Source organism: Chlamydotis macqueenii, chromosome 13 (genome assembly GCF_036417535.1).
Source record: "Chlamydotis macqueenii isolate bChlMac1 chromosome 13, bChlMac1.mat, whole genome shotgun sequence".
NCBI classification, from domain to species: Eukaryota; Metazoa; Chordata; class Aves; order Otidiformes; family Otididae; genus Chlamydotis; species Chlamydotis macqueenii.
In genome coordinates this window covers 2,172,787-2,445,973 of record NC_141568.1, presented here as the reverse complement: position 1 = coordinate 2,445,973, position 273,187 = coordinate 2,172,787, and the positions used below count along the sequence as shown (strand labels likewise).

The window sequence follows — 273,187 nt, the reverse complement described above, 5'->3', positions numbered from 1 at the left end:
GATTTCTTATTACACTGCACTGGATTGCTATATTTTTAACCAGAAATAAATGAAGGATTAGAGCATGTGCCAGTTAAATTCAGTTCTTTTCCTTACATGGTCTTTCTCATTCCCTGTCACAGTTTTTCTTCCTCTTTTTCTTCCTTTCCCTTTTTAGGCAGAGGGCTATGGGTGGACAGGGTAAATGATAACTTTTTAATTTCATTTTCCACAGTAACTGTCCCTTGTCTTCATCCCTCTTCCTTTTTTTTTTTTTTTATTATTTTTTCTTTTCAGTTCTTAGTTATATTTTTTTTACTCTTGAATGGTTGCTGCATACTTGGAATGAACTTGGCATATTGCGATCGCAGCCCGAGGAACCCATCCGTGTGTTTCGTAATTCTGGTTGCAACTCTTTGCAAAAAGCCTCTCGGGGACTTTTTTTGTACATTCTGGTGCACGACACGAAGGTCCCGCCAGGAGCAGGTTAAACAGGTACATGCCAACACAGCACAACCTTTGGATATATAAAAAACAGCGCAAAAATGCCTCTCATTATCAATCAAATACAAGTACTGGTGATTTCATGAGTAGCTTTTTCACACTGGTGACTTTGCCCACGTACCAGCAGTTATTTACAAACAGAAACACCACTCGGAGTTTCCGTCGCTTTGTTCCAAGGGATAAAAACTCAGTCGAGCTGAGCTTGGTTCAGCATGAACGATAGTTGAAGACTAATATTAATTGGCTCCCAAACCACATGTTCAAAAATAACAATTCCTTTATTAATCACGGCGAGCTGAGCAATTTGTCTTAGTTCTGGGCTTTTCACATTTGCCCAAGGCCAAAAATATTCTTGAGAATTAGCCCGGAGAGAGGTAATGCAGTGTATTTCCCTGTCTTATGGGCCCTGGATCCGTGCACATCTACCTAAAGCACATTAAAACGTCTGTCACCGTGGCATATAAATCTATGGAAATTGTCCTTATGGAAATTGGCTGCTTTATGTCCGCGCTGACAGATGCATGCCAACAGCTGAAGGTTTATATCTTTGGGTTTTTTTAGGCTGTGATGGTATTCTTGTGTTCCTACAGTGGAACAAGGAGCGGCTGGGGCTCAAGGAGCCAGCCCACCTCCTGCCGTGGCAGTAAAGCCATCGGGAAAAAGCCCTGTGTCCCTCCCCAGGGACACCCAGGGCCTCCAACCATACGCCACCTGCGTGAGCGATGGGCTGGTTTGACACCGCATCTTTGGGGAAGGCAAGAAGGCAGGAACACAAAAATCCCCTGCTTGCTCGTGCCACGTCAGCTTCTCACCAGCCCATCTGGCGTCTGGTTTGCTTCTACCTGAGACCCAGATCCTCCGAGTGCGTTGGGACTCTGCAGGGCCCAATCTTCCAGAGATATCGAGCTGTTGCAGCATCTATTTACCTTCTGCAGAGTTAGGAAGCTTTAGTACTGCTGGAAAAAAAAAAATAAAAATCCAGACTGCAACAGAAGGGGAGGGGCGAGAGCAGAAATAATGTCATTTTGCTGATGAAGGGTTTAATTGAAACCCAAGGACTAATTAGATGTCCTGAGAGGCTTTGGCAAGGATGGAAAAGGAGGAATTTTTCAAAACTGTCATAGGGTGAGGTTGGCTTCAGAGATTTGTGCTAAAGCAGAACAGAGCAGAGGCTGGACTGGATCTCCTGCCCACGCTGCCCAGCTTTGCTGCACGCACGCGGGTAAATTGCTCACACAAAAGATGGGCTTTGCAGACTCTGGACACGGTGGCAAGTTTTCCTGGCGTAGGGAAACTGGGCAACTCCTCGCACAGTCCCCCAGTGAATTCCAGCAGTCATGCTGTTGCCTATCACTGACCTTCACGGCAAGGCTCCTTGACCAGCTCTGCGCTGAACCAGTGCTGAAGACAACTGTGAATACAGCGAGGACTAGATAACAAGCCTTCAAATAACAGATCCACCAAGACTATGCTTCCCTCTGAGGCATTTCAAGCTTGTGATTTCTTTTTATTGGTCCGTTTTGACTAATATGAACCCACAGGCACTTCGCTTCAGCGCTACCACCAGCCTGGTTTCCCAGGGTATGCGTAATCACCTGATTACCACGCCAAGCGACGGAGCTTCAACAGGCAATGAACCCCCACGGCTACTCATCAGTGCCCGAAGGTCTGAATATGAAACCCAAATCCATCGTGAGCGGCATCCCTTCACCCGAGGCACCTCAGAGGTCACGCTCCTGAACGTTAACGTCACTTTCTAGATGTTGAGAGCTGCCCAGTTTTTGTTGGATGGATGGCTTAGAAATGCTGTGCTGGGTTGCACATTCCCCATCTGGAGGTATCAGTGGAAGACAAGCTCTAGAGAGACTCGCATTCACACACAGGTGTTATTTGCTCCACTACACTGCTACCCCTTACCTCCTCCATAGGAGCAGCCACCTCAGCCCAGCAGCAGCTGTGTTTTGGTACCAGCTGTTTGGTCTTGTTGGGAGAGCTGGGAGAATTCCTCCTGCAAGGAGCAGGAGCACTGCTCCCGAACCCCCTCAGCGCGGAGCATGTTTCAAAACTTTTTTCTTGTTCACCTGTAATGTCAAATCACTGTTGGTTAGTGATGAGGGATGCTGCAGCTGGTTCCCAGCAGAAGCTAAAGCATCCGATGTGAAAAAAGTTACTTTCAGCCTTGTCTTCTAGCTGAAAAAAAACCCAACCCAACAGCTTGATTGTTTCCAGATATAATAATACACTGAGGCCTCCTTCTCCTATGTAAATGTTTATACGTTTATCTCTTTACAATGAGATGGGCAAGAGCAAGGGTCTGACGGATGCCAAAGGAATAATTGAGTTTTATCTGGGCATTCATACATTAAAAAAAAGTACAAGCTGTTCTCTGTACATGTCAGACAAGAATTACTCTTATAACAGACACTGCTGGAGTTTCTCAGCTCCTAGTTTTCCACCAAGTGCTAGCCCTGGCCCTTCTCTTGGGCATTATTTTAGGCAAGCCACTTCACAGAGGCGTGTCTGCCTGCACAACACTTACCTTCCTCTTTAAAGTACTGTTGGACCCAATACACGAAACATGAGCAGGTATCTGATCCAGCAACCCTGAACAGGCTTCGGTGGACTTCCAGTCAACGCTCAGAGGAGCAAGGTACGATTACAGGTTGGTATCAAAGTATCACAGTTTGCATTTCTTAAGACCATGGCAGAGCCCATCACATTCAGACCTCCTCCGTAGGCACTTAATGTAGCAATAATAATCAATGAGCCCTGCTTGGGTTTCCACCACAGAGAACTTTTACCTTTTCTCAGAGGTTTCATTTGCTGAAGCAACACGTGACAGCTTCCAAGGCTTCCACAGTGACACCAGTAAGACACCAGGGTGTCCAGACAGATCTTTGGCTGTCGCTGGCTGCTGGGCTCAAGGGAGTGCTGCGTTTGTCTTGTTTGTTCTGCTAAGCAGTGGCTGCAGATGCACCAGAATTAATTTTTGTCTCAAGTCCAACGGCTGCAAACACTCCAATGAGAAGGGACGCTGTGTGGGTTTCAGTCCCCACGCAGGCTGTTCCAGTTACAGTGCTACAAGCCTCATTTTGCCAGAGCTGACAACTAAGCCTCAGTTTTCAGACCGGGACAGTTTGCCGTGGCAGCAGCCTCTCATCATACAACCAAAGGATGGCCAGCAGAGCCTCCTGAACCAAGCCACAGCCTACACTGGCTCACCCAAAACCCTCAATCTGGGAGGAACTGAACCAAGCTGTAGGCTCAGGTCAGCCCAACCTCCCAGCAGAGCAACAACCGCCCTGGGAAGCCAACATCTCCCCTGCAACCTCCTCCCAAAGCCTCTGCGAGGCAGGTAGTGTGCTCTCCGCAGGACGCCACACGAACACGCTGCTGTGTCGCTCACAGGAGCGGGACAGCTGGCCCATCCTGACTCACAGGTTCCTTGGAAGCGTGTCCCTTCCAGTCTATGCCTTCTCCCATCATACTTAGCTTGGCACAGAGCACACTAGGATCACATTCCAGAGCCCTTGAGGAAAAGACAAAAGGAAAAACTTTAGATTATCGTTGCACACACTCCAGCTCATCTGATGCATCTCGTTCCCTCATCCAACAGCCTCTCTGCCAGAGAAGGGGGAGGGAGAATCTTTTCCTGTGGCTGCAGCAACGCTGTACAAAACTATCCTTCATCCTCGGCACTGCTGCAACCCGGCTTCACCTCAGGGTGAAAAAATCTTCCAGGGTGTATACGAGTGTTTGAAATGATCAAAAGGCAAAAAATTACAAAGTACATCTGGCAAAAAGTGCATGTTCCCCTCTCTGGCTGGGCTTTTGGAATGAAGTCCTGTGCATAGATGCTATTTTTCAAACATAAATAAATAAGCAAAATACTAATAAAAAAAAAAAATCTGCAAATGCAACAGAGTGGCAGATGCTCCAAAACTTTGCACAGAAAGCCACAGGCATCATATACACACAAAGGATCAAATGTCAACGAGATCGAGGTATTGCAAACTAACCCAAGCGCCAGGACAACGGGAACCGATGCTGTGAGCCAAGCGAGAGCTAAAATTCTTTCCTAGGTTATCAATAAATGGTTTGTTTCCACCTCTCCCCTGTTATTTTGCATGGAAGGTATCTATCAAACACATTGTTATCTTGACAATTAAATCACATTTGGCAGCCTGCTCTACTTAATCTTTATTACATTCTAATTAGCCCTGCAAACCTAGCACTGCTCTCCCGAGAGCTGGTTCCCCGGTGATGCCCCTGCCAAACAATACCCATGGCACCCTGGATTTCTCTGCACAAGGACAGCCAGTGCCTTCTGGTGTCAACTCAAGTCATCGCTTGTTTGCTGCAACAGACACACTTGTATCCCATCTGTTGTCCCTGTGGACCACAGCACTGCTCTGCTGGAAAGAAAGCGATGCCTTGAGGAGAGAGGCTGAGTCAGGAAGCAGAGGTAAAATAAATTAAATTTAAAAAAAAAAATCCTTTGAGAGTGTCAGCCCACTCCCTTCTGTCCTCAGCACACCATCACGTCTCAAGGTAGGACATTTCACTGGTCATAAAGAGTTCACTTGTAGGACAACTGCCTTCTTGGCCAACACGTGAGAAACTGAACTGGGAGATTCCACAGGCGAAGGCAAAACCTGCTACAGCTAACCTTAAAAAGGAAGAGACTTCTGTTACTTGCATCAGGGGTTACTGTGGCTCTCATATAGAAAAGGTGTGAAAGAATTCCCAGATTTCTCCCAGCAGTGCAGCCACATCTCAGATAGTGCATCTTAGGACCACTACCTGCATATTTCACAGCTGGGAGAGCAATCCCTCTTCCACAGCAGCAGAAAACGTAGTAGAAAAGCCAAGATGGGATTAATCGAGAAAACCAAGATGATGTAACCAAATACATTTATTGTAGAAACCCTTGGAGACACATTCTGTCCCCAGTCAGGGTAGGGAATCTGGGATGTGCAGTTTGTCTTGACAGACTCAAACCAGCTTTTGAACAAAAATATGACAGTATTGTAATAGGCCACCCTCATCAGAACAAGTGCTTGGGCAGCAATCCCGTTCCTCAAGACCCTCCCACAGCCTCCAGGGGAAGAGCAGCACATCCAGAGCTTTCATCAAGTAGGCACAGAGAGACTGGTCAGCTCAGAGGCACTCGGAGAGGGCAAAAGCTGGAGTGCCAGGACGCCTTCTGGACACGCTGACTGCCTGGTACATCAGCCTGAGTTCAGCAGAGCTAACCGCTGCTCCCAGCATGTTTCTTCACTCATGGAACAGCCTCAACAACTACACTGAATCTTCATAGAAAGTCTTTGCCATGGCATGTGCCACTTTTACCACCTTCTTCTCCTTGGCATCCGGGCCCATGTTGCTGCGGGCCAGTTTAATCCAATACTGCTCCGTCCTGGACAGATAGTCTGCATGCTTCTCGTCAGGCTGAACAGATGGGTGCTGCTCCTCTCCTAGTACACAACGGGAGGAAGACAGAAAGAGAGGTCACAAACAGCTAATGAAGGCAATCTGTTCTTCCATGTGTCAACCCGGCCAAGACTACTCCTCAGCTAATGTGTTTAAATGTAACAGCTTAAAATCCTATCAGTAACCAATGAGATTTCTCCTCTACCCTGAGAGCAGTATACTATGAAAACTTTGCTTTTGCTGGAAAGCTCAACTGGATGCCAGTGAGGCCTTCCAGGCTGGCAGTGGAACCTGCAGGTGTTGAACTAAAACCTACTTTATATTAGAATGAAGACAACATTCATCTCAGTCATTACCTCCCTCATCTTCACTCTCCTCTTCAGAGCTGTCCTCTTCCTCTTCCCCTCCCTCTGCACCTTCTGTATCATCCTCTTCTTCATCTGACTCCGATTCCTCCAGCCATTCTTGAGCTTCTTTGAAGAGAAAGAAAACAGAAGAAAGAAGCTACACATTTAGGGTACTGAGAGAGAATCCTAGCTAATGCCCACATGCTTTGCAGTACCCAAGACCCTCAGTGCCCTGAGAAGGGTGGGACACGGAAGAAAATACATCCCTGTCCTCTGCCAAGTGGACAAGCATGGCATAGCAGGACTTCCTAGGCCAGAACTTCCCAGTGAATAAAGATGCTCTGATTACATGTCTTGGTTTTCAAAGTAGACAGACCAGAGCTCGCTCTCTACAGCAGTCACAAAGCTCTGGACCAGACAGGTTTCTGCAGCGACAGTGACCATAAGACACTGCATATCACATACTCTGAAGCTTTTTCTGTCCAGGAAAAAACACTACTCAGCAGCTCACCACCACCCCTTGAGGAAGCTCCATAGTTGGGTTGTTTTTCCCTTCCTAGTGTAGTGTTGCTACGCTAAAGGCAGAGAGAGAGATCCCACCATCAGAGCTTACTTGGATCCATCTCCACTAGCACCTTCCATTCCTCCATCTTGTGTAGGTCGATGCTGTAGAGGTCACTGAGGGTGAACTGGCGATCGCCCACCTCAAACATTCCCCCATACACATAGAGAACCCCATGCTTCACCGCTAACATGGCATTCGAACGTGGGCATGGCTCCACTTGCTGGCCCAAGGCTCCATCTTCCTCTTCCTCCTCTGATTCAGACCTTTCCTTCTCTTCTGCAGGTCCAGAGATCACTTGCTTGATTGTCATGACAGTCCCATCTTCTGCCACCACCTCTTTGACAATCTCCACTGGGCCTTGTGGAGGTTGCTTCTCCACCTCCTCATTTCCAGCACCCTCTGCCTCAGCTCGTCTGCCACGTCTTCGCTTTCTCTTCTCCGATTTTGGTCCCTGTTGACAGGAACAAGGAACAGAAGGAGACTGTGTGTGAACTGTGTGCGCCTAATGGCATGTACAGCAGTTAATACAAATACTACGGATGCTGCTGGGAGGGAGGGGGGAAGAATTCAATTATTTTTCACTACAATTTTAAGTCTCAAGTGACAGGTGCAGCCTCCCACTCAGCAGGAACTTCTACCAGCCATGAAACCTGGAGCAACAAAACTCCTGGAGAACCCATGGCGTGGAGTTGCTTCCTCTATTAATGGCACCGTGTGCTGAAGAGACAGGAAACAGCTCTTTCGCTCTCTGTCCTGCAGGTGCACGCAAGCACACACACAGTCCACTGGTCTGTGACAGGAGCAAGAGAAAATAACACACCATTTTGTGAAATCAAAACAATTGCTGGGTGCTAAATTACAGTGCACTACCAGGAAGCACTCCAGGTCTTCAAAGCACTGTATGAAAGGGCTAGAAAACAGTCAGCCAGGCAGGCTGAAGCAAACACCTGAGCGTGTGTTTGCCTGTTATTATGTGATTGACTTCTCCTTTTTGAGAACAAAGCCAGAAACAGTGGGGGTGGAAAGAAGGAAGTTCAACCAGGTCATTTGCACCTCACTTCCCCCTTGAGAGTGTTTCAAACAAAATCAAAGATCTCAGCTGAGGGCCACATTTCTGAAGTTCTTATGAGCCAAGGTTAATATTTCATCTCTTCAAGTAGCTCATCAACAATGGGGAAAAAAGAGGGAGGTTTTTTGATCCCAAAGCCACACAAGATCTTTTCACAGTAGCTTTTACTGAACTGGAGCTGCCTCCAATAAAACACCATACCTATGGTTAGCATGGTTCATGCTGCTTCGTTTCAGTTTGCATTACACAACAACAGGGCACATGTAGCCCGACTCCTGGAGGAGGTGGGTTGCCTCCTGAACCACTCTCTCTTTGTGCCCAACCATCAGGGCTTGTAAGCTTCACCTCTCCCCAGAAGGGTGCGAGATGGGCATGGAGAGCACAAGGAGCTATGTGGCAGGGAAGGAGAGGGGTAGTGTAAAGTTAGAGAATTCAGTTGGTCTGGAAGCAAAAACCTGCGAGAGTTGCACATCCCCAGGTTCCTCTTCACAATCAGTGGGTCACAGACTAAAGCAGCAGCCACACCTGGTGGCTCAGCTTCTAAAGCACCCTGAATTATTAGAAATAGAGGCTTGCTCCACACTGCAAGAAAGCTGTACGAGGCCAAAAAAGGCCCACAGGATGAGCGTCAGATGATCAGGGAGAACAAACTGAATACATTTGTGTTATTTTTAAAACAAAACCTTTAGCTGTCCAGGAAACCAGCGGTTTTTCCCGATGTCGTAGAAATAAATATCGTTGAAGAAGTCTCCTTCGATGCTCTCCTCCTCTTCTTCATCATGCACGCCTCCAAACAGAAGGGAGCGGTTACCGGGACCAATTGCCACTGAGAAGCCAGACCTGGGAGTGGGTTTCACTCCAGACGGGTTGATCCGACTCCATGCCCACTTGTCTGGTAACAGATAAAAGCAAGTAAGAGCATCAGCAAAGGAGAATCCCAATCGGTTACGTATCTTCCCCTTCAGTTCTCCAGCAAGTAACTTAACGATCCATTCTGGACAGTCTCAGAACTGCGCAGTGTGCCTTCAATAACAACCTTAATCAGGAGCACTTGCATTTCCACTTCAGCCATGCAGCTAGTCTGCACATCCCTTCCACCCTAGCCGGCAAACGCGAAGAGCTACCTTCAGAATGTGCTTTCTGGGGCAAGGAGCCTCTTGAAAGGTGTACACACCTTTCAAGGAGGGAGGAGTTCAAACAAGGACTGATCAAATATAGCCTTCACGTACCAAGGAAATGGACCTCGGTTATCCTACGGAGCCCACTACATCAATTCTCTCCACAGACCCTGTTACTACAGCACCTTATCTGCCACCTGCACCACCGCCTTAATCCCCGGAATAGGTACAGTTCATTGTCAGGAGACCCAATCACGCTTTAAAAAAGGGCTCAGCAGCGGGAGAAGGCTCGTGCTCTAAATCCTCCGCTTTTGCTCCAATCCTTTCTACTCTGGATTTCGAGCAAATCCCTAAAATGCAGGCTGGGAAAAGCATATGCACTGGCTGGGTTCTGTGTTTCCAAAGGAACCACAATTTCAACAAGGTAAACTATAAATAGGACATAATGCAAGCCAAGTCTGGAATCCAGACAATATATCTGACCAACACTCCTGCCCAAATCCCACTTTAACACAGTCAGGTTTAAAGAAATCAGTCACAGTTTTAATATTTCAGAAATTCAGGTCAAAGAAGACTGTCCCATTCCACGAGCCAAGGACAAAACACACTCTCTCCTAAGGAAAGTGATGGAATTCCTATTTCGGGGTACATGCACAGATAAAACAACCCACCAACCAAAAACCACTCCTGAAAATACCCCTGCACTAGGTAATCTCATGAGATCACACCCCAATCTTATCTCTAAAGAGTCTCTAAGCGAGCCACCACTACCAGAGTTAGTCAAAACAGGAATTTCCAGTGTGGAGAATTCTGAAATCCCAAAGATTTTCTGTTGTGAAACAGAAAAGCAGTGATCAAAATGTCCCAGAGAACAGGAATTTCAAAATGTTGTTTTAATTCCCTCCCACGCACAAACCAAAAAATCCCTAAATTATCTCTGCTTGCAGTTTTTCCTGAAGCTGCCTGTGCTGGCCAGAGCTTCTCACATAGTTATGCAAGGAGGCTGGAGACCCCCAACTCCATCTCAGACTATTCCAGGACCAACATAATTCCTCCAACATCCCCCTGCAGCTGCTGTTTCCTTCACCCTGGCCCCTTTCTTTTTAAGCTAGAGTCACAGTACACAAATACACTCAGCTACTCCCGGGAAGAAGAAATATTTAAATTAACTCATCTACTGTTTTTAGCCCCAAAGCAAACAGTGGAGCATAGTGTTTTTCATTAAATGGGAAATTTTGTTCTAGGCTTGGGGTTTTTTGGTCTGTTATTCAAAGGAATAGAGAGGATTTGCATTCACAAGGTTGCAGCATCACTTCCAGCACAGCCCTCCTAGCTGCAGCAGTAGCTTACCTTCCTCCTTGCCTGCACCTTCAGTCTTCAGCAGGAACATATCTGTATGCAGGGTGCCTTTGTCAACATCTTTCTTAATTCTCTGCAGAGAAGGGAAAAACAGGGATGCTCTGTGAAACAGTTTCAGCGGCCCAAAACACAGGAGGTCCAACTTTTCGAGGCCTGGAAAGTCACCCATGCCAGTACGGTGGTATGGGCCATCCTGAACTCCTCACCCCACAGCTAAGCCTAATCACAGCCTGAATCTGCACACTGCTGCACTGAAAACGCAAACACTGTGACCAGGGCAAGGAGAAGCCACACAGGTAGTTACGCTGTGGCGCTGGAGCATCAGGCAGCTCACAGTGTTCAAATTAGGGTTGCTTCCTGTGATGAGCCAAAACCAACTTCCGCCTGCGCCTCCTGCAATACAGGTCCCGGGACTTGTGGCCATATCAAGACTATCGGATGCAGCTTAAGGGCAGGAATTTTGGCACCCAGAGAAGAGAAATAAGTGGTCACAAGGAGTTAAAACTGACTGTTTTGCAGAAGGAAGGAAGGATGGGCAGCACCAAGGAAACAAGAGACCCAAGGTCCTACCTTTTACTCTGCCACAGAAGCATGAAGCGCTCTCAAGGGACTAATTTAACATCTGTGCCACTGCTGCTTTAGCTGTAAAAGAGAGCAGATACCTACTCCACCAAAGTGGCACACGACGACTTTCCACAAGGCTTGCAAGGCTCTCTGGGATTCTGCCCTTGAACGCTCAGCAGAAGCCCAGAGAGTCTGTGCGGTATCATTTGCAGGGCCCAAGTTTAAGTACAGATCTGTGACTAGCACGCAGCCTTTCAGTCCCTGCCACCCCCCCATCTCCATCCCACTACAAGGGGAGCAGAGGTGCCAGCTCACTCTCTGCGCCACAGACCGACTGCAGCTGTCATATTTAGTGTTCGGGGCCCCACAGAGCCTAGAGCAACAGTTCTTTTCTCCTCAACAGAAACAGAACAGAAGCCTCACTTCCACTCCTACTAAAGGCAACAGCAAGACACCAGCAAGAGCAGGATCAAGCCTCAGCTGAGACAATTAAGTGCATGATTTTAAAAGAGATTTTCCCTTGCTCCTTTCACTGTAAGCCCCTGTGCTCCGGTGCTCATAGCAACACACAGCGTTTGAAAGCAGCACTATCCAACACCACTGTAGGAGGTCTTTTAATAATGTCATTATCCACCCATCATTCATGCAGAGCTCCTGCTTCCTTGTAATTCCCTTCCTCCTGGGGGCGATAGCATTGCTATGTTGTACAATCGCTTCTAGGATGCAGGCGGTGGATCCCAGCAGAAACAGGGGGGGTTGGGTCCAGTCCTCAGGAAGATGAGCAGGGCTTGGGCGCATGTGAGAGCAAGACAGCGTGGTGCTGTCCTGTTCTTGCTGCACATCTGTACCCAACCCTGCACCTTGCACATGACAGGTTTTGTTACTGGAGGCTATGCTCTGTTGTTACTGCATGGCCCAGGATCCAGTTCGTAGGTGTCCTGGTTTCGGTTGAGATGGAGCTAATTTTCTTCCCAGTAGTTGCTGTGTTTTGGATTTAGTACGGACAACACTGTAACTTGGATGATGCTGAGAAGCCCCAGGGAAGGCTGATAATGAAGTGCCGGAGGAAGGGGAGAACTCTGCTCACAGTGCAGCAAAAAGGAAACTTCACTGAACTTAAGGATCAGCGCCCGTCTTGTAGGGCTGTCTTGGGAAATTCATCAGTTTGGGGCTGTGGCTCATGTACCTTCTTGCTCTCCACATGCACCTAAGTGTGCCCACTAGCAAACTGAAAGACATACACTCTTCAAGACAGGATATCTACACTGTAGAGATCCTCTTCTGTGCAACCACTTCAATGAAGTCAACAACTGCACTATTCCACCTACCGTCCTCCAGCAACAGAGCACCAGGCACACAAGGGACAGGAAGCCTGTAGGAACAAGCACCTGTGACAGTCCTGTTTTCTGACTAAGAGGTTACAGTGATGACTCTTTCAGCCACTGGAAAACAAGCAAGACAAGTTTTCGCATTGCTGAGTGGTTCTGAGGCATAGCTAGAGGAGCTCTAGTGTTGGTGATGTGGCTGGAGGGGCTGGGAGCTGCCCAGTTCGAACAGACCCTTAAGAGAGAGCTGTCAGGGCCGGAAGGGAAAGTAACGCCTTCTAGGAAAGCTGCTGTTAAGTATGGAGCACACCAATTCATAGCCTGGCCGCGCACGTATTGTGGCATCTACAGCAGCAGCTCTCAAGTTCAAAGCTCTCTGAGTCACTGTGCCAAGTAAGTGCCATCCTCTGGCAATGTCACACTTCGCTGTCTCTGTCACACAGGTCTACAGCAGCAGAAATCATCAGCGAGCCTCAGGCTGCGGGCAGCTGAGATACAGCAGCCTTTTCAGTCTGTCCCTCACCTTAATCAAACACCCCTGCAAGCCTCACCGGAGCAAACAGCTGTCAGGGACGGACGGGCAGAGGAGAAGGAGGGAGACGGGCAGGAGCCTTCACACCTTACAGCACTGAAGTGCACTCCAGTGACTGTGAAGTGCTTGTTTGCTAACGATAACAGAAATAGTGGTTATTTCCTCCCCAGTCCCAGGTAGGGTGCAGTTTGTCCTTAAACGCTAGACGTAGCACACATTCATACGTACAGGGGACACACAGGCTGAAGTGTGCAGGAGCACAGTAGGGTGTGAGCTGTCTGCACAAAAGGAAGGGAAATAGCAAATACTGAAAGAGCAGTTGGCTTCGCTCTCGTACAAGCTACGTAGAATAACTGCATTATTTTATTCCTGAAAACCACATGGCTCCCTGTAGTAAACACGCTGCGTATGGAACATGACAAAGCTTCCTGGGCTGAGAAAACCCCAATGATGTGGAGTGGGAGTTAGTTATTTGTTGTCAAAGAGATGCTTGTTTTCCCCAACTCACGCTGGCTCAGAAGTAGACAATTCACCGGCAAGCAGTACATCGCTACGGGAGAGATCAGTCCCCTTGCACCCAGGACACTCTCCTGCCCTGAGCAAATTGCTCTGTCAGTCACAGGAGGCTCCCGTTCTCCCCACTGTCCTTCTTGCCTTGAAGTTCCAGGTGTTTGCTTTCAAGCACAAAGCTGGCTTGGACACCCACTGCCTATTGTTTGCAGATACAGGTACATTAGCAAGTTACAGGAGCTTTAGAGGCATTAGCTAAAAAAACCTCTAGCTCCACTGACAGACAGCAAGAGACCAGCTTCCCCTCCTTCAAAGAGCAAGGAAACTGAGGCACAGAGAGCTGTCCTTGAGAAGAAAGGGAATCAGGATTCCCTGTGTATAACGTGCTAAACATGTCTGATAAAAGAGATCAGCAGTGGTAAAATACATCCAATTAGCAGAAGCCTTTAGCAGGCAGAACTATAGAGGGAACCAGTCCCACTAGACCTCGCAATTCAGGCAAACACTTCAGCCCTGCCATAAGCAATCTCCCAGCAGAATCCAATTTAGCTTTGCAAAGCTTGCCACTAAAAAAACACCCCACTCCAAAACAAAAAAAAAACAAAACAAAAAACAACCCACATGCTAGTCTTTGGCATCCAACAGCCTTGCACACACGGAACGTCAGCCCTCCCATGGCTTGTAGGCTGTTTGCACCTGCAAGGTAGAGCAGCATTAGCCTCCAACACCTCCCGGCTGCATTCACCCTGCCAGTCAGGCACAGCGCGCTCACGTTGCCTAGCAATAGAGAGGTCTCATTGCTTTATACAGCCAAAAATGCAGCTTGCTGCAGCAAGCCCCATCCCCAGCACAAGAAACGAGTGAGGGCATCTTTAACATCAGCTGGAGACCAAGTCTGAGCTCCTTGCAGGGATTTTGAGGCACTTTTTAGGCAGAGCTGACAATGCCCAATCACTGATCATTTCTAGGCTGAAGATGAAACAGATGAACACAGAGACACCATTGTGCATTTTAAAATATCAGGCACGCTCTTGTCAATTAGTGCACCAGCATCTCAAGTTAGTCACACTCAGGGTTGTAAAGCTCCTTTTTCACCATTTGCATCCTCGTTGTTCACTACCTGGTCAGCAAAATCCAGCGGCTAGCACAGGCTCTTGATCGCTTGATCAGGGGAACATCCCTGGCTGCAAGCTGATGGTGTTGCTCAGGCTTTACAGAGCCCCAGCAGCCAGCTGGGTACAGAGATGCCTACAGTTCAACCCAGAACCATGAATCTCCTGGGCTCACATCTCTTTTTGCCCAAGGCGATGCGCACTGTACCACACCGCACAGCTATTTTGGGCGAGTACTTCAAAGCAGATTTACAAGGGCTAAGGGGACTGCAGGATATCTTCTCCTGTGCCTGCCCACCTCCAATTAAGTATCGTTTCCTCCACTGTCTATCTCTTATTTCTCCCAAGAGTACCCCAGCCAATGACTCTGGGAGGAGTACACAAGCCAAACGCATTTTCTTCACTTCAACGTAAACCCAGAGACACTCAGCTCCACAAGTGGCTAAAAGCAAAGATAGCATGAGAATTAAATAGCCACATATTAATGAAGCTGTGTTTCTCCAGAGGGGCTATATCTTGCTGAATTAAGTTTTCAGGAGCATGCTAAAGGTTTGTTGCCTTTGCACCTCAAGAAAGGTGCAGAGAAAATTCTGTCCAGTGCTTTGGTCAGTTTGTAGCTCAACTGCACCATTCCTGCCTGAAAGTTCACTTGTACTACAGGATACACAGCAAAGTCTCTGCTAGGAATGGTACATCAGAGAGAAACACACTTACCTCTCTATATTACAAAGGAAGTAGATTCATAACAGGAGTGATTGTTTTAACCTAAAAGCTGTTCTCCAAGCCGGAGAGGAACTGCATCCAGCTCTTATCCTTGCTCAGTGCTCTGCGTAAAGGCTGAGGGCAGCTTCGCATTTCCCCATCCCTTTTACTTCAGTTTTATTAGCTCAGAACAACCCAGAGCAGTGTGACAGAGCCCACCCTTGTAAAGTGGAATAGAACCAACGGTAAACATTTCTGTGGGGCTCAATGTGCACTTGAAACCCAGCTGCTTTCAGTAGCCACGAGAGATACACATCTAGCATACGTGCAGGCTCATGCTTCCTTCCCACCCTCAAGAGCGAGGAACAGGACGGAGAAAGGAAGAGGACAAAGCCCTTTTGGGTAGAAAATGCCTCTGTATCATTACTGCTATTTAATCAAACGTACATCAGATGAGATAGAGCCCTAAGCACAGGCCGTGAGCAGGCACAAATGCTTCTAAATATATAGACAGACTATCTTCTCTCTCCTTTCCCTGCTTTTCTTCTTTGTTCATTTATTCACATCAGAAGAACAACGCGTCCTCCTCCCCCAGCGACGCACTGCTGGAAGCAATGCCTTTCCACTGAGACAGTACCAGCAGGATCCGGGTCTTCTGTCTGCATTCGCAAAATTAAAAGCTTTTGCAGAAGCCTTTTGCTCAATGAAATATTTACTTCCTCCTGCCCAGCATGAAGACAGGGATACTTGGTCAATGGGGACATACGGTCTAAAGGGCTATCCAGTATAAATTACCATTATTAACAAAGAGAGAAGCAGAGCAGAGGAAGCCTGGTGCTCATCTAAAGTCTTCTTTGGCTTACTGAGTCTGCTAACTAGCGCTGCTTGCTCCCTTAGCCCTTTCACTGATGTCAAAACTACAAGTTTCCTGGCAGCTGCTGCTTTTAACCTGCAAGTGCCAGAATATGGACGAGTACTACCTGAGAATGGTTTAAGTTGGCAGTAACCACTATTGTTGCCAAAAAATGTCATTTCTCCCAGTTGCTTATCCCTGCCTCTGTAATATCACCTCCTTATATCGGATTAGACTAGCAGGGAAAAGACAAAATTCATTTTAACCAAGATAAGCTCTTCGGTCAGCACACAACTGCGTGGAAAAAGGCACGATTAGAAGACAAGATGCCTCTTTTGGTAGTAGCACTGGTTCCCAGCAGCCTGAGCCATCCTGCAAATGAACAATCCAAGGGCACAACTGCACGTTCGCTCCAAGCTGGCATAACCACAGGCCAACATGCACCCTTGTTACCAGTGTTTTTTGGACATCTGGCAGCTGCCTGACATGTGGAAACATCGTCAGTCAGAGCAGCAGGCAGTTGTGTGATGAGATCATCAAATCTTGCACTGGAGACACAGTTTGCCAAACTGAGCAAAGGGAAGTAGCAGAACAGATATCTCAATTTTCTCCAAAGCTCTAAGCCCACTGCCCTCTCCAAGCAGTCAAAACACAGGACTCCACAGCCAACACAGGTCAGAACACCGCATCAGCCCCACTTCAGTCTGTCACATTTTAGTTTTCACTTTAGCCCCTTAATTTTTCCAATAATTGTTCTGTTTAGCATCCAGGAAACACTGCACTGGCTTACCACAAAGCCTCTCCTACCTGTTTGGAGTAGCCTCCATAGATGATTATGCTGCCCTCAGGAGTACTAGCCATTTGACACCCGGATCTTGGAGCAGGCCCAATCCCCGACGGAGCCAGCTTGCTCCAGGTGAAAGAGTCCAGGTTGAAGGCGTACACATCGTTGTAATAGATGTAATCTCTAGGGAGAGCAAATTGGCACACCACACAGGTTTTTGTAATAGTCGGCATTTAGGACAGGATAAAATATCACTTCAGGAACCTCTGAAGAGGTGCAACACCTCATTCAATAACTTGTATTCACAGTTTTCCTCCTGTAGCTGGAGCAACGTACAGAACATTTGTGAAGGTTACTATTTCAGTGCAACAAACTGCATTTAACAAAGCTCCTTAAAGCAAGACCTCTCTGGATTCTTTTTCACTTATGTCATTCCTTACTAAAATAGAGGTTTCATCAACTCTTTCCAGTTAACGTGGTCCAAGGTAACTTAAATTAGAACACAAAAGATCAAACCAGGTTAGAGCTATGCCTGCCTAGCTGGGTGGAAAAAAATATACATATGCCCTGTTGCCTTTTTACTAGCCAGCTCACTGCTGGTGGAAAATGGTCTGCAGAGGTTAAACTCCCAAAGACACAGGCAAATCTAGGGTGGGCTTTGCCACTTGCACTGTGCTCCCAGGGGCTGCAGTTATGCTGTTTACTGTCTCTCAGACAATAAGTAGCGCAGCTCTCTTCACAGTCCCCATGACAGCGTAGCTGTGACCTCACGCAGCATGCGAGCGCCTACTGGAGAAGATGTTTCTAGGAAGACAAGGCTCTTTGACAAGATTTAGAGGCCACAAGTGATGTATTGAGCTTTTGCTACAAGAATGAGTACATACTTCAGTGATTAGCTAAGTGGTACAATGGTTTTTCAAACGTTTGAAGACTTTAAATCAAGATCACTTGTCTTTCTAACATAAAAGTCTAGTTCAGTAACAGTACTGCTGAGGACAATCCTTCCATTAAAGCCCAGCTTTCTGTTACTGGTGAAATTCTGTTGTCTTTTTTACAGAGGACTCAATACCACCAGCCATCCTGCAGTAACCCACCTTGCGCTCTCATGGAAACCTCCGAAGATGATCAGCTGTCTTTTGCAAACCGCCATTCGATGCCCACTCCGTCCAGAGGGACCTCCTGATGCCCTGAAATGCAAAGAAATCCCACTTATCAGCAGAGTTCCCTTTCCTGTTAGTGTGTCAGTCCATTTCTATTGAAGTCATTGGCAGCTGGGCTGGCTGAGTTCAGTTTCTCTTCTCCTGGAACGGGAAGCCATGGGGAACTTCGTTATCTTAATACATGTGTATGCTTTTCTCCAGAACAGCAAGCGTGCTCGTCCTGTAACTCTCAGTATCTGCGACACAGGCATTTTGCAGTAATAATTTTATTCCTAGTGATAAGCCATCTAGTCTCTAAGAGCACCCAAAGTCTTGAAGTCTTTTCTGCTATGACTCAGGACGTCATTTTTCAGGAGGGTTTAATAGCAGTTAACTCCCAAAATTGCAAGAAAGGCAGTCCAGACAGAGGTGGTTTCTCCAAGTACCAAGTAAGAGCCAGAGATTAGCTCTGACATCCACTCTCCTTCAACGTCTTAGGAAATCACATACCCATAGCGCCTTCACTCATCCACCTGCAGGTAGGATATAACAGCAAACTAGTGAGAAGACTTTGTAAATTACTTAGATTTCCTCAAAAACAAAGGCATTGCAGCAAAACAAGCCATCGTTATTACCTTACACATTCAAAAGCAGCTATGCTTCACTGTTCCACTCTTTCAAGCCTTCCTGACCTTTCAGTTAAATGTGCCACTTCCATTTCCAGGAACAAGCAACAACACCCCATCTGTCACATCCAAAAGCTTCAGGCGAAGCCAGGCAGCTGGCAACGACATTCCTGAGAGGCAAGGAAGATGCACCTTCCTTCATGCTCACCCACAGATTGAGCATCAAACGAGAAAGGACAAAAACAACTTAAACTCTCAAAACAAAGGCAACTTTAGGCCAAACGGCAGAGAAAATAGGGTTTGGATTCGTGCGTTCTCTGCCCCCGTGGATGAACCTATCCCATTTTCACTCTCGCTGAGGGGTCCCCCAAAGTGCACACAGTTAGCACCACTGAACTCAGCAAGACTTTTCAAACGGGCAGTGCTAACATGTGTTAAGCGGTTGCAGAATCAGAGCCTAAATAAACAAGAAACCTGCTCACCTCTGAAAACAAGAGCAAAACCTAAACCCACGACCCTACTGCTACACTTTAACTGGCAGCAGGTAGCTGTAAAGAGCGGTGATAGATCTCTGTGGAGAGAGAAAATGAGGGCCCTTATTCACCATCAAAAATTACAATCTCACACCAGTCATAATGAAAAACTCCAGGCAGAACAGCAGCGTTTGGGTACGACTGAATTAATATTGATTTCTTCGACTTCTTATTTTAACAGACAATAGGGTTTTCTAGGCATTTAGTGGATTTTTAAGTATCACCCTGCAGAATAGCACCTCTAGTATTCAATTTCATCATGATCTGACATCATTATTTTCTCTTCTGTAACAAAGCTCCCACGGTATTATTCCAGAGGATGGCACCTTTTAAAATCCTTTTTTTTTTTAAAATAAGGAAAGAGGGAATTAAAAATCAACATTAACAATAAAATCCTGTGCTCAGAGAATATCTCCTGCCTCACTTCTCAGACAGGTTTCCTCCAAGTTAAAAATCAATTCTGAACAATAAAAAGTTTATTCATTGATGTATGCATTTTAAGAAAAAAGTTCCCACAAGTCATGCCCTCCTAAACTCTTAGAAAGTACTTCTACACAGAGCTATTCATACAGCCAAGGTCCTTTGTCCCCAGTCTCCAAGAACACCACCGGAAAAACCAAATGGCGTAGTCAAGCAGGACCGGCAGTAGCGTATAACCCTGCTGCCACTCCAGAAGGCACTTCCCGCAAGCTCAAAGGCTTGTTACCCAAATGCAAACTGTCTCCTTTTACCTGTATCACTGCTTGTGGTCCAAAACAAGCATTTTGGAAATGGTTTCACAGACTTTATGATTAATACTCTACTTCATGGGGTTGACACCAGAAAGCAGACATGTGGGAGGGAGCTGTACATTCTCCAGACTTTTTTTAAAAAGAGATTAAAAGATAGGTCTGGCTAAGGACTGGCTCTATACACGTACAGCATGCGTCTGATCAGACCTGTTCCATAAGCAATTTGCTTTTCCTTGTGGAGTTACTCTAGGACTCATAGTAAAATAACAGACCTAATTCAGCCCCCAGATTCAAAAATTAAAGCCTGACATGCCACGGTGGCTGCAGACTGTGTGAGTTACCTTTTCACTCATTCCTCCATCCAGAGGATGCTCAGGTGAATCTCAGAACCTCTCCATAATAATAAAAGTGATGATGCACAGAACATCCCATCAAAGGGACATTTCAGGACAGAGCACTTTTATCCTCCAGCACTCAAGGCAGATGAAGTCCAGGACTTTGGTGTTCAGATTTACATCTTACCCTTGTGAAGGCAAACAAGTGTTCTGCTCAGTGGCACACACAGCGAGTGTACCCATGTGTCTGGATACTCAGTTAGGAGGCGCACAAGTGAATACACAATTGCCATGAGGCACAAAATCTTCACATCAAATCCCTTGCAAAGTCAATCAACAGTTGTACATTTGCACCCTGACGTACCAAAGAACAAGCTGGTAAGGCTCAATTCAGGGCTGACAGACAAAGTCTACCCAACAGTACACCAAAATATCCTTAAGTTCTTTAAGCATCAATGCGCCTTTCGACCTTGTGTTGCAGGACTCGATCTTTCTGGTGACAGACAGCACGTGAGCAAGAAGAGTCGTCAATCAGAAACAAACCTGTGCTGAAAGGCATCCTGCACTGCAGTGACTGCTCCAGTTCCCTCTGTAAACAGCATTAAACATACGCTGTGAAACGCTACCCCAAAATATTTATAGCACCATATCCCACAAAACTGTTATGGGAAGTATTATTAACGTTCCACTATTAAAGGGAAGGGAGCTATACAGGCTCAAAAGCAAGACAAAGAACTACACAGAGGAGGGATCTGCCAGTTCCCAAGCACAACCCTAAAGCGCGATGCTCCCTGTCTCTCTGAGGGAGTACACTGGGCCACACTGAGCTGAGTAAGAATGTTCTCTCTAGGAAGGAATAAGGCAATTAGGTTAAAATATTGCTTAGCTCTAAGGCAGAGTAACAAACAGGTCATACACGGAGGCAACCTTGTGCATCACACACAGGATAAGGTGGTTCCAGTAAGTCAAAGTCAGTTGCTGGCAAGTCTTCTAACAGGCTGGGATTTGTTGTGTTCGGATCATCTTTGTGCATGCAAGATGCAAGGAAATATTGCTAAATATCGCAATTTTAAACTCTGTCCAGCAGACTGGCACCACTGTGCTCTGTGCTAGGAGATAATGGAGATCCACTTCTCCAGCAGCCTTTGCAGACACAGCACAGAGATGAGTTATTCAAGGTTTTCTCTTAAAAATGTTTTACAGTCAAGTCTCTTACAGCACCGAGATGGTCTGTGGCATGAACTGTAAGCCATGAAGGACAATGTAATTGTCTGAAATCTAAGCTGTGGGGCTGGAATAACGAGATTTCCTAGAACTGCAAGTTCACATCACAGCAGGGTCATCTTAGCTATTCAATCCACACAAAGCAGAATCTTCAAACCCAGCTGAAACAGGGCACGTGATTCTTCCCACGTGGAACAGAAACTTTTGTTTCTCTTGTTCATACCCTTCTTAATAATTATGTTACCTATTATTTGCACTAAAATGACATCTTCCAAACCCAAGTGAGTTTACTCAATTCCAGCCTGTACCTCACATGTCTATCGCCAGGCATTTATTCAGGTAACACCACTACCACATCGGACACATGGAATTATCGCTTGGCCTGCTACGTGAAGGCTTGCTGTACCAGGGCTGGTGCCCCATCATGACCGAACAAACCTACACAATCTGCCCCCTCCATTTAGTCTTCCCAAACACGTTCACTCTCCCAGTACCACTAGTCCCTAAGCTGACCCCCACTGTCACTGATGTCACCAGCTAGTTAATGGTGATCCAAAATAAGCAAGTGCTTGACTTCAGGCAGATATGAGAAATCTATGTGGAAAAATGACAGTAGCAATGGGATTCCCCGGCAAGAAAAGCAAAATGCTGAAGGAAGTGAAATGCAGCATGTGCTATGATCATAGTTTTGAAAGAAGTAAGAAAAAAATCCCTTGTACAACTCTAATCTCTGCCCTTTCTCTCTTCCTCTTTCCAAGCAAACTGTAATCAAGATGCCACATGGAAAAGCAAAGAGGCAGCAGAAACTTGATTTCCACACACAGTCAGGTTAGCATTAAAACAAAGACATCCCCTCCCAGCCTCCTCCGCCAGATGCCTCATTAATGTAGCTCTTGGAGCTCTGCCCAAGGATGGGGAGGAGACGCGCTTTGTTTTATTCGAACACTGGGACCAGGGCACAGGCGTTTTCAAAATTCCAGCAAGGCTGAAAGACAGACATCCACCCAAACATCTCTCCAGGGCACTTTCACCCATATAATTTCTGATGCTCACTTAGAAAATGTCTATCCTCCTGTCTACTAAGAAACAATGAAGTATCAATGTCTCTAAATGCATCCCCCCACCGTGGCATGACAGCCAAGGTGACATGTGACAACCAATATCTTGGGATGGAGAACAGCTCCAGGAAGCTTCAGGAGCGTGTCACCTAGAACTTGCTCGCTGGGTGGGATGAGGAGCTCACCTTGCCAATCTGGCTCTCTCCTCACTAACACTTAAAAACTCACCACAACAAAATCTCTTGCCATGGTTTTAGTCCATTTGGGCACGGGACTGCTGGGACCACACTGCAACTCGCAGCACATGCAAACTTCATGCTCAGCTCCAGAAAGGGAACAGGTGCTTTTCCTTTTTTGCATCCTCGAGGCTGCTCTCCCACATGGGTTAAGATGCAGATGAGCAGAGCCTCATAACCACCTCATTTCGTCTTCCCAAGCAGGTCAGGTACTGCAGCACTTGACTGGGGTGTGGAAAACCCTAAATCAGCTCTACAGCAACGCGTCTGCAAATCCACGAGAGAACAATTTGCGCCATCAGTGGTGGAGCTAACGAAGCCTCATCTGGATTCTCCGATGGCTCACAAAAACACCCATCTCCCGCCCTCACTCTCCCTGCAGCTGGGTATTAACACTGCTCTCTGGTGAGAATTTTTTTCAACCAAGAGTTTGGCTGAAATGTCAAGCCTTTCTCTCAACAGGGACTCTGTGGTGAGCATCACTTCCTCCCCCCGCCTGCTTACATGAAGCTGGTAGGGACGTAACGCGTGTGAGTTCATCCCCTTTATTTGGCTGAGAGTGAGCAAAGGATTCAGAAGTTATTTTGGGGGAGCTGGGAGGGGTACAGTCACAGTCATTACGTCAGCTTCTGCCTAACAACAATAGGCAGATCAGCCTGCACACTGAAAGTCTTTGTAATCCTTGCACCTCTTAAAGAGCCCTCCACAATTTTGGAGAGTTTCTCTCCCCCTCACTTCTCAAAGACAAGCAGGGCTCGCTAGAGTAAACCTAGCTTCCTGTAACACGACAAAAGACAGCTGTTACTGGATTAACACTGCCAGCTCTGGAGCCAAGAACCACACTGATGGGCAGGAACCAGCCGCTTATGAATCGAGCAGTTTTCTCTCAGCCTCCCAGAGCAACTCAAAAAGACAATCCCTGGATTCTCACAGAGCAGCTGGCGGCCAGGACCCTGTGCTGTGAAGCATCCTTTTAACCCAGACTGTTTTGGACTCCTTGGGATTTTTATACTTTGGCTCTATACATCCCCCTGCACCTTCCGTCCCAGAGTCCCTTCAGTGCTACACTAACATCAGGAAAATTAAACCTCCAGATTCCCCCTTGTCAGGCAGTAGCAATGCTCCCGTTTTGCAGGGATGTGGGGAAAAGGCAGACAGGCGCAATGACTCACTGTGTGGCCTCAGGCATGTGCCAAGGCAGAGCCAGGGCATCCATCTCCGCACAGCTCAGTCCTAAACCACCCTCTCAATTACCGTGCAAGAAGACACAGACAACACGCACTCACACTCGGTAAGCGGGGTGAAAAGTGATGCACCTAGGCAGATCTAGGGCTTCCCACAGGCAGGAAGGACATGGTGCTCATAAGCAGGAGCTTAATAGGTCAAACAGCAGACGAGCATGTGTTCAAAAGCTGCTACCTTCTCTTGTGGTCTCAAGGGTCAGCTGCATGGGAGTTCCAGCCCACCCAAAGCTGTGCTCTGAGGTTGTCTTGGTTGTGGGATTAGTCAAAGTCCAAGAAAAAGTCTATGTCAAAGTTAAAATCAAAGTCACATCTCCTGCTGCTCAGTCCACTGGATGACCCACCAGACCTCTTCTCCTCTCATGCAAATATAAACATGAGCAGCAAAACCAAGAAGCCAAAGGTTAAGGAAACATTATCAGAGGACTTCAGGCCAGAGCCACAGAAGATATTTTAGGCACCTTAACTCCTGTCAAAAACCACCAGGGCTTTTGGGACCTATTTACTTTGACAGGTCTGAATTATTTGCTTGTTTATCCCAAGGAATCTTGAGAGAACTGGCAACAAACACCAGTTATCAGGAGTGAAGTTGGCTCTGTGAATAGATACAAGCTGTCTTCTCAAGCAACGGTAAAACTGGGAGATCTTTGTACTGGTCTTGTACAGCCCAGCCAGATGAAGCAACAAGTACTGTTTTGAAGTTGGACATCTACACCCATCATGGTTGGGAGGACATGTTCATGATACTCTTTCCTTCAGTTAAGTAATACCCAAGCACACCCATCCTCCAGAAATCACATATTAAGTTAAATAGCTTTGGCCTGAATAGATTTGGAACACGTCTCTCACTTCCACTTCTCTCTGGAGGCTGTTCTCTCCACCATTTCTAGGATGGGCACCTCTGTACTCAAGGGAGAGATGAGCAGACAGCTGGGAAATCACAGCAGTATACCAGGAATCAAATTCAGACCGTGCTGGCACAGGTCCTCATGAAGACATCACTGACTTCAGAACATGTAATAGAATATCAGGTTCGAAGGGACCTCAAGGACCATGTGGTCCAACCTTTATTGAAAAAAATCATGGTCTAGACTAGACGGCTCATCACTTACTTGATCTGCTCCCAGGTCTTGGTAGCCAAATGCAGGACCCAGAGATCCTTGTAATGATAGAACTGTTCTCCGTTGGGAGATGCAAACTCTCCACCAAATATCCACAGCTGCCCACCGGCTGTGGGTACCACTGCTGCCTGCCAGGAGAAGAGGGAAGAGCTGGATTAGATAACAGGTCAGAAATCAAGGATAGGAGAACTTTATCAGCCAAATGTGCAGCTATCGCCAAATACCAGAGAGCAGACAAGTGGCAGTGGCTGCTGCGGCTGCACTGCTTGATCACAGCAGCTCTCTGGGCCTGAAGGAAGGGAAATTGTTTAGCACACCCTCCCTACAGCAAAGGAAAGTTGGCCATGGAGCTGGGCAATTCCCACCTCCTAGCATCTTGACTTTCAGTTCTACAAATTCAAAGTTCCCTGGGAAGCATCTTGGGATTTAGCTTAACAACAATTGTTCAAATCTCTCTGTTCAGCAAAAGCAAACCTCTCCACAGCTAAGGCTCAGCAATATTTCACTTATCCTTTAGTCACTTAAATCACATCCTGTAGAACACATATTGGGGCTGACGAACTCTGAGCCATGGGAGGAAAAGGGGCACTTCCTGCCTCCAAGATACATCTAACATCCCAGCACTAAGTAGGCAGAGTAACGCAGGGAAAAGTCTTTTGGAAAAGGCCATTAACAGTGCACAATTGCCCTTTGCAGTTTCTGGAGGCTATAAAACAACAAACAGTAAAGAAGTCAAGCTGCAGCACAAGTCCAAACCTGACACTTCCCAAGACCTGAAAAGCATTCTCCCTCTGAAGAAAAAAAAACAAAACAAAACACAATTAAAAAAAAAACCAAAACTCAGAAACAAACAAACAAACAAAAAAAACCCCTAAACACAGAAGGAAACGTGCAGAATTTGGACAAGAGGAGACTGTTACTGCTTTGGGGCAAGTAGCAGAGAGGAGAGTATCAAAGAGGTTTTTTAAAATTTTTTTTGCACAGAGCAGCACCAAAACACTGTTGTGATGCAAGCTGACAGTCAAATGCAGGGAGAGAAGACCAAGACTCTACTTCATTAGAACTATCTGCATAAGGACTAAGGAAGAAGGAAGGAATCCTAAAAAGGAAACTACATGACTGTGCAAATTTCTCCCTTGACCAGGACCTCTCAAGTTGTTTACACTATAAACAAATTCTTCCACACATGTTATTTCCAGGGTACCTATCACAGATCAACACTGGGATAACAACCTCTTTCTTCAGAAGGGCTTCATTACCTGCCTATCTTTCCCAGGAAACAAGATTTTTAACATCAGGCACATGACCGTACCCTGACATAAACCAGCCTCTACATGCAACGATTAAACACATGAGAAAATATGGGGTGTGTTTGCAAGCAGGATTTGTGGGAACATGAAGTTATCTAAACAAAGGGAATACAAACCTGATTTTCATGGCTATCTAGTGCTCAAAAGCTTAAAGGGAAGGCGTATGCAACAGCCTGCTCATACTTGTGTGTGACCTTTTGAAGAACTGGCTTGAAATTAAACAACTGACAACACCCATCCATAGCGATTCTCGCCTCAGCTCTGTAAGGAAGCCAGTGTGAACCAGAGGATTGTGTGTCAGAGACCAGAGACGACAAGTAAGACTGAAAACATGCACATACAAACCCGCAGATACGCTTCTGTTTACCTTTGAGCTAATGCAGAACATGTGTTAAAAATAAAGTCACAAGGAAAAAAACAAACCACTCAGCTAATGAGGCTGAACTGTCTCCTATGTGACTATAATTAATTATCAGACAGAAAACTTATTACCAAAGCACGACGACTCAGATGAGCTTCTCATCTTATTTCAGCTGTAATCCAGTTGCAGCTCCCTGACGCGCAGCCTGCCTGCTCCGTTCGGATTCAGCTGCCAGACAGCCACCTGCTGGCTACCGACACCCAAACAAGCACCTCTCAACTCCACACCCACAAAGCAACCAGTGGAAACCAGTGTTTAAATTTATGTTCTCCTTGTGGAATTCAGCTTCTGAAATCAAGTTCTATTTTAAGCACCACTAGGTAGCCCAAAAATCAAGTCAGAACCTTTCAGTTAAAGAAAGGACACACAGCAAGAGTGGTATTCCGACATAGCTAACAAGGGTGTGTGAACCTAACCAGAGTATTGGATCTTACCGGGAAGCTCTAAAACAGCTTTGGCCGTGGGTAGGAAAATAACATTCGCATCCTGTACGGCAGCTTTTGAAATGTACCAGTCACCCAGCCACTTGCTGTGACAGGTACGATAATCTATCAGAGAGCTCGCCAGGGCCAAAGACCTGCAAAAAATACAAGTCTTTGGTCCAGTTTCTAATGCGCAGGTGTTCACATAAAGTAAACAAACCCAAATCCTTCATCATTGCAACCAGCCCAGGACCTTAATGACACAGGCACCACAGAGGTGAATTCTAGGGGAGTGTCACAATATCCCAGAAAAAAATTAGACAACTTTGTCTGTAGTCTTTGCAGGCAGAAGAAAAACAGCCAATCTGCAAGGGAAAAAAAAAAATAAATCACAGTCCAAAGGCAGGACACACAGTCAGTGCTAGCAGTCCATAGTACTGCACAGCTGGGATGCCTGGCAAAGCCCAGCTGCAACAGGCCAGCAGGGATATCCTACAGTAATGGGTCTTCCACGTTGCTGGAGCAGCAGTACCCGTAATGCCCACAGATGCGGGCCTGTGGGCGTTACGGAAATAACTGCGCACAGCAACTCTGCCATTCGTAACGCTTTGGTCAAATTCTTAGTCATATCCTCACCAGCATTTGGAAAATTCAGTGCCATCCTGGGATTATGCATGGCTGAGCTGGTCCCTACATAATGCAGCAAGAGAGTTCATGTTCAAAAGAAGAGCCTCCTCCACGAGTTCTACTTGAGTCCTGCCAACCTAACCGATATAACCCCAAATCTTCACTCCACACATTTACAGATCACACACTGATCAGAGAGCACAAGCACCTTGGACAGGCTTGTACAGGCCCTCTCAGCAGAGGAGGTGAAGTGACACCATTCGCGGCCCATTACAAGGGGAATGCAGAGAAGCCAGAAATCCTCAGGGAAAAAAAGAAAAAACAAAAACAAAAACAAAAACAAACCAAACCAACCAAAAATCAACTCACGTTCATCTTTAGCGCAGTGTCAGAACAATTCCAAGTGCTGCTCTGGCACCCAGTACTTTACCTGATGAGCACATCGCCTCGGTGGTGGGTTGGGGATCTCTACTTTAGTCCAGCTGTTCTTCCGGATGTTGTAAACATACAGATCGTTATACAGGTACGTCTGTAAGACAGGAAGGGAAAACACACATCACCACAGCTCTCCACTGGACAGGGTCAGTCCGTCCAAACACAGGCCCTCCTGAGGGTTATCTGTGAGTTTGGGGGAGAAGGAGCACAGCACCACCTTTGCAAAGCAACAGCTCACCTGCCTCATCAGGCAGGGAACCTCCTCCACTAGACTGGGAGTAGCAATTTTTTTCAGAGTGATCCACTGGATTGGACTGTTCTTTCCCAAACCCCTGGTTAAGCCTGTGATAGCTCAAGGTATGAGGACTTAAGAAGCTGGAGCTTAACACAAATGTGCAGGTTAAAGTTGCCCAAACTGCTGCTCAACTCCAGAGACAGGAACAGCTTAAGGTAGCGAAGGAAGCAGAATTAGTTTAGCACATCACACTGGGTGATTCTAAGGCAGCCGAATATCATTGGCAGGCCTGAGTTTTCAAACTACAGCACGTACAACGTCTTAGGGTCATAAAGATCAGTTTGTCTCCAGGAGCACAACAAACACTTGCAACTTGCAGAAATTCAGTAACAAGAGTGCTCACTTGCAAATATTTGCTGCTGTTCACATCTCCAAACCAGGCAATGCCTCGCCAGCAGCAAAACTGCAGAAGGGTCTTGTTTTGAAAAGTGGAAGATAGAGATTCTTCAACAGTTACCAAAAATGAGAGGCAGATATGGCTACAATTAAGTCTGGAGAAATTATGAAGTCCTGAAATATTGATGCTGAGACAATCACTCTGACTCCTTAATGGGTTCTAGCATGTCTCCTTCCTGCCAGCCGTTCAGGCATGAGACAGTATTACGGCAGAATTAAAAGGCTATTTTGCTCTCATTCAGGGACAAATACATATTTTATGACTGCTGCCTTGAATTTCACTTCAGACCAGACTCATGCAAATTACAGTAAAAAGCAGGGAGAGGGTAGAATAAAGAAGAAAATATGGAAGTATACATTACTTTTTGGCCATTGAAATATTCACCTCCAAAAAGGATCAATTCATCTCTCTCAGGGTGAGCAGAGAGGGAGCCATTCAGCCTGCAAAAGAAAGAGGGATGGCCAAAACAATAAACATGTAAGAGTCTTATAAAACTCAGAAGCTTGCAGCCTTTAACTCAGCTAGCACTAGCACCTCTGCCCGCTAGCCACAAAGGTCTCTCCATCATCTGCCAAATTACCAGGCTGTGATACTCACCCCAGGGCTAGAAACTTCTCAAAGAAATTAACTTCTTAAAAACTTCCATCAGGATTAATTTGACACTGTCTGAAATCTTCTCCTATTTTAGGAGCACGCCTTACACTGTCATTTAACATGTCGTTTGACGTGAGCTCTTGAATTTTAATGCTGGTGTGTCAAGAACAAAAATTAGTTTTATGAGGGCACATAACTATGGGTAGAACTGGGCTGTCTCCTATCAACTTATCTGCGTCGTGATTCTGCAGTCACCGCTGGTCACTGCTCATCCACATACCACTAAAGCGTTCCGCACCATGCAGAGACAGATTCCTGCCACTCCCAAGGAGGAACTAACCGGCCACTGTAACACTCCTGTGAGATTAACAGTAGGGTACTGACCTGCACCACTACACAGAGAGGAGAGCAGGTATCACAGAGAAAGGCATTTATTTAACAAGCCACAGGAAACAGAAATACAGAACCTAGAAGCATACGGACCCCACGCTACACCTGATGAAGTGTCAGGTCTTGTCTTACCTGGGAGGGGGGGGTGGGCAGGATGACTCCATTACTTGGGTCTTTTTAGCATCTAAACTCTGGAATTCTGCTATCAAGGCTTCAAGATCCTCCTGAAAATAAAAAAAAAAAAAACAAAAAAAACAAAAAAAAAAACAGATATAAGTTCCTTGACACGCATAGAGCCACCTGCACACCACATGAAATCAGCACTCACCTTCACAATTTCCCTTTTTTCAGAAAAACTGCTTAGGTTCCCTTCATTCAGCTACAAGAAATGGATGCTAAGTTCTTCCACATATACTTTGCAGTAGAAACACTGCAAATCAGCAAATAAACACAAATCATTTAAGCCCTAACAAAATGATGAATTATATGTTACAATCCAGCTAGTCCTCTTCTTTGTCTGCAATGGAAAAAGGCTAAATGGAACTGGAAACTCTTTTCTATTCCCAGCTCATACTTTAGCTGGAGAGAAACCTGTATGTATGTTTATTCCCTTTCAGCTTCTGTCAATTAAAAATAAAATCTGCCTCCAAAACGGCAGACACACCGAGCTGCAAGGGCAGAAGCAGAATTGCAGCTAGGGGGAGTTTCTGATCCACGGTCTCTCCTACAACCCCCATTGCTCACCACTTCCCTTCAGTTATCCTTTCTGACGGGGTAGTCAAAGCACAGATTTCCAAAGTCTGCAGATTTTGCCTCTGTAGCATGGCATCAGCTCTCTCTGCAGGCAGTATACGTGTACCACTGACACCTGAAGTTTTGCATTATCCTGGCAATACCACATTTTGACCAGGGAAAGGTAGCTGTTTTGAGGCACCAACTCTAGGAGTGAGAGAATCAAACATTTTCACTTGCTTTTGAGACCAGAAGTAGAGAATGGAGGAGGCAGAAGGCAAGAAGCACCCTTAAACTGAGTTTTCGTGTCCTCCTTTTACATCTTCTCTCACACACTGCACCCAGCTTGCCAGCAATATGGTTAAAGTCTTCCCAGTAGCAGTTTTCATTTCACTCCTTAGCCTTTTCCTACTGCCCTAACACTAAACCTAGAAGTTTCACGAGTTGTGCACTGACCTCAGAACCCCTCCACCTGCATATCTTGTACCCAGCTGATGACCTGCGGGCACCCAAGGGACTTAACCTAAGTTGCAGCCGCTTGCATATGGATACACTCCATTACTTTCAGCTTCGAATATCCGTGCCTCCACCTCCACCGACGGTTTTCCCTTCAGGCCTCGTTTCACAAAACGCCCCGAAACCCACAGTAGGCCCAAGGGAGCGCCGCAACGCCCCAGGGCACGCCCAGGCCTCGCGAGCTGGGGCTACCGGAGCCCCCCACTCGCACCCCTCACCTCCTCCTTCTTGGCTCTGCGGGACACCTTCTTCTCCATCTTCGCGGCCGTCTTCTCGGCCCCCTTCCCCTTCTTCTCCCGCTTCCCCTTCTTCCCCATGGCTGCAAGGCCGGGCTAGGCCGCGCGGAGAGCACCGCACTCGCCGAGCCGCGCTGGCCGCCCCGGGCGCACGGCGGGGCGGGCAGCGGCCCCACTTCGGCCCGGCGTTTCTAGGCCGCGGCCCGCCTCCTGCCCGAGCGGCGCGGCCACGGGCGCCCTCTGCAGGCCCGGCGGACTCAGGCCGCCGCGCTCTTTCCCGCCGCTCCCCGGCTGCGGGACGGGGCTGATGGAGGGCTGCGAGCCGGGGCTGCCGTGGTCCGGCCCTGTGAGCCCCGCCGGGCCGGGAAGAGGCCTTAAGGCGGCTCCACACACCGCCTGTCACCCCCCCTCGGAGTCCAGACCCCCTTTTGACTCATGTTCCCATTTACTCCTGCCCTGAGGAGACCGTTCAACCCACAAAATGGCCCCCCTCCCCTCGCACAAAATGGCCCCACCTGGGGAAGCAAAGGGGTGAAGGGTTGCCCGAGGGCATTAGGCAGGCCTAGGGGGAGGCCCTGCGCAGAACTAAAAATGAACTGCGGGTAGAAAACCTTCCAGATTGTGGGGGGTTGCAGAAGTGTTTACAGTTTCAGACACAAAGTTTTGAAAATGGGGATTATCCAGGCCAGTCTCAGAGACCTGAGGTGTTGGAGAGCTGAAGAAAATGGCAGGCACTGTGAAGCAATGCCAAGCAGCTGCTTTTTTCCCTTGATGGTGAGGAAGGAATAACGACAATTTGGCTTTTTATGTGGTATTTCACGTGGATGCTGAGCCCAGGTAAAATTTCTGGGAAAACACAGACTTTGAACACATAACCAGTGTGCACACTGGAAATATGAGAGTACAAATACATCTTTGAGCTGTGAGTTTCCTTTCATACCCCTGCACTTCAAAATTGCTTTTGTGATTGTTTCTCACTCCCGGGGAAGGAGTACAATCATCATATTTTTCACTGAATTCCCGCAAAAACTCATATTGCCTGGAAGCAGGGTGTTTTCATCATGTCTGACCCACCACCTAACCCAAACCAGCGCGGATATCCGCCGAGGGTACAGCTCAATGCCCACCAAGTTAACCCCAACATCCAGTACGTGTCGTGGAAATTGCAGGACGGATCCCATGCTTTGAACGTCCACCTACACTTGAACCTCAGATCTTGGAAACACAGCCCCGAAGTACAAAGGGAAGAGCTGGGAAAATATTTTGAGGTTGCAGACAACATACATCCCGACCAGCATTTTGTTTGTTTCGCTGTTCTGAAAACATTGCGGTTACAACTAAAGCTGCAGCCTGTCAATGTTTATGTGCAGGAAGAGAACAGAAAGCTACAGAGAGACCAGGTCAAGTGAATGGGGCAATTTCTCAGCCGACATAAAATGAAGGAGCTCTGCTGAGTTTCCTGGCACTATACGCAGGCTAGGAAGTCTCCCTGCTGTTTCTTGGGCTTTAACCTCAAAAAGACACCAGCGTGTGAAACCGTATACCCTCCTGATGTCTACAGGAGTTTGGTCACCACTTCCTCTGGGGCCAGATCTTCTTCTAACCCTTTTTAGGGGGACTTTGGAATGAAAAAGGCTGCATCTTTGTGAAACTCGCTCTCGATGTCTTCGCCAGGAGTCTTTCACCTTCTGCACACTGTGTTCCACCTGCCATTTGCATCGGCCTTTTTGGTCTTAACCCATTCGTGGTTATTTCCATAACTGAGTGTGCAGAGATCCTCATTTCTGTGAGCTCGAATTGCATTCTCAAAACTTTATTTTCCATATTTCTGCGTGTAGTTTCAGATGAAAGGGGTCATTTGGAGCTAGCCACCACATGGGGAACTGCGTGGAGTAGAACATTCTTGGTGTGAGTTCTCTGATCTCTTGAACTATATAGTCCAGTTTCTCATAGTTTATGTGAAGAAAGAGGATGAAAGGACAAAGAAGACTTTGCACTGCACTTTGAAAATGCAAAGCACGATGTAAGCATGAAACAGGGCATGAACTTCTCAGCGATAAATATACCCCTGCTCCACCATGGTGAGAAGTCCTGCTGTAGCAATGATCCGTTAGGAGATGCGTCTTCTTTGAAGGGATTCGATGGATACCTTGACTGTACAGATGAGACTAAAGATGGTGACATCAGAGCACCAATGCCCCAAAACATGAATTTAAGACTCCAAAACTGACTTAGGTGAGCTCTTTTCACAGGCTTCCCGTCTCCGCATTCCCACATGGCATGCACGGATGTACTCCTACACGTTCACACAAACATCTTCCCCCAGCTGGCAGACAGATGTGCGCTCCCAAACACGGCCGAGTTCAGGCGTGTACACACATGCTCCCACGCACAGATGTCCTCACGCTCTCGTTTCTGTTGTGTCCCAGGTTTGGTTTCCGCTTTGTTTTGAGGAACATAGCATAAGCTCCACTTTGCCTGTGTTTGCACATTGCGTTCTGCTGCCATGAAGTTGTCCTATGCTGTTGTATCTGGCAGCCCGTCTGCAGTTCTGACCTATACAAAGAGCACGTGGTTTTACTTTGTTATTTTATTATAGTCTGGAATATGCTCATTCAACAGGATGGTAAATCCAGCTGTATCAGCAAAGTACAGAATAACAGGCATGAAAGCTTCAGAAAAGACTCAAAAGCTTTTTCCCACAAGTCTTCTTTGTGCTCCAACACTTGATTTATTTTTCCCTTGTTAATGCTCTCTGAAGCCAGTAGCAAGGAAGGAATTAATGACACAGATTAAGCGGGAGGACATGCTGACAGCACAGTAACTAAATCAACCAAAACTGCAGTGCAATTGTGGGGAGAGCTGGTGTGTTGGAGGATACTGACGCTGGCTTTAGAGAAAGACGGGAGTGAAGATAAACCCTGTAAACGGAGAGAACCGTGGGGCTGCTGAGTGGGGACCGCTTCAGCCACGCTGGGCTCCACCGCACTGGGATTTTGGTGTAGACCCTGCAGAGCAAGAGGAGAGTGCTGCAGGGGAACACAAAATCGTGCCTGCGTAACGCCTGGGAACACCAATGTGCTGGAGATCAGCAGACTGGGAGCTCCCAGTGCTGCATGTGCCCTGGGATAGGTCAGGATGCCCAAGAAAAATTATTCTATTTAACTGCTGTGTGGTGTATGCAGGAAAGCTTCACTTAACAAATAAAAAAAAAAAACCAGATCCCTCTGTCTCTTCTAGGCTCACACTGCAATTTTCCAGCTCCATACATGTAAAACAGGGAGGAGAAAAACACAAAAAAAATAAACCCTCCAGGCTCTGGTGACTGCATTTCAAAGTCATTCATCTCCAAAGGCAAATGGGACTGAGGGTCAAGGAAGGGCAAACACATAACCAAGGCTCGTTTTGGAAAAAGTCCCTCATCTCAGAAAGTCTGGGGCTTTATCCCGCCCGTGCTCACAGCCCCGCAGAGGCCCCTCGGCACCTGCTTGTGCCGGCAGCACCTGAAAATGGATTTGGACCAGGCAGGCGGCTGCTGCAAGTCAGCAACGGTGCTTTGCTCCATCCAGGCTCATTTATAACCAGAAGCTGATAATATCTCATGGCCATTCAATTGGCTTCCTGAATCTTATGTTTTGAAATTGGTGCTTTAATATCTTGAAAACAGAGGAAGCAGAGGAAGTCAGAGGCTTCCCTGGAGGGAAGCACAAAGCGCAGCTTTATTCAGATACGCGTCCCAAGGGACATCAATCTAAATCCATCAGCAAATTGTCACACTTGAGCCACAAATTCTCAGTGCATCTGCGAAAGCCCTTACTTTTGGTATTCCAGTGGGACTTCATCGAGTTGTCTGTGCTTTTGCAAAGAAAACTGCAGAGGTAGTATTAAAAAGCAAGACAGAGGAGGAGAGTGGTTTAGAAAATCCCATTTCTGATCATTAATAATGATGCATCAATCCTAGATATTCTAGATGAGGATGGTCAAGCACTCTGGTGTTATAACACTAATTACTAGCATCAGTACCAGTAATAATGAAGATGGCAGCTCCACTTAACATATAGAAAACACTTGGAGGAAAAAAAAAAACCCACAGACATGGTAAAATAAATTCTCACCTGAATCCACCACTGATCTACAGCAAATAAGTAAGAATGTCCACCAGTGATCCACAGCAAATGAGCACGGCCCCTCTCCTCTCTCTGAGCTCAGGCTGTAAATGCCGATGCTTCCATCTAAGCACTAAAATGAACAGCTAATGCCTAAAATAGTAAATTTGGTTTTAACATCAAACCGAGCCCCTCCACACCGTATTTCTGCACATGTGAAGTTCATGTGCTTGTCTGTCCTTGCTCCATTTTTAATGAATTTACTCATAAAGTGTCAGAATGAGACAAAGCGTGGTAGATACGGAGCAGGAAGCATTAATATGTATTTCCTGCTGTAACGTTTCATTCGTCAGCGTCACGCCGGGCTCCTCTGTGGGAGATAGCTCTCGGTCTGATAACAAGGTCATTTTGCACAAGCAGCGGTTCTAGCCTTGAAGGTGGAATAGAGGAGCCTTCTCAGGGTAGTAAAATATCCAGCTCGGTGATAAGGCTGGTCAGCACTTTAAGGGTGGATATGCACTGGAAGAAATATATACTGATTTGTGTAAAACAGCTGACACTGCCTAGGAGGGTGAGGAGTGAATGCTGATTGCCTTGTACTGCCAAGGGGTCCGGTTCGTGGGGCACACATCTTCTCTTCCGGCGAGCCGCGCAAGACTGCTAAATTATTGCAGCTGTTCACTGGGAACAGCTGCCACGTGAGAAAGGTTTGCTCCCACTGTTTACTGAACAAGTCTTTCCCATTTACCACTACGCTGATAAGCACCAGAATCCATAAATTATTTTCAAAGAAAGGTTTTGCTAACTTAGTACAATGACATGTGTGTGCACGCGTATATGAGCAAGCAGAGGAGGACAGACTCTTGGAGGATCTAATGTTTTCGTTGCTGTTCAAGTCAGCCTCTGCAAACGTCCTTGTAGAGCAGCCGATTTCTTCTGCATGTGTCACTGCCTTCTTTTGCTTGTCTTTTTTCAGACAGGTTGCTCTTTGCCTCCACTGTTTCATCAGAGCAGCTTTGGAGGTGGCATTTCAAGTGTGTAGGGTGTCCGCGGTGTCACTGAGCCACGGCGATATTTCCGAGCCCGTCTTTCTGTGACATCGGCCCCCATCAATCTGCTCAGGTCAGCGTGCCAGTTCCCAGAATGGCAATGAGAAAGCAGAAATCTTAGACTGCCTTTATGCCTGTCCTGGATCTTCATTAATTAGGGGAGTGAACCATTAATTAGGCTACCTAAGCTTCTTTAGAGATGCTTAATCTTCACTGTGTAAGGCAGTAGGGCTCACAGTCTCAGGGATGGAGTCTGGCTCATACCAGCTGAAACTTTTCCATACTCGTCATCAGGCTTGTTTTGCTCTATTGCCATTTTATTTATGAGCATGTTCAGCTATTTTTCCACTCATTTGTGTACCAAGGTGATGCAGAGGCACTCCTCTTAAATGCCAATGTCATTGCACAGGTCCATGGCTCACCTCATCCAGGGGTCAGGGTTTTGTAGAGGGATTGGGTCCAGGCGCACAATTTGGGGCTCAGCCCCATTCACAGCACCCCGGGTATCTTTGAACCCACTTTGTCATTTCTAAAGAGAAGTAATTAGGTGAACCAGGTAGAAAAGAAGTGAATAAAAGGAAACCCCAGAAAACCTGGGTGAGAAGTGAGTTCTGGATGGAAAAGGTCACATTGCTCGTAAAAGCAAAGCAGACAAAAATACCTTAAAATCCCCTGTCCTTATGTACACAGCCGTTTTCCCCCTGTTATGCAAATTCTAAGTCTGATGCAACCCAGACTGGAATGTAGTAAGACTTGCAATGGCTTTCGTGTCCCACCAGATGTCAGCTCCTCTGCAGAGAAGGGCCCTGAGCAGGTTCTCGCCGCTCCATGGTGCAAGAACTGCTGAAGCGTTGCATCATCTGCGGAGGTGCGGAGCTCTTGCTACTGAGAAACGGAGAGCCGAGCCCAGGATGCAAGGGAAAAGCAGCACAATGCACTCAAGGGGAGGTTGTTCAGGTGAAGAAATCCTCTGTGTTTCATTTTGTCTAGCTTTCACTGATCCAGGTAGTGCCTCCCTCTTCTTAAATCCTCAGGAATTAAATGGCAGAGAAAGCGGTTCCAGCAGGGATTCAGTATTAATCCGATGTTTTTGCTCGCCTAAGAGCAAGTCCAAGCACATTTGTTTCACCCAGAGAGGCTTATTCTGGCCTGGGGTGCCTGCACAGCCCGTGCTTGGTCACTGGGGCACCCTGCCTCCAGAGCCGCGGCGCGCAGCGGGTTTGCAGGGGCTGCTTTCTCGTGGACACAAAGGACCAGCCACCAGTTACCGGTCCTGTTTGCCCTTGATGGGCACATCCAAGTTCACTTAAAAATAATCAGTGCTACCTAGCCAACATTCGGTTCCCGTTACAAACCCCTTCATCGCAGGATCTGGGAATATTTTAGAGGAGAAGAGTGTTTCATTTTCATGACACCAGCATCACGAGGCAAATTATATCTCTAGTAATATGAAGGCAGGCTGTGGCAGAGCGGGGTTTAATGTCTCGCCTGGATTTTGTTGCAGGCGCCGGGCTAGATACAATGCTCTCATTCAGGTGCTCTCAAGCATGGATTTTCCTCCGTCAGTACGTAAGGGAGCACATCAGCCTGGTCGCGGTCGCTCACTGGGCTTGCTCTCAAGGGGAGAGACTCTGTACTAATCTCATGATGGGTAGAGTGAGGAGGGTGGCTTATATATCCACAGAGAAAAGTTTAATTTAGACATTAGAGAAAACTTACTGACTGCCAGGCCAGTGAGAGATGAGAAGAGACTGTCTGGGGCGGCTGTGAAATTTCCAAAGACGTGTCTCAGACCCTGTGAGGCCAATGTTGGCCAAAGATGGTTGGAGTGAGTCGACCTGCCTCGTGGCAGAAGCGGACGTGGGTCTTTTCTCACTGTTCTCCCGTGCTTTCGCAATGTTTTACAGCTGAGGAGGTAAAGGACAGGGACTGACCCTCAGTGTTTGATTTTTACCTATTTCAGCCTTGATAACAGTCACATTGATAAAATTAATTCTGATTTATCTTCACAAAAAGCCGCTGACCCCGGCCTGATGAGTGAGTAGGTTTTTCCACAACTGATTGGTATTTGCTTTCAGGGTAGTGCTGTGACAGCTCTTGGGATGGGATTATCTGCTTACCGCTGTACCTGCCGTTGTCACCTTGGTTGACAAGGCTTTACCAGTCTGAGCAATGCACCGTGGAGGGATTTGGTGTGTTCTGCTCCAGTTCAGCCTGGTTTTGTTAGACCCTTAGTAAAGATAGCTCCATACATCCCTTATCACGAAAAACATTTACCCTCAGGAAACAGTGACCCTGGCAAGATTCCTTGTGGTTTTGCAAAAGAAAAGAAAATATTTGTTCATTCTCAGTGGCTTAAAAAGGTATGCTTGGGTATGTTAACCACTCTCGTGAGCAGAAATGTTCTCCTAAAGCCTTCAGGAGAAGGAGCTGCTGCTGTGGGGTCTGTGCTTTGGTGTGATCGTGTTGGTTGTGGTGGATCTGAGAAACCATGCGTGGAGCAGGAGACACAGGAGACACGCTCCATGGCTGCAGTTATATCGAGTAGCCTCTTTCTCACTCTTCCCTGCAAACCCCCCAAAACTCAGCAGATCCTCTAGGGATGGTTAGCAATTTAGAGACCACGACATGCAGGAAAAAAAACTTTATTTTTTCCTTCCAGCAGAACACCGTGTGTCATCTGCAAAGCCCACCACCTTATCACAATACTGTTCTCCTGCACTGACTGTTTTGGACAGATTTATACTCCAGCAATTAGTATGATTGAATTTTTAAAAGATGACATCACAGCCACTTCTGAGCGTGCTTCAGGGTGTTTCTAGAGACGTGATGTAATAGTGATTGTCCCATATCTGTCTGTCTATCACTGACTCATTTTTTAAAGAAAAGGTTTAATTTTAACCTCAAGCTGCAATCCCAGTGAAAATACTATCTGTTAACAGTTTTGCTATCACTGCAACACGTACTATTTTCTCTTGGAAATAACCATCTTGGTTTCCTGACCTGTGATGTCATTTCTCTCATTAGAAAAGACAGAATCACACAGGAAGGCAAAAACCAGATCTTGGCGATAATTGTCACAGCCGGCTTTTCTCCGTGCTGTTTGACTGGAAAGCACAGCTTTATCATTCAGATAACCACGTGAAAAACAATCTGACACGCCACACATGATCCGCTCTCTGATGGAGCAGCTGGGAATTAGGTCCCATTTGAAAAACCAATATTGACTCTTGTATCTGCTGCTTGCTCTGCAGAGCTGTCTGGCGAGGGTCGGGAGTGTAAACGGCGTTTCTATGGTGGCTGTTGACACTCCGGCCAGCTTCACGCTTTCCCACAAGATAAACTGTCGCATTACGGGGCCGAGGCGAGAAGCAGCCCGGCCGCAGCGGGATGGTGGCCGCGTGCCTGGGGCCGGTGGGCTGCAGGCTGCCCGTGCTGGTGCTGTTCCTCTCGGCCAGGCTGTCGCACACCAACCAGCCAGAGTGGTGGGTGATACTCCCATGCAAAGGGCCAGCTCTGATTTAATACGGTCGCTCTGCCCTGCTCTCCAGAGACAAAGTGAGAGACCAGGACAGGCGCCAGGAGGGAGAGCAGGATGCAGGGGATGTCTTTGTGCAATGCCAGCTGCAGAAGTTGCCCTTTGCCCTCTGTTGCCTCCATGGGCAGGCCCCTCCTGCTCACTTGTGGCAGGTATTTAAAGACACCGGGACGTAAAGACGCTGCACAGCCCACGCAGGGCAAGGAATCCTTCTGTACCACACCGCTGGCGTGGGACATCCAGCAGAGAGGTCTGCCAGGAAGGTGATTTCTTCTGCACAGAGCTGTTTGCTCACAGGAGCCATATTACAGCTTCTTATCAGTGGGAATCGGTAAACATCAGACAAATACGTAGCAAAGCAATCGGGCGATGCTCTGAACCGCAGCGCAGCTACCAGGAGAGGCTGGCGGCTCTCCCCAGGCACAGACTTGCCTGGTGAAGGGCTCGGTTGGAGGCAGGCATGGGCTGGTGCTGGGATTCCTCATTCCTACCAAATCCCTCACCTCCACTGCACCTGGAGGCCAGCGGGGTTTGAACAAGCCGATGGTTATTTGTTGGGGAGAGGCAGCGAGCCGAACACTGCCTGCGCCCGAGGCCACGAGGGGAACTTCACCAAACCCAGTTGGGGAAAAACCTTTAGCTCCAGGTGGTAACTCCATCGGTCTAAAACCACGGAGAACTTCACCCAAACGGTGCAAGGAGTCTGAGTTGGCCTTTGAGCAGCAGTGTCCGGAGCCCTCCACTTTCCAAGGTGCTGCAACCCGAACTGAAAGGTTGTGGCCCAACTCCTCCTGCCACCCCTTTGGGGTTATTTGTGCAGGGGAGGATTGCCAGCCCTTCCTGATGTGCCTTTGCTCTTCGATCCAATGCAGGATCAAGGTCCCTTTTTTTATTCCAGGACAATTTTCCTCTTCATCTCCAATTCCCCATCTCTTCTCAAGCCCTGTTTCACACCTGGCTGGAGTTAACCAGCCCTGAGATTAAATTTGTCCTTTCACTCATGCTGCTTTCTCAGAGATGGGTGGGAGAGGAGTTTCCCCTGTATCTGTGGTTTCTTTCCAACACAGACCCCAAGAGAGTTTGAACGTGCAGCCGCTGCGGGTTGCTGGTTGCAGCTCCCCATCCTGGCAGGATTTTGGGGGTGAGGATGCAGCAGGTCAACCCTCATGGCACTCGTGTCGATGCTCAGAGCAAACCATCCCAGATTCCCAGCGCAGCGCGTGCCCCACCGTGATTTGCCCCACCAGGATCAGGACTGGCGCCTGGGATTCTGTGGCACACAAAGCAGGGTGTGCAGCTCCACAGAAAAGCTGGAATTCTTTTAACGAGGGCAAGGAAAATGGAACGAAAGCATCCTTCCCCGCCTAACCCCCTGCATGAATCAGCAGAGCTGGCTTCAGCATCCACAAGCTCTCGGGCTGAAGCCTTTTTCCCAGCGAGCAGGACACAACAAGCCGGTGGTTAAATCACCGGTATTTGCCCAAAATTGTGTTTCTGCTGGGGATTTTGCTCTGTAGCGAAACAGCCCGTCTCTGAGACAAGGCTACGGCTCTGCACTGAGCTCACTGAGCGTGACGCTCCTTTCCTGCTAAAAACCAGAAGCTCCCGTGAGGAAGGAGGCAGAGCCCCCCGTTTCGGGGGCTGCCGGGGCAGAGCTGTGCCTCCGCGGGCGCTTTCCCGGCTTGCGGGCTGCGAAACGGCTCCCGCTGGTTTCGGAAGGAACGGCCCTCGCGGGGGTCTTGTGTCAGACGCTGAAGAGGCTGCAAGCCCGTGGCCAGAGTTAGGCGGGTGTAAAAGTGGCTTTGCAGGCTTATTTTTCAAATCCCAGGTGGTATTTGGCCCACACAGCGAGAAGAAAATCCCGGAGAGAATATTTTGCAAGATTTTGGGGTTTATCTCATTGGAGTTGGGTGCAGGAGGTTCTCTGGAATTTGGTTTAATGAGTAAGACAGACCAAACCTGTTTAAGCTTTGCTCAGCAGTGACAGCGCCTGCTCAGAAGCTCCACGGGGCTCCAGAAAAAAATAGAGATTATTTTTGCTTCAGTTTTCTACGTTTTAATTTAAAGTATTAATTTTAATTAAGCATGGAAACTAAAAAAATGCTAGTGTGGTTTGAGACTTGCAGGCTTTCTGACTAGGTAATGCCAGGCTTCTGGCTTTTTCTGGAGAATATTAGAGGTACCTGAAGAACGTGACCAGGTGACAAAAGGATTTTTCCATCCCAGGATGTTCCTTCTAAGGAAAAAACGTGACCAGCAATAGTAATTTCTGGTTGTCAAGAGGATCTGATCCACAGGAGGATTGCTGTGGCTTTAAATGTCTTTCTTCTAGGAACTGGCATTTTTATTTTGAAGCAATTATTTTCTCCATCCAATTAGCAGCTCGTCAGCCCGGACCTTTCTGTGTGGCTGCTTTCTCAGGGTCCCGCTCTCCCCCGTGACCGCGCTGTCTGCAGCCAACGCTGCAGTAATCGCACGACCCAGGGTGTCATGTGAGAGCTGAAAGCTAGCCCCTCTCTGAAAAGGCTATTTCAAGCAACTTGGTCAATCTGGATTTGTTAATTTTTTTTTTTTTCCCCTAATGCAAACACAATTTTGGCAAAAGGCTAAATACCGTTTAGCAGGAGCAACGCTGCCGACGGACGGACAGACGGCAACAGCAGCGTCGGGAGGCTGCAGTGACCAGCAGGGAGCCCAGGCTGGTGGGAGCGTTCCCAGCCCTGCAATTCCTGCAGTTCATCCGGATATCTGGGAAATCTTTTAAAGATCTGAACAGTGAGACAGGGAAAAGGTGGTAACGCCCGGCACGTCGGGCAGCGTGTGGTCACCAGAGCACGTTGCCTTTGCGGTGCCTGTGGCACTCGGTGGCTTTTTCCTTGATGCAGCCAGCTCTCCCCCAGCAGTGCCCGCGTCCCAGTGACTTGCGGGCGGCAGAGGGGCAGGGCAGGGGGCACCAAGTCTGGGCATCCTTTGCAGTCCTTGCAGTAACGTCTGCAATCGGAGCTCCTTGCGCGTTTTGGCTGGCCGGGGCTCCTTGCAGCCACACGGCCGCTCCCCCAACTCTGGTGATACAACCCCAAAACGCTCAGCTTGACTTTCTCAAGCCTCGATGCAGAACGATTACATGTAGTGTTGGTTTTATTATCTACGTGCCATTGCTCTGCTGACTCTTGTTTACCGACAGCCAGGGCCAGCAGCAACCTCATTTCAAGTCCTCGCAGGCCCAAATGCGTTTTGCGTGTTCTTCATCACGCCGAGCCGCGCAGGGCTTTGGTCTCCATCGGCTGCGCAGGAGCTTCACCACCTGCCCTTCTCCTGGCAGAGGTAACACATTAACACATCCCCTCCAGACTTTTTTTTTTCTTTTTTCTTTTAACTGATGCGGTGTCTTTGCAGCAACGCCGCTCTCAGATATAACATGCACCGGCACCTCCGTGGGGCTTGTTAAACTGCAAAACCTCCCGAATTCCTGAGATGTCCAGACCTGATTTACGAGCTCTGCCAAGCCAAAGGCTGGGAGGGCCGAGCTCTCCCGCCCGTGCAGCACGCAGGGTTACACAAGGCGAGGAGCTGCAAGGGGAGAGCGGGGAGCCTGTGATTTTCTGGGGCAAGTTAAAGCAGAAATGACCTCACTGAAATCTGGAGCCAGGCTCCTGGAGACGTTGACCAAACCTGCCAGAAAACTGGTCCAAAGTGGAGAACACACTCGCGTTCCCACCATGTAGTTACGCTTTCAGGGTTTGTTCAGGCGTATCGCCACCTTCTCCAAATTCGCTAATGGCACTTCGCATGCGCAAAGCTCTGTCACTTTGCTTTTATTACTCATTTTTGTGATAACGCTGTTGACTGCTCTGGAGGCTACAAGATTCATCACTTGATGCCGTTACAGACGGTACCTCATTTTCCAAAGTCTGGAGAGGTCTTTGATGATGCCCTGCTCAAAGCTTGCTGTGACTCGTGCCGAGAGCCTGGCACAGCGCGCAGGCAGAGCACACGTAAAAATCTGCTGGTCTGCCTAGAGGCAGCCGTGGACAAACGCACTTCTGCCCACCGAGGCTGCTTTGTGACCTGCGCACGTCCCTGCTGCTGCCGGAGATGTGGTCCAGCTCTGAAGGACACGGTGACAAGGTCCAGCTCTGAAGGACACGGTGACAAGCGATGACAACCCGTGCGGAGACACTGGGAGAGCAGGATAGGATCCTCGAGCTGGATCATTTCAGTGCTCATGGCCCTGGCTGCAAAGGGCAGGCAGCGAATCAGCTCCAAAAGGAGGTGTTAAAAAGAGCTTTAATACAAAAAAATAGTTTTTCTTACATAATCTGCCATCCTTCCTGTTTCCATTGTCTCAGGCGCTGTCCCTCACTCCAGCATCCTTCCCCTGCTCAGCGCCTTGCCAGCTCCATCCAAACTGGGCTGCTGCTCGGCTTTGCCGGCCAACGCTGCCACGGCTCCTGGTGCGCGCGGTGGGTAACTGGGTTGCGCTGAAAGGGCTTTCGGCTAACCCAGATCCGGGGACGAGCTCCCCGGGGCTCCTCGCTCTCATTAATGTTTGCAGCCTTGAAGCAGTTCCCAGCCCATGTCACACCCCACCCTTAGTGGCTTCTTCCCAACTCAAACATATTTAGTGCCTTTCATCTTTTGCCCAAATCTTCAAATAAACAACTGGTTTATTGCTTTTTGCTGGGCTCGCCTCCAGTTTGCAGAGGCATTTCTACCTGCTGCTTCGAGGGCTCGCCCTTCCTTGGTGGCAGACCCCCGCGCCTCTCAGCGCCGCTCAAACGCGCAGGCGCTCCCGGGTTTGGGGAGAAAAACGTCGTATTTTCGGTCTGAGGGTGGACAAACGCCAGTCTCCGTGCCCGTGTGCCCTCCAGCAGGGCTGCGTTCCCACGCCTGCCCCCTCCCAGCACCACTGCAAGCTCCAGCCCTCAGGACCAAAGACCAGCAGCCACAAGACTGAAGCTGGGGAGATGCATCTCGACAGCTCGATGCCGCCTGGGGATCGCCCATGCAGTGAGTCCTTCCCGGGCCAAGCCCACCATGGGACTTCCTCTGCCACCGCTGATGAATCGATGTGCATCCTCTGGGCACAAAGGCACGGCTGCTGCAGTGGCAACAAAGGAAAGGACAACTCAGGGCAAGCCAAGAGTCACCACACGGCCAAAGGACCTCGTCTCCAGCAGCCACCAGCAGTGGTCTTTCAGAGAAAACTCACATGAAACACGCGGCGCGATGCCTTGCCAGGTTTGCCCTTCCAGCCTCGCACTCACAAAGGTTTCGTGATCCTCGAGGCTGCGGCTGCACCGGGGCTGCCGCGGTTAACAACAAACCCTTTCATCTGAGCTCTTTTTGAACTTTAATGCACACATAAAAGTTGTCTCAACAACATCCCCTGACACGGAGTGCACGATTAATGCTGCCGTGTGCGAAAAAAAACACTTCCTGCCTTTGTTTCGGGCCGTCTGCCTGAGCGCTTGCCCAGTGCTCGTGGGTCAGCGAGTCCAAGCCCTCTCCCGCTCGCCCTCCCGCAGCCCCCAGCCCCGGCCGGGTGACCAGCTGGCCCAGCTCAGGGCTCAGGACAGGCTCATGGAGTGACACTACACGGCAGCATTGCCATTTTTCTTTTTTGTTCTCACTTCCTAACACTCTTCTCTGCAGGTTTATTGCCCTGCCAGGAGATCTCTCATTGCTATCACCTTTGTATTGGATGAGCCTGAAAAATCGTCATTCTTCAGGAGACTTCGCCACCCCTGTCCACCTCCTTTTCCAGATCCTGGGTGCTGAACTGGCCTGAGAAGATCCATAGGCAAGCTCTGCAGACCACCTCCCTCCGTTATTAACTCTTTTACCAATGTTTTCTCTCCCAAACAGTTATTACCAAGATTAATTTCTTCTTTCAAACCCCATGGGAACCTGAGTGAGACCTGAGCCTGCTGAAAACCAAGATACAAGGTACTGGATGCTCGGTGGTCTGCTGAGGTCTGACCTCCCTGTACAAAGGCTGTGTGTTTCTCCCCAGGATGCTCTTCTCCATCTCTCTGCATCCTCTACAACACCTTCTTGCAACTGGGCTGGGCTGCTCCTGGACCCTTTACCTGTACCGGCCTCACGTTTGCCCCCTCTCAACCACGGGCATCAGTGCCGTGCCGTGCAGTGGGTTGCTTAACCTGCTCTGGGACCCTTTGCAGCTCTTGAAGGCCTCCGAGTCTCACTGCTGGAACTCTGCTCCGAAGCAGGATGCTTTATCTGGCAGCAACTCCTCGGGCTCACTCCCTGTGAAGATAAGCTCCAGCATGGGAACTTTTCCAAGCAAGCTTGTAGCAAACACAGATGCAAATAACTCATTTTGTGTCTGTGCTGCTGCCTTATCTGTTAACGCGCTCCGCAGCTCAGCACGGGGCTCACCGCGGCTCTGGCAGGCTTCCTCCCCTTCTCCCTGCGCCGTCAGCGTCCCACTTGTGAACGCGCTGTTGACTCGTCTTATTGAGGTTTTATATTTGATTTGCCAGAGTTTATTCTCTCCGCTGTTTTCCTTCTTTGGCCACAGCTGTCACTTTTTGAATGATCCCTTTAAACCACCGATGGCACAGGCTCTTCTGCTGTTCAGCCCCCTGGCTTTCAGAGATGTTTTTCTTAGATTACTCTGATTCCTCCACTAAGAGTCTTTAATGCTGTATCGGAGAGCCGCTGCGCCCCTTGTTACACACATTATCCTTCTACCTGCATTCCCCTCTAACTTCTTCCTTTATATAGATACATACACATGTTTTTAAAGTTAAATGTTGCTGTGGTAGCTGGCTTTGGTTTTAGGAAGATGTTGGGCTTGAGCATGTAACACTGCATTCTCTTTTCCAGTCTTCCTTTCTGAAACAGCCCCAATGCCTGAGAGTGAATCAAGAATTGCCTCTTTCTTGTGAATTCTCTCCTTGTTTGAGACATCGATCGATGGCAGCAGCTAAAATTTGGTATGAGATTTCTGTATGACATCTATTCAGCCTATGTGGGCGTCAGCAAAATCTCACTTTACCACTGGGTTTTCTCTGCAGCCTTCCTAAGCTCCTTTAGCATTCCATGCCCATTTCTTCCACGCGTGTCTGTTAACAGAACAGCCTGAACAGCATCCTCTCCTTCAGGAAGGAAAACGTCAGAGCTCTGCCATCTGCACACCCAAAACTGCAAATCTTCAAGCAGTCCTCACACCTCCACCGCTCTGTATGCCTGAGCATCCCCTCCCTGCACACAGAGCATCTCTAGCCTGGAAGCACACGGTGAAGAGGGATTGTGGCAGACGATCGCCTTCCCATCTAAAGTTTGATACCTTCCTGCTGTTAAGACATTTTTTTTTTTGCCTGCAAGCTTCCACCAGCAGCCTGAGCAGCACCTCTGCCGTGTAACCCTGGGAACGGAGAGATCCGTCTTCTGCTCCCACCTCTTGCCCAAAGCTCGCTCGCTTTCCCCTGCCTTGAGTTTCAACACATGCAAACCAAAAACGGTACCCAGAATTTGGAAAAGGAGGACGGTGACAGAGGGACAGACGGTGTCAAAGCCAGGCGATGCTCCCAGACCCGTCTGCGAGAGGAATGCTGGGCGAGCCGGGCTCAGGTGCTGGTGGATGTGGGATAACCAAGACAACCTTGCGCAAAATGAAAGTTTTAGAGGCAAAGACCAGCGACAAGAGAGTTGTAATTCAGCTTGCTTTGTTAAAAAAACAACATAAAACAACCCAAAACATGGAACAACCCAAACATTTAACAGATTTGTTAACCACAGACATAAAAGAATCGAGAAATACTAGAAAAAAAAAATACATTGCAGGAGACATCTTGTTTTACAAGGCAGTTGGATTAAGTTACTACTGGCTGACCAGCACCCGGTCAGTCGTGGAACGGCTGTGTTGACAGGAACACAAACGTTGTAAATAGACAGCGCTGACTGTAGAAGTATTAAGACTAAAAGATATTTACCCCTTAAAATAAATAGAGTGTCATCTACAGCAACATTTAAATTAGTAAATTATTTTTAAAGCAACCAAATATAACAAAATTGTAAATCAGATCTAGATTTTCTTCTGTATGCTAAAATCCTTTTTTTTTCTGTGTTTAAAAAAAAAAGAAACCAACAAAAATACAAACTTTAGAAGAAAGGTAGCTCTGAAAAGTCAGATTACTCACTAGAAGTGAATTTCACCCTCCTCTTGTTCTGTAGGCCAGCAAAGGTCGGGGTACCACTTAAAATCCTTCCTTTGCAAGGATTTGGGTGGGACACAGACCTCTCCCTGTCCCCTGAACAAATACAGATTTTTTTTTTTCCCTGCTTGTGAAATCCAGCCCAGCGCAGGAGCCGCAGCCAGACCGTCAGCACCACATTCCGCTGGCTGGGGCGTGGGAGAGCATCCGAGCGCTCGCAGAGCCCCTGCGCCGAGATGAACCTCACCCAACGGGAATAATTCAGGTGTAGATATAAAGTCTCTTTTAGGCCATTTAAAAATTAATTCAATATTTAAAAAAATATTTTTTTTTTCTCATTAACACTTCAACAGCTGGAGGAAGCAACACCCCTTCTCACGCCAAGAACAGGGGGCTAAAAGCAAAGAAATAATCCTCTGGACATCGGTTCCTTGGGGGTCTCCTAACCCGAGCCACACTTCCTACCGCTGTGGCTCACGGGCGAGAGCGTCTGCACCAAACTGGGAGCTCTCGGTTCCACCAAGCCCAGCAGCATCCCACATACCCCCGCCAGCCCAGCTGCTAATTCGTTTGGACCGTGCAAACTGGGAAGAAGCTTCTCGCGTACGGGTAAAACCAGCATAAGGCTGGCTGGCTGTGACCCCTCAAGAAGCCACCAGAAACGAGAGCCCCTTGAGCATCCCTCCATGCCGAGGTCTTGCGGGATGCCCTGGCACGGGCAAGGTCCCCGGCGGAGGCGCGGGAGCAGATTCCCGTCGCCGCAGGGAGCCGGCTGCCGCGCTCCCTGGTCAGCAGCCAAGCGCTGCCGGCTCCAGCCACGCTGGCCCATCCTGCGGCCGGAGATGCTCGCGGGGCTCCCAGGGCCGGCACAAGGCTGCGATTCAGTCCGAGGGGCTCTGTTGAGGTCACGGCGCCGGCTGGCAGACCTCAGCACGAGCCGCGGGGGGAACCGGAGCCATCGCGGCCTTGGGCTGCCCTTTCCCGAGCTCCAGTGGGAAGCTTTGTTCCAGCCCTTTCTCAACGGCCAGTGTCACCTTCCGCTTTGATGTCATTAGAAAGGGAGTTGTGCAACTGGTCGATGGAAAAGTTACCGTCCCACAAGAACAGCCCCAAACAGCCAGAGCGTTGCGTAATGACATTTGGCTGTTTCCTTCTTTTTTTAATTTTTATTTTTTTTTATTAAAGCCCAAGAACACTGCAGCCTTGGCTGAAGGCACGGGTACCTTCACGTTCCCTCGCAGCCGGAGCGGGACCCTGCCACTGCAAACATCTCCCCCGCGGTTGGGAGGTCGCAGGCACGGGGAAGGGCTCTGCCGCAACGCCACTGCCCCGCGAGGGCTCTGCGCTCAGGGCGGACCCACAGCGCAGGAGCCCACGGAGGAGCCCAATTAATTCCCCTGCCTGAGCCACCCACAGGGAGAGGGCTCGGAGGACAACAAAGCCACTTCTTAGGTCTTTAAAGTTTGTTCAACAACGAGAGTCCCTTTGAACTTCGTATCCACAGAGGCTGCCATTCAAAACAAAAGCGTGTTTACCAGAACACGGTATCTGAGATGGAAAACACTGCAAAAAAAAAAAAAAAAAAAAAAAAAATCCACCCAGGATGACTTAAATTGTCCCCATTTTTGGCCAGAAGCATTTTGCAGGGCCGAGCAGGGCTGGTTCCCCTCTTGGTCAGGAAGGTTTCTCATCTGGAAAGAGGAACCCAACAGCTAAGGAAGCGCCCGGGCGCTGGCTCGTGCGCTCCCGTGCCCTGCTGTTTGGCAACCCTGCGGGGTGCTACCGCATGAACACCCAAACCAACCGACCGCCCGGGACTCTAAATCCTTAAAAACAAGCGGAGAGCAGCGAGAATTGAAAGGGGGTTTAGCACAAGGACCAACGGGCTACTGCGGCACAGCGGTGCAGAAATACACAGGCACCGCTCCACGGCTGGACTCGATCTTAAAGGGCTTCCCAGCCTAAATGCTTCTGGTTCCTCAACACGACCGCTCCGACTATTCGCAGAATACTCTCATGTGAAACAGATTCACGCGGTGCCTCGCTTAACTGCAGCCGCTGTTCAGGAAAGCAAACTCACGGTCACTGTGGCTGTGCGTGGCCTTTGCGGGAAGGGTTTGTCTCCCTTGGTGGGCTGCTAACAACCGACCACGGGCTCGAGAGAGCAGAGAAACAACAGAAAAATCCCACATGCAGTGCTGGGAATGATGAGAAATTTTCTGCGAAGTCTCTGCGGCCCCTCTCGTCCTCCATGACACATCTTATTCCACCTTTGAGGCAAACAAGCAGCAAGGAGTCTTTCCTGGGGATGGATTCTCTCTTTTTCCACACCAAAACCCAGCTGCACACGGCAAGCCCCCGAGGGCAGCGGATGCTCCTGGTTGCTGATCTGAGTGACAGCGTGGTCGTGGTGCACTGGACAGCAAATGCTGCCAGCAGCAGCTTCACCCGTTGGACTGAAAATTACTTCAGTTATGTTTTCTTTAGAAAATGAAATTGTTTTACCCCCCTTACTCATTATCTCCCTAACATCCAAGAAAAAAAATAACCCATCGTCTTACAGCCCCGTCACCAAGCTCTGGTCGAGGGGAACTATCAGGGTCAATAAATCAGAGATAAAAGAAATCGGAGTTTTGAAAGGTACAACTGGAGATGTGAGCTGTGGCTGACCAAATTCAACATGGTTGTCATCCTGTGCTGGTACCTGCTTCAGTTTCTTCCTATTCCTCCTATTGCCAGGGAGACGCTGGCGCGATCACCATCAAACATGGTACCAGCGCCAGCAGGTTAGTAAAGAGAGATCTCTAGCAGCAAGTGAAGAATCATGAAAATTAATCAAGAGCAAGCAAGCAAGTTAAGGATTTAATTAAGATCAGTTAATTAATTTAAAAAAAAAATATTCTCAGTGTGACATCTCCTCTTGAAAACCAGTGTGAGAGGTTCACCAAGAGGATACCACGTAGTGATGGTCTTCACCACTGGTGAAAGGTATTTAAAGATGCGTCCAAACCAAGCAACCCCCACGCCTTTGGGAGATTTGGACCTGTTTCTGAGCTCTGTGGCTTGGACCTGCGTGCTAATTTACACTGCACTGAGGTGGCTGAGAGCTAAAACCCCTCTCCTTTGCGTCTGCTGCTGTATGTTAGCACTGAGAGCCCCTGCGCTGAACCCAGGCCCTACAGGAAGCCGTCCCGGAGACCATTACAGTCAAAAACTGCAGACCAAGTGGAAGGTGGCAGACTGAGGTTCTCTCCCCAAGGAAAAGGTCTGGCATAAGCAGTGATTTCCCATCACTACCCTGCCAAAACATCTCAGCCTTCAGCTGGAGGAGATTTCTCAAAATTGAGTTCAGGTTTCACGGTTCACGACCATATGTATGCAAATGCCTCTCTGCAGGCACTGGATCTGAGATGCTCATTGCACGTAGGTCCCTGAACAGCCAGGCACTGGCCATAACTTTGGGTTCCTCTGCACTGTAGATGTACCCAAACCAGCTGCAGCTTTCCACAGGTTCACTTAGCGCCAGGAGAGCTCGACGCTAACACACGTGAAGTGGCACCGGAGCTGGCCTGGGTATCTCCACACTGCGCTGCCACGGAAGAAGCAACCTGACAGCAAAGGTTTGCAGCGTGATGATTGTCTCGCCTATTCCTCCTGCACTGCCTCAAAGCAAAGACGCGTGGTTGGCGAAGCAACAGCGAAGAGCTGCACGTAGACACTCGCTGACACAGCCACAGTCACTGTCACACACACTCGCACAGAAGCTGCCACCTGCTATAACACACACACTTTTTTTTTTTACTAAGGAATTTCTTAAAGGACAAAGCATGATCTAGTACCACTGGTGTCCTTAACGCCTTCATCCAAAAGAGCTCCATGCAAAGAGGAGAATCCAGTAGAAAGCATTAGCTCTTGGAGGATCCCGGCTTCCAGACAGTTTAGTACAGAGAAATATTGCAGAGAAATAGTTCAGTAACCCATCTGCACAAAGCACAAGCACGAAGAAGATCTGTAACAGAGGCTGAAGCAGCTCACTCGTAGGAAAAAGCAGCTTTTGATTTCCAGCTGGCTGTGACCTTGAGCGCAGAGGCATAATGAGCAAATTGTTGAAGAACTGCAGTTTTGATGAAAAGGTGATGCTTTTGGCCAAATACGGAAATAAGTTCCTAAGAGGGCAGTTTTCACTACTTGGGAGCTAGAGGAATTTTGGGTGGGCTCCGGGGATGGGACTGCACCACCCACAACAGCAAAACAAGGTTTCACATGCAGATGGTGGTTTACGCTTGAAGACCACTCCCTGAACGGGAGGATGCTGGGTGCACCGAGCCAAACCTGATGCTGCAGTTTTGCCCAAAGGAGCACCAGGCCCTCAGTCTCTGCTTCTCAGAGCAAAACAAACCATCTACAGCAGACCAAAATTAAAGCCAGGCTCCAGCCACCCGGGGACATCTGCCCCTTTCTACACCCCCAGACCCGGTTGGTCCCATCTCCACTGCACGTTCTAGAAGAGACACAGCGCAACAAAGGGCACGGCGACAGGCAACGCACAGACAGCCCCCAGGGAACGAGCCAAGGGAATCCCACCCTTGTTTTCTCTTTGCAAATGGTTTACGGGCAAACATGAATCCCACTGCAGGCAATGAACAGGGCCATTTGCAGAGCGTGCTGTTGCTCACCCCATGCTGGGTGACGGCCTATGCACAGAAAAACATGGAGTGAGCAAGCCGAAGATGTGGCCTTCTGCTAACTCAACCCTCAGGCCTGCACGGCCCCAGGGGTCATTCACAGGGCCACGGGATGGGCATTCTGGTGAAGAGCGTCCCGGAGGACCGGCTCAATAGCAGGGAGATGGCTTGGATCTGAGAGTTAAAAGCCAGGCAGTGGCAGGGGACCCTGATTACTCTAGTCAGGAACGGAATGAAAGTCAGACAAGGCCTCCCCACACCATTTCTGACACTAACTCTGCTCTGCCTTGTCTCACCTAAGTCACTGCCAGTGGACAGAGTCCAAAGCATGCAGCAGCATGTATTTTGGCATGACTTTGTGTGTGTGTGAGCGTGTGAGCCAACCTTTGCTTCCCAACCACCCACCCCCGTGACTGGGTAAGGCAGGTGGGCCAGGCTCAGGACCACTCTGCAGCTCTGTGACAGCCCCAACCCCAGCCCCAGCCACGTTTGTACAGCTCAAACCGGGCTCATGAGCAGATCCACTGTGGTCTGGGGGATCCCAGACCCAAAGCAAGTAAGCCTACACAGAACTGAAGCACGGCCCTCAGTATCACACACACACACACACACACACACACACACACAGAGATGCTGATTGGACTCGCTGCTGCCAGACAGGCGGGACCCCTTTGAAGCTGCTGACAGGAATTCCTCCTCCTGGGCCACCTTCGTACCAAGAACTTCTTGTTGCAGGGCTGCTCATCTGCCAGGCTAAAGGGTGGTGGTGGAGGGGCTGGAGGAGGCAAGGCAGAGCCGGGGGCGTGGTGTCAGACATGAAGCAGCTCTGATGATGTGCTCCAGTGCCTAGGTTTTGTTTACGAGGGATCAGAAGCGTTTTCTCCTTGTGTCGTCTTAAAATAATATTGTGCGTTTCCTCGAGCTGAATGTCTCTGCTTTTCCTGCTTATGATTCTTGCGGAACTACTTCCATCAGTTTCTGGCACAGGACTGTTGCAGAGACTACAGGGAAGAAAGCAAAGTACAGGTCAGAGATCGCACGCAGGGGCCCAACACGTCTTGGTCTCAGTTGATGATACCCTGCTTCCAAAGGGCTGACCCGTCTGCCTCCCCACCCTGGTTCTCAGCAAGATTAGTCCAAATAAAATCTAAGACTTGAAAGCAAACGAGCCACAGGCTGCTCTCTATTCATGCCCAGGAATTGAACCGGTAACGCTGGGAGCTCTGCTCCTGCAGCAAGGATGCTGTACCGCCCCGAGAGAGGCTCTGGTACTTCTCGACACCAGTTTCTAATTCCGTGGTGATACGGTCACCATGCTTGGATGCCTGAACTGCAAGCAGCCACAACTGAGTCAGGCACAAGAGCAGGAACAGGCACAGAAAATATGAGCTGATGCTTTTGCTTCCAACCCTGAAAACCTCGGCTGTACGTGCACGCAGCTCGAGTACCCAGGACAAAACCAGCTCAGCATAGTGAACACAAGACAGATCCCGCTGCCCTGCACAGCGCAGGTGAAGAGCAGAGGAAGCATTTCGGATGCAAGCTGGCACAGGAAAGGCGCTGAACTGAAGTAACTTCATTTTCCCACCCATTAGTTTTGGTGGCTGGCATCCAAACACACCTGTGCTTTCTGCTGCCTCACTGCCTGTCTGGAGATCACAAGACCCTGCCAGGTAAAGCTAACCCTAACTCTGAACGCACAAAGTCAAACTCAGATTGGTTGGAGGGGATCGAATTATCTGCAATATATGAATCTACATGTGTGTTTAAACTTCATGTTTCTAACTGGACATTTGCAGGATCATCATTTTGTGTTCCCAGAATATTTTCTATATTCTCCTTACAAGGCTTTGGTGGCAGAAAACAATTACTATGGTAATTTGACACCCAGGCACTGCAAAAATGGCTTTTCCAGGAACTGAGCCTAATACTCAGAATAAAAAAGTGAGTGTGACAGAAAGAGAGATGGTGGAGGGGGCGGAGGGAAAGAATAACAAGTGCTGAGCACTGGTAAAAGCCTTTTTCTTCTTCATAAAAAGCATCCAGCTAAGGCTGGGCATCTCTACTTGTCTGCGTTTCTAGGTCAGCCTGTTGTACGAGAGCTGGGAGACAGATGGTAGAGTTTAGTTACTTGGACAACACGGATGGACTTTCTTGATTCAGTTGTTCAGACAGAGGTTACGTGTGCCAAGCACAGCCCCTGCATGCCTTCAAAACACACCGCGGTGGAGTGTCAGCTGTTGGAAAACCGTATACGAAGATACCTTAAAAATAAACCTCCTAAGGGAAAACATGCAGGGGATTTTCCCCTCCCTCTGCTCTGCTGACACATTTTGATCCCAAGGAGAGCTTTGACTGGATCAGAAATGTTAGCACTGGCTAAGCGATGGATTGGGACTAATTCCGAATTGTCAGCAGTCAAATTGCGGCCAGCTGTGCTCAGGCTGTTGTGCTGTTCCTTCTTTTCCCTTCCTACACCACTAGAAAGGTATTCTCTGCTGACAAAAGGCTTGACTCTGTGCTTTTAAAGGAGGCAGAAGACTGGCAGCAATGTGCTTAGCAAATTACGCTCCGCTGCATAACAACCACCTGTTTGCCAAGATGGAAAAAAAAAAAAAAAAACCAAAAACCACGAAACAACAAATGTATTTGGCCCAAACTTCGCAATTATTGCACGTCAGGGTGAGTTTTGGGTGCTTGATGGATAAGGTCATCATCAGGTTAAGACTTGTTACCGTTGAAGAAGAATTGAACAGGGCCAACACGCTGAAAGCCTTCGCTACACAAAGAGGAGTCAGTGCTACTAGCTGTCGCACACTCACGAGGAAGGTGCTATTTTTGGAGCAAAAGCTAAGGCTGTGCCCTTGCTCTCCAGTGGTCATACTTACAGATGCCTTGGAGAACCCACTTGGGCTTGTTTTGCCACCAGACCCCGAAGAAGTAAACAGGGATCCCGCTGAAGATGATGGCAAAGCCGATGGCGCATTCCTTCGGTGTCATCCAAAAGGAAACGGCAATGAGAAACAAGCAGGCCAGGATGAAGAAAATGGGCAGGCAGATATTCACCTAAATAAGGACCCAAACACCAGGTTAGAAGTTCTATCAGGGGAACAGGGTACACTTCCCAGTGAGTTTTATCTAGCCATACAGCCCAGGGAGAGAAGGAGTTCATATTCCACTGTGGACCACATGGGGACGGTGTTCCTGTCTGTCCCAGTGCCCTCAACAAGGGGACCGTGACCTTGAACTGCCTTGGGAAGGTACTGATTTGGGCAGTGCTCTTCAGAAATCCTGGAGAAAATGGAAGTAACACCTAACATGCATATTTAATATCAGCAAAACAAAGTAGGGAGATGTGGCTTGCCTTTTTTTTTTACCCAGTTCCACACTGGAATGATTCCTCACCAAAAGCACCCGTACCATAGCATCAAATTTGGCAGCAACCACGGCACGAGCCACAGCATTCTCTCTGCAGTTTCTCAGGGGACTCAGCTACGCTGCTCTGAGCGGGGCACCCACTGAGAGCAGCCCAGAAAAACCCCAAAAACCAAAGGAAACACCCCACAAAGAGTTACTTTGGGAAGCAGTGGTACAGGTCTGCAAGTTTGTTTCTCTTTAGCTGCCTGTTGCCTGGCAGAGACCTGAGCGTGCTGGGGGGAAAGTGAGAAACATGCCTTTAAGGAAGGCAGACATGCTTGTGGCTGACATGATCTTGGCCTCCTCCCAGACGGGACACGGTACTGCCAAGCTGGCCAAGGACAAAGAGAACAAAGTTCTCATCTCCGCAGGCGTGGGTTTGTTCCCTTTATTAAAAAAACTATTTTAAGTGAATTCCATGATGGTACAGAGTGTTTCACCGAGAGCCACAGCCTATGATTTGTCGTGGGGAATACGTTAGTCACTGAGAGCTTCCCACTGGGCGACCCCACCAGAACCCCCCACATCTCTGACACACAGAGTCTCCTTCCCTCTGATGTCCCCATGGCCGTGGCAGCTTTTCCCCCTCCTGCACCGATTCACATTCAGCAGATTTCCATGCAGCGGGGACCTGGGTTAGCTACACAGTAGCATTTCCCCTGCAATCTCAGTCCTTCTCTCGTACAGGACAAGCAGCTGTACTTGCTGAACCTCCCCTGGTGCTGAGAAGGGACTCGGGGAGGACCCACCACACAATTACTCACCTTTATGGGTCTTTCCAGCTCTGGCTTCTTGTAACGCAGCCACATCATGCCAATGATGGCCAGAGCCACGCAGAGCCAGTTGAAAAAGCTGAAGAAGTTGATGACTGAGAAAATGTTGTTGGAGAAGGCATAGAGGAGGGTCATGATGCACTGCATCCAGAAGAAAGAAAAAAAATTAGCAAAGGGAGAAGTAGGCAAAAATCACATATGTAACAACACTAAATACAGATATCTTAGAATAACAGGAAAAGAATCAGGCTGATTATTTTTTACTCATTTAAACCATTTTCAATTGGTGCCTGGAACGATTTCAAAACAGAAGTGGAATATGAGAATATGATGAGAAGGAGAAGGGTGTATCCTCTCCTGTAGGTGCATGCAGAAATGGCTGTGTCTGGAGATGGTGCCCAAGTAGGCCCTCTCCAACCACGCTGATGGGATCCTGCCGTCGGCCCGTTTCTCAACACCATGTCGATGCTCATCACCACTGACCCAGGGGCTTACCGTGAAGATGAGGGACGGCACAGGAGTGAGAAGCCGGGGGTGAATCATAGACAGGATTGAAGGCAAGTGTCCTTCTCGGGATCCCACGAAGAACAGCCTGAGGTGAGGGAAACAGAGCAGTTATCACCTCGGCAACCTTCAGCCCCAAGGAATACAAGAAAAGGCGTATTTATATCCTCCTTTCCAGAGTGACTTTCCTAAGACAACCTGGGAGATGTGTGCCAGAGCTGGAACCTCCTCAGCCCCTGTCCCTCCCTCCTCCCCTGTCCCTTCTCCTCTTTCTGGAGGGATTCTCAGCCCTGAAGTTTCATAAGTTTCTGCTTTTCATTAAAGCCACTTTCTCAGGCAACGCCACTGAGCCCCAAGCCTGTGTTTGTTTATGTTCTAATAACTTCAACAGGGTTTTGCCTGAGGAACAGAAGACTAAGATCACTGAAAGGGTTTCCTTTAAACTGGATATGGCTTTTAAAGTCTTAATTTTTTTTTTTTTTTCGCATTCCCCACATGGCCTCCAGACCCTTTAGACTTTGTGTCTACCCACAGCGACTCTTTGGAGGACAACTCCAAATGAAGGGGCACTAAACATGACTTGTAAACAAAAACCACAATATTGAGCAAGAAACCTACCGGGAAGAAGTGAAGAGAGATCCATTAACGGATCCAAAGCACGATAAGCCAACAAAGACGGGTATGATCCAGGACATGACGCCAAGGTGGTAGTTCCCAAAATCCTAAATGAGGGGCAACAAGACAGATGTATCACATCCAGAATGCCAAAAAGAACCCGCATCTGCATACAAAGACTTAACATTTGTAGAAATCTGAACAATTGACATGGATTAGTAGCTGAAGCTGTTACAGAGGTTTCCGTATTGGCGTGTGCTGCTCCTCCTTCCTGAAAAAGAATATTGTGGAATTGCAAGAAATAAGCAGAAAGCCCTTCCCTCAGAGTCAGGACACAACATTTATCAGAACCGCTATCCAAAAGTTCAAGACCAAACGGAAACTGTGAGGAGATTCAGACACGCAGCTGTTGCCAGTTGCTGAGTCAGGACGTGGGACACAGTGACTTGTAGCTTTGTGTCACAAACTGACCCCGCGCTGCTTCACTGCAGTTTTGTGCCAACACTATATTGATTTCAAGACTTGCAAAGGCACACAACTGCGACGCAGCACAGGCCAGCACCTCCAATAACCCAGCACTGCGTAGGTACAGGCTGGAGCACGGCTGGGTACTAACGCGAAGGATGGGATGCTGTCACCTGAATGGCCCAGACCAACTTATCCTGGAGTGGGAGATTCCCCTTGGAACACTGAATAATCCTGGTCACACTCAGTCTGCAAGGTCATACGATGCTGCTCACTTCTGAAGTAACCAGGATTTCTGACGGCAATGGCATTTTAATTAAGAGAAGTATTATTTTTCTCTCTTAATTAAAACAAGGAAGATACAGAGAGAGAACAACGTAGTTCAGTACTGACTGAATGACCTTTTCCCATAAAGATCATGCTCTGGTAACTGATGATAAGTCATGAGGCCAGCAGCAACCTTGCATATTTACAAATTCAGAGCAGCATTAACTGTCTGCCCACCCTTACTGTGATTAATCCCACTTGGGATCACACTGTTCTTCCCTGCTCCGGTCACAGTTGCTCTTTATCTCCTGTCAAATATCAGCTTTTTCGTAAGCAGCCATGATCAGCCTGGAACAAACCAGGAGATGTATGCAGAGATGGTAATTGTGATTTAACCAGCCCCGGAAAACAGAGGAGCCACATCAGAAATGCACCTATCATCTTACCACAGCCACGGCTTCAGACATCAGCATCTGCTCCGTCGACAGGGTCGTGAAGTAAGCCAAGTTTGTCAGCACATAAACCAAAGTGACTACAGGGAGTGAGATGATGATAGCCAGAGGCAGGTTTCTAAGAAGAAAACATAAATTGTAACGGAGCGCGGCAGTTCAGAGAAGAAAGCTGTTGATGCCAGGGATGGGTGGCTCATGCTGCAGCCCTCCTGTGCTCGCTTAAAGGCGGCTTGAGCCATTCTGCTCATCTTTGGCTCTTCAGCATGTCCAGTTTCCCAGCCACACACTGGGAGAGGGGATGATGCCTGCACGGGAACAGCCTGGAGGCTGACAGGTGTAGAGTGAAGGATTATGGCAGAATGGACTTTCTGCATGGAGAGACTCTGGCTGTCTGGGCAATTAATTAAAAGTAACTCCCTGTGTTTATTGCTAGCCAGTAGCATTAACACATGTGTTCTCTTCTGGGCAAAGGAGAAGCATTTGTGCTGGTGGGTTCCTTGTGGGAGACGGAAAGATCAGGGATTTAGTGGGCAGTTTTTAGGCTCTAGCTGTGCAGCTGGCTGGACTGATAAAACTCAAAAAAACCGAATTCAGACACAGTCTGAGTGAGTCTGCAAAGCTGAGGCTGAGTTGGTACAAATTTGCCTTTCCAAATGGTCTAACTTCATTTGCGAACGGAAACTGAAAAATTAAGCCCGGCTTGATGCCACGTATAATTGGTCCAGTGGAGCTTAAAGCCACAGGAGGAGAGAGTCAAATACCGTAACTGCATTCAGAAGACAAGAAAATAATTGCAATCTGCAAAAACTTTCTTATAACTGTGTTTGTCAAGGAAAGGGCGTATCAAGTCTCATGCTTCCCAGCAGGCACTAATCACTGCCAGGGTCAGCCAGGAACGGGTTCTTGCACAAGTGACCCTGAAGCTCGTATCGACAGTGCCTCACAGGCACTTCCCCACGAGCAAAAATGATTTATCAGCAATGTCTTGCTTTGGTGGGGCCCACCCTCATCTCACCAAACCCCCTTGCGTAACCCTGAAAGACACGAGCAGCGCAGAAAGTGGCTGTTGCTCAAGAGAACAGGAAGAGCATGTGACAAATGTATGTACAGACAAATACACTTGTGGGAGTTCGTACAAGAGAGTAATAAAGTAATGAGTGCCTCTTCCTCGCCTGTAATTCAGGGAAGTGCCATGCCAAGGAAGCAGGACTTTCCAACAACACTGATAATCTCAGCAGTACAGGAAAGCAGTGTAAGCAGCAGCCCTTCTCATACACAGGTTATGATTCCCCTTCCCCTATTCCAAGGAGGAACAATGCCATTAATTTATCTTGCTTTCTATTTCCCTAAAAAAAGACCTGCCTTCTGGGCTGATTAGCAACCTCTGTGACACACAGGAGGAAAGGGCTTCCCAAGAACAAGGTTTCCTCCCAGGGAAGTCAGCACAGGACACACACCTACCTGTAGGGATTGATCATCTCTTCTGTGACAAAATTCAAGTAATTCCTGTAATTCAAAAAGAACAGTGGTTAATTCTGGTTACTCCATGGAATAAAAGAAGCCCTTCATCTTACTGATCTGCAAGGGAATTTCAGGAGGGGTAGAGAGACTGAAACCTGGCGTAAAACTTATCATAGCTGATGCTTGGTCCAAGAGCTCCAGCACAGAACCTGCAAAGCGCATGCCCTGGATGGTGCGGGCAGATCGAGCACACCATGCCACCAGCTTCCTTGCAGCACGAGGGGTGATTGCAGGTGAAGAGCTGGACCCAGCAGCAACAGGGCCACCCTCCAGGCGATACAGATGGCTGCAACTGGCCTGTTTTCACAGCAAATTGTGCTTGTAGGTGCTCAAAAGGCCTGCTAAAGGAGCTCTCCAGGAGCTTCAGTCTGGTGCTCTGAATGATCTGTTGGCATGTAGCACATCTCTGCTCTGCTAGCTAAATCCACCCTGCCGCTTTCTCTAAACACTACCTAGGAGCTGCACCAAGCAACCCAGCATCTGCTGTGTCTTCTAAATCCCATGATCACCACCACTTCTTTGTGCTGCCACAGGGTGTGAAGTATAGCTATCAACATCGCTAGGCAAACCCAAAGCATCTGCTTCACTGCCCTGGTTACAAGAAAGATGGAAAGTCCTGGACCACACTCTTCCTCTGGGGACAAAAGGAATGGACTACAGTATTTAGCACTGAAAAAACAGAGGGCTGCATCTTACCATCCTCCGTAGGCAAAAAGACCACTGTACAAAGCTAACACGATGTTCCCCACGTCTACTTTTGTGCCTTCGAAGGAGTGCTTAGGAGTCAGGTTTGTCACATCACCTGCAGAAAACAAAACCAAGAAAGGATTGCAGACGGACTGTGGACCCCATAGGTCAGCACCTTTGTGGGTGCTGAAACACAGGAACCTGCAGGGAAAAGCCAGTCTTAGGACAGTTAATTATGCTGAGGCACCTTGGGTTATGCCAGAGAGCACGTGCACGTATTTCTATCGGGCTGATTCCTCCAGTTTTACAGTGCTTAGTTCATCCAGAGCAATGCACCACATAACCAGCCCCAAATACACTTGTCTCAAGCGACTGGCCATTGCCAAGTCCTCAAAACTTTCTCACACTGCGAAGAAAACATTCTGGGGACTTTCCTGCTGGAAGATGCTATGCAAACAGATATTGTCACGTTGTCCTCTCAATTGATAGCTGCTTGCATTCGATAAAAACCCAGGATTTCCTCCACTTCCACCAGCCACCCAACAAAAGCAGAAACCCAGGATTTCCTCCAGTCCCACCAGCCACCTGATAAAGCAGAGTGTTATGGCAATCCCTTTGATTGTGGGAAGTCAGGTTCTTTGGGGTTTGAATATCAGCAGTCAGCTTCTTTAGGGCTTCACTACCAAAAGTTCCTGTTATGTATCTGCTTTTGAAATAAAAAGCCATAAATAGACGACTCGATTGTACCTTTGGTAAGAACTCTCCTGGAGCAGCCAAGGGTTTATTTATTTTGCTTTAAAATGCTCTGCAGTTGTTTTGTTCCCTGCCTTTTGATGTGGAGCCTGGGTGCAGGTCTGAGATGGCGAAGCCACACTCCCCACCCTGGACCCAGTGCTCCCCTTGGTGAGGACGGAAGCGGGGAGCGAAGCAGGATTCAGCCGGGCAGGCTTGCATCCAGAGAGCCCTGTCGAAGCCCATGTGATTCCTCTTAGGGCACAGATCTTTACTAATCACCCAAGCAACTGCATCACATGGCGGTCAGCAGGGCTTGGAGCTTAACCCTTCATGTCTTAGGCATAAAGTACCCAGAACATGCAACCAGGGAAAGGAGAGGGACGCTAACATACCAGGCATTTTTCCTCTGGATGGCCTCTCTTCCCATCTCACGCAGCGAACTTTCACTCCCCTGTGCCACCAAAGGCCACGTCTGCAGAGGCTGGGTAACAACTACGGATGCTCAGACCTTTTAATGTCTCACATTCATCTTTCTAGTGGTGGGAAAAGGGGATTTTTCCCAGCGGCACTATTGGTCTGCTGGTGCATCTTTCATTCGTGGGGCTTTGCAAGGGACTGCTCCAGATCTGTGCCACTGACAGGGAGCTGCCCTGTGCGTATGGGAGAGCTATGTTTTGTCTTTCCCCCCTCTCTACCTGACCCTCCAGCTCCATCCCCATCCTTTCCATCCTGGGCATTGCTCCCTTCACCTCCTTTCCCTCTCCTGCTCCTGCTGAGTCCTAACCAGCGCAAAAAGATATTCCCTAACACAACACGCAAAATGCTCTCCGCTTACAAAGCTACCCAGGAAACGAGCATTTTTCTGCCTTCTTCCCTGGCCGGTTGCTATCTCATTTGCAAGGGGATGCTGTGGAGGTGTGAGCTGCAGAAGAGCCAGGACCACAGCAGCAGCTCACGCACTGTGCAGTCAGGCCTGGGAAAGCCAGTGCAGTTACGTCCATTTCTTACATCCTTAACTCCTGGCTTTGTTTAGCATTAATGCCCTGGCCTGGCTGTGAATAAAATGCTGAGCAGGAGGTGGGCGTGCATGGTATCACGTTCTGCTGGATCCCTTGGGCTCAGCTTTCCTGAGTTTATTTTCTGCTCCCCTGAATAATTACCAGTCTAGTTTCTTCCAGGTCTTTTGCTATGGGAATAAGATACACTTTTTGTTAACAGCGACTGCAATTAGCTACTGGAACAGCACACGGGTTGACTCGGAAAGCAGGAGAGCTCTCCGGGCGTTTCAAACACCCCTTGGGACATCTCTTCTCAAAGTCTGCTGGTGCTCTGCCAGCAGCCCAGCTCCCACCCGGGCTGAGGGATCACCACACGTCAGGAGGATGCTCTGATCTGGGAGGAGCCAGGGCACAAGTAGCATCACGCCGTGGGCTCACATCTCCATTTCTCATTCAAAACTGGACACCAGCTTGCACCGAAAGCCCCTTTCTGTTTGTCATGGGCAAGAAGCTCTCAGGCCAAATGTTCCTTTTTCTGAGGCATCTGCAGGTTTCGCTCTGTGCACTCCCAAACCTCGCACAGAAACCGTGTGCTGGTGCCGCCGAGGAAGGGCTGAGCTGCCGCCCTCGCCCTCCCAGCCAGGAGGGAGGAGAGCATTGGTGGTCCCCAGCCCAACCCCACATGCCTGGATTCAGGATGCGCCACCCGCTTTGGAACCACAGCCATTTTCAGCCTCTGGGCAAGGAAGGGTCCAAGCCCAGTTTGGTGGCCTGCTGGGCTGTACAGACTCTTTGGCTGTGTGTCAGGACTGCCTGCCCTCCAGGACACAAGGAGGAGCGGCCCTGAAGCAAAGAAATTAAAACAAAGCCGGGCATTTAATTACAGCGTGGGTGGGTGGGCATGACAGACAGACGGAGGGAGGGACGGCTGGGACATAACTAATTACTCAAACACATCTTCCCTGCACTCGCCGCAGCACGCACCTCACCCACCTCCCTGAAGCACCAAAACGCAGCTACCAGCAAAGGAGTGGCAAGTCAGCGTGGAGACAGCCGGTGGAGGAGAGCAGGTAGGAAGGAAGCGGCTTTTTGTTCCCCCTCAGCACTCAAGGAGCTGACACCTCGCTGCCCTAACTCTGCCCAGCGCGCTCAAGAGCTGTAGCTCTCCAAAAATTGCAGCAAGTTGCTGAACTTCACGTTTCCATGCTCCCATGGCAAAAATGGATTTAGCAACATGTCAGAACACAATTAAATAACCAGAGGAACTGAGAGCTGTCTCCTCCCACTCCACGAGGACAAGGTTTTGTTCTCAGGTGCCCACATGATGCACCTTTGCCATGCTGTTTGCTTCTTTCAAGCTTCATTGCTTCCTGGCTGCATGAGAGGAACACACAGGCTGAAGATTACATCCCAGCAGAGCAGCCGTCCTCTCCCGCCATCACCACAAAGCTCTGTCCCACCGTGCCAGCCAGCAGATCACCAGAAAGTGAATAATTTGTGCCTGCCAGCGATGCCTTTACAGAAATAACTGGCACCACATCATACATCTTGGGGCAAAAAAAGTCAAGCTCCAGCAGGGATGCCACACATCTTCCCGTGTGGTCCGAGTTCTAAAATACAGCGGGCGAGCTCTGACTGTACTCGCAAATCCTTGGAAGAGAAATCTGTCACGCAAAGATACCTCCTCTGCTGTAGAGGGCCCAGAGGTGCACTGGAGGTTGGGAAAGCACCCAGGAAGCACCCCGTGTCCCCCTTGTTCTTACACTGACCCACTGATGCTTGCTACTGGCCCCAGCTGGAGACTGGGGACACTGGGTGGATGGTTCAGCACGGTCATTCTTACCTCCTTCCTCTAGTACAAATGCTCGTTAGGAGCTGGTGCTCCAAATGGAAGCGTGAACCTCCATTCCAGACACACTGCATCTTTCAAGCCTAAATGTGCAATTCTTGAATTGCAGACTTTGGATCAAACGAAGGGCTACAAATCTGAGGCGAGGCTGCCAGGCACGGCCTCCACTGCTCCCAGGGAGGAGAGGTCCGTAAGCACGAGCATCCCAGCCAAGGTGTGCCCTGCCCACCCTCCCGGCCCCCCCAGCCGCGGCTGCTCTCTAGGCAATGCCCTGCCTGTGCCCGGCACCCCGGTGATCCGAAACCTGGTTTGAACTGGCTGTTCAGCCACACTCTGCTCTACAATTAACCAAATTAAGGTAACAAGCTCTGACATAAACCCCATTTGCTGATCTTGCCAGCTGCCAAGACTCTGGTAATTGTGCCGGCGAGCGATGGGTCACCTGGGGCCTTTCTGCGGGAGGGACCTATTTCGGGTCCATGCTCTGCGTGTTCAGACCCTTTCTTTGAAAAATGTTCATTTGCTCCCCAGTCATGTCCGTTCCGGTTTTAATAGCACAGCAATCTTCTCTTGCAGAAAGCATTTAATGATAATTAAATATTTTTAACTTGCCTAAACAGCAAGGAGAGGGAACACAGCCATCTAGAGAGCTCAGCTAGAGCAGGGAGGGCCCTCAGCACATCTCCTCTTGGAGGAAACTGAGCCAGGGAGAAATGTGCTGTGGATATGAAACACCCCAGAGGAGAATATCCACTCAGCTGTTGAGCCATTTCCTGTGAAAACAACAGCAATAGTTCAATTGACTCAGTTCTTTGAGTCAGAAAAACAAGACAGCAAGGAACACACAGGGGCCGGGGTCAGGAGAGCATCTCTCTGGCAGCTCGTGGCTCCCTGGGAAACGCACGCTCAGTAGCCACATAACCCCTCTGCTCCTCTCTGATCGCTTCCGCTCTGCAGACAGCTTTGAACAGCAGCTATTAAACTTGGGTACCGTAGCAGACGAGTTTATGGGTCTGAAAGACACCACTGAGAACCATGGACCAACCCTGGCATCCAAGGAGGAGCCGGAGCTCCTGGGTTACGTCCCTGGTTCTCACCACCAGCTGTGGACAGGCTATGACACTTCTCCTCATTTCAACAACTAACTTCTGTTTTACGGAAAAGTTCCTCTCTCCTCCCAGTGCTGAGAAGCTTTGTCAATATTATTTCTCCTCCAGGGTGAAGCCAGCGATCTGGGCTGATTCACTCCACCCCGCACACTACTCAAGCTTCACAACTCCTCCTTTTGCTGTGGTCCACCAGGACACTGCTTGGGCCAGAGAGCATTTTGTTAACCTTTCCCACCTCCTCTGCACCCTGCTGATATCACCAAAATACCCTTTTACCCTCCTTCTGCTAAGCAAACAGCTCTCAATTTTCACAGCCTTCGTGTCTGCCAGCATAATGTTTGCTGCTGAGAAATAGAGAAGCAGACCCAGCAGCAGCAGCGTGAGCCTTGGCGCGACGCACGGCACGCAAAAGGCACGCTGCCCTGGATGAACAGGATCCCTTTGGTCTTCAGCACGGCACGGAAAGGCGCGTCCTAAATGCCCCCGTGTCTGTCCCTATCAGGACAGATTAACAGCAAGGTGCAAACCCTAAACAAACCACCCAGTGGGTTTCCAGCCACTTCCATAAGCTTGTTTTTATTTTTCATATCTGCACAACAGGTTCAGTCCACATCCACAGAAACCTGTGATCGAGAATGACAAACAGGAATGAGCCGCCTGACCAGGCTCTGGAGGGGACACCCAGAGCCAACCAGCTTGACGTGCAAGGGAGCCAAGAACATTTCGGGGAGGGCAGATCCTCCTGCCTGTCACCCACACCTCTAGCATCACAGGCAAGGCCATTAATTTCAGCCCAGCAGTTGAAGGCTGTGGGAAAGGATCAATTTAACAGGCAAGCGACAGCACATGCGTACACACACGGAGCGATCGACTGCACTGATACACCACGGGCATGGACAACTGCTCCGGCCGCAACCAAATTGCTCAGAGAGACAGAGAGAGGAGATCCAGACAGAGATGCAAACAAGTAAATACCGAAGTATTAGCTGCTCTCTAGTTAAATAGGTCTGCATTGCTGGGATAGCTGCACTGGGAAAGATGAGAAGCCCACAGAGTCTCCTGTGTCAGCTGCCTTAGAACCGCAGCAGTGGTGACCCCGTGGCAAGGCTGAGGTGTGCTCCTCAGCCCCAGCGCAAGGCACCCACCTTGATCCAGCCTAGCATGCGGCAGGTCATTCCAAAACCAGCAACGTGAGACAACCCACCACCCTTTGGATAAAGCAGCTTCTCAGATGTCAAGGCACATTTCCACCCTGAAGAGTTAATGCAGCTATGAACCTCCAGACTGGAGCTTAAACAAACAAGAGTTCCCAGCATCATTGAAGGCCAAGCTTGCAGAGCCGCTCCAGCTCACAGCCATCATAACAAGAAGCACAGGTCACTGACTGACCGCTTCTGTATTTTGGTTTTTTGTTTTGTTTTGTTTTTCTTTCCCTGTTGTTATTAAATGCATTTTATTTATTTTTGGACAGGCAACTTTACACATGTAAAATGCAAAAGCCCCAGCAAGCTGAACTCTATCCTTGAATCTATAATTGCCAAAAATTTTCTGGGCAGAGTGGGCAAGACAAAAATTGTCTGAGCAGAAACAAACCGCTGCTCTCACTCCAAACCAGAGCAGGCACGCTGCATAGCTCGCTAACCTGCCATGCCCACCTGGCCTCAGCATCTGCATCCACCTTTGGCTGGAAAAGAAATCAAAGATTAGAGAGCGAGAGGCCCATAAAACATAATTGTGTTGTATCAATCCTCCAGCATTAAGACGCCTGATTAATCTCCAACATGTGGCTGATGTGATTTAGAAGTGCAGGATGCTGGCAGCTTTCCCAGCTTCTCTGTTCGAGCTCTCCTTCGGTACAGTCTTCCACTCTCCACGTGCTCCCTGAACAAGAGGGTGAGTAAGGGAAGCACAATAGCTTTCCTTCAAAGCTTACTGCTGGAAAATCATGTTCTAGCTGCATTTCTGAATGGCAGTGTAACAAGAAACAGCACGGGCAGCTGCAGGGCACACTTTTCTTGTGATCTTTTGTGCCCAAGCCTCAGCCCCAACTTGCAGGGACACACTCAGATGCTTTAGGGACGTTTACTATCCATAGGGTTTGCCTCTTCTCTGCCAAAGAGGATCTACAGAGCGAGTTAGTCACTGCTTGGCTGGGTGAACACCCATCCGGGTTTGGCTTTGGGCTCCAAACTCATCTCAGACACCTACAGCTCCACCATCAGTTGATCCTCATGTCCCAGAGCCAGTCCCTTGGGTGAGCTGGTCCCTCCAGGCACAGACATCAGTGTGACAGCTATGCTGCTGCGTCCGACAACACAGCGTGTGCAACGACATTGCTGCACCTACCCTCAGCTATCAAAAAAGCAGGGGCTGACCGATGTGGCAGGAAATGAAAAAAAAAAAAAATCAATTAAAATCAAATTCCTAAACATGGACCTGTTGATCAGGTTCACTCCTGGGTTCACCCTACGGACACAAGAGGTTATGAGACCAGGTCAAAGGAAAACTTGCGGCAAACTTCTCTGGATGGCTGAGCACGATTAAGTGCAGTTACAAACCCAAGATCATCCAGACAACGACCACTCTCATTTTCTCTCGGTATCTGTGTGCCATTATGCTTTGAGACCTGAGGGACCCTGAGATTTTAATTACTGGCTACAAAATCAAGTTTTCCTGCCATGCCAGCAGGACTCCTCCAGAGCAGCCCTGCCCTCCCCACGCTTACGGCCGTGTCCTCGCCTCTGCTGCTTGCAGAGTTCATCTGCTCAGCCCCCGGCTCTCACTGCAGATCTGGCTCAAGGGGCTTTTTTGGGACATTCAAGTGACGTTGCCACTGGCAGCAAAAAAGAAAATCTGGGAGGAAAGGAAGAGTGAGTAAACTTTCCCTCCCTCAGGTCTTTCTTAATCATGGGATTTTTCACCAGGAAAAAAAAAAAAGCAAAGAAAAAAGTTTGGATAGCAAACTAGCAAAATAACCCTCACAGAGAGAGATCAAACAGGCGTCTTCTAGCAAAAGACAAAGAGATTTGATAAATGGAAGTAATACCCAGATGTGCACACACACCCACAGCGCCAAGATGTTGCCTGGCACCTGGACTACTTAGATATTTTTAGGAGGCTTCTTGCACATCAACGACTGAAGGTTTGAATCTTCATTCAGAAACCCTCTTGTGTCAAGTTCAGAATTTGCCAGCCACAACTACACCTCTAAATACCTTTTTACAAAAAGCAAAAGGTATTGGGGTGGGGGATGCCTGTGCTGGCTGATATTGTACACATCTAATAAAAAAAAAGAAAAACCAAACAAAAAACCCACCAAAACTCCATGCCTAGTCCAAGCTCTTCATGGCAAATTTGTGGATTTAAACCTGCCTCTTTTGTCCTTAATTCACCCCGTGCTTGTTCAGCAGATGCAGCTGAACGAGCCCAGTGAAGGGAGTCAGAGAGAATAACGCTGCTGCCTTCAATCAGGCACTCGAGGCACCGCCGACAAGAAATTTAAGATCAGAAATCAGGCATTAAGAGGGAAAAGGGACACTAAGTTCAATAAAAATAATTCAATAAAATGAGCGTTAAATTCTATTTCCCTAAGTCCCGAATGCCTCTTTTTTTTTTTTTTTTTTTTGAAGCAGAACTGCTGGTGAGGAATCGCAGCGAGGGCTGGCGCCCAGCACTGCAGCACCCCCCAAACGCACAGCGGCCAGGAACGGCACCTCGCTGCTCGAGCTGCCCAAGGGCAGATAAACTTTTACGAAACCCTAGGACATTAACAACAGAAAAAAATATATATATATCTGAAACACGTCTGTGATATGGTTTTAAAATTTTTTTTACATCAAAACCTTTCCTGAATTTCCTCACATGTACATGGCATGAGTGTGTCTTTAAAAATGAGCACTTTTTTTTTACATTTCATGCCCATGTTAGTTTTTAGGGTACTGTGAGGTACAGGGTGATGGGGTACGAAGACCACAGCTGCAGACCTGACCACAGACTTCTGTGACACACCCAGTGCAGAAAACATCCCTGAAACCGGCACAGCCACCATCCAAACCAGCTGCACGATCTAGTGCCGGGCACCCCGCTCACCACATCAAGAATACGGCCAAAAAGCACCCAGAGGCAGCTGGGCAGACAGCAATCTGTGAGAGCTGGCAAAACAGCAGAACCAAAAATAAGCCCAGTTTTCATAACAGTGGAGTGAAAAAAATTCTGATTCTGTCTATGCTATAAGTTATTTACAGTATTTAAGTGCTATGCATTTAAGTATTTAAGTTGTGGTACATATACAAGGTTTACGCACTAATACACTAAGTCCAAGACTTTTGTATTAGTAAAATAACTGCATCCCAAGCGGGTCAGCTATACTGAGTCAGCTTTCAACTAGCTGAAAGTCTAAGTAGGAAAGCAACTCCTACCCTCCTTTTGAAGCTGCGTGAAAGAAGTGATGTAAAACAGCTGTCCACAGAAAGATCAGAAGGAAACGCTGTTTTCTGTGTGGTAATATTGCCACATATTTCTTGGTCTTGAGATGTTACTGCTTTTCTGAAAATAATGAAAATATCCAGTGAAAGGATAAAAAGAAAAGAAAGCCAAAAGCTGAAGGCAGGAGGTCAATACAGAGAAAAACATAGTTCTGTGAAGTCTCAGAAGTTTCCACGTTTGAGCAAGAAACCGTGGTATTGCTCCTCTTCTCTGTTTATGGATACTGTAAACATAAACCAGCGATGGGACAGGAACCATTAAAGCCAGTTAATCAGCTCTGCTCAGGCACTACCCAGAGTGTCATGGGAACACACGAGCCCTTCACCGCCAAAACTGCAGCCCCAGACAGACCGACTGGGTGCCTATTTCACCCCAATACTACCTGCCGGCTTGGGACTGAATTTACCAACCTGGTAGTGGTAAAAGTCCTCTTTGCCCAATGAGCGTTAGAACCGGTGTAGGAGAAAACAGGGGCACGCAGAGGAGCAGCAAAGGCACGGCGCTGTGGCGGGGTATGGGATCAGGATCACCCACCCACTCAGAGGTTTTTTTTTAGAAAAAAGCCACCCACTTAAAAGTGTCGGTGCTTTAAAAGGCTGCGCCTATAGTATTTTGCCTGGAGGAGACCCAGCAGCCCTGTGCTGTGCTCCTCGCGCCCAGCGCAGCCTCAGCGAGCACAGACACTGCACTCCCAGGTGCACCGGCTTTGTCCCTCTGCTCCAAGGCAGGTCCAACCCCCTTAAATCATTCCTGCGAGGCGTTTATTAACCTGTTCTTGTGACTCTCCAGTGAGACAGCCTCCCTGGACAATCTACGTGAGCTCTGCATTACAGTTAAAAGTGTTTTTCTAATGGCTAATTTAAATGTCCCTTGCCTCACAGCTTGCACCCATCATTTCTTGTCCCAGTGAAGATGGAGAACAGTGCAGCGCTTTTCCATTTTCAGTATGCTTTAAGTGATGTTAGTTTGCTTTTCTTGAAGAAAAAATAAGAAAAAGGACAACCTGTTGATGTATTTCTGTTACATAAAAGCATCGAGTTACCTGGCATGATTTAAAGAAAAGTCGAGAAAGTTGCTGAAGTGTACGTGGAAGCTGAGGAAGGGCATATGAAAGGAGCTTGCACATTCTTAAGGACTTACCAGAGAGCTTGCAACTTCCATAAGGAGATTAATAAAATCCATGTTAGACCACAGGCAGAGTCCCCGGCAGCATGTTGTAAAAGAGGAACTCAGACAAGCAGCAGTGTGGCACTTAGGGCAAGGCGTAAACGTGGGCTTTGTGAGGAGCATCCTCTGCAGACCACAAGGTTCCCACCCCGATCCAGTTTGCTTTACGCCGAATGTTGCGTGCACAGGCACGAAGAGAAGGTCTTTGCCTTCAGATGTTATCATCCAGCTATCGCTTTTGATCATTACCTTTCACTCTGTCTGAAGCAACCAGGTGGTTTAGCAGGAAACTAAATGTTATGTGAAATGAGCTGTATTGCAAGACGCACGCAAGTCCTACTTGTACCTCTCCAGACTTACCAAAAATTTGAAACCGTAATAGGCTTCACAGGAGGCAAAAAGCTTCTGAGACAGAAGAGTATAGGATGGGGTTTTTTTGTACACAAGACTGAAATCTCTTATTGGTTACAGATAAAGTCAATAGAAATATCATCTATTTGTACCTGAGAACCAGGGCAGAAAGTGATTCACCCTCAACAAAAGGACAAAAAACAGTACAGAGGGAGGGAAGGTGATTCTGAAGAAGCACATTAAGATTATTACCTGCAACCTAAAAACAATCATAAAGACCTTTTATTGGTAAAATGTTAAAGAAGTAAGAGATTTATGTTTACTTATCATTTTCCTTCTAAGAGAGTAAAAGAAAAAGTTCAACAAAGCAGCGTGGGGAGTTATGAAGAGGAAGGAGGTATATTTTGTGATAAGCCTTAGTGTTCCTGTTGAGTGTAGGCACTGAGCTGGAAGAAAATAAAACCTCTGATAAAGCAAGAAATTCTGCAAAGACAGCACTGGCTCCCATAACCGAGACAGGAATTAAAAAGACCCACATGCACACACAAACATACACACACACATGCCTGCCAGTACAGAGACAGGAGGAACTTTATAGTCTTTTTAATCCACGTTTAACAAATAGGGCCTACGCTGTTCCCTAAGAAAAGTTTATTTTCACAAAACTTGCACCAAAAAAAAAAAAAAAAAAGCACACAATAAAGCTTATCTGTGTGGGTTTGGAACAAAACATGTCCCTAAGTTTGAGAGGATTTTAAGTGTGCATGAAGAAAACAAGCAAAAGCACCAGAAAATTTGCTTTATCTTCCCATTTTTATCTTCTTTTTTAGATGCTAGTTGACAGACATGCGTGCTAGTGTCAGCGGAGAGCTGCAGTATCACTGCTTATCACGCATTTTCTGCTGCCTTGCCTGACCCACACATCCCTGTGTGACCCCACGGACTCAATCAAGCTATTCCACGTCTGGAGCAGTAAGGGAAACGTACAGGGGCAATTTGTGAAAGAATGAAAATTACCGGGGGTTGGTTTGCACATGCAGATACTTCTCTACTAACAAATGGCCGTGACCAGCCACCAGCTACAGAAAAGACTTCTGAGAGCCATAGCACCAAAATTTTCATTCCCTGTAGACTTGGCAGCTCTGCAGCCTCAAAGGGAGAGGCCACAGTGACTGCATGCAGGGGAAAAGACTTTGGGTAGGATATGCTGGGTTCCAGTAGCGTGACATCAAGCACAACTTCGCTGAGGTAAATGTGAAATCTCACAAATAAAATACACAAAAGCACCCAGCCCTTTGCAAAGCATGAGCTGGAAATATCACCCAAGTGTGCAAGAGAGAAACATCTGTAAAGCACTTCTGCTAGCTCTGAAATGCTTGGGTTAGGACTCTTGGGCTTTAACCCTAATTCCCAGATTCTGCGTTACCTGCACATCGCCTTCAAAAGAAAGAGGACACGTACTCACCCTTTGCAAGCTGCACGAAGCCAAGAATGATGATCAAAGCCAGCGCCAGCAGCTTTGCCGCAGCAAAGGCATCCTGAACACGAGTAGCGGCTTTCACGCTGTAACAGTTCACCGCTGTGAGGAGCACTGAGGGGAACAGACGAGAGACACATCAGTTTTCAGTGAAACACTTAAAACACACAACAAATTATAACAAATTGGCATTTCCTTTTTGCTAAAACTTAAGCAAACACAAAGAGTCTCTTCCTAAAATCGAAACTTTTCAAAAGCAAGGCTCTGCGGCAACTGCACTTCTCCATTCCGTCTTTCCTTTTGGCAAGAAGTGGTTTGAATAATGCACACACTCCTTGGGACAAGGACCTGCCTTGCTGCACTGGAGCGTACGCTTCTGAGCACGCAGAAACAAAAGTGGTTACTGCAACCGCTAGCATCAGAGTGCAAGCCTTGTTAAGTCCATCCAGTGTAACGCTGCGGTTGTGTGAAAACACCAGGGCAAACTTCCAGAGCTGATACACGGTTATTTCTGTAACAACAGCACCTACAAGGCTATCGAGGGCACACCGTGCTGCCCACGGGACAAACAGAAAGGAAGCGATGTCCCTGTCCCGACCCGTTAGGCAAGCGGAGAGACAAACAACGCCTGCGGGTCAGCGGCACGGACGGGAAGAGAAGCCAGACTTACAGAAACCCTCATCCTCTGCTTGAGCTGCTTGACCAGCTGTACCAGGGACGGTTGGGCAGGCTTTCAGAGATGCTCCCCAGGGTCAACAGAAGAGAGGGCTGCACAGAGCAGGCCAGCGCAACGGCTCAGATTTGCTGTGGCGGCTCTCGCACTCGATCGTGCTGCCTCCCCGTGCAGCATTTTGCTTGCCGAGAAGCTCCCACCACCTACAAGTTGCTCTGTGGTTAATGCAACTAAGGAAGCCTAACTTCCTACCTTTTTTGCCCTTTCTTTGTGAGCTGGAGGCTCTTCCCTGCGGAATGCCTTCCAGCCTGGCCTCTGCCCTTGTGGCAAAGGCTCTTTCCCACATCCTGCAGCTCGTTTTCACAGGACCCCGCTGCCTCGACCAGAGCCAAACAGCTGCTCCCCAAATTATTTAGCTTGGATGCCATCACCCTCTCCTGAAGTTATGGGCTGTATCAGCACTCACAGTTGAAAGCCTAGAGCGCTTGATGTAGATGTTTTGGCCTTAATCAAACCCCCAGAGATAACGAGGGGGGTGAGCAGCACCTTCATCAGGTCACCAGTGTCTCCAGGAGAGTGGTGGTGGAGTCCCCTGCCACAAGCCTGTCCCCATGGGGCTGAGCCACACAGGATGCTTCAGAACGGGGAGTGGGGAAAGCGATGGATAAAGGTGGGCGGCAGAAATACCAGTAGTCGGATGGCTTGGTTACTGCCCAGTAAGAGCACCCAGTGCCTTAAGACCCTCAACATGCTGAGTATCACAGGGAAAACCACAACACGCTCCTACCCTGCAGCAAGGTTATCTCCCAGTGACAGACAGCATCCAGCTGGGCATGCCCTGAGCACCCGTGCACACGAAGGACGCAGGCTCCAGCACACCGCGTACTCACGAGCCCACCTCCAACATGAGATGGTTGAGCGGGATCGGCAGGGCCCGCCTTTGCTCTCCAGCTTGCAGCAGGTCCGCGCACCAGAGCTGCTCACATCTCATCAGCTCAGAGCAAAGGCACGTTCCGCAGCCTCACACGCTGCTTCCCAGCGATAAACTGCAAACTGAGAAATCAAACCACGGGAGAAGGAGTATTTGGACATTTGAAAGGGGCTCAGTGACTCTCTGCCACCCTGCATCCTGCCCTGCCCATGAGAAAGCAACTGCATTGCTAAGAGTTCAGGGAATCGCACCCAGAGCCCACGCCAGAGCTGGGAATAGCCTTCCTGGAACATACGGGCAGGGGCAGGGTCAGATGTACCCAGGGGCTGGCTTCAGAGAGCTCGGTCCTCGGGGACTGCGGTATCTGGGCCTGACAGCAGCGATTAGACTTGGCCTTCCACTCCAGCGGGCACCGAGGGCGACAGGACTTCCTGGTGACTCAGAGCACGCGCAGGGAAGAAGGGATTTGAGTTGCATCATTCATTCACAGGGGTCCGAGAGCCCGCTACAGCCACAGCACCACAGCGATATGCATCGGGCCGAGAGGATTAAGCGTCCCTTGCTCAGCTAAAGGCTGCTCGTAGGGGATCTTTAGGCAGGGAAGAGCAGAGACAGGCCCAGTGCAACAGAAACTTGCCACAATGCCTCCCCCAAACGTTAACCCCTTGTCCCAGGGTGCCTCCGCCCCGTGCTGTTCAGGGGAGATACGGTGTGTCTCACTACAAAGATAAGGCGTGCCCAGACTTGGAGGCTTCTCAGCATCGAGCAGCAGGCCGGCACCGCGGGCGGTGTGCAGGGTCACAGCTCTGTCGCCTTGCAGCGAGACTGCGATAGATCTGCTCCAACCAGTACGCTAAACGGGATGTTGTCCAGATGTACAGGGGAGGAGAAAATACAGGTGAGCAAGGCCAACTGACAGTATGCCTACGCTACAGAGGGGAGGTGAGGGGAGAGAAGAAAACACAGGGAAATGCCACTAAGCACAGATGACAATTCATCTACTAAAAGCACCTCTAGTGAATCCTAACAGGGAGGCCAGGGAGGGAAGAGAGGATCCAGGATTCACTTGGACCAGCCATTATGCTAAAAATAACACTCTCCTTATTTACAGAGGGATATTTAAAGGATGAGCTAACACATCTAAAAGCACCCTTTTCCCGTTAGTGAAGACAGCCCTTAGAGGTGCGACAGTGACGTTCCCTTCCCCGTTTAGGCATTCTGTTCCTTTGACAATAGCTGCCTCAGCCTCCACATTAAATACTGACTTTCTCGGGACATTTTTCATGTTCTGGTGCTGGATGGAGTCTGCTGGACAGACCACGGGACGGTAGTGGTGTACATATAAGGCAAAAGCCTTCCACACAGCCCAAAACTGAAAAGCAACAGAAATATCTGTATTCAGCCCCTAAAAACATATCGGTGGCAGATAAACAGGCTCCATAAAAATAAGAAAACACTTAGGGCCACAGACTCTGAACAGGGCTGAGAGCTTCTGCCACACCAGTTGTGATTCAGAGCCCTTCAACTCACAATCTCTCTGCTTCGCTTTTCCCACCGCATAATAATATTTGTCTTTCCTAAAGGAGTGTGGTGGAGTTACTACACTTAAATGCTTTCAACCTTGGAAGGGCTAAAAAAAAAAAAAAACAAAAAAAACCCCACAGTCTCACCCGCCAGAAAGAATCCTGCAGACACCGAGATAAAACACAAACCAAGTACTTTTTCAGTAAGACTCCAAGACAAATTCCAGTGGCTGTTCAACTTCTCAGGAGACCAGAGAGCTCGGTTTTCTTAAAGCAGAAAGTTTTATTCCTTTGACCCAAGATGCCACCCTGCAAAGCAAGGGCTGAGAGACTCCTTCTGGCACCGCTCCGTTCACCTCGGATGAACTGCTCCACAGGAACAGCGGGGGAAAGCTGCACAGCCACAGCTTCACTATAAACCAGGGCAGCGATACGACGCAGGGAAAGATCAGACGGCGCTGTCCTAATTTCTGCAGCACCCTTCCTAAGGCTACACTGCTGGCCGCTGTCAGAAGCCAGCTACGCAGCGAGGCAGACCTTTAGCGTGACCCACCGGAACCGTTCCAGGGAATCAATCTAGGAACAGGGATTTCAGCACGACCTGACGTGACACAGTCTGTCTGATCCAGCAGCCCCTCTCCGAAGGCTTTACATAATTGGGATAATAGGAGCTAGAAAGCTGCAGTGATTGCAGATGTAAGAGAGGGTACTTTTATTTATTTACTTACTGTATCTAGCAGAAGCAGGGAAGGTACTGGGTTTTGGCTGCTGTAGAGTTACAACGTGCTCACAAGGTGCTGCTGGTGACTGCTCTAGCCTAGCTGAAGGTGAAATTAATTTCAAGATACTCAAGTCACCCCTAAAAGGGAAATCCAGAGGCTCTCAAAGAGAAGTTTGGCTTTGTAAAGACACCAGTGGGTCCAGCTTCAATTATTTACTGTGTCCTAGCAGTCCCAGCTGGCTGCAGGCATGTCACTGAACCTGCTCCGCTGGCACTCACCTGCAGAGTCAGACAATTTCCCTGCTGCTGATAGGAACCAAGGATAAATTGACTAACACGACACAGGACCCAGACCCTTGCCCCCAGCCCAGTTCATATTTTATAGGCGTACTCCTTTGATCTCTCAGTCCCAAGTTCAAAGATTCCTCCCAAACCTGATTTCTAGGTAACAATAGAAATAAATCCCTGCAAAACAGACACAGAAAGGGATCACGCCAATCCCCACACAGAACAAGTCCACGACGAACACCCAATATGTAACAACAGCTCCTGTGTCTACAAAAGAAAGGCAGGATGTAGTAAAGCTGCCCCGCGGGCATGTGGTTCTGCCCAAAGCAAACATTTTGTGAACGGAGCCCTAACACAGGTAAACTGGGGCTTGGCATTTATGATGCAACACTCTTGGCAACTATCGGATAGAAAAAGGCAGGGCTGCAGCTTTCCCAGGCCATGGAACGTGGCCACAGATCGGAGATGGAGGAAAGACAGTGCTCAGGGAAGCTCCGTTTGGGAAAAAAAAAAAAAAGCAAACAAGCAGCCAATCCACAGCTCTGTGCACTCGTCCTCACTCACAAGGGAAAAAAGGATGCAATTCCAGGAGTGTATGTAACCTGCTGATGGGGAGATGGGAGTTTGCTCAACCCAAGATCTTCAGCAGCTTTTTTGGTGAAACATTTCTGAAACGGGTGCAGGAATTCTCCAGGTACTGGCACAGCCACATTCATGCTGCTTGTCAGGTGACATACCTTGGGAGCCTTGCACAACGTCACTTTTGTCCTTTATTTCATTTTCTGTAGGTTCCCCTGGTCCTGACCTGTAGCGGTTCCCATACAATTCAGTCTACACCTCTATAACAAGGATAAATGTGTGTAAGTAGCTTGCTTCAAAGAAGGAAACTCAACTAACTTGCTGCAAGTTACCCATGGATTCCTATTTGTGGTATTACAGGACCAGGATGAAAGTGCATAGTAGGGGAGGGAACTTGTGGAAAGAAACGGGAAGAATGAAGGGAAATCCTCCACCACAGCTTCCCCACCAGGAAAATGGGGACTGTTAACACTGTCTGCACACAGAGGATGAATTGGGCAATGATTCCTGTTTGTGACTCACACGTTTCCAAAGCGCTTAGCCCCTAGAGTTGTAAGATGATGCTTCCATTTACCATCTGCCACTGGATGACGTTGATTTTCTCTTCACAATTACTTCCAGAACAGTTCTCGGCTCCTTTCCATTTCCCCATCCTACAGCAAAGGCTGGTCCTTTCACTCTTCATGAAGCGCAGATGACAGACAAGCGGTTTTCTCTTCTACCCAAAATGGTGCAACCAGGTTTCAAGCAGAGACAAGACAAGCTGAGCCCACGGCCACCAAGAAACAAACCGCAGGGATGACAAGAGCACACTGCACAGACACAGAACGGCCCACATGCTTTAAAGAGAACTGCTGCCTAAGCCCACAAGAGGTTAGACACATCAAAAATAGTTACTCCACACAGTACAAACAAGGAATTACGCTGGACTGACCGCAGCGGTTTAAACCACGGGGACATCAATGCCTTAGCTATTCACCAAGGTCAAAAAAATCCCGCTTTATATTCAGGTGGCTGTGATGCCACAGCGTCTTCTAATAGTCTCAGGTGTCTGTTTCTAACAGCACAATCTAACATGAGACATACATACAAGGATACACAGAAAACTGTTAGGGAAAAGTCAACTTGATAGATTCTGAGACTTGTGCCCGGCAAGGTGGTAAAGAGAAAAAGTAGAAGGAAAACCTTTGCAGATATTTCATTAAGGACAAACTGGAGAAACTTAACAGCCAGGGCAATCAGGCCGTAGATGGGAAACACTTAATGGTGCATGGGGCTGTTGGAAAGGAGCACTTGGCTCCAGAGGAAATGTTTCTACATTAAAATGGACTTTAAAATAATAAAGATACCTGGCAATGGTTTACAGTTTCCTTTTTATTTTTCTTCCCAAAAGAGCAGTGCTGAGGAATCAGGGAATGTGCACACCGAGAAACAATGGGTGAAAGGAGAAAAGGCAAAGGCTGCCCTACCACTAGAGCTTAAGAAAAGGGACCATCTCCAGACCCATCCCCTAACTGAGACATGGGCTCCAGCTGTCTCCAACAAACGGCCACGGACAGACAGAATGTGTCACAGCTCATTCTCCCTGATGGCTTTCAATGCCAGGTGCTGAAACGGGCTCGGAGCCGGGAGCCAGAGAAGTTAGTGCAAAGCGGGATCATGCTCGCATTTCATCCTGCAGCACAGCTCCCAGAAGCATCCACACCCTGAAGCTTCCAGAATTCTGCAAGAATAAATTAACAAGCACTTTCTTGCCACTGCTCTCTCAAGAGCCGTGCCAAGCAGCGCAGAGGAGTCAGGGCCAAAAGGCAGCACCAGGAGTGCCCGGAGGAAGAGCTCAGTGAAGAATTTCACAGTTTGCAGATACTGCAGAGGCTGGATCTCAAGCCTATATAACTGCACCCATCGCTCTGGCACCGAGGTACCGTAGTAACAGCAATGCACTTTACACTATTCCAACTGTGCAGGACGTGAACAGCTATGAAGAATTTATTACTGCTCAGGGAGCTAACTCCTAGCTAGTTACTATTCTGTCTCCTTAGAAAGAAGGTTGTGTTTTTACTGTCAAAGGTTCTAGATTACGTGAGGCAGCAGTTTCACAAAACAGGTCATTTTACCATGGGAAGACAAACAAAAAGACTTGGTAATGTGAGAAAAAGGTGTATTTCCTCCATTCCCAGCAAATTAAAAGGGCTGCCCAACTATCGCAAGCTAAACATCTTCTCTGTCATCCCCACCTCTTATGAAATATCTTCCTAACAGCAAACACTGCACATGAAGGCTCGCAGACATATAACCATCCTTGCCAGATGGTCAGCTACTGGACCTGCAAAACAGGGCATCTTACCTGGCCCACAGTGATGTTACACTGACACAGAAACCCCTTCCCACAGCTCTACTGAGTCAGGTTCCACAAATCCACGGGAAGGTGGCTGACCTTCAGCATCGAGTGCTAAATTCTGGATCACAAGCTTAATGAAAAATTCCAGGCAGGTTTTAGTCTGAATCATGCCACCTATGCCACGCAGAGGGTCAGAATTCAGCTCTGCGTGCTGGCTGGCAAGAAACTGCTTTCACATCCATAACATTTGATCTCTTGGCCACATCTGACACCGGGACTGAGAGACTACTGGAATATTTGAAATACTTAGTGGTGTTGCTTTGAATTTGACTGACCATGGCAAGTTTCTCTGAAAAAGCCTTCCTAATCTGTTCATGTCAGAAGAGAAAGACTCTGAAGAATCTCAGTGGTAGTGTAAATCATTCAAATACAATAAAATTTAATGGGACGCTTGTTGTGAGAGCCAAGAGTGGGGTGCCAAGAAATGCAGTAGTTGCTTGCTGTGTTACAAGAGTCCTCCAAACCTTCATCCATTTCAGAGGAGCTCTGCCAGCGTCAAAAGGCTATTTTCATTAATGCTACTCTCTCTAATTAAACACGGATTTAAAAGACTGCAACCTCAGTCTTGCAACATTAGCCATACAGCAGGGATTCTGCAAAGACCCCTTCCCTCCACTCTGATCAAACAAGTGCATATTTACTGATACAGCTTAGTCATTTAATCCACCTTTCTGGAGGAGGGGAGGGAAAAAAAAAAAAGTCTTCAAAGCTTCACACCCTGCTTGTCCTGGCAGATTAATTCCAAGCATCAATGCTGCAGAATAAACCCATCTTAGACAGACAAGCATAAGATGTATTTTGTGCTTGCCCTGCTTACCAATTAATTAATAGCTGATGAGTTCAAAATCCACCCATAGCTTCACTTTAAAGCAGCGGGTCAAACAGCCCAACTGTCAGATATAAAGTAAAACTTTACCATCCTGCTTTCAGCGCAGACGCTTTCTAGTTGAAACGCTGACACTGAATAGTCACTTACGGACTACGGCTGTAATTTGGCAAGCACTCAAGGCATGTGTTTACACACTTTTGCCAAACCCCGGATTCGATACCATTCTCCTCCTCTAACTCACAGTGTACTCAGGGGCTGTCGGGCACTTACGCGTCCATACGAATGTGCTATTAGATGTGTCTCAACTCTGCGCTGACTGCTAATAATTCTCCCGCTATTAGGCTGTTCATAACAAGAGAGACAAACGAGAAATATGTGAGCATTTCACCAGAATTCCATGCTTGCAGAAGGATTGCCCAAAATACTATTTCAGAAGCAGCAAAGGAAGTCTAAAGAAATGTTAAAAAAGATTAAAATACTGCAGCTTTGGAAGTAGCAGTTACCATGCAGGAATATTGGGATTATTAGCGCCAGATTAGCATATATAATTAACAAGTGATAAAAGGCTTCAGAAGCTAACAATCAAGCCACTGATCTGACACCGAAGATTAAGAGTAAAATTATATGCAACTGGCAGAGCTTCTCAAGCTTCTGTGGTGCAGATTATACTGTCAAGAAATAAGTAAATTACAGAATAACCTGTTATGTAGCACACAGGGCATGTGGCAGGCGCGTATAACAATGTGTGTAGGAAGAACAGTTCAGGCACTTGTGAAACACCAAGCAAGACCCAGCTCAGGTCTGGAAGAAGCATTATCCCTTGTCTCCCTTACCTATCAGGAATTTACTGTACCACAACTCGAAGACCTCTCACATGTAGAAAATTTGCAAATTCACAGGTGGAAATAAGGAATATGCACGTTATCTTTAACTGGATGACTTGAAACTGTCCATCCTTGAGCCATCTCTAGAACATACACTGCGTATTAGGTTGTGCTCTGTGAACTTTTAATGATTTTTCTTGAGATTTATCAGTTCAAATTTAAGAAATGTAACACAAGTGGCAGCCAGTTGTAAAAGAGAATCTGACCCGCTAGCACTACAAGACGTTGAGATGCACTTCTAGCTGGATGCTGTTCCACGTCACTGTTCAGACTGTTCCCTGGATGCCACCTCTTAAATGGAAAAAAAAGACAGGATTAAACAGTTTTACATGATCCTCCTTCTCGTACGTGCAGCTGGTTCTGCAACACACAAACAACAGGTTCTTTCAGAACTACACTTGCTACATAAATAGTCTGTTAAAAAGTTTGTATTTTTTTTTTTAAATCCAAAGTCAAAATAAATTGTAGGAAATTGCAGAAAAAGATACAAGTATGTTGGAAGTGCAGTGCAAACGTACATTGCACTGTGATGCTTTCTCAAGAGGAAAAAAAGAGGAGCCAACAACAAATATAATGGATTGTAATTTATCTAGATATCCTCAAACCTGCACCCGAGACACACAGTACACAGTCCTTAGTAGTTTAACTCTTTACCATATACAATACTGATAGTGTAATGTAGATGTCACCAAATACGAGAAGTCAGGACCTGGTAACTGTCCCTCCATCCTCTGTAGAAAGGGTAACATTGGTTTACATGAGATCCTATTTGGGGGAATTGAAATTATTGTTGGGTTTTCACGCATATGCACAAATTCTCATCTTCATTAACTTTTTCTGTTTAAGAACGCTTGGACACCAGGAGGACTTTGTGCTTTTTATCCCTTAGCAAATGCTTTTAGGATTTATCAGTCTGAAAAGTATCAGCCATCCAATCTTACAGATAAAATAACATGCAGATTATGAGTTACCTAAGTAAGCCGCAGCCTGAAAAGCATTAAGCCAAGCTATCTGCAAATTCTTACAACTAGGGAGCGCAGGCTGTTTTGTGGTGAACATAAAATAAGGCACGCAAATGGTGAACAGCTTGACCCGTCTTGCTGCAGGAAGACTCCCCTGTAGCGAATTCCCACACCTATTTGGCAACCACAACAAGCATTCCTGTTGTCTTATGGAAGTAGTCGTCTTGCATACCAACTGTCTGTAGATTACAATCTCGACAGCAGAAAATACCTATTTGTAGTTAAATTCTACTTACCACCCACCTTGTCTTCCTCAGCACCTTGAGAGGAACAAAATTCCCTCTTCCAACTATTTTTTCTTTATTTCAAGACGGTGATTTATTTAGATTACCTTAATGCCCACGAATTTAATTTCTGTACTTCATGGTGGCAAATACCAAATACCACATTATTTATTCGACTGCTCAACACCAGTAACACTCAAAGGGGAAACAAATAAACTTTTGTCATTTCTCCTCTTACTAGAAACCATGCAGACAACGGCATCTTATGTTGAGATACAAACTTTACGAAGAATACAACTGGTCCTGTTCTACAGCTGGGTTTTGGCTACATAGCAAGTCAACTGTATTCCAGCCCAGTGCCCCAGATTCCGTCGTTGCTTCCTAAACTGTTCCTTCTCTCGTTAAGATAACTTGTTAATGTATGCTCTAGAGCATATGCACAAATAGGCCATTTTTCCTAGCCTAAGGCTCCTGGAAAAAAAACATTATCTCATTGGGTACGGATATGTTTGGAACAACGATGTAATAAAGCCGCTCGTTAAGTCCATAGAAGTTTTGTGTGACTCTCTAAGTCCTTGGACCAGATTTATTTCATTTGTTGTTCCTAGTTCATGATGTGGTTTTGGCACTTGACAGTAGAAAAGCTAACTCCAAAAATCAAAGTTACAAAAAACTAACTTGCTGAAGGCAATGCATGATGAACCAACCTTTTGCAGCAAAGGAGACAAACAAAAATTTAACCCAAAGCATAAACAGAATAGTAGCCAGCAGTGTAGGGGGAGTCAAGTTTAAAGAAGAAACACATGGAAGCAATGCAGATTTGTAGAACTAGCAACTTTTTCCTTGGCATTTCAAGATAAAGGTTCAAGAACAAATTCTGCTTCAGGAAAACTACTAATCGCTAGCACAAGAAAGTTGGAGATGCTTATATTACGTATCGGAGAAGCAGAAGTGGGAAGGAGACCTGGCACCAAGACGTTTCATGCTGTGATCCACCCCGTCACTGAACAGATCTTGCCATGGGAAGTCTACTTTACCCTGTGTACCAGGTTTGCGTGGCAAAGGGGGCTTCAGTGGGGGGGCTTCTGTGAGAAGCTTCCCTATGTCTGATAGAGCCAATGCCAGCCGACTCCAAGATGGACCATGGTGGAGCAAGCTGTCCCCATGCAGCCCATGGAGGCCCATGGAGGAGCAGAGATCCACCTTCAGCGCGGGGAGGACCCCACGCCGGGGCAGGCGGATGCCTGAAGGAGGCTGTGGTCCATGGGAAGCCAGCATTAGAACAGTCCGTTTCTGAAGGACTGCACTCCATGGAAAGGACCCACGCTGGAGCAGTTCATGAAGAACTGCCCGTGGGAAGGCGTCATGTTGGAGAAGCTCGTGGAGGACTGTCTCCTGCAGGAGAGACCCCATGCTGGAGCAGGGGAAGAGTGTGAGGAGGAAGGAGCAGCAGGGACAATGTGTGAGGAACTCGCCGCAACCTCCATTCCCCATCCTCCTGTCCTGCTCGTGGGGAGGAGGTAGAGAAACTGGGAGTCGAGTTAAGCCCGGAAAGAAGGGAGGGGTGGGAAGAAGGTGGTTTAAGATTTAGTTTTATTTTCTCGTTACTCTACTCTGATTTGACTGGCAATAAATTAAATTAATTTTTCCCCAATTTGAGTCTGTTCTGCACGTGACAGTAACTGGTGGGTGATCTCCCTGTCCTTATCTCGACCCACGATGATTTTGTTATAATTTCTCTCCCCTGCCCAGCTGAGGAGGGGAGTGATAGAGCGGCTTTGGTGGGTATCTGGTTTTTATCAGTAAAATGGCAATAGAAACACTTCACCCTACCTATTTCAGGAAAGTTCCTGCAGATGAAAAGTTCCTGACTATCAGAAACACAATCTCAAGGGTTTTGTCAGCTATAATATGCTCTTACACTGGAAAACTTTGACATAAACCAGTAAGAAAGTGCATGTAATCAATGCTCTAATTCTGTTAGCTTCTCAGCAAAAAATGTGAACACCACGTGCATGTATGCTCCTTTTCCCTCTGTCACTCAACAAACCATACTGCAGACGGGCAGGAAAGCTCTAAAACCAGATTTTTCATGGGGTCCTATGTGAGGCAAGAAACCCATCAGCAGAACTGTTCTTTAAATCTGCTGCAGCTTTCTTAGTTGGGTGACAATATTTTCTTAATATATGCACTCCGCTTTGTTAAAAACTCGAATGGAAAGTCCATACTCCTGTCTACTTGCCTGGATGTCCCTAAAAATTTATCTAGGGAATAAGTTTATGCCATGCCCAAAGAAAGTACAGTTTGCTGCCCTGCCTGTTATCTATCTAATTCTATCTGCTAGCTAGCCGTGTAATCTATCTGCCGCAAACTCAGTCAGTTTGTGTACGAAAACATTTACAGATAATCTATCTTCCTGTAACGACCATGTGCTGCAAATTTTGAATGCCTGCCATCCTCATAGGGTGAAGGAATCTAACACAATCTCCCTTTGGTAGATCAGTTGACTGTAACTTTGAAGACCAAATAAACGCTTTATAAAGCCCTCACAAAAAATGATACCCTCTCCCTGTGTACACCTCCACAATGGCAAACGGACTACAAGTGGAGTGGAACACGGACTGAATAGGAAACGAGGAAAGGCAGAAAATGGTCCTGTATTGAAAGAAGGAGGAATTTGGATATGGCAGCTTTGCAGTCACCAGAGGAATGGAAAATGGGGATTCACTGGCAAAACCACAGACCTCATACCAGAGAGATGATAAAAACTGCAGCAGGAGAGAGATCTGTGTGCCATGGCAGACATCAGTGGCCCCAAATTAATCACAGCATGACTAAACTTCTCTGCAAGGCAACTCCTCGTGAGATACAATGCTTGGTAGCAAAAAAAAAAAAACAACCCAGGTTTTGAGCCTGGTATCAGTGCACGCACAGCCTAGAAACGTCTCATCTCCAAACTGGTGCTGAAAACAGCCAGGCACTGCAGCACAGGTCATGTTCAGCACCAGTTGCTCACGACATACAATCTTCCAACCTAGGTCTGCACATAAACATGCATCCCAGCCACCGCTGCACCCCAGCACTGGAGGGCTGCAAGGGGATTGTACCCTGCCCAAACACTGCTGTGGGAGGGCACCAGAAATCCCATTCCGGCGCCCAGGCAAAACGCACGTTGCATTTATCGCGTGCTGCTCGCTGCGCTGCCGGAAATCAGAGCGACTCGCTAGCCCATCACCGGCAGTCTGGGAATCTTTTTTTCTATTTATTTGGGAAGGGGCCCCATTTCCTACCCATGCTGTTCAAAATAGCCAAAAAACCCCCGGTATACAGCCAGCTCAGCACAGGAGAGATGGTGCATCTCCTTCAAGGCTGACTTTTTGGGAAAAGGTGATGGCAAACGGGGAGCCACGTGGGGTAGCAGGAGAAGGTCTGCGGGTACTTACGGACGCAGAGACAGGCCACCAGCTTGGCAGCCTCGTCGGGCACCGGGCAGGTGGGGAAGATGGGCTTGAGCAGGTAGGTGGCAAAGACCAGAGCCACGATGTACTGCGAGGAAGGCCGGATGATGAGCAGCTCTATCCAGAGCTTGAGGAAGGCGGGCAGGGAGCCGTACACCTCCAACATGTAGGCGTAATCCCCGCCGGACTTGGTGATGGTGGTGCCCAGCTCAGCGTAGCAGAGGGCACCCACGATGGAGAAGGCCCCGCAGACAGCCCACACCACCAGCGACAAGCCGGGCGAGCCGGCCTCTCGCAGCACGCCGGTGGGGGTGACGAAGATGCCGGAACCGATGATGGTGCCTACGATGATGGCCACGCCGTTGAGCAGCGTGATGGAGCGCTGCAGGGTCACCCCTTCGCCCTCGGCGGAGGCGCAGGGCGAAGGCGACCGGGCGCAGCCGTTCTCCTGCGCCCCACCGCCCGTCGCCTCCAGCATCTTCTCCATCGCTTGCTTCTCCTCCTCCTGCGCCAGCGAGGAGGCCGAGCCCGCCGGGCTCCTCTTCTTCACGGCGCTGTTGGTGCCGCCGTTGCCGCCGCCGCTGCCCGACATGGTGGCGGGGCGCGGAGCGGAGCGCGGAGCGGGACAGGCCGCTCCGCCGCCACCATGCAGCAGCCGCCCCTTTTGTTCCCGGAGGCGGTGGGCGGCGTGCGGCGAGCGCCTCCCGCTGAGGCGGGAGCGAGGGCCCGGCCTCCTTTCCGGGAGGAGGAGGAGGAGGAGGAGGAGGAAGAAGAAGAAGGGGGGGTGGGGGGGGAGGTGTTGCAGTGCCGTCCCCCTCCTCACCAGCGGGTCTCTCAAAGCGCGGGCAGCTCGCCCCCCCCCGCCGCAAGAGACCAAAGGGGCGCGGCGGGGAGCGGGGGGGACAAAGGGACCAAAGCGGCCCCCCCATCCCACCTCTGCCCCCCAGCTGCGGGGGACAGGGGGGCTCCCCACTCTCAGCTACGACGAGGGTTTGGTTTTTTTTTTTGCCATTCATTCTCCTCCCCAGACCGGGCTGTGTGTTCTTATAAAGGAGAATGGGTCTCCGTGTGTAAACCTGCGGTTCAGCCAAACCTGCGCCTCCCAGTTGCCCCCAGCCCCACCCGGTTTTAGCGCGCTTACCGTGCTCTTCCCTTCCACACAGTCAGGCAGGCCAAGGCCAGGCTACTGCGTCGCCTGCATTTCTGCAGAGGCACTGCAGATACCTGCCCGTTACCTCAGACGCCAAGATCATCAAAAAGACTTGTTTGCCAAAAAAAAAACAAACCAAAAACGAAAAACCCCAAAGATTTTGCCAATCTGGCAAGCATACAAGCAAAATGAGCAACTTCTGCTGCACTGACTCCGAGAAGGCATAAGTTTTGCATCCAAGGAGACCTGGATACTTCACACCAGTGTCCAAGGAGCCAGTTCTTTAGCAAATTCAGACTCCTCGTCCTCGCAGGAGAGGAGTTCAGAAGCTACAGCCTGGAAGCCCTGATTTCTCAGCAACAGTCATTCCCATTGAGAGGTGAAAGTGGTACCTTTGAGGAGCTGTTTCTCTGCAAGCCATTAGCTGGTGTCACACAAGAAGCCGTGCCCAAGCTCTGAACCCCAAGGTCGGTGTCCTTCCTCCCCGGACCATCCTCCTCCTCGCCAGTTTCAGACAGGCTCTGGTACACGCAGTAGGGTGGATCAGGTTTTCTGCAAGACACCTTAGAGAAACGTGAGATCTGCATTCTGGGGAAAGATGTCACATTTTCAGGTCTCTCGCCCTGGTAGTTAGCATCAGGACCACTTCCAACCACTACAGGAATCCTGAGCAGCCCCTTGCAGCACTGGTCAGACCCTGACACCTGGTGGCTGTTGGCCACAACAGCCCAGAGCTTTAAAACACGGTTCATCATTTCTCAATTTATATAAGCATCCACATTTAGGAATTATGCATAGAAAAAAAAAAATTACCTTTGCACCAAACATGTTTTTCTGGTTTTCAAAGAGAAATAGGATCCTGAAGAGAATGCAAAGACTATGAAAAATAAACAGCAAAACATATTTATCACACAGTTTTCCTGAAACCCCAAAAGCCTTTTGTGAGCTGACTAGCTTAACATTAGCCCCATTGCAGAGACTGTACGGCTGTAATCTAAACTGATTATTTCTCAAAGTAAGATTGACCAACATTCACTTGTTACTGTATTTCATACTTTATCCTAGGCAAAGTGTTCACAGGACCATAAAAGCAGAAAAAAACCCAGGTACCATAGGGGATTGTCTCTGTGCTGGCCTTGTTACATCAAAAACCAGCAGACAGGATTTGAACCGAAATAAGATGTATGCTCCAGATATTTTCAGATGAACAGTCAGACTCGGTTGGGTGAACGAAGTCATCCATCAATGGATTTACTTCACCAGTGCTCTAGACCGAGTTCCTACCTTCAGGAAAATAAATTAACTGCTTGATAATTGCCATTTTACACCCGGTATTCACCTAATTCACAGAAATTTCATTAGCTTTGCGACTAAGTTATCATTTTCTCAGTGCATCCAGTTCTTCCAAAAGGGAATTTCTTAGTAGACTGGCAGCGAAGCATCTGCAGAGTTCAGTCTCAGTTTTGACAGCATTTCCGTTTGGAAATCCCGAGATCAAGCAGTGGACTGGCAACCACTGAACAGAAGTCCACCACATACTTGACCATCTTACAAATTAATCAGAGTTAATTCTGCAACTGTTTCCCCATTTGTATTACTGAGAAAATACCTGCTTTGCAGCCATGGTGTGAGGGTGTGTTCACGCAGTGCTTTGTATCTTCAAAGCACTTCACAAATGCTAAGTATTATTATCAGCTCCGACCACGAACATTAACTCTCTTCAGGCCCCCAAGTTATTCCGCAGAATCTTTGAAGACTATTTGATTATACAATCAGTTCTCCATATGCTAATACTCAGGCACTTCAGGTTTGTCACATCAAAAAGACAGACGGAAAGAATTATTTGTCAGAAAGACAAATAATTACCAATATCAGAAGTAAATTGGCCATTTGTTAGAAGTGAAGTGTATGTTCTTAACCATTTATCGGGAGAGCTGCCTTGATCAAAATAAGACAGCCTGCTGGAACCAAATAAGCCATTTCTTTAGCAAACACCTAAGCTATACTAATACAAGAGCTTACAAGCTTTTTTGTTCGGTAAATGGAAGCTGTGGTAGCTTCCAGAACCCTTAAAAACAGTGGAGCTGGCCTCACTCTTAACCCATACCATTCTTTCTTCATGCTGACATGGCTTGCCTACCACAAAGGGTACCAAATAGCACGGCTTGGGAGGGCTTACATAAAAATATTGCCTACAGTTATTTTAGGGGGGAATTCCTTCACCAGGAATGTATTCTCCTGCTTTTCCCATCAAAAGGAGTGGAGACTTGTTTGAATGAAATCAGCTAGGCATAACATATCTATACGATATCTAGACTCCAAGTATGGCTAAGCAAAGAGACAGAGAAATTAACACTTATTTCACCTGATTAGCCAGTTTTTATTGATAAATGTAATTTATTTTACTCAGATTTTTGGAGGGGTTAATAAGATTCTGGTAGCCACAACCAGTAAATGTGAAACTCTACAGAGTTACACCACACATCAGATCAACGCTCAGTTTCATCACGACACAACGGAAAAAGGAGCTCAGACAGGTCAAGTTTAGTGATCAGCATCAAACGATCTCCAAAATTTGGAATTGTTAGCAACGAACCCCAAAATTTGGAATCCCATTTTATATGGCATGTTGCATCTAGCTGAATGTAACAAATAATTAGATATCCTTCCACCAGTACAGCAGCAACAGAGAGGTCATTGTTCTTTCATTCCAATTATACTACAGTTCAGCAGAGTCTTTCAGAGCTTTTAAGGATCAGAGAATGTCTGACATCTGATTAGACTCACTCGTAATGAACTGGTTCACTCTCGAGGAAGAACTGCATTATTTTCTTGATAGAAAAATCTACTTTTTAACTTAGAGAGCTTAACTACACAATGAGACACAGACACAGGTTTCTCTCTGTGTTTCTTTATTGGATAGTTGCACACTAATTTAACAGTTTGAACTACAGCAGCTAGAAGTTCTTTTACATCAGGTAAAAATTGAGGAAAAAGGTCTGTATCCCAGAAGAACAAAAGGCATTCCCTGTGAAGTATGTTGTCCGCAAAGACAATTATTTCAGTAAATTATGATTAGGCAGATAACATACATCAAAATACACAATATAATAACTGCACGAAAACAAGATGCACATATAAAGAAGCAAAGATGTGCCAAGAAATACAAGTTAAGACATTCCAAATTAAGGCATTATAATTTTAAAGTACTATTGAATATGAAGTTGAGTAGAAAAAGAGACCCTTCCTCATAAGTAAGCCGCGTAGAATTCCAGTACTCTAAAACACAGTAGATCTTTATGAGATCAAAGCAATCTCCATTTCTATACCTTTCAAAACGAAATTATACACTCCTGTGAGACTTGTGGTAAAAATACCAGCGCAAGCCATTCATGACAGAAGACAACAAAAGACAGGTCAGGTACATGTGGTGGTGTACACCTGAAATGCACTGGTGTGAAAGTTCTGGAACGTAGGAATACGATTCAAACGCCAAATGAAGTCGTTCCAACTACAAAAATCACCAAGAACAAGACTTCTGATAAGAGAGATGTTTTACAGAAATACTGAAAGGCAGTTAGAAGGTGGACAGACCAACACGGATCACAGAATAGTTTGAGTTGGAAGGGAGCTTTAAAGGTCGTATAGTCCAACCCCCCTGCACGGAGCAGAGATGCAGATCTATGCTTAAAAACCTTCTACTCCCTTTACAATAAGCTGTCCACAAAATTATTTCTATTACAGTCTTTAATTCTTAGTACTTATCGCCACAAGAACACTTCCCAGTACAGTATTAAGTAATGGAAGTGACTACTATGCAAGGACAAACACCAATGTGTGCTTGGACCCTTTTCTATTGTACCATCTAAAAGAAGAGCCTAAAGATTCCTATGCAGGCGCCTTTCAAATACAGTTTAACTTAATTGTGCAAAATCATTACAAATATTCGCTCTAGTCCAACAATCAGATAAAATCGTTTTTCCCCTCACGCAACTGAGAGAATAAGGCAAAAGAATTATATCCCATCTCCTGTTTTACATAGACAAACATGCACACAGAATTGTTTTTCTTGGAAGGTAGCTTCTGCAGGGTCAATACAGTCATTGTAACATGAAAGTTTAAAAAAAAAAAAACAAAACCTGTTTATTTCCAAACTGCTAATTTGAACGACAATCCGCCCTGCAACTGAGATACTGCTTACTTCAGCCACAAATGCTAAAAAGCTAACATGGAAATGCAAGACTCAAAACTCAGCAAAATAACTGTAACAGAAAATCCCTGTAACACTTATTTTTTTGTAACACAGTAGAATAGTTTTTTCTACATTGACCCTGTTTCCAGATATTTTAAATTATCAGTGTTGAAACTGAAATTGATTAATTTTGTGTCAGTATACCTAGATGTGATCTTATTTAACTGTGTATGGAGTATAGCTTATTAACTGTAGGACTGGATGATGCACCTGATCTCTAACAAAACTTCTGTAACAATACTTTCACCAAGTCAGTAAATCTCTATGAGAACGTTAAACAGATCACTAAAACCAGAATATTCAGCATAATCTCTGATGGATGTGTGGTGGTGAGCATGTCAAAGAGATTTACACACCTAGGAAGAAAATTTGGTTCAGTGGAGCAAACCTAATCATTGAGAACTCAGTTGGGTATGAGCGTTCTACAACATTATGAAGCATCTGAAGACTAAACATTTACACCACAGCAGTTCCCTAAGAACAAAATACGTATTTTGTACTTGCACGTGATAGGAAAGCTATATTAACTAGGGAAACAAGCCCAGTGGATCAGAGGTACACAAAAACTTGGTGAAAGTTACCAAGGCAACTAAAAAGTTTTGAGCCTCAAGTTTTTTTAAAGATCCAGTCATATATAATAGGGATATTGATGCACGCTGCCTATAGCTAGCTTGGTGTTGTTGAGTCGCTTGTATTTTTAATTGTGAAGGCAACATTAAGATGTCTTTATATTACAGGTTTTCCTAACTGCTAATAATGAGTAGCAACAAATCTCAAAGATAGGTAAGATACGTGCCAGTTCTGAATCACTGAGGGTCCTCCTCAGAAAAGTGTTCGCAAGAACAGCACTGAATGAAAACCTCAAGCTCAGCAATGACTGCATCACGTACATTCAGGCAGAAAGTAAAAGAATTCTTTTCCTATTGCCAGAACTGTAGATATCCCTTCCAAAATTATTTTGGAACCTGTCATTCTCCAGCAAAATCATCACTGATGTGGTTCTGCAGATCAGAAACACAGTAAAACCTCTCGCTGATGATGCCAAACACCATATAGTTCAACTGAGATGGTACATTCAACCAAGTTGATATCGATTGTATAGTTCAACCGAGTTCAACCAAGATGGTAAAGTTCAACCGACCAGTACGGATTCGGGAGAGATAATGAAACTGAAGATACGTACACTATCGTGTTGAATATACTACATGGTAAAGACAAGTATACTACACTGGGAGAGAAGAGAGTTTCTTACATTTACCATGTAGAATCACTCTAAGGTTAACGGGGCACATTTCAAATTTCAAAGTGCCAAAGGAGAAAGGCACAACTGTTGCAACGTAACAACAGCCTGAGGTAGAGCTATTAAGGAAGCAAAGGCACTTAACTGGTTAAACAAGAATATTCAAAAGCCTTAAAATCATCAGGGTCACGCGAAAAAGTGTTAAAGTGCTTTTAAACTGAAAATTTGGACTTCAAAAAGTATTGATTATAGAGTTCTGAATTTAGCATTAACCAGCTAGTGTCCTGGCATCACTTGTGCTGAATCACACCAGCAACCAGGGATTTTGCTTACTGGCAGCAGCAGACCAAGTAACATCTGTTCTCCAAGAAGACTCCTCAAATACAATAAATCAAGATCACATCACGAGTTTACAGGCAGACCTGCTCCTGCTCAGAAAATCTGACCATACATTCGGTACATGAATTTCACGCACAGGCACACTGTTAAATACCATAAAGCATAAAAAGCCAGTGAGAAAGGTGCTTGAAAGAAAATTATGGCAAGTAGTAGCATGCTTCAGAGGTAGATAATGCTTGTGGCAATTGGACCGTAACTCTAGGATAAGATTCCACAGCTGGCAGCTTACACAATTTTGTCTGGTCCACAAATGAATTTCAGCCACCACTTCACTTCATTCCCATAAGGTGCTGTAACACAATCTTGTCCTCAGTTGTCCTGAAGCTAGATAAGTCTTTTTATAAGAAAAGTACGTCTTAAGACAAAACTTTGAAGAGAGTGCAATGGTGCTTTAGGAGTTACTGAAAAAAAATCTGTTGAGTATCTGAATGCTGCATTTTGTCCATACTCTCCTAGTACTGGATTAGGTTTCAGAAACTGGTTTTGTTTTGGGTTTGTTGGGGTTTTTTTCTCCCCAAATCCCACTATGAGAGTCAACTGGGGCTTATCTAATTCTGCTGTCAGTTTCCTGGGATCAGCTGAACATTTTCCCCTAATTTGCTGCTCTTACCAGTCTTGAGATACTGATAATTCTCTTCTGCTCTTTCCTCCTGGCACATTATTAATAGAGAAAAGTAAAAGCTGCCGAAGCTAAAAGCTTCTACATTTGTTATGAAGTTTTAGAAAAAGTCTTCTGGCTTGGGGTGTAGATAGAGCGGACATTCTGCGGCATCCATATCAAACACGGATCATGCAGGCAATAGAATGGAAAAGTTAGATTCTGTAAGTTGTTTTTTTTTCTTTGTCCTCTTGTCATCTTAAGCACCAACAAAAAAAAAAGAAGATAAAATGTTTCTGTGTACGTGAGTAGAGAAGGTAGTTCTCTTCCCAAACCTCTGAAACAATTCCACAGAAGGACCTGATCAGTATTAACACTTTTCACTTCTTCACACTTCCTGCTTGCTAACATGTTTTCAGTTGGCATTATTAATTCATGCAAGTTACTGAAAGAACATTTGAAGAGACACAGAACAATTCAGAAAAGAGGCACGAGAAGAGACCTCCTGCCCTTATTTTTCCTGTAACCGTCAAAATAATTCCTTATTGATCCCTGCTTTAAAGCAAGTCAGCTTTTAAGGGTTCATACTATTTACTTCTTTAAAAAAGCAAAAACAAAAAAAAACCCCACAGCTTCTCTACTGGCAAATGGCACTTAGCAGAACTGAAACTGGCTGGCTGCGTAACCGTACAGCATACACACACTACAGAAAAAGGAAAAATAATTAAAAAATAATGTCAGTTATATCCAGGAATTGCAGTTTGGACTGACATTTCACGGGCCATCTATGGCATGATCTGCTCAGCACGGTCCTTGGGCTGTCCTTCGGTATTCAAGACATGCCTGCTTTGGAAGGATGAACGGACGGTTCGATTCATTAACGGCTGAAGAGGGCGAAAGTTGTCTACCATTCTCTTTTCTTCTTCACCATCTGAAGTAAAGAGCAGCATCCGAAATGCCTCCAGCTGAGAATGAGAAATGTCCAATTTTGTGACTTTACTAACTAGAGAATTACCGGAGTTCATGACAAAACACAATCATTCATGCTTGGAAAAAAGTGAAAATACTATTACATTTGCATTTTAGCATGAACTTCTGGCACTTCATTCTCACCTGCTGGTAAAGATTATGCCATCACCGTATCACTGCAGAAGATGAATTGTCAGTCATCTATCTTTAGGCAAACTAAATCTGAAACGTGGCACATCTGAGACAGAACTGATTCCCATTCAAATATGGGAACATATGCCATCTTTAAATAAACTTCTCCAGCCTTTTTAATGTGCACCCTTCCTGGAGTTCTGTTATCTTATACAGACACGCATACGCTGGCACCCAGAAAGGAGGGAACCTCAGCAAGCAACAATCTACACAGTTGTTCTCAGTGGTTTGTAATCGGAGATTAAAATAAAGTATGCAGCAGATCAGGTTTTAATGCTTACAAGGGCATTACAATGAAATAAACTATGAGTCCTTCTATGCCACAAAAGAATGTGAGCGAAGAAAAGCCAAAGGGGAAAAAAAAAAAAAAAAACACAAACCAAAAACAACCAAAAAAGCCAAACATCTTCAATGGAAAAGAAGAATGACACGCTATGCATTCAGTTCTCTCTGCTGTTAACAATCTTCAGTTCCTCTCGTCCTGTTCCTTTGTATAAACTGAAACACGTACATGCCTATTCTTCAGAAGTAGTGTTTGTTTGGAACATGACTTCCCAGGTGGACTAGTTCCATGTAAAAGTTGTGTAAAAAAAAAAACAACAACAACAAAAAAAAACACACCAGGATTTTGCCTCATATTGTTGGACTCAGACTTCATTACTACTTAAAGCTTCAAAAAACAGGAACAATCCCCAGACAGCTTTCCATGCCTCTTAAACCACGAAAAAGGTAGATTTTTGGGGTTGTTTATTTTTACTTGCTTTGCAATAATCTCCAAGACTTACTCTATGCTGTAATGCCCCTCAAAGTACTCCACTTCTTTGAGTAGACAAAAAAATCCTGAAAACTTCCAACTAAAACACAACTGTAGTACAATTCCAATGAGTTTTCCTTCTGACCATTTTCTACTTGTCCCTACATCTACCAAGGAATAACATCACACTGAAACACGACGTACTAAAGTTACAAGCAGTAGAGGGGATAAGGTGACAAGTTCAGGTTGGTGTCAGAACAGACTATTGACCACCAACTCCACCACTTAAAACAACTTCTGTAACACAAAAATTTGCTGAAATCTTTGTTTGTCTGTCCTTTTTAAAAGGGGAATTAAAAAAGGGAATTCAAGGACAGTACATCCAAATATAGAGTAAACAAAGGAGAAAGGAGAAACAAGGCAAAGGAGAAAACCCAGTGGGGACTGACTATCTCTCGCCATCAGAATGGCACCGGAAGAACTCCGAGCCACCCACCACACCTTCTGTACCTTCAGAGTCCACCCAAGTGCAGAACAGAGGATTAGCCCTTGCACTCTCTGCAAGATTTCTGTGCAAACGCACATGGCTAAGAAGAATACGCACAAGAGGTCAGAGTACGGAATTTCACAAAACCTGCCCTTTCTCCTCTCTCCCTACCACAAAAAGGGCTGTGTCCTGGTAAGGAGAGCAAAATCATGCAGTGTTCCAATAAATAACCTTAGAAATTTTCAAGAGGCAGCTTCCAGCATAAGGCATTGTTTATCACAGATCAAGATAAAACTCTATTCGAGAGCTGGAGAAGGATCTTTAACTGCTTACTGAGAGGTCTTAAGTCTTTCAATATCAGCTGTTGTTACTGTCAGGATACCTCCCCAAACAAATACTGGGTGTGGAGCAGCCACTGATCTCTGCGTACCCACAGAAAATTACTGGTACTGGTAAGCAACTACTTCCGTGCATCTTCCCCTTCATGGCAGCAGGCAGTCAAACAGGTATGATATGATTTGAAGCATAAGCATGAGATTTACCTGATTCTCATCAACCTCTATTGGCTTCTTCTTAATAATCCATGTGACTGATTCGGTAAGTGGGGGAGTAGTCAAAGAGCCCGCGTAGGTCCAGTAATCAGGGCATGAAGGTATCAAACAGGAGGGATCGAAGACATCAAACTCTATAACAGTGTCCTAAACCCCAGAAATAATTGATTTTTTAAAATTGTAATTTGAGAAAAAACAGAAGATTATACCGTACGTGTTATGCATGCATACGCAAAATTAGGTGTTGTGAATGTTAATAATGATCTACATAAAATAATAATTTAAAACCCCATAAACTTGTACAAAATTGGTAAGCTGAGTTCAAGGCATAAGAGGCAGCCAGTGAGTAGACAAAATTTAAATATTTCTGTTGTCCCCACAAGCCATTAGGAATTCAGTGCAGAAGAAGCAAGGAGTGCAAAAGAGCAACCAACTACGTCTTTGTGGGAGCTAGAAGCAAACAGGAAAAAAAAGAATAAATGGTGGAATAAGTTCAGGTAGTTCTGCAAGATATACTTAACTGACTGCAAACAATAGTGCTTTTACTTTTCACCACGTGATTTCAGGCAGCAGGGAGAGGGAAGAGGACTAAAATTTTAGTTAAATCACGTCAAGTATTCGTGTCTCCAGAACGCACACTCCCACAAGTGAGATACAAGAGCAGAAGAAGCTTCAGAGCCCATTATTTCCTGCACAAACATTTTACTCCTGAGGTATTTCCAGGATATACTAGTAATGTAGGAAAGGAAGATCCTGTTTTCCCTTAGATAGACTTCATTGGTTCCTCACCGAGAGTGAGAAATACTACTTTTCAAAAATAGGAGGTTGGACAAGAGATTCTACACTGGAGCTTTCACCCATCATATAAGAGGAAGGGCAAGGACATCAGAATGGGCATTACCTCACCTTCCTCCTCCTCTTCCTCCTAACCAGGGTGATGTTCCTCAAGGTTTGGTGCGTAAGTCAGTGATAACTCTGGCAAAGCAACAAATGCTTTCAAAGGTTTTAAACCAAGTGCTGATGAGCTGCTGGGTGACCGATACCCTTTGGAAATGAGATTCCTTTCAGAGCAGCCCACATGCAGCTTGACAAGCCCTATGTTTGATACTACTTTAAAAAAAAAAAATCATGACTTTATTGTCTTTCAAATTCATATGCTGTAAAATATTATATTCTCACAATGAATGTATAGGCACAGATTTTTGTAGGTCTTGTTGGCATTGAACTGACTTGCTTTGGCGTTTATGTGGCACAGTTTTCACTACACTGCCATGAATATTTATTTTATTGGATATAAAAAAAAAATCCTCATTGCAATAAATAACGGCACAGAGACTTGAACTGGATGTCCTTACAAGGCAGCAAAATTCTTGATGTGTGTTTTTTGTGTGCACCTTCAGAAAGGAACGGGCACCTCAAGAGCATGAGCTGCTTCTGAGCACTGAGAGAGACGCAGCACTCCCTCTCCTGGCAGGAGTCAGAAATCACCTATGAAGAAATCCTCAGAAAGCCTTAATTCCACATGAAATAAACTCCCACTTCACACAGCACAGAAAGTTCCTTCCAGTTAAACAACATACAAAAACTAATCCAGTGGCAGCTGTTTTTGTAGAAGCAGAAGGACAGGCTTCAGTGAGGGCAAGCGTTCAACATTTGCACGCTCTTCTACGGGGCTGCACTCTCAAGAACATGATTTCTTAAACCAGGAGGTTTGGAACGCTTAAAGTATACAATTCCTCCTTAAAAATTAGCTTCCTCCCCACTCCAATATATTCACCCAAGGTGTCAATCAGGCCTCCTGCTACCATTTAAGAAAGCATTTATTAGTGTTTTGTTATTCCCAAAGCATTCTTTATGTTGAATGACTGTATTAGCTATGCTGAGTGATAACTGGTGGGACACTTTAAAAATACTTACCTTGTGTTTAACTGCTGGCAAGGCATCAACCAGCGTCTGCAGCCCTCCATGATGTGCTCCTAGCTGTAGAAGACAGGCAGGAGTTAGAGAATCATTAAGCTGACATTCTACGTATCTATCTTAATCAGTGTTTTTTGAAAACAACAACAAATCTAGAGGTATTTTGTCCTAAATAGGTTTTAACAAAATGAAAATAATAAGACATCACTACAGGTTATTACACAAAGCAGAGTTACCTTTAAGAATACTCCAATAACAGCCAAGCCGTTACCTTCCATCACAGCTTCTTCAAAAGTTGGGTACACAACGGCATTCCAGTGCACTAAATGCAACTGAAACATAAATGAATGAGAAATCAACACGTGCACAGAGCACAGCAACAACATCAAGAAACTTGCCCTTCAATCTTTGCTACATTTGGTCCTTGGCAATTTGAGACACTGCCGTGAGCTACCTCAGAAGTCACACAAAACGAGTCACAAAAACGAGGACCAAAATGTTATTGGAAAATAATAGCACTTCCCTTCTGTTTTCTGCCTTTTTACAAATAATAGCCAAAGAACCACAAACTGCATTTCACACCTATGAAAGGGACTTTGTCTGTGCTAGACTGATTACAGAAATGCTAGTTAAAGGCACAAAAAAAAAAAAGCTTAGTATTTCTGAAACTGAAGGACTCCTCCATCTCTTAACAGGAAGAACAGAGCATACTCTTCTGCTAGGGAATATCCTCCTGCACATGACATAAGCTTCCTTCGCATTGCTCTGGGCAACCTACACCAGTACTTCACCACCCTCATTGTAAAAAAATCTGTTCCTTATATCTAGTCTAAATCTAACTCCTTCTACTTCAAAACCATTACCCCTTGTCCTATCACAACAGGCCCTGCTGAAGAGTTTCTCCCTGTCTTTCCTATCAGTCTCCTTTAAGTATTTAAAGGTCGCTATAAGGTCTCCCCGGAGTGAGACACTGGTCCGTGTCCTTCTGATGTTGGGGGCTCCAGAGCTGGATGCAGCGCTGCAGGTGGGGTCTCACCAGAACGGAGCCGAGGGGCAGAATCCCCTCCCTCGACCTGCTGACCACGCTGCTGTTGATGCAGCCCAGGATACTGTTGGCTTTCTGTGCTGCAAGCACACATTGCCAGCTCATGTTGAGCTTTCCATGCACCAATATTGCCAAGTCCCTCTCCTCAGGGCTGCTCTCCATCCACTCCCTGCACAGCCTGTATTTGTGCCTGGGATCGCCCTGACCCACGTGCAGGACCTTACTAATACAACGATGGACGAGCTGTGGCACCTACCAGGTCTGATCCTTAATGGCAAGCTGCAATTCTTCAAATAGGGAGTTTTCTAACACAGTATAGTCACAGACATCTGAGACCCAACCTCCAGTCCCCATAAGTATTTATACTGTTTGCATTTTATCTCATACCTCTGCTGGGTAAAATTTACTGTCAATTGTGTGCTCTGATCCCCACTCGTTTATAGCTCCCCAGTGGAAGTGGAACTGCTTTAGCCTGTATTGGTTTTCCAAGGGACCTCCAATGATTACTAAAAAAAAACCAAAACAAGACACACACATTAATAAACATGATTTAGAACTGTCCAGACAAGTAACACAGTAAGATCTTGCTTGAAATAAGTTTGCCCAGGAAAGAAATCGGCAACTATCTAAACTGAAACAGTCCCCTGTTGCTTGGCTACTTTTACAGTTTATTTAGCTACAACAAAACTGTTCAAGCAAACACATCACACTTTTCCATGCAGTCTGAACCAACTATATAAAACTGAAGATGATAAGCTGAAGTGTCCTCGTCCAGCTCCCCTCAAGAAATTTTTTTTTTTTTTTCCAATTCATGTCAAGTTTGGCAGAGTCATGGGGATTATATATTAGGTTCTATGCTCTTCTCTTTGAGCAGGCACATGAGAATTGCCTCACCAGAAGAAACACATACAACAAAGCAATGGATACTATTAAATGACATCCAGCGAAGCCTCAATATCTATGAAAAATATTGAAATTTCTTATGACAACACAAGACTTCAAAAATACACTTTTGCCAGTAGAATCAGCACATTGTGTCAAGTGTTCACTTCTGCTTTTTTTTTTTCAAGTTACAAAAATCCAAACATACCATTCTGCTTCACTGTAGCTTTCAGATGGCATAACCAACGTTGCAAGATTTCCTGCACAGCCAGAAATACGCTAATATTGTGCCTACTGTAAACTGCTCAAGTTAGACACTCCACAAAGCATCCAAACATACAGCCTGCCCATGGGCAGGATTCGGAGTTTATGGAAGCTTTAATGCACTTTTTAGCCACGAGTAAGGGTAAACATTCAGTCTGCTCTCCTTATTTCAGAAGGCATCTCCTCATTTTGCAAACACATGAATGAAAAAGCCTATGCCTAGTTTTCTGTGTCGTGTTGGTTTTTACTCATTTCCTCCTAACTGAACCAGAAATACCCTGCAAAGTCTTCTTGCTAGTTACTACATCACAGCATCTGGTAAATGAGAGACTATAATTACTTCCAAAGAGCTAACAACAAATATGTAGCTGTAGAGACCCATGTGCTGGTTTTTACTTAACTGTATGTCATAGTTAAACTTTATAGCAAACCACTATATAAGTATATAATCCCAACACTACTTTTGAAATGAAGTTAATCACTTTAATGCTAAAGAGAAAACAATGAGAGGCATTAAGAGCTTTTCCTGTCTTTTTTTTTCTGAAAGCCAGCCAATAGTTTTTAAATTCTAACTAGATAGGCTTACTTGTCATAAAAGAATAAGCTAAAACAAACAATGGAAAATGACTTTTAATTAATTTCATCCACTGCTGCTAAGCTCTTTGCATAAGTGCAATACTGACCATCATTTTAAAAAAATGATGGAGAAAGGTAGCTTTCAGGGATGGGATGAAGATGTGACCCACACTGCCAAGTCTTTCAGAATTAAAGTTTATGTGCTCTAACACTGTCCATCCCTGATTATATGATGATGCAAACCCACAAGTGACTACATTCATGTTAATAATCACATTCACTTGAATGTTTACCTCACAAGTACAGTTAGGCTCAGGCACACAGATGTAGCAAATCAGTTTCCTATAGCAGACACTAGAAAGTGACAGTAAACAAACAGGAACTTACAGTCTCTTTACAAGCATTTTTGCCATTTTATTTCCTCTCAATTTACCAGTCTTGATAATTTCAAAACAAAACAAATTGAAGTTTAAAGGAACTCTAACAACAGCCAGGGGAAAGAATCACATCAGGTTTTTATTGTAGCCCTAGCTCTGTTTCAGTCTCATTCACGCACACAGACGGGACCACGTTCTGTACATACCTTCCCCACACCCTCCTCCTTCTTCATCCTCCTGCTCTGCTCATAAGCAAACACCCCATGGCAGCACTACCTTCATCTTTTGCCCAAGTCTTGTTTTGCCTCATCTCAGAAGTTGGGCATTTTTGTCTATCCACGTTTCATTTTGGCTTTTTCATCTTCTGTTTCAACTTTGTTGCTTTTTTTTTTGTTTGTTTGTGTATTCACAAGCTTCCTTCTCTGTATTTCTATTATTGTTAGACAGAAGCTGGCAGAAAGAAAAATCAGAAAGAGCAACAGTAAAGAGAGAAAGGCGGAAAAAAAAGAGGTAGGCACTTGAAAACCTGGCCATTTATACAGCAATATCCCATGATCTGTTCCTTCTCTGTTCTTTTGGAGTCTTGTAACTGATAGCTTAATGCTGTCATCACCCCTGAGTTTAATTCATTTGAGGAAGATGATGATGATGAAAAGGCAGCCTTCCAGAAAGGGGCTGCAAGAATACTCACACTTAAAGATTTACCTTATGTGCTCAGTCTCACAGATGAAGTGGATAAGATCTTTCGGAGCTGTGATGCACTCCGAATAGTCAGCCTCTGAAAGGCCAGCACCCTTCTAACTGACAGTCCCGATGATCCCATGCTTGCCTGTGTGTCACAAAAACTGTCCCTGTCTATTTAAATATTGCATATTTCTTAACGTCCTGCAGGCAATTCTCCACTATTACATTAATTCTTGCAGAACAAAAAAATGACTTTGTTATCCATTGGACCACAAACGGATCAACGGATAGCGAGATATGGCGGTATAAAGTAAAAGACTGTTAAACTAAAAGCAAAATCAATCTAAAGTTAGTAAGTTAAAATCACTGATGAGCTGAGAAGTGATGTCTTCATCTTAGTCTCACCCCTAAGCCCACCTCACTAACACAATAGCAGTTTGTACAGTAAAAACAGAGGGGCACCGCTCGGTGTCTTCATTACGAGAACATAGCTCTGAAATGACCAAGGGCAAGAATATTCCCTGGTTGGAAACTAATAGTCTAGGTGAACAGCTACAAACAATAAAAATAAAAAACGCCAAACGTCACACAAGCCCCTGAAAGCTCCGTGCATCCCACCACTACAATTTTTGCTGTGTTGTTTTATCAGCCTCTTCCCAAACACCAACCAAAAATACTGGCATCACGGAAACAAAGCATTTGTTTGTTAGCATGCTGAAAGCTTCCTTCCCAAGTGCATTACTAAATCCCTTACCAAGTTCTAGCACCTCTCATGGTAAGAAGTCACATTAAACATAAATGACTAATCAAACAGGTTCAGACTTGCCCAGGGTCCCTCTTCCCAGAAGAAGTTGAGTAATCAACATAAATCAGCTTCACAATATCCCTGACGAACTGCTACCAGTTCACCTACCTTTATGAAATACCTTCTTTACATATACCGGCAACATGCTTCGATAAAGTCAACTTTTAAAAGGAACGACAGACCTGAAGTCTGGAATTTGGTAGCAATATGCTGATTTTAAGTCGCTTGACTCTTGAGCACTTAAAAAAACAATTAGCTGCTTAGGTTAGTATGCTTATTCACAACAAACCGCTGGAATGCATAATTGGATTTCGCATACGAGGACTCCTGTTTACACTAAACCAAGAGGAACACATACACCTGCTCCCTGCGGCAGCAGCTCAGTATTACTTAGTTCTCCAAAAGCTTATTGAGATAAGTATGTATGCTTTCCAGCTGAAAGTCATTTTGCTGCCGATTGCTTCAAATGCATTAAATATATCCGTGAACACCGCAAAAGAGATAAGTTGCAGATTCTTTAATAAAGTGTAATGAGGGAATCTAATTTAAAATTAAGTAGACGCATATACATATGGCTGAAGATTGACTCATGTAGACAAAGCTGTGATATTACGAGACCTAATCAAAAGGTAATGCATTAAGGCTTCTGCAAGAAAAATAAGTTTCAACCCACAACATCTGTTAACAATGTCTGTGGCAATAAATACATAGCAAAAGCGAGGCCTATATACAACTTGTGCATTACAATTCCCATCGCTGTAAATCTGCATTTAGCTAAAGTGCTCTTCTACTGCACGTTAATTTTCAATATTTGTCCTGAGGTTTTACATCATGCATTAATCAAGCATTAATAAGACATTAAATAGATTTTTCTGAGTTTTGCTTACTTGATCTATCAGTAGAATCATCAAACTCAACCAGGAATGAATATCCATTGTTCCAGATGTGAAGACAGGTTGTTGGGTCATAGTCGATTTTCAGAGGCTTCAGAAAGGGGTCATAAACACTGTCTCTCCACTGGATATCGATAGGAGACTGTCGGGTGCCCCCTGGAATTGTAAGCGGGCTCTGCCAAAGTGGATGCACTGCAAAATTATGAAGAGAGTCAGGCTTTAATGCATGACACAGAACTTCCAACTAAATACTTCAGAACTTTTTGGCAAGAGAAGATGCTTTGGCATATTTGCTCCAAAAGTTAATTCAAGTCAGCTGATGCACAGGAAAGCAAAAAAAAAAAAAAGAAAACGATACATTCCAGTTGCATGACTCAAAGCTATGCAGGGAAGCGCGGTGACTTGACTTACAACTGTGTTGATACCCTTCTGCATTTGAAACAACTTATGCCCCTTTATTTGTCAGAAAATGGTTTTTCTTTTACTGTAAATTGATTTTAAGGTGGCTCCAGTTTTACAGCTTTGCCAGAGTCTTAGCACACCACTTGAGCTTTCCTTACACACCAGTACCATCCGTTGACATCAGATCGCACCTGACACAGGAAAACTCCCACTACAAAGCAAAAACATTCTCTTGCAGGTACTGGTCTTGGGTGTCTCTGACTGGCATGAGCAGGGCAGACATACGAATAGTTTCCATGGGATTTTACTCTGCTTAAAACATGGAAACTGAGACCTGCGTGGACTTGGGGAGCACCTGTTCACCCGCGTTCCCCCGACATCAACAACCCACAAAGGGTTTTTGTGCCCTGCCCGTCCACTGAACCCAAAACAGTTACTGGCTGCCTCCTTAGACGCAACTGCTCGTGGTCTTTCACGAGGGGAAAGAAAAAAAAGAAATTAAATATTTTAACGAGTCACTCACGAGAGGCAGCCAAAGAACCTTCCCCCTCGGTTTCCTTAGCAAGGGGAAAACTTTATCGGCCTGCGCAAGGTCACCGCAGAGGCGGGTGAGCAAAATACCCTCCCAAAGTGCCACAGAAGCGCCACAGCTCCGTTATTGTTCCTGCCATTTCCTGACGTTTCAGCGGAGGAACTGTCACGGACAAAGCCAGGCTGAACTCGGCGTCCCTGACTCATCTACACAAACTTTCGAGGGGCCGGCTGCCCCCCTCAGCCCGGGGGGCTGGAACCGACCGAGGGACACGGGCGCTTCCCGTGCCCCAGGCCCCGGGCCGGCCAGGGAGGGAGGGCGCGGGGCGGCGGGGGACGATGAGCCGGGCGGGGAGAGCGAGGGGGGCTCGGGGCAGCGCCCCGCTCTTCTCAGGGGGCCGGAGCTGCTCCCCCAGAGGGGTGAAGGCAGCCCCCGGGCTGAGGGAGCGCGGCCGCGGGCGGCTCCCCCCCCCCCCCCGGGGAAAGAGGGGGCGGCAGCACACTCACGGGCGTCTCGCAGGCGGTAGGAGCAGCAGGCGCCCAGGCTGCACCGTCGAGTCCCCCGCCGTGAGGCTGCGGCCACCAAAACCCGGCGCAGCACCTGCGGCAACATCGCGGAGAAGACCGCGGAGCCTTCCGGCACCACCGCCCGGCCCAGCCCTTTCCGGCCCGCCCCGCTTGTTCCCGCCGCCATGGCTCCGTCCGGGGCGCGGGCGGTTCGTCTGCCCGAGGCCAGGCGGTGAGGGTAACCTACACCTGCCCAGCAGCTTTTCCCTCCAGGGCAGGCCAATTCTGGCTTTTACCGGCATTTTATCCTGTGACGACGCTAAAAAAGAAACCACAGTTCCCTGTGAGTGCGTGTACGCCGTTTTCCGTGGTCAGGCTGATCTCTGTGCCTGACACCACACCTGGACTTCCTTACACACCTTAAGGGATTAGTATTCAATCTTGTCTAGCTAGTTTTGCTCAAGTAGGAGGTTTCGATTTCTCTGAGCTGAGAGTGGGCCGGGGCATGATCCTTCTCCCACAGAGACACGGGTGGCCTGGGCGCAGCAGGGTCCCTGCCCCAAACTACACACAGGAAAGTTAAGAAAAGTTGACGTTCTGGCTGCTTTGCCCATCTGCATCTGTCCCAAAGGCTAGAGGCCAAAATAGGCCCAAACTCAAAACAGTCAAAGGGGACAATTAACTAGCATTTGTCTGACACCGCTTGAGGCAGGCCTCAATGAAACTGGTTAAAACCTTGGGTAATCCTTGCACCTTTTCTGTGTTACAGCTGCCAGAGAGGCACACAGAGCAAAAAGTGAAGCTGGTTGAAAGCTGACAATGTCAGTGAAAGCACAAAGATGAAGTAAGTGTCCTCATTTTTGCTGGGTCAGTTGGGCAGCCAGGAGCACAACAACACAGCTCAGCTCCTGGCCTTCATCTTGCCACCTGCTTTGAATCCTATTTCTTGCTTACTCTCTTAAAATCATTTTACATATCTGCATTTACCTTCTTGGGATTTTTAATCTTGTTAGGGTGAGTACTTTTGAATTTTCATGAGGAACCTCACGCAGCATTTAGAATGTTTTACTGAAATGGAGAGAAGACTTGATACTCAACTAGAGTGAACCAAGAAATGTTTGTTCTAGTTTACAACATAGCGTAAGAAGTTTCTATTGCATTCACAGTATAATGTTTAAAGTACTCGTGAGTTGAGCAAGAGGAAGTTGCAATCTGGCAAGTGATTTGCTTTGAGTGGCTGCATGATCAGAAAATACGTCATCAGGAGATGGACAAAGACAAACTGCATGTGATCTTAGGATTTTAAACCTGAGTTTAAGTCTCATTTTACTTCCTCCCTTCCAAGATAAGCCTTCTTTAAAGCCTCGTCTTTTCTTGTATAGTAGGATTCAATTGCAAACATAATGAATCCTTTTTTTGACTCTTGGTGTTTTTCAGGATGGCTAACCTTACTATCAACAACATATAGTTTCCTGTAACTTAAAAAGAAGAGATAGGTACTTGATGAAATTGAAAACAGCTACTGCCCATAAATATAATTATTCATTCAGGCTTAATCACAGTTTAATAGCCTGTTGATCATGGTTAGGCAACTGTAGTTAGCACAGGTCAGATATGTCTGTTGCTGAAGGTACTTAGGAGCAACAGGTAGCTCCTGGTCATGACAGCTCATGAGAGCTTCATGGTTAATTGCAGCAGGGAGCTCAGACATAGCTTCAGATATTTTAATATTGAGCATCAACAAGAGATACTGGGTTTTATTCTCATCTACTAACAAAGCAAGGTTGTCATTCCTTCGTGTTCCATTGTTCTGTGGCGTGTCCCTTAACAAATTATAATCTTGGGCAGGTTAGAAGTCACATCTACCAAATTAACTAATGTATGCATGCCCTGTACAATAGTGCAGATGCTTACTGTTGCAGAGCATAACCTGGTTTCTGTACAACTATCACTTTTCTGTATGTTAAAAGCAATTGAAAAAAAAAAAAAACCCTCAAACTCCACTGCTTTACCCTGTGGCATTAAGATGACCAAATTTTGTGAAGCTTTTTAGGGATTTGATCCTGCAAGGTTTTGAAAATGTGAAGTTTATTATAGAGCTACTAAGCTGAACAGAATGAGTCATTTCTTGTGGGTTGAACAGCACAACCAAAGGAAAGTTCTTACGGTGTAGGCTTTTGGAAACAATGGGCTGTTCAGGTGCAAAACTAAAGAGAAATAACTTTAACCCACAACACTTTTGTTTCCCTTCTGAATCATTCACAGAATCTGCATCCAGTTTTAGGTGCACATGCCATTTCTTACTGGGCATAAAGTTCAGTAAAACTTTAGCATTTAATTAAAAAAACCCACCTTTTCTTGTCTAGAGGGTTAAAGAAAACCCTTCAAAATGGGAGCTCAGTGGCAGTGAGAGGGTTTGTTTTGGAAACTGCAGACAGAAAAGTGAAAACTACCTGTGCAAAAGGGAAGATAAGCCCTACATCTTATGTTTAGCCAGCACAGCCAAAATCTTATTTTCTGGACTATTCCAGAAACAGAGTTTCTCCTTGGCCATGTCCCAGCTAGAGATGGTGGTTTATGTAAGAGAGACATGGCTGTCACGCAGCAAGCCAGAGAGAACAACAGCAGACAGAATTACAATATCTCTGTTGTTCTCATGTTTCTCCAAAATTGTCACATTTCTGGACCATCTGGGATGCTTCAGCTATACTTTCTCTTGTCCTGAACTGAGTGGTTTCTGTGTGTAGGGAACACTGCAAACAGAAATCTGGCACTTGGCCTAATGGATAAATTAAAGTGATCTAGAATCTGTGTGGAAAGAGAAATAGAAATCTCATCTACTATTTTCAAATGTGCAAAGTGAAAAAAAAAAACATTGTGATAATTATGATAGGATGCAGTTTGCACCCTTTGCTTTATGCATGCCTCATTTATGATCAGCTCACCGAGGAAGGTTCTGTAGTTTACCTTTGCTACATGCATATCTAGGGTAGTCAGAATAGTTACAGTAAATATTGTAATAAAACAAGCACAAGCAAGATGTGAGTCATCTGTGAACCGAGATCCACCACAAACAGACCTAATCTGTGCTTGATTTATTTTTTTAAACTTTCCAGACAGACACTGTGATGCTCCATTTAATTTTATAGTATTTGGAGGCTTCTTATATTTGCACTGTGGGTTTTTTTCCTGCTTTTTCCAGCTGAAGCAGATGCATAGAGCCATCTAAATAATCTTAATCTTTTGAATAGTTTTCTATAATTGATTGCAGCTGTGGGTGCTTTTAACAGGTCTGTTTGGAGTAATTATTAAAAAGTTCGTTTAGCATTGATAGAAGTATCAAAAACTTTTGGGGAGAAGTCAAGATCCAAATGAAAATACAGGCTGTGTATTTTACTGGATTATTATAATTTATAACACAATTTCCAATAAAATATTTTGAAGGCCACAGTTCTCTGGTAAAAATCCAAAACAAATGCAGTTAAATGAAAGGATTTACTGCCAGTTTTCACTGTTGTAAACTTGATTTAAAGAGACAAAGTGTTTTTCAGTGTTTCATTTTTAAATTCCCATTAAGTATCCTGGGGAGGAGACCATTCTCACATATAGGTTACAAAATTAGAAGAAAGTGTATGAAAATTAATTCAGGTAGTTATCAAGTAAGAATGAGGGGTGAAATGACTCAGCTTCCGTGGATTTCAGTCTTTATGATTGTAATCTTTAAAAAGGAAAAGAAAAAAAAGACAACCTGTTGAATAAAGCGCTTGGATTTGTTTACGCAGGGACTTTCAAACAAGCTTCACTCAGCTCAGAAGTGAAACAGGGAGGACAGCTTGGTGGGAACAATGGAGAAACCGCACCTACTTGAGGAAATGTTTTTGTCCTAAGTTGGGCAGTGCTGCTTTCCATAGCAATACATTCTGAATTAGAACAATAAAACCAAATATATTACTGAAACTCAATAGAGAACCATTTTAAACTTTAAAGGACCGTGGCTCTGCTTCAGCCATTTGGATTGAATATTACAGAGGAAATCCAAGATAGGTTGATTTCTTTGAAGCTTTTTGGTATGAATCAAGATTTTGGAGGATAACAGTGGTGGTTGGCTGAGATCCACTGTGACAAGGTGTTGAAAGTTCTGCTGAATTGATGTCAGATTTGGACTGTGATGTAGGCCAGCTTATTGATAAACAGTCCAGTGCTTTTTATCAGACGGATGTAACTGACAGAGTACTCTAAGCTCAACAGGAAAGCAGCAGCAGATTGTGAAATGCTGAGCTTTTCTCTGCTTCCAGAATGTTTGGCTGAGATAGGAGCCTGGATGAGAAGGCAGTGGCTGAGACTAAGTCCAGATAAGGAGGAGGTAATTCCAGTTGGCAAGGTAAAGCAAACAGAGGCTTTATCTTTTCTGTATAAAAACATTTGCTAAAATTATGCATGCAGGCTTAGTAACTCAGCATGGAAAGGGCTTAGAAGATATCTTGTGGACAATTTCTGTAGTTACTGCAATTGTACGTGCAGTCCTGGAGATGGCACACCTGGATTGTGTGTCATGGCTGTACTTACACAATTCTTTAAAAACAACTTGAAGGATTCTGCTTTTCTTGTAACTTCTAAAAGAATAAGAAAGAAAAAAAGCCATTCAGGTCTGCTCTGGCAATAATTACTAGGGCAAAGTAATTTTTACTAAATAATAATTACTCCATAGACTTAAAATCCCTGTGAAGAACATTTCCAGCATCTCACTCTCTATTGTATTTAAATGTGTCTGAAACCACTGCCTCCATGTGTTGTTTCAAGAGACCACGGAGCTTAGTACAGACATCCACCGCGGTAGTCCACATCACTAGGAATTTTTACATAGATGCCACGATTCTCAGCAAAGTTTCTATAGTTCTTTCCCAGTGAAGTGCAGAAAAAGACTTTTGTCCTTGTGAGGACACAAGAGGAATCCAGAAAAGGCAGCAGAAAGTGTCAGCCTTTGAATTGTTTAACCTATGCCCTCACAGCAAATGTCTGAGTTAACTGCCAAATGAAAGCATCACGATCCAGCTCGGTGAGAGACTGCTTCTGTGTGTGGGAAGGGTGAGGGGAGAAAGAGAAGAGCAGCAGTTCGAAAAAATGGTGAACTCTACATTGAAAACTGTACCTAAGAGCTCAATAGTCCAATTTTACAGTTTCTTTGATTACATTTTTCCCCTGAAAGGGCTGTTTGTACTGTCAGCTGTGACTAGCTGAATTTAATTGGGTGTGCTTTTCGCTTTGGATGCACGATGTGCACAGGGTCTAGCCACCAGATGGAGGAACCCACAGGCTGGCTTACTCAGAGCTGGTGTCTGTTCCCTGCCAGCCAAAACCAGCCCTTCCAAAGATAGCGTTTTCCTGAATCAGTTTGTTTTGGCATTTCCTGCATGAATGTCGTGGAGTAGAGAAAGATTTAAGTAATAAATAGCGTCTGTCTTAAATCAGAGGAATGTGAGTAAAAAGATAGATAGCAATTGTAGTTAATTTAATTGGCAAAAGTCTTACAATGGAACAGCCTTGTATGCTCACTTCCTGGAATGTTTGGTACAATGAAGTGAGGTTTGGTTTCTCAGTAAATGTACCCATGTACAAATGTCAACAGTAAAAAACATGACATAATTTAGCCCCTTACTGGAAACTGATGGACCATGGCTAACCATAAAATAATTACTTACTCCACCACCTGTGGAGATCTAGAGATCACAGCTTTTCTCCAGTGTAGCTTCTTACTCCGCTAAACAATTGCAAATAATTTTTCTAGAGTAATACTTTCATTGATTAAATGGAAACATAACACTTAATTTTAATATATTCCATTCCTGAGGTTTTTAATCCTATAGGCCATAAAGTTTTGTGGGATATTAATACTGAACAAGCAGAAGAGTTAGGAACTGTGTAGAGGGATTCTGTGCTGCATGGGTTTCATTACTTTTTTTAATGGAGAATGTTGATTTATATGGTCTGGCTGGCTTCTGAAATTGGAAGTCGCTGGACTCACAATGAATATTCGCTTGCAATCTTAGTTTATGTCTTCAAATATAAAAATTGAGAATAAATAATAAAATATAATGAATAAAGATACAGAATAATGACAGAACTTTTTAACCACTATTACAGTGGATTTTCTGAATTTCCCTCTGAAGCGGTAATTCATTTCACTGCACACGTTGAGCAGTGTTGTATGAGGCCAGGCCTTACTCTTACTGGCACAGGTTTTGGTTTTGTTGAATCTCCAGCAGTGAAAAGACTTGCTGATAAATTGCAGATAAAGGCGTGATGGAGACATTGCGTGTGACATTAGAATATGTTCTCTCATATGCAGACATCCTTGTGTGGAGTGGGTATACATACAGTTGTACAGACTAATTAACACACCTAATTAATATTAATTAATTAGAAAAGCTACTATTACATGCACCTAATTAATACAAATTTGTTAGAAAAGCTACTATTTTATTAAGGTTGAATCATTCTTTTTCTAAACATTATTGTAGTGCTTTTCTTTGAATAGATGAACAATGGGTTTTTTCCTTATTTTAATGGGAAAAAAATGAATTTTCTGAGCATGCTTGTAAAGAACTCATAGAGAAGGAAGTAGAAGATTAAGAGGCTTTTGGGCTGTGCTAAGAAAGCTCTGCACAGGTCAGAAAAGGGAAAAATACTGTCATGGATACGTGTGACAAATTTTGCATTACAAATTAGACTCTTTCTTGTGGTTGTTCAGTAGTAAAAGAAATTCAATTCAAATCTTGCTTCTAGGATTGGGCATCTTCTATAGACTTAAAAGGCATGTTTTTAAAATAAAGGTGAAGTGCTGTATTAACAAGTTATGCTACTAGACTGAAGTACTCATTCTGTTTTAAGCTTTCAGAGTACGATTCACATTTGCTACTTATTGTGAGTAGCAGGAAAAAAAAAAAGAAAATTTAGACTGAGAACTGTGAAAAGCATTACAAACACTGTATCATTGTCAGAACTGCTCTGAATTATTTCTGATGTGCTCAGTGAAAGGGAAGCTTGCATGCTATATAGTCTAGGAATAGATCCAAGACAGTGCACACTGCACTTGGCAGCTTATCTACCAGGTTTTTTGAAATGCTAGTCACTCAGTGGCAGAAAGTGCAGAGCTATTAAACACTGAAAGTTACTGAATATTTCTTCTAGCTTTCAATATAAACAAAGCCTTGTGCTTGTCTCCATTCTGCTGTGTTTTATATCTGTCACAAAAATCAGCTGTTTTCTCATCAGTTAAGTAAATACAAAATTTTTCAGTTGATAATATAAATAGAAGGGACTCACATCTCAGTATTCAAGGAGGGGTCTGGCTGTTCTTTGAGAAGAGTGAGTAAGCTGAATACATTTACAGAGGGGGGGCGGAAAAAAGGAAACAAAAGGACTTCCTAGATATAAAAAAAAAAAAAATTACTCTTTACTATTGCTCCAGTTAACATTATCTGCAGACAAGCGAGTAGACATGCAGTCTCTGTCTGGCCTCATCTTATTTGTAGATAAGTTAATCAGTATTTTAAATAACTACATCTTTGACATCTTCCAGTAGTATCCTGCATCTCAGGAAGTGATTCATTGTGGTTCTCCTGTCCACCACATTTGGAAGGCTTTGTGGTTTGTGCTTCGATTAGACCTCGTTTTCAAAATTAAACATTGTAGTGTCTGTTACATTCAAAGTCATTCAGAATCAATTTGCATTGAATATGCTTTGAATTACACTTATAAATACAGTTTTCATTGAAACCAGTCAAAACCTTGCAGAACAAAATTAAAAATTAATTTTTGTCTAATCTGCTTCTTCATTGTAGTTATAAGTGAAAAATCACAAACAACCTGATAACACTGACACAGCATAAATAACAGCATTTTGTGCTGCACACAGAGATAAATGATGCAACTCAATATGGTATTTCTATCTCTAGTTTCTCCCATTCTATTAATTCTTTTTTCTTTCACCTTTCAGTCACATTCTCAAATTTCCCTTTTTGGTTAGCTGACAGGTAAGAAAGAAGAGCAACACAACTACATTTGTTGTCTTTGTACCTCTGCATCTCTCCTAGGCAGGTATCTGGTACTATTTTGATAAAACGAAATGCACTTACACGCATCATTCCTGTTTTTACGAGTGCAGGCGGCCAGACTGCAGAGTCGTGCTGGCACTGCTGGTGGACTCCAGATAGTTTTCAGCTGCTTGTATAAATGTGCCAGGGTATTTGCCTTCACACTATTCATTGCTATCACCTTGGCACTTAACATCTTCAGCTTGTCAAACAGCCAGAGGAGCTTTCCAGAGTCTAGCGACCTATCAACACAAAGCAGAGGAAAAAAAAAAAAAAATCTTGTGGATATACAGCTTCAAGATAACTGAGGGGTCTCCAGACCTATTTATACAAAATTTTGAGAGCACCCTTTCCTGATTGGAGAGGTGGAGCTAGCCAAGTAGTTAATTTTCAACTTGTCCCTGGACTGGCTTCTTCATTGGCTCTACCTTTTCTTCGCTGGCCGGAGGGCTAGTTGATTATTCTACACGTGCTTTCCAGGTCCTTTCTCATCTGGCTCCGGGAACACCAAAGGGTTACAGAAACCACTCCTGTATGCAAGAAGAGGTTTCTTATCGTTTCTTCATGCATACTTGCTTTGAATTTAAGTAGTTGTATATTTGAATACTGATAGCTAAGAGTTGCTATCATTAACAGCTGTAATTCTGAGGACTACTGACTGCTCAAACTGAGTGATTCACAGAAATCTAGTAGATACACAAGGCTTGCCTGGGAGAACAGGCAGGGGAGCAGCCTCCTGCAGAGTATTTTAGCCCTGAGCACATAATACCGTATCACTGCAGCCTCAAGGTGAGGAATTTGTTCTTCTGAGCTATCAGATGTCCCATAAGAGGGGTAGTATTGCGTAGACTAGAAATAGGAACAGACATAAGGAACCATTATTACTCCTCCCATTCACACACTGCTTTGACCCAGCTGAAGTGGATTTTTTTTCCAGGGAGGAGAACAGATGAGATGTTTTCCTGACCTAGGTTTCTTAGGGAAGAAAGCATGAAGAATATTACTCTCTTATTATTTCCACATGCAATTCCAATAACTTTATTACCTTATGTGAAAGATCTGTATAGAAAGCCCATCCTTATATTCTCTTCTGGATATCTGCACTTCCTCCCATAGCTGCAATCCATGTAAATAGCACAGACACAAGCAGCTTCTGAGTTAGAGCTGTAGTTTCTCAGGCCAAGCACAGAAACACAGGCAGACAATTCATTCTCTAAAGACTTCTCATGATGTTACAGATTGTAATAGGCCAAACAGGAAGGAAAACAGAGAGCCATTAGGAAAGGGTGTCTGGGCGCATCAAGGAGCAGCAGAAACCAGCTGCTCTCAAAGAACAGGGCAGTGGGGAGCCAGGCATGACCCCAGCACAGGCAGTGCCCTCACCAGCGGGATGCCAGCCCGCAGAGGCTGAGCACAGCGGCGGAGCTGGCTGCTGGTAAAAGGATCCGCTGACAGCCCCAAACACTGCAGGTGACAAACAAGGTGCAAGGTCCAACCCCAGAGCCCAGACAGGAACAAAAGGAGACAGAGCCAAAGATGAGCAACAACAAGGGTCCAAAGTGCTTTCTAGAAATGGCGTCAAAGACAAACCTGCAGACAAGTGACCTGAAAACAGAGCTTAGGGGCCCAGGCTTGGGCTTAAGTGGGCTCCTGGGCCATGGGCAGGGCTGTGGCTGGGGGCTGCACGTGAGGCTTGTCAGGGCCGTTAGGGCTTGTTAGTGCCCTCAGGGTCATGACAGTGCACAAGTACTGTGGAGCCTTTAATAATTCTCACCTAAGTATTTACAAAATCCATGGGATTATTTTCCTCCATTCAGTACATAGGAGGGCGTATTTTGAAAGCTGCTGAATCTATGAGTGACAGAGCAAGCAGAAATGATAAGACTATTAACATTCTGCTATTTAAAAATTGAAAATTCCCATTCAAAGCCACTCTTTTCTTAATCCATAACTTACCTGTGAAATATTTTTCGATAGATTTTTTTGTTCTTTTCTTTACTTAACAAATTATGATGTTTTGAATTAGAAACTTACTTGCTTGGTGATATTTTAATTAAACATTGGCATGTCTGTCATCTCTTATCACACAGGGTGTAAGTGCAAGGCTCAGGCTCAGGGAATCCTCTTTAGTATCCTAAAGTGGCAAGCTTATCTGTGCTATTTACTATTCCAAAACCTGCTATTTAGGAGAGTCTTTGTAAATGCTTGTCATTTATTACCTCAGCTGCCTGCTTCAGAGTATCTAAGAGCAAGCATTTGTCAGCTAGGTGTTCTGCCCAAAAAACTGCAAAATCAAACTTCTGTTGCTGTTCGTAATTGTGAGTAGTTACGTATGTGGAGTGTGACTGTATATAATGGAAATGTGCTTACTTTGTCTTCACAGAAACTAGAGAAGCAAAAATCTAGAAATTTCTTGCTGTCACTCCCCATCTGACTTTTGCTGTTAGTGCCTCCAGACTGGACAGAGAAGATCAATATTTTTGTGTTTTTCTGACGCTTACTAGTGGGTTGCCAGTACCGATGTTCTGGTTAACTTCAAATGAATGCTGTTACTTACAGAGGGAAAATTGCCTCCTCGATTTAGTGTTTCAAGAAATCTGATTCTCATGGCATCATGCTTGCAAGGGTGTTTCTGTCCTAATATTGTCCCAGTTGCAACATTGGCAAGTCAAACCCAAAAATTCAGAAAAAATATAGTCTTACAGTTTTACTGTAATTAAAAAGATACAATGAAAGTTATTTCATAATTAACATTTTTATCACCTAGTTATCGTTGTATAACAGCTGACAGGACAATCAATCAAGTAGCAGGAGGCTACCTGGAATGGTATTGCTGCTGAGGAGTCTGCGAATAATTTTGAACGCGTTTCTAAACAGATGCAGGTCCAGAACTAGGAGATGGTCAAATTCTGCTTAGAATAATAGTGGTAATGATACATTGATGCTATGTAACATTTTGTATCTGGATTTCCGAAAAAAATACGTGAAGGTGAGAACTACCCGTTGAATGAAAAAGGTGTTCTCAGGCAACCCTCAGTTTGAAGAAAAGGATAAAATCCTGTAATCCCAGTGGATTAAAAAAGACTGATGATGGTAATGGTACTTGACCAAGTAAGCATGGTCTGTGTCAAACCTGAACAAAGCTAGGCAAACTAGCAAATACTGGGCAAAGATATCGGCTGTGCAATAGAGGTAAAAGGGCAGCAGGAACAGCTGTGAGCGTGATCCTGGGAAGATCGCAGTTGGGCAAAGTGCAAATACAGAGCTTGTTAGAATGTCAGATTTCTGAGAAGGGGAATAGCCTCCTATCTTTTTTTTTTTTTTTTTCCCATGATGTATATAGGGAGATGGAACAGTATGTAAATAAACAAGAGAACATTGAGGTCATGCCTGACCCTTCTCACCTTATTTCTCAGAGTGGCAAAAATGACCTTACAAGACCATGAACTTTGACCAGTTGGATGACCAAATGCGTAACAGTGTTTTTCTCTCTGCTGTGGGAATTCAAGGCCTTGTCTTCCGTCCCCATTCATGAGAAGCAGGAGTATCTTCATTGAATGAAATGGAATTTACTCAGCGTAAAACAGAAGTGAGATCAGAGTCAGAAAAGAGAAGAAAATGTCTCTGTCTTGCCCGAAGTCACAGAGCTTGCTGAAGTAGATTCAGGAGCAAAACCCACTTGATCCTGACCTGTTCTCTGTAGTAAAATCAAAGAGCAGTTCTGTCCATGAAAATGGACATAATATCTGGAAAGTAAGTGATAAGGAATTGTGTACTCGGAGGAGGAAAACTGACAAGGGATTTCAAAGGCAGAGAGGTCTTCTGTTGAGAAGAGGAGAAATGCTACAGCAAATTTACAAATAGCATAATATTACCATTAAAAATATATTTTATATAACCTTTAATTAAGCATCACTATGTCACAAGACAGTGCATGCCATATTCACAGGGATATGTTTGTGTCCCTCTCCAGTTATGAGAGTTAGTATATAGAAAATGAATAAAGTAACTCAAACAGAGACTGAATAAACAGGGGAACTTCAAGTACTCTTTTTAATAGCATAGGATGTGATCAAGGATTTTATCAATGGGAAAGAGAATTATTCCTACAGAGTTCTTATAGCAAATACTGTGGAATGACTTCTGTGCCGTGATCACATCTTCTATGTTCTTCATGCCTTTGTTTCTATATTCTCATGCTCAGCAGTGAATGTAATTATGAATGCCTGTCACTTGTTTAAACAAACGCTTTGTTTGGCAACCTTTGTCTTCCTGCTGCTGATGCAACTGCAAAATTGTGTGCACAGTGTGTTAATTTTTTACCTTTGATGCTATGGTAAGTTTTTTTTTTCCAACCAAAAAAAAGGAAACCAATGAATGAGATACCAATCTCTCTTGATCCACACAAAACATGTGAAAGCAGCAGCTTCCTTAGGAAACAATAGTAAATGAATGCTGATACAATGGTAAAATAAGCTAGATATTTCCTGGAACCAAATGATCCTTCATAACATGACAGAGAAAAGTTAACACATACATAAAATGCAAAAGAGAGAGAGAGAGATTAAAAAAAAGAGGATGAAAAAGATGAGGAAATAACCAACAAAGAAATATCTTGTTATTTTATTTGGGACAACAGACTGACAAGGCAACAGGATGTATTTTCTGGTATGAAATTAAAAAATGAAATGGATACGTTAACACCCTGAAGTTCTTACTAATTTTTTAAAACAGGGAAGGAAAATAAGAATGGATTTGATGTAGGTGTTTGAGCAAGTTACCATGGTTTAATTCGGAATATAATTTACAGTGTATCAGCTTCTTCCTGGTGCTTGCTCGTGGGCAGTCTCTTACCAAGTGAAGCCTTCATTCACTAGAGGGGGCCTGACTTACACTGAATTTCATTACATTGTTGCAGAAATATTCAGGTGAGCACATTTTTGAAAGCTCAGAAAGCCTAGGAGGTTGTGAAGCACAGGAAACAATTATCCTTGGCTAGGTCCTTCGTGTGTTGGTGCTGTAAATTAAAGACTAAAATCCAAATTTGGCTCTTCTGATTTAAGTGCAAAGGAGGTCTCCACCTTAGGTTGTGAACAGAAAGATCCTCTTTCTTCTGCTGTAGGAGTATCAGTAGTACACTGATATTTATATCACTGTTTTTCTAGCTGGGACCTGGCAATTGCTTGAGTGCAGCAGAAACTGTTGGCAAATCTGTTGCAGGGCAAATCTGTGCAGCAAAGTGTGAAATAATCCTGTGTGAAAAGTCAGTTTATAAGTAGTTAAACCTTTGAACTTCCTAATCTACTTATGAAGGAAGAGAACACAATAAATAAATCAACAGAGTCAGCTGAACAGTTACAAATCTGGAAGCAGAAGCAAGGGTTTTGCTAACACACCGGTTGTTAATTCCCAGGCTCCTGACAACTCTGTAATACTGAAAACACCAGCCTGAGAAATCACTACGAGCACTTTCGAAGGTGCGTCTGTCAGCATAAGTTTCCCTGCTTGAAACATGAAACCCCTCAAGTCCTGTTCTCTGGCTCTCTCAGTAACTCCCAGACGGATGAGCAGGAGGAATTGCTGCTCCCTTGGAGTCTGAAACACTTTAGAAACTGGAGGTAACACTTTAGAAACTGGTGATTTTGTGACGTGCACCTTCTCATTTCATACAGGTGCAGAAGTACTGCACTGGACACCTTGAGTTTGGACATGACAAAGCTACAGAGCCTGAGGACAGCGTTTCAAATCACTAGCGCAACAGCCACAGCAACAACTCCATTTAGCAATAGATATAGGTGCCAGGGTAGCCAATTACAACTGAACCAGAGTGGATTCAATTGCACGTCATGATGCTGCAGAAATGAATTAAGCATCTTGTTTAAGGAATATTTTTATGCAGAACTCTGAAGGTCACCGCTGGCTATGCTGAAGCTGAAAAATGAAGTATGATGATGGTCTTGTTTGGGCAACACTAGGATATATAAGGATATAGTAAAATAATCTAATCTTTATCTTCTTTCAGAGCTAGTTGCATATTTCTTTTGTACTTCCTTTTTGTGCTTTTGCATATTTTTATCGTTCCCATAAGGTTAACAACATCTTCTACCTTCGCCCAATCATTCTGTTCTCACTCCAAATGTGGGAATGAAGCCACAGAAGAATCAGTCTGATGAGCTCATTTAGCAAATTCCCACTTGCTGCCGGTTCTTCAGCTGTGTTCCGAGCATGGTGACATTTTTCTCCTTAATATGACAGCTCGCATTCAGATCATCCCATTTTGGTGACGGAAGCGCTCAGGAGCCATTTGAGCAGGGAGGAATTTAATGGAAGGACCAGAGGAAGGAGTAGGAGAAGGGAACATGTCAGTGTGTGAACAGCTCAGCGCAGGCGGCTCTCAAGGTGCAGATGTGTTGTTTAATCTGCTTGCTGACAACTGCGCAGGCCAAATCCTGTAGCTGCGTTGCCTTACAGGTTTGGAAACGCTTAATAAAAAGGAGATGTGACCTTGGAGTTTGCAGGAGCCCCGAGATGCTGTCGGAGAGCTGTGCCCAGCAGGACGTGATCGCCATACACCACCGCACAAACCAGATGGCTGCCTTGTCTGAAATGCTGGCAGGTCCCTCACCGTCTCGATCCGAGCCAGGAGGAACCCTCAGGGTTGCGTGTGGGCCTCAGGGTGAACAGGGAAGACAGGGAGGGGACATTGTTGTGTGGGGAATTTGTGTAGGGAGGTGTAGTGTGTGCGGCGGACTACAATTCCCGGCATGCATCGCGCCAGGCACGGGTACTACAGGTCCCGGCCTGCCTGGTGAGGGTGGTACCCAGGAGACGGCGCGCTGCCCTCTGGGAATAGTAGTCTCCCGCGGCGGCGCGTCGGTGAAGGGAGGCCGCGAGGCCGAGTCCGTAGTGCGCCTGCGCGGGCACTCGGGGCGGGAGGGGGTCGAGCGGGCGCAGCGCGGCGGCGCCTGCGCGCTGGGGAGAGGGAGATCTCTCGCGAGGAAGGACGCCATTATCGCAGCCGCTCGACAAACACCACGAGAATTCGGCACCGCACACGGTAACCGCGGCGCCCCGCGGCCGGACGGCTGGGGCTGAGCTCCTGGGGGGCCTGGCGCCGGGCGTGTAGCCCCGGCCCTCACGGCCTTCCCGCTCCTCACAGCGCTGCCCGAGCACCCGGGCCGTGAGGCGGCGGCTCCGGGGAGGGGCCCCCTCACCCGGACGGAGCGGGGGGAGGCGACCGGGGCCTCGCCTCCTCCCGCCGCGGGACGGCGGAGCCGGGCTCCCGCCCCCCTCTGCGGGGGGCTGCCCTTCATCGCCTCGCTCCCCGCCTGCCTTCTCGGCGCTCAGGCCCGGGGAAAGCTGGCACTCCCTTGCTGGGGCTCCTCAGTGCTCGCCCCCTCTCTGGCTACCGCAGCGGGGGGGCCGCTGGCCACCCCCTCAGGCCATGCGGCCTTTGAGGTGCAGGGTCCGGGCTGGCCCTGCCCCGGCAGTGTCCCCGAAGACGGTGCCCCCCCCTTCTCTCTGCCCCGTCTCTCGTGTTTTCCCGTTTTGATGGACGGGGCAGGTTTGAGCCTTCCCTCTCTGGGGTCGCGCACAGGCTGCGCTGCAGGCACATTTTGGGGAAGGGGTCTCGCTCAGAGCACTCCCTCCCTCCCAGCCTGTCGCAGGAGGGTGTAAGTGACTGGTGACATTGGTACTGCCTCTTCCTTTGCTCTCTGCCGCTTGCAGGTAGCTGTAACGGAAAGGGGCTGCAAGTGGGGGTAAAAAAATTAACTCTTCTGAGGTGCTGTTTTGCCTGTGTGGTCATTTAGTCATAGTAAGAGTTTTTCCCATCCATATCGGGGTTGGTATTTTCTATTTTTTTTTTTTCATATTAGTGATTTATTTGACAACACACTCCATCTTCCCTTTTTCCTTATTTGCAATTCAAGTATTGCTTTTTCTAATTTTTTTTTTTTTTTTAAATTGTGTGTAGTGGGAAGTTGTGTACTTAACCAAATATAGTAATTTTATCCTGCTATGGGACATACAGTTTATGAATCAGTTTATTTTTAAAGCTCTCACGGGAACTTACTTTTTTTTTTAAGTAAACAATTTTGGAGAGGTATTAGCAACAGAGTGATTGCTTCAGTGGAAGCAGCTTTCATCTTGTTGTAAAATGATAGTTTGGAAGGGTTTTTGCTTTTTTTTTTTTTTTTTTTTGTCTTCTGTGTGAGATTACCTTAGGTATAATTACCCTGTTGATGTCGGACTTTGAAGAGGCAAGCTTTTGAGTTCTGAAGCAGGATCTTAAAACGACAAGCAAAAAACCCCCAATCCTTGCCTTTGCCTTAAAAATTTTATAGCTGTGCATCTTGAAACAATGGATTTTCTCTGTTAAAAAGTATCAATATACGTTTAAAGCGAATGTCCTTAGAAATTGACCAGAATAACAAGAACTTGATTCTGAAGCTATGAGCCTTATTCTGGATGTTAAATGACATCTTGGCAGTAGTTCAGTTTTCAATAATACATGAAAAGACACCACAAAGAAAGATCAGTTAATTTATTGAAGAGAGCAAAAGGATTTGAGTTTGGATTTCGGAAACATTCCATCTCCTTCAGAGAATGAAAATATTTTGTAACTTTTTTCTTTGTTTTGTAATTTAAAATCTGTTTTACAATAACAGTAACTAGTTTTAATATCTTAATTATCCAGCCATATTTGAGTTGTGTGGTTACAGGACAGGTTTTAAATTTTAAGATTTTTCTAAAGGAGTAATTGAACAACAACATTAGGAGTCCGGTAGTAATGTATTGAGTGCTAATTGTCAGTGTTCACAGCTGAAAGGGTTCCATCATCACATGTTCTGCTAAAGGTGTTTAAAAAGCTTGTTTCCTGTCTGTGCTGTTTTTAACACAGTACAACATACGTGTTTTACACCGTTTGGTACTGATACGGTGAAGAAAGACGAGCTTATAGTCCTAGCTGCGTGAAACCAGAAGCGCTGTGTACAGGTTTACCTTGATTTTGCAGGGAGCTGTGCTGTGGCGTTCAGACCCACGTTAATTACAGCAGTAGACTCACATTTGCAAGACCTTGAGGTTATCTCTGCTCTTTATGTTGAGCTTTTCCCTAAACTTGGAAAGCAGTGTTTGTGCGGGAAGAATACGTGTCTTTGTTTTGACACTCACTTCAGTGTCTTCATCTCTTTCATCGAAGAATGCCTTGAATTAAAATTGCTGAGGTGCTCTTTAGAAAGTAAATTAAAGACTCTCCCAGTACGTTCCCTTTGAAAGGAAGAGATGGGTATTTCTCTTTGTGGACGGAAGCTCTTGTCCCAGAGATCTATGGAAACTGTATACGCGATTGAGCAGAACAACAAGACCTACTTGTAGGAGGAGACAATGCGGAGCTAACAATTAGAATTAGAACAACAAAAGGTCTCTGTATACTTCACTTTGCCAATAAAATTTTTTTTTCCCCAGATTTGATTTAGTTTGAAACTTGATATTTAGTTGTTAATTATCGAAGTAATTTTATTTATTTTCTGTTTTTCACATATTCATTAAAAGACTAAATCCTAATCTTCTTTTTAAAGTAAAAATAAAAAGAATAAAATGTCTTTAAAGTCATGTTCACCACTTGTTTTCTTGCAGTTTTAGGCTTTTAAAGCTGCTGGTAAGTGCTTAGTTTTGCCTGCCACTTGTTAGACTACATGTTAAGATGGTAAGCAAAAGTGCACAGAAAGATTAACTTCGTAAGATCCTTTGCATTGGGGACTTTAAATAAAATATTTTCTAATGTTGTCTGTTGAACGAAATTATTTTGTCTTGCTTGCTGTTTGTAAAACTCTGACTTACACCACTTAAGAGAAAAATAGATTAAGTTCAAATTTTCCTCTGAAAATTGAAGCACCCCTATTTTATGATGAAAAAGTGCATCTCTCCTACCCATGGAGTGAATTAATAGAAAATGTGGGTAAAACCCTTCTTTCCTTGTTCCTTAGACACAAACATTGTATATCTCTAACATCCTGTTAACATATACTCTTGCAGGTTTACAGCTGGAGTTATAACTTTTTTTTTTTTTCTAGAAGAGGGAGGGGGAATGGCAAAGCAGGATCAGGCTGTACTAATGAAAGTATTTCAGAATGTGAAGAACTACTTATTCTCCATTGTTCTACTTAAATTATGCTCTTCAGTTTATTTTCATAAGTATTTTTTGTAAGAATTTTAAAATACTAGTATTACCCTTGTGGTTTTAAAACAGTGCTAAAGTCTTTTTCAGCAGCTTGAGTATTTCCTTTTTCTAGTTGCGGGAGGTAAATCTATTAGAAGACTTTTGAGTAAGCAGATGATTTGTTGTGTATTTTATTTTGGCCGTCATGCTTTTTGATAGAAGCCTGTGCCAGCATTGGGATCTGTCCTTTTCCTCCCTGGAATTGCTAGATCAGAAAGTTTTTTCCAGTGTATAGAAGATTAGCAGTGCACATACTAGGGAAAATACAAAATGATAGAAAAATATAGGTGATATTAATCCCTTTTTCTTGTAAAAGTTCTGTTTTAGATAAACTGAACACGTAAGAGTAAAGTATTTGGCACAAATTCCCCTTGAACTTGAGCCAGGTGCTTGTCATAGTGCATACTGGTCTTGGGGTGTCTGCTGGGTTTAGGCGGGGCAACTTTCCGAGGCAAAGCCTCGGAGTGATGTAGCAAAGCCTCTTTCCTGCAAAGAGGAAATTAAAACTTTCTAGTACCGTAGCCTTCCAGTCTAACTCCTGTCACTGAAAGGCACGCGCTAAGCAAGGCTGTCTTACTAAGCATACTGAAGGAGGTCAGGTTCAAGTATGTGTCTTACTCCCACGCTCTGCCTCCATGTTTAGGTTTTATTTCTGTAGAAATGCTAATCTGAACCTAGTGAATGAATATAATGGTCAGAGGAAAACAGATTCTGGCATAGTGTCTGTGGTCCAGTACGCAGACCTGACAAGCGAGAGCGCTCCATGACATGCACACAGTGTCTTGGAGCTGAGGAGCGTAGCAGCTTTGGGCGTAGAACAGTTGAGCCAGATGGAAGCGGCTTCTCAGCGGTGCTGTTTTGTTGCAAACCAGCATGGGGCAAGATGTTTTTCTCCGCAGACTCTTCTGGTTGGAATTTCACTGATGGGGGTTTTCATCATGCAGTTCAAGTGCTAGCGTAGCGTGTTGTTGGTGATGTGGTGTAGTCATGACGTTGGAGCTGCGCTTATGTTTCTCAGGGTGTGCATGGCTTGAGAACAGCTCCAAGATGCAGGGCTTAGTTACTGTTGCTTTTTTTTTTATCTAGGCAGTGACAGGTCGTTTCTGCAGTGCGTTTGCTTCCAGAAACATACAAGCAGTTTTCTGCACTAACTAATGTTTCTAAAAGATCTTTTCCTTGGCTTTAGGTAGAGAACGTTCTGATTCTTTATGGAAAAATGGGAATGTTGTTAGACTTGGAGAGATCTGGGTCAGAGACAGGTTTTAGTTTGATCAAAGATGCACTGGTTGTTTAAGGTACCATCTGTGATACTCTTCATTAAGCTGTTTTCTTGAATTCAGGTAATTATTTTTTATGAGGGGGAAAAATTGCTTTGCTACTGAAATAACTGGACAACATAATGAAAAACTGGGGTTTCAGAGGTATAAGTTGAAAACTATGCTAATTTACTTAGTCTCTTTGTTTCCCATATTTTTATCTTAACTGTATAATTTCAGTTTTGCAAAAAAGAAATCAACTTAAAAGAATATAGATTGCATAGATTTTCACAAATACCAAATGGTTGCACATTAAAATAGAATTAAAGTATTAAGCAGGAAGGAAACTTATGGGGTAACGACTTAATATTGAAATAATTAATGAAGCTACATTAGAGATGCGTGCAAGCGCTTTTGTCAGATATAAATTATGTAGGTGGTCAGTATGCAGAAGCTGTCATTTATTCAGCAAATTTTAGCAACTATTTTAATACTAGAAAGTTTTTTTGCCTCCTTCTCTCTCCCAGTAGCATCTGCCTGTTTTTTAGAACTGTTATTTTTTAGTTGCAACCCTTTTGTTATGCTATTTATTTCCTACTTTCCAAAGGAGCTCCAAATATTGAATAAATAGCTACAATAGTCTTCTCATATGTATATTCCTTGAAAAATCCTTTTGAGTTGAACCAGTAGTTGTATAGAAAGTACTTCAAATACTTTCTGACTAACACACAGTATGGTTATTTAGAAAGCAGCTCCAAATTTATCATGTAGAGTCTTAAAGAACTCTTCAGATTTTTGACATTCACTTTGTGTGGGAAATTAGAGTTAAAATTTCTAAAAATTATTTTAGTCTATGTCATTGAGATTTCAAAATGTTTTAATATCAGTATGCTTTTCCCCCTCCCTAAAAATGAATTAATGAAACTCAAATTTGGTAGAAATTTTATTCTCCAAAGTCTTCTCTCGTGCAAGTTTAGGGTCAAAGAACTGATGATAAACCTTGTTCCAGTCTACACATCCTTGCTGGGACAAAAAGTGCTCTCTTGATCCTTCATGAAGCAACATGTTTCATGAGCGTAACAGATCCCTCTGCTGCAAAGGAGACTCATCTGAAAAAGACTACGTTCTGGTGTCTGTAAAAGATTTTTGCACTGCTTATACATTTTCTCAAAGTGTTTGATTCCTGGGACTGGCAGAAGACTTCACAGCTTTTCTCAGTCTTCTTGGCTACCTCTGCAGATCTTTTGAATAGCGGTGATGAAGCTCGTTTGCCATGTTACTTTGTCCTGCTCCTTCTGAAAACTAGCGTGGTGCAAGAACTTTGGGTAATACCCGCTCTGAGTTAGTACTGAGTTTATTTCATAGCTGATGATACTTCAGCTACTAGTGTTTTCTGCAATACTGACTTTCCAAAGAAAGTTCCCCTCTTCCTCCCCCTGCCTTTGTTTTTTTTTTGGGGGAGGAAGGTTTTTTTCCCTTTTTTCTTTCCCAAATGGGAAAATGAAATCCTGAACAGTGTGTGCAGTGATCCCTTGGTGGACCAGTAGCACACGTCGTACTAGACCTGTTGTTGCTGAAGTCTGTAGGCTACTGTAGTTTCTTTCACATTAGAGGCAGCACAACATTTTAATGTCCTTTGAGTTTTGTGATGGAGAACAGGAAACAAAGCACGCAGAATTCAAGTGTTTAAGTACAATGTTTTGACTGCTGTGTAATCCACTTACATGGCAGTATTAAACTTCAAGCAAAGTTTTGCTTATTCTCGTGTACTTACTGTTCTGGTAAGAGCTTTCTGCTTGTGGACAGCATGGCAATGAATTGGGCTGCATCTGTATTTTTGTTCCATTCATTTTTTTCTGGTTCATTCATGTTTCAACTAGAAATAGCATTGGCGTAGTTTTTGGTTTTGATTTTACCTGTTTAGCAGGAATGTCATTTTGCTAGGAACATATGAAAGTATTTCTGAATTTACAGGACCAGACTGAGTCTCTGCGGATAGTTTCTGGTGTAGAAGGGCCACAGGGTATAACAACCTCTATGTAAGGATGTAGGCACAGAGAGTTAGGAGTGATGTTTCAGGTGTGCTTTGAATCTGACGTTGTGGAGCTACCTTCATTAATTGAAGTGTACTACGCAAACATTCAAGTCATGCTGATAATGTCGCCAAAAATACATCCATTCCCAACATCTGTGGGATGTTTTGGAGTTTATTGAGGCACAAAAGAAAAATACTTTTATCAGCATTATAGTTTTTGTAAAGATGTAAGATCTGCCCGGAATAATTCTGATTGTGTTAGGCAGTGATTTGAAATTCCTGAGATTGGTATGAAGTATCACGGAAAAATAGATTAAGAGGTTATATATTAAAAAAGAAAGTATAACTTCTAACTTCAAATGAAGGTACAGTTACACAAGTTCAAAGAACATCTGGACTACCTATCTCAAAAAAATTTGAATCATGGGTTGAAGTTATTTGAGGCTAGGAGATACTTTTATGTAAATAATATGAAACTAATTGTGGAAGTTTGTTCTTTGAATTTAAGTACTTGCAGGTTTTTTTGGAGCTGTTATCAATAAAGATTCTCCATCTAGTGGATGAAAACAATAAAACAACACAAGTACATGTGGGTCTGCATACTGCATTTGCTGTCTGGGCAGTTCTTGTTTTGCGTTTGCTGGTTTTCAGCCATACGTATGAATGGTGCCTGGCATTAGTGACCAGTGTCCTGAATAGTTATACTGTGATGTGGAAACCTGATCTCTGCCTTGAGGCACTGGATCTGCAAACACTTACGTATATCCAGTCCATATGGGTAGTCTCATTAAGTTCAATGGGATTATATGACTGTAAAATTAAATTCAGACTTTTTTGCATGTCTAAGCACCTGAAAGCGCAGTTATAATAGGTTGTTAACATATCCTTCCTAGCTCCCTTGGGAATAATTATGTCGAAAGTGTGGCAGTGCGGGTGTTGGCACATGGCAGCAACAAGAGTGTTTATACGGGGTCCGCAGAGAATTTGTGCTTGGGTTGCTGGTGTACGTGGCCACGCTCTCAATGCTGTCGTTGCTTGTGCCAGAAGGTGCGAAGCTGGTGTGAGTATGCTGGAAAGCAGGACACTGGTATTTCTGTTTGAGTTTGTGTACATTGTGTTAGGATTGTGGCCGATGGCTGTGTATTAGAAAAGTTAGAAAAAAGCATCCAAGCAAAACAGTGGCTTGTGCCAGGTGGAATGAAAAAAAAAAGAATACTTCTAGAAGCAAAACAATAGAACAATAACAATAATGAGCTTTCATAGCAATGTTTGAGAATTTCTACCTCCCTACAAGATGTTGTATTCCAAAGAAATTTCAGGATCTTTTTCTTTTTTTTTTTTTTTTTTTTTTGTTGGAGCAGCTGTTCCCTTTTTTTTCTGCTGCTGTCTATATTTTAAGAACTTGCACTGGAGTACATTAGCATAGCATCTCTGTGAGTGATATTTATTTTATGTATCTGTCTCCAGACTCTTAGGGCTGGTGTCTGTGCTTCCACAGATAAGGAAAGTTTCTGTCATGTTTTGGGAGGATGAACTTTTTTCCTGATCTATGTCTGAGCCGAAGATGCCTGTATATAATTGCAGTAATTTCTCTAATTGTTTAGCTGACATGTTTGTGTAGTTTTACTGTGAAATTTACTTGAAACACAATGTTTTTACTGGCCTTTTAAGGTGGATTGAGAATAAGGATGAAAGCTAAACAGATGCTAAAGAAGATTAGAATCTTCTTTATAGTTTTTAGTAGTAATAAAGAAGTTCAGCTTTTTTTTTTTAACATCCCCCTAAAAGTAATTGTCAACTTCATATTCTCATAGATTGCAGCTTCAGAGAGTCAGAGCATAAGGGAGGCTGGTAGCTCTTGCATTTACAGTGCATTTAACCCTGCACACCATTGAATTGTTGCTTTTTATTATGTTATTCCTCATCTGTTACAGTGCATTAACATTTGCAGTGCTGTGGCTTGTTGGGGAATTATTAATTACTGCAGGAAGACTCTGTTCTAGCAGCCAACTACAGTGACTTTATCTTAAAGAAAAGCCAGACTTTGGGATTATAAAAATGTTGCAAGTCATAAAGCAAGACTAAAAGAGCATTGTCAAATTCTGAACCTTATAATACCTGTGACTAACGTCATGTAGCAAATTATGCGAACATTTCCCAGTTCTTTCCGTGGGACCACTCACAGAGATTGTTTCTGTGAAGACACGACTGACTTGTCAATGCAGATCTGTTGCCAGGTTAGCCAGAGTTATAAACTGAGCGTGCTGGTTATTCTTCATTAAGACTGTCATGTGCCTTTTTGCTGATTTTTGCCTAATTTGCTTCCAGAGTGGATTTAACTGAACTACACAAAGGCGTTCTTGGTGTGGAGTATTCTTTGCACAGAGACGTAAAGCTCGGTGTCCTTGTGGGCTATTTCCCTGAAGAGACAAGAGCTCAGGGAAGTTGAACTGACTTAACTGAAGCAGTTGAGTCAGTGGGTATTATGCCCTCTATGGATTTTCCCTTTTGGAGGGAAGATGATCTTTATACTATAATCCTTTTACAGCATAAGGTCATTTTACTTCTGCGCAGCATTGTCCTCACAGAAGATAAATGCACTTACATGCATGTATAAAATGCATTCTTGTCATTAAGTTTGCTTTTGTAGTCTAGCTGGTTTGCTGCTTTGGAAAACTTTTGTAAGTGTCAGCAAATCATACCTCTTTGTAAGATACGGACACTTGTTTGCCCTGTTCACAGTAGATGTTAAGCTCAGAAAAATGAACTAGTTGGCTAAAAGTGATGTTATAAAGAAGAATACATATTTGTAACAGAAATTACGTATTTGAAAATTTGTCTTCATTGCCTTCTTCACAAAGAAAAAGTGAAATGAAGAAGAGGAAAACCATTTGGGGCTTTTGAGTTGGGCAAAGTAAAATGACATCCTTAAGCTTTTTTATACAAACAATCAGAAGTGATTTTTTGTCATGGTGCAAGTTGAAGTATGAGAGAAGTGCTGCTCAAATAAGAGAAGTTCCATTAAATGCTCCAAGTAGACTAGAGGTTTGGAATTTTTTTTTTAATATAGTGTTTACCCTCACTAATTAGTATGAGAGATTTGTTTTGTGCATGTTTTTATATGTTAACAAGGCATTGGATGTTTTTGATTATACACTTTGGAATGTTGCCCTGTGGCTTTGTAAAGCCGTCAGATATTTCAGTAAATAGATTTGTTTACAAGGGACTACTCAGAAGAATTATTCTGAATTAATTTAAAATAGATTAATTAAATTGCATTAAACTTGTGTGTGGAAAAACTAATCTGGAATTCAGGTGAATTTAATTTAGTTGCTTACAAATATTAATTTAATTAATTAAGTGAAGGCTACTTTAATTCTGTGTTAAGTGTATCAGTTTTGAGTGAGAGTAATGGCAGAGATATTTAGTGCACTTTATCTAATCTGCTTTAAATTTATACTTTCAGTTGTCTCTGATTAGTTTTTCAGAGTGTTCCAGTACTAGAGCCACCTCCTAGCAAGCGGTTGTAGGAATGCTGTAGGCTTTTTCCTCCTCTTTTTGGCTTTGCTTCTGAATATGAAAAGCCAAGAACAGGGAGGAGTGTTTCTCTTTACTTTCAATTCATAATCCATAAATAGGGAAATTAATATTTTAAAGTTTTAATAGGTGATGAAATAAATAGTTATTTATTATTGGAAGATTTAGTTCTGTTACTCTGTATTGATGCTTGTTCTGTCTTGGAATCTTAGAACTGTTTTCCTAAATTCCAAAAAAAATATTTTTCCTTGGGGAGGTAAGAAGGAGCTAGTGGAGTATATTTGCTCTGAATGATTATTTCCATTAAAACATGAGAGAGTTTTTTAGTTTGTGCTTCTTTATACAACAGAAATGGGTTTCTGGTGGGTTTCTTAGGCAAGGATTACCAAAATAGGGTCTGGCCTGGGGTGGGGAAATTGTGGACAGTAGAAGAGCGGATCTGGGAACTGGCTGCCTGGTGCAAGAGTCTGAAGGGTTAGAAACAGTTGAGGTAACTGAGGTTTGGAGGCACCCAGGGCTGAAGTGGGAATGGAGGTGAGAGGAAATCCCTCTGATACACACTGCAACCTGGGTTTCAGTTTTTGTGTTGGGTGAGAGTTGAAGCAGTCTTTTCCAACCCTCAAAAATCCCTCTGGGAGAAGTGATGAGTGCAGTGTAGATCCACCTAAATAGCTCAGCTGGAGTGCGTTTGAGTTCGGCTGGCCAAGGCCTCCTGTAGTGTGTGTATTAATGAGATATTTTCCATTTTCTAGTCTAAGCTGTCTTCCCATACTCCTCCCCCAGATAATGGCAAATTGACTAAATATTGCTTTGTTGATCCAATTTACACATGCTGCTTGGGGGAGAGAAAGTGGCCGTGTTTCATGTCCCTGTTGTAGTTTATCCTCAGCTTCCTGGCTTTCTGTTAATATTTCTTTCTTATAGCTTAATATTTTGTTCCAGGCAATATTTCAGCATTGGCTTCTTAATGCCAATGTACATATACTTAATTTAGAATTAATGGGGACTAGGGTTTCAGCCAGAAGAAAAGAAGGAGGAGGAAAAAAAAGGCGGCTGGGAACATATAGCAAATTTCAAGAAAAGAAATGTTTTACATGAGGAAATGCTGGTAAATACTTCACTAAGTAAAATGTGTGGAAACTATGTTGGCAAAGTTAGTCTGAATTTGTTGACTGAGGCTTTTTAAAGCTGATAAACTAATCTAACTCTAATCCTGTTAAATTTTATCAGGCTTTTACCCTTGGTTCTGAAAGCAAGGTTGAAATTCTGAATTTGGAAGAGGGGCATTTTATTTAAGTTGTGATAGCTGCTGTGATTGCAGCTACCCAATGTAGCTTACTTGGACATTGCTTTCCTAATCCACACCTCTAGTGTTAATAACAAATTTATTTGTTTTCCCCTTATGTTTTGATACAGGAGCTCAGTGCGCTGGTGACAGCAGAAGTATATTTTTTCTGCCTGTTGAGAAGGCAAAAATGTGTTCCATCAGGATGTTGGCTAATTGCCTGAGCTGTGTCTGACTTACTGAAATTGTAATAAAATTTATTTCAATGGAAATAAATACTAATGTTATGAAGAAGTATTGCTGTGTATGTGTAGTGGCTGCTCTGCCAATCATGGTTTGGTGGTTATGCGCTTGTTTCAAGGCTCTGTGACAGGATACTTTGGTCCATCTTTTCTGCTGTGAAGTTGAATGCTTTTAGACTATGACCCATAAGAGACAGAGGACATGTCAGAAGTGTCATTTTTTTTTGTGTGCGTGTTGCAGAAAGGTTTAATTTCAGTGATTTTATTTTTTTTTAATAATGAATTTTGGAAGGCTAAATATATGCATCATTAAGTATTAAAGTAGATTTAAACAAATGCATTGCAAATCCTTTAGAGTGTTTTATGAAATATTGATGTGTTTGTAGCTATAACTGGTTTAAGTGCAGCACGTGAAGTATCAGTGAAATCTTGAATTGTGTAAATAGACAAAGTTTTAGAAGTTGGGGTTTGTTCTAGTTTGTCCTCTTCTGGTGTTTGGAGTGGCGGATGTCTTCCTTCAAGTTGAGGGCAGGGTTCTTAATATTGCTAGCAGTGTGGGACATTATGAAACAGTAACTGTAGCACAGCTGTTTTATTATGTTAAGCCTGGCTGCTTACCAGGATTTCTCAGAAATGGCAAATATAATTTGCCAAAATGGCATCCATATGCACTAATGTATTGCCAGTTTTTTTGGGCGTACTGCCACAGTCTGTGCTGTCCCAACAGTTTTTCACCATGATCAGAATTTCAAATGACTCAGTATTGGCAGTGCTGGTATTTTGAGTAAACAGTTCTAATATGTGGGGAGTCCTCCTTTTGAGATGCACTTTTACAGTGCGCAGCGGTTGCTCAGCCCGGTCTCAAAATTCTTCTGTAGGCTGTGTTGCTCTTTTCAGAATTTTTTTACTCCACCTGTCTGACTTAATGGCTTTTTTGTGCTCAAGTGGAAGAGGGAAAGAAAATCTTTATGCATAGTTGGACTTGATTCAGTGTCAAGGGATGAATTACCATTTCCATTGGTAAACCTCAAATTATCTCTCAGTAGTGGGTTTTTTTTTTTGCTTCAGGTTAAAAAGCAGAAAATGGGCTGATCTCTTGGTATTCATTGTCCATCCTTTTGTAAACTATGGGAAAGCATGGATATGAGGGCTTCCAGTGATTTTAATTCAATTTTACAAGCTGAAGGTTTCTTTTAAAACACTAATAAATAACCTTGACAGAGAATTCCAAGGGAGCAGGGCTGAGAAATATTTTGGCCTTAAAATCAAGACCATATTCTGAAAATAGTTCATCAGAATTGAGCAGTAGAAAAACCAAGCAAGTTGAATAGCCAAGGAAAAAAAGTCAAGTTTTGCTTCAAGTCTAATTGTAATGAGCTGCAAGGAAGCTCACTGGTCTCACTGAATGTTTATGAAGATTTGAGAGGCCTGTTAAGTTAATACATGTGGGGTCTTGTGTGCATATAGATCTGTGCAGAATGCAGTAACTGCAAATCTCATGTGGCTTGGGAGTTTTATATGCTTTTGTGATGTCAAGACTGAATACTAAAATCTGATCACTTCCAAGAACTAAGTAATAATTTGTAAATTAAAGCTCTGCAATTTAGGAATGGCCTTGTATGCTCTTAAAACTTCCAAAACAAAAAATAAATTAAAAAAACCCACATTTTGTTTCATATTTTAGATTGATGAACTGCCAAATATCTGAAGCTAAATCCATTGGGAAAATGCAGGAAGGTGAATCAGTAAGGAAAGCCTGAGCTCTTGTCTCAGTTCTAGTGTAGAAAGATTTACTTGTAGAGGTAATGCAGGTAGTTCAGTCCTTGGCTCTTAGAGTCTACTGAATAAAGTAAGTAGAGAGCACTGAATGATCATTTGTGGATTGGTCATTTCTGTTAGGAACTGTGACTCCTTTTATAGAGGGAGAATGAAAAAATAAATACAGTATTGATACATCAAGTATATCTGTATTAACACCCTTCTTGCTGCTGTTTTTCAGGATTGCATGACTTGTAAAATTACTTCTCTGGAGACCCGCAGTGGTGTTTGACTGGATATTACTGCCTGGTTCTGAATGATGTCAGAACAGGATTTGGCAGATGTTGTCCAGATTGCTGTTGAAGACTTAACTCCAGATAACCCAGGTACAGTAGAGATGTAGTGATGGCATGAGGAAAGTAATTTATAGTAGGTGGAAACTGCTGTTGAGCTTTTCTTAAAAATATAAAGCAATGCTGTAGGGTTTTTTTCTTCCTTCTGAGAGGCACTTGTTAAGACTACATACCAAATTTTCAACAACTTATATATCTTCAGTAATATTTAGATAAGATTTTTTTTTTAATTTTACTTTTCTTTTAAAGGCTTTATTGCCTAGGCTTTTTTTTTCTGTGCAGAGGTAGACTAGTGCCAAAAACTTTGCATGAAATAAGGCCTCCTGTAGTCTTTTGTTTTTCTCCAGACAAAATATATGTTCTAGTCTTTCCCTCGAATGAGAACTGTCGCCCATCTATCATGGATTGTTGTTTTACTTGTAAAATAGTTTCTCTCATACATTATTAAAATTCTTTGTATGTATAACAAAATGACAGTAAAATTGAAAAACACTTCTGAAAGCAAATATTTTGATATGCTTTGCTTAGAACTTGACCTACTAAGCTAAACAACTCAAATGTGTTAAGTCAGCTGTAGACATTGATCCTGTGCTGCCATTGTGTGTAAGTGACTGAAAGAACAGTAACTACAGTTATGGAAAACAGAAACACATATCAAAAAACTTTGATGCAGAGTGAAAAAGTTACTTCAGCAATGTTCCCAAAGGGTTGGAGGAGAAGCTGGGATCTCCATGTCCTAGCCTAGCTGGTAAATGGGTGTTCAGGATTATCACTTGTAGTATGGTCAACCTTAAGTCTTCCTCTGCTCAGTGTGGTAAAGGAACTTGAGCCTGGTCTGATCTCGGGTGATGCTCTGACTGTGAGGCTGTTCAGAGCTCTACCTCTTGATTGTACCAGCCAGGCCTTCCAGATCTAAATTCAGTTCTTTTTCTGTTAGTTTTCTTAAAAACGTTTACCTTTAGATGAAAGACTGTCAGAATCTATAGGTCTGCATATCTAAGTGTTTATTTTGGAAAGCTTGCAGGATTTCGTTCATCTATGCTGGGGAAAAATAACCCACTGCTACACTGAGTGGTGGGTGTAATCCTGTCTTTTGTACAGAACTTCATTAGTACTTTAAATGGGCTTTATGTTTTTTTTTATACGTGGTAAATGTAAGGGTTCAGAATCTGTCAAAGCAGAACAGCTACTCTGCTACCTCGTGGTAAGTTCCTAATAAAAAAAAATGCAAGGTAGTGCTTGAGTTTTACATCCTCAGTGCATTTGAAATTAAGTCTTAGATTTGGATAAATGTTTTTTGAGAAGCAGTAAACCATTACCATATCTTTAAGAGAAAACCCAAGTAAGTGTAAAAATACAGACAATATGTTAATTCGATGCTTTTTGTATTTTTTGTTTTATCCATGTAATATATTTTTAATTTGAGCCTTGTCCTCTTGTGTTATAAACTATGGCAATGCTTATTTTTCTTTGCAGTTGTGTTGGCGAATCATGAAGTGACAGATGATGATGTAGAGCCTGGTCTGAAACGTCAGCGTATAGAAATTAACTGCCAGGATCCCTCTATTAAGGTTATGATAGTGCCTTTTTCTGTTTTTATTTGTAATACCAATTAAGTTAGCTTTTTTGGGGAACTATATTGAAAGAAAAGAATGTAAAATAAACTGTTTATATGTAATACTGGAATTATTCATAGCCTTCTTGTAAGTGTTTCTTCATTTTTGTGCATATATCTTAAAATCTGTATGACTGGCTAATCTTCCAGTGTAAAATCAATAGCAAGTATTTTATATGCAATATAAAATGTCATCAGAATTAATTCCAGTGGCTCAGACATCCCTCTTGGTAGATTTTTTTGATAAAGTGAATAAAGTTGGCCTAAAAGAGAAACTTGAGCATGTATTTGTATTACAACTTGTAGATACTTTCAGCGTGTTTTAAATTATTATTTTAAGCTAACAGCATTCTCTGAGTAGTTAAGCCGTATTTGTTTCAGGCTCAGTAGCTCAGGCTTTTCTGGACTTGCAGAACTTCCCCTGCTGTTCCCACTAACGTGCTCTCGGTAACATTTTTGCCTTGGAGCATAAGTATATGAGTAGTATTTTACTGCCACACGCATTAAATAGTATATAATTCTGTATTTCTGAAATGGCCATAGAAACTGAAGCTCTCTGTTGAAAGAGCATCAGGGGAGCAGCACTGTAAAAGGGTTGAGTAGGTGTTTAAATTGTAGTGGAGTGCCACAAGATGGCACAGTTGCTGTTTGCAAGGGAGAACGTGTGTCACGTTACCCTTAATGGCCTGTTTTTCCCCAGAGAGACTGAGTGGAGTATGCTTTCTTTTGAATAAAATTGCCTAGGAAAACAGATTTTATTTATTTGATTTTCTTGATTTGGTGTTCAGGAGAAAACTTAAGTGAGCGGCATTAATTGCCTCTGAGGTTATTTGTGTTGATATAATTTCCACTGTAATCATCTGAATTTATCTCTTTTGGAAGGAAAAAGTCTTATTTAACTTTATCCAGAACGATGCGTTCATAGATTATAATCCTTTTGTTTTTACATGTATTGAATGAAGGGCTTTGGCATGTCATTTTAAATGATTTTGTGGTGTATGAAATCATACTAACAAAGAGCTTAGGTGAAAATGTGTTTGGCTTGGATGCTTTTGGCTTTTAAATAAAGATCTGGAAGAATTTGAGAATGCTAAAATGCTCCTGGATGTCATCAGTTTTGTACGTGGCTGAATTCTGTCACTAATCACGCTGGTAGTTCCTTTAGAGATGTTTTCCAGTCACATTTATCTGGAGCTTCCTTATGTGTGTGCTGCTGGAGATAAATGTGTAAGTCTTTAAAATCAGTTTCTTTTGCATTCTCCCCTTTCTAGTCATTCCTGTACTCCATTAATCAGACAATATGCCTGCGGTTGGATAGCATTGAGGCGAAGCTGCTGGCACTAGAGGCCACCTGTAAATCACTGGAAGAGAAGCTGGATCTTGTCATGAACAAACAGCATAGCCCCATCCAAGTCCCCATGGTGGCGGGTTCTCCTCTTGGCGCTACACAGACGTGCAATAAAGTGCGATGGTAAGAAAAGAACAGAGTACTCGTCAGTGTGCTTTTTAAAATAACGTAAATCCATTTCTTTGGCATCTAGCTCTGCAGCTTTCTGTGTAGCTGTCAAGAGCTTGGTATGCTGTTTATGAATGTAGAATTAATTTATCTTGAAGGTAATTTTTGTACCAATTTAATGATGTTACTTAGAATGACACACTGATCCATGGACAGCTTGCAACTATTTCCACATATGATTTTGACTTAAACCAGACTGATTCATCCATTCTCTGGAAAAGTCTCATCAGCTATTTTAGACAGGGTTTTTAGACTTGCTTTACTTTCATTTATGTGACTGTTCTGAGTTGAGTTCATCGTCATTGTAATTACTTCTCATTTTACTCTTATTCACCAGAAATACAATGGAGTTTGTTTTATGTGCTTGTTTTCTAAAGACTTGCTAGAATAATATCTGTGCTTGCTTTGGGGTTAGAAGTCGGAGATGGAAAATCTGTTAAATAATCAAATCCACTTCGATGACAGTGCAGGTTTGACCTGCAGTACCTTTATGTACGAGTTGCCTAAATCAGTTTTAAATATCTCAAGTCTTGATGCGCCTGTCCTTTTACCATGGGGATGATTCCAGCCAGAGAAGTATGCTTATCAAAGATTCTTTTGTCTAACAACTTTTCCCTTCTCATTCATATCTTTATAGCTAAAAAAACCTTAATATTTCTCTAAATAATTACTTTTTATTCTCCATGACAAAGGTGTGTAGGCAACTTTCACATGTGATATGATTCCAGTCAGGATATACTAACTTAATTCAACTTCGGTCAAGCTGCTTTTCTGTCTTCTGATGGTTTTTGTTACTCTCTCTGAACTTTGTCAATATCCAAAAATTATTTGAATGTATTTTTGGTATGTTATACTGAGTGCAGTGTTGTAGGTGCACTATTCGAGTTCCTTGCTTTATACTGTGAGATGTATCCACGTGAGAAAATGGGGAAAAAAAACCCAGCACCACAATCATTACCCTTACTAGGCCACTACTTGCTCACTGTTGTATTATTTAATTTTTTTTTTACTTTCAATGTTTGTATTTTTATAATAGGTATTTTAAGTTTAAAAAAATGTACCTCAAGATCTTAATCATGTTTTATTACAGTATCTTTAAGTTCGTGCATTTATGAAACAGGATGGAGTAAACCTTACTACCATAAGGGTTCAGAGTGGGAGATTTATGTAAGAGGGGCATGCTCTGCTCACCTAGCTGTATCTGTTGAATGAAGCAGGCTGTTACGTCGCAGTCGTTCATTGAGCGTGATTACTTCTGACGAATGTAGTCTAATCTTTTTAAAAGATAACTTGTTTGTATTTAAAAATCAAAAACGGTACAGAACACGGTGTGTTTTTTAATCTCTATTTGGAAAGTTCAAATGTCCTTTTTATTTTCAGTATAAATTTGAGTACTTTCTGCTACATTTGCTGTAACAATCACCTGCCCAGTTAGGAGCAGTTGATGTCCTCAAGCTTTTCCAAAACAACTTTCCTTTTTAGATGTCCAAATACAATGTTTGGGCCTCAGTTCCGAATTCCTTTATTGGTCTTTGTTCTTGTGCTGGTGATGACCATCCTGACCATTGGACATCCTAATTTTCCATTTTTTCATTGGATTTTTCTTTAAAATAGGTGCTTTGTCTACATTTACCGATGCTTTTGAAGGCATCATACATTGAAGAGGTCCTAAGTTCTCTATCAAAAGAAATAAAGTACATGGAATAACTCTTTGGATCATAGAGCAAGTAACTAGAATATTACAACAGCGTTTTCGTGAAATACTCTTTATCAATAATTATTTCTCAAGGAACCTTCTTTAAATCTGTTACTGATTTTTTTGATCATTATATTAGAGATCTTTAAGTTCCTGTGCATAAGCTGAACTTCTTACTGCAGTTTGTGGACAAAAGCCTTCAAAAACATTTTCAGAAATATGTAGCCTCTTTGGGAATCTATTAATTTCTGTTCCGTGAATGCTTTCTCTACAAATTGTACCGTTTTGAGTTTCTTATGGGATTTGTCAGACCTTTTTTTAATCCCTGTAACCATTGGAAATATGTCCTGTGTGTTAATGGTGAACTTGTTTAATCCTTTGTTTTGAGCGTACAAATTTATGATGATAGCTTCTCAGACAATCTGACATAATTTAGGTAGAAGTTTTGAAGACTGTAACATTCTCTGCCCCAAATACTTATTAGTGTTGGTAAGAAGCTGCACATTATCAAATGCATCTTGCCAATAAAGCACTGAAGGTTTTTTATTCTAGAAGTCTGTGGCCCATATAACTCAAAGAAAGTAATGAGGGGTGTATGTGTTTAACTTGGAATTAGTAACGCTTCAGTTTCACAGTGATAGAATGTTTCACTGAGTTCCCTGTCTCTCATTCATAAAAACCTCTTATCACTTGTTGATGACTTCCAATTTAAACTTGCATGGACTGTTCTCTTGTATCAGCTCTCTGCATTCCCTCTTCTCCTTATATTGCAGATGGCAGTGGAGAGCTGCCAACGCGAGTTCGTATTTTGGATAGTGATTTTCAGATTCTATGTCTGAATGAGATTCTTCAACCTCCTTCTCCTTTTTCTGACACTACAATAATACTGAGTTTGCCACTCTGGCAAAAACGTTGCAGTTAGTAAAAGCCTGTCAACCAGATGGTGCTATGCTGCCGGTAAAGCAGACTGTCATCCATTTTCCGATACGTACTTTTAGAGTTTGTGATCTTTTCTCTTCCACGCTATAGTGATTTTTTTTTTCCCAATTTTTCTGGTAATTTAGTTACTTGTGTTAATTTGGTGCAGATTTAACATAATAAAAATGTGATTTACAGCAGTGCACACAGTGAAGTGCATGAACTGTGCATTATAAATTCACTCTGATTGCTTTGTACTACTTGTGCTTTTAAAATTAAATGAATTTCTGAAGACTTGTCAGTTTGAAATAAGCTTAAGTCATCATGTGATGAAAACAAAGACAGCTTGGACAAGGAGCTTCCTCCTGTGTCATCTTGCGGTGGAATTGTGTAGTTAGAGCATACCAGGTGGATTCACAGCCACGCACTATGGCCTGCCTTGACTATGATGTGGAATTTTACACTGCGTGCAGCGTTGTACACTGGCTACTTAGAAGATGAAGTGATAAAGTGTCGTCTGTCCATGTAGCTGCGTTAGGGAGGCAGGAGTCTCACTGTGTAACAGTTGTCAGATTTACATTCAATAATAAGTTGTTTTTTCTAGTAAACACGTCGATTTATTGGGATAACTGGTATTTTTTTTTTTATGCCAAACTTATTTCTAAGTTTTAAAAATTCTTATTAGGGAAATGAAGCAGAAGTTTTCAAGGAGACTTGCAGTAAATCAGGAGCCACCCCATGTTATTAGCTCCCGGGACAGAAATGCAGTGCATTTTAGAGTCTCATTCTGCTTTCTGTCTATGAAACACATGAGAAATGATATGTGTGGAAATCTTCCATCATCCTTTTCTGGGTATGTGATTTTTGAAGGCTTGCTAATGTTTTTTGGAAAACTACAAGATGTTTAATTCAGAAATTACAATACTGTCTACTGCTCTTGATGTTTTGTGCAAGTACAACTTCATGAAAGCTGGATTGTGTTCTCAGTTCTTTTGTGTTGTTTACTCTGATCCGCTGTTACAGTACTTCATTATATACCAGCTAATTGCTGTGCAGATAAAGAAAATGAAGGGGATGTGGTGCTGTTTAATGGATAATTTGTATGAGCAGTTGAGATAGTAGAATGGATGGCAAAAATCCTTCGATTGCAGAGTTACGTTGAACTATATGGAGCTTGAAAAGAGCCAAGAACAGTAGCAAAATAATGTAATAAATTGGTAATGGGAGTACGTGTGTTGTCCTGGTGTTCTGAGTTTTGTCCGGCTTTGTGCAGCATTAGTACAGCCTTGCTTTTCCATCCAGGAACTGTCTTTCCTCTTCTGTCTACAGCATTTCCCGGCAGAATGGCTATTACAAACCTCTTAATTTCTTTGAGGTACCATGCTGGTCAAAAGTTCCAGTAGCTGCTGAAAGTTTCTTGGATGGGGGAATTGGTGCAATGCCTGATGGCCTATCATTATGGCAGCATCAGAATGATAAGTTTGAAATTTAGCGTGTGCCCAGGTCTTGAGATTTATAAATTGATGAGTACACAGTGTGACAGTGTGGCTGAAATCTTTTATCCATGTTTTAAAGAAAATATTTCATCTGAAAGATTTCAGTCCAGAAACAGTGTTATTTTTGTTAATGTCTTTCCATTAATCACTTGTCGGAGTGAGCCCAACTATAAATAGTTAAGGTTGATTGCTTCAGATAACTTAGGAATTTGTTTTGGTTTCACAGAACTCTCAATTTTTTTAATGGGTATTTTCTACAAATACTACTTTGTACAATTCTGCTTTGTTATTCTGGAAATTTTTATTGGGCAAACACATGTAATTGAGAGCAGTTTTTAAAATATATTCACTTTAGGGAGATTTAAATTTAAAATCAATATTTTATTCATACTTAATAAAAAAGTTTCTGATGAAATATGGAAATTCATAGGTAAGTAGAGTTTTTCTTTTGTTCAGATATTTTCCTTGAGCCTTTGTTATGGTGAAGTTGAAATACAGACCACATACATCTGGTTCTTTACCATCTGCATTTGTGGCTAAACTATTAGTGATACTGATCGCTGAGTGCAGAGATAGGACTGCATGTATTTTTGTCTCTAACAGGAACCGGAGAGTTAAATGAAATTGCGGAGTTTGATGAACTTAGTTATTGTGCAAAGATCTAATAAGGTATCCTTGAACAAGAGTTGTTTGTGCTTAGTCGTTAGCTTATTAAAGTAGAGCTGCTTCAGATAGTCTGGTCTGCAGTTAATTGTCCTGGTAGGTTCAATCAGCTTGATTTAGACAACAGCATTTGTCTTTTTTTTTTTTTTGTCTTAAGATACAAAACAAATGTGTTTTACATGCAAAAGAGAAGGCTTGATGCAGTTGTGTACCAGATGGGGTGTAAGAACTTGCTTTATTTTTGTAGGTGTAGATCGTTAATATGTTTGTTTTACCACAAAGTTTAATCAGTAGATTTTGAGAACAGGATTTGTTCTTCCACTTTATTTGCAGTGTGCCAGTTGGCAAGCCTTTTGGCTCCAGATTTCCCAAGTTCCAGATCTGTGTTTCTAGTGTGTGATTGTTTTTGTTTACAAGTGGTTTTGTAGTTAAATAATGCAAAATTGAAAACTGAGATGATTTTAAATGAAGTTGTAAAGCAGGGGGATGTGGGGTGGAAAGAATTGTGGGATGACTGCTCTTCTAGATTTAGCAAAACTATTGTTGTTCCTATATAAAGCCTTTAGGGGGGAAAAAAAACTCAAACCTAAAGAAATATAATCAAGCTATTGGTATAAAAACCAAAATAGCTAGAATTTTTTTTAGTGTATATATATTTCTTGTGTGAGTTACGATCTGCTTGACCGACCTAATTTCACATTGTCAGATGTTGAATAGCTTTTTCATTTTTGTTGCATTTTTAGCATAAGAATTTTTATAGATTATAATAAAATATCCCACTATGTTTATCCAGGCTTTTAAAAAGAATAGTAATTCTTCAGTTCTTAGCGCTAAATAGTGACTGTTGAGTCTCTGAGGTATATAGTTAACCTCTTTCCCACATTTCCTGAAGTTGGTACTATAACTGATTAGGTGATGTAAACCATTATGCAAGTTTAGTTTATGGCTATTTTTTCTTTCTCCCTGTTATGTTTTTTAATTCAATGATAAAGAAATCAACGTTGTAAACCTTGATTGTTACTGTCTTTAACTGAAGTTGAGAGCTAACTGTTCATTCCTGTCCTCTCCAGGTCTGAAGACCCTCAGTTTGCAGGAAGATATTTTCTTTAAGTAGCCAGCTGGAAACAAAGCATGTATTGAGGAATACTGTGTCCTGAAAAATGTATAGTATATGGTTTATTTTCAAGTTGCAGGTACATTACTCTGCCTGCTGTGCGCCCAATCTCATGCACTGAACCCTAGGCCTGGAAAAATATTTCCCTGGAAGCAGATTCAGTCCTCAAGACAACTCAGCAGGCAGCTCAGCGAAAGATGTAAAATTGGCCCATGTTCTGGGAGGTGGTGGAGTGTCAGACAGATATCAAGACAGATAATGTCTTGAAAATACAGTCAGCGTTTTGGAGTGTTAATCAGAATGTATTCTAAAGGCTTTATTTGGAGAAGCTTTGAGGTTCATCAGGTTTTCAGAAATTCTTGTCACTTTGTATTTATTTGTCCTTCAGTATATCTTAGTCTCTTGCTAGGGCCTCATCCAGCAGAGTCTTTAGTGCAAACCTTTAAGTCTGGGGGCGGCTGACAAAAACACAGATGAACTTGTGTCATTGTTTTGGACTGGACCCTGTGGTATCAATAAATTAACAGCTATTCTCTGTCACTTTCTGTCATTGGTCAGTGGTACTGTGTGCAAACATTTATTTTAAATTACCAGTTTGAGTGTCATGCCTGTAGCTTCAGCCAATAAGAGTTCTGTTTAAAATTAATGGGTTTGTTTCATGAAGAATTGAGGGTGATTGTGCTGCCCTCATGTGAATAGCTCTTTCATGCAAGTCCAGTCTGTTTATGTCTGGGCATGGAAGGGGTTGAAGAAAAATGGCACGATTGTCTATGATCTGTTTTCACCGTATTCATTTCAGGTACACTGGCAATTAGGGAACAAAGTCAGTATCAACAAAATGTAAAGATTATAATTAAAACTTCATGACTTCAGATGATTTTACCCTTTTTATGAGTTTAAAAATTTTATTTAGAATCTCAGTGTTTTTTTTTTTTTTTTTTTTTAAAGAGCACATAAACATAAGCTAAAATTCTGGTTAAGTGGAACGTTGACAAGGGGAGTCAATTTGAACTGCCATTCAAAATTGCGTCAGTTGGTCCACAGTAATGTTACTTTTCTTGTGTTTTGGGGCATCTGTTTTCACTTCTGTCTCCCATTGGTTTGTCTTGTGGTTTGTTTCCCCCCATCCCAAAACCCTAGTGCAAAGCAAGTGATAAGGGGGTTTCTTACAGATGCATCTCTATATTATCAGACATGCATGCTGTCTCTCATTTTCAAATTGAATGCGAGAAGTACGTTTTGTATGGTTTCCTTAAATAAAGGAAACTAGCTGCTATCACTGTAGCTACCATGCCAGCAAATGATCACAGTATTTTCTGGAAGAAAACCCAGAAGAATTGTTGTGGATTGAAATATATGAGTAGATGGATGAAAAACCCAAATACCTTATTGAAGTGTAGTAGACACGTTTATCTGAAAATTGTAATTGTCTTGCATTTCTAGTTTATGAACCTGAGCTAATAAAGTAAGGAAATTATTTGATTAGATGTCAACCCCTCTTTCTTTATCCAGGGCTCCATAGTGTTAGTTTCTTTGGCTGCAGTATGAAAAAAATACTTGACATCTTTCATTCCCTGAAGAACATGACAATGCTTTCCAAAGTCTCCTAATTTGTCACAAGAACTTGTCAGCCTCGACATCTTGAGATGCATTCTGGTCCTCCACAGCAGCAGGAATACTGATTTACATCTTTTTCTTTTACCTGCATTGAAACATGCATTTAGTGTAGAAGTACTTGCTATGAATTAAGTGCAATTCTGCGAGTCGTTATAGCTAGGATCAATGCACCTTTATGTTGAAAATAGTTTAAGAAGTCTTCTTGCTTTGGACATTTATGCTGGAGACTTAGATATTTTGAAATTAAGCTTGCCTTGCTGGCTTTCTGTCTGGAGGTTTTTTCCAGACTATCAGCAAGTGGTCCAAATTCCACATATCAGTGGTTTGTGAAAATTGTACGTTTACTTCCTTCACCATTGGGAGTTAAAATTGACACAGGACTAAGGAGAAACGGCATCTTGGATTTAAGAAGCTTGTATGGCAGTGTTCTCATTGGAATTTCACATTCCATTATTGTTGCACTAAGATACTGAGGAGCCAAGTGTTTAGTAATTTGTTGTTGGGATTTTATAAATTCAGAAACAATGTATAACTGCGAGATAGTATTTAGGTTGAGAGTGCAAGGTCAGTTATGGGATTAAAATAACAATTTAATACCAACATTTCATCTGTGTTTTGGAGAGTTCAATAATTCATGTGTGTATGGGGTGGAACTTAATCTAGCAAGCTTTTCAAACTGACCAAGATTTGAACTGTGTTGATTCGTTCTCCCAAGTCCAATTTTTCTTAAGCTAATGGTTTCTGATGAAATATCATTTATAACGGTCCAGTGATTGAAATGAGAGCCTAGCAAGTAGCAGCTGATAGCTTATGTCTGGGAACTGGATGCAAAATGTGTGACATGGATTTTTTTTAATTGTGATGGTAGTGATTCAAATGTGCCTGTGAGGCTTAAAACACTAAAAATAATCTTTTAGAAGGATACAGTTTTGAATTCTTAAATATAATGCTAGCTAAGATTTTCAGCAATATACATGGAAAAGAAAGTCTTGGGTAGTAAATTTCCTTCAAGTTTTAGGCAAAGGTTTCAGGTGTGTTACAGGGCTTAGTATTTTACTGTTTGCCAGGTACTTGTACCTGTTTTCATGTTCTTACTCTTGGTCTATGACAAATGTGAAATCCTTTAAATTAGGAGGTTTAAAGCATCGGAAGTAATTTGTGCTTGCTCTGAACCACATGTGGGTAAACGGTTTATTTATTCCCACTTAGGTAGTACACAGGAACTTTGTTCTGCGTCTGAGACCTTACTGAATCGTTTTATTTTCATTTTGCAGAGAAAAGCCTTATGTGAAAGCTTTGACACCAAAACCAGGAATGCAGATGTGTGAAGCCCCTTGTGCAATATATTGCTATTCAGAATAGTAAACTAAGAAAAGAGAGAACTGAATGCTCACAGAATTTGCCCCTTGTGCCAAGACATTTTAGAGAACAACATCCTTTAATTGTTAGGGTATATGAGAGTGAAAGAGAGAGGCATACATGGGGATCAAAAAGGCTTTGAGTTTTGTACACAGATTAAGGAGACATTTGCTGGTGTAATTAGTGTGTAAGAACATTTAAAACCACTTATAGGAATACTAAAATGTGGGTTAACCTACCCCCTTGCCAGATCCCGTAAGGTCATATTGGATGAATTCTGGGGAAAGCAGAACATTGACTTTAATTCTATGGTTCCATGAGCACAGCCAACTGTTGCATTCAAGAAATAAATGTAAAGGATGCTTGACTTGAAATTTGGTTCAGGACAAATGCCTTCATGTGGCTCATGCTTTTCCTTTCTCCTAAATAAAAAATGAAAAGAATTACTGTGTTTAATGAAAGTGGACAGTTTTTACCTCATGAATGTTTTAAAATGAATGAAAATTATTAGGATTGTATTTGGTGAAGCTCTCAAAATCTTAATATAATTGAAGCAGTGCACAGGATTGTGGAAGCATATGTTACTATTTTAAGAAATAATTTATCAAGCGTATAATAAACAGAAGGGGGCAGAAAAGCCTTATATATTCGTTTGGATTCCAGTTTTGAGTATTTAAGTATTTTTAATGTTACAGTCTCCAGAGATGCTTAGGAGTTTGAAAATCCAGCATTAAGAGCATTCCCTGGAAACTTCTGTAAGTTGGGGCGTTTAATTCTGCAAGTACAACAAAATGAATGAATGAAGAGAAGAGCAGCTAATCTATTTGTGATAAAAATGGGCAAGTTTTTGTCTTCGTTTGGAAATGACAGAAATTTGTGTTTCAAAATATTTTGCATACTAGTTTGCACCAGATCAAAGTACCAGTAACACTGTTTTTAAAAGTTGCAAAAACAACTGGTCTTGCTACTTATGGAAAGTAATACCTAGTAGTTCAGTTTTAAAAGAAATAATCTACAGTGTGTTTTGGAGAGTCCTAGTTTTACTTTAAGCAAGGTGGAAAAGAGCTATCGGTGGATTCAGAGCTTCAAAAGGATGAAACAGCCGAACATCTAGCAAGGTCTCGGCAAGGTTGGTAAGATGGCTAAGAGCCAGTCTTCCATCTGCTTTATTTGGCAGCAGATGCTATTTAACTGATACATGTCCAAACGTAAAAAACACACAGTTTGGAATCTGAATGTCTTTCCAAAGAGACTTTTTCCTTTTTTGTGGAACTGTACATTTTTGCATATCTTCAGCTCAGACTCATTGTTCGGTATTGAAGGGTGGAGTACGAGACAAGAAATCTGCTCTTAATAACTTTAAAAATTGTATGCTTTGTAGAAAGTGAAGAGTGGTGTTTCTTTAACGTCCCTTCAGGGTATATGGAAATTAAAGATTCAGTACCAGCTCTCAGTAGTAGGGTTCTTGGCTTTTCTGTAAAAATGTGTGTATGGTGGCAAGGGTACATAACTGGTTAGGTAATTATGAAAAGCAAGAAAAACAGAGGTACATGGTGGAAGTTATTTACGAACCGGCTATGTAAGAGTTGTGTGTTTGAGTTCTGTTTGCAGAAACCTAGTGTTAAATTTATTTGCAGTTTATCTGGTGACCATCGAGGCTTCAGTTACTGTAACTGGTGTCTTGAAAGCCAGTTTGTGATGCTGCTTCCTTCACCCCCAAACTTCTAGTGCCACATAAGTCAGACTTAGGCTGCTAGTAGATACCAGAATTTGTAAGAAAATTTGGAAAACAAATTTAGAAGCAGCTGATTGTATAATAAAGCATTCAAAATCTTTACTTTTGTTTCATACAGTGTTTTCTGAACATACAGCAATTTCTATTTTAGTACTAAGGCTGCAGTAGGTAATTTCATTCAGAGCAGCTGTGTTCAGGATCAGTCAAGCCCACATATTTTGTTATGGAAAGTGACTGTCCTTCCCTTATAGATCAGCCTTTCTCATTTCATGTTGAATAACGTCTCCAGTAGGCTGCACTACTGCTATTTATCTAGTTCAGGAACTTGAGGCTCAAAGAAGGGTAACAACTGTAAATTTTGTTCTGTACTCTCTGACAAAAAAGATGTCTTTGCTGTTGTGTTCATTTGTCTTTGAAGAGGCTGGTATTAACCTGTTAATTGTAAGTTATGACCTGTCCTTGTCCATAATCAGAAGTAGAGGACTAGCAATGCCATTTCTGTTAGTGTGCTTCAGTCCTAGTTATGTCACTTGCACGTGGCCTGGATGTACTGGTTTTTGCTGCTTTTGTGTTTTTACTTAGGCCAAGAGGTTCTTTGGAGACTGTTTTTCACTGTGTGTTTAATTTTTATAGAGTTGCAGTTGTGTTAAATAAGATGGTTTGTGTTTTGTTTTTTTTAAGCCCAACAAAGTATGAAGTTGCTTGTGTACACATACAGGTGTTGTAAAGTCCCACAAGTAACAAGCTTGACTTGCTAAGTGGTAGGTTCTTTGGGTCACTTGTAGCGTTGTGTGGCTGTTGGCTAGTTGGTGAACTACTTAGAGATGGGTATTGTCATTTATGAATGATTACACGTGGTTGTACAAGTATCTTTAGCAGAACAATCCACAGCAGATTTTAACAGCTTTTAAAATTGGTTGGTAAAATTGATCTGAAAGCCAGTAATTCCTGTCATTCTGCCTGTCAGCCAGTTCAGAGACTCTCTGTAGGTAAGGTTGAGTACAATAAAACTATAAGGATGTGGTTTGTAACTTGGAAAATTCCTGGCTCTTACTTATTTGAGTTGAAAATCTGAAGTTAAATGTTCTTAAACTGTTAACAGTATGTTTTCATAAGTGCTGCATTTGCTTTATCTTTATTATAAATTGATTACAGCTTTCTCAGTTTTCAGATCCATGAATCTCTCCAGTGACAGCTGTTGTACTTTGGCTTGTTTTTTTTACAGGACCTAATTGCTAGTGCTGTCTTTATAATGTCTGCTCTCGTGTGATGTTCCAGATGCAAAGAATCCAAAGATAATTTTTGATTACTGAACTCGTACTGAAAATGATGGATAACCCTGCTGCTTTTCTGGCAATTGGCTCTGACTGGGCGAGTGCACAGTTTGGGGACACTGAAAATTTTAACTGTTCAAGTGCGTGTACAGCTCTCTGCCTTACAGCAGGTGTCCCACTGGGCTTCATCTTGGGGAATGGTTTGGTTGTGGGCAAGTCTGTGCTCTCCTGGGAGATGAGGAGCTGCATTAATTTTTTTTTTTTTTGGGCATAAATCCACTGTAATTTTGTGTATGCTTTGCTGGCTTGTGGTTTTGTTCATGTATACCATAGTGTAAATTCATAAGTCAGTTTTCTCATTCCTCTTTGGATAGGGAATCTTAACTGTATGTGCAGAAGGCAAAGGAAGCAGGTGGTCACCAAGCGGAAGGAGCATTTTAACATTATCTTCCTAAATAGCAATGAAAAGATCTGTCTGTTCTTACAGATGAACACAAGTGTTAGTGAAAGATAAAAAAAAGGAAAAAAAAAAAAAAAAAGTAAGGAAGACACCACATTTCTAAAACGGTACTTTTCTGTGTCATTTATAAAACATTTAGATTTTCTTCATGTTAGGGCTAATTGTAATATTCATTCAGAGCCCCCACACATGCGTTAGCTATACATTTAAGTCTTCAGGTTAGTCCCCAGCGGTAAACTGGAAAGTACTGGAGTTCAAGGTCTCTTTCCCAGACTTCCTTTACTTGAGGCTGCGTTTGGCTGGAGACCTTTAGTACAAGCAGTCTGCCAACAGTAACTCCAGCTCCTGCCTTCCTGATCTCCTCGCCTTCTGCATCTTTCCAGTATGTGCACCAGAGGAAGATGAGAAGGATATCCTCAGGAGCTCCGCGTTCCAGATAAGCAGCACGTACTGTGCAGGGGTTGTAGAGACCGCAGAGCATCATACAGACAGAAAGCAGCAGTGCACTTGGATGTGGCTAGCTGAATGTCTCTGAGCTCTTCTTCACTCGCTTGCATATGCGATGTGCAGGAGGCTCAGAGATGGTCTGAACAGAGGGCTCTCTTCTTGCTTTTCTTTAACTGGTTGAGCACTGCTCTAAATGTTTCATTGTAACTGGTCTGTATTACTGTGTCTAGGAAAACAAGAAGGATAACTGCTTGTCTGAAAACTTCAGTCCAAGTTTTTCTATAAGTAATTTTCATTCATGTGCAGAAACACTTTTGATCTCTCTTTTCGTTTATTTTTCTCTTTCTAAATGAAAACCTCATCTGTGAAGAGGAGGAGATGACAGTCCTGGTATTGGCAAAACTTCTTTTGCCATTGGCTGCATTCTGTGTGATCAGTTATTTGCAATGAAAAACCAACAGTTAAGACTGTTAAGACACATCTGACTCACACGTTTTCCATACTGAAAATTATCTTTGGCAGCAATTTTCTTGTGCAAAATATAGAACATCCTTTTATATTAAAAAAAAAAACAAACCAAACCCCAAAAAACCCCCCAAAAAAACAACAGAGGCCAAATATGCATGCTTGAAAAGAGTTACCTAAAAAAAAATGGTTTTGCCTGTTGCTTAACAGATTATTTGTTAAGCTGTGTTAAAAAAAAATCTCCAAATATAATAATATCTGTAGGTTGAATGCATTTTACATTTTTTTTTACTAAGTTGTGTCCAAGAACAGGCAAATTGCAGAACCAGTCTCTGCAAGTTCTAATGCTTACGGGGAAAGGAGTACGTGAACAGAAATGGAAAGTACAGAAGCCTGTGCAATAACACTGGGTTTCTGAAGCACTCCTCCTGACCCCTCTTAATATTTTCTTTCCATCTTTATGAGTATAGTACTGGCAGTACTGGCAGAAAGAATTGCTTCATTTAGGATCTGGGTGAATATCAGAAGCTTCCCTCTTTCTTCTTCATGATTTTTGTTTTCTGTAATTTAGTACCTAAGTAGTCATTTAAGATGATTCATCTCCAGTGTGAGATGTATGGACGGAAAAAAAGAAATTGGGATAACCCAGTATGAGGATGCACTAGGCTGTAGTAAGTTTTAATGATTTCCTCCGATGGATTTTGTCAGGTTGGCCCAATATTCTGACTTTACAGAGAATTTCTTGTTTAATTTTGTGTCTATTCAGCAGATTTCTTATTTTTATGTCTTCAAAATAAATAAATCTGAAAACAGAGAATGTAACATCTCACAGGAAAGCTACTGGGAAGCACATTCCTGTATCTGCAGGGAACCTTGTGGATATCTGTTTCTCCCAAGTCCAAATTGGACTCTAAGGCAATCCTGTGAAACTCTCCTTTTTCGAGCATAATGGCGCCTTTCTGTATTGGTCCCAATTGTTGTTTTCTTCCAGTTAAGTAGCTGCTCAAGTTTCACAGCATCAGCTCTGACAAAATCCTGCTGCATGATGCCTTCTTGTCAGAATTTGTCAGCAAATTTTGTAGCTGTCTCGTTTCATGTAGAACAAGGGCCAGAACTGGAGTTTTTTGGTTAACATTTATGATGTTTTGTAAACAAAGGTTACCTCATCCTCCTCATGCAGACTGCTTTTGAAAGTATCATTCTTCAGGGGTTAAGCATTAAACATAAGAAACTCCTTCTCTTCCAAGACTGAGAAAGAATTGAGTGAGTTTTACTGGAGTCTTTGTGTTGGTAGCTACAGAACACAGAAATAATATTTTGTTCAACGCTAATGATTCCTGGTAGTAGACAGGAAACTCCAGTTATTTCCAAACTAGATGTAAAGTTCCTGCTTAGGCAGGTTAATCACCAAGAGAGTTAGTTGGTGGTTATAGCTTTGTTGTGCTGTGATGAATATCTCCAAATGCTTATTTTAGCTGTTCTCTACCGCTGTGCTTTCTGTGACTCTATTTTCTCTCCAAACTGCTTTGTAGATTCTTTGAGTCTTCACAACTTGCTAACAATTAATTTCCAAATGTAAAACACTTGATGGACAATTTGGCAGTTGTTGTGGCTTGTTCCTGAGGTTTTTCTTTTGTATGTAGTATCTGGTTTTGCCTTTGTGCTGTGTAGCCAGGAAATACGTGTCAGTAAAATGGTATGTTTGGTTAGTGGCTCCTCCCAAAAGAACTGTGAAGGTAGATTTTTCCTGTCGACAATCCACTCTACTAACAGAGAAATTTTAATTCTTAGAGGAGCCAATGTTTTCGTGGGTATTTGTTTAGGTATAAATTTGAAAAAAAAAATGTTTGTGTTGACATAAGGAAACTTGAGCATACATTGAACAGCAGGATAAATCTGTGTTGATGGGTTGTATAAAAGTGTTTCCTTATTCTAAATTTGCTTAAACTATATGCCATCCAACTCACTCTCTAAATTGTCTTCCTTAAAAATGAATATTCTTTAGGAAAAAAAAAAGGGGGACAACCCTCCCCAACCTCTTCCTTATTTTATGTCAAGTTTCAGTACTAAGACTCTTTTTCAAATATAAACTTAATAGGAGCAAAATCCTAAGGACTTGATAAATGGAATTTTATTGCATTTATCTCTACAGCTGAAATTAATTTTTCAGAGTGTTCATTAAAAATAAGCTTTGGTAAGTGACATTTTAAACAGGCATTCAGAAGTGATTGCAAGAAAGATGGTGATAAAGAACAGTGTCTAAAAGGAAGTGTAAAATTCTCGAACGTTTAAAACTGGCCTGTAAAAACTTCAAATGTGGCTGTTTGGACAATTTGGGAAATTTAACGAGAACATTTACTGGACTGGGGAACTGTCAACATTGCCACAAATTGGTATTTTATCAAGTATTTGGTGTGTGTTTTTAAACATGCAGTGCTGGCATTGAGAAAATAGATGGAAGTTGCCATTTTTTTAAAAAATAAGAAATGTGTGGGGGTTTTTATCCTTGATAATGGAGAAAATTTTGAAAAGATGACTATTAAAGCATCATAAACCCTTATACTCTAGCAACTAAAAAAAAACCAACAGAAAACCCCATTTATTGCTTAATACAATTTGAACTTCACATACATGTGAAGAGCTATAGTACAGTTTGTACTTGTCTATGATTAGACAAACATCTTCCAGAGCTTCTCCAGGTTTGTAGTCCGACAGATAATTGGCAATCCATGAGAATCCCATTTGTTGCTAGCAACAGATGCAATTTCTGTAAGAGGGAGGCAGGGCGTTAGTCCTTGGGGCTTTTTGTATCCAGAAAACCTCTAGTCAACCACATTATCTGTGCCAAAGCTGAGATCCATTTAGTGTTAGCTCTTATGACAATTTTGTATCTCTTCTTTAGGTCTAACCTATGGATGTTGTAGTGCTTGAAGTCTTATGTAGATCCACGACTGTTCAAGCAAGCAGGTGCTCTGTTAGAGCTGAAATAAAGGGAGAGTTGCTGTCATCAATTTATTTAATTTGTGATTCAACAATTAGCCAACAAATACAGTTAGGAAAAATAAATGACCATCAGTCATGTTTGAGGTGCTGGACCAGTGAAAAAAACAGTGGACTACTTACTGTGGGAAGCAGAGAGAAAGAAGAAAGCTTTTTCTGGCACTAAAACACATTTTCTTATATGTTCTCTTCTTAAGTTTACTATAAGCACAGAGGAGACGGTCTTCAAGTTCAAATCCATGCCTTAAAAGATTGAGTAATGATGTGGGAATAACGGTGGTAATCTCTGAAACCAAATTAAGTGATAAGCTGCATGCTGGAGACAATTATTTACTTCATATTTACTTTTGAATTATAGTGTAGACTTGTGTGTTTTTTCTGTGCAGCACTTGTAGTTATTTCCTTCTATGCTGTCATCACAAGTGATAGAGAAGGCTTTCTGGTTTCTCACACACTAAATGCTTTTCTGCTGTTTGTATTAGTTTTTTTTTTTTTTTTGTTGTGTGTGAAATGCCCACAAGAGAGAGTTTAGTCTTGTCATTAGTTAAAATTACGGTCTGTCCCTGTTCTGCTCTGATCCCCCGAGTACCACTCTCATCTCTCTGCCCTCCAAAAGCCCCCAGCCCTGGAAAACAATACGTGCTTTTTAACTAAGCTCATCATCCAGTTTTGCAATAACTACTTTTTCCTAGGAATTATCCTGCTAAAAACCGTGTTTAACCATGTAAGTTGGCTGTAGTATCTCTGAAAGTACTCTCAGACTTTTCAAAACAAGAATTTGGTGGTTCTTTGGAGCTGTGATTTACAGACTTCCTCCTGTGTATCTTGAGTCGATGAATTCTTTATCACTTTGCCAGCGGTTGTGGACTTTTGTATAATTCCAGTGAAGCTGTCCATCCTCTGAAGGAATTTGAGTATTTGAAATGGTACAGATGTCTAATTCGATGGATTACCAGCTTTAGCACTTGATACATAACAGCAATGCTGGGAGGAAGAGCAAGGCTTAGAGGCGGTCTCCAAATAGACTATTTAAACCGTAAGACTACGTTGATGTATTATTTATAAGGTTTACTCACTTATGTTCTATTTTTCTCTCTGCTTTTTGTCTTGTAGTGTTGTCCCTCAGACTACAGTAATACTGAACAACGACCGTCAGAATTCAATTGTAGCCAAGATGGTTGGGCAGGAAGAGCCGTTGAGCAGAACAGCGGATTCTCTGGAAAATATCCTTAGCAAGTTAGTAGCAGTTACGGGAATCTTCCCTCTTTGTTCCCTCCTTTGACAGATCAATCTCAGTCTCTGCAGAATTTGAAGTGCACAATGAGGAATGTTCTAGGCAGTAGTCGGGGGAAAAACATTGAACCTGTACTTGAATATTTTATCAGGCTGACAGTTCTGCCTAGGGGAACCTTGCATCAGCAGTAAAGGTACAGAGCAGTGCCTCACTCTTGGTGGGGAGAGAACATCCTGGAGGATCTGGGATTAGTTCAGTGTTAGTTGACAGCTAGCAGTTGAAAGAAAGAGTGCCCATAGCTACATATTTTTTACAGGGATACACAATCACTCGGGAACGTACCAAGATCTTGTATTTAACCAGCTGAAGAAAGAGTCTGCAGCAGCCTAAGAGGACTTGTTAGAATTTGTACTATCTAAAGCAAATTTTAAATTAAGTGGAACTGGAGATTTCGGGTAGCAAATGTTCTTAAATAATATGTCTTAATAAATTGTTTAAGTATTTTTTTTATTTTGCACAGTGATGCAGATTTAGAAAGTGTGCATCTAAAATTTTTTTTTCTTCTATTTTCCTTCCATTTTATTGTGCTGGATAGCTCTGAGCTATAAACAGAGCAAGGAGTATGCTTTTATAATACATTTCATTTTTTTCAATTAGTGTTTTTAATTCCCTTATATTTAATTCCCTTATAATGATGCTGTTCTTGATGAAGGATTGTATTTTCCCAAAATTACGTGCTTTTCTTTTCCGTAGTGCTGTTCCTGGACGTAGGCAGAACACCATAGTGGTAAAAGTTCCAGGGCATGACGACAGTCACAATGAAGACGGAGAGAGTGGCTCCGAGGCCAGTGACTCAGTTTCCAACAGCGGACAATTAGGAGGCCAAAGTATTGGGAACAATGTCACGCTTATTACGCTGAACTCTGAAGGTACGCTGATCTAGCTATAAGGCTGCTTGAGCAAAGTCAGTGTGATGGTGGAATGAACTAAGAGTCAACTGGAAGCTTCAGAGATCGTATCTTGAGTGCAACCTTGAATTGTTAGGCAGTGCAGCAAGCATCAGATAGGAGTGAATGAATCTGAATGAATCATTTGGTTGCTTGGTGGTTTGTGGTTTTTGTTTTTGTTTTTTTTGCTTTCATTTTTACTGGTTTTGCAGGCAGAACAGCTAATTAAAATGCCTTGTAAAAGTATGCCCTGCTATAGCAGTGTAGGTTTATGCTTTTAAGCCCTTTAACACATGCAACCTGCAGGATTTTCTATCACCAAGTTGAAATATTGTTTTAGGAAACGAAATGCCTTCTCTGGGAAGTAAAATCTACTAGTCTGTCTCCTCCTGGAACTTATTATGCCAGTCCACTTGTGTAATTCTTATGAATGTTAGAGTTATATTAGCAATTGTAAACACTTTCTGTAAGGAAATTAATATTAAAAACAAACTAACAGGATAGTGTGTAGTGTCAGATTTTTCTGAAAATTCTTGAGGTCTTGGACACAGAAATCGAATGTAGTGAAACTTAAGAATTTTAGGTTAGCCTTAAAAAGATAATCAATTTTGTGATTGGAAGTATTGAAGTGAATGTTCGTTGGTGTATTTTAATCACAAGATGATATAAGGGATACTGAGTTTTAGGTGAAAATAACATGATAAATTATGTTTCATGATTAGTTTGAAAGTATCCGGGATTTTTTTTACACAGGTATAATTTGAATCCTAGATGTCACTTTAATGATTTTCCTAATTATTTTAAATTATTTCCTAATAATTTTAAAAACATATTTATTACACAATTACTTAAGTGTTATTCTGGATGTGATACTTCATATTTACATTCAGATACTAGAGAAGAGTAAGTCCAGGAAATTGTTGCAGCAGAATGCATTTAGAAGGTGACCTTTGTACTTGAGGTAAATGTGTTGTCTTTTTTTATCTCTGACATTGAAGCAGAAGGACTCTGATTTAGGAGTGATTCAGTTTCTTCTGCATGCTCTTCAGTCACTGGTAGAAGCATGTTGGATGTGAACAGATTAGGATACAATTAGTGGTGGTAATTAATTCAAGATAGCCTGAAACTGAGTATTTAAGAGTGCACTCAGAGATTTTGGAACTGACTAACAATTCCATGAGATGCTTTAAAACTTTGATACTTAGAAAGCTTCAGAAATCAGTCTACTGGAAGTCTCGTGCACCAAAGGTTGTTTCTGAAAATGTTGTTCTAAGGCATTTGAACCTAGGATTCTTCAGCTTTTATGGATGCTCATACAACATAAGCATATGAGAGCTTTTAGGTTATCTCCTGTATGTAGATTGTGACAGAGTTGCTTCTGAAGGGTATTTCATTTTGGGTCAATGGGGAATTAAAGGAGACTGAGGCTATCTGAGGAGTTCCTCTCAAAAAAATGATCTGATTTCAGATAGTGATGATATTTCAAAGTGAAGATACATATGAAACATATTCTCTCTGGAGTCTGGTAATATTTCATACAGCTGTGCATCACCTATGCTGGGAACAAACTTTCTAACATAAGGAGAGTATTTGTTGTATAATGCCCTTTTTGACTTGATTGTTTGGCACAGGTTTACGCAGACACATGATGTTGGCCTTTTATGCCATTGTTGTGTATGTAAACTTTGAAGAAACAGCTAATCCATTAATGTCTTCAGATCTGATTTTCTTCAGTCCTTTAGAACACTCATCCATTAAAAATCTCTCTGAGATTGATGAATGCTTTGAGAATCAGATTAGTAATCCCCCCTCACCTACCTCTTCTTGCCCTCGCAAAGATGAGAGAGGACTGCTTGCACAGAAGGAATGCTAAGCGAACTAGCCTGCGGTATGTCACAGAAATTAAATTATTAATAAAGGAAGTGATGAAGAATAATAGGTCTGTTGTGCGGACTCGTTTTCTTCAGCAGTAAACTGCAAAAGTTACAGTGCCCATCAGCTTGCTTTCATCGTCTGTGAAAGGATTTTGAATGACTTAGAGTTGCTCAAAAGACTCTCGATTGATTGTAAAATATGAGGGGGTGAGAATAGCATACCTCAGCCCTGATGGACTGAGACTAAACAGGTTTTCAGTATGACTGCCATCCCTCATCTTTTGTCCAGAAAGCAAAACTAAACCTTGTTTATAATTGGGCTTTAGCTGACTTGGAATATGGCATTGACCCGTGAATATTTTTGGAATTCAGTAGATGTGTGTAAAGGCTTTGTTTGCTCTCTGCTGACTGTTTGCAAAGAGCATTTAATCAGGTAAGGTAGTTCAAAAAATATTAGTGTTATTGCTTTTCTGTTCCTGAAAAGCAATTATACAGAAGCATCGAGCCCGGTTCCAGTAATGGTCTAGAATTTTTTACTGACTGAACGCTGTGACTTTATTCCATCTCCAGTGGTACATTACTTGTTCTGCTTGTGCCGTAAGGCCTGTTCTCTCTTTTCTTTCTTTTACTTTTCAGAAAACTGAAAATGCTCTTCCATTTTTACAGCTACAGTTAATGGTCTGCAAAGTGTTCATTTTAAGATGTAGTATTTATTAACTGAAAGCATCTAGAGATACTGAATCTCCATTTTGGGGGAAATTTTGTCAATTTTTTCCAAATTTCACTTTGGAATAATGAATGTCCTTTCAGGTGGGCATGATAGTAGAAATATCAATACCTGATGTATTCATTGGACCGCAGTGCTAAAATTTGTGTTCATTGAGTAATCTTGCGCAACTGAAGATAAAATCCAGCAAGAATAAGATTGGGCAGCATTGAATTACCAGTGTAAAATCAAATTAGAATAGGCTAGAAGGCTTACTAGTGAGTGAGAGACTTACTATTTTTATTAATGTCATATTTTTGACATAGAAAATATCAAGTGCATCCCTATTCAGCCAACTAAGAAATATTATTTTGGGTTTTTATTTAACCTGTTATTTTACCCCATGGATATTAATAACGGTCAAACGTGACCAGTCTGTTATTTTGAATGCCTATGTTAGGGTGTGCCTTTTCTATTCTAACTTCGTTGCAGCCCAAGTGGATCTTCTGGAGAGATTAGAGAAGAGCAGTTGGTATGGATGCATAAACAGTAGTGTAAGTTTATAATCACGTGCTTTAGATATGAAAAAGCCTTTCTACGAATGGATGATGATTTAATAATAAGATCAAAGCTGAAACTCTGCTATATTAAACTTCTCTTTTAAATAGATACCTTTCTCCAGAAACACTGTTTGAAAGTATCAGTGCCACTGATCCTCCTGAGTGTTTAAATGGGGAGAGGACATAAACTTAAAACTGATTAACTTTGCATCTTCAGTTTCTGGAGATCATTTTGGAGCCTTCATTTAAATTCTAAGTAAAAAAAAAAAAAAAAAAAAAACCAAAACATTTTTTGCTGTACTGAAACAAGGTACTGAATGAAGAAGCCCAGGTATGACCCACTACTGAACTCCCATTTCAGTAGAAGGGAAAAAGCAGAAAGGTCTTAAAACAGCAAATATCAACCTACCAAATAAAACTGTGTCCAAGCTGCTCTATGCTGGTAATTTAAACTGCTTGAGCAATGCTAAAATAGCAATTGTAAATTTTTCTGATTTAGGAAAAAAAATCCTATTCTTGTTTTTTTAACACAGTACTTTAATGAGGTTAAAAAAGGGCCTCTGTTTAACCAAGAGTCGCTGTTTCAAACCAGAGATCGTTTTGTTGTAGAATTATCTTGGTTATAATCTTAACTAAGAAGTTCTGGTTTGGAAGAGCTTTTGGAGAGCTCCTCTGCTTAAACTGAACTGTGTTGCCAGTTGTGAAACTGTTCTTACTCACATGGCACTTAACTAATAAATCTGGAGTCTGGTTAACCTTTCTTTTCTCTTTCTCTGTCATTTGAAAGATCAAAGCCAAATAGGTAACTCACGTCGTGCAGTAGAAGTGCAGCGAAGCAGTTTACATCAGGAGTGCATCTTTGTTTTCCTATGAATGTTTTCTTTTTGAAGTGTAGCTTTTGGAAATTTGATGTACACAACTGCTTGCGTGTTTTTAGAAATCTTTTGTGTAGCTGTTACTCCCTGAATATATGAACACGTCTCTTTTAGCAGAAATGTTTTTTTTGAAGGGCAGAGACCACCAAACATGAGTTACAGCATGACCTGTCAGGCTTACAAACAAACCAGTTTACTGTGCAAGTATCTAAGAATTTGGATAGAGGCTGGTTTTCCGGAAGGTTTTGGTAGATTAAAACAATGTAAATATAATGAAAATTAATGTTTTTGCTGTGTTCTCCTGAGGCACTGCGTGCTTTTTCTTTAATCTGGAGGAATCCTATGTTTAAAAATATAGGGAACATTTGTTGGGTTTTTTTGTCCTTTTTTTAATCATTTTTTTTTCCCTGCAACGTGGCCTACACGTCTTTCTCATTTAATGGAAAAAGAAACAGACATTTATCAATAGGAAGTGTTTAAAGTAAATGTCAACAATTGATAAATGTGTTTTTGCTCTTAAAAGTCCAGTTAATTTTGACATGACTGTGTTTTTACTGTAGTTTTGGAGTACAGCATACACTCAGTTTAAACAAAGTTATGCTTTTTTAAATCTTGAACTTCCTAATTAGGCTTAAAAATGATGAGCGATTGATTAATGAAGCACATTTTTAAAACATCATCATTTGGATCTTGTGTCTGTGTACATGTTATTTTCGTAATGAAGTTAAAAATTTGTTTGTCCATTTGTGTTTGTGAAGATGTAGTTGCTATGTGTGTGAAGTGGTTTGTAATGCAGTGGCTGTTATCCGTCTGTTCAGCTGCGATTGGAACGGAGCTGATATTTCTCTTGGGCGTATGAAAGCTGTGCAGACTTACGTGACTTAAATGTCGTGGGCACCCTCCGACTCTGTACAGTTTGCTCCATTGTACAAAGCAGAGATAGCACAGGAGGAGATTTAATTAATTCCACTGATAAGGTTTTGGAGTGGGAGAACCATTAAATTTTATATACTAAACATGCTGATTTTTTTTTTTTTATAGTTGTGGGGGAGTTTGTGGGCTAAATGATGCGATGGCACTATGCTATTTTCCTCTTCATTGTACTACTTACGCTTTCAAGGTGGCAATAGGAGGAAAAGTTTAGACTGTTAAGTTATTTTGAGGAGACTGTTTTTCTCTGCTTTCTGGAATTATTATACATTAATAAAGGTCTGTAGACTCAGAACTGGATTTCAACAATATAAAATGCTACAGCTGATGTTTAGTGTCCTCCTTGCACAGAAGTTAATTTGCAAGTAGATTCTTTAGGCCTTCATATCTCTGAGGATAACAGTTTATAATAGTTATAATAGTTTATTACGTGGTAAGTAAGGCCTCATGGTCATGACAACTTTCATCCTAATGTTATTGCATTCTTTTGGGTTTTGCCTTCCACTACAAAAAACAATACTGTGAAGAACATTAGATCCACACTAGTTTTAAATTACAGAAGTTTTAAACCTATGATATTAAGTACCTATATTGTTTTCTGACTTTAATGAATTCTCTGGTACTGGTATGCGGCTGTAATCCTGTCAAGGGTTGGTTTTCAATTGCCTAAGCTGTAACCTGGCAGCCGTATGCACTTTCATGCTCACCACTAATCTGCTAGAAAGTATTCTGACATTCTCAAATATATTTGTCTGAACTTTTTAACTGAAGAGTTTTAGCATTAGATGAAGAAAAGCAAGTTGCAGTAACTGTGAACAAATAAGTTTTGGTAAGAATGGTGAGTAGATTTTCGAATGATCAGAGCTTAAAAGGAACCTTTTATGTTCTTGATAGTTAACATCTGAGATGAAAATAACACTCTTTTATCTGAGCTCCAGTTACCTCCCATCTTATTTACTGTAAGGCCTCCTTTCTGGCCTTATATTCAGAAAGCTGTTAAAAATATTATTTTTCTAAACTGGTCATTTTAACTCTATCATCATCGTCTTGCATGCCTTTCCCTACTCCATGGCACTCTCATTATGAAGAAAGACCTTGTCCTTAGCCATCGCCCCGCTGCTGTTAGATGGCTTCCCCAGCCATCTGTGACGGGTTTCCCTGCTTGTAATGTTTTCAAAGACTTTTATGCTCGCTTCTGCTTCCTTGGGAGGAGATCCTCAGAACTGTATGTGCATCACTGTCCATAATACTGGCTCATAAAATTGTCTTTTCTCATGGTACTTACATAAAACTTAGACATACATAATACTTATGTAATACCTTCTGCAACACTTGATTTTGATTTAAGCGTTACACTGTTGGATTTATAGGAAACAGTCAAAAAGTGTGATGCTTACTTGTGATTCCTTACTTTTAGGGTAAACTGCTTGGAATTCACGTATACAAGATCACAAGAACTCGTTCTGTTAAGTCTTGAGCTTGCACTCAGTAGCGGTTTCAGAATTTTACATTGAGTACTATTTTACCAAGAAACTTGCAAACAGCAGAATTCAAATAATAGTTAATATCCACATATGCCTAGTAATTTTTTTTTTTGATAGATCGGTTTTGCTGCGGTCAGGCAGTTTTGTGTTTCCTCTGAAGGTGTTGAATTTTATTTTGAAAAACTTTACAAGAACTTGCTCTTTAAAATTTCAGGTTAGAATATTGGCAAAAATAGAATTTGCTGTTTTAATGCAGCTTATGTACAGAAAAAACATTAACTAAAGGAGCTGTTTCAGTTTAGCTCAACAAAGCTCAGATGTTGAGTACTTACTGTTCAGCTAAAGAATCAGCTAAAGGCACTGTGATTATTCTACACTTGCATACTTCTCTAGGAGATAAGAGAGCATTATTTTATGTAATACTATATATTGCTTTCAAGATACAAGAGGCTTCAAGATGTAAGGAATATTATAATACTGTTCTTACACATATTTAATGTATGGTAACATTTAAAATATTTGATCTCTGACTTACTGTACGAACAAGAGGAGCATCTGTTCCTAAAACATTAATGCACATTATGTTATCCTTTTAAGCCTTTCACAATAGAGTTACTGTCCTTTTTTTAATATGGAAGGAAAAGAAAGCAGGACCTCTCATCTTTGTGGTATAAGAATATCCCATTCAGCATTAGTATGCTGCTTTAAAAGCAGATATTTTAATAATGTCTATGCTAAAGCCAAGACTTTGAAATTACTAAGAAAGAAACACACTGTCCTTAGTATCTCTCAAGTATGTGAAACGCTCTTGAACAGAGCTCCATGAAAGCTGTTTTTCAGTGATATAAATAAAATGGCAAGATCCATTGATTTAGAGTTTAGTTCAGTGAACTTTACGCTCGCTACACTGACAGATGGTGTTTAGCACCATATAGGATAGTTTTGTATCTGCTTTCTCTGCATTCCTTTCACTGCATTCTAAGACTATTAAAAATACAGAATTAGAAATGTAAACATGTGGGTTTTTTGAGAAGATAAGGGAAAAACTGGTGTACATAGTGTGTTAATTAAAGGATGAATGGTATTTTTCCAAAGAGAATTGTTTAGTCACATACCGTCTCTTCAACTTTGCATCTGAAACAGTAATTTTACAATAGTAGTGTTAAATAGTGCTCAGAACTTGCTTTCCAAATGTGAATCCAAGCAGCTATTTGTACAGGGCCCAGACTTATCTGTCTGCAGGATTTTCCAGTTCACTGTAAGATCAAATCTCACGTGTTATACGATCATTTGCAGCGCTCTGCTTTTCCTGCCAAGCTCCTTATGACCAGATACAGACTACAAGAATGAACTTTTAAAAGGCAAACTTTCAGTACCTTAAAACAATATTATATGTAGCTGATGTGAAGACACAGACTTCAGGAGCTTCAGTGACTTGTTAAAGCCAGAGAAAACTATAGAAATTGAATTGCTCTGATTTTTTTTTTTTTTTTAATTATTGGGAGCAAACAAATGAACAATGGTTTCTTCCAGGTATCTGTCGCAGTGATGTTGAATTAAGTCTGGTCCACTGTCTAAAGTTAAGTATGACAAAGAGGGAATAAACAAGAAAGTGGGCAAAATCTAAATTAGAAATCTGATTTTCTGACACAAAACACATTTTGTAAGGGTTTAAAAACCCCTCTAAGTTCATGGATTTTAATTTTCTCAATTGTATCTGGACTTTTTTTAGCTGATCGTTTTAAATTACAGATGACAGCATAGTCCTTATTTTCTGTTTCTGTTGAATAAATTCCCTGGCCTTCCGTGAGTCATGAAGTGGATCTCCTTGTTCTCTCATGGATTTAACCATCTACCAAAACTGAGGCCCTGTTTTTAACAAACAAGTAACCTCACTGATGTTATGCTGAGACTTCTGTAACACCATAGTATTTGCTGAGGCAGATGTGCTCTGGTACTGCATGCCCGTATATCTTCTGTCAGACAACTGATGAAAGCATGAGCGCAGGAGAGTGCAGGATATGTTTTCAGAATATATTATATACTGACCCTCTAACCATAGGGGCTTAAAGTTAACTGGAACTGTGTCTGTTAGCCAAATCCGTTGTGCCGTACAGAAGATTATACTTGGAGCATGAGATTCTTCTGGCTATCTTTTATATTCCACATATTTATGTGGAAATTCAACCTTTTTTTCCCATGGGAAGAGTCAAGCGAAGGACTCCAGTTCTGTGTCCAGGGTTCCTGGTGTTTGTGGATGTGTGTGTGTTGTACGCATCCTTTTTGCCAGAACTCCCAGCATCTTCACTGCTTTTTGTGGTGGGAGAAGGTTTTGGTGAGCTTTAGCTAGCTTTAAAGCTAGTGCTTTAACCTTTCTTTTAACCCAAGCTCTAAATCACATTGCTAGATTTGTAGGTTAACAGCTTGATGGTGGCTCTGTTCCTTATATTTAATGGTTGTTAATTAATAAGGTCAGTGCTCTGTAGTCTGCCAGTTAATTGCTACCCCTGTCAGCTCTTGGAGGGGTGAAGGACTTGGGCTAATTGACGGAAGTTCATTTAAAAAGATGATGTAGCATCTTCTACACATCAGCCAAAATATTATTTAATTTCTCTAGAAATAGGAGTTTGTTTTTTGGAGGTTTGGATTGGGTTGTTTTTTCAGTTTTTTTAAACTTAATTAATCTTTCTGCCTTTATACTGCAGCTACCAATTTTTCTCTGCTGCAGATGGCAAATTTGCACCCAGCCTCGTTAGTAAAATAAGCACAACTGCTCTGAATAATGGAATGTGTTAATTCAAGTGTTTATGTGGGCAGGGGTTTCCTTTTTGGTTTTCCTTGTTTTAAAGGAGGGATTGACTCACCCATGGAGAGAGTGGAGCCTAGCTTTGCCTCTAGTCTTACTGCTAACGCTTGCGTGTCAGACTAGGGGAGTGCGTCCCGGTGGAAAGATGTGAGTAGCGGTTCAGTGTCTGTCATCACCCTGGGCGGGAAAACTCTTACACACGTTGAGAGCGAGTCTGAAAGCCGCTGAGACTCTCGTCTGCTTTTTGTTCTCTTGACATAGGTTCTCTCCCCATACTAACCTTCAAGCTTGCTCGCCCTGTTTCCATAGAAATGCTTGTTTGCGCCGCGGCCCGAGCTGCCTCTCGTCTTCTCGCACGTGCCTGCTGGTCAGCTGTGCTGTGAGATAAAAGAAATGGATTTAATGCAGAAAAAAAGATTTGAAAGCAGCATTGAAAAGCAAACTAGTTCTGGATTCAGTAGAATGGAGATAAAGGCGAATTTTCTGATCTTAAAAAAACACTGAAGAGGAGCTAGAAACTACTCTGTCATTGAAATGAGCTTCTGAGTACAGAGAGGAAATCAGATAAAAATGTCAGAACTTTTAACACTGGAAGCAGGAATGATCAAGAGCCACTTCTCTGATGATACAATAGTTGGCTTAAAGAAACGCAAGGAAGTATCTTTCCACATAGCACTCAAAATGCAGGAAGGCCGTTAGGAAAATTAGTGTAAAAATACTTAAGGTCAAAGCAAAAAAGGTGCGTGATTAACTGAGTTACAGATGAGTGTGTGCATTTATGCTTCATTATTTTTAAGGAAAGTGTGTTCTTTGACTGTATTCTTCCTCCCCAGCCCTTCACGTGTTGTGTTTTGTTAGCCTTTAAGGACCGAAGCAGCTGTGTGTGGCTGGTGGAGTCCTGACTCGGTGTCTGGCTATTGCGATGTATGTAGTAAATAACCTGACTCATGTAGATTCTGTCTAGATACTCTGTATAATGCCTGATAATACACGTAAAGAACCATTTCAGTAAGCATAAAAGGATGTTTAAGTGCTAGGAGCTTCAAATGATACGGCTTTAATCGATAGTGTTTATGTACTGAATTGTTCGAGGAGGACTTCCATCAAACTCGGTTTCTTTTTCTCATTCCGTAGTCAGCCTGTCTTCTCCCATTCCACACCACTTGTTCAGAGCAGTTCTGCCTCCCTCATAACTGGCACTGCACTTCCTCTTTTCACCAGTTTTTTGTGTGTCGGTCTCATAGTATTTGCTTTATGCAAAGTGCTAGATGTGTTGGAAGGCCAGTAGGAATTATTTTTGTATACGATAAGGAATAGTTTAGCTTTTGTGCCCTCAAGTAGCTGCAGTGAGACAGTAGAGTCATGGTTAATGTTAGTCATGCAAGTTCCACTTAGTGCAAAATGATTACAAAGCAAATTCCCTTTCTGTTGAAACTTTTAAACCAGGAGGAAAATGTGAGAGATAATTTAATGTGGGGCTTGTGATCATGGGTCAGAATAACAAGATAGTGTCTTCTTTCCAGGCTGTTAGCAATAAAAGAACAGTTGCATGTGGTAAAAACAGTATGTTCTGGACTCTGTGCCAGCTTAAAAAAAAAAGATTATTCTGCAAATGGAAAAAAATAATGGAATAATTAGAGTTGTAAGGGACCAACCCCCCTGCAAAGAGCAGGGACATCTCCAACCGGATCAGGTTGCTCAGAGCCCCGGCCAACCTGGCCTGGAATGTTTCCAGGGATGGGGCATCCACCGCCTCTCTGGGCAACTTGGGCCAGTGTTCCACCACCATTATCATAATCAAACCCAGGTCATTGGGTCGTGTAGGTTGATAGCATTTGCTAAACAAGACTGCAGGTGAAAGGTGTTCCGTAAGTAGCAATAACTCTTATGTCTAATGGTAATTCTGTGAACTGGTAAGGAAATACGATTTTAATGGGATGTAGAATCACTTACAGGCTTTCTAGAATTTCTCTGAAAAAGTTACACATTTATCCAAAGATGTTTTTGCTTTGCCAGCTCAACCCAAATTTTTATAAAACAGTCGATTTATCTTCAGGAACAGGCTGTTGTTTCCCCTGATAATGTTAACCAGACTTGTGGTGAGGCCAGACACAGTGGCATTCAAAACAAGTCAATTAATCTCAACCACCTTATTTTTCAGATGGCACCTGGTACTGTGAGGAGAAAACAGCTAGTGTGCCGTATTACATAGTTCAGGATAAAAAGTAAGGTTCACATATACATAAAAAATGACGAGTGTATAAAAATATATTCAGAGCAGAGCATTAAGTTCTGATTTTGATAGAAAAAAGTTTGAGGGACTAGCTGCTACATACGTCAGCAGCAAATATTTTTCCTTACAAATTATTATGGTTGATAATCTCATGGTTATAATGATATATCATTATTGCATAATCGAACATTTGCTTCATGCTGCCATTATAAATTGCTATAAACTTGCATCTGACATGTGGTATGACTCAACACAAAGGTCATGTTAGAAAAGTGGTTTTTAGTGTTTGAGTTGCTTTTATGTTATATTTTATTGCATACTTTTGGCTTGTAGTATAGTAAAATCCAGGCTGACTTAACCTGTGCCAGTGCTTGGAAATAAAGAATCTGCTTGCTCAGAGGTCCTGTTCCGTGTGAGGAGGATATGCTCATCTGAACTCTGTCACCCTGCTCTGTGACTTGGAAGGGTTAGAGAAACAAGGAATTTGTGACTTTGTGTGTACCATGAAATTCTGAAGGCATTTAATGAAAGCTAAATCATGTAATTGAATGACTCTTTCCCATTTTTACCGTTCTGAAGGTGTGTGAAACAACCATGAAATACTGTAAAGCTCTGGTACGGAAGAGCTGAGTGACTCCTAGGTCAGGAAGCTTTGTTTTACTCCACAAAGTTGAGAAAATGTAGAAATCAAATCCGAATGGACTGTGTCAATGAACGTTGAAAATAGTACTGGAATGTTGTTCTATCCAGTTCCTGTTAGCATTGTTAAGATTTGTACTGGAAATTTTGCTCTTATCTGTAATGAGAGTTTCATTGTAAGTCCTGCGTTGCATCCTCCGCTTCAGTAGGGATTGGTCATCTGTACTGGTTTCTGATTAGTCTTGACTCCAGTAACTTTTGGCGTTGTCTGCAAAGATTAATTTCAAGTGAGGGATTAGTATTCCTTTTAAAATGAACAGGGTGTTTTTTTTCCCCCACCAGGCTGGGACAGATGTTTCAAAAAACCTTTGTTTAAAATGTGTGTGTGTGTGTTTACACAAGAGAAATTAGGTGTAGTTCTGCTGCTAGTGACCTCATACTTGAATAGAAAGATGCAGTTGGCAGATGATTAGCGATTGATTAATCATCTTTATGCTGGTCCTCTTCCTTGCTAAGTTGTGTGTTTAGGAAATGGTGTACGCTACTGGCTAGTAAACTTGAAGAAAGACCAAAATTTGGTTGGGATCTCTAGCTACATTTTGAATGGTTGTTGTTGAAATACTCTTTGTAAGTGATTAAATAAGTTACTGCTCAGTATTTATTGTAATTTCTTCAAGTTCTGATCTTGCTTAGACTCATTTTAATCTGATACTTTTGGGGAAAATATGGTTCAAAGCTGTTAGCTTCTTCAAATTAGCTGTACTTTAAGAATAGTATGGGGTTGCAGCAATCTTCGTTCTTAGGGAATGACTAACTTGATGAATGAGAACACTGTGAGCATAGTGTGCTCTTTCAGCTGTTGGCCTCTTGTATGAGACGCTTGAGAAAGATATCTGAGAGCGAGTTAGACATCTGGACTAAATGCACCCATTCCTTGTGTAGGCCAGAACATTAATGGCAATAACTTTTGGTCACCATTGGTGTGGATTGGAGAATAACTTTATCTGCAGCAAATCATTTGAGTCTATTCGTCATGGTAAATTTTAAAGTTGTTTATGGGGACTACAAAGAAAACTGGAAGAGCTCATGATAACTTAAGAAATGTTGACTGTGACTTGAACCTCACTGTTTCATTCTGTGCCACAATTAGAATGTCCAAAATCTCTGTTTTTAGAGGATTACCCCAACGGGACATGGCTCGGAGATGAAAATAATCCTGAGATGCGGGTCCGTTGCCCCATCACCCCTGCTGATATGCTGCACATCAGCACGAACTGCCGCACAGCCGAGAAGATGGCACTGACATTGCTTGATTATCTCTTCCATCGGGAAATTCAGGCCATCTCCAACCTTTCGGGCCAGGGGAAGCATGGGAAGAAGCAACTTGATCCTCTCATGATTTATGGAATTCGCTGTGAGTATAATATGGAAACTTTTGAATTTATATGGTGTAGATAATGGAGAAACTGTCTACTACTTGCAGTTAAACTATGTTTTGTAAGAATGGGGTATGTATTGTTGTTGCCAGACAGATGTTTTGTTAACTTTTGTTTATGAAGGAATTCTAATGGGCTGGTTTAGTTTAGCTTGTTGTGGGTGTTCACTAGAAATTCCTCAGTCTTGAAATCTGAATTCAGATTTCCTTGCAACTGCCAGCTGTGAGCACACCAAGTCTAGTAAATACCAGAAAAATATTGCTTTCTCAGATAATGGAAGAGATAATAAAACAAATTGCACAAATTTAAATATTATTCATGAGTTCAAAACCATATGGTCTTGAATCTTATTTTTTTCCTTCCATTTATATGTATGATTTCAAAAGACTTGCTTACCTTGAGATGGAAGAAACTTGCAATTTCTACTAAAGAAGAAATTAAGTATTATAAAGTCTATGGATTCATAACAGGAATGTGTATGATGCTAATGTATTTGCTCCAATGTGCGTAAGTTTTTTTTGGTTTTTAAAGCTGCTATGCAATAATGAACAGATATTGCTTATACTGAAGATAGAACTAGTGGCTATGCCTAATACATCTGATTCCTTTTAAATTCACGAAAATTCTAAGTGAAAAGAAGAATCTGGACATACATGTCTTGCTCTGATATGGTGACTCCTAGTAGAGGATTACTCGGTGAATGTGTTGAGGACAGCCAGGTCTGTTCCATGCGCTGTGGTGTAAATATTTTCCAGTAAAGGAGGTAGGTGAAGGCCTCTCAAACAGCCAAGTGTCCAACACAAGTGTTACAGCTCTTGTGTGGTACCTTTGCTATGCACGTCAAGAGGAAACAAATTTAAATATTATAGTGGAATTGAGAGAGAGTCTAAAAAATGACCAACTTTACTAATTGAACTAGATTTTAGTATACCAGTAGATCTTGCTGTTAAAAGATTCTGTATAGTCACATCTTATGTAGGTCACCAATGGATTAGTAGAGTGGGAATAATTTGTTATACTAGAGTGTTTTGTATGCAGTTGCCAATTCGAAATGCCAATTAAGGCTTAAGAACATAGCCAGAGAGAGCTTATTTTGAATGGCTTTTGAAGAATTCGATGTTTTGTTTTGATGCTTCTGTTAGGGCAATGTGTTTGATAGTTACATGGAAGAATATTTGACGATGAGACTGCTGTGCTGCTTTACACCGAACTGAGCTGAGGAAATACAGTCCTGTTGACCTGCTTTTGTTCCTAGTAATTTGCTGTCTCGGGGAAACTGATAGGCAAAGCTGGCCCATTCAGTTTGCTGCATTAGGCCAATTTTTATCTCATGACATGCCTGAAGCAGAAGACTTCAGGCTTCTACTGCGAATGTATTAAGGGAGATTGATTCAAAGTGATTTTGATCTCCAAACCTCGTTATCTGTTGATCTCATCAGTGTAAATGACCTTGTTCCATTCTGTTTTTAAAACTCGGGTGGATTTTTGCTGAGAATGCTTTATAGAAACATGAAGAAATGATTCTTGCTCCAATTTTAAAGCAACCCTTTTCCCCATCCCTTAAATGTGTGAGCACAAATCAAAGGAGTGAGTTTTTAACTGTGCAGAAAGAACAGGTTTTTGAAAATGTGAGCATGGGGATGGAATGTGCTCATGTGACTGAATGCTCGAGCTAGGGATTATGTCATTTCTATGAGGCATTCTGACTGTGAAGAAATTGGATTATAGAAGTGATCCCTGCAATTGGAAAAGGTCTGCAATGGCAGCAATGTAGCAGCAGTGGATCACAAGCAGCAGCATTCCAAATGATGGCCACAGAAACCCCTGTCTGTGTCGTTTGATGTCATAAGCACGGCTCAGAAGGTTTGGGATCCAGGTATCTGAAACATATCTTTATTTCTTCTTCACATTGACTAGTGTGCTGCTTTCTTTTTGAAACCAGTCCATAACAAACTAGGATTGTGTATGCCTTCTGAAATAAAATACACCCCACGGGAACCTGACCAGAGTTTACGGTTTTGGACACCTAATGGTTAAAGGTTATTGAGATTTGCTCTCAGCAATAAAGAATCCTGTGGCAACAAGTAAAGAAAATGCATGTAAACTCAATGAAGCAGCACGTTTAATAGTAACAACATTGGTCCAGAAATGGTGATTTTGTGTAATAACCTAATATGTCATCACCGCAAATAATTAAGTTGAAATGAAATTTGATTTCATTAGCTTGTTTATGAATTTGCTGTGATGTGAGTGAGCATACAGATAACTCATAATGTTTGTGGATGAGACTCTGTCCATGTTCAGTTCATTGACAGAATTCCTGGTGAGTTCAGTTGTGCCGTGATTTCATCCCTAATACCTGTTAGAGAGGTGCTGGGAGCAGCCCTGCCATGCCATAGCCACTTAGCTTTATCAGTCCACAGACCATCTGGTTTTTATTGGTGAAGTGTTGTTTCATAAAACCTACCAAAAACTGACGGCAGCACTAGCATGGGAACTCAATTAGGTTGTTTTCCTAACAGTATGATTTGCTTCTGCTCTGAGCAGTAATACTTTGATGCGTTTTTTTTAAACTTAAATGAAAAATCTAATGTCATCGGCCTCACATTTGCCAATCACAATTTCATTTTTCCTTTGTTTCAAGTTTCTTAAAGTTTCTCAGTGGAAATATATTCCTTCCTTTCTTTTGCTAGAAGAAAAAGAAAATACCAACCACATCTGTATGTAACGGAGAGAATATTTTGTATAATATGCAGAAACTATAGAAAATGAAGAGATGTAAGTTTATTAAAAATTTTTCATATACTGCATAAGGTTTACCACAAGAGAGATGAAAATTTATCTTTGGAAGAATAAATTTTCACTTGTGGTATAAATTTACTTGTGGAGTGGCAGTGGTATTGAAGAGAGTTTTTGGGCAAGAAACCAAAATGACTTAAGCACGCTATATGTCATTAAGTAGCTCATTACTTCAGCTCTGTTAAAAATGTAGACATTTCCTGGTGAAATGTGATATAAGAACATCCACAGTTGTAATTTTCGTTGTGTAACAGAAAATACAGGTTCAGCTCTTTTGAGATTTTATAGCAGTTTCCACAAATGAGTTTGAAAATACAGTTTTCCAAATGCAGAATTTTGCCATTTATAAGAAACATCTTGGAAAAAATTGAGAGGAAATTTCTGAAGTTCATAAAAGAAAAGCTATCAATAGTTCTTATTATTTAAAATAAGCTAATTAAATGAAAACAAAATAACATTATTTATTTCCTGTGTGTGTAACTTTGTTAGTCTGTCATTTCTGTGAAAGCCTCTTGCATCTACACATGTGTTTTTGCAGACTCTCACCAATAATTGTTACATATTTGTCAGTTTTGGCCAATTATGACAAGAGGATAGAAGATTAGTACCTACAAATGAAACACAGAACTAGAGGTTGGGTGGAGGAAGGAGATACAAATTCACTAATTGCATTAAGGGGAACCTGTACCCCTAGTTCCCATGTGTTATTGGACACGAGAAATCCTCTTTCGACTCTGTGCAGTCGTCTGTTGCTCAGGGAACTATTTATGTATTGACATAACTCTCACATTGGGATCATGATTGTTTATAAAGCAAAACAAAAAAACTGCCAAAACCATGCAGTTTTTGCCAGTTTCCACTAATGAGTTAACATTTATTTCATCCAGAATACATCCCTGTCATTTCAATAACATAGGAAGAAAGCGTTATCTGAAAATACCTTATGATAAAGTATGATTTTTAATTATATGGTAAATGATGTATATTCTGTTTGAAATGGCACATAACTTTACTTTTTAAGATGCATTCAAAAATGTAGGATAGAAAGAAATTGGCAATCCAAGTTTGGCGTTTCTGTTGTGTCATTGCTTCCAGTAAAGACGAGATCGCCTGTCTCCCCTGCTAGTTGAAAGAGATGTTAATACACTTGGACAGAAGAGCGAAACGTAGCACTGTCCTCTTCAGAGGGCTGTTCAAGTGAAGTACTGTACTGCTTCACGAAATTCCCTGACACGGTGCTGCTGGAGAAGCAGACCACCCACATTTGTGTAATAGGAAACACATTTGACTCCTAGACTGTGTGATGTAGGTCAGATCAGTGTGTGTACATATAGATATAGATATTCGTGCACATAACACAGAGCAGCGCAGGCTGGGCCAGTTTAAGCAACTTGTAACTTGTGTCGTGTGAAATCTGCCAGTCGCAGTAAGTCACTACTGTTTCAGCTTGTTCACTTCTAATGAAGATTTTGATCTTCATAGCAAAGCAGGATGAACAGCAAATATACCACGCTTCTGTTCCGTCTTTCTGAAGCGTTTTCCTGCTTTCAGATACCAGAGGAAGGGTAGTAGGTGGCTTCTCACAGACAAACTGTTAGCTCTACTGTTTCTCACCAGTGCATCTGTTTTATGAGGTACTGCAGACTGTTGCTATTATATAGAATGTGTTTTATATGGATAAACTAAACATTACAGTTACTGAAGAGTTACACTATAAATACAGAATGTATTTAATGTTTTTCTTTTTCATTTTTTCTACTTTAAAAAAGCCTTTTTTAATTGCTGTGTTTTTATAAACTATACACATTTTTCCCTTTATAGCTCTTTTTCCTTCCTAATCTTTGTATATTTTTTTGCACTCTCTCTTTTTCTTCCTTTCCTGTTTATAATTCTGGTGTCTCATTTATGAATATTGTACTAGTCACTGTCAGTGTATAGTGTATAAATAATGGTTTAAAACAGTGTTACACATAGATGCAACGGAAATCGCTACAAGTGTGGGTTATCAGCAGTTGCAGACATGCATCTAGACTTTGGGTTCCATCAGGATACTGTTGGCAAAATTCAAGAAAAATTCAAAATTTTTCAAATAAGCATTTTGTCTGATATCTCTCCTATTTCTTCAGCACTAGAAATTGATGAATTTCTGTAACTTGGATTGTTGCAGCTGCATTACCAATTGTCTTTTCAATCGACCTCCCTTGACAGACCAGCTAACTCCAGAATCAGTCATGCTCTGGAGGTCTGAGGGGAAGAGGAATGGGTTAGAGGCTCAAGCTAGTAATTTGTTGAGGATTTCTGATGTTTGCTGTTTAACCCGTGCTTCTGTTTCTTCATTATATAGGACATTAATCTTCCAAGCCATAGTAGTCTGAAAAGACATTGTGTGGTTTGTATCCACATGCATGAGCTAAACTTGTGGTCCCTGGACATACTTTTTGCCAACATTTTCTTTCAGTAATAAATACCATGGACTGTAGCTTTTTGGAAATAAAAATTCGCTTCGGCCTGTTCCTTTGAGGACTGCGGTGTTATCAGATGCTGTAGTGCATTTCTCTTCAGCTGCCAGATCGTGGCTTAGAGGTATGACAAACTTCATTTTACAGTTTGAAGCGTTGAGTATAAGCAGACAAGAACTTGCCTGATTCTGCAGCATTGTGCCTGCGGCAGCAGGGAGTTGAAGCAGGTTCTCCTGAGCTGTGTGCTGTTCAAAATCTCGCCTCTGAATCTTACCGAGTGGAACACCTCCATCGGACGCTTTCAGAAAAGCTTTGTTGTGGTTGGTTCATTCCGAAGTCCGTGAAGGTGGAGTCTGTTCTTAGGGGCAGAACCTGGGAAGAGAGGAGGGAGAGTTTGCAGAGGTGTTGAGCTATCTCGTGGTCAAGAAGAAAGTGAGAAGCAAAGTCTCAGAGTTCAGCACATCTTGAAATGGAAAGAAGCGAAAGAAAGCATTTCTGTTGTGCTATTCTCCTATCTGAAAAGCAATAAATTTCTTTGGTAAAGCACCCTTGGGAAAGGCCTTGTGATGCAGCCGTGTTGCTTTTTGCAAACACGTCTTCCTCATAGCTGCAAAACTCTGCCTTCAGTTCCAAATAGCTGCTTCTTTGTGAATCAATTAAATGCTGCCACATGGAGGGAAGTGATAACCTCTTTTGAGGCTAGGCAGGAAGATAATGTGAGAACCCATTGAGTTTATCTCGGCACCGCAGTTCTCATAAATGGCATCAATGCTGGCACTTGCTTACTGACTGTGTAAGCACTGTAATTTAGTGCTGGCTGTTGTTTTCTTCTTTCCTGGGCACTTCTGTTTATTTCAATTACTTTCCTGGCCTGTTACTGTTTAATAAACTGAAATAAAGGCAGCAATTTTGGGAAATAAAATAAATTGTTGGCAGTGTGTTTTCTCTCTCCTTCTCACACTTCTCTTGTTCTTGTGTTATACAAGCGATGAATTTAATTTTCCATTCTTGAACGTAAGCAGCTGCTTAGCCTGTCAGTGACAACTGTGATTGCATGTAAGTTGATTGCGCATGATGTGCTGTCGAGCATTTGTGAGTTGGTAGGCTCTACAGAAAGAAGAACACCAATGCATTAGGTCACTTGGACCATCTCTTTCCAGCCGATGCACAGTTGTTCCATCCTGTCAATACTTTGCTGCTTTGGCCAGACCTATTTAAAGTACGTGCTGGAGCGTGACGGTCCTCGCTTTTTGAGAGGCAGCTAAAAACATTCAGCGAAGTCTGAGCATAAAAGCAGTTTTCTCAGTGACTTTAAATCTTGATTCAGGAGTGTATAATGAAAAAAGGAGCAAGTTGTGTAATTAGTAAGACAGGTGGGCTCAGTGGGAAAGCTGTTGCTACAAATACAGTGACTTAGTTGAACGAGGGCTGTTTTATTCTAATGAAAATCAGGACAGTCTGGGGTGGATTTCAGAAGTCATTACATATCTGTATTAACAAGCCCCAAACTCTGATGTTAGCAAGAAATATTGGGCCATTTATAATCAATATATCGAGTGTGGTATCCAAGGACCATCTTTATCAGCACTGCAGATCCATCTGAGCTGTGGAGTTACAAGTGAAAGAGGGCTCTGTGTCACAGTTGTACTAACCACTGTTTTCTTTGGGCTCATTCCTCCATACGTGGAACTTCTCCAGTGTTACGACGGTCTGCAGGGCAGTTACCAGTGTGCAGCGGTGGTGTCCCTTTGGGGCCTCATTCAGAAGGATGTGGAGCGTGCTTTCGTCTCACCGTCTGCACAGGAAGCTGGTGGTTACTCCGTATCACTCGGGCTCAGTCCCTGCATGAATAAAATATCCTAATGAACTTTCACTGGACTCCAGACAAGAAATATTTTCTTTACTATCGAAGACCTATAAATGACAAAATTGAACTTTTACGGTGTGGCTTTAGAAGACATGAAGAGTCTAAGGATGTATTTGAACCATGACATTTTGAGAGGAAAAACAGCTCAGCCACCAAACGCAGACTGATCAGCGCAAAAATAATGTACATTCATCTGGAAAACGCATTGCTGCACACGAGGAGAGCTGTGATTTCACAAAATCTCGTAAATGGAATTCCAGAAAGTTGCATAGCTTTTCCTTTCCTGGCTTTGAACTTTCTTTTCTCCATTTCACAAGGGTTAAAAAGTGAAGTGAGGAGATGCCTCAAGCTGACTGCAAGTAAAATGTAAATAAATTCCCGCAGCGTTCAGGTTTCTGTCGTGCCAGTCCTTTCCAAACCCGCAAGCTCCTTCGGAAGGGGAGAAATTTTCGTTGTTGATTCATAAGTGAGTTTTTCTTGGCGGCACGTGTGGTGGCGTTTGCCATCCAGATGGGCTCCCGAGGCACTGCGGTGAGGGCTTATGTAACGGGATGTCTCGGGAAGGGGGTGGTTAAAGCAACAACTCTCCTTTTTCCATCAGTTCTGCTGCTGCTTCTGTCAGATCACATTGTGCTGCTGTGTGAAGGACAAACAGCTATTTAATCAGCTTCCCTGTAAAATTGTGGCGATCAAAAATGACCTGGTGTGCGGTTATTGGCAGTGACTCCTTAAAATCAGAAGCATTTCAATCAAGTGTTATTGTTTCAATTTAGGTGATTCCATTTGTTTTGAGCGTCAGACTTTGATTTCAAACAGTAAGTTGATCCTTTGGCAATAAACACATCGTATACTTAGGTACGTTCTGCTCCAAAACGGAGCGATGTCTGATAAACCTTGTGGGATTGCTTCTCCCAGCGAGTGAAGGAAATAGCGAAATCTTTGCTTGCTCACTCTGATCATAAATGAATGCTCTGACATCTTGAATTTGCGAAACTGAAAGGTAAATTTAACTGAAGACATAAAAGCATAGTATCCCGTAAGTGCATTTTTTATTACGCAAAAAGAAGGTAATAGTTATTGTGAGCACATCAGGTATTTTGTTTGGAAGGAGATTGTTAGTGCCTTGGTAAGTCAAACAAGTGTTGGAGTCTTTAGGACCTAAAATCTTCTTGAAAAGCCATTTCAGATGAAAACACTTGTGCAGTCGGCGTGGAATGCTGCCATTGCAATTTTTAGCTGTACAGCTATTGGCTGTATGAAGTATGCAGTTTTGCTTTCATACTGAGACCCAAATGCTGCATGAATATATGTATGGAGGAAATGAAACGTAGATCTATTTTCAGGATATCTTGTTTTATTTGCTGTGTCTTTTTGGATTTTTGCAAGATTTTTTTAGAGTGAGCAATGTGTTTTCTTTTAAAAATGGGAAAAAAATGCAGGCAAATGTATGTCACTTCTCCCGTGTCATCGTAGTGGAGTACCTCTCCTGTAATTGGGGAGCAGAGGTAAGTCTGTAGTAGATGACAGACACTTCTGTTTTCAGAATTGGTCTAGAATTACTTTCTTGTGGGATTGATTGTTTAATTTAATGAGTTAGATCCTTAATGCATTTTATAATTATACTCTGATTAAACAGTCACATTTATGCAGCCGTTGATATTCTGTCACCATCAGAGAAAAGTGATCGAAAGATCCTTACGGCTACGACTGTAACACGCCACGTGGAACTGGCTTCAATCAATGGGCGCGACCGGGAACATCAAAAATACTCGATTTCTGTAGCGATTAATCCGCTCACTTCCATTTCACAGCGTATCTCTGGTTCTGCAGCTCTGCTGACCTTTTCTAGCACTTGGCACGTGCTGCAAGGCAGTTGGGGATTGAGCAAACATACACATGCACGGGTAAAAACGCTGTCACTTCTTGCCAGAATAGTCAATTTGCTGCCCCACTAGATGGCATTATTTGCATGCTTATGGCCGTCCCTTGATGTCAAAATCAAACAGGTTCTGCTCTTGGTAAAATAAATAAAAATAGGCTGGCTAGTTTTCCAGAAAGGTGGTAAGGTGTGTCTGAATGTAGGAGCTCTCCTCTTTTAGAAGAGGATACGTTGGTAGAATTTGGAGATTCTAGATGGTAATTAATTTTATTTTTGGTTTTGAAACCTGTAAACCTGCGTCGGTCCTTTTAATTTGTAGAACAAGGATGTGTAAGATAACTTTTAATTTCATATTTTTCATGAATTGTAATCAGCAGATTGTCTGAAATTATAAATAGTTGCTGACTGTAGTTTAGCACTTCTTCTGCCTTGCTTTGATGCTGGGACATCAAAATGCACCCCTCTGATCCCAGAAATTATCTTACCAGACATATACTTAATTTGAACTTGGCTTTGTTTTAGGAGCTGAGGAAACATAATTTTAAATTGTTGGTTCTCTTGAAGCAGCTGAGACGTGCTGCTTTCCTATACAGTGGCCAGGAGATTTTCATTCGGAAAGGGAAGCAGTGAGAGATAGGACGTTGCCTCAACCCATCCCCTTCTTGAACTCGGGGAATTTTACGGTAGTCGTAGTCTGGGGCAGATGGTGTCTTGTTAGTTGTAAGATATGTGTTATGGGATTTTGGGGAGTGGGAATGTGGTGCTGATAGGCTGGTGTCAGTTCAGCCTGCAGAAATGTGTGTCTACAGTTTCACTTCTATTCCAGTCAGAAGTATGAAAATGTAACGGTTAGGGTTTGTTTCCTCAGTGTGCTGGAGTGTGTATTTATATAACACTCGCATCGTGATGGCATTGGGAAGCCAGGAGAATTATGCAATATGAGCAATACACTCCTGGAAAAAACGGGTTCTTTTGGTGTCCCTAAAGTTAGTCGTTACTCCCTAAATTGTCTAATCATGTGCTCGCACTTAAGACCGCTGACTTCACTGACGCGTTTCACATCTGGAGTGTTTCCTTGAACGTGCCTGGCTTTCTCAGTTGTGTTCTTAGTGGTATTTATGAATTTCCTTACTCTCTTGTCTTACTCTTTTAAATCCCTCTTGAGATTTAGTTTTCTTACCGTAGGTAAGCAATTTCTAGATATTTGCTGTAAAGCAGTTGTTGTAAAACTAGCAATTATGTGTTTTGTCATAAAATTACCTAGGATAAGACTCCTCGTGATCTCTAGTATAGAGTTGAGTTCCTGCTGCCCAAGTAAAGGGGACTTGATTAACACGGATTTTTGAGATTTATGTGTTGTTATATCTTAGTTGAAGAGTATAATAAAATAATCTGTTTTCTGTGGAATCTTCTCTGCAGCAATCCTCTTTAACCATGTCTTCTGTACATAGGAAAACAGGGCATTTCTTTACTTTAAAAGCTGACAGTTGAAAATTTGCTTTAAAAGTTTGTATTTTGTGAACACTGTATAGTGTTTTGTTTTTTTTTTTAATATTCCACTATTTAAAATATTCTGGTTACTGACACAGGTTTAGGAAATCCTTCCTCAGGTATGTGTAACAGAATATCATCTCAGTTGTATTTGAGGCTGCTCATAAGTACCCCTGCGTATAGTTTGCACTAGAATGTCTGCACACTCTAGTAGCCTATAAATTTTGAGCTGTTTGAAAGGTGTGAATGCAATAGTTAAAGGAACTGTAGAAATAAAATGGAAACCAGAGGAATTGCTTGGTAGCTGAATTTTCCTTCCCTCCTCCGTCTCTCCGTGGTTCTAACAGTTCCCCCATCTCCTTTTGGATGTTGTTTAGCCTGGGGCTGAGCACAATGTCATGGAAAGTGATTAGCTGGTGACATGATTGATGTTCACAAACATGTGATGATGGAGAAGCTGCCAAGGTCCTGCCACCCCCCCGACAGTAATGGGGCGAGTTCTCCTTGAATGAGGACGACGTTGCCCTCCCCTTCTGCGTCCCTTTGCCCAACCCTGAACACTTCTGAGTTTTGGAGAGGGAAACTGCCTCCCAGCTGTGGAGATTACAGCCCCCCTCCCTGCTGTCAAATGAGTAAACAATTACTCTTTTGGAAATTGTTTCAATATGGTCAATGCATGGCCATAATTACGTTTGAAGAACTGAAGCCTGAAGGCGCAAGAAGTAACTTCAGAGGTGCTTAATTTTTTCCTCCGCTGTTCCAGTATTTAGTACAGCAGATTTTGTTGTCATACGCTATTCGTTTAATAAAAAGAACTCCAAATGTATGACCCTTATGTGAAAAAATGCATTTTGTTAGCCAAACCCCCAAATAATCGCCCCTCTTCATGATTCTGTGCAGGCAGAATCCGAAGCCCTTGTTTTTCATAATGTCCATCATATTCTTGTCAATTAAAAAAAAAATCTGTTCATCTTTTTAATCATTTGAATTTTGAGAATGACATCCTGTTGCTTTTTCTCTAGACTTTAAAAATGATGTTGAATGTGAAAATGGAAGGAACAGTTAACCAGATCTGTTTGGATTACACATGTAATGTAAATGTGTCTTTATTTTATACATGTGGCTGTTAGATTCTCTGGTGGTGACACTTTCCCTAATCTTTCAAAATGTAACACTAACAGAGGGAAGGTCTGGGCCGTCTCAGTATAAAGGACAGCAGAAGGAACTCTGCCAAGTCCATGAAAATAATGATTTACCTTTTAATTTTCTAAAGAAATCTGGTGTTTGTGGAGAATGGGAAGCTGCACAACCTAGCAATATCCAAATGCAAGCTATTGACATGAAGTTTGTTTTTTAGGAGGCTGATTTTGAATGCGGTATCAAGATGGAATATTTCATGTCTGGTTTTGATATTACAAATGTCTTCTGTTCCTCCTCAATTTGTTCTTAATTAAATTTCTTTACAATTTAATGTTTTATGTGAATTGTTTCGTCTGCTGACTGACTTCTGACCTTTAAGAGAGAATTACTTTCTTAGGAACATTGTTTTCCTGGGGTTTTCTTTTTTTCTAATTAGCCCCGTTTTCAAGAAACCACAACCCTTTCTCTGCCTATTTTGTACATCAGATGCACCAGAACTTCGGGAGCATGCAGTCATTTGAGACATCTTTGCTGACGACCTTTGTGTTTGTACCAGATCATCTTCACTGCGTTTCCAAGCTGCTTTTTTTTTTTTTTTTTCTTTGAACCACAGAAAGATTTCTTTTGTGGTGCACAAGAACCGTTCTAGAACTTGTGTCCATCGTCTTTTTAGTTTCATAGGAACTTTGGCGAAGATGTGCTGTGTTTCTAACCCAGGATCTGGAAGGCAAAGCTTGGTCTGATGCACCTGTTGGCTTGTAAGGCTGACGTCTTTAATTTTCCTGATGCACATGTGCCTTCCTCCTAAGATTTTGGTTGATAAGATCTGAACATTAGTTCTTGCTCGCAAACCAAAGTGATTTCCTTTGCACACTTCAGAATAGCTCGTGTCTCTGAATTCTTTGTGCAGACCATTTTGTCTCCCAAGCTGCCGCTGGTGTGTATCTGGTCTATAGAAACCGCTCAAGCTCTTGCAATTTATTAAATAACTGAGCTATTTTAAATCTCTGGTGTGTTTTCATAGAAAGCTTTGTTTAGGAAGTGAAGTTCCCGGAGAAAGCAAACTTTGGACCCTTGGTGTTTAAGAACAAGCACATCCTTTGTTTTGAACGTTACCGGCAAACATCCATTGTCCTCAGTAAAGGGATCGCTGCAGGCGCAGCCAGCCATCCTTAGATGATCTAAATCCTTTCCTTCGCTGCTCTTGTATAAGTGCATCTGGTGTCCAAAATACTGTTGTCTTTTTGCCAAAGTGATGAATTATATTGCTGCATGTATTTTTAATGTGTTTTAGCAGGGTTGTTATGTGGCTCGTAGATTACAATGCTTCACGCTGCTTTTGACTAGCAAACGCTCTGAAAAAGTCAAGTCCCTTCTCACTGAAGTATTTGTGTCTTTTCCAATATGGACTTCCCCAAGTTAAATGTCTGATTTGCAGTATCTTGCTTTAGTGCTGCCTTTCTAACTTTTTTTGCTGTTTGACATACTCGGAATGAGACAGCTGAAAGCTCTGCTGCATACGATCATTTCTGCACAGAGAACAGAAAGGCAGTATGCTTCAGTTTGCTAATATTGTTTGCACATGTTTTCAGGATTTATCTCTTTGCTACAGGTAAATCATATTTCTAATGTTACGGTGAACTTTTTATCTACTTAAAAAATCCTCCGCTGTCATTAGCATTAGATTTTTCTTCAGTCATCGGTGGATTGTTATGAAATGTGGTTGCTAAAGACCTGTTCGTAGAATAACATTTTAGATGGTAATACCAACCGGATAGATTTATACATCTGAAATTCATTTAACCTATATATCAACAATCTTTGTACTTCAGGGCTAATTTTTCATGCCTAATTCGCGCGTGCAGTGACTGTGACTGAGTATGCAGTTACGGTAAAAATCTGTGTGAACAGCAGGCGTTTCGTCTATACCGGTTTTACACCTTCGATTGGCGTAACGGCTAAGTAGGAATTTCATCAATAAGGGAAAAGAAATAAGCATGCTTGGCTTTGAAAATCTGTGCCTCATGTCTTAGGTCTCTCTAGCCTAAAATCTTCTCTGATGCTATGCTCCTTAGTGTGTTACCTATTTTCCATGCTGTCCTCTGCAGTCATGTTCTCTCCACGAAGGCAGCGGTCTCTCGATCCAGTATTTCACAGCCATTCCTTATCACATTGATTAATTGATAGCTTTTGTGATCAGTAAGTAGATGAAGGTCTTATCCTGTCTCCCCTCAACACAGCAATTTCTGGGGCGTCTTATGTCACAGCTCTTGGCACTGCTCATCTTTCTCAGACCTTGTCCTACGCGGCTTGGGTCTCCTGGTATGAACAGCTCACTGCACCTGAGACTAAGGTGTCCCAAGTAATTGATATTGCTTTTGATTTATCTTTGAATTAAGTGACGTCCTGGAACATCCCATGGATTACAGTGTAACAGTTGAAATTCCTAGCTAGACTGTTTTTCTGTGAGTTTTCTCTGACCTATAATTGATTCAGTCACCTCTCTATAAGAGCAGCATACAACGTGAAATTACATGTAATAATGTATTTATGAATGAAATATGGACTTTTTTTTTTCAAAATAACCGCAGAGCATATGACTGTTTTATGTAGGACTGCATAAGTGCTTTTGCGCTTACTGACAGCTGAAGTCACATAAAAAGTGAAAGCACAACTATTTTTATTGGACATCACTGCAGACATTTATAAACCCCTTTCTCTGTGTAGTGCGGATCAGTAATAGATTGCACCGAGAAATGTGGTCTCAGTATTTACAATACAGAATGTGCTTTCCTTTTGCTGACACCTATGGAAAGGGAGCTGTTGCACAGCAGCAGATGATCATTTCAGTCGATTTTCCTCCTTTCCTACTCCCACTCGCTTTTTTGAGACGTAATGTGGGGGCTGTAAAGCAATCTCGTGGTAACCTGCTTGCTGTCCCTTGCCAGTGAGAGAGCTTGGGGCCTTTAAAGCCCCTTTGAATTAGCTTTTTGATGCCGGGGTTTTCCTCCTGTATGTTCCCTACTTTATTTCAAATTGCTTTTGAACAGATTTATAAAAAAATTATTTTGAGCATCGGAAAATAAATATGTTTTAAAAATTACCATGACTGAAGAGATACAGCACTCCCTGACTATGTTACATCAGTAACCTGCAAATTTCAGTTCCTGAGGACTCTTGGCTCATCTCTAATATAAAGGAAAGGACAAAGCTCTTAGTTTGTGCAAACCTGGAATTTTGTGGCTGTAGGCTTCAGATCATTTGTCTTTCAGGAGCAGACCATATCCTGTTCGTAGGACTGTACAACAGCTTAAGGAAGTACTTCACAGGGTCGGGATCCTACTTGAGAGTAAGATCGAAAGCCCAGTAGGTTGAAAAGATCATTTCACTTTGCAGAGCGTGGAAAGCAACTGATACCAAAAGGAAAATAAGAATCTTTGAGATCCTTCAAGAATAGTCACGTTGGGTAAAAGCATGTATTACAGCTTTGAATTGTTAACTGCAGCGTTGCACATCTAAAACTGAAGTTTAGAGAATGTTAGATGCTCAGATAGTTCTGTTATAATTCATGAGTTTTGAATCTCTGGGTTTACTTTTTCAAGTGTTTTTTTTTTTTTTTTCTACAGCTGTGAGGATTATAAATTTCTCTTAACGTACAGTCAGATGCTCTCAGCTGTTGATGCTTTAAGCAAAATATAAACCACTCTGGAGCCTACAATGGAATGGTGAAAGTATGTAGCAATATGAGGAGGACCTGGAAACAGCTGACAACGCACAATATGTTTGCTTCCCAGTTTTAAAGCCATTTGTCCAGATGTTGAAACAAGTATTTCTTGTCATACCTGAAACAGTCTTTTTGCTCCCTCTGTTTCTTGTAGAACTAGGATTCCCCTTGGGGTGCAGAGGTTGCACGTGATACTGGACCTGGTTTGAGTTGGCAGCAGGGCTCGATCTGTGTGAGCGTTGTTTCAAAATACTCAGTTCAGCTCACGAGTCAATGTTGTTTATAGAACAGTTTGGCAACTTAGCACCAAATGCTGGAAAGTGCGTAATGTGGCTCTTTAAATGACTTACTGCTAGTAGTAACGTTTTCAGAAGATTCTGATTTTGTGTTGCATTTTTCTGGATTCTGATGAATTTTGAATTGAACTTTAAAAGAGGTTTTATTTTTTAATAGGGAACTTTATATGGCTTCCTACTTATTAGACTTAGACGTACTGTGGGGCACTGTGAGTGAGAAATAAAGCTTTATCCGGTTTGGGTTTCGGAGTGCTGGATCCTTCTGTTGGTCAGTGTTCCACAGCTTGAATGTAATGGTGCAGTCTCCACGGACAGAAGTGTAGATTAGAGAATTTCATAGGACACTGACATTTTACAATACATAACTGTGCATGTGTATGATCACTTGTTTTGTGAATACTGGAAATCACATCACTGTGTAACTTTGGTTTTTTTCATAATGTTGTTGCGTTCCTTCAGGCAGCGTCAAGCGTGAGGGCAGTTCTAAAATTTTCAAAGTTGCTTTGTTCACCTTGTGCCTGTGACAGCGTATCACCTATGCACTTTCCTGAAAATACAGATCGATGATGATTTTTAGCCCCTTTGTATTTCTCTCTGTCTACAGGTCACCTCTTTTACAAATTTGGAATCACAGAATCTGACTGGTATCGAATCAAGCAAAGCATAGACTCCAAATGCCGAACAGCTTGGAGGCGGAAACAGCGAGGACAGAGTCTTGCTGTGAAAAGCTTTTCGAGGCGAACACCTTCATCATCGTCATACAGTGGTTCAGGTAAAAAACCAAACAAACTCTGCAAAACTCAGAAAAAAAAACCCAAACCCCAAGAGAAATGGAAACTTACAGTAATAATGCTGTTCATTATTCAATATACCTGAAAAAATATTTTTATCTTTTATTTTTATTTTCTTTTATTTTTATATTTACAACAGGTGTATGTAGTACCCACAAGCGTGAATATTTGTGCAACAAAGCTATATGGAGAAACTCACATTTCTCACAATTGATTTTTTGAGTGGGTTTTGTATTATTACATATTTTTTTGAAGTACTATTTATCATTGGCAAAGAGGCCTCTCCGTTACAGTGTATATATGTCTACACTGCTCCTCAAGGAGTGTGTCCCTGTACGAAGTGAAGCGAACCATTCATAGTTAAATAATCACAGTTCTTCGGTGCAAGCCAACCACCTCCTGGTGCATTCACAGTCCTTCGCAGCCTCGTGGGGTTTGGTACATCCTTGGTAGGATGAGCTGCTAATCCTGTGTCGTCTACATATGTTAACTGAAAAAATTCAGCACATACAACTTTGTGCTATCGTATGGTTTTTTTACCACATTCAGTTTTTTGAGAAGGTCAAAATGTTTCTACACCTGTTGTTCGTAAGAGGACTCGAGTGAATAAATCTTTCTCAGTGTGTTCACACCATTTTCTAGGACATATTAAATTCTGTTCCTGGAGTATTTTCCTCTAAAGAAATTAAATATGTTGTAGGTGATTCTCTATTTCCATATAGGTATGTAGGCATGAATACTAATAACAAATGAAAAATACTGACCTAAGAAGTGTTCTCATAGGACATTTCTGGCTCATACTTTTAATATAAAGCAGTGTTATAGGACATTTGTACATCATATATTAAAACCAGTGCTTTGGAAGTGAGCCCAAAGAAAAGGAAGTAAGTTTATTTGCCTGCATAAAATTTTTGGTTGCATGTTAACACTAACCACTGTATCTCATGCAAAGAATGTCAAAATCTGCTTTCAATGGAAAATTTTATGTGCTGGAACTGGGAGTCATATCCAAAATTCTCAAATTAAAACAACTAATCAACGTAATGATAACCATAAGCCGTATATGTTGATGGGATTTTTATTTGCAGTCTCTTAGCGATCAGTATTTTAAAATAAAAAAGTTGTAGTAAGTGGATATTATGGGCCTGTGCTCATTAGACCGTACTCCTTGACTGTTGTTGAGATTTATTATTCAAAAATATTAATCTTTAGTCTTCTGGTTTGGTGGTTTGAGCAGAGCGGTGTAGAGATGTAAAACTCAGACTCAGTGGATTTTTATCTTCAGAAGGCACTAAGATAGTAAGTTTTGGTGGGGATTTTTGTTGAAAACTCAATTCCCCCCCCACCCCCAATTATGCTAACCTAATTGGAATTAGGTAAATTGTTCCATGGGTACAAAGACACCTGGAATAACTTCTGGGATTTCAGCAACATGCTCTCTGAACAGGTGGGAACAGCGTGGTTCTGCAAGAGCCATACTTTGGGTTGTGCACTCCAGTCCCCTAGACAACAAAGAGGTGACTGCGTGTCCTTACAAAGGTCTCTTTGGTCCTGACAGTAATGACGGTCAGCAGAGGCATCTTGGCATGTCTTTAGCAGGACTGTATAGACTGTGCAGCCAAACGCAGAGTACCGGCAATAACATTAACAGCTGCCTTTGGTAACGGTATGTGAAAATGTTCCCATGGACTCCAAGTCTTTTGTTAATTTTCTTTAAAATATTGCTCTTACTCAGGATGCCATTGGCATCGTTTTCTGGGAGACTGTAAAGATGTTAGATGAGTTCACCGCTACATTTGCACGCACTATGGAAAAGCTCTTAGGAAAACAGACCACTTTTCAGAACGAGGTGGTCCTTTGAAAATCTAATTTGCATTCCAAAATCGAGAGGGAGTGGTATTTCACCTGAAGAAAGAAGGAGGTATGAGGAAAAACAGGAGAGCAGGTTGAGAGGCTGAATGAGTATATGGGGAAAAGAAAGAGAAGAAAAGATGCAAGGAAAAAATGCAGATTCACACACGTTGAAAAAGGTAACTTTAGCATGACAGGAGTGTAATTCCACCGCTCTGGTCAGGTAACTTTGTGAGTTTGCTGAGAGTTTGCCTTTGTGGTTTGACATCCCTGGAACCCCTCAATGGAATTACAGCATCATAACTCACAGGCATCTGTTCCTTATTATACACGCCGTATAGCGGCTATAGCAGAACTCCTGCTGCCAGCTAGCAGGAAAGAGAAGTAATATTTCACAGCTCTGAAGTAAAGGAGGTCTGTATTTCACAGTTATGACAACATAGCTGTCAAATATGGCTTTTTAAAGTGTTACATATGAACCCAGACAGTTTTTATGGTAGCATTTGTTTCAGGGGGCAATTTAAGGTGAGCCTTGAACGGTCTGGAATTCAGCTACTTGAGAAGCTGTCTTTGCCACTGTTGGTACTTAAGCTGGTCAGATCAGCTTCTAGGTGCTTTGTGTTGGGTCTCCACCCAGCCGGGGTGGGTGCTGTCTGCAGAATACCTGTGTTTGGTTTCACCGAGTGATAGGTAGCTGCACGTCAGGTCACATACCACAGACTTTGGAGTTGTTCCATCTGTTGGATGGAATATAGTAGCTGCTTCTCACAAAAGATATAATGAAAAAAAAAAAGTCTCTTAAAAGATTGTGAATGGCTACTGTGTTGTGTTTACATTGGGAAGGATGGAGGGCTGTGCCGCGTAGTTTCTTATTTAACGTCGTCCTTTGAGCTGTTCCGAGAAGCTCTGGCTTTGGCTCCGCTTACTCAGCATAAGACTGTATGACTCTTATTCAAAGAAGCTATAATTATTTTGTTTGATCAGGAAATTTAGTAGAGCGTGGTTCTGGGACTAGCCAGGCTAGGTCACTGAGGACCGTAGGCTAAGCGTGTCAGCTTCTCTGATAGTTTAGGTACAACAGTGGTGTTGCAGACGTTCAGTAGGAAAGCACTTTCATTTCAATCTTGTAAACATACATTTCAGATTATGCCATGTGGGGGAAAAAATGACACACACACACTCACCCCTTTTACCAGGTTAAATATAGAATCATAAAATGGTTAGGGTTGGAAGGGACCCTCAAGGGTCATCTAGTCCAACGCCCCCGCAAGGAACAGGGACATCTCCAACCAGATCAGGTTGCTCAGAGCCCCGTCCAACCTCTCTGGGCAACCTGGGCCAGTGTTCCACCGCCCTCATTGTAAAAAATTTCTTCCTAATATCTAATCTGATATGATAATTTGAAATCTAATATGATAAACCTAAGCTATTTGTGGAAGTACTTAAACCCACTGATTCTTAGCTAAGTGATGATAACTTCCTAGGGAAGTTTCCTAGTGCTTACTGGAGAAGATAATCCCGTAGTCTTTAGAAACCCCTTCTTTTTAAGATGCATTAATGCCATTGACAGATGTGTTGAGTTGACGCATAGCATCACAGTGTCTGCCATGCAGCTGAGCTGTTCTGAAAACATCATTAAGAGATTTAAATATGATTTCAATATCCTGAGCGTTCATGAATGAACACCACGTTCCCTGTATGAACTTTTTCCAGAGGTTTGTAAGGTTTTTCCAGTTCTGAACTTGAGATTGTAGTATTGAATATTAAAATTGTGACCAGGAGGTGCAGTGAAAAAAGGGCTCACATCCAAAACTGTTGTGTTTGACTGACTCGAAGTAATATTTTTCGTCAGCTATCTCTAGGGACTGATAATAGCAAGATAGCTTCATGTTATGTTGTAGGATACTAATACGTGTCAATCAGCAGAACTTTATTGGCGCTTTCTTCAAGCATTGTAAAGGAGCACTGTTCTCTTTTGTGTTACAGAATATTTTATTAAATGCTGGTATGCTAGAAGTCTAGAATAACTTAATTTTTTTTCTGTTTGGCAGTGAACATTGTTGAATATCTCTACATATGATTTAAAATAGTATTTTTGTTAATCCTGAAAGAGTCTCAGATCAGCACAGTCACTGACCTGCTGGACATCCCCCCGCTATGAATTAGGGGACTTGATTTTCCAGAGCTGCTTTGTAGCAGAAATTAATTTTGCTTGTTTAAAATAAATAAATAAATAAACATAGCAGCCTGAAACTCACCTGTGTGTGCCCTGACTTTGATTGCCCTGGCTCTGAGGAATCTGAGGGTGACTGAACACAGTAACAGGTTGCCCAGAGAAGCTGCTGGGACATCATCCCTGGAGACAGTCAAAATCTGCCTGCATACAGTCCAAAGCCACCGGTACTGGTTGCCCATGTTTTGAGGAAGGGCCTTGGATTAGATAATCTCCAGAGGTCACTTTCAACCTCACCTATTCTGTGATTTTGTGTTTTTTTTTTTTTTTTTTAATAAGCATTGAGTTATTGCACACGTAATAAATAATTCTGAGTTATTTACCTGTAAAGAGGATTGCTGGTTTTGAGCTTTGTTCTTCTGTACTTGTTGGACGTGTCAAAACATTTAGGCTTTTTCTGCCTGTTGTGCATAAAAGTTGATGTAGCATGTGGCTTTGATTTGAGTCATGCAGTTAAAAATGATAACAGATTTCCTCTTTGCTCTGTTTATCATAAGGATAAATTAGCTAGGCAAGTACCATCGGGAAGCAGGAGGCTGAGCCCGTAGTCCTTACGCAACCTTAGGAAGTTTTGACGCTGTAATTCTGTGATAGTGTTCAAGGGTTAAGAGCCCAAGAGGAACCGATCTGCAGACAAAAACATGTCTAAGGAGAAGCTGGTAGAAGACGTGAATGGATAACCCTTCTCTGTCCTTCACCCTCAAAGATTATTAATTGAGATTGTTCTAAGTTTAATTGACTGTGCAGCTTTACAGCAGCCACCAGATTTATGGGTTGTATAGAGTTGTAGCAGACTGTTATATTTAGGCAGAAGTTGGTTTTCCGTATTTTATCTGGCTCTTCAGTTTGAAGCTGTTGCCTTTTCTCGGAATTGAAGTATTAATTGCAGTGGTTTGCTCTGCTCTTCTCGGAGCCAACGCTGCCGTCCTTCATGTGTTTTTTCTCTTGTTTTCTTGCTGACAAGAGTTGAACACATGACTGCCATGATTAGCTAAATATTCTTTTTAAAAACGTTAGCAATCTGTGGAGGGAAGGCAGTAGGAAATGAGGTTTTTGGGAGGAGGATTAATTGAAGAGTGCCTTCTCCCTTTCTTTTAATTTCTCTTAAGATTGTTAAAGCTGTTATCACAGTTTTCCATGTTAGAATTTTTAATTAGTTCTATGACTTTGGGATTTATATGTAGATTTGGGCTGAAGTGCTCAGCTTATGCTGAGATGTCACATACAAAAATGGATGTGCAGCCAAATCTTCAAAGCTGCTCTGCAAAATTGGAGGCATTTGCCACTGGATGAGTCAGGTTGAGATAATGGTTTACAGTATACAGTTTGATTTCTATTAATTGTTCAGTCATGATGTTTTTCCTGCTTTTTGTTTTGGAGGACTGCTTTGCTATATCTGGCCATTAACCTTTCCTTGCTAGGACTACACATCAAGGAAGCAAGAAAATACGTCCTAGTTTGTAAGCAGAAGTGTGAGGCTGGGAGGCCTGTACAATGGGAAACGATTTTGAATAACAGCACGTAAGGAGACTAAGCATGAATCCCCTCTGCTACGGAATCCGCACCTCCTACATTGCCTTCCAAAATGAGAAGCCTGATGCTCAGCTGATAAGTATGAACTGGAATAGGAAGGAATTAGAAAACGCCAAAGGTTTTGCCTTTGAAGTGAGGAATTTTAAAACTGATCTTAGTTGAGAATGAAACACACATATTCTTGAAACAGTTACAAATTACGTTTGTCTGACAAATCTAATCTTGCTCGGCAATGTCTGAGGAGGATTAGCTTTGAGAAATGGGACAGAAGTGACTGCTTCAGCAGGCGTCATTTTGCCAGCTCTGAACACTTGTCTGAGAAGACAGACTCACTCAGGCTACGTTTTCTTTGACTCATAAGCACATGCAGTAAACAAATGGAAAATGTAAAAGGTTTGATTTCAGCTTGGGACGAAGGAATATTTCAGCAGGGGTTTTTATCCCCTCTGTGACAACTTAATCACCTGTGGAATGGGCAGCGCAGCATCTTCTGTTCTGTGGGTGGCTCCACAGCTATTCCATCTCACGGAGGGTGCTTTGGGAATGCCACGGACAGCGTGCTCAGCAGCAGCACTACATGAGCTGCTCGGGTTGTGTCCAAGTACCCCTTTGTAACTACTGTGGTGGAAAATGTCAAAGCAGAAGTTCAGCTGTATAGCTGCTCAGTGCCAGGGATTCTCTAATATATCAAAGTTGTAAATGTGAAGCTCGATCGTTTACATGATAGTGATTTATAACTGTTGACATATCCTCTATTCAAGCTGTGTGCCATTCATGTTTGTGTTTGTTTTTAATGGGGAATGTTTAAAAATGGATAAATATTACTTCTGTCTGGTCAGAGATTGAGACGGGGAAAAACAGTACTTATAAAGGATGTTTTGTTTTGAGATACTGTTGAATCCTCTCTTCTTTCTTCCTAAGAAGAAAAGCCCACCAAAATCCAACAAAAAAAAAAAAAAAGAAATAAAACCGAACTGTGGTGGCTGCAGTGAAGCCAAACAAATCTATTTATAAGTGAACATGTGAGATGTACAGTAAGATTGCATTCAGTCTGTGTCTCCTGTTCCCACCTCTGAAAACCGTAATAATTTCTGGCGTCTGTGAAGCAAAAGATGGTTTACAAATAAAGGTTTTTGGACTTTATAGTTTAAAATATATTTCAATATGTGCACATAATATCTATGTAAATATATATTTTTATCTAGTGCGGTTCTTATTTCTTTTATACACTTTTCTTGCCTAACTTTCTTAATTGTAAAATAAGCATTCATTATAAATGCATCTTTGTGTTTTCTCAGAAGTACGGCATTGCAGTTTGTGTAATGGTAGGTGTAAGCTACAGGAAAAGCACTGCCTTGCGTGTTGCCCAAGCCCAGTTTTGCTGTTTGTGTGTATGTATTTACATGTACACTCTATATGTTTGAAGTATGAAGTTATGTATGTATGCATATGTCTGTATACAGGAACACTAAGTGAAGGGTTGTGTGTTTGGACACTGGTTTAAACAAGAAGTTGAGTTGCAACTCAATTCAGCTGTTGAATTCCGTAGCGGGGGACTGGGAAGCACGATGGAAAGACAGAATCACAATGGAATGGACTAGTGGTAGCCTGTGGAAAGCAAGATAAATAACAGTGGGCTTTCATAGCCATTTAGCATCCTAACAAAATGCTATTTGTAAAATAAAAAATACAGAAAATGGATTGCCTTAAATATTGTTAGGACTGAAGTAATGGAAACGAGAGAAAAAGTGAAAGACAGAGGCTTAGATAAATGATCTTTCTAGAATATCTGTTACTTTCAGTGACCATGACAAAGCCACTGGCAGTGGAAAGCATGATCTAGTATCAGAATTTTAACAAATCGTATTTTTATTTGGTACGTAGTGTAGTCTCTCATACCAGGTACAGGGCTTTTCTGCCAGTTGTGATTTGTTAATCCTGTCCGGTATTCTGCACAGCAAACTTCCATTGTACAACTGTGCAGGAAATAACTGGGATTGCACAGTAAGCAACAGCACTGTATTTAAGAAATTACAAATGTTCTGCAGTTACCTACTAGTCAGATGTGAGATATCGAAGATATATGTCCATGAGACAGCAGAAACATGTACTTGTTATGTTTTGCTCAGTTACCGCCTAAGTGTTCTGGTTGTAGTTATGTATTTCAGATCGTTAACTTAATGAGAGCTGTCTAGTTGAATTGTTAAGCAACTAAACTTTTCAACAAAGAAGTAAATATGAGCTTGGTGGTTTGGAGTTAGTTTCCAGTTCCCATGTTTAGACTTAAAACTCAAAGTCTTCTTACACAAACATTTGCAGACAGGATGGAAAAAAACCCCAAATGGATGATTTTATTAAAGAACACTTCCATTAAAATGTTTGACTGGATAAAGCTCATTCCTACAGCACGAACATTCTCTTTTCAGTATAAATCTTAAAGTATTAAGTAGAAGTATTAAAATTTTATGAACAATGGCTTCATGTTGTTTTGGTTCAAGGAAACCAACTATCGTTTTAAAAATCAAAATATGTCAGCCATCAGTCATCTCTGAGCAGGATGAGGCTGATCTGGTGCTTATTTAAGCAACACATAAAATCTTGTAAGGAAATGATCTACAATGGAAGTAGCGTGACGCTGTTTCTTAAATATTTTCATTATAGTTTCCGGTACTTGGACAGCTTGAAAGCCCTGTGGTATGGAATGTTACTACATGTTAGATGGTTTGTGCTTTAGGCTACCTTGTAGTGTAAAAGTCATTGTTAGAGCAATAAATAATTTAGAAAAATTGTAAACCACTTAATGCTTCAGAGGCTTCATTCAATGTATTTTCATGGCATAGCAAAAGAGAAATGTTAAAATGATTTACAGGAATTCTGTATGTAAAAAGTATTTATTCAGATACGTCATTCAGAAAGCCCTTTATTGGCAGTCTGGTTCTCCAAGATGTCTCAAGTGAAAAAAAGGAAGAAAACTAGGACTGATACTCAATCTTAGTATGATACTGGTATGATATTGGTATGATATTGGGACATTGTAAGGTTTTTCCTAGCAGTGCGTACTTGAACTTGTCACTTGCTGCAAAAGTGTCATGGATCGATAGCTCCGGTGTGCTTTCCCGATTCCTAAGTGGTACGTGCTATGCAGGGATACATTTACCTGCTAGTGGGGTCTTAATTTGTAGGAAGACTCACACATAGCATTAGTCTCTGGTCCGTTGTATTCCATTCCGCTCTTTCAGTACAGGATTATTGACATTATTAGTCTCTCCGTATCACTGACACAAAATGCATAACAAAAGTCAAGTTTCAAAAAAAAAGTGCTTTTATTAAAAAAAAAAAAAATTCACTTTACTTGCCTTTTGCTTCTTACATTTTTAAGAATCCTTTCCCTACAGCTGGAAAACCTAGAAAGGAATCTGTGATATATCTATTTCTAATGCGAGTTGTTACCCTCTTGAAATCATGCAGCGGTTTTCCTGGGGGCTGTCACTGTCACCTGAACACCCAGGGGTCTTCCTTTTTGTAGGGGCAATTTCAGAAGGCCTTACTTTGCGGTGTGAGGTAGTCTTTAAATTCCCTGAAGTCAAGAAATCAGCCTGCCGTAATTATAAATAATTTCAGGCTCATGTGTGTCAGTGTGAATCACAGATGATGGATTTTGAAAAAACAATTGAGAGATATCCTTTATTTATAGGATAACTTCAACTTAGAAGATGGGATTTCAAATGCATCCTTGTGGTGGTGGTGACAGTAACAGCTCTCAGCTACGCAGGTGCACAGACAAAAGTGTTGAACTGCTTAGGAAATGGATGTGGTTTTGCTGTGATAAGACTTTTAGAGTTACAGAGTCTTTAATGTAGATTCAAAAGATTCTTTTTAAATGTATACTTTCTCAGAGACAAAATATTTGCCTCTGGAACTGCTTTAGAATTTGTAGCAAATCTGCAGGTGAGCAATGAGCATGCACAAGAACATGAACGTGGAAATGACCTGCAGCTGCTTACTGACTGCATTTGTTTTCCACAGTTTTTAAGTATGCGTGGCCACTGGCATGAGACATGCACATATAATAATGCTGGGTTTTTGTCTCTTTTTCAGAGGGTTCGCAGAGTTCAGTTTCAGCTTCTAATGAGATCCAGCAGAACCAGCCGCAGGCACTACACTATGCACTAGCCAATGCTCAGCAGGTTCAGATCCACCAAATAGGAGAGGATGGACAAGTCCAAGTAGTATGTACTCGACTTTTTCTAAACTGTTCCATTTAGATTATTGCAGACTTTATTTCTGTTGAAATTTAATTTTTTGTTTTAAAAAAGTGACTTATCTCTTCTTAAGCATGGTTTTCAGAAAGTGATCATTGAAGGCTTATGAAAAATTTTTAGAATTATTTGCCAAAGATCTTCATGCGGGATTTGCTCACACAATTGTTACAAATAAATGCACATTCATTACTGTATATAGAATTGGCTAGTCTCTACCTGGCTGTTTGCTTGCACTTGCCATAATAATAATAGCAGACCTTCTAAGCTTACGATTTGCACTTCAGAGGTAGTTTGAGCTATGGCTTTCAAAACAAGAATGCTTTTATTTATTTAATTTCATGTAAAAACCCATGCGTTCTGAGGTATTTTTGAACGTCTGTTAGCTGAATCCTTTACATGTGTATTCATTTAGATACATGTATATAAGTAAAAGTTCTAAATGTTGACATTTTTTAAGCCTGAGACTCCTACCATAACTCAAGCCATGATTATTTTAATATATGGTTTTAGTGTACTCTGAAAAAACTCACCTTGGCTTTAGTTCCTCTGTGCCACAGTTTGACTACAAGGATTGTTTGAAATTCAAATTTAAAAAAAAAAAAAAACCCAACAAAAAAATCCCCCAGAACTAGAAGAAAATAATGAAGTCATGGATTCTGTGGCATTTCTGACATGCGCCAGTCAGAAACAGTGAATTACATCTGCACACATTCTTTTGTGGTAGAAACCTGAGAATTTAATGCGTGAAATCTGTCTGCCATTAGTTTTCAAAACCTTCAGGCTTTGCAGTTTACAGTGTTTATGTGCAGCCATGTAACCCAGAAACCTTTTCACTGCTGGTATGAGTGTTTTGAAGGTACCCAGAACTCCGAGTATGGGCCAGTACTCAGCTGTGCCAGGCAGCGTACGAGCGCAGAACAGAAGAACATGTGCCCAGACACGTGCGGACCTGTTCTGCATGCTGATCACATAAGCTGACTTTCCTTAGAAACAGAGCTAAAGAAACAGGTGGAAATGGGCAAATAAACAAGAATTCTGGAGGGAGATTAACACGATAAACTGTCGTCTGGCTGCTGCAAAGGTTTTAGTCAATGCCATTACAAAGAAGAGTCTGAAGTAGGACAGTGAAGCATCTTTGGTAGGTATTTAGAGTGTTCTCTGCCCAGGTCAGAGAGAGAGTGCAGGAGAGAAGGAGCAAATGTCCCCAACTGAATCATTTACTCATAAAGAATGAAAACTCTCTGTCAACACATGGAGTACTCGAGTCTGGCTGTGCAGAGCTGCAAATAGCCAGTGTAGAAATGGTGAAGTTGCTCAGAACAATGATGAAAAGGGCTATGAAGGACAGATGCTTTTGGAATGTCATCAGAAAAGACATGTCTGTAAGACCTGCTGAAGGTTTACCAGAGTAAGAGTAGAAGAATCAGAGGAGAGAAGTGTCATGGAAATCGGGGGAGAATTTCGAGATGCGCAGCATAATGTTGAAGGCAACTGGCAGAGCCGTAAGCATTCCTTAAAGGGAGGACTTAAATATTAGCCAGAATATTTTTTTTTTTGTGGAGTGCATGAAAGTGGAGGGGTTTTGAGATCAAAGTGATTGAGAGGGTCTCCAGACAGTAACTGTAAGAGTTGTGGCAAGGAAACTGCGGGAGAAAGCACGTTCTTCCAAAGTGAATAAGATTGCTTATAAAGTAAGAGAAAAGAAAGCACTGGAGTGTTTAAGTAAGGGATGGTAGGAACCAGTAGCAGTGAGACTCAGATACGGCTGGGAAGTCTAGGCCACCCCTGTTACGTACCTGGATACCATATGACTTAAATGGAAATTGAGGAGCTAATTCTGGAGAGTGATTGCTTAGTGGAACTGGTTCCTAAGTGCTTTGAGTTACTATTCTCAAACTTGGAAGAGGACTAAAGAGAAGTTCAATAAATTAACTTGCAAACGTTTTTTCCCTCCTGTCAGCTGAGAGCATCCTCAGTGAGATAATGTTCTGGGTGCAAAAGTTCCATTTCCACTTCACTTTTGCCATAACATTACAGTATTGTCATGTGAATTTCTTTGTCTCTTGATTTCCCTGTATAACGAGCATATCTTCTTAACTGCTGTAGAGATCTTTTTGAAATTTACTTGATGACTGAAAAGTGTTTTTCAAGTCTTGGAAAGACAAGGTAGCAGGGAAAATTATATGAGATACATGGACTTAATAGACAAAGCAGTTATCTTTATAGATGCAAGTGATAAAAGATTACTTCCTTAAAAGATCTGGACCTGTCAACTATCCTTTAAATAGATTGTGGAATCTGGGAAAAATCCACTGTGACCCACAGTCACTACCTAAATGTCATCATTTGTCCAACACGTAGAGGAGTCCTAGATTGAAACAGATGAAGAAGGTATTGCTTTTTCATTTCTAGGGAATGATACCTATAGAGCAGACTAAAAATTACTGCTAAGGTAGTAATTGTTTATATGTTTTAAAAAAAAAAATCAGTATTGAATTGAATTTGTGCACAAACAAAGAGGACTGTCCTTGAAGGGCAGCGATGTATCTGTGGAAGATGAGCGAGCAGTTATTTTTGGAATGCTGGATCATACGAAGGTGACTAAAGTCACCTCCTCCCCTCCTGTTAGTCAGAAAGGATTGCTTCTATTTGAAAACACTATAAATGGATCTTTTAAATGTTCAGTGCTTTTTCCTGGGAGCCCTGAGAGCTTGATGTTAAGGAGGGAAAGTGATTCTAATCTCAACATGGACTGGGCTGTGCTCTAATTTTATATACAGCCCCTATTGTCAGAGTGATACTTTCAGTATGTTTTTTCTCCCTATAAATAGCCAGTTTCCTTCCAAAGGAAATGAAACTGTTTGAAATAGAGGGATCTGTGTTTCTTTGAAAATCACATGCAATTGTTCTTGTGTTATAAAATAACAAGAGCCTTTGACAGGATTCCAAATGATTATCTTTAATCTCTGTCTCATGCAGGCATATTAAAATGAACACAAAGCCTTATAAACCCTGAAGTAGGTTATTTAGAATCCAATCTCCCTTCAGGTAAATCACACTGGCAAAGACTTTGCTGGGCTCGTCAGGATGCACGAGGAATTCCGTCCACTCTTATCCATGTTTTTATCAAATGGTAGGCTTGGTACCATTCTGAAGTGGTGGGTATGGCCAGCAATACAAAGCATTAACTTTATTAAAACTGCTAGGGAAGATTCTCCCCTAACATAAACCAGTGTAACTGCATTCAAATGAATGACTTCATGCCAGTTCATAGCAGTTTGAGAGAGTTTGCGTCTTTAGCATGGTACTGTACTGCACCGCAACCATGTGAATGAACAGAGATACTCACGTACTTACAGATACCTTTTCAAACCTCACTCTCAGTGAGTGGTTAGTCTTGGTGTATCTGTTGTAAGAACTGAGTTTCCAAGGTCTTTGAATGGGATTAATGTTTCAGGCACAATGCGAATCTGCCAAAGCAAGTTGTCAGTCAAAAGTGCGGATACTTTGTCTATAGAGAAATGCATTACACAGATGTTATTATTGCATCTATTTGCTTTCCTCTTATGTGAAAATGAACCATTCTTCCTTCAGAGTCACTCTGCTTATACTTTGCATAAAAAGATGTGGAAACATGGATTTTATTTTTTTAAAGATAGTTAAATATTTTTCATTGAATAAGCATTGTGCTTCTATGTATTGAATCCAAGGTAATAGATTCTTCCTCTAGTTACAATTTTCTTCTGATGCTCCTTGGTGTTTTTTTTTGTTGCGGATCCCACAGGGCCATCTCCACATAGCCCAGGTTCCTCAAGGCGAGCAAGTCCAAATCACGCAGGACAGTGAGGTGAGCCAAACGTTTGGGTGCCCGTGCAGCAGATGTTGGCAGGACCTTAGGGCCCTAATTCTGAAACCGTACCTCTGAGATCTGCCACGGTGCTCTACAGAGACCAGTGCGGGTAGAAAGTGAGAGCACGTGGTGGAGCCGGCATGAAATGTGCTTTCTGGGAGTAAATACAATATGATATTTCTGTCTCTGTGTTTTGTCACTTCTTTTTTTTTTTTTTTTTTTTCCCTTCCCTTGACCAGCCAAGAAAGCACTCTGTGTGTGTTACAGTAATGATTGCTGTGTATGGCTGATGGTCTCAGTTGGACGTTCAGTACTTAGAATATTATAGCAAACCGGCTTAGATGCTTGCACTGCCATTGAGAAATGAAATTATTTGAGTTAGATTTATGAACTGAATGTGTTCAGAATACTCAGTGTATTTAATTGTGGGAACTGTTGAACTGGAGTTGGAGAACGTTTCAGATGCCGTGTACTAACAATACATTGCAGAATGAAGTGAATTTACTGGTAATGTGGCACTGCAGTACTTGCATTTTGTAATTTTTTTTTCCATAAAAATAGTACAGTAGAAAAGAAACTGATAAGTCCAATACTGAACCCTCCAATTTTGACTTTTTCTCTTTCCCACTTAGGCGAAACAGCCATTAAAGCCAGCAGAATTTACCCGAGTCAGAGTATTCTTGTTGGTTAATTAAGAATGTGTAGAGCCTCCTAACTGCCAAGACTGCCATTAGATTTCTTGTGCACTTAGTTTGTTTACATGAAGAAGCAATAGCAAAATAAGGTTAAACATAAATGCAGACTACAGTTCTAATCTGTGTGATTTCCCTGTAGTTTTTCTATTCAATGTTAAGCATATCTGCTTGTGGGTTAGTTTAATCCATTTCCAAAGTACCCTAAATCACATCTGATAGAACTACTTTTGGTGCAGAGGAATACTGTTAACACAGGGAGCTGCTGTAGGATAAATATTATCGTAAATATTGTATAAATATTATAGTTAAAGGCAGTCTCCTTTGAAGAGTTTGTCAGGACTGGAGAGAAACGCGAAAGAATCAAAATATTCCGGGTCTAAAGAAATGTGTAGTGTGCTACAATAAAACTGAAGCAGTTCTTGGGTAAAGAGCCACTGAAAAAAAATATGATTCAGCAGACACCAGTTGTAATTGATCCTGAGGTCCAAGCACACCCCGGTGTCCATTGGCTTCATCTGAAGTTCCCAGATGTAAGACTTTTTAAGGATTACATTTGTCCGTGACAGATAAAAACATCTGGTTTTAAATTTATTACAATGTACACAGCTTCAAATAAGAGGAAGTGCTGCCAGTAAGAGAAAACGCAGAAAACATGCAAATCAAAGAATTGGTATTTTTTCCTCAAAGTGTGTTATTTCACTGCAAATCTCTGTCTGGGAAGCTGTTTTTTCTTAATCTAAGTGTACCTTTGAAAAGACATCTCTGAACACGTGAATCTAAACTTCACTTTGTAGGAGTACTGCTTTCCTTTTGAGACTTCGTAGCTACAGTTTCCTTTAAAATACTTTACATTGCTGAGAATTTTTTTGTAATAGATGTAATTCCTGTAATAGAACTATGTCTGTCTTTGGTATTGAATTTTGATAAAATTATATATATTAAAAAAATCTGTTAACACAGGCAGTAACTTTATGACAACAAATAGTACACGCGCAAGTGTTACACTGCTAATTCAAGTTTAGTAAGAGTGAATTAAATTTGCAGTTTTATATAAATAAGGAAAACCAAAAAATCTTACCTCAAAAGCCATACAAACAAACTTTGCATGAAAATACTGTACATTATAGAGTAACTTTCAAAAAGGAAAACATGCTGGTGCTGAAAAACCTCCTTGCTTTTTATTCTGTTTATCCTCTGTGGTTAAAGTGCTGACCATTGAATCGTAGCTGGATTGCCAAAATAACCCTCAGCAGAATTTCCTAAATTAATAGATTTCCTTAATATTGAAGTTGTTTAATAATGAGATGAGAAACAGACCTTTTCCAGGACGGAGCAACTTTTAAAATGCCAAAGTTGTGTTTATTGTCAATGCTCTTATTTTACAGGGAAACCTGCAGATACATCAAGTCCATGTGGGTCAGGATGGGCAGGTAGGAACAGAACTGAGTTTTAAACAGCGTTTTACTTTGGTCTTTAAAATTCGTGTTGCACTTGGAATGATCTCGCATTATTAGTGGCTGTTTTAAAGATCAGAATCTGTTCTGGTCTTCCTGTTTAAATAAACAACTTGCAAAATGTTAAAACGTAAGTTAAGTATTTTGTCGGTGGACTCAAAGTATTTGACCAAGTTTATTTCATTACTCCTGCGAGATACGTTATCCCTGTGTTTTTTACCTTCTTGTCTTTGGCCTCTTGACTCTGACATTCACTAACTGGATTGATTATATTGTGTACAGTATGGGTTTTTTTTTCTCTGTTTTTAACTGTCACTGTGGCCAGATGTGGACTGCAGTCCTTGCAAACCTAAGAACATTCATTGCTGAGGTTTAAGCAGCTATTTTTTCATTTTATGGCTGTCTTGGGAGAAACAGATCTTTCACATCTGCTTTTGTTCTTTTTGATAAGATTACTTTATTAGGTGCTTATGTATACGTGAAGTAAGAAAAATAAGCTTTTACTTTGAGTGATGAATCAATAAGTGATTCAATTAGCAGCGTTTCCATGTCAGGTGTCAGCAGAATTGCTAACATTTGATCTCAGACACACTTTACTAAATGTTGAGCTATATTAAAATACCCACAGCACAAAACTATTCCTGTAAGAAGCTTTCTAGCCAGACCACTTGAATAAATGTGGTATGAATTTTTTTTTGCTCCTGTTGAATATTAATAAGTTGTGAGACATGGGTCTAGAACTTGCATGCTGCCTTGAATTGAAAAGGCTCACATCATGAAGGTTCTTGGAACTCAAAGGCCTTGAGAAGCTACCAGTACTCTGAACTGGTTAGTATCCGATTTGGGGGTTTTTTAAACTAACTGTACTCTGGGTCCTGCTTGTAAACTTTCCTTGAAAACAAATGGTGAAGTGCTGGGGTTTTTTTTTTTCTTCATGCACTCAGTTGCATTTTGGTGCAGAAGAGGAACTGCTGTCTCTTGAGCATCAACAGCCAGGCATTGTCACGCTTCAGCTGGCGTCTGTGCAAATTCACAGGTCCCCTCAAGCTCCTCCAAAAGTATTTGCTGCTCAACTGTTTTTCCAGTGGACAAAAAAAAAAAATATTTAGGGGATTTTTATTTCCATTCTGTATTAGATCTCGAGCCCTTCATGAGCAGTTTGAGCCACGTGGGCCTGTTTTGCACTGGAGCGGATGAGTAGCTCTCACATGATGCCTTGCAACAGCTCCTTGCCTGTTATGTGAGGGGGCAGAGGGGAGGTCTGTGGCTCAACGGGCTTCTGCTCATCAGCTGATCTGTGTTAAGCGACCATTTTTGGAGCTATTAGCTCATAAAAATTGCAAAGGAAAGTGAGTTAAACTAAGCTGTGTTTGTGGTTTAAGGATGGAAGTTGAAACTAATACATTTTCCTTGGCACTTGCAGTGGGATAAGAGCAAAAAACGTGTCATACGATACGGTTCAGTGGTAATGGCAGTCATAACAATCCAGTAGCTTGCAATCGTCTGTACATGACCTGTGATCAAAGAGACTGCTGTAGTTTTCCCACCTGTCCATTACTTTTCAGGAGAGTGGCTTTTTCTTCTGTGTTTTGAACTTTGCTGCGTGCTGCCAGGGGACACTGAAGAGTATTGATAACAAGGGAAGTTGTTAATGGGGCACTTTCGAGACTTCAATTATTGAATATTCTTAGCTGACAAACATATACTTATTAGTGGTATTAGATCTTAGCTCGACTACTAAGTATTCCCGTTGAGAATTCATCTCATGCTGCTGTTTTCCACGTGTTACTGTACCCTTCCCAGATGTTAGGTGTCCTCTCTGAGCTGAGGTTTAGTCCTACCGCCTGATGCAGGCTTTCCCTCTGAATCACAAGTAAAGGGTTTACAACAAGCTGGGACTGCAAAGCATGAAGTTGTTAGCTTCATATGAACTAAAGCAAAAAATGGCATAAATGTGCTGTGAAACTGTCAGTAAAATTTCCAAGGTGATAGATATGTTTTAAGCCTCGTAACACCAGTAATAAATACTAACTTCTCTGCAGAATGCTGCCAGTTGTTGATTTTTAACTTTTCCCCCCCTCTTGAATTGTCTGTCCTGGTAGTTGCACTGAATTTAATCTTGTTTTTCTGGCATCATTGCTCGTGGAACTAATGAAATCAGGCCAAAAAGAACACTCTCTACCTACACATGTGTTCTATTAGCTGAAAGTTTCATATTTCAGTGCACATTTAATAAAAATACCAAACTGCAAAAATAATTAGATTTCATATTAACTAACACTTGAAGCTGTGGATGAGTGGGAATTTTTTTGGACTTTGCATCTTAGGAATTACCAGAAGTTTTCTAATTTGTCTCTTTCTTTCCTCTGATTACCTGCCTTCCTCCCTCCCTAACTCATCCTTTTCTTCCTGTGAGCTTCAGTGCTGTGCATCCCAGGAGGTGTTCAGTGTGTCCTGCATGAGACATGCTATGTGGTGCCACACTGTTCAGAAATACATGGGGTGTAAAGAGGTAGAACAGGACAACTTCAGCAGTTAGACATTCCTTGAGTCTGCATTTCAGACATGCTGTTTTGTACATCTTCATAGCCAGTGTTTCTCCAATTTAGAAATTAATTAAAAATGACACCAGACATATGATCTTCAACTAATAGCCTTAGTTATTAAACTAAAATGTCAATGCATTTTAAAATCTAAAATATGATCTTGCATATTCCTGGAGAGCTGACAATTTGTTCACTCAGTGAGTGAAAAATTAATACCAGTAGCAGCATTTAGTTCACTTAGTGTTTGTAGGTATGGTCGAAGCAGAAGAATCCAGAACAAACAACATCTAAGATAGGTTTAGCAGAAAAAAGCTAGCCAGTGTAAATTGCTTGTGTAGTATTAATCTTCCTGCAGCATGCGTACGAAATACGCAGAGTTGCTTCTGCTGCATTACATTTTTTAGAAGGAAACTTGGCATCTTATGTTGCTGTAGGCAGTCTCTTCCAAATCAGTTTGTAATCAGTGGTGTGCTGAGACCCATCCATGACTGTTGAGTTATATATACCTAGAGAGAGGCGATCACATTAGCAACACATTCTTCTGCTGTTTAATGAGGTATTTGTATGGAGCAGTGATTGCATTATCTTTTTCTCAGCTTTGACTCTGACCTTGCTGCTGTGGGCTTTATGGCAGCTGTGAGGTCTGGGAGAGTTCAGGTGCAGGGCTGTGGAGGTAGCCCACCAAGTAAGCTTTAGAAGAGCATTCTCGTGTGTATAAGGATCGTATCAGAGTATAGAATCTGTGATCAGAAGAGATATTCTTGGAAAATTGCTGTAGTGAGGGAGAAAATACAGCAGACTTCAGTGCTGCGAAGTGGCAGCTGGCTGCGGTTGGACCTGAAGGGTTAGAATAGAGACGTGTGTGAGAAACAGATCAGTGGGGGTTTTGTCTTTAACGGCCTCAGGAGGAGTACGAGTCTGATGTCTCTCGTTCAGATCTGTTTTCAATACAGAGTACACCCTGTAATGCGGCTCAGATACGACCTCATCACCTGTGTTTGAAACATCTGTCCTGTTTCTGTGCTCTGCTGTAGACTCAAGTGAAGGCAACCTGTTAGAGGAATGGAGAAGGGAATGGTTGCAAATGTTCAGGGGGAAAAAAAAAACCCTGTTCTAGTAATTCCACATAATATCCAGTGAGTCTTATTTGTCTGGATCAAACTAAAATGAAAATAGGTTGGTTTGTGGAGGAAAGTATTTGCAAACCTGTGGGACACTCCTAAACCAACTCTTTAACACCTAGTGTTTGTATCTCTGTTTACCCCCTGATCATTACTAAGGGACTCACACCTTCCTTTTCCGTCAGGGCATGACATTTTTTTCAGGTCCAATTTAATCCATAACTCAACAGGATTTTCAGTTACACAGACAAAAATGGGTTGACATAGTAACTCAACTTCTGTTAACTGTTATGCATTTTTGCAGATGGCATTTTATTGGGAAAGAAACTTGAATATATTTTCTGAATATGCATTTTAATTGCCTTTCCTAAGCCTTTGGAATAGATGCAGGTTCTATTGATGTTAACTACTTCAATAATGATACGTTATCCAAAACAGTTCTTAATTTTTGTATAAGTCATCTAATTAAAAAGTTCTAGATTTAAAAATACTAGAATTGTTCATTCCAGTTCCTCAGTCAAGAATTAATACGATGTAGGTGTTTTTTTTTCCTGTCTCTAATTTTTAAGCAGTAGAGGGCAGTAGTAGTAAGATGATTGTCAGTTCCTTTTGGTGAAAGCTTGAAGAAATGAGGAGGAAATTTGAAGTGCAAGAGATGTGCTGCTCCGACATCAGCCTTGTAAACTGTCGTTCCGTGGGGACAGAGACGCGTTCGCAGCGTGAGTCTTTCTGCATGCGTTGCTGGCATAGGGGCTGTGTGTGCACGCGCGTGTGCCTGGGTGCAAACGAGAGGAAGGAAGACGACCTGAACTCCTGCGCCAGCTGCTGTAGTAGATTGAAAAGGCTTTTTCTTGTTTCAGCACATCTGCTTTGAATAATACGCGCGGAGAAACAAACAGGGTTGTTAGAAGAAAAACAACAAAATTAAAAACCCAATATAGTGCAGCTGGAACTTAAAAACTGCTGATACGGTTTTGGAAAAAACTTAAGTGTATATTTCTAACTGATAGTTCTTCGGTAATAGGCTGTACTGAAGTCTTGCAGGTCTGCTCTATTTTTAGGAACAAAACCAAGAATAGTTTTACAACTAAATGTGCTTTATGCGAATGTCACCTAGAAACACAATGTATTTATAGATGAAGTAAGATTGCTTAAAATACTTAAGTTTTTTAAGCTCACTTAAGTGAGCATTTTAATTACAAAGTTCCTTTTTTTTGTTTCTTTAAGATAGTCCTTTTCTGCATGTACACTCTTCTATTTGGCATTCCGTAGAAGAGGTGTTCTCCACTTTGACTGTTCCTCAAAGTAGATAATCAAAAGCATTCACCAGACTTTTCAGTTCTGAAAACTTAGTTTGCTAGAGAAAGTATTTTAAGAAATTTAAATTGAGAAACTTATTTTTGAAGCAGTTAAGTGTATTAAAACTTAAAAAGTTATATGGACTTAAAAAAAAAAAACTTGAGGAAAAAACCCTATTACTTAGGTGATCAGTAACATACAAAATATCTGTAGAAAAATGAATATTGTAAGAAAACCAGTAAAACTTGTGTTAACTATGGATAACTGAAAACATAGCTATAATAAACTATGTTAGGTGTAGCTTAACTGCAGAATTTAAAATGCATTTGTAGAAGGCTTGCACCTTCTTTGTAACTGTAAAGCAGAGTAAGACGCTGCCCAGTAGGACAGCACGGATCTCCAGCGTCCCCGTCGCCATTCTGTGTGAGGTTCCTGAAACACACCTGTACAAATGGTTTACTGCAGGTTATTATGTTTGACAACAAAGCAACAAAATCCTTCTACCCGATATGAGGGGAAAGTACGGTCCTTCAGTGGCAGTCACCAAAGTAGGAAAAAAAACACAGAAGGGGATCTACGGCTTCAGAGATATTGATGGGAAAATACATTCTCTGTGGTTACAGAATGCAAAACTAATGCTGGTATTTGATTTAAAATGTTTTTTTTACTACGTAAGGTAATTTATCCACTTTCAGGGGAGATGATGAGTGATGTAGAAGCTCACTGAAAGTCAGCAGGCCTTGCTCTGTAAGTGACTTAACGTTTTTGAAAAACACCGATGTTGCAAATTCTGGGATTCGGTATTGTTTTGTTAAGACTTAAATTCTGATGCTGTTATGGTGGCAAGCCCTTTCTTTCCATGTCTGTGCCACTGATCTGGGGGATCCTTCTGCCTTTCAGCTCTCTTGGACAGCTTGTTTTTAACAGCAAAGGGAATAAGTACTGGTTCTTTGCGTCTGATTGTGCTTCTGTCCTGGTTAATGATGTGAAGTTTCAGAAGTGAGGGACTGGATGACTAAGTTCACTAACCAGTACAGAAAGTTGTAGCAGATACTCAAAGCCACCACAACTGGAAAGTAGCTTCAACTTTTATTCTTAACACTTTTAAATTTCAAAATGTGTAAAATATTTTCTTAGTTTTCTTGAAGAATGGAAAACCTGAATATTTTGCTAGCACATTTTTTAATCCTCTGTAATTTAACAAGTGACTAATAAGCTTTCTTTTAAAATTCTTTTTAGATTTAAAGTAAAGAAAAAAGGCAGGAGTCTTTTAAAATTATTTTTATTTTGGTAAGAGTTTCACTGCATTGACCTGACCACATCCGGTAATTTCTTCACTTTTTTAGGGCTTAAAGGTGTATTGTAATTCTTTTCTTAAACTAACATTTGTGAGTGGGAGAGATTACCCTGGCAAATTCTGAGCAGGGTACAAAAAAGGATACCTGCTTGCTACTATTCATGCAAGTCTCCTTCTCCTTCTTCTTGAGATGTCAGTTGTTTTTCTTTCCGTGGTGCTGTTACTAATGGTGCGCGCTGCTGGGAAGGCAGTAAAAAAAATCTTTTGTATCAGAATCAATGGTATCACATCCCTGAAGACTCCTAAGTTTCGTTTACAAACTGGCTCCATTTAGTTTTCTTTCTGTGCTGTTTTGTGCCAGAAGGTACTGCTTTACTTGATGGAGAAAACCAGTGGTGTCCACGTCTGATACGTCACCAAGAACAGTATCTAACAAATGTTTATTACTGCATTTTCTGTTCCAAGATGTAGCAGGTGTACGTTGGCACGCCCTTGAAGCAGCTTAGTCCTCTTGAAATCCCACATTGTTTCATTCATCATCATGGATGAATATTTCTCCATTTTCAGAGTGCTCAACAGGGCCTTCCAGAGCCTCTGCTCATTGCCATGTGTAATTTAAGTTTACACGAAATCGGTGGAAGAACAGACAAATCAAGTCCTTGCCCTGGTGAATGCGAAAAAATGTACAGCTGTGCTTTTTAGGGGTTTTTGGTTGGTTGTAGTCAGTAGTAGTGGCACCGTTTCCCAGTCTTTCCAATACTTAACTCAAAATAGCTATCTAAAGGCCATGCTGCTGAGAAAAAATAATCGCTTGGAATTTACATTCTTTGTGCTGTCTCCAGCTACTGAGAAGAATCTTTCATTGGCCGGTTGCTGATGTTGAGTGCTGGGTTAACTTGGTTGCTTTTTATCAACCTTGAGCAGGGACTTTTTAAAAGACTCTTTGCAAAATTAGCATGTGTTTTTGAATTTTCTTCTCTGATGAAATAAAAGGCAAGGTGTTTGTGTAAGTGAGGGGTGGCAGAAGCAGTGACTGTTACACGTTTGTATCCTTAATGCACAAAGGAGCTGACCTGATGCCTGGTGGTTTCCATCTAAACGTAAGAGAGGGTGGAAAGAGTCTTTTGTGGTGCTTTTCAGATAAATGTATGGAAATAGACTTTACGTGTGGGAAAGGAAGGAAACGAGGAAGAAAAAAACATCCTTAACTAAGTTTATCAGGAGTGGAAGAAAGGAGTTGCTACTTTGGAGATAAAGCAAATACTGAGTTGTTTTGGTGTACTTAGAGCTTGGTGTGTAGATATTTCTATGTTGTAGTCTATCAAAGGTCATTAATTGTTGTTATTAATCTGCAGTTCAGCACCTGGTGTAAAATGTGAGCTTAGGAAGTCATGGGCACGTCTGCTCCCTGTCTCCACTGAAGCTCGCTAATGCTCATCGGGTCCAGAGTGCTGGTCTGAGACCTAAAAGCCATTTTTGTTTTACCGTTTGGTGAAAGAAGTGTCTTCAGTCCATAACGGTTCTTGAAAAACGCTCGACTTTCTTTAGAATTCCTCATCACCACTTGGTGGTGGTGATCTCCGGGCGTTTGCTCTGCTTTTTTATGTGAAGTCCTTGACCTTCTCTTGTGGGCAGCTGTGGCTGCGACGCCTTTACTTTTGTTGTGGCAATGCTTTGTCTCGTCCAGGATCTGATTGTAGCACCTGAGAGAGAACCTGTAAGAAAGTTTGCAGTTGCCTTGCAAATGAACTTGTTTGAGAAGGTTTTTCCCCATTTACTAATTATCGTTAATTATCATACATGAACAGCCACACAGTGTTTTTTCCTGGGTTTTTTTTTTCTTTTCTAATTTGGGACCCAGCCTACCTTTATATACTAAAAAAAAAAAAAAAAATCTCTGCTGAAGGCAAAGTAAACAAGGTCTCTGGCAGCAAAATCTCATATTTATGGCATTTTTTTGGTCACTTCAGCTTTTGGCAAAGTGTGACAATAAAGAAATAGCTTCCCGTTAATAACAGAGGCCTGAAATCTGACCCTGCCTTCATGCTTCGTTTCAGTGACGCAGGTAAAGATTTGTTTTGGGAGCAAAGAGTAAATTCCAGCAGATACTTGGCTGTAAGCACATAATATAATGTCTGTGTTTTAAACATAGAGTTTTTCCCTAGCGCTTCTCAGGATTTAGACATTATGTCACACAACTATTTTTGTCTTCTGTTCAGAAGTCCCGGTTCCCAATACAATGTCTCTTAATGACCTGCGGAGCCCTGCGCTGTTACCGTTCTCACATCACAAACTCGCTTCTTTTTCTTTGGCTTGCTGATCTAAAGTAGTGAAATGTACACAGGTACGTTAAAGTCAGCCGTTATTTTAATATTGATATGTATTAGGATTTTTTTTTCCAAATTGTTTCCATGTGTGAAAATGTTCTGACTGGTGGAAAGAACTAATAAAGGTGATTTGTTCATCTCTTGTAGGTACTTTCTCTGATACAGTCCCTGAGCCACAGGGTCCCTCGAGTGAGCTGTGATAGTTGTAAAGCAAGGCTGTTTAATGAAGGCTTTGGAAAAGGATAATATTTTCTGTCATCTTTTTTTATTTTTCTCCTAAGAGGGTGGGTTGTTCCATTAAAATTCCATTCAAGCAGACAGGAGCATTTATAATGCTCCAAAGAATATGTTCTCTATTTTGGAGTATATTATGTTCTTTATTCACCCAAATCTTGTTTTAATATTGCTGTAAACTTAATAAGAAGAGATGAGATATGAAGTGATAATCTTTTAAATATAAGGAAAAATAATTTTCTCCACCTTCATAGAAGGCATAGGTCTAAGCTGTCTCTTATTAGAGATTTTGGTAATAAAAATCTCTGCTTGTAGAATAGCAGTCATCACAAAGCTATCTTGCTGTGCTAATCTAGAGAAATCATTTCTTTTTGTTTATTTTTTTTAGTGCTCTTCATTTATGATTTTTCTCATCATGTGATATGAGCTCTGTCTTTATGCTGCAGATTTGCCCTTATCCCATCGCCGTTCCACTTTGTATGCTCTGATATTTCCATCCTCAGTTATTTTAAACATTAGGGGTGCCTCTTGTGTGTGTTCAGAAATCACTGTCCCACTTCCAAATTCCAACCCAGGGTGGATTTTGGGAATGGTTGGTACAATTGGGCTGCCAGTGCCCGTGGTGGGTTGGTGCTGGCTCTGTTATGATGCTGACATCCTTCGCTGGATCCCAGCTACTTGCTTGCTGCTGCCAGTCCCGGGTGACTGCTGAGCTCTTCAGCGTGGAGCGATCCCGTTCCATCCTGATGAAAAACATAACAAGTGCGTGCATGTGGACGTGTGTCAGGTTACTAAATGGCAAGTGTAGAGTTCAGGCTGTTAACACAGTTAATCTTTCCACTCTGTTAAGCGCAACAATAAATCTTGACGACTTAAATCTGTTTCCGGATTTCCGTATTGTCTGACCAGGTTAAGCGATCAATGGGATTTTGTGATATTTCACAAACGGTGGTCGTGACTTCGGAGATCTTTTGTGACTAGTTAAATATGTGGAGGTGGAAAACGGCTCCCCTTTTTTGTGTCCTCTCCGTTAAAGCAATTGCTTCTTGCCAAGTTTGATCACAAAAGCTATCCCTTCTGAAAATTAAACCCCAGTGGCTCAATTGCAAATTAAGAATGAGATTATCTTTTTAGAGAAAACCTGTGTGATTTACACTGAGTTTTCTGGGTTTTAACAAGATTAATATTAAATATAGTGAGATTTCACCAGCTGGTTGACGTTTATGTCTGTTGTTTATGGATTTAGTCCTTTCCGTAGTTCAGATATTTGTAGTCCAGTTTTCCAGAATCCTTAAAATATTTCAGAAGGGTTATCAAAGAACATAATTTTGTGATTTGTATGTTGACTTGGAAGAAACTATACAGGATGCCATATAGTTCAGTGTGTATTTTAATAGTTAATATGTGTTTATTTCAAGCATATAAATTAAAAAAAAAAAAACAAACAAGATGACCGCTTTCTTGCTTATTTTAGGTATTGAAATCCCACATCAACAGACAATTTCCAGTTCTGATCTCGGATGCTATTTTAATTAGCTGTGCTATATTCACTTTATTCAAAGTACATCTCTTTATCGCTGTGAGTAACATTTGGAAAGTCTGTTTGGAAAATCATTCACTCTAGATTGCCTTAGCCATTTCTTTTGGTGTTCTGTGAACAAAATTCTTCTTTGTGGAATAAGTACTTTAAATTATAAACTTGCTTCGTTTTATTTGATCCAGTCTGCTGGGATTAATTTTTCTATACTGGCTCCATCAATTATTCAGCTAGAGCTATCAGTTCCTGCCTGGTCTGGAAGCAAAAAGCAGTGCTGCTTTACACGCAGATATTCTTTTTCTTTGATCGAAACTCTGGGCTCCTACCAGGGTTGAACTATGAATGAATGAATCTGTTTTATAAATTGCTTCATTTTTTTTTTTTTTACAACTATTTTTATTCCTGAAATATGTCATTCCATGCTTCTGGAATGTTGCTAAATTTTTGTGTTAAACAGCAGAAGTGTTACAGAGTTCACCGCGAGGAAGTATTGGAATGAAGTTATTTATCACGTTAGTGTGATTTATTAGTTAACTGTTTTGTTACAGGTGGCTCATAATGACACTGAAAATGAGGTATCTCCGTCCCACAGTAGTGCCGTCCTCAAATCCAGCCCATCTTCACTTGGTTCGTGTGTGGTTTCTAAGACTCGCTGTTTTGCTTCTGAGTTGGTACTGCAGCGTTGACTCCGAGACTAAGGTCGTGGGTTTCACTGGTGGAAACGCTCAGGGTTGCAGAAGTTGCTGTAATGCATCAAATTCGGTCAGAGGCAGAATGTCAGTGGTGCCAATCGATAAGTAGATGTAACAGCTAGCAGTGAAAAAATACCGGTCAGTACTTCAGAATTCCAGAACTGTGTTGTGAGATTTTTGAGTTTTGATTTTTTTTCTTTTAGCAGAAGGCAGGTGTTACAGCATCTTGTGTAAATAGCAGTAGGAAGAATGTAGTTCAAGAACAGGACATCTGCTCTGCTGTGAATATGAACAAATGAGATGTCCATGTAGAGAGGAGAAAGGTATGTGAAAACCAAACCAGAGGCCATGCTCTGTGAAATGAATGAAGTTGTTTCAACAGCGGCACTGTGACTTATGTTGTTGACTTTGGTGGGGTGATGTTTTCCATCAAGATAAGTTTGTTTTATAGTAGGTCAATATACAAAAAAGACCTTGTCAGATGGTAGAAGAGGATTGTAAGTATAGAGAACAGAAGTGTTGCATACAGAGGTTTGCCGAAAGTCAGAGGTGAAGATAAAATTGTTGCCCGTGATATTCACCATGTGTATGTCTCGCACAGCCACGTGCTAACGGGTTGCACTTTGGTGTGAGGCCAGGTTGCAGGTCTCCTAAAGGAAGGACTGTTCTGCCTGTGTGCACTACCAGAGAACAGGAGGCTGATCTTCAAAGGCATGTGGTAAAATACCAAATGATTGGACTTATTGGTGTGTATTTTTCATTGTTGACGGTGATATGTCAGAGAGATGCTATCTGAAACCTGAAGAAAGGAGTGATCAGTGAATCATCTGTTCTGAATTAAACAAAATATGACTTAGACTTGCATAATGGGAATGGAACTGTCAAAACCATTTGTCATTGGCCTAGTTCTTTTCCAAGCGATGCTAACAGTTTTACCATTACTTGGAGTCCATTTAGTTCTCTCACTCTTGACAACAACAAAAAATCACTCATGAGTTTCACGAGTGTATTGCATGACCGTTTATGTAAGTATATACTTAAAAGGTCCAAACACAAGGAACAGATGCTCCTTCTTCTGTGGAGGTTTTCCAAATTGAGATGATTCTCATTTGAGTCCATGCACACTCTCTGGAGTAGATAAGTAGTAGCTGAGGAAATCCAGGTTTCTGAGTGACTGACCTGGAAATGGGTAGATAAAACTGTTCAGAGGGCACTTTCTTCTCTTCTTTTAGGAAATATCATTGTATAAGAGCTTTTTATTAGGTATATCAGCTGCAAATGTCTTCATTAGAAATGCTCCTTTCCTTTGGGAAAATTTAATTTGGATCACTTGCTTTGAAGAATGCAAGTCTTGGTTTACCAGTATCTGTGACTTTCTGGAGTTACTTTATAGAAGACACACAGATGCTTTCGTTTTCCATACATTGAATAGTATATTTTTCATTATTGTGGGAGGAAAGTGGAATGTATCTGGAGACTACTGTCAAACTTGATGTTTTAAAAAAATCAACCACTGACCTGCAGAAGAGCAGAATGTTGTCTCCCTGATGATAGTGTAGATGGAGATGGACTCGGCTAATGAAAAACGAATGACACCCTTACAAAGTCAGAACATCTGAAGTTGGAATCGGGCCGTACTTTTCTGTATATATGTCTTTAACAGTAACAACACACCTTTAGGAGCTCTCAACACTGCTAGAAGCTGCAGTTAAATACCACAAAACTTTAAATGCCCTTCTCACCATACAGTAACTCTCTATCACTTGTTTTTGTCAAAAGCTCTGATGAAAATTTGCAGCAAAGCTTAACAGAGCAATAAAAGAATTCCTAGAATGTTGCAAAACAGTTGACCGAATGGCCAGCATTGCTGCTCTTGATCTGGCTGCCAGCAGCAGCAGCAGCACGAGCGCGTTGATGCGTCTCCCGTCTCCCGTAGCGCTTCTCAGCGCGCAGTCACGCTGTAGGGGACCGTTAGCGAAGTCACTGCTGCCCGAGCTTTGGTCAAGGCTGGTGACTTCTGCCGTGTGTTGGAAACCAGCATCTTCCAGGGGGAAGTACCAGCATTCTGTGGTTTTAACATGGTTTTAATCTTATTTCCTGTCCCATTACACCAGACTAAGCCAGATTGTTTCATAAGTATTTATTGTTCGTTTCACAGTTTTTTCTCCTGCCTGAAATACTAAACTTGTCCTTTCAGCCTCTATCTAAAATCTGTGTAAATTGTAAAAATTATAACAGTGCAATCCTACTTCTCAGACTTTGTCAGTACTGACTGAGAGAGATTCTGACCTTCCTCATTGCTTCTCTCCTTAAGTAATTGAAATTTCCAGACAAATCTGTCATTTTTCCTCTTCAGGATTTCCTGCAATGAAAACGTCCCATCCTTTTAACCGTAGACTAGTGCATAATTGTAAAAAAGGGAAGTCTATTTCAGAAGGAAAATCAGTGCTATTTAAATTATCCCCTGGACGTGAATTGTATCTCTCTAAATCTGGTTTGCTTAGACCAGGAAAACACAACGGACGAGTTGGTGGTTTCCCCAGCCCCAGTCCTGTAATGGCACATGGCATCCAGCAGCTCTAATTCCGAGCATTTGCAAACGCTGATGATCGAGAAAAGAACGTAAAAGTCAGACTTCAGCCCTTGCGGTTAATTGGTTTGTTTTTTATTAGTCAGACCTTGATGTCAGTACAAGAACTGACATTTATTTTGAATTTTTTTCTAAATTCATACAAATGCCATATTAATTCCAAATGTTGAAATTTGTTGAGAATTGTGTTTTCCATTTCAAGGAAAACATTTTATTAAAATGATAAATTGATTTGTCATCTGTTTGCGTTTTTACTGTAATGATTATTAAAGCACAAATTGGTGCAAAATGTTTGAAAGAAATAAAAAGTCCTTGCTTTTTTCAACCCAACTCAGTGCAAAAATCAGAAGCTAAAAAATCCCCAGACTTCCTCTTCCCTGATTTGGAAGGTCCTTTCTGTATTTGCTTTGGTGAGAAAAACTGCAATATAATGAGCAGTAAAAGAGGGAAATATATGAGTAAAAACAAACAAAAAACCATTTAGTTTTGTGGTGTTCAAGCCAAAATATGTTGAAATGAAATATTTTTGTGAGGGGAAAAAAGAAGTCAAAATTGTTCTCACTGTTAAAAAATAATAAAAAAATCCAATCTGCTTTGGAATCATCTTTTTAAGGAGTATGAGCTCGCAGCGCAGTGATAAGGATAGCTGCCTCCTGCGGGGCGCGGAGGTATCCAGTTTTATGGTCCATTAAGTTTTACGGTCCGTCTGACACTATCTGCCTTCTCGATAGCATCTGTGGGAAGGAACGGTTTGTGCCGGGCTGTGTGTTTGAAGAGAGTTGTCTGTTATGTTTTACTAACAGGTGGCCCCTGTCCTGTGGGATTGAGAAGGTGCAGGTTTTCTCCAGGTGTAGCCCCGCAGCTCTGCTACTGGTGAATTCAACCCCAGAAGCCAGCAGCAGGGACCCCTCAGGTGTGACCATGCTTAGCGTGATGCTGTGGCACTGAGCTTGTGATGCATGCTTAGAGAAAATCACTTATAAAATTACACTCTTTCTTTCATATCTGTAATCGTTATGGACAGTGCAAAGATTTAAGTTTGTAGCTAAGAGAATTGTTTTGAGAATGGCTGCTTTAAAAAGGAAAAAATAGAGAGGGGGGCATCTGGGAACTGTTCCTCCACGGGAAACCTGTTAGTGAAATACTGTTGGGGAATGATGGTGTCACTGTCACAGGAGTTACAAAATACAAACTTAAAATTTTGTTCTCTGCTGATAGATGCTGTGAGGAATTAAAGGAACAGTTTAAAGGTGTGATTTGGTAGTTGTGGACTTTCTCAGAGAGACTGCATATGCTGTAAATGAAACCTACTGTTGGGCAAAGATGTTTTGTTTCAGTGAACCAAGTTTTACAATCTAAGCATTGGCATTCCTCAGCAACATCGATGTTGCAAACACGTAAGCCGTGCTTCCTAAGTGGTGTTGTGAGGCCTTCACCTGAGGTGAGAATGCACCAGAGCTGACGCCAACCCTTATTACTGACCAAAGAAAATTGTACACCCTCCATTAGGAAATATATAGGGAATGTGTAACGCCTAAAATAAATATACATGGGTATATCAGAATTTGGTTATATGAATTCCACCTTTGTCATCTGGATAGCAAACAAGTTTGTTGTCCTGTAGAAGCTTTTGCCATTGATGGTTTTGTTTTGATGCTAAACGCGGCCAGCACTTCAGTTACTGAGACTTTTCGTTATTAATTATTTCCTTCATATTCATATACGTTGGTAGATGCTAGGTAACTTGTGTTCTAAAATCTCCATTTTAAATTGTGGAAGAGGTGTAATGTGTCTTTTAAGGTATGATGTTGCGTTGTAGCCTCAAAAATAGGAGCGCTGCACAGAGAACCCAATGAAATGGAGGTGCAATGCCTTTCAAATGAGGTTGGATTGGATGCATCCCCGTAAAACAGCCCAGGCCTTACTTCTGTATATTGGGAGCAGTGCTGATGGGTAGCAGGGAGCTTTTGTTTTTGAAAGTATGGGCTTGACAGAAGCCAGCTCTTTTGACTTGCACAGTTTTTGCACAGACTTTTCTGGTACTGGAACATTGTATTGTGTGTCAGCTGTGAAGTTAAAGCTGCCTTGGAGTGATTTTGATTCTGGTTTTTTTTTTTCCCCTATGGAAAAACAGGCATGGGTCGTCTTTTCTTACGATTACATAGCACTGTCTTAAGATTTAGCTTAAATAAAAAACTTCATTTTTGTGCTGTTCTTTGGAGCCTTTATTGAGCCATTCTTTCTGGGGCAAAAAGTAGACTTTCTCTACTCTCCTACATTTTATTTACGATAGCTGTCCATATGTCTAATGAGGGGCTTGTTTCTCCCTCAGGATAGTCTTTGGCATCTTTCTTCTTTAGTTGCTCCAGGAAAAGTTTGGCTTTGTAAGAATCTTCTTGCTTTGGCTTTGCTTTGGTTTCCCCCGGTCTCTGTTCTCACAGCTCCATCAAAGGCTGGCTCCTGGCTGCCCTGACATTCCTTCTCGGTTGTGCTTTTTGCTGAAACCTCATGAATATACTGCGCTAGTGCCTTTGAAGTGTGCTTGTGCCACTTTTGTGTAGCTGGTTTCAAAGCCCTAACAGCCTTTCTCCAATTCAGAGCGATCTGGGCAGCTGTGTCCCTCGGGTCCTGCAGCGACTGCCAGGTAAAACTTCAGCAGCCCGAGCACTGTCGGGCTTCCAGCTCTTTTATCCCAGTGCGGGCAGGAGCACAAAGGTTCTGGCACACCACCGTAAATGTGATCTCAAATTATGACTTCATGTAAAAATCACAATATTTGAGTGAGAGTGGTAATTGAGATCAGAAAATACAAGGGAGTGCCACTTTCTTTCTTTTTTTCCTTCTCATATTCTGCGTGGTGGTTTGATGTTCCTGTGTTAGTGTCATTTCCACTGAGTTGATTGAGAATGCTTTCCTCATCAGTATCTTATTTTTCATTATAAATGTTATGTTATATATTCAATCCTTCTTCCACAGCCTTTCTTGGTAGCAACGTGAGAGCTCTGAAATACTTATTTCAGGAGAAGACTGAGTTGTGCCGTGCTGTCACGCTCTCCCCGGCAAGGTGCAGTGGGACGACTCCGTTAAAAGCTGAGTTTTTTGAGACAAAATACACGCAGAGGGTTGCGAAGGTTATGTTGTTATTTTGCGTTGCCAACTTGGAACAGGATATGTAATTAAGAAAACCCAACACAAATGCGCGCATGCAGTCTTTCAAAAAGCTCATGGGATCACCGAATTCTATGTGGTATGAGGCATAAACAGAAACCAGAAAATATCCTCAGCGGGAGAGCAGCGGATGTAAAGCACACAGCGGAGTTGCGGTTTGCTAGGTGCGCAGGAAAGTGGAAACAGGAATGGACCGAGTGCAGCAAGAAGGAATATGGTTGGACACTAGTACCTGGTCTTGACACACTTGAGACACTTAACAATTTTCTTTCAGCTCTGTAAGAGGAAGGCATCTGTGAAATTGGGGTGAAGAAACTGGAACAGTGCTGCATTCCAGTAAGATCTGAAACAGGGGGGAGATGCGTTTTTACCTTCTGACAGAGGAGGTGCTAAAAGGGGTTGCAATCATAGAAAACCCTGTGACTAATCAAAGTCTCAAGAGCCATTTTTTCAATTTTGGAGGATTTTTTAAAATTGTTTCTGTGAGAAGAGATCAGATTCTGATAGCAATCTGGTGGAAGAGCCTCAGAAGCAAAATGCTTTTTAAAGCGGGAGAATTTGTCCATTGAAGCAAGCCACTTGGTTTGTGGTAGAAGCCGTGGGTATGGCTCTGCTGCTGTGGGCATGAGGAAAAATACAAAATACTGCAGAAGAGACCTGCAGCCACAAATCATCTGGATCACAGAGCTGGAGTCCAGCAGAAATATCTGTGTTGAATATTTTATTTTGTTTAATCCTGCAGCTCTGCCTTCTCACAAAAACAGGCGGGCCATAACAAGAGCCCATAAAAAGCATAATTATGGTTTTATTTGGATTTTAATGTTTTTAAAAGAGACAGTTTTCTCAGATTATCCTTTGAGTTGGGTTCAACACCAGAGATGCTCTGTTGAAAATTACAGCCCGATTTTGATAGCGCAGAGCAGTGATGGCCAGGGCACAGCCCAGGGGGACAATTTGGCCTGCCAGGAGTATTTATGGACTGGATGCATGGTCATCGCAGCAGTCTTGTCTGTATTCATATGTGAGAAAAATCTCTTTGGAGTCCCAGCAGCGCTGTCGCTATATTTGGCTGTGTACTCAGCTGGGAGGAAAGGTGATAAATAATACGCTGGAGTTAGTCTGACTTCTGGTCAGTAGAGCTGGTGTGCCCCATTGGGAAGGCAGAAGATGGCATGTGGCGTGAGGCTAAGGTGGTCAGGTTGTGGGTCAGTTCGTCCCCTCCTACCACCCCACCCACCCACCCCCCAAAAAACCCCAAAACACTAACCAACCCGCAGCATAAGAAGCCTCAGGACGTGATGTTACTGAAATTACTTAAGCTTTCTGACTTTGTACACGTCTTTTATCTCTGTGTAATCAGAACCAAAGCTCAGGAGCTGTTGTGTGTAGTTGCTAAAAAAATAATTATGCACCGACACAGACAAAGAGAAGAGGAGGTTTTGGCTTTAGTACAGCTGTGTGAGAAGTTTTCATGATCCGTTTTTGAGAGGCCAGCTGACCATCAGCCATGAACTGGTATTGCCAAATAGAGCAAATGGGTGATATCCCACTAGAATAAAAAGCTTGCTCTTTGACTGCAGATATACGATTAGCCAGTGAAATACAAAACCATCAGACACTGTGTTTACAGAACTTGTTGCTGGAGCTTTTGCCAAAAGCACAGTGGAACAAAGACCAGCGTTAAATTTAGTACATGTCAACCTGATCAAAACCAACTCTACGCAAACAAAGCCTGGCCAGACTCAGACACAATGTGGCCTGCAGTTGCCAGAGCTACCACAGAGGATGGGATCCTGCAGCAAATACTGAACGCTACTACAGCGGGAGGCGCGGGCAGCCCGTCTCCAACGTCAGCCCGTGAGCTCAGTAGGCCTGGTAAGGACTGGAGTAGGTTTTATTTAAGGTAGCAAGCTGGGGTTTTAGTTGTTTTGTTCAAAGCAAGTGTTTAAAAAGATACGCTATGGCTGTTCAGTCTCTTTTGTCTATTTAAATCCAAAAGTTTGCGAAACCCTTGCAAACCAATCTGTACTGGACACTGCTAAACTGCAGAACAGCAGCAGTGAAGCACTGAGTATCACCTCTTGACATTTTGTCCAACGGAGGAATGAAAACAAATGCCTACACTGCATAGAAAGTGATGTCTGAAAGACTTGGACAGAATGATCTCATGCGACTAACTTATTAATAATGGGTTTGCTTTTGTCTTACAAAAAGGACACCGTGTGGGTCTGCAGTGGGAAAGAACAGTTGGAGGGAGCAGGGATGTCTCATGACCTTTCCTGTGGTTGTGCGTGAGAGTCAACCCAGACAGGCACAATATACAGTAGCAGAAGATAGAAGCACACATTTCAGGAGGAAAGAGGGTGATTTTGCCAGAAAATATTTCAAACAGGCAGGGGCTGTAGGATGAGACCGTGAATGCCAAGGCAAGGAACCAGCGAGCAAGCCCCGTTATCTTAGCAGTCCTGGTACTTCGAGAGAGCCCAGAAGGTTCAAGCGCTGGCATGGAGAGTGTTTTCCTAACTGGACAATAAATAACTTAACCACAAGGTTGACTGTAAATATTTCATGTTATGTTAATGTTAGTCTTTAAATCTTTTAATGTGTTTCTGAGTTCTGACTTGGAAGGAGGACGTGATGTTAGGGACTTTGAACAGCTGAACTTCCCTGGCCTGGACTCTGGGCAAGGTGTTGTGAAACACTTTCTGCCTGGCCGCAGCCAGTTGGAAGGAAAGGCACGGTGAAGCCATGCTCCAGCAAGTGTTTCAGCACTGAGTGAGCACAAAACCACCACATGAGGCCAGATCGTTCCAGCTCCTTAAATTTTCCTCTGGAGCTGATCTTTTAATTTAGGAGAAATAAACTCTTCCAGCTGTGTGGAACAACCTGGGTTATCTTGTCACCTTGCCCTTTGAGGGCTGCCTGTCTGTGTCTCATCAGCGGGAGAAAATGATCCCGGAGCCCTTGCAGCTTTTCATTTCTCCCTTCTGAAGAGAGAGATCTGCTGATAAACGTTTTCACTTGTTTTGCGTCAATTAATACTGTGAGATTGTTCTTCGAGCCGCTTCAGACAGCCTTTATCTTTTACATCTTTATGGTAGTGTTTGTGTAGCAGTGTTTACAGGGAATGTCTTCACTACAATCTCTATTATCTCCGAGGCACATTTTATTCATTAAGCCTCGTTCGACCACAGGACTGATCAGAATATGAAGTGTTTCACAACAGAGTAAACAAAGGCAAGTTTGCGGTCACAGCTATCCGACATGTTCTCCCAGAGAGGCTGGGAAGCATTGGCTTCACGTTCTTGTCATTGCTGTGGCTTTTAATTCCCATTGCTTGCAGGCTCATTGGAGCAGGCAGGGTGAGGATGGAAGATACCGTAAATTTCTCAGCATTTCAACTTGGGGAGTGTGAATCATTTCTTTCTTGGAATAACTTTAATAGAAAACTAGAAGCCAACCTGATGAGAAAAACGTGCGAAACCTTTTCTTCCTTTTTTTTCCAGTTTAAATGTTTTTTTTTTCAGACTATTTTTATCATGAACGCCTGAGCACTTTGAGAAACCTAAGAAACTTTTGACTTGTAATGCGTACAGAATTAGAGCGCTGTAAAGAAGTATTTTGTTAGGAGGGTTTTTTTAAGGAGCAGTAGAGTTCCAGCCAATTAGAACAGAAAATTATTTGTGTCTGGGATAGTTTGCTTTAGATTTTAAACAATTTCTGTAGCTTATGGAAGGTTAGAAATTGGTTGGATTTCCTTCTGAAGAGATGTAACATCACTTCTAATATATTTTACAGCAGCATCAGATGTCGAAAGCGTAAGAGAGCTTATATCTCACAGAGGCAGTGCCAGAAGCATAGCAGCGTGCTCGGTAATTCCCCGGTTTTACAAGAAGCAGTGGATTATATTCGCTTGAATCTTACTCAGTTACTATGTCATTCTTTGGACGTTTTATCTTGATGATTTCAAAATACTGAACAAGCGAAAAGCACAAGCAGCTCAGTGCAGATCAATTTAGTGACTCCCATTCCTAAAAGAAATATTGACATACTTGTTGTTTTAGGACTTGAATTTATGGTTCTTGGGGATGTAGTCCATTCCTTAATGTCATATAATCTATTGAGTGCTGGACAGAAAGCCAGAACTACTGCTTCTCAAATCCTGTGCCTGCCATTGCTCAGTGTAACTTCAGAAAAAGTAACTTTTGGTATGAAGGAGCTCGGCCGCTAATAGAGTTTACAAAAAATGTGAGGCTGTTATGAAGCTGCTTAATATCTAGTGTTTTCTTGTCCTAAGAACTGAGCCAGTCCAAACACTTGACATACAAAACACAAAATTGTACAGTGTGTGGTCTGTCTGGGCACGGAGCGAGGGTTCGCATTGACCCGCGCTCTTTGTGTGGCTGGGGGTCGAGAGCTTCCCCTCCTGTCCCCCCTCCGTTGGGCGAGAAAAGGAGAGAGCACAGAGGTGCCCTGAGTCTGGCTTAGTCATTCTGAAACTGTGGTCTTATCAATGATTGCTGTGTTCTTAATAGAACTTGAATGCATTTTGCCAAGTGAGATCCATTCTAACAAGCTGAAGGAATTGGAGGCAAAACTGTTAATTTCTAACGACTTGAAATTATAACACTTCTCACTCGGTGTAAACGACCCTGACGCTGCTCCAGCCCAGGTCTCTGGGCTCCCTTGGTACTTCTGCCTTAGGTGAGTTGACAAATTGACAGTTAGTAATCAAGAAAGTGTTCATCTGAATGCCATTTCTTTGGAGTGCATTTTTTATCATCTCTGGAAGTGTCCAGCACCACTTTTTAACTCCGCAGGATTGTCCAGCGGATTTGGTGCCCAGTACAGAAACCGCGGTCACAACGCAGCTTGGCAGAAGCAGCCCTTGAATGTGACTTCCCTGCACCATGCTGGTTTTGGGGCACTTTGAGACGAGTAGAAAAGGTTGGAAAATGTTTTATGTAGGAGAATTAATGAAGACCAAAGAAAATAGAAGAAAAATTCTGTTTGATTTACAGATTTACAATGAATTTTACTCCTCAGTGACACGTGAGACAAAATATCATCTTTGCTGATGAGACTTGGATAAATGTCAGCTGGAAAACTTTTGTATTTGTCCATTGAGGAAGTAGCTTTTAAAAACTTCAGTGAAGGAGTTTATTTTTAAGTAAGTATTTTCTTCAGAGTAAATTAATATGTTTACAGGGCCAGTCTCTAGTTGTTATAACATCTTTGACTTCTGCTTCTTAAAGCTCCTTTAAGATCTTTAGCAATTAAGCTATACTGATAAAGCTGTGTGTTCTTATCTTGGCTCTTCTCTTAGCTTGGAGGAAATAATTTGTGCATTATATCAGGGATAAGAGGTAGAAAGTGTGAAATCTGATCCCAGTTCTGCCACTCGGTGACCCGTAGGAAATTGGTTCACCACATCCTTTCAGTTCTCTTGTCTGTGCGATAGGTAAAGGCTCGTCTCATCTGTCTTCCAAGGTATTCCACAGCTCTTTGGAGTGTTTAAAAGCAATACCAAACCTTTTAATAAGCTTCTCCATGTATCATTTTTACTGAAGTAAACTAAAAATTAGGTTATCTGGAGCTTACAATAACTGTAAATTTCAGATTAACTGTGAAATCTTTCTGCTTGAAATCAGTGTATCCCACTTGCTCGGAAAGATTTTCTGTTCCATTATTCATTGCAAGGGCCTTAAAATGATACTCCAGTGACAAAGCCTCTATTTATTTTTAGACAATTGGCATCCACTTCTGGCTGACCTAGAATGTTTCTTTGATGACAATGTCTGTGATCCAGCTGGGTTTGCTGAATGGTTGAATAAACAAAGACAGATAGTAAAATGTGGGAAAGAAAAGGCCGTTTTTATTATATTAGAGAATCTGTCCAGCCAATTCCAGGCCTGGTTCTAAATGTCATATCTATAACAGTACACTTCAGCTAAGTGCCCTTCTGCTCTCCATAATATCTCTGGAATTTTATCATTATTGGATTTCAGGGTTATGAGAAGGCGAAGGTCAAAAAGTTCAGCATGAAGGTGATTCACAAAAAAAAAAGGCAATCAATTTGTTATCCGGCCTCTTCCTTCCTGAAGTATGTAGGTTAAATACGTGGGAGGAAGAGGATAAGTCTAAGCTTGTCGTTTTCTCCCTTACCATTTTTTCTTTATTTTTTCCATTTATGTTTTATTTGCAACAGCATCCATGTCAACTTAATTTCTGGATGATAATGCTGCCTGTAGGCAGAGAAGTCCACATAGTAGAGTAAATATAAGTCTTATTTTAATTAAAATCACAGCATCATATTCCAAATTTCTCTCTTGTTCAAAAAGAGCCTAAACCGGTTATTAGATACCATGCAGGCAGGTGTCAGAGGGCAAAATTTGGCCATGAATCAAATTTCACTGTAAGTTTAGGGGAAGTTGATCTGTTATGTGAGATTTAAGACCAAGGGGCAAATAACTTTATTGCATGTATTTAAATTTAGTTTCTGCATTACAAATAATAGCTCGTAACAAAAAGAACAACTTGATACTCTAATTTTGACATCTCAATGGTCAGTTACAGCCTTTTGTAGCCTTTTTACACTAAATGCAGCTCAAATTCTCACTGGGGCTGCCGACGGAGGAGACCCAGCAACCCCGTCCTGCCGCGGGGTGTAGTAGCAGCCCTGGCCAATAAAAACCATTACTGCCACTGTGAAAAGCAATGGCACAGCTTAGGAGTTTCAGCGTGAATATTGTCAAAATGTTTTAACAGGAAAAACAGTTGGTTTCCCAATTTTTTTTTTAGCGGTCATTGCATGTCTGAACAAAAAGCCGTTTTTAGGGTGTGTAAAATAAGCAGATGTGCTCTAGCTTTTCGCAGCGGCCGCTGTCCTGTCTGCGTTTCACTTCATGAAACGATTAGAGTACCCAGCAAACGCTCTGCGGGAGCATTGGACAGTCAGAATCATCGTGTTTGTCTTGGATTAGGAGCTTTAAAGGATTTCTTTAGAAGCCTTTCTGTTTGCCTGTTTCCAGAATGTAAAAAATTCTTTCACATATAATATGTTAGGCTTGATGGCTTCCGTGTAATTTTCCATGGTTCATACTTCCTGCAGTAATAAATAAAATGTAGTAAGAATAAATTATAAATATTTATAAGACTATTTTTGTCTTTTATTAGGTTTTTGTGATTTAGAATTTAATATCCCAGCCAAAGCTTCAGTCGGAGCTCTCCTCTCTAACATCAAAATGACTGCTCAGAATTTTACAGCTGAAGACTGATCTAGTTGACTGCAAAGCCCTCACCTGTATCCGTGCCAAGGAAAGCATCCGGTGAGATAGACCAAACAAAGCCCGCAAACCTTAGACATCCAGATTGGGGTTAGGCACTTCATACGACCCAAGAACATTCCAGCTCCCATCCTTCTGCCCCTCTCTCTCCGTTAGTGACTTATGGACTTGATTGATACTTTTTTTTTTTGAAAAATATTAAAAGGAAAAAAATTATCACAGTTCTAGAAAAGTTACTTTTTATAAATGAGTAACTTTCTGTGCTTAAATTTGTATCACAAATAATTCTAGATTTACTTCAACAAATATTTTTCTGAATGTTTTTGTTGTAAAATTTGGACTTAATTTTTATGGAAAAGAATGTGGTTGATGGTGCTAGAAAAGAAATAAACACAGTTGTGTTTTAGTTTCTGAAAAATATTTAGTCCCTCTTATTTTGTGCCCAGACTTGAAACTGAAATATTTCCTTCATTTGGCTTATGCTGATGTGCAACAGTTTTGTTTTTCATTTCCCTTGTAAAACATGTTGTTCTCGATGTCGTGAAAGTCCGTCCATATGTACGTTCCTCTGTGGTCGTTCATATTCCCCATGCTCCCAAACTGGGAGTTGTATTTTGTGTCGGTTCTGTCATTTGGCTCACGTGCCTCACGCTGAGGGCTTAAAGGGCGATGTCTGCTTCTTTTCACCCCTCGTGTGAAGGTACAGCATCCTGAGATTTTTCTGCAGTTTGCATCACTTTTGATTTCAGTACTTTTGTATAGCAGGATAATGAAATTAGATTTTTCAGTTGCCACTGACTTCCTCTAAGATTCTTTTAAAGTGCAGGAAAAATAATTTTTTGTGCCCGCAACAGCTTCCCTGTTGTCCCATGGATTCAGATGACCCCTTTAAACGTGAAAAAGCCAAGCAATAGATAAAAGGCTGTGGGTACCTTTACTCATGTGGGGAGAGCCTTGTGTCCCAGGAAGGCCTGTATCTGCTGATATTTCACTTGCCAACTGCAGCGATGAGGTGGCAGACTAGTAAATCTCTCTCTTGAACAAGTTGGTGATGCTAACTTCAAACCCAGATGCCAAGGACATCCCCAAAAGACTGTGAGAAACCCAAGAACTCCTGAGTGGCTTGCCTTCTTGCAGTTCTTCAGTGTTAAACAGGCAAATTCTAGTCAATGAGATAAAGGATTAAGCATGCTTGAGAGGGAAGTTTGCTTTTCCTTCCACCTGCATAGTCCTCTTCCTCTTACCAAACACAGGCAGGGTTGCAGCAAAGTGTTGAGTCAGGAAAGTGATGCGTTCAAGATGGCAAAACCCGTCTGCTTTCTCCCATGCTTTTATCCATCCCTTGCCAGTTCAGGAGCACCAGTGATGCTCTGCTCTAATGAGTCATCCTTGACTGTGTAACGGTGGTCGGGCAGAGTAAAGCAACAAAGAATTTGCCACAGGCTTGACAGAAGCTATGAGTTTGTGCTGTAGGAACCTGCTTGGCCATGGCTGCCTAAAGCCGTGGAGTCTTAGCATCTTTGGAAACGCTTCCCAATCAGTCCTGCTGTCAGCATCGTTTGTTACTACCAGATGTGATGTGTTTGCTGTTACCTGCCTCTCCATTGGTGAATGTCTTCTGATAAAGTTTAGATCATTGCATGGGTCTTTGCATTTCTTCTCAGTTGTTTTTCAAGGCAAAAACAGTTTCACCCCAAGGGAGACATTTGGATACAAGCTATGCTTTCAGTGTCTTCTGTTGCTTGGGATCCTGTTGGCCTTGGGTGTGAGTAACGGTTGTAACGACGAAGCTGGATTGTAAAACATGACAGCAATTCGGTGACATTGTCTGCTCCAAGACTGCTAGCAGCTTGTGCTTGGTGACTGTCCCAGTACAATCCCAAGATTCAGAATGTGCAGCTGTACGGATAAAGAAATATTCGGATAGTTTTACCTTCTCTCTTTTTTTCCTCAATGAGTTGGAGGAAGCAGGAGCTGCTCTGCACATCCCAGCGCTGTCAGAATTCCGAGATGTTCTGCAGGAGAAAAGTATGTTCACATTTGTCCTCTTGACTTTCATTGAAGGACTCAGTCATTGCAGCTCTTCTCTTGAACAAATTGATTACGCTAACTTCAAACCCAGAAGACTGGATTAATGAGGTAAAAAGCAGATGATTTTGTGCCAGTGGTTTAAGGTCAATAAAGACCACGCCCTTTGTTAAGATACGCAGCAGACTTGCAAGCAGCTGATTTTCTTTGTAGGCAAATTATTCCCTGATGATGGGGAGGAGCTGTTCTGCCGCTGTTGTTAGGTCAATTTGCACATTGCCCCGTATTTGTTCTCTGTGGCGGTCACATTGTGGTCGGTCCGGCTGCTTGCTCCAGCAAAAAAAAAAAAGTGCTGTTGACCTCCTGACTGAGGTATCCAGGTCTAGAGCTGCCCCACGGTGGTTTGTAACCTTGAAGGCCTTTAGGTGATGGCTGTTGGCAAGGTTGGCTGTTTATGGTCTGGTGAAGTCGTTTAGTGACTTTTCTGAAGTAATCTCTTAATTAACAATGGTCTCTTCTGTCAGCTCAAAGCATCTGCGTTGCTGAGAAGCTCATCCAACTCGACACGTGTAAGGCTGCGTTCAGTAAATTAGAGCTAGAATTGATTTTTTTTTTTTCTGAATTCCAAGAGCTGAAGTCCAAATGTCACTTCTGTTAGCAGCACTTTCACTGTTACTGCAGAGAAAGAACCTTGCAATAATTACGCTGATTTGGGATACGTTACTGGTGTGCCTGTTCCATGGCCTCTGCTCTTCAGGAACTGGCCTGCCTGGGCATTTGGGGGATGGGGAAGCTCGGCAGCAATGGTCCCCTCTGCCTCTGCCCAACGTGGGGCGTGTGGAGCAGAAGACCCTGCCTGGAGCTCGTGGGGGGTGTGGGTGCTGTTACTTGGATGTGTGCAGCGTGCGACATGTTGAAGATCCGCTATTGCGGGGAGTCTTGTGTTTTAGGAGGATCCTGGACAAAAGATAGCGCTGGTGTTTAGTACATAATTAAATACAAAATCTAAGAAAAAGTTTATTTTTGCATATAAACTGTCCATGTGGGGGAAAAATATCCTACAGCCTAAGGGGAAAAAGGGAACACTTGGTAATACCTTGATTAAAGCTGATTTTTGCGAAGCTTTTAACACATTCCTGTCAAAGAGACCAGGTCGAATGTTTTGATTGGGTTTTTTTTGTTTGTTTGGGGTTTTTTTGGTTGGTTTTTTTTTGTTTGTTTGGGGGTTTGTTTTTTTTTTTTTTGGTTAGGAAATGGTAGAGTAATAAATGCTTTTCTGATCCCTTAAGTAATTTATTTCCTGGACAACATTCTTTGTTGATAACATACTTCTTTTATTTTGAAGAATGGTCCAAAAAGTGTCCAGAAGATAATGGATTAGAGGAAATATTGCAAAAATACCCCACTGAATATATAATTTCTGTTAGTATTTATTAATATCCTGTATAAAAATTTTTAAACCCATATGGGTGGAGATAAGACCTTACTGTATGGGTAAAATATATGGGTTTACATAAAAATACTCTCTAATTTACTACACTTGCTATTTTTACTGCTATGTCTAGGCTGAAGGATTGTAAAAAAGAAATTTTATTTTCTTGATGTCAAACAGATGTGTTAAAACCAAACAACCAAACAGATTTTGAGTTTTATTATTTTATTCAGGTTTTACTGATAGAGGGGGGAATTCTTTTTGTGGACTACCTTGATTTTATTTGGTACTGATATTTGTAGAATATGCAAGTTATGGGGTTTTCAAAAATTATTATTTGGACGTCTGCGTAAAAATTCATAATGCATACGTAGGAAGAATGAGATAAGGGCATTTTTTATTAAAGATGGAACTTTTCTAAACTTTTCTATTTTAGAGAGTGATTAGAAAATCACATTTTCTGCTATACCTGTTTGGCAAGGAGAGCCCTAGTAATTCAATAAGCGCTTTACATGCGAAAAGTTGGAGTATCTAATGTCTTTGTTCTCTTTGAGCTGCGTTTCCAGCTGTGTCTGCTTTATTTCAGTTGACAATGTTTAACTCCGTTCAGCAAAGTAGTTAGAAATATGGATTTGGAATGAACCTCTGAAAATTGTAGCTGGCAGATAGGGAATTGCCGTGAAGAGGGTGCTCGCGTTTCAGGGGGAACGTTAAAGATGAGCCGGTTTAGAGTGAGGAATTCTGCCTGACCCTTGGTTTAGACTCTGCATCCCACCCTGAGGTAGCGACAAGCGTGAAATTGGTAAGAACTTACGTACTTTTCTGCTATCTAATAATTGTCTTTTAGTCTCTTAGTTTTCCAATTGTTTTTTGCTGAGGGTGCAGTAAATTCATCTGTCAGCTGTGAAATCTACGTTAGCAGCTTTTAATACAGTTTCGATATTGGCCAAAGTTCATAAAAACTGTTGTTAGTCACTTCAGCTGTCATCATACTCCCTTTGCTAGAGATACGCTGTGCTCTGTGCTATCGGTTTCAGTAGTTTTGTCACATATAAATGTAACTTTAGGTTACAGCACTTAGAGGCGGTTTTCAGTTTTAAGTCTTTCAAATAAATATTTCTGCTGCTCAACTTCAGTTTGGAATTTTTCTTAATTTGCAGCAGCAACGAAGAAAATGAGTTGCCTGTTTTGGAAGCCTTTTCTGTTCCTTTCAAATATGGCTTCATTTAAAGAATATTCCACTCTTTTTATCCAAACAGCTTTTTTTTTTTTTCTCTTCCCCCCTTCGCTCTCTTGTCATCCTTATCCTCAGCTCACCCTGCCGAGCTGAGGTGTTAGAGCAGCCGTTCCCGCTGCTCGTTGCGTAGCGAGAGGGCTTCAGCGACGTGTGGGCGCAGCGGCACGAGCGAAACGCAGAAGGGACCCGCTTCAGTGTGCGTCGTGCGCCTCTGCACAGTTGGTGTTTATCTTTGATAAGTGGAACTGATGTTACTGGACCCGTAAAACAAGTGTGCTACGTGAGCTGAAGTAGCTGTCAGGTTGCATTTGGAAACTTCTTAGAGCGCTGCAACAGCAAAGCTGAGGAGCGTCTCATGATGCTGAACTAAACCTGTGCAGCGTAAGGAGATACTTTTGTTCAGTGCAGCAAATACAGCCCTGTTGTGCCTGTTTGAGTAATTTTTACGATTTCCAACCCCTCTTCCACATGAAAGAACTTTAGATCTCTGATATATTATTACTTTCCTCTGAGTCACTTTCTCTGTTCTCTTTCTGGTTCATTTCTAAGACTGAGAAGCTAAAACTGAACACATGCTTCAAGGCATAACGCTAAATACTCTTTTACAAAATGACATAATGTTTTAAATTTCCTTGTTTCCCCTGCACATCTGTTTAGCTGGACATTACAACCTCTGTTTAACTGCATTCCTTTTTTGTGAATGTACACAGTTAATTTGCAAGTCTGTGTGGTGTTAACTTGCACTTGTCGGGGATGAATTTCACCTGCTGCTGTGCTAAGTTGGTTTGGATTCTCTTGCAGAAGTTTCTGCTGTATATTTTCCTATTGTCAGCAGAATGGTCCGACGCCTCCCAAGATGTGCACGTTGCTCAGTCATCCACCTTTCTCCATATTAAGGTTAAAAAAAAAAAAAAAATCCTGACAATTTAAAAATCCCATAGTGTTTCTCCTGATGTTAGGAAATTGATAAGAGTTCTTGGCTAAAGATTTGCCCTTTCCCAGGTAAGCTGAGTAGCCACCGTTCTCAACAGACGTTGTATTTACACTGTTATTAAGTATGTTTAAGAAGAAAAAACATTCTCTAAGCAGTGTATTTTGAGCAAAAGTATTGTGAACTACTTTAACATGTTCTTTTTTTTTTGCTAGTAAATATGAGTACAGCTGAAACGAGGACTGTTTTCCCCCTTTAAGTTGTTTACAGTAACGCTCTGTTACTGCTAAGTTGTGTGTAAGTTCTCAATTTCTGGCATTTCTCGTTTTTTGAGGGGGAAAGTCATTCGAAACACTCCTGAGGCATTAAATTCACTTTGTAAAACCACTTGAGGGGAATTAGTTACATCTGCTTAGATAGTTCAGTCTTTCTAAATTGTATTAAATGTTCTTAAACAAGAAACACTCAACATCCAGCTGCCTCGGGCAGGACGCGGAAGGTGAAGCTGTGTGTTTTTAAGCAAACGCCCAAGATCTCTGTAGATTTGGGTAGCAACGTTTTGCGCCGCGACTTAATTTACCAACAGCATGCAGCAGCTTTGTGCTCAGATCTTCATTTTATGCTAAATGCGTTACCGCAGACCTCAGGCAGACCGTTACGAGCCTGTGGATGGCCAAACTTACATTTCCAAACTGGGGACAGATTTTGACCGAAAGAGAGCTCAGGCTGAAAACTTCCCTCCTCCCATATTCACATACACAAGAAAGAAAAATAAATCATTGCTTTAAATGAGAAGATGCTTGTTCTGCATGTCATTGTGTATTTTCATAGCACTAGCTGCTAGATTTTGGAGGAAGGAAAAGAATTGTTTTTGTGTCATTTATCTCTCTGCTGATAGAAATAGATTATCAACACGTTTTCAATAATGTATGGATAGCAATGCATGCAATTATGTACAGATGATGTACAAGCTTATAACTGAAGAGACGGAATTCGAAGTAAGGAGCCCTAAGTTCAGCTTGTGTTTGTAATTATTCCTGTACTGTTACTCACAGGAATAAAAAAAATATAGACGCTATTTGCCTTAGCCAGTTTATATAAAGCATAGAGTTGAAGCAAAATTAGATTTCTTGAGCCACAGCAGAACTCAAAATTCTGTATTTGTTGATATAGAACTAGGACTGAATCCCTTCAAAATACTTTGTGTTACTTCTTGGAAATAATGAGCCTGCTAAAAAAAAAATATATAGATATATAGATATATCTATCTTGCCTTTGCATAAGACATCCTTTCAAGTGCAGGGCTCTTTTTACCTGGTCAGTCTATAGAGCACCAGCCTGCTGTTGCTTCTGCACTCTGACGCTGTACGTACTGCAAATGCTCGTAGGGATTTTTTTTCCTAGCGCAAAAATTTGATCAGCGATTACCGTGGGCTCTAACTGGGCTGCTCTGAGGGAGGGATTCGTGTCTCAAACGCAGGCAGCCCTCCTCGGGCTCTCCCCAGGCAATCCCGCTTGTAAATCTTGCTGTGTATGCATTTCTGGTCTGTGTGCACTGGTGTGCGTCTGTATGTGCATTGCTTTTATAGGTGGGAGAAGAGGATACTGAGAGGTTTGAACCGTGTCTTTAACCCACCCTTGTTTCCTTAAGAACGACCCTTGGGTCATTTCTCTGCTTCCTAAACCCCTCAAGCTGTACTGGAGCTCTAAAAGTTCCTTTTGCTGATGGCCCTGTCCTGTTAAAATTTTGCATTTTCAACACAATACAATTTCAACTCAAGTGAAGTTACTTACCAATTAAATCACTTTTTGCTTGAAACCTTGCTGCAAAAATGCAGTGAAAACTGAACCAAAATGGCAGTTTCATGTCCAAATTTTGAGGCCTAAGTAACTAGTGTCCGCAGGGGCTTTAAGATTCTCTGATTGCAGCTGGATTTAGAAGGGCAGAAAGAACAGTAGCAGGGTGCTAAAGAACTGCTGAAGAATATTTCCGGCATTGTGTGTTTGCTCTGCTGAATTGAGAGTTCAAAACTTGGCATTAAATGAAAAAATAAGCTTTGGACCACAGTCAGAGCCACCAAAGTCACTGGGCTCAGGCTTTGAAGAAGGCCCTGCTCAAAAGGTACTTGTTAAAAAGATCTATACAGGAGCTAAGGGACTTTCCTTTATCTGTGGAAGATTTTTGAAAAAATGTCTGGTTTTAAAATTGTTGATTGTTTATTTTTTCTTTATATAGGCTTGTATACTGTTATCTCTGTTTTCAGTTTGTGTCTTTCTATGGAAAAAATGGCATATGTAAAGCTTTTTTTTTTCTGTGGAAACACTTGCCAAGCAAATCCTTGTTACAGCTATCCAAATGAAAGGCCGTTTTTACACAAAGACTTCTCCATATATATTTTCAGACAACTCAAACAGCCAGCCAACAATAGCAGTGGCATTTTTCAACTTTAACCTTCTGTTCTTTAAAATTTGTTTAACAACAAAAAAAAAAGTTTTCTAAGAACTTCCATCTTTTCCATGAACTGATTCTTTTGAAAACTAACAGAAGACTAGGAGAAATGCAAACTTTTTGTTTTGTTTGCATGAAAAAAATGTCCTGTAGCGAAAACATCGTGTGTACCAACTTCGAGAAGTATCTGACTGTCAGTTTGCTGGACAAAGCAGAATAAAACCGACTCAATATACGTTATTTCTCTTGTAATGGCAGCGTTCCTTTCAGGCAGAAATGTTCTTGTCTTGCATGCGAAAACAGAAACAGAAATCTTGGAGAGCCAAGGTAGCACAGGGAATTAATCCCTTATGGGAAACCCATCCCTACTAGAGTTAGTGGAAAATAAAATTTAAGCCATAATGAGTCAAGAAAATGGGTTTGGTGTTTACTAGTTCCAAGAAACACCCTAGTAAAGTCTCCGAAACAACTGTACATCAATTGTGAGTCTGGCAAAGGTGAAGCGTGGCCAAAAGAGGCCCAGGACAGCAGAGCAGGACAAATATCCTCTTTCAGAACGATCTCAGCAGGCGGTCGTGCTTTGTCTGTCCGGCCTTTTTCCGAGTGCTGGACGTGGAATTTTTCCTCAGTGCTTTTGCACTCATAACCCTTGAATATTTAAAATGATGTCTAAGTCTCTCCCTTAAAAACTGTTAGTGACTGCATTGAAAATTTCATTCTGAAGGTGAAAATTAACTCCAGTTTTGAGACTGTGCCTGGAAAGGCAAACGACCTTGTAGCAGCTATGGTGCGAGTGCTCATGAGAGAGAAGGATGAACGGGAGAGCCTGAGCTCTCCGTCCAGCGCTTCGAGGGGCTTGACTTTACCTTTTTGTCGGTTTAATGAAAATCTCTAAGACACAGCTGTCAAAGCAAGCGCAGGTATCAGCAATGTATAACTTGCTCCTGGTTTTTTACGCATGTGACTTTAATTGGTGTGTATTTGTGTAGATTGAGACATTAGAATTGCAGCAGGTTTTGTCTCAATTTCTGTGTGACGAAGTGTATTGAAATGAAACCGTAATGTATTTGAAGCTTTTCTTTTGAAGACTTTTTCATTTAGTTATTCTTGCTGCCATTAGCTACGGGTATTTGAAACTAGAAACAGAGCCCAGAAATCTCCTAAAAAATAATTCCTCATCAGGGACAGGCATTGAGTTCCTCAGGGAAAAGGAAACCTTAAACGTTTAATGACTCTATTAATTGAATTTTCAGTAATTTCTCAGACTGTTGAAAATGCATAGGCGTGCTTGATTGATATGTTAGGATATTGACTGCAGAAGGCTTCTAGGTATGCGAGAGGTTTTTTGGATGTTGCTTTGGCAGGATTTCAGAAGGGATTGTAAGGAGATAAATGGAAAACGTGAACAGTGTTCACAAACGGCGCGTATCGGTTACACTCCTACAGGAGTAAGCGCTCTTGGCTTTCTTTGCTTTTAACATGTGGAAAGCTGCGTTGTGCTTTAGGTGGTAGTAATTAAATAGTAGTTTTGTGACCTGTGTGCTGGTATTGTGTTACTGCATATTGTCGTACAAGTACGGATTTGTGCACTCCTGTCACACAATGGTTTGTAGAGCAGTGGGCTGTTTATTTTTGGCGGGATGTGGCCAAACTCTGCGGTGATTAAAGGGTAACATCGAGATGTGAAGTTATCATTTGAATGTTAACCTTTCCAGAATGCCTGGGGACTTTCCCTTCTCTCTTTTATTGAACCTCACATGTTGGAGGTGTGAAAGATGGAAGAAGAAAGTGGTGTGTGCCCCGCTGGTTCTGGGATTGTGCACGTGCAGTGGGATCTTGGGAGCACGTTCAATCTATTTCTCATAAAGCAGAGGGTGCTGGTTCTCACCCCAGACCTGGACTTGGTTTTGGTGTCAGTTCCCGCATTCCAGGAACATTTCCCTCCTGGAGTGAGAGGAATATCCAAAGAGGGGTGGATGGAGGTAACACACAGTACTAATAGAGCTATAGCTGGAGCTGGCCAGCCTCCAAAATATCCAACCGTAGCGTGGTCCAGGTTTTCCGTGGCAATCTTGGAGGGGGGCAGAGTGAAAGTAGAGGATTATAGTCAATGGATGTGGGGTTACTGTATCCAGGAAACACAGCTTTCTAATCCAAAGGGAAATATAATTGCCTTAGAGAGAAAAATGTCTGTTGTGGACATTGATTGTCTTTAAGATGATGTTCCGGAAGGTCAGATTTATTACACCAAAAAAAAGTGCATTTTCAATGTAATTTTTGTGAATGGTGGCACTCCTTTGCTGGCTTGGAAGACTGAACAGTAACAGGGAAGCGTGAGATTGTTGCATTCGATGAAGACTGCTTGGGTGGGTGTTACATCCCGGGGTGCCTTCAACAAATATTTAATAAATGTTGCCGGCAGTAAGCACAGAGCTATAGCAGGTGACTGGTGTGCACCGATCTGCATGAAAAATGTGAAAAGATTAGTTTTTGTATTGTATTCTAAAAGCATAATCCGAAAATTGTAGATTAGTATATGAAAATACCTTTGATAATTCTACTGAACTCATCCTTTAGAGAGAACCTGTGTTCTTTTGGGCGTCTCTGTACAAGAATACTTCAAAAAGCTTATCTAAATGAACCAAAGATACACATTTAGTGGATTATTTTAAACCATAATAAGCCCCTGTGTGGACACTACTTTACAGAATTCAAGCAGATTTAATTCATATATCTTAATTCACTTTTGAGTTTAATTAGATTGAATTTAATGAAAGTCACTTGAGTTACAAATGAGAGTGCTAAGGGATTTAATGTAGTTCAGCTTATCCACTTAATTTTTTTTTTCTCTGTGTCCTGTTATAGATAGGCTCTCCAAAATGTTTACTTTTACGTGTAAGAGGATGGTCTATGCTGTCTGGTAGGAACAGGCATTTTTGAGCCATGACTGTGTAATTCCAACTCATCGGAAGTACCACACAATTTTCTTGGTCTGCTTAGTCAACGTAAGAGCAACAGAATATTCCCTCAATACTCACGATTTACAAAACCGGTTACGCTGCAGTTGAAAAAGACAAGACCCAAGGTTATGTGTGTGCTCTTCCGTTTATCTTGTATCTTAACTGTGCCTATAGCTTTCCTGATAACGTTATCAGGAGATGGGGAGTCAGGAGGCAGAGCAGAGGAGTTAAAGGAGAAGTATATGGTTACACACCCGCAGAAGAAGCCTTTCTGGCCTGGGACAGGGTACAACTTTCTGTGTTTACCTCCGTTCTAGAGGTTACATCATGCTACCGCAGCTTTTGGGGAGGGCATCTCGGGTTCCCCCAGCTGATCTCAGTTGTCCCAGCTCACATGTTTGTTACTCACGCTCTCAGCTGAATTGTTCTTTCTGAGTCAATATCAGTTATTTATGTTCTTTGTGCTTTTTCTTTCATGCTATTCCATTTCAAGCTATTGGGAATTTTGCCATTGATTTGACAAGACCTGGATCAGTTTTGAAGTTTTCAGCTCTAGCTACAAAAAGTCGCATTATTTTAGTTGCTTGGTATTTTCTGCTTTGTAGGCTCAATAGTCGTTAATAGATGGATCCAGCATTTAGTTATTGCTGTCGTTGTGTGCCAGCGGGTTGCGTTTTACGAAGATACATATTACCATGTTCTATTTCACTGAAACTTTTGTACTGCCCTCAGAGCAACACAAATCTTATTTAATTGAGGTTAGAAGTGGATTACCTTTTTCTGTTCTCCTCTGCAGCTGACAAAATCCTGCAGTCACGCTCCTGGCCGCGTTCTTTCTGCCTTATCAGTTCGAAGTCCAAGCATTCCCAGATATTCCGTGAAAACCCTTTTGCAGTCCCGTGTACGTCCTCTCAGGATTCGGAGGCCAGGAATGAAATATGTGTGAAGTGCCCCCTGGGTTTTGGGAGGAGGTAGAAATGGGTTCAAATTGGCAAAATGTGCACATCTGACTACACGAGGACTTAAATTTTTTTTTTTTTAAAAAAAAAAGAGAAATTAAGAGCATATTGAACCGCTTTCCCTAATTGGCGAAGCTAGTGAAGTATGTATGTATGCATAAATATACATATGCCATATGAAAAAAACCTCAGTTTTGGAAATATTTTCACTCGAAGACAAATGGAACCATTTGTTACTAATTTTTCATAGGTTGGAGCTGTGCTAAACAGTGCTCCTGAAGCTGGGAGAGTCGAGGGGAAGGGAGAGGAGCGGGGTTTATTGTCATAAAAAGATCATCTCCGACTGGATTTTTGCCCTTCTGTTTGCTATTCTTGCAAGTCACCTATGAAAAAGAGAATAATATCCGCAAAATAAATCCAGCAGGAGATAAAACCCTTTTATTCTTACAAGGTTTTTTTAGTGCATAATGCTATAGAACACGCGAGAACGGGGTGTTGGCTAGAACAAATGCTTTATAAGTCTTGATATATTTGCTGTTGAAGAGATGTTGGGGCAAAAAGTTATGAAGACTCTCGAACTATGAGAAAGTGATAGAAAAGGGTAAAAAAAAAAAAATTATGAGAAGAGGAATTCGTGCAGACCAGGTGTTGTGAGCAGAGCAGTGAGGATAAAAAAAATTAAGTTTCAGACCACAAGATATGCTAAACTAAGCAAAGATTCCACAAACAAAACTGACCTCTTGGCTTTAAAAACATGGATTATTTCTGTGGGCTGAATTACACTAAGGTAAAAGTTATGTGCTTTCTTAGAATCTTTCTAGAAGTAATCTTTCAAAAATATTGCTGTGTGCAGACACTGGTGTACCACATAATATTCAGCAAAAAAATAATGAGTGTAAGAAAGAGCATCTGAGACAGAAAAAAAACTTCTGGTTTGTATTTATACGCATGTGTGTCAGCTTTGTGTTGTTCAGTCTGCACAGATTTTGTGTTGGTTTGTTTTTGCATTACAGTTTTGAGTTAAATGCTGTCCAAATAATCATAATTAGTACACTAAGATTTGCCTGCCTGCAGCAGAATAGAGAATTCACTTTCCATGAGAGTTGCAAAATTTTCCTCTTTACTAGCATAGCAAATGATGTCTGAGATACAGTGTAAGGATAGAATACTGGCGATTTTAGAGCAGAACTATTTTTGGTTGATGATGCGTGATTTAAAATCCGTAAGTTCACAATTGGACAGTATTCGTAATGTATCTTATTGATGATATTTTGTTACTCCACCTTTTGCGTTTTAATGGACATCAGGAAGAATCCTGAGGGATTATCACAAATATTCTGCACTCTTACAAGACCCTAATGTTAGAATTTCAGAAGTGCATGAATTAACGAGTACGTTATCTTGGAATTAAATATCCTTTCACATGCAGTTCTTTGTCAATATGTCTCTTTAATACCAGTCATGTCACTGGACCAAAAAATAGCCAAATTTGGGTGCACTTACTCTTCAGTAATAAAGTTTTCAGTACTGAAGTGGCAATCGGCTGCGTGGTGAATAGCAAACAAAAATCCCAGTCAGTGGCTTTGTGAATATTGCTGACAGTGGAGCAGCATATAGCCACAAATTTCAGCTACCACTCAGATTCATAGGATCCTGCAAAAATTGAGAGAAACCGAGGGCAGAGGAAATTCCGGGACTTAAAAACTCATCCCGTGTAAAATTTCCTATTCTAATTGGTTGCCTGCTTCCGGAGGGGGAGAGAGATGTATTTCCCATTTTACATCTGGTTTTAAGTGCGGCTCTGACGGTGGAGTCATTCCCAGCTGTCTGTAGCTGCTAGAAGCAGCCCATGCCCTTGGTTTTCATCCCGCAGGCTTTCACGTCTCTCGGTTTTCCAAAGGTCCCCGTAAGGCAGTGGTAACGACCATGCCGTGCAGGTGAGGAGGTGGGAGCAGCGACTTGCCCAAGATCGCTTAAGTTGGTAGGGAACTAAGATAATAAATTATAAATTCTGATTTCTTGTCTACATTTTTGAGTGTTTTCTCTGATTGATAATAGATTTTGTCCAGCTTTTACCAAGGAAGAAGCCAAAGAAGCTTTCTTGTTTCTGGAGGAAAATGGCTTGATTCCTTTCGCCATGTTTGAGATCGCATCTCAGCCCTCCTTCCTTGCTGAGGAACTTGGGACTAATAAGAGAAAACTCTTCCGGTTTTTCTCCTTTTCTGAGTTAGCAGGACGTGTTTTGCAGTGCACAGAATAATGTAGGAAAACTCTTTCAAGTCCCCAGTCCCCTGACCCTGTCAGATTTGAACCAGTTGTGTAAAACCCACTGGATTTTCACATTCCCCTGTTTGCAGAACATTTATTATACTGCTTTTAAGATTGTTTTTTTGATGTATAAATTCCTTAAAATGATTCTAGCTAAGGTACGTATGCCTGTACAATGAATTCTCGCCTCCTTTAGAAAAACTTCTGTAACCAACTGAAGTCCAAAGACTGTAGAAATTCTTCATAGATTGTTTGCATCCCTTCTGGAGCGTTAACCAAATGTTAGCAGAAACATCCTGAGGTCAGCTCTTGGTGTCTTTTAATAAGTTTGTTTTTAATCTTAATATCTGGCCCAGAAATTTTTGGTTTTTGTTAGGTGGCTGCAGAATGTTTCATTCATCTAGCAGTTGCCCACAGCTGCATCTAGAAGTAGTGAAGGAACTGAGAGGCATTTGTTTTCAGCTAAAATAAATAGTTGCTTTGAAAATATTGTTGTTAAAAAATATCCATGACAGCTTTGCGATATCCTCATCCTTGTTTTTTTTATTCACTTTTTCACATCGTTAATTTAAAAGCTAATGGAAAGGTTATGATCACAACAAAACAATGTGGAACAATAAATTATGAAGTCTGTAAAAATACTTGGTGGTATTTAGTTAAGATGGTAGGTGAGATAACATTGCATTCTGCTCTGAAAAAAGGGTGCGAGAACAGGGGATCCACCTGGAGTTTAAGCCTCCAGTCCCCAAAGGTCAGTAAAACCGGTCTGTGTGCCCGGGTTAAGTAAGCTCAGATTGCTGGGTCTGGGTGAGACGGAGCTTGTTGCTTCTCGACAGCAAACTGCACCTCGGTGCTTTGGAGTGGAGGATACAGCTCAGTGAAGGGTCAGATTGCCTGTTAATGCAAGAATAATAACATTTTTTTCTTCGGTTTTAAAGACAAATGCTGGCAAAACCTGTTACTGTAGCTGAGAATGTCACATAAAACACAAGCGTTTAGTATGTAATTTTAATTTTGAAGATTTTTCCCCATTTATAGAGACAAAAGTGCCTTGTTCTCTCATCACTTTTGCCTTTAAGCAATGCTCGGAATGGGGTTCAGTGGTCTTTGCTTCAGAGTGTCTGGTCAAGGCTTTTATACTGATCTCTCATTTTATTTGCTTAACATTTTCATTATTACTGTGACTGTAAAGCTTTCCCAGGTTACCACAAAATTCTTCACTTGGACGGAAGCACTCTATAGAAGAAAAAATGATACCACCGTTTAGGTATCTCTTTAAATTTACAGTGCAATGTGTTTTACATAGAAAAATTCAGGTGGTTTTATTATCTAATAAATCTTTCCTAGCCTTTGAACGTTCCTCCAGTTCAGCCTGTCTCATAGGAGTCCTTCCACGAGTCCTTCCTCTGCGTCGTGTTTCCAAAAACACGCGGCTCGGTGTGAGCCAGTTTCCAGTCTTGGACACTTTGCGGAGAACATTGTGTATCTGGGCAGCTCCTATTTACCTGGGATACCAGCAACTTAAATCATCAAGTTACTCGACAACTATTCACTTGCTAGCCAGATATTTCAAAATCCTTAAGTTTTTCAATGGATTTGTTGGTCTTAGCGCCGCCCCATAAATCAAAAAAGTAACAACGTAGATGTTAAACCCCCATAAATATTTTTCTGTAAAATCCTTGGCTTTTATAAAAATAGACAATAATGCTTTTAAAGAAACTAAAAGCAGAACTTTCAAAGTCAGGAAAATTTGTCTAATCACCAAAAATTGTTAATGCGATGCTTTTAGCAGTGCTAGTCACAGGTAACCAATAGAAGTTATATCCTATTAAAGAAATTCCTGTACCGCTCACTTTTGTTACCACTGAGTGAGTAAAAACTTGGAAATGTTTAGGAGATTAGCAGCTTATTACTCATTTTTTGTTTCTGCTTTTGAGCTCTATGTTAGATTTTATCTAATTCAATTTTGAAGCAAAATCATCCTCCCTTTCATTTTCTTTTAAAATGTACTCAATCATCATGATACTAAAACTGATTTAGATTTCCAAGTGGCCTGGCATGCTTAGTAAATCAACCTTATGAGGTTTTATTGCGCTCTTATTAAAAAGCAGTACGCTTTCTACTTTTTCTTGGTCTCCTCTGGCCCAGGCTGTGTGGCAGGTATGCTGAGCCGTTGAAAACCTGTGGTTGTCCCAGGGATGGCGATGGTTCAGAGCTTCATGTGCTGGTCTGAAGGCGACCTGCTGCAGAGAGACGGGGTGTGTTTGTCACCAGTGGAAGGGGGACGACAGAGGACCCGGAGCGCCGCAGCCACGCAGCGTTTCTGGGCCCGGCTCGGCGGCCGCAATCTGCTCGTACTTCAGTCTGAAGCAACTGCGCCCGGAGCAAGATCGAGGCCAGAAACGTTTAGAATATTGGATAAGCGTGAGAAATTTTTGATCTGTAGAGCTCAGAGCTGTCTCTTTATTAGCATGTAATTTAACATGATTTGTATCCTTAATATCACGCAGACTGGATCCTCGTTCACCCTTTGGTTTGTGAAGGTCGGGTTCGTTGCTTTATTTTCCTTGGATGGAAACCTGCCCCAGTTATCAACCAGTGAACAAACATGTTTAGACATAAGACTGAGTATTGTTTGTCCTTTCCTTTCAGTCTGAAATCTAATTTCCAGCCACAGTAAAAACAACAAAACTGATGTTTGCTTTCCCCCCTTTTTTTTTTCTCTCCAGTGATAAATATGATGTATTTTGAATTTTATCTGTGTATCTAAAATATTCCATTGGAAGCTTTTGAAAGATAGCATTGCTTTTACTGCGCAGCTGGCTCTGGGTCAAGTGGTTTAAGCTGTATGCATGAATAAAACTTTTCTTGTTTATAAGAAGTACATCCGTTGCTGATGTACTTTGTAGCTTGCATTTAGAACTAAGTATAATTTCTCTGATTTTAACTATTTCAAATTGTTTCTCAATACAGAATGTTTTCCCCTCAAAGTTTTTAATGGATCTGGCACAACAAAAATTAATTGTAATTCTACCTACTGCTGAATTATCTTAGAATCTAGTATTTCGTCAACATAATGTCTGCAAATTTTTCTCAGCTATTTATCAAGATAGAAATCCTATCCCTATGCCCTATGTTTATCTTAACATACAGTAACACATTTTTATCCTGCGTTTTGTGTACAGTAACAGCAGTGCTGGCAGCAGGATGGGTTTTGTTTTGTTTATTTTCCCCCCTTGAGTGCCATCAGTATTCCACGATAATTTTTATCCGGCAAGTAGTATGTTGAGAACAGATGGGATGACTTTGAACTTTCCAGTTTCTCTCTTAATCTTTATAGTGGAATTTCTGTCTCGCTTTGCATCCTTACTCCCAGATTCCTTAGACAGATATTTAACATGTGTGTGAGCACTGAGAGCACTTTTCCCGCATGATACGCGGAACATTTTCAGATTCATTCTTGTGCCGTTATTACAGTTTTGTCCACTATGAGTATTTTCATCTGCATCTCTATCCCCTTCAGTACAGAGCCATTCTGTGTCCAAATACTTAGCAACTTCCATCGTCAGTAACACGTTAAGAAATGTCATACAGTTGTTTGCAATGTCAACTGAATTTTTTTTTTTCTTTCGTCTTTGCCTTCATGAAGATCAACTCTTGTTACTTGTCTGGAGAAGCAGCGTTCCTCAGTAGTAATGATAATAAGCTCTCTAAGACATATTGAAAAGATATCCTTGTTGAAAAATCCAAAGATGTAGATTTGTTCCTTCGGGCACAGCGTCGTATAATGCACAAGCAGTGACAGAGCTGCTTAACTGCTGTGTTCTGAGCTCTCGCTCGTCAGAGACCCTGAAAAGTCCAAAGGGAACGGGATAACGTAACCAGTTCCCTGTGCCCTAACGCGATAGAAATTCCTTTATGAATGTCAGCGACTGCAGCTATGTTTTATGTAACGAGATCTGTAACGGTTTAAAGACATGCATCGGTCTGTGTGGAGCTGGCTCGTGCTCTCAAAGGAGCTCTTTGTAAATAAATCTGTAATGGGTCGAGGGCTGGCCTCTGCGGGGCTCTGAAAAGCCCGCAGTAAATGTCACCAGTAGTTTGGTTCAAAATGATGGTACGTTTGTGCAGTGGTAGAAATTCGCCCTGTAAATTTTGAAACTAGTGAAGAAATATCGAAGGTTGTCAAAGGTTGAAATTACAGTATTTCGATTGTAAATGTTACTTATGGCTAACCTTATCGCACAAAAAAGGCTGAGGTTTTTTTTTCCTTGAATTGCCTCTTGACATTTTGGATTATGTTAATACAATATTCAGCAAAAAATCTGGTGTGAACCCTGCAATCCAACAAATCATTAGCCAAAACAATGCTGGTATTTGCCCCTGCCGTTCAGAAGATGCACGGGATTTTGGAAGGGAAGAACAGCTGAAAAATCTGCAAATCAGATGCGGCTCAGAGGGACAAACCAGGAGCGTGTTTGTTTTGAAGTGATAAACGTGACAGCCGAATTTACCGTTCGGTTCAAGTCTGCTCCCTGGTAGTGTAGGAGAAGCAAAGTATTGAATTATTGAGCCCCAATAATGAGAATTTTGGGATTGCAGGCAGAGGAAGATCATCCTTGGACAAAGCAAAAGTTTCTTTCTCCAAAAGTACCAGCGCAAAGGATGGAGCGTGTTCTGCACGCAGCAAACGTGCAGGCACGAGCTGCTGCGTGTTTGCCGTGTGTCACTCGCGCACTCAAGGGTGGGACAAGATTTCATAGTCTTCTTCATCTCATTATTTCCAGCTGTCTATCTGGACAGGCAGTGAAATTAACCCCTGGCCAGTCACATATAGGATGTTGCCGTTGTTACAAAAATGGCTAGAAATTTTTGTTTCCACATGTTTTGAAGATTAAATTTCTCACAAAGCAGAGACTCTCAAGACTATTAGAAAAGTTTACCTCTTCGGTGTTTGCTTGCTAGATCCTGTCTGCCATCATTTAAACTTTAAAATCTAATTATTAACTATTATTGCTTTTTTAATAACACTGGCTAATCGTGCTCTGTGCTGTACAGTGGTTTATTATTTATCACAACTGTGAGGATGGACAATTAGTAAAGATTTTTTTTTTTAATCTGACTGTGGTTGAAAGGGAAAGAAATTTGGAAGTTAATCTTTTACAGTGCTTTTTCGTTACTTATTTCCTCTGTGGCTTATTTACTGTACAGCGAGTTTCTTTGTGCTTTGTGGGATCCAATTTCTAAGTTGTATATGTGGGAAAAAGCAGCGTGCACATCAGTAGGTGAATAACAGCAGAGTATCAGAGGGAATGCTTGGTAAGCTGTAGATCTGCACCCTTGGGGAGTCTTGTTTTTCCCTTTTTGTCTTTTCTGTGCTTTTATTCTCTTGATATGGCAAATGCTTAAGTACCGTTTATTACCACCTCCTCCTTAAATCCCCTTTCCCCTCTTCTCCCCAAAAAGCATCCGAAAGTGTGAAACTTGGATTTCCTGGAGGTTGTGAAATAACTTGTGGAGTACGCGGTTTGGAGCCCGTGCGCTTTGACTGTTACGGTTACAGTGAGACACAACCAAAGATTTTCTAGAGGAAAATGTCGGTACCAGGAGGAGGATAGGTTTCTGAGAACACTTTGATTTTCAGAAAGAAATTATACATGTAAGAGGCAATATTTCCAGAATTCCCTTATTAACTGTGAATTCAGGGCTGGAGTGATTTAGAAAGGGTAAGTAGTCTCGCTGGTTGGTACGCTGCAGCAAGGTCATTCCGGGTGCCTGTCTTAATGATCTGGTTTCGCTGAAGTCTAGTATGTTGAACTTTAAAGAAAAAAAAAAAGGTAGCGTGTTCTATATTAGAAAAAAAAAAGCTTTGTATGAGCACATGCTATATGGAATCTTTATATTAATAGCATTTTGGCATTTTGCACTCCCAAGGCAGTCTCAGAAACCATGTGAGGGCTGCAAATCTGGTTTGTAAGTGCTGTAATTTTTATCGGGACCAGATTTGATCAAGTCCAAGTGGTTTTTCTTCTGGTTTCGTTTTTTTTTTTTTTTTTCTGCTAAAATGCTGAATACATTTTAAGCCTTTATTCATCTCTGTAAGAACAGCCAGCCATATAGAGTCAGACTCAGACTGCAGGATGTAAAGTTATTGCGTGAATAAAAATCTGGTAATCTGAGTCAAAATAATTCACACATTAATGGGCTGGAAGAAGGAGTCACTTTTACTGACACTGCTTTAAACTCCTTTGGTAAGATTTTACAAATCGCTTTCAAGCGCGGCTCGCCGTGGTCCTTGCTTTCCGCTCGCCTCTCAGCAGCCTTCAGGGACAGCATTATCAGGTTGTCACTTTTATTGCTGTGTGACTTTTGATTTACGCTTTGGCCGTCAAAGCTGCCAAAAGATGATGATTTTTATATACGAGAGTATTCTGTAGATCCAGCTTTCTTTGTTCAGCAGTTTCCTCTATGTGCTCCGATAGCCTTAGTTTCCGAAGAATTAAAAAGTTTGTTACCAGACCTTTGTACTTTCCGTGGGGTAGAAAGAAGAAAGTTTCGAGTTGGTGAGGGAAGAAGCCTGCCAGCAGCCCGGGAGCGTTCCCGCAGCACGCTAGCGTTAGGCGCTTTGATAATTCCTTTCTGATGTTGTGAGAAAACCACATTTTAAATGTCTTTGCTCTAAAAACTTGTGTCTTGATTGTAAAAATAAGTAACATTAACCTTCTAAAAGCAAGATTTTATGCCGCTCTGGTGAGCTTTAGTTCCAGTTCCCGGTTGCGTGGCCACACACATGCACGGTGCCTGGTTTGGGGTGTCCTTTTTTTCCCCCCTCCTCTTCCCTTCTCATTGATACAGACTTTTTGGTATGTGGGTAGAACGTTCGTCAAGTTGAACTTAATGCATACAAGTATTACTGAACAGAAATATGTGCTTCTAGCATTTATTTTAGGTTATATGCTAGTTTTACATTATCCCAGTTGGGTATTAAACTGAGTTACAGAACTGGCAGTATGTTGGGGAAAACCAGATGTGTACTCTAAGAAAACAATAGTTTTGGGTCCAGAGCTTTCATTGAAGTCTGCTTCAAATTCACACTCCATATTCCTCTCCCTTTTCTCACAAAAAAAAAAAATAATATTGAGAGTTGTTCAAAAATGCATTTTAAAAAAATCCAAGTGATGATCGGAAAGTTTAACATGTATGCAAATGCTCTCTGGATGTGGTTTCAGAAAGTGAAGACCTTTGGCTGGCCTGGAGGCTCAGCTGGTAGCAAAATATATTCCCGTACGGGAGACCACGATTCCAGTTCAACCACAGGCCGTTCGAGACTGGAAGCTCCACACAGGTGAAACTTCAGCTCCGCGGCAAAGCCGCGGAGGATTGGGAGGCCGTGTTCCTGACGGATGGTTCCTGTAATTACATCCCACGGCCATCCTCTGCCATGAGTTTCACTGAAGTGGAAAATGAAGGCGAATGGTAAACGAACGGGCGAATAAATGACCGCGTACGCAGATCAGTGTGCAAAGCCTTGGAGAGGCACTGGTGCTTTTGAAGGGTAAAATTGCCCTGACAAGAGACATGTGGTTGGAGTTCAATTCGCAGAGGAGAACAGGCACTCAGCTACTGTGCCAATTGTTTTCCATCCCCTAAACAAAGAGATTGTAATGATTTATAGTAGGACAGGGTGGATGTGTTACCTAACGTGTTTAGAATGACTCGATAGGGTTTTCTAAGCAATGCAGGAAGGGAAGTGGATAAACAATCACTTTTTATTCCTCATTGTTCAAAATGTAAACAGCAGAGTTTTGGTTATCATCTGTAATACTAATTTCTTGGAAAATGCTTTCCCATGTAAGCAAACTTGCAGAACTTCATGCCATAGGCATGCAAGCAAAAAATAATTATTGAAAATCACTACCAGAAAAATTATTTTACTGGTGTTCTCAAGGTGGAATGTAGCTGGCAATTCGCATTTTAAACAATTTGTATAATTCTTAAATGTCAGGTTACTGGCTCCAGGTTGAGAAAAATAAATAAAGGAGGAAATTAATTTGGTAACCAAGAATTCATTTGCAAAATTGGGAAAGTTTAACCTGCAGGACCAAAACATGTAGTACAGGACTTAGTCAACAAACTGACACTGTTTCAGGATTCATTTTCGTTTTATGACTCTAAATTAGAAAAAGCCAGTTTGCATCACTGCAAAGTGAAAGAGGCACCGCTTCCCAAGCTTTTCTCCAGGGTACTGGGAACATTTGTCCGCTTAGAGCATTGCGTAAAGGGAAGCCCATGGGACGGGACGTTACTGAGCGGCGGCTGGTGGAGAAGCTAAGCAGAGACGGCACGGCTTCGTCTGGGCAGACCTGTGTGTAACTGGTGTCCCATCTGTGAGCTCGATGGAAATCACGGGATGGTGATTTGTGTTGGTCTGACCTGATTAAACTTGTCAGAACGATGACAGTTTTAAAAATGACAGTGGATATGTCTAAGAACATCCACTTTAATCAAAGAAATCAATCATTTTTCCTAATTGCTTTTGTTTGAGAACTACTATCTGAAAATGGTTTTGATGTGAAACAAGATTATCTGAGGTGGAACACGATATATAGCTTACGACGTGCGTTACATCTGCTTTTAGTTTGGGTCATCATTGCAACATGCTGAGCAGTTTACGGCAACAGTACCTTTTCAGTGTGAATAACTTCAATGAGGTAGATAAAGCTTCTGTGATTTTGTATTCTTTTTACATGACCTTTACTAGTAGATAAAAGCCAAGATTAGAGATGTAGTTGGATATTTTAATTCTCTTCCTACCGATACCCTGTAACCTTTTTGTATGGGTGTTTTGGGAAGTCCAGGTGTTCTGTCATATGTTTTTCATTCTAAAACCCAGCCATTTACTGTTTCATATGTTTATTCCTAGCCCAAATTCTGGAGCACCTATTCCCCTTACGAGTGTATGTACCCTCCTGCAATATGAACAGAACTCCTTGTGTTTGTGTGTCTTACAGCTGTCATTCCTGTCTGTCTTGGAATTTGGGTGGAAAAGCAAAACTAAAGACGATGCTTTCCAGTTCTGGATTCATTTAGTCTCTATGGAAATCAGAGAGCATCTTCCCGTAGGGCTTGGATTTGTTGAGGGGAAAACCCCCGAGTGTTTGAATCTCCTCTTTAACTTCTGTGAGTTTACACTTTTTCTGGCCCTTCCTGAGATTTTTTTTCTTGAATTAAGTCTACAGAGTTATTTTTTGTGCAAGTTTCTCTAAGAAACTTATTAATGTAGTTCAGGTAATTCTCAGGGGCACGGCTTTCTCACTGAAGTACTCTTTAATTGACAAGCACTGGCTCATAACTTTCTCCAGCCTCTGAGTTATGGTTCAGGCACAGTTACGGTTAACTCCTCGCCGTGGTGGTTCCTACCATTTTTCTTCTGCTTTTCTTTTGAAGCCATTAAGTACTTCTGGTACTGATTGATATAAATTGAGCTGATTACATCATTTCATAATTAAAGCGCAGGAGGCAGTACATTCATTTGATTTTCCTTAGGACGTTTCCCGAACGCTGCAACACTAAACTTTTCTGTTCCTCTGTGTGTGGAAGGCTTGGGCCGTCGTCGCATGTGCTTTTTTTTCCCCATCCATATTTCTCCAACTTAATAGGATCCTGCAGTGTACGGTAGGAGCAGTGTTTTGTTACCCCGGCAACAGCAGCCAAACTTTCAGATGTTATTTTGCTCGTATTTTTTTTTTAAAAAAATCACTGCCAGTTATGATGTAAACATTTGCATTTTCCCCCAAACGTCTTTTCTTTTTGGAATCAAAGTAAAACCACTGTTCCGAGGGGAAACCGAGAAATTGTTTTAGACGTTTTTAAGTGAAATAACAAATGTGTGTGATTCTGGTAGATCCTCAGTGATCTGGTCGTGCTGTTTTTAAGTGGCATATTTACTACTGGCCTCATCGCAGGAGATGTACCCTCTCATCAGCAGTGAAGAGTCCAAATTCGAGTTTTCAGTTATTTATGAAGGAATTGAATGCTATTTCTGCTGAAAATTGCCTGAAGACTTTAGCAGAGTTTCATAGTAAATGCTGAAAGTACTTCAGCACTTATCTTGACTTTTTGTTTCAAGCAGAACTAATCCCATCAGGAATTTGAGACCGGAGGAGGGGACCAGCGGGGTGACATTTAAAGCCCTGTTTACGTTTGAGACTAGCAGGGACTTGCCACATAAAAATGTAAAGGAAGGCAGACCTTGAGGACAGAGTTCTCCTCTCCCTCTTGGCTAGGTTGTGTCACAACAAAAAATTTCCCACCGGCCAGATGCTGTGTGAGTCACCATTTATTATTCACTGGAATAACCTTTATCGGCGCTGGTCGGTCGGAGGGAGTCTGGGTCGCCCGCGTATGACTTGTTTCTTGAGCTTTTGCACTCGGCAGCTACAGCTTCGGAAGATTTCTTTGACACTGTAGTATTTTTCTCTGAGCTATCCAGCCATTTCTTAGTAGCACTCAGTTGTACATTGAATAAAACCCAAAAATAACACTCTGGTGGGGGGGGGGGGGGGGGTGAAAAAACCCCAACCAAAAAAAAACCCGTTTAAGCCAAAGGCCTCTTTAGTATTGCTCAAAATAGTGAAATAGTGTAGAGAGATTTAATTGTCCACTCTTGAAGAAGCTTTCTTTTGGAAGTAGTTCCATCAATTTTATCGTACTTAGTGCTAACAGTAAGGCATTTCATCCCAAAATGTTGCAATTGCACAGATTTGGATAATATTTACTGTTCTTAAATTGAATTAACTCAAAAAAATTTTTGCAATATATAAGAGAATGTCGAAGGCTGAGCTGAGCTGAAATGCTTAATTATATATTTCTGCCTTTTTTTCTTCCTTGCCAAAAGGTGATTGGGATATATGGCGTAATTTTTGGTAGATCGATTACCTGGCAGTCGCATCCCCATATGCGTGCGTGTAGCTTGTATGATGTAAACCATCGCTTCACCAGAAAAGAGATTGGTTCACCAGAGCCTTGCCTTCAGGGAAGGTGGGCACGAAGTACCAAAACTCCCTAATTTAGGGAACTGGTGGAGGTGCATCCAACTACCTTTTGTGTAACAACCAAAACTACGCTGTAGGTTATGGTTTGGGAAGTGCAACATCTGAAAAGAGCTGCCAGTTAACCACAACATCGTTTTGAGAAGTTTCCCTTGCTGGGCGATTTACTAGGAGTATCTTCATACGAACGATGAGTCAGATGTACGATGCAGATTTCCTTACAAGCCTCATATTTCCAAATAACCTCTTTAATTTGATACAGCAGATTTCGATGAGGTAACTCTTCTTTCCATAACCAAGTAATTTTTACTGAAATTACATCTGCAGTTGAACTGCCAATTAATTATAATTAAGTATTGCACATGTGCTAGTTTAAAGTGTCTTCTCAGTGGAAGTATGTGTTTTGTTCTGGTGTATTTTATATCATTTCATAGGACCTGAGCCCATTTCAAAGGAAGGATCCCACTTGGCTTCCATGGGATGAGACCCCAAAGCATCTTGAGACAATACCTCTTGTTAGCCATTGATGGTGGTAGATGAATTACTGTCCACCTGCCTCTGATATTGAGTTAAAAAAAAAAAATCCTGCTGATGTAAATGTGGCCTACTTACATATAGGATTTCATATAATCTCATTGTATTTAGATCACATGATACAAAGCTCGATTTAAGCTTTTATTTCTTAGTAATTAACTTTGCATCCCTTTCAGCCAGTGTAATAGTTCAACAGATAAAGTTTTAATTACACTGATTACCCTTTTGTGTTTAATACCAGCCGCTTCTTGAAGGAACTTGCCGTGTAGGAGTACGTGTGTTGACCCGGTGAAAGCGTGAGATACTTGGAAAACTGCACCTTTGTCTTCAGGTGTTCATTTAAATTTAGGCAGGAGGGAGATCGTGAACCTCACGGGTTTTGTACGTTATGTGTTTTTAAATGAGGAAAAAAAAAAGGTCAGATTTCTCGTTCCAGTTGGACTGTGCTTAGGAGAGGGTCAGACAGGGAGTGATGGTAAGAGCAGGGGTTTTGTTTTCTTAAAGACAACATGAACTGCATTAATTTGGCCTTTTTCTGCCCTTTATCTTTCTCCAGTTTATTTACCAAATTAGATACAAACACATTGCAAAGACCCAGAATATTTATTTGTGTGGGTTTTTTTTTTTAAAAAAAAAAACAACTCGTACAAGGAATGTTAACAAACATCATGAACCTCTGCCACACCTTCCCTTTCACACAGATGTATTTCACACAGTTCCGTGCACCTCGTGTTCTTTGCTCGGGGCCTATTCCAACGTCTCGCTGATGGCTGCTGCTCTTCGTGAAACCGTCGTGCTGGAAAGTATTGGTTTTACTGACTGCTTGCTCTGCGGAGGCAGAGGATCACTCCGGGGCTCGCTGAGCCTTGTTCCCCGGCAGCACCGGGACGGAGATCTTGGGAAGCAAGGCGGGGTGTTGCGGATGAGCTTTGGAAGATGCAGGTGGTTTAAATACACTGAGCCCCAATTAGCCATCGCTTATGTATCTCAATCCAGCCGCAGCGGCCAGAAAGATGGCCGTTTTTGTAAAGCTTATGTAAGTAACCGCAATAGCTGCAGTTTGCATTCATGCATTTCTTCGGGTTTCGTACGGGCGCGTTAAGGGAATCTCGGAGCAGACGTTACTGCGTCGCTCTGTGCTGTGATATATACTCAAAGTAGAAGCAGATGAGATGGTTTATTATTTGTTATGCAAGGAAATAATGCTGCTGATAAAAATGTACTCCGGAGTTATTCTTTTCATTTTTCCACCCTTGGTACAGCTGAAATCAGTTTCACTTTTCATGCCTCTTAGTTTGGGGAATTTAAAGGAGGTGCTCTACGTTATATGACTCTGTAGGGGTGTTAGTTAATGAAGTTTTGACAGATTTAAGGTCACATTTTGCACGGTTCAATTCGGCGCACTTAGAAATGCACAGCAGGGAGAGTTCCTCTCTCCGTGAACTGCTATATATTAGACTTTTATGTAAGCTGAATTTATTTTTGTATTGGCACATTTTATATAAGAAATAAATAGCAAATTTAGGTACAAGTTGTTGCTGGAGTAAGGAAAGGACTCTAAGCGAAGCTTTATGAACTGGATCATTCACTTCAGAATGATACCCTAACCTTGAAGAGCGGTGGATCCTTTTTCTGTTGTTCCCAGTTACCTTAGATCGAACACACTTCTGTTTTAAGAGAAACATATTTGGACGTTAATGGGAATATATTACCTTGACGTTAGCAAAGCTCTTGCTGCGTCGTTTTCTGCAAAACCCTTATCGTACAACGCTGCAATATTTGAGGAGCGGTGAGTGGAGCAATTTGATTTTGGGCGATGGGAACTGCTAACAGGGTACGTGGTTCAGGGACTCCAGCTTTGGTAGCTGCTTCGTTACCGCTGCGTCTCTCAGCACCTGTATTTTTTCCTTATTTTTTCTCTTTTCTTCTCTGCATAGCCCAGCCCATACCTGGTAACTTGCTGAAGTGGAAAGGAGATTTAATAGCTGAATCCTCGGCATCGGTTGCTTTTATGTTTCGATGTGGCCTTTCTGGGCCCAGACATTACGAGGAGCGTGGTTTCAATTCAGTGAATACACCCAGTTTAGAGGAAGCGTTTAGAAATTAATTAGTAAAAAATTACGTACGTAATGTGAATCAACATTATTGTATTAAAAATGGGCTTGGTTTTGTGAGCTTGATTGAGCGTATGTCTGTTGTTCTGCTCGCTTGAAAATGGCGCCCTGTAGCAAATAATTGAAGTCAGTGTTAAATTTATTCAAAAGAATTGAGTTGATATTTTGCAAAAAGTAATTTTAAGCCTTCCAATTTGTATTTTCTGGTGTTTTCCCACAAATATATTTGAAGAATGCTATTCAGCATTTTAATCAAAGGTATGAAAGAAAATGAATAATTAGTGATAGGTACATGGCAGTGTAATTAAATGCTAAGTAATGAAAGTAACAGGTCATTTTTACACTCTGACCTAGATTACGAGATATGATTGACTCAACCTGCCTTTTAATAAAGCTAGATGTGAAGTAATGGATTTTTCTAAGAACAAATATTTCAGGATTATTTTTTTTATACTGGTGAACGTTCGATGGCCTGCCTGATAAAATACAGACTTTCACCTCCCCAGCCTTTTTCTGCAGGGAGTGATGAGAAGACACAGAAGGTGTCAGATGCTCCGTGCTGTTCTGTCAACTGAAATATTTGAAATACAGGTGGGATGGCCTCCAAGGAGATGTTACACTTCAAAAAGCAGCCGTGGCTTTCATGGAAATTGCTGTGTGTAAAGGTCTTTAATTTATGGCATGTAAGACAAACTAGACAATGATCAGGCCTCTGTTACAGTGAAACAGACAAAACTGAATTTCTAGAAGGTCTGTGATGGCTGGGTACGAAACACGTTACTGGAGCACGCGTTATGGCCTGGAGGGTTCTTTCTCTTGTGGTGATGCTGATAGTAACGAAACGGTAATCAGAACACGTTCAGCTTGAAAAATAAGAAATCATTACATGTAATTAATTTGGAAAAAAATGTGAGCGGTATATATTTTGGCTTTTTGCTTTTCTTTAGTGTGATCTTAGTACTTTGAAGCCAGGCATGCAGCAGCCGTAGCAACATGCCTTAAAAAGAAGAGAGGCCTCATATTTTGGAGACTTCTGCTTAAAAAAAGGTTGCCAATGAATGATCTAAAGGTTGGGTTACATCTTCCATGTGGTTACTTGAAACTGTGTGTTTCTCGTCACTACTTAGAGAGAAAAGCTGCAGATATTCTCTGCGAGCCATCTGTCTCCCTTATCTTTTTGGAAGAGGAACTTCCAGCCTTTTATTGATGTTAATATTTTCAAAAGTTTGGAAGATAAGATTTAGTCCTTAAAACTGTCTTGTAATTCTATCAAAATATTTATTGTTTAATTTTAAGTGCAGCGTAGAAAGTATGCAGTGATCCTTGGTCCATATTGTCAGCTGTGCATTTGTTCTGAAGAATTACAGGGTGAATGGGAATTTATTTCTCCGGAAAGGTAACACATCATCAGGCTGTACGCATTCTTTCTTGAGATACGTATGGGATAGATAAATACAGCCCAAGGATTACAGAGGTTTTCAGTGAATGCTGCTTGGCCTTAGCATGAAGATGACTCCTTCTTTGAGAACGGTTAGGTCAGCCTGTCCTCTGCTGACGCTCCTCCTTGTCACATTAATAGTTTAATTTTATTGGAACTGGACTGTAAAATCCCCAAAATAATTTTGTATCACTCACCATCAGATAGGAGCTTTTCAATGCAGTTGACCTTGGCTAAATTGAACCATGGCTTAGAGAGGAAAGGGGTGTGAGGTACATCATGTTATCCATTTTCCTCCATACTGGACTTATTTCCTGTTGTTAGGTCTTGCTCTGCTTCGTTAAGTGAAATTAAGAACTACAAAAGAGACTCTTATGGAAGAAAATGTTAAGTTTTTTTAAAATATAGCTCCATTCTTTTGGCATTCTGCATTACCTGTTCCAGATTCCTTAGTAATTGCCAAGGGGACAGAGACCTTGATTAGTCTAACTGTCTAATGTTTTCAGTTAACTCATTAATTTCTGATCCTGAAACATTTCGAGCTCTGGACCTAAGTATAGAGCCTAGTTGCCCCAGGTGAACTCATCTATAAGCCTGTAAATCCACTAAATAAATGCTTTGTTGGCACAAAATACAGTGAATGTTTGTAGTCATAAAACTCCATGGCAAAAACTTTTAAGACTGAAAGGAATCAGCTAGAGGGAGTTATCTTATTTAACTGGACATGTTTATCAGCAAAATTTCTTTTAATTTTGAATGAGCTGCATTTGCTACTTGAATGTATTCATGTAGTTTTGCCACCAATGATCAATGACAGTGTAGGATGATGATAGGCAGGTATTTTCTTAATTTTTTTCTTTTCTAGGAATCATCTAAACCTATAACCATCCTTACACTTTTGGGCCCAAACTGTTCTTTTTGCCGATGTTTTAGCTAGAGTGTGTCACTGAGATCGTGCATTTTTCCTACGCACAGCTCATTTCTTCGGTGCAGCGTTTGCTGAAGTGGTTACTTGCTGGCTTTACAAGTGTTACAGGATTTTCAGATGTGAACCTTCTATAAACAACCATTCTTTCAGCGATTCAAAACTTCATTTTTTAAAAGAGACATCATCTTTTATTACATTCCTGCAGTAGAAATGGGAAGAAACGATGGAAAAAAGACGCCAAAATCCCGAAGTGTCTTGTTTTTGAGCTTTTTATAGGTAGGCAAACATATGTACTTGCCTAGATTAATAAAAAAGCTCACAACAACAGTAGCAAGAATGTGTTTTAGAAGGCTTAGTCTGGCAAGGACCAGACTGAGGAATGGGCTGCTTTGGCAAACCAACCTCAGCTATCCCAAAAAAAGGTACCTATTTTTGAAGGTTGAGGTCTAGAGAAAAGTTTTAAGTTATGGGCTTCTAGAAGAGTAATTCTCAGTGATAAGTAAAATCGGCACAGGACATGATATGAATTGAACCGTGGTTGGAAACTGTGCTTGAATAATTTTGGAAGAAACTGAAGGAAAACCTATTACATTTTAATCTTTTTTAAAAAATTGTGTTTCCTTCCCTGGCAGTTGAATGTTAAATGGGAACTATTAGTTATGGGCTAAAATGGTCTTTAAATGGAAAGGAATGGAGGAGAGAAAGTAGCTGGTTTTCATTATTAATACTAATTTTATTATTATGTTTTGTATGGCAAGCATGTCACTGAAGAAGGGATGAAAAACAGAAATCCAGGACCTTCAGGCTCAATAGCTTAAATGTCCCAAATCATCAGGACTTTGAAGAGAGAACGATAGAGGAAAAAAGGTGGAGAGGGGAGGGAAACAAAAGGGAAAGGCAAAGGTTCAGGGCGGTGGGATGCCACCACAGGACATCGTTGTGTCACATTCAACAGAGCTGTTCAGCCTTACAAAGTGGGATCAAATGTTCTAGGCTGAGCCTGAGACTGGGCTGATCCTCTCTTTGACTCAGCAGATTAAACACAAGGTACTGTGCCATTGAGACTACAGAAACAGCTTCATTTCCAAATCTCTTTCAAAAAAAAAAATGTGTAAAGATGGCAATTCTTCCTTTCTGCGCTCACCCGTTTGTATCATAATTTCAGAAGCTATACGGTAATTCAAATAGAAACTGCAAAATAATGATGTTGTTCAGAGTGCGGTATATAAGCTCTGCAGATATTAAGAAGAGCTTGTTGCTCATTCCTTCATATAAAGTTCAGTCAGATGGTTTAATTTAAGACTGAGATCTTTTTCCTGTTCTTGCTTTTATTCCCGTTTGTTCAGTGACCGATTGTATAGCCAGTTGCGCCACAATAGCATGCTAGGCTGTATGTAATGAAATCTGAGACAGCTATTAATGTCAGCATGTATTAGGTGAAAATATTAAGAAGTCTGTTTCAGCATTAGATTGTTGTTCTTTCAGTTTACAAAGTCCAGACAGATTTTTTTTTTTAAGTTATTTTAAACATGTATTAAGTAGACTGTGCATGATGGACGAATGGATAAAGAGAAGCCTAAAGAAGCGAAATGGTTCTTAGGTTGGAAAAAGGGCATTTTCCTGGCTTCCAAGCATCCTAACGTGTTTTCTAGCTGTAGGAAAAAATACAAAGGTGGCCATTGGTAGAGAATAAACGTACCAGTGCAATGTTCATTTTCGAGCCAGTCACCTGGTTTGCAAAATGCAAGCAGTCTGGCATAACGCTGGGGGAAAGGAATCTGCCTTGCATAGCCGCTCGCGTTCCACTACTGAAGAGTGAGGCCTGTAGCCCTGGGGACCTGCCAAACAGGACGTGACAAAGAAGGGAAAACTATACTAATTGTGATTTTTGTCAGGTTTGATGTCTCATCTCTCCAGTTTATCAATCTGTTCAAACTGTACAGCTGGGAACCAAGCGCAGTGTATGTAGCTGTCACTGCTGTGGTCTTGAGCTGGGGTTGGAGCACATTTAAGCTTAACTGAGCTGGTTTTGGTCCGGCTAGCTGGGGGAATGCAGCGGCTGCAATCACTCTGCGACCTTGCCAATGGACACTCATCAATACCTGTGTTCGTCAGCGCCCGCTGAGGTTGGCATGTTGTCCCTTTTACCTCTGTGCAAACTAGCTCAGCTTCAGCGTTACGTCCTATAAAAATGCTTCCCGTTTCTCTGTGAGTGAAAACTTAATTACAAATAGGTTATCCAGGAGAACGACACAATAGGAAAAGCACAGAACCACTTGCATGAAACCGATAGGGAAGTGTAATTTGTACAGCAAAAAGTGTTTTATGCAAGTATTGCGCGAGGTGTTTTTTTTTTTGAAGGCAGAATGGTAGAGGTAGCTTATCGCTAGAAAGCTAATAGGTTTGGTATAAGATAACATACAGCAGAGTTATTTTGTCTTCTCCAGAGTGTGTGCTGTAAAAAGTTCTTTTGAAGCGCCCTGGAAGACGTGCAGCTGAGAACATACTGTAGCACAGGGAAGCTGGTCCTGTTACAAGTTTTAGGCTGCTTTGTTGTAAAACGATTTCTATGTGAGAATGATGGGTTTGTTCAGTCACTCACAGTCATTTCAGTTCAGAAATAAATGAGAAAAAAATACATTTAAGTCCTGCAGGTAATCCGTCGGACAGACTGCGATGTGGTTCCGACTGTACGTATCATACGTTCCAAAGCAAATACCGTAGGATGAGAGAGTTTTGCTTACTCCTGTAAAAACAAAGTGTAGCATCCTTTTGCAGCTCGATGCTGATTGTATCTCAGAACACCCAAGATCCCTGTAAAATCCTGACAACACCCCTGAAGGTCACTTATGGAGGTCACCGCTTTTTGCCTCCCACACTCCCTAGAGAAATTCTGGTCTGCCCACTCCTTCACGGCCACCCACCCGTAGATCAGCTGAGAAATCATGCTTCGTTAAGAAAAACCTTTGTTAAGAATGTTATTTTTGTTCTTTGTTCTCTTTCCTGCATTTGAAAGATGTCTTTTGTTCTCTAGGGTTCAAATACCATAGTTCAAAAATACATCATTTCCAGCATATAGAAGCTAAAACAGAATCCGTGTATTTTAGCTAAATTAAAAACAAGACTGGTGACTTGTCATCGCTTTCATGCATGTATTTTATTCTGATTTATGTTTCAAGAAATAAATTAAAATTAGTCTAATCACAAGAACATTTTTAAGCAAGCACTTTTAGATGGATCAACTATTCTTTGGTTTTTGAAGCCTACAGGGGACTTACAGTCTTCACAAGTCAAATGCAAATGTGTTTAGAGTAGGCATTGATTGGCAGTAATTCTTAAATCTGTACCTTCAGATGCGGAAGGAATAGAAACATTGCGGACCGTGGAAAGTTGAATGCCTTCCGGTGTGGGGAGGAGTATGGTGGGTCTGTGTCTGTTGGTGTAACGGAGCGTTACTCAGGGATGTCGTTGTGTGCTGTGGGCACTGTCACACTCTGTGTAACCTGCACAGTCCCTCCCATGTAGTCTTTGCAATAATCCTTAACATAATTATGAATTTCATAAGGCAAAATGCGGTGAGCATCTAGTATGGGAATCTTCCCATGTGCCTACCATGTCCTCTTGGAAACCCACAGGATTTAAGGCAACTGGTACCCATAAACAAATTTTCTTGTGTTTCTTTTCAATGGTCTTTGTTTTTGCATCTGTTTTAAGTTTGTGATGCATTTCTGACTGTGGCTGTTCACAGGCTGCTTTCTCCGTTGCAGGTGTTGCAGGGCGCTCAGCTGATAGCTGTTGCTTCTGCGGAGCCTGCGTCAGGGGGTGTTGATGGATCCCCGCTCCAAGGGAGTGACATCCAGGTCCAGTATGTGCAGCTGACACCAGTGACAGACCACTCTGCGGCTAACCAAGTACGTACAGATAGCTTTTTGCCATTTGAATGTACTTAAATATCGATTGAGACATCTGTCAGATGGACTCTGTATCTGTCCACAAATACTGCAGTCCCAATGAGTTTATGATCCTGTTTCCAAACCATTAAAAAAAACCAAACAAACCCAAACCATCTATAATAAGAAGCATCGTTTTGTTAAAGGTATAAATGGTCTTTGACTATGCCTGCTTCTATGTTCTTGCTCAATGCCTCTAGAGAATAGTTATTTTGGTTGTCATTGTTTTTCTGCATCCTTGAAGGCTGAGAGCCATATTAAAGGACAGGGCAAAAATCTTACTTGGAATCTGTCCAAAAAGTATTTTTCAGACTGAGGTTTCTCTTAAAAATGTTATTCCCTTTCTGACAGCAATTTTCCAGTTATTTTGATCAGCAGCCTGGATTTCCCGCAGGAGTCGCAATGTTAGCAATTGTAAGTGAACACTTGATCCTCTCAGTTATGGTGGAGGAGTTATTATCTTTTTCTTTTTTTTTCTTTTTTTTTTTTTTTTTTTTTTCCTTTTAAAATCTGTTTGAACAGTCATGTATCTGAGTCTAGAAAAAGTTTCTCATCAGCTTGAAGCTGTGGCTGGTGACAACACAAGAATGTTGACTTAAAACATTTGTCAGAAGTTTTTCTGGAGATGATTAGACATTCTTCCATCAACCCCACTGCAGTGGGCTTCTTCTCTAGAGAATGCCAAGTGCTTGTGAAACATAAGCTGTATTGCCAGCCAAACTATAATGGCCTTAGCAGCCAATATTGGAGTGGAATCTTGTCCAATATGTACCTGGTTTTGTAGAGGATTCTGGTCTGGCTACCAGTATTTGGATATTGAGTCTCTTGGGGGTGGGGGGAAATTCAAGAAAAGTCAAGGGAAACATGTCCAGACTTTGCAGGTACAAAACTCGAGTTCTTAGTGCCTCTTCCATGGGCAAGGCGATCTGCAGAGCGGTTTGATGTGTGGAGTGAGAGCACACTGGCTATCCCAGTGGCAAAGAGGGCCTCTGACAAAGGATGGAGCTTCATCCCGTTTTGCCAAAGTGCCGTCTGTGCTGGCTGGTGCTGGTAGGGAGGCCAGAGCTCTAAACTCTGGTCCACGCTAGCTCCCCACCTGGATGCTACAAAGTGCTTTTCAGAAACGTTATGCTCCCTACCAAAAAGGATCAGACCGCCTGGCATGTCAGCGTGCCGTGCTGTAAGGTTACGTTCTAATTTTCTGTACACTAGTCTTCCCGTGTAGGTGAGCCCCTAACAGTAGTTTTCCCCTCGTTGCTAGATTTGTTTCTGCACTAACCTTCCTGGTATTTTATTCACAGTCACTTGCAGTAGTCTGCTGGGCAGTAAGAGTGTTGTTACAGGGATCGTGACTTATTTCTTACAAATCCTCAAGTACTGCTGATCCCATGCAATTCATAAAGCATACAGGCAGCAGGTAGTGAGAGGTGATTCTCGTGCTGCTGTCCTCACTCCTGGCCTGGGAAATTCTCAAATTTACCTCCCACAGACTTTCTCTTGGGTCTGTTCCTCGTTCCTGTCCTCCCTTCTCATCTACCACCTCTGAAGGGCAGGAGGTTGCGGAGCGCGGTTATAAACATCGGCACCCGTCTCCCGCACGACCGGCGGCCACCAGAGGAGGTCCTTTTCCCTTCAGGGACTCTTTGCACCGCCCTAGGTTGTGATGATGTGGTTAACCACAGAGATTTATACAAAGCTGAGGAGAAGAAGAAAAGGAATGTGAAATAAGAACGTTATGAAAGGAAAGCCAGACAAGACTAAAAATAAGTTTGTCGTAAATATTTCCTTAGTTTACACAAACTGAAAACTGAGGATCTGTTAAGGAATTGGACTCTGAGTTATGCCAATAGCCCAATAGCTTTTTTGGCTAAAAATATGGAATAGTCCTACTCATCTTAGATCTCTTATCTGAAGAGAAAACCCTCTCAGTGAGGCTGTAGTGATGCTTTTATCAGTTTTCATATGGTTCTTGCCAAGGTACTGAGATATTCTCAACGATTTTGAATCTATTTATCAATCAAAGCTTATGAAAGCGGAGGTTATTATCCACCTGGGTTGGATGCTATGCCCTACACAAATTCCCTGTTTGAAACACCACAACTGCGAGTTTATTCAACGTTTGAAAGCAAGATACCTGTTTTCTGACCCTTTTTCTTGAAAGCCGTGCCTTTGGAAGCAATCGCACGTGCAAAGCTGAAGGCAGGAGTGAGGCTGTTTGAAATGAATCCCTTCTCAGCTGAAGCGGGGGGCAATATGCACTTCAACTTAATATTTTCAGTGTATTCGTGCACGATTTTGTATTTGCAACTTAACTGTAGGCAGAAATATTAATAGCTAGGATTCTGAGAGTTTCATAGTGACCCTAAAGCACGTACTGAAACACAAACTATTAGTATATGAACCTTGCGTTGCAAATGCAGATACAGAGGGAGGCACGGGCTGAAAGCTGATGCATTTTGGGGATTTAGGTTTAGCTGGCTGGTTTTCATGCCTCGATAGCATTCTTACAGCAGCTTGCAAAACTTGCAAATACAGAATGCGATGGTGACATAGAATATTTGGATTAATTCTGTGCTCAATTTCATATGCTGGTGGTAAACTTTGATAGATTTGGAAAAAAAATGTAATACCAAATCTAAAGCATGCTTCTAATCCCTAAGTCTTCTACTTCTGGTCCGAATGTTTCACTATTGCTGTTGTCGCTATTATTTGATAATTTTATTACTTCAATACAGTTTTCCTTTAATGGGAAAGAAAATTTGATGGTCACTTGAAAACTTATCTGCTATCAAGTTTAGCAATTTGATAGGATTATTCACCTCCTTGGCACTGATTTATTGGATGTTTCAATAAACGCCAAATTACCTATAAAATTGAATAGGAAAAGAATCCTGTTGCTGTGTGCAATTACTGGCAACAAGACAGAGATGAAGAGAAATAATTTGACAACAAAACCTTAATTTAGAAGCAGTGCTTTATAATTTTGAACGCCTAGTACTTTCGGTTGAATAAATAAGTTACAACTGTAAGACTTCTTTGTAACAGAAGTGCTGCTACAGAAATAATTCTGTGTCCAGGGCATAACATAAAGATCTATTAGATGAATTTATGGAGGGAAAAAATCCATCAAGGGCAGATCTGTGGAATCTGTGGGAGTGTACAGGAAAATACCATTAAATGCTTGCCCTTTTCTTGTAGTTTATCTGTGCGTGTGATACTGGCTGCTATCAGAGGAAGGCTTATTGGGTGTGATGGACTGCATCCAAGCCAATACAGCTGTTCTTAAATGCTATTCATCTTATAGCTCTGAAGATGGAGTTCATTTCATAATGTAGCTTTCCTTACTCCAACTCGCTTGGCTAAAAAGACAGTTTGGGATGGGATTATCCCCCAGACTACCAGGAGGCAGGAATTTAGTTTTTAAGGAGACGTCCTTTGGAAGCTTAAGTCAATTGTATTTACTTTAAATTCTTTCACGAAGGACTGTTTTTGCTTGGAAAGTGAGTAGAATCAGACCGGTAGGAAGACTTTTATGTGAGAAGAGTTCACTATAGTGGCACTATTCTCATTTTACACAACATAGAGAAAGACTGCAGTGGGTAAAGTCAGCAGTTTTAGACTGTATCCTGCACCAGCTGGGGAAACTCCAAGCACAGGGCAAACAGGTAATTCTCCTCTCCTCACCTGAAGTAGTTCTGTCACTCCGGGACTTCCTACTGTCTTCTCTGTGATCACCCTTGGTGGACTTTCCTTCCGTAACTGTTCAGCTCTCCCTTGTACGTACATCGTCCTGGGACGAGTCCTTCCACAGCTTCGGCGTGTGCTGTCCCAGGCACCAGTTTTATTTTGTTTCTTTTTAGAGCTGGTTCTTTTTTGGGAAGAGAGAGGGAATAATTGTTTTCTATTTGCTCTCTTTGTGACACTCATTATTTTATAGATCTTTATCATGATTTCATTATTTCAGCCTTTTCTTTCCAGCCTGAAGGGCATTAGTCTACTTAGTCTTCGTGTGAACTCTTTATGTTATTTTTGGTGCCTTTGTAAGTGTGTTCCCATTTAAACTCTGTCACAGAGCTGATATCCATGCAGATTTTGCACTGGTGTATACAAGAACTTTATTTTAGTATAATGTTCTCTTTGCTACACCGATGAAGAGCACTTCTGTATTGATTTCATGTTTTTCTTTTGCAGGGCACTGATACCCTTCAATCAGCAATCCAACCAGAAATGCAGATAGAACACGGAGCAATCCAAATTCAATAAGAGAATCGTGAAAAGCTGTGTCAACCGAGATGTCCATGAACCACGGCCAGCAGTTAAGCGCTGTAGCCTTCATGCAACACCAGGAGAACAGAAATACCCGTTAGACTGATGGTTACACCTCGAACATCTCCTGCAAACAGCAGAGTTCTGATGATCTGGTTGTCCTCACGTGGAATAAATCAGACCCATTTACTTAAATTGGAGCTACATCACTACATCAGTTGAGAATCTGGCCTTCAGAAAAAAGAAATGACTTCTTGCCCTTAGGTACACTTAAAGAGGAAAAAAAAGCTTTCAGAAAGAGGGAGAGAAATCTAACGAATCAAAACTGTGAGACTAGATTAATGTTTCACCTTATTCATTTCTTCTGTGAAATACGCCATCTGAATGTCCGCAGGTATCTTAGGAAGCGTATTGCTGCTGTGCAATACTTGCTTTACCACATATAGATGATCAAGAGCTCAAATATTTTTCACTGTTTGAACAGTTTTTTTTTTTATTTGCGATGGTGTTTATAACAAAAATAGAAAATATTTAAAAAAAGAAAAACCCCATAACTGCGAGTATTAGCCTTTTGCTGGTGTTTTCTGTTCCGTGTAATGAAAAATGTATTTGCAGAAGACTTAACGATTTTGTTTGTACTGTTGCTTAACTACTTTTCTAGGGGAAAATGCTTTTAAATGCTGTAATTATGCATTTCTAATGAAAAATAAATGTGTATTTATGACCAGCGCAGCTCTAAGTTGCTCTCTGCCTTAGGATGGAGTACCGTTTGACCGGACTGTGCTGTAAGCGTGCAGTTCTGGAGTATTTGAAGACAGACGCTGTCTGGCAAGCTCTGCTGTCAAACTGAGAAGTAAGATTAAGTCTATAAGGAAGATACCAATCTTAGATCATGTTATTATCTAAATAGTTAAGCTTTTGAGTCTGCAAATCTTATTTTATACAATGAATTTAGGAAATTAATTTTTTTAAATGTGAACCATTCTTCTGAGCTCTCTCCCTTTTAGTTCCTTCTGCCTCCTTTGTCCAGCCGTTTGTGACAATACCTCACTTTGAGATCCAGCCACAAAAAGCTGGGCTGCAGAAGTCTGATACCAATCTTGTATCAGCCAGGTGACATCCTCTTTCTGCTGACGCGTACGGGAATTTTGGGACCCATTTCAAGGAAGCTACATTTTCATTATTATCTTCATGTTGCACGTTTTGGAAAAATGTGGAGTTTATTGGGGGAAGTGTTGCTTTGTATTTGTTTTCAGCTGAGTTGCTATATGGTTGCTGTCAACGTGTGGCTTATAATGCTGTTAATGGATTAATGAATGGGGCAGAGCCACAAATTCTACATGCTTGAATTCGGGATAACATTTTTGGGGTTTTTTACTGGAAAAAAGGGTTAAGCACACCCAATTTCTGGGAATGTTGTCCCTGGTAAGTACTACACTTTATGTAAATTCCTACTTCTCTTTAGGTTATTTCTTGACACACAAGTACAATGCGAAGCGAACCACAGCTTATTGAACACAATGTTTGCAACAGGCCAAGAATTTGGCTATTCTTCAGTTTCTTTTAATAGTGTTTCTCAGACGGGGTGATGTTTGAAGAGCTTGGCATCCAAATAGAAGCCTAAAAATAAAGTAAGGCATGAACATTTTAGCATGACTGTTTAATAATAATTTATCACTTGGCAATGACAGTGAGAGAGCTGGGATGGCAAAGCCGCTGCGTGCTACTGCACACCACTCTTGCTGTATTCATGTTGGCCTCCGCGGCTTTCTTGTCTTCTTCAGGAAGTTTTACTCTTACCTAGTTTTCCTTCTGCGTCCTGGGCATCTTCTGCTTTGGAGGGGAACACATGTGCGTTTAAACTCTAGGGTACGTGTCTTTGTTTTATGGTGCCATTAAGAATTTTGTTTTCTTTGCATTTTTCAGCTCAGGTGCAAGATGAAATTGAGTTCAGGAGAGGTTTCCTTTAGCCACTAGACTGCTGCATGCTCAAGTCTCTTCTGCTAAAAGTGATTGTAAAGGCATACCAAGCAGTGAAGTAGCACTGACTAGATTTCAAGAGAATGAAATCTGCTTCACCAGTGTGGAATGGAAAGTGTGCAAATCAATTGAAGTAGGTAAGGAGAGCAGCTTAGTAAGATCCTCCACTGCATTCAGATGTTAAGACTGCATGTTCCTCAAGATGTGGATTTTTCTCAGTGTTGTGTCAATATGTTTATACTTCTGAGAAGAGAGACTTCAACATTGAGCCAGGTATTCCTATGAGTAATCCCTGTCCCTGTTCCCTTCCTGTAGAGTTTATGTCCTTGGAAGATTTATGTCCATGTCCAGGGAGGAAGTGTTCTCTCTTCAGGAATGTTTTATGTGTTTTCTAGACATCACAGGGTGTGTAATGTACAAATAAATCATTCCCTAGAAGAGTAATTCAGGAATGAAGTCTCTTCTAGGAAATGCTTGTGACTATGATGTTCTGTGAGGTTCTGTGCAAGTATGAGGAGTGTGTTCATACAGAGGTTATGGTAACAATAGCATATCAACATAACAGTAAGAAATCTCAGAAGTATTATACGATAACTCAAGGAGTTAAAATCTTGCAGAGGTACTGCGGGTTTTGCCAGGCTGTCTGTTCAGGTGGGCTGGTGGTGTTTCACTGTGGGTGTAGTTCTGCCCTTGAAGACTGTTTGACTGTTTTTGGTAGGTCAGCTACAATTGAGTTCTCATTATGTCTCCTTCTGTTATTCACAGCCTCTGCATTTTTAATAATAAGGTTCTTTTCCCTCAGCAAACCTCCTCACATCCTCGTTTTTAACTGTTCTTGTTCTCCTCATGCTGCTTTTGTCCAAGGGGCAGAGATTGAGAACATATGACCAAGAGTCTTTGGGGGGACGTTTCTTCTAAGGTTGGACTAGGATCAGCTGCACATTTTATTTGTAATTGATCTTGTGACCTGTAAAATACTGTTTTCATGGATTTGATTTTGTTTTGTGTAATAATGTTTAGGCATGGAGGCTTTGGGGAAGGAGAGCCTCTGGTTACCCTGCTTGGCCCCATTGGTTACTTTTGATAATAAGTTCGCTATAGATAGAACCTCACCATTTATCTTGATGCTGTACTAAAATTCTTGATGTGTCGATGTGGCTGCACATGCAGTATGGTGCCATTATAATGACCTCTCAGATCATTTCATCTTGAATCCCACCTGAAAGACCGTCCATCTCATGAATTCTTAAGGGCTTCTGTTGTCCTGATGTAAAAACTAATGAAAATGTTGCGATTTGATGGATTGTATGACTAGAAATTAGTCTAAAATAGAAGTGAAGGATGTGGGTTTTCTTTTCTGGTTTTATTTTTCTTTCTTTCATTCCTTGCTAGTTTTACATCTTTTGTCTTGCAAAACAAAACTATAGAAACAAATGCACTTCTGTGACTCAAACTGGGGTGCCCTCATTAGCTGTGTTTTTAAGCACTTCAGTATTGACAGTTTGCCTATAAAGCATGGAATGCCAGCCAAAACGTTCCTCCAGTGCTTGTCTCCGCCGTGGAGATCCTGGCGTGCGTACAGGTGTGCTCTGGTGGCCCTGTATTTTGTGATCTGCTTCGCAGAACCACTGTGGAGTTTCACGTTAGAAAATACAGTGAGGAAACCAGTATCTAACCCCGCTTCGTCCCCCCCGTCACTGCAGAATCTCACTCCGCACAACCTTCTGTTGGCAATCAGTATTCCCTCTGAACTCCTAATTGTCTAAGTACTGAGAATTCAGAGCCATAACTATAATTCAACAAAAACTGTTTCCCATTATTAGAAATAAGAATGTTCCTTTCATTCCCTGCAATCCCAGTGCACTTCTGTAAGCTCTGGTGATTTAGGTGAGTACTCGCCAGTCAAACCTCATTTCCTTGAACGAAGCTGGGAATAAGGAAGTTATTCAGCTGGAGTGGCGTTTGGGGTGAGCTGAGATTGCTTTTTTAATGCACTGCTACAAACGGACACACTTGATTTTTCAGATAAACAAGATTTGACATATTTAGAGGTTGTTTTATACCCCACAAAAACAGGAGTAACTAACCGTGCAGCACGTGGAGGCAGGAGGAGCCGTGCAGAGCTGAAGCTGGAGCTGAGGTGCGTGGGACGCAGTGGCCCGTGTGCGGTTTGGCCAGGGTAAGGGGTTAACACTCCTCTTTCAAATGGTGCCATGGGATTTTTAATCGAGTCTTGTTCTTTGGCATGATAAATTGGATGGAACTGGATGAAAACCTATTTTTCCTCATCTGCAACTTCACATGCCAAGTTTAATTCAAGAGCAATTGTCACCTTTGTTTGACTTTTTTGCCTTTTTTAAAACATACATGAACGCTGCTTTTGAACACTTTCTCTTTTGTGTTTCCAATTCAATTTTTTAAAGTATACATTTCACAAAGGAAAAGTGTCCTCTAATGATGTTTAATAAAATTCTGTTTTGAGCAGACAATTCCATTTTTAGGATTTTGTTCATCAGCATCCTTTAATTTGACCAGTTAAGTAAACTGTCGAGTTTCATCTGTGTCCATCAGCTTGGGTTAAGCATGAGCTGATATATGTTGTATAATCTTCCAGTAAATACTTTATTTCAGATTTTTCCTACTAGTTAAAGGAAACTTAATCTGGTTGTGAAACAGGTCAGCAAAGCCTGGATGGAGAGCGGAGTTTAGCCTGACGCCTCTCCGTGCTACACTATGATGCCAGCTGTGAGGACAGACTGCTCATTGTCCCTCGCCGTGCAACAATCTGCACGTTTATGGTATTTAATTTGAAAATAATAAATATCCCTGTTTTCCATACCATTCCCTGCTTTTCTTAAGGAATCATTGGGATTTCTGTTTTCAAGATGCACAGGGGTTTGTTTGTCAAACTCTTGAGTGCATCATGTCAGGATCTGAGAACTGAAGCAAGTACACTGGAATCGCAGGAATGCCCCATCTTCTCTATGTATATTTAAAAGAATTCAATTTTTAATTGATGAACTGTATATTAAGTTTACCATAGGGTTGGGTCACCTTTTACTACCTTGGTCCTAGAAGTCACCTCTTCTGTCTTCTCATTTCCTTTTGATAGATTATTTTACTCTCCCATTTCAGTAGCATTTATTTTTTATCTTATGAAAAACCTAGATCTGTTTTGCTGCTATTGTCTTACCAGAGGAGCTTGGCTGGCCACTTCTGGTTAAAAAGAAATAAACCATAAACCCTTGGTCTGCTGGATTCTGAGTTGTGGAAGGGGAAAAAAAAATAATTATAGCCATTACCTGGTGCACAGGGAAGTAGCTCTCTTACCTGGCTCATTTAAGAGTTACAAAAAATTGCCACAATCGGAAATTGTGTCTGCCATTAATTAGTAATATTTTCTGTTTGGTAATCAGATTTTTCTCTGCCATTCCCATGTGGCAGCAAAATTAAACCTTCTTTTGCAGGCACCCAGGTGAATACCAGTAGCTGGCACTGTGAATTACACTGAGACTTCTGCTGACTCCCAGTCGAGGTTAAACAGCAGCTAAACTTGTCATTTGATGCCTTTCCTCCCCAAAATGCCTGCTTCCGTCTCCCCGGTTGTCAGAGCCCTCTTAAGGCAGCCCGTCCGTGATAATCACGGATCGGGATGATTTAATCGGACGCAAACGATGGGCTTTTCCTGAAGCAGAGCAGGCTCGGTTCTTCTTCCCATCCCAGCGCGTGCGAAACGCTGCGCTCCCTCGTCGGGGCCATCTGCCTTGCATAATTGCTGTTATTTAACAGCAATTTTATTACTCAATCCTACTTCAACTCTCTTAATCCCCCTGCTCTAATGGACTCCCTGCTCGCTTCAGCAAAACCAGAGGAGAAATAAAAAAAGCCAAAATGTTCGGAAAAGAGGAGGCGGGAGGAATGCAGGAAAAGATGAGGAGCAGTTTGTTGGTTTGTTTTGTGTCTCAGCCTCATTCATTCAGGTTGCCTTTCGCTTCCTTCTGCAGTTAGACGTGCAGCCCAGGGAGGCGGCTCACGCGGAGAAGTTCTTCATTTTTCTGAAATGCAATAGTGACAGAAATATCCTACTTTTATCCAAGGGACAGCAGCTTGGAGGTAGGCAGGGGCGAGGTGGAGGGTAGAGGTTTGGGGTTTTCTTTCTTTTTTTTTTTTCTTTTCATTTTTAGAAGCCTTGTGTCTTGTTTATACCTTTCTGTGTTTTTACGTAGTTTTTAATTGTCTGGGGGCATTACCTCTGGTTTGGGTTCTGCCTGAAATTCCTTTGAGTTTGTTAAATTGACCATTATAATGAAAGCAGGAGCTTCTCTGGCATGGTCTGTCTCAGAATTTAAAAAAAAAAAAAAAAGTACATCTCCACACTTTCTACCTCTGACACTTCCCTACTTTTTCACAGAATTTTTTTTGTATGGCAAAAGACTGAGTGTGCCTTAGTGAAATTAATTTATTCCTTTTGTTTTACTTTTTGTAAGTACTTTTTCTGACAGAAAATCAGCTTTTGTAGGAATATTCCCATAAGAAACTTTGACCTCTTTGAATGTCTTTGCGCGGATTGACATACTTTTCCATGCTAATTCCTTTTTTTTGAGCGCATGCAGTGCACTTAGGATTGATAAAGCTTCATGTAAGTGGTTGAGTATTTTGAGGATGGCTTTGTGCGTGTTGTTGTGCTTTTATTTTGTTTTTACCTGCGTCGTTTCACTGAGCCAGTTCACAGTATGGAGCTCTGTGCCGTACAGAAATGAGCCTGCCAGAGAAGTGCGTGCTTGGATTTGAGCTCCCTTGTGGCTGCAGGCGTTTGACTCCAAGTCCCTCTAAATATTTGCAGCTTTAATCAATGTGCACATTTGGGCAAACAGAGGGCAAGATTTAAAAGCCTTTGACTGGAGTGTTGCTCTTGGGAAGAAAACACTGGCTAGTGAAGAGCTCTTCAGTTTGAGCGTGGAGGGAATCGCAAGAACCATAAGCCAAATTCAGGTGGGAGACGAGGCAGGGTGTTTGACAATGTGTGTGAAGGGAGATTAAGGACTGAACAAACTGTTGGGAGAGGTGGATTCCTCATCTTTGGGTACCTTCTGCCCTCGATCGGCTGCCACTGGCAGGACTATCGCCAAATGCAGGCCCACAGTTAGCGGTGGTAATGGGAGCGTGCCTTGATCTACAGCGGCCTGGCACTCTCTGATAAGCGTGCAAGGGTTGTCCCGCGGGATGCCCTGAGTTCCTGCAGTCTGCAGCTTCTCCAGTCTCACAACAATATATCCACACAGTAAAGCGCATCGTCATTAAATCCACTCCCTGGACTCCCTCAGAGGACGTTGCCTCTATTCGCTCCCTACACAGGACATGCCGTAAAGCACAACCCAATAATGTATGAAATATCCTACATTAAAAAGCCATAAAATTAAAATGCACGAATAAAACATCTGTAAGACTGAGGGCTTTGCTGCTGTCCTGGTTTCCTGCAGTGGTGGTCTCTCGTGATGGCAGAAATCTCTCCGAGCCTTTCAGGTCACCAGCAGGACCCTGAGCC

General features: G+C 42.3%; 4 protein-coding genes and 1 long non-coding RNA gene across 12 annotated transcripts; 2 read left to right on the top strand and 3 right to left on the bottom strand.

Moving 5' to 3' along the window:
- Positions 1-5,380: 5,380 nt before the first annotated feature.
- KLHDC4 (kelch domain containing 4) lies at positions 5,381-31,555 on the bottom strand. 3 transcript variants are annotated; one of them, XM_086757759.1, is made up of 12 exons: positions 31,358-31,555; positions 30,024-30,115; positions 29,269-29,347; positions 28,211-28,309; positions 24,992-25,128; positions 17,851-17,943; positions 16,780-16,939; positions 10,366-10,447; positions 8,581-8,789; positions 6,877-7,279; positions 6,273-6,389; positions 5,381-5,960 (listed from the first exon to the last, which is right to left on the bottom strand). In XM_086757759.1, exons 1-12 carry the CDS (start codon positions 31,454-31,456, stop codon positions 5,785-5,787), a joined length of 1,746 nt encoding a protein of 581 aa, XP_086613885.1. In that variant the 5' UTR covers positions 31,457-31,555; the 3' UTR covers positions 5,381-5,784. The 3 variants fall into 3 exon arrangements, with proteins under 3 accessions (XP_086613885.1, XP_086613886.1, XP_086613887.1); XM_086757760.1 differs by lacking the exon at positions 31,358-31,555 and adding an exon at positions 30,220-30,342; XM_086757761.1 differs by lacking the exons at positions 29,269-29,347; positions 30,024-30,115; positions 31,358-31,555 and adding an exon at positions 28,454-28,472.
- Positions 31,556-47,745: 16,190 nt separating this feature from the next.
- On the bottom strand, positions 47,746-87,990 carry SLC7A5 (solute carrier family 7 member 5). The gene is made up of 10 exons (XM_010129725.2): positions 87,327-87,990; positions 73,797-73,922; positions 61,647-61,752; positions 60,891-60,935; positions 59,424-59,547; positions 58,249-58,352; positions 57,622-57,718; positions 57,118-57,267; positions 55,825-56,002; positions 47,746-53,937 (listed from the first exon to the last, which is right to left on the bottom strand). The coding sequence occupies exons 1-10, from the start codon at positions 87,931-87,933 to the stop codon at positions 53,882-53,884; spliced, it is 1,593 nt and encodes a 530-aa protein (XP_010128027.2). The 5' UTR covers positions 87,934-87,990; the 3' UTR covers positions 47,746-53,881.
- A 3,818-nt stretch (positions 87,991-91,808) lies between these two features.
- Positions 91,809-115,130, bottom strand: CA5A (carbonic anhydrase 5A). 2 transcript variants are annotated; one of them, XM_086758029.1, is made up of 7 exons: positions 114,952-115,130; positions 105,371-105,568; positions 101,283-101,401; positions 100,087-100,182; positions 99,851-99,913; positions 97,925-98,080; positions 91,809-95,945 (listed from the first exon to the last, which is right to left on the bottom strand). In XM_086758029.1, exons 1-7 carry the CDS (start codon positions 115,103-115,105, stop codon positions 95,766-95,768), a joined length of 966 nt encoding a protein of 321 aa, XP_086614155.1. In that variant the 5' UTR covers positions 115,106-115,130; the 3' UTR covers positions 91,809-95,765. The 2 variants fall into 2 exon arrangements, with proteins under 2 accessions (XP_086614155.1, XP_086614156.1); XM_086758030.1 differs by lacking the exon at positions 114,952-115,130 and adding an exon at positions 106,817-106,931.
- LOC147599071 (uncharacterized) lies at positions 107,037-107,796 on the top strand. Its single transcript, XR_015259993.1, has 2 exons — positions 107,037-107,163; positions 107,586-107,796. It is a non-coding gene; the product is annotated as an uncharacterized LOC147599071 (long non-coding RNA).
- Positions 115,131-121,838: 6,708 nt separating the features above from the next.
- Positions 121,839-266,389, top strand: BANP (BTG3 associated nuclear protein). 5 transcript variants are annotated; one of them, XM_086758107.1, is made up of 14 exons: positions 121,839-121,966; positions 135,486-135,630; positions 137,074-137,168; positions 138,484-138,683; positions 156,086-156,208; positions 156,960-157,135; positions 170,435-170,674; positions 186,956-187,123; positions 196,858-196,988; positions 200,797-200,868; positions 202,952-202,996; positions 261,214-261,357; positions 261,748-261,810; positions 265,588-266,389. In XM_086758107.1, the coding sequence occupies exons 2-14, from the start codon at positions 135,561-135,563 to the stop codon at positions 265,657-265,659; spliced, it is 1,599 nt and encodes a 532-aa protein (XP_086614233.1). In that variant the 5' UTR covers positions 121,839-121,966; positions 135,486-135,560; the 3' UTR covers positions 265,660-266,389. The 5 variants fall into 5 exon arrangements, with proteins under 5 accessions (XP_086614233.1, XP_086614236.1, XP_086614235.1 ...); XM_086758110.1 differs by lacking the exon at positions 261,748-261,810 and having other exon boundaries at positions 200,806-200,868; XM_086758109.1 differs by lacking the exon at positions 261,748-261,810.
- The last annotated feature ends 6,798 nt before the right edge of the window (positions 266,390-273,187 follow it).

What these genes read in the sequence shown, in the direction of transcription:
- CA5A (XM_086758029.1), bottom strand. Translation starts at nt 115,105, where the DNA reads ATGTTAAGTGCCAAGGTGATAGCAATGAATAGTGTGAAGGCAAATACC. An exon ending in TAAAAACAGGAATGATGCGT is followed by an intron (nt 105,569 to 114,951) that starts GTAAGTGCATTT and finishes ATAATTTTGCAG; the next exon opens with TGCATCCACTTTGGCAGAGC. An exon ending in TTATTGGAGTATTCTTAAAG is followed by an intron (nt 99,914 to 100,086) that starts GTAACTCTGCTT and finishes TGTCTTCTACAG; the next exon opens with CTAGGAGCACATCATGGAGG.
- SLC7A5 (XM_010129725.2), bottom strand. Translation starts at nt 87,933, where the DNA reads ATGTCGGGCAGCGGCGGCGGCAACGGCGGCACCAACAGCGCCGTGAAG. An exon ending in TGCCGTCCCTCATCTTCACG is followed by an intron (nt 57,268 to 57,621) that starts GTAAGCCCCTGG and finishes TTCTGGATGCAG; the next exon opens with TGCATCATGACCCTCCTCTA. An exon ending in AGCTGGAAAGACCCATAAAG is followed by an intron (nt 56,003 to 57,117) that starts GTGAGTAATTGT and finishes GTCCTTATTTAG; the next exon opens with GTGAATATCTGCCTGCCCAT.
- KLHDC4 (XM_086757759.1), bottom strand. Translation starts at nt 31,456, where the DNA reads ATGGGGAAGAAGGGGAAGCGGGAGAAGAAGGGGAAGGGGGCCGAGAAG. An exon ending in GGTTTCCTGGACAGCTAAAG is followed by an intron (nt 7,280 to 8,580) that starts GTTTTGTTTTAA and finishes TCCTGTCAACAG; the next exon opens with GGACCAAAATCGGAGAAGAG. An exon ending in GCTAGTGGAGATGGATCCAA is followed by an intron (nt 6,390 to 6,876) that starts GTAAGCTCTGAT and finishes TTCTCTTCAAAG; the next exon opens with AAGCTCAAGAATGGCTGGAG.
- BANP (XM_086758107.1), top strand. Translation starts at nt 135,561, where the DNA reads ATGATGTCAGAACAGGATTTGGCAGATGTTGTCCAGATTGCTGTTGAA. An exon ending in TATTACGCTGAACTCTGAAG is followed by an intron (nt 157,136 to 170,434) that starts GTACGCTGATCT and finishes CTCTGTTTTTAG; the next exon opens with AGGATTACCCCAACGGGACA. An exon ending in CATGATTTATGGAATTCGCT is followed by an intron (nt 170,675 to 186,955) that starts GTGAGTATAATA and finishes CTCTGTCTACAG; the next exon opens with GTCACCTCTTTTACAAATTT.